At 48.0% G+C, this 285,940-nt stretch overlaps 6 protein-coding genes and 2 pseudogenes across 11 annotated transcripts; 2 read left to right on the top strand and 6 right to left on the bottom strand.

Annotated features, from left to right (window-relative positions):
* The first annotated feature begins 7,873 nt into the window (after positions 1–7,873).
* Positions 7,874–8,013, top strand: LOC136327440 (small nucleolar RNA SNORA57; annotated as a pseudogene).
* A 26,735-nt stretch (positions 8,014–34,748) lies between these two features.
* Positions 34,749–64,968, bottom strand: UBE2G2 (ubiquitin conjugating enzyme E2 G2). Its single transcript, XM_066259211.1, has 6 exons — positions 64,833–64,968; positions 54,663–54,698; positions 54,525–54,570; positions 44,972–45,090; positions 39,114–39,254; positions 34,749–36,383 (listed from the first exon to the last, which is right to left on the bottom strand). Exons 1-6 carry the CDS (start codon positions 64,873–64,875, stop codon positions 36,271–36,273), a joined length of 498 nt encoding a protein of 165 aa, XP_066115308.1. The 5' UTR covers positions 64,876–64,968; the 3' UTR covers positions 34,749–36,270.
* A 2,203-nt stretch (positions 64,969–67,171) lies between these two features.
* On the bottom strand, positions 67,172–80,688 carry SUMO3 (small ubiquitin like modifier 3). Of its 2 annotated transcripts, XM_066259209.1 has the most exons (4): positions 80,479–80,661; positions 74,604–74,732; positions 70,534–70,605; positions 67,172–68,556 (listed from the first exon to the last, which is right to left on the bottom strand). In XM_066259209.1, exons 1-4 carry the CDS (start codon positions 80,497–80,499, stop codon positions 68,464–68,466), a joined length of 315 nt encoding a protein of 104 aa, XP_066115306.1. In that variant the 5' UTR covers positions 80,500–80,661; the 3' UTR covers positions 67,172–68,463. The 2 variants fall into 2 exon arrangements, with proteins under 2 accessions (XP_066115306.1, XP_066115307.1); XM_066259210.1 differs by lacking the exon at positions 70,534–70,605 and having other exon boundaries at positions 80,479–80,688.
* Positions 80,689–91,458: 10,770 nt separating this feature from the next.
* On the bottom strand, positions 91,459–117,283 carry PTTG1IP (PTTG1 interacting protein). Its single transcript, XM_066259208.1, has 6 exons — positions 116,726–117,283; positions 107,049–107,101; positions 103,341–103,449; positions 98,452–98,629; positions 97,069–97,115; positions 91,459–93,460 (listed from the first exon to the last, which is right to left on the bottom strand). Exons 1-6 carry the CDS (start codon positions 116,889–116,891, stop codon positions 93,414–93,416), a joined length of 600 nt encoding a protein of 199 aa, XP_066115305.1. The 5' UTR covers positions 116,892–117,283; the 3' UTR covers positions 91,459–93,413.
* Positions 117,284–130,916: 13,633 nt separating this feature from the next.
* ITGB2 (integrin subunit beta 2) lies at positions 130,917–160,797 on the bottom strand. The gene is made up of 16 exons (XM_066259207.1): positions 160,646–160,797; positions 148,910–148,970; positions 148,556–148,644; positions 144,958–145,135; positions 144,550–144,720; positions 143,380–143,621; positions 141,777–141,932; positions 140,061–140,156; positions 137,314–137,403; positions 136,275–136,415; positions 134,795–134,982; positions 134,462–134,700; positions 134,084–134,303; positions 133,452–133,672; positions 131,622–131,788; positions 130,917–131,399 (listed from the first exon to the last, which is right to left on the bottom strand). The coding sequence occupies exons 2-16, from the start codon at positions 148,965–148,967 to the stop codon at positions 131,337–131,339; spliced, it is 2,319 nt and encodes a 772-aa protein (XP_066115304.1). The 5' UTR covers positions 148,968–148,970; positions 160,646–160,797; the 3' UTR covers positions 130,917–131,336.
* A 13,979-nt stretch (positions 160,798–174,776) lies between these two features.
* LOC136325209 (integrin beta-2-like) lies at positions 174,777–194,845 on the bottom strand. 2 transcript variants are annotated; one of them, XM_066259204.1, is made up of 16 exons: positions 194,709–194,845; positions 192,749–192,809; positions 192,395–192,483; positions 188,794–188,974; positions 188,377–188,547; positions 187,427–187,668; positions 186,238–186,393; positions 184,193–184,288; positions 181,447–181,536; positions 180,392–180,532; positions 178,912–179,099; positions 178,579–178,817; positions 178,201–178,420; positions 177,569–177,789; positions 175,496–175,669; positions 174,777–175,260 (listed from the first exon to the last, which is right to left on the bottom strand). In XM_066259204.1, exons 2-15 carry the CDS (start codon positions 192,804–192,806, stop codon positions 175,509–175,511), a joined length of 2,253 nt encoding a protein of 750 aa, XP_066115301.1. In that variant the 5' UTR covers positions 192,807–192,809; positions 194,709–194,845; the 3' UTR covers positions 174,777–175,260; positions 175,496–175,508. The 2 variants fall into 2 exon arrangements, with proteins under 2 accessions (XP_066115301.1, XP_066115303.1); XM_066259206.1 differs by lacking the exon at positions 175,496–175,669 and having other exon boundaries at positions 174,778–175,260.
* A 10,396-nt stretch (positions 194,846–205,241) lies between these two features.
* Positions 205,242–255,305, top strand: SLX9 (SLX9 ribosome biogenesis factor). Of its 4 annotated transcripts, none has more exons than XM_066259201.1 (7): positions 205,242–205,443; positions 220,740–220,848; positions 236,994–237,062; positions 251,720–251,870; positions 252,869–252,934; positions 253,398–253,505; positions 254,289–255,305. In XM_066259201.1, the coding sequence occupies exons 1-7, from the start codon at positions 205,306–205,308 to the stop codon at positions 254,410–254,412; spliced, it is 765 nt and encodes a 254-aa protein (XP_066115298.1). In that variant the 5' UTR covers positions 205,242–205,305; the 3' UTR covers positions 254,413–255,305. The 4 variants fall into 4 exon arrangements, with proteins under 4 accessions (XP_066115298.1, XP_066115297.1, XP_066115300.1 ...); XM_066259200.1 differs by having other exon boundaries at positions 252,866–252,934; XM_066259203.1 differs by lacking the exon at positions 253,398–253,505.
* LOC136323128 (cytochrome c oxidase subunit 7A2, mitochondrial pseudogene) lies at positions 238,940–239,272 on the bottom strand (annotated as a pseudogene).
* Positions 255,306–285,940: the final 30,635 nt, after the last annotated feature.

Here is a 285,940-nt window from a genome sequence, read left to right as displayed (position 1 = left end):
GCAATGAATGTTCTGAGGCCCTGACAACAAAGAACCTGCTTCAATTTCTGCCCCCTTTCCTCCATGCTGAAATCACCTTCCCCATATCACACACGCTAAGGTCATGGAAATGTGTCCGAGGAACCCACTAGACCAGTGCAGGTAAAAGAGCAAAGCATGGCCCTGCCACAGCGTCACAGCCCAGAGCTGCTTCCATGACTATTCAGAGCCTGCCCAGACCTTCTATCCTCAGATGTCAGTCCCAGGAAGCAGGTTGGCTAGAGTTTCTGTTGTCAGCCTGACACAGCCCCAACCAGCCTCAGGAGCCAGGCCACAGATCAGTTTATCCTGGTTTGCCAACTGCCTTCAAATGAGAACATAGAAAATCTTCCAAGAATTTCCCCCCAACACATCCTGTTTGGCTCTGCTGCAGACCTTTGTCACTCACCTCTGCCCACTCACCAGTAGAGAGGAGGGCTACACTGACTCCGCTGAGACATGGTTATTTACTCAAGTGGGGTGAACATGCATCACAGGAAGTCGCCCAGGGGCTTACTTACCTTGCAACAATAACTCTGAGAGCATCACCATGTGGCTGAAGGTGGCCCTCCGTGTGTCCCCGTCTCTTCAGTGACTGTTCAACATATCCCAACCAGGGAATGAAGCTTTCTCTAAGAAAATGAGGTATAGTGACAAGTAAAAGTGGAATTTGAAATGATAACTCCATGTTACAAAAACAATACTGGAATACTGAAAGACTAGGGGCGGGGGGAAAGACAGCACTTGACATGTGACCATGGGTCTAGAGCAGCAGTTCTCAACCTGTGAGAACTGCTGGTCTAGAGAGACAAGAATTGTTGGCAGGCTTGGACCATGAGCAATGGCCACCTCCCTGGTCTCACTGCTCCTGAGCCCGCGCCCAAGCAGGCTCCGCCTGGCACCCAGCCATCAGTCACTGGCACCTGGGAGGAGTGCCTGTGAGGCCCAGTGTCTCTAGGAGAGGTAGGTTAGAATTCCACTTAGAAAGTGATTCAATAAGAGAGGTCTCCTAAGATTATCAAATAAGGGAGTGAGAGTTTGTTTTTCTTATCACCAGAGTTATTTGGATCTGCAGGCAATTAACCCTTTGTCCCCTGAAAAATTACTGTAAATATTCCCTCCCTATGGTCTCTCTCTCTCCCTTCCTTCCTTCCTTCCTTCCTTCCTTCCTTCCTTCCTTCCTTCCTCTCTCTCTCTCTCTCTCTCTCTTTCTCTCTTTCTTTCTATGCTTTGGTTTAATTGCTTTTTTTAAAAAAAAAAGAATATTTTTTGATTCTTTTGTCTTTTGCCAGGTATTTTAAGCTTTTATTTAGTCAGTAACATTTTCCTTAAGACTTATGGGCCTTAAAATACAATTTTTAAATTTCTCTGCTGTTGTGTTTTATGTTTATGTTTAGCTCTATTCCATTTGGAGTGTGAGCATGAATATTGGCAATGCAATGAGTGGAACTCTGATTCCAGAAGCTGTTATGCACCATTTATTAAATACCTCTCCTTCCCCACACCTTGAAATGTCACATTTATGATGGATTAGGTTCTTATATACACTTGGATCCAGTCCATTAACCTCTGTTTTAAAATCCTTTGGTCTCTTTCCTTTGCCAGCATATTATCTAGATAACTGTTCATGCCTACAGATAATGTATATACACATTACCTTTCCCTTTTCACAAACATATTAGCAATTCTTACATATATTCTCTCCAGTTTTCATCTTTACTTCCCAAATGGAAATCAAACAAACAATCAAAAAACACTATAGGAATACCTACTGGAATGTCATGAGATTGTAGATTAACTTCAGAACAATGAGCATTTTTATGATATGACATCTTCTCGCTCAGGAACATGTGTATCCCTCTGTTTATTACAATCTTGGGTTCTCCACTTTTTCTGTAACGTCATTCCTATAAATATCCTATAAATATTATATATTATATTCTTATATAGTATGTGAGTGTGTGTGTTTCTGAGCTCTCTGTTTTGTTCCATTTCTCCCTATAATTCTGTCCATTGTTGCACCATAAATTTGGATGCCATGTTGTTACGTGCATATATGTTTGTGATCATTATATGCTCCTTAATTATTTTTTTTCCTGGTTGGTATAGGACATTCCTCTTTATCCAAAAGTTCCTATATTTCTAGAAGTTTGTTGAATGTGTTTTGTTACTTTGGTTATGATCTTTTTCTTATGTATCCTTACAAAAACAATGCATCTTTGTCTACTGTCCAGTGTTGATACTTTTAAAATCTGGGCGAAGCCTGACCAGGCGGTGGCGCAGTGGATAGAGCATCGGACTGGGATGCAGAGGACCCGGGTTCGAGACTCCAAGGTCACCAGCTTGAGCACGGGCTCATCTGGTTTGAGGAAAAGCCCACCAGCTTGAACCCAAGGTCGCTGGCTCCAGCAAGGGGTTACTCGTTCTGCTGAAGGCCCGCAGTCAAGGCACGAATGAGAGAGCAATCAATGAACAACTAAGGTGTTGCAATGCGCAATGAAAAACTAATGATTGATGCTTCTCGTCTCTCTCCATTCCTGTCTGTCTGTCCCTGTCTATCCCTCTCTCTAACTCTCTCTCTGTCTCTGTAAAATAAATAAATAAATAAATAACATTATAAAATCTGGGCGAAGCACTCAAAGTTGTAGAAATTGACTTGCTCTCTGTAGAAAACATGGCAATAAGAGATAAAGATGGACAGAAACTGAGCTTTACACAAACCACAAGAAAAGAGGAAAATGAGTCAACAGTGTTAGGGGAGAGCTAACATTGCCAAGAGTCCATGGTTGACAAGAAATCCTATTGCAGCATCAGGAGTGGCAAAACAAAGAAAATGTTGTTGGGTTTGTAAAATTATGACAATGACCTGAAACCTCTTTGTATCCTTCAGCTGCAGAAGAGGGACTTTACAGAGAACAAACATGTAGGAACAGAGAGCTGATCCCAATGCTGACCTACAACTAAAATGGTTACAAAGTGGAGTCAGTCCCAGGGTCTCTTCTTCTTTGCCTTTAATATGAGTGCACTTCATCCAATCAGTTGAAAGCCCTTAGAAAAAGACAAGTTCAAGGAGAGAGGGAATCTGCATTTAGACTTGAGCTGCAATACCAGCTCTTCCCTGGGTCTCCAGCCTACCAGCCTGCCCTACAGATTTGGGGCTTTATGGAGTTGCTAGCCTCCACAATCATAGGAGCCAATCCCTTCAAATATTTCTCCCAATACATAGGTAGATGATAGAATTAGATGATAGATAGATAGATAGATAGATACAAAGATAGATAGATGAAATAGCTGTATCTATATATGTCAATTTCTCCTATTGGTTCTATTTCCGGTAGAACCCTGACTACTATAACAAAGGCAGCTTGTCTTAAATTATCTTCCAAGACACAGCCCAGGGTGGGGATGGGAGAGTTGGGGAGGGGAAGGGGAGGTGAAGAAAGTTGAGCTGGGAAAGTAAAATTCCTGAATGCTGGCTCCTATGTATACAGAGCAGTTTGCTTTCATTTTTCCTATAAATTGGAGTCCCGTTTAATGCTACTTTAGGGGGGAAAGATTCTCCTAGATTAAAATTTAAGTCTGGAAACCACTGTTCTGGAAATTTCAATGTGACAAATCTGCGTGGGATCCAACAGTGGGATCTCTTTTCAATAAGCCCCTTTCCCTGAGTAGGTGATGGTGTGCCTGAGGATTTGTTTACTGCTTTCTACACCATTCTGTCCTATAATAGATCCCATATATGTCTCAGAGATCTTAAGTAAGGATGCCACCTAGGCGAGTCCTGTCCCAGGCCTCAGTAAATTATGTCATATATTTAAAAATATTTTGTTTATTCATTTTAGAGAGGGGAGAGAGGGAGAGAGAAAGAGAGAGAGACAGAGACAGAGAGAAGAGGGGGAAGAGCAGGAAGCATCAACTCCTATATGTGCCTTGACCAGGCAAGCTCAGGGTTTCAAACCTGCAACCTCAGTGTTTCAGGTCAACACTTTATTCACTGTGCCACCACAGGTCATATTTGAGATTCAAAAAGGGGCCTTGGTGGTTTTTCTCTGAAAGCTCTGGACTCAGCTGGGTTTGCTCACAGCAGGTATCTAGTTCATGTTTGGGTAGCGAATGTGGGATGGGCTGAAGGAAACTCTGTTTCTCAAAGAAGGACGCAATTTACGGCCAGGAGCATGCCCAGAGGAAAGCACACTGAATTTCTCTTTACTACTCTTCTGAACACCAAAACCTTCTGTCTCAAAACCCAACTAATTATGTCTGGAAGCACATTTACTGCTGAAGTAGTCATCTCTAAGGACCTACCCATGATGTTTTCTAGTAGAGAAACCAATGGGGGTGGGGGTAGAAGGACATATTTCCCTCATTCTCTCCCATAACTGGTTTTTAGCTTATTTCAAATACCAAAAAACTGCATTAGTTTAATCACTGCAGTTGGTTTTATTAGGCGGGTATAAAAAGGGAGCACCCACAAAGGTGGCCAAGTACAGGGGGCTTTCTGCTCAGTGCTGTTCATGGGACTCCCTTGCTCTGAAGGGAGGACATGGGGGCCAGGCGCATTGCTCTGCGGGGACAAATGGCACTGGCTTAGCCTTGCACTAAGGCCACCAGGTTGCTTCCTGTCCCTGGCTCACCAAGCCTGTCATTTTCAGCTTGTGTGGGGCACCAGTCCCACCTCCAGGCAAAACCTATCCTTACCACACAAAGCATGTTCTTAAAATTCTTTACAGCTTAACCTACATTAATCTAACCCCGATGAAAGCATAGGTTTTACCTTCTGCTCCAAGCTGCATTGTAATTTCCCCCAACAACCTGCTGAAAAGACCCAGGGAACCTTAGCAACCGGCAGCCGGCCTGGAGGGAAGCTGCAATTACCTGGGTGCGAGGCCGGCGGGCAGCGGCACCCACTTCAAAGGCGCGGGGGGGGCGGGCGCGGGCAGAGCTGTAATTAGCAGGGCCCCCGGGCACCACAGGGCCGGCTGCCGAGGAGCAACAAAGCCCTACGTGCGCACTCACAGCCGGCGGGAACAAAGGCGCCCGGCGTTTGATGTGAATCACCCAGAGTCCAGGAAGAGGGCCGCGCACCTCTGCCCTGCAACCGGGACCCCTGCAGGCCAGCCGCCCATCCTGCTCCTGGTCCCTGTACCTTGGGGATGCCATGAGGAGGCTAGGCTTTGGGGAGATGGACCAGACACGGCTGCTCCTTACCCTAGAGCGTGTCGGAGACGCTTTGGTCTGCCCTTACAGAGGGTGGGATGGGGTGAGTCTGCGGGGGACCCTGGGTGGTCCACACTCCAGCCAGCAAGTCAGGCAGAACGCACATCTTCACTGGTGAGGGCGCATCTTGGATGCCTGCATAGGAAGGGGCCTCAAGAGCAGGGGCCACATCGTTCCTGCCACAGGGAACTTGGGAGTTGGAGAGGGTACTTGGGCTTGGCATGCCTACTGAAGGACCCACATGGAGAGAAGAAGTGTGGGATTCCCGGTGGCTGGTCCCAGACTAGCCCCAAATCAGAGTTTTTGGCCTCTGTGTTGGTGTCCTATCCTTGTTATCTGAAGACATTTTTAAAATCACATCTTCCAAGGACAGAGGATGTTCGAATGCTATCACCAAGGCATCTCTGTGTTCAACCTAAAATATTATGTGACCATCTGTTGCTGTTCAATTAGGTAATGGACAATCTCTCAGCTTCAGTAGAAATACAGTTTGGGGGCATTTGTGGACTTTCTTAATCCTGCATTAAGAGTTCCTGTGGCACCATCTTCTTGCCTGTAGGGGGTTGGCTGACTTACTTTGCCTGAGCAGTGAGATAATAGATCATAATGGAGCCTGCCTCAGGGGTGGTGGGGCTCAGGGTGAATGCACAGTCTTGCTGTTGTTACCTCAACTCCATCCCACCGTCGGCCCTTTTCCTGGACTCGTCTGCAGACCTCCCAATCCTGCCTGCTACATGCCCACACGCTGACTGTGGGACACCATGATCAGAGGCTCCTGTACCCTCCCGGGTGGCTTTCTGCTCTCTCTTCTCCCAAAGGCTGAATGACCTCACTTTCAATAGGAAGTGGGAATCCACGGATTGCAGTGCCTGCTAATCCCTGCCGGGTCCACACACCTGCCCACTTCCTTGCCGCCCCTTGCACTGTGGATGAGGTCATGTCCCTTTTCCAGTCCACTGCCATCTCAGCCATTTGGATTTGTCCATCCCCTCCTACTCTCCAAGGTTCTCCATCCTAGGGAGCCCCGTCCCTCATCAGTCCTGCCACTTTTCCCCACTAAGACCCATTTATACTATCTGCTAAAGGACTGCTCTGGAGAGTGGTTCTCAAAGTTTGGTGCACAGGAACCCCTGAGGGTTCTAGCTGGAGACCAGGACCGCCCTGACCGCATGCAGAGAAATACTGCCGCTCCTCCTTCTACCGGACGTGCAGGTCCCCCCTGGGCTCTCCCTCTATGCTGGGGAGATATACCCTTGTGCTGTTCCCATCAGTGGATGTGCTTCAATCTCCCCCTCAACTCCCCACACCTTCACCGCCAGCTTCACCAGCCATGCTGGTGCAGGCAGCGAGCTTCTTGTCCCTTAAGCCTTGGTTCCTCAGCCCCTCATGTCCATGAGGAACTCAGTAAACAGGTGATGTGCATGCTTGGATGCTACATGCAATACTTAGGTCAAAGGACTTGAAAGATAACCAAGGCCTTCCTATCGCAAGGCCCCATGGGTTTCCCCAAAGAAACAGAGGCCTCAATGAGAGTTCAAGTTGCTGCACTGTGGTGCCTTCCAGTGGAGCTGCTGCTGACTTCCGAAATCCCGTGTCATTCATGAACTCAATAAACATGAATAGGGCGCTTTCCAGCTACGAGTTAGACCCTGGACTGCTCTCTGGCGATGGTGGGAGCTGAGACAGGGGCACCCAAGTGCGGCGCTGTGACAGGCAAGCCCGGCAGGGAGTGAGATCAGATGTGGAGAGGATGGCAGGAGAGAGTCAGCCCTCCGCTCGTCAGGGAGCCTCTCTGATGATGGGGGTCAGAGCTGCCATGGGCTTCTCAGGCAGTGGGAGCAGAGTGGAAAGCCTTGAGACAGGAAGAGCTGGAGGGTTCTAGAAAGAAATGAGCCCCTTGTGGAGAGGAAAGTGAGAGAAGCAGAAGACAGCCAGAGGAACACAGAGAGATCCAGAGGCCATGAGGCCACTGGGGAGGCCGCATGCCACCAGATGCCAAGGTGGCAAGTAGGGCTCAGATCACAGGTAAAACAGTGCCTTTGGCAAATGGCCATCTTCTCTGGACCCTATGTGGTGTCCCTCCATGTGTCTGTATCCTAATATCTTCTTTTTATAAGGATGTCAGTCATGGTGAATTAGGGCCCACCCTAAAGACTCCATTTGACCTTAATCATCTCTCTGAAGATCCTATCTCCAAATACAGTCACACTCTGAGGTACTGGGGGTTAGGACTTCAACATACAAAGTTTGGGGACATAATTCAGCCCATAAGAGCCATCATCGTAGAAGAGAGGGTTTAAGTCATTATTTATTTAAGACAAAAGTAAATACATAAAAGCAGGTCATGGTATGAGTCCTTTTCTTGGTGTCAGGAGTAAAATTGGCCACACTATGACTCTTGGTCTTCACTGGGTGATATTCCCGGTGAAGGATGTGGGAGAGTGAGCACAGCAGACCCCATGGGAAGCTCATTTCTTACACGTTGCGTACATTAAGTTGAATATAAGCAATATGTTGTGGTGGAAATAATTGCATTTTTCTTAGAGTTCTGGAAGCACCGTGAGTTTGGAGCCCAGGTCTTATCCATGCCAGTGACACACACACTTCCATGTGGTTCCATAGGAATGTGTTCACCCATCCTCTGGCAGGGGTTAGGTGTGCGGTCCTGGTCCCTGTAATGTGCAGAGGCAAAGGGAAAGGGCTCCAGCCTTTGGCATCATGGCTTTGGGGCTGATGGTTTCCAGCCTGCTGGTTCTATCCTCAAAGGATGAGACATGGGGGGAAATAAAATAAGAATGTGCTCATGTCTTATTTGTGTAATTTGTTAAAAATAATGACAGAAAAGCCATTGAGCATTGACAGCTTTATTCCCTGCTGACAGATTTGTGGGGTGCTATCAGCTGGGAAGCCTTTGCAGTAGTCTAGGATGGTCCTAGTCTGTTACAGCCTGCAAATAAATTACCTCATTTAGACATTCATGTGCTTTTAAGAATAATTTTATTTTTCTTATTACGCAAATAAAAAATAGGGCCACTGTAGAAACCTCATCACAGACTGATGACAAAGAGAAGGAAATGAAAATGATCTGTAGCCCTGCTGTCAGAGGCAGGCCCTTAGCATCTCGAAGTATGGCAGCAAGAGTCATGTGCACACAATATGCTATACACATATCATCAGTATAGAGACACTCTCTCCTCTCCGCCATCTCCACTTAGCTGACTATGTAGCTGACGATGAGTCAACATAAGCATGGAGGCCACGCTTGCAAACAGCTCAAGCTCCCGGGCAGGACATGCTGCCATATCCCCTTTCTACCGGCATCTGGGAGAGGAGAGGCCCACCTGGGTGTGGAAGGCCCAGCTCCTTCCCTGTGCGGCGGAGGAGAGCTGGCCCAGGAGTTCTGAACCAGACCAGGACCCCCATGTGTCCCTCTCCCTGCAGCCCAGGCTCCCCACCTCCGCCTCCCCTGCAGGGCACAGGACATCTATCTCTTCAAAGGGATAGCACCCATTTGTTTAGAGCTGGCCTCCTTGCATGTCACTGTGGCTTTTTGCCTGAGGCCAAGCCTCTGGACTGGGGACACCACCCACGGGTGAGAGGGAGGGCAAGTCCCTTCAGTTTGCTGAGCTTCCCTTTCCTGGTCTTACAATGGGAACACCAGTGGTGACTGCAACCCTGCCTCCCTGAGTTAGTAGTACCAAGCAGGTGACCTGGACTCACTGTGGGAGGGTCTTTGCCCAGCCCTGGCCAGGGTCCTGGAGAGTGTAAAAAGGAACAGGCTGAGCCTGACCTGTGGTGGCACAGTGGATAAAGTGTCGACCTGGAATGCTGAGGTTGCCGGTTCAAAACCCTGGGCCTGCCCGGTCAAAGCATATATGGAAGTTGATGCTTCCTGCTCCTCCCCCCTTTCTTTCTCTCTCTCTCTCTTCTCTAAAATGAATAAATAAAAATAAAAAAATAAAAAAAAAAGGAACGGGCTGATTCCATCCATACGAAGTGTAGTGGCTACATTGAAATGTCACTGCAACTCCTGGACACTCATACTTTTCCTCCTGAAGTTCCCAAAGCAGAATGTGGTCCACCCTTTGTCCCTCCCCTAAGCAGAGCGCAGCTTTTTTCCCTTTGCCTGCTACATGGAGCCTCTCTCCATGTGGATTTGTTGTCTCACGTGACGTCAGGTGTAAGCATGGTCTAGGCCTTTGGGACACACATTTAATCTTGTACTTCCCCAGACTCGGTGAAGTGGGGAGGAATCTAGTCAGAGCATGGACAGTGGCCACACAGCTCTGCAGACTCCTGGGACTCAGGCCACTGGGCCTGCCCTCTCCCACCCATCCCTCCAATTTCTCTCCATCTCCCCACCTCCCCCCAGGTCCTATCCCCTAAGCCTCCTCTCTATGCATAGCTGGGACACTCCCTGCTGACCAGGCCTCCCTTGCCCACTCCTGGCTCAGCTGGGCAGCATTGGGAGATGGTCCTGGGGTCTCGAGACCCCAACCCCAGAAACAGACATCCGGGAGCTGCTCCAGGAGATGACTAGGACACCATCGGGACAGAGCGGCAGCTCTTGAAGAGAAGGGCTCCAGGGGACCGACCACCTTGGAGCAGTGGGGATGACAGGGACAGGGAAGGGACAAGGGAGGAACAAGCAGGGGCTTCACTCTCTCTGCTGTCCTGCGCACAGCCCAGTGTGGGATCCCTGGTCCTGGAGGGGACACAGCTGGGGTTTCTCCTCTGACCCCAGTGAGGAAGAGTTAATGTCCCAGGATGGCAGATGAACACTTGTGAAATGGAGGCCCAGGAACTCTGTGTGGGACTCAGTGAAAGACGGAATGTTAGGGCACAGTCTGAAGGGGTGCTCTAGGTCAGAGAAAGAGTAGGCAACAGTCTCCAAGTCCAGGCCCTGGCCTGCTGCACAGGGAAGAGTGGGAGAGGGGCTCCAGCACCTCCTGACCAGCCAGCCCAGCTGAGCAAATGCCCCCTTTCCAGGACCTCGACTGCTCCCAGCACATTTACCAAACAGAAGCCCTGCCCTCCGATCACAACTGAACACAGGAGGCAGGAAAACTCTGCTGTGTGTTTTGGCTCTGAGCCAAGGCCAACAGCTGGGCAGAACCTGTAGAAAATTTTTCCACTGGAGACACCTCCACTCAGCTGTTAGCTGGTTCAAAGATGCAGAGTTGAAGTCAGGATCACTGGCCGTGACAAGAGGCATGACTGATGGTTGTCTCTCAATCAGATATATATGTGTCGGCATGTGCTCTCAGAAAGCTCAGCATCTTCGTTCCCGCACAGGGTGCTGGGGTGCTACCTATAGGGTGGGAGAGAGGTGCTGGCCAGGTAGGCAGGGACAAGACCTGAGATGACAGGTGTAGTTGCTTCCTGGGGCAGCCAGAATAAGTGAACACAAACTGAAGGGCTTAAAAGAACAGAAGTTCAGGAAGCCAGAAGTTAGAGATGCCGTGTTCCCTGCCCCTCGGGCTCTGGAGAGGATCCTTCCTGCCTCTTCCAGCTCCTAGAGCTGCCAGCATCCTTGGTGTTCTCTGGCTTGTGTCAGCATCACCCCAACCTCTGCCTCTGTCACCTCTGGGCTCCTCCCTGTGTCTGTGTCTTCACCTGCTCCAGCCTGACCACATCTACAACAATCCCGCTGAGGCCTGATTGTTAAGCTGGAGATTCCTGGGAAGGACAGCCTACCTGCTTTGGATGCGAGGCTCCCTGAGCCCCACGAGGCCTCACCACAACCCTGCTGTGCCCTGGCAGCCCCCAGGCTCTAGAGCTCAGTCTGGAGCAGGAACCCCCACTTGCACTGGCTATGAGCGGCAGAGGGGCTGGGACTTGGGCTTCCAGACTTCACAATCCAGAGGCCTCACAAGGAGGCCATGTGGCTCAGAGTGTCCAACCACCTGACATGGTTCTAGCCCACTATGTTTCCACTCATGATCTGACCGTGAACCAGCCGTGACTCTGAGCCGTGCTTCCTTTGTGCTCTGTGCTCGGTCTGTGCAACGATGACCTTCTGCCCAGACACTACTGCTTCGGAGGCAGCACACGCCGAGTTGGCTGGCTGGCTTCTTGTTCCCGTGCTAGGGCGGTTTATAGAGCAGTCTAATTCCTTGCCCCACCATGGTTGGGTGGAGTGGTGTAAAAGGTAAATTAAATGCCAGGTGTGCGTTCATCAGACAGTCAAGCGAGTTCATGAAGCGCATCGGGGCATGGGCACTGAGTTCAGGAGTGCAAGAAGCAAACAGAGGTGACTGAACACTTGGGCTAAAATGCTCTGGTTGGGGTCATTCTTCCTGTAGATCCCAGGCCCTGGGGACAGGGATGGATGCACAGTGCAGAGTACACTTCTGGGCCACTTACAGGTGAGCATAAAAAATAGGAAGTGTCCCGTTTAAGTTCCATCATTTCTTGGAGTGATGTCACACATTCTGTGCATTCACTCACCTGGATCTGCTTCTCTAACCTGACATGGTCCTTGGAACTCAGGACACATGTGTCATGCACGTCCTGGGGTAGACATTTCAGAGGCACCAGCACTGGGCTCCTTGGGTAGCAAAGAACAAAATCAGCCCCCGTTGCCCGAAGTGGGTGGGAGGCTCCGGTTACAGAACTTCCTGGACATCCATTTCTAGAGGGCAGCGTGCTCTGGGTGCGTCTGTCCCCAGCACTCAGATCCTAGGAGGTACAGACCTGGTGGCTGAGGCCTGGTTTACATGCTCCCACATCCTACCCAACTGCACACTGTGGAGAGGCAATTCTTAAAAGGGAGTTCAAGGGGGATGGCCCAAATGAGGGAGGGGTCATGGGACCCAAACCAGCAAGTATGTCCTTGCAGCATCACACATATCACACTGCCCCAGCCTGTCCCCTGTCCCCTGTCCCCACAACTCTCCCGATCACCCTTCTGCCTGCCTGGTGGCTCCAGTCAGCCAGACACTTTCCTCTGTCCTCTGACACATTAACAAATCTTGTCCATCCTACTCTAAGACTGATCTTAATTGCATTCATCATCTCCACATTCTCAGGGTCCCCCAGCCACCTGCCTCAGCCTTCAGATGATCCCGGCCCTCCACACTTTCCTCCCACTCTGTCCGCCACCAGCGGGAGGGGTTGTTCAAAGATGCCACTCCAAACATGAGGCTCCTTCACTCACTGATGGCCTGTTACTTGTGGAGTGACAGCCATGCTTGACACATTGCCCCCTGCAGCCGATGGCTGAGCTGCTCCCTGTCCATTCTCACCTGGGGAAATCCCCATTCACAGCCCTCCCTATGCACATGTGTACCTGTATGTGTTGCATGTACATGTGTGTGCGCATGCATGTGTGTGCATATACATGTAGGTGTGTGTGTGTGTGTGTGTGTGTGCGTGTGGCCATTTAACCAGTAAGGACAGCAGCCCTACAAAATCCAAGGCTGTGAGTCACCTCCTGCCGCAGGGACAGAGCGCTGGGGGAAGGCCTGTGGCTTTGAATGGGAAGATAGGATCTCACAGACAGTGAGTGATTGCATCTCCAGGTGGCTGAAGGGGAGGAAGCTGGATGCATTCCGAATGTGACTCCCAGTTTGGATGGTGAAGCACCGGGATCTCAGTCGTCAGAGCCATCGCTAATGAGCCGGCTCATGACTCGTCTCAACACGTGTCTGCGCCCATAAAAAAAGACAGAAGAGCTCCCCATAGAACTCACACATTTCGTTGTAGGTGCTGCTCAGAGGCCCAGGTCCCTGTTCCAGTGTCTCTGGACAGAAGGCCAGTCACTGTGTAGTCATCCAGGGGAGAACAGTGATTGAAAGACACCTTAATAGAAAGTGTCTTTTATCGTCGGCCCACCTGAGCCCCCGAGGACTCCTGGGCAGCCATGGTTGGCAGCAATGGTAATAACAACTATAACTTCAACAATAATGATAATAATGGGTTACGTTGATAGCATCGCCCCTATGCACCAGGCTCTATCTAGCTCTTTCAAGGCAGATCCAGGACCAAACCCAAGTCTATCTGGTTCCCAAGCCAAGTTCTTAGGTGGCTCCTAGGCCACTCTGCAAGGCCCTTTATGGGGATGCCATGGTCTGACCTCAGAACGATTGGGCTTGGGGCCGTGATGGCAACCTATGACACACGTGTCAGCATCGACACACCTAGCCATTTTCAATGACACGCGGCCACATGTGGCTGCATACCAGAGAAGTATGGGGCTGCATGCCGAGGATAAAACATTTGCTGCAGTGTGGACACTCTGTGCCGGAGGTCTGTAGGCCAAAACAACAGAACTCTGGCACAGAGCGTCTAGTTCTGGGACTTCCGGTTAGGCCGTTAAGGGATCTTTGACCTCACTTCCGGCCAGTGGAACAGGAAGCAGCGGAATGCTGGGGGGATGCATCTCTGGGGGCCCTGTGATCTCCATTACCAGCAACCACATAACTACAGCAACCACATAACCACAGCAACCATCATCCAATCTACTGTTCTGGGGTGTCGTGGATTTCTAATTGACCATCATTACTGAGATAAGTGAGGGGGAGGCTGGGAGAGGCGAGGGCCTGTGCTATGGGTGCCATTTCCCGCCATTAGAGATAGCGGCAGCCATCTTAATTTACATAAGATGCAACTTGCAGAATTTCAAGACAGCGTCTGGGCTCAGGTGTTTGTCGACCTGAGGTCAAAGCTTGAGAATCTGGAAAGGTGCCACTTGGAGAATCAAGAGGAGTGCCACTACAAACAGAAAATTTGGAGTGCCTATAACCGATTACCAGACACTTTTAGCACCCTGAAAAATATAGCAATGGCTTTACTCACAATTTTTCCCTCTACGTACTTTTGTGAGACCTATTCTCAGTGTTAAATAATATCAAAACCAACAAAAGAAACAGATTGACTGATGAAGTTAGTAATGCTTGCTTGGGCTTGAAGTGTACAAAATACCAAACTTCAATTGAAGATTTAGCCAATGAAATTCAGCAACAAAAAAGTCACTAATAGGCAAGTTAGTTAAAGAATTCCCCCTCCCCCTCACTTATCTTAGATCACGGCACCCCACACAAGTTAAATAATATCAAGACCAACAAAAGAAACCGACTGACAGATGAACAAAGAAGTCACTAAGCAGGTAAGTTAAATAATTACTTTTTGGTTTATTAAATACAGTTATATATTACAATTATACATTTTTGTTATTTCAACTATAAATATTGGTTTTTTTCTTGAAGTGACACACCACCCGAGTTATGCTTGGTTTTTTGGCGAATTTTGACACACCAAGCTCAAAAGATTGACCATCACTGGCTTAGGGTGTGTTTTTATCACTGCAGCTTCTCAGATGCCAGCTCCCAACCAGCAGGGTGGCTGCTTGGGGAACCCTCGTGCAGGAGTAAGTAGGTAAGAACAGTGTGCATCTGGCTCTGAGAGGAAGAAGCAAGCCTGGACTTGGAGTGGCCCAGGAGAAACTAAGGTGAAGAGACCTGCCCTTAGCCTCTGCGCAGTGAAGACCAGGTCCTCATGCTGAAGACCACTGACAGGCTCAGAAAATGTTCTTTAAATCTCATATGACAACAAAGAGGAAACAAGCCATTGGGCGCAAGGCCCAGAGTCAAGAAAGGGCTCAGCACTTGGAGCCACTCTGCTCCGGGGACATTGACCAGCCTGGGGGAGGCGACTGGGAATCCAAGCTCTGGAGACAGGAGGCCTGGGCTGACCCCAGAAGGGTCACCCTTACGAGCAGGGCCAGCAAGAGCAGGTGGCCCACACAGCCTGTAGCCAGCCTTCTGTTGTCCGCCACAGCTCAGAAATTACAACCCCTGTTCGCATCCTATTTTGAAGAAGATAGCATCATCCTGGGCCTCAAGTCATTTTTAAAAATACATTATTATAGAAAATATCGAGAGTGACGTCACAGAAATGGCGCCGTGAGCAGCGCGTCCGACAGCTCTCCCCTAAATCACAACAAATTTATCAACTAGAAACAGAAAAATTTATCCTCGGAGCATTCCGGAGTTCCACACAAACTGATAGCGAAAGGACTGTTATCACTTGAATCTGAGAGACGAGGGTGTGGAGGAATCTACCACAGGGACGTTCTTTCAAACCGCAAGGAAGTGCGCCTGTGGTGAGTCAGCCCATATACTTGGGAACCTCGAGCCTCCGCGAGCCGCCGCGAGCCCCCGTGAGCCACCACCGCGAGCGGCCGCCGCGAGCCGCCATGAGCAGCGGCGCACGCGCCCGGTCCGGTTGAGCACCGCTGACATTCCCAGCGGCCCGCACACTGCGAGTGGGGGTCGCCGGCCACCGGTGCCCGGAGCGCCCCATTCGCGCGCGTGCCTTGGGCATTCCACGCGCCCAGGGCGCCCTGCTGGCCCGCACACCCAGGGGGCTCCATTATCCTGTGCCTGGTGCGGTCCAGCCGCCAGCGGCGGGGCGAACGGGAGAGGCTTGGGAGATTCTCTCCGTGGGCGGGGCACCTCACCCAGCCATTCAAGCTAACAATCAAGCGTTGGGGGAGGGGCGCGCGCAGGCAGCCTAAAATACCTTCGGAAGCACAGCTGCGACCCAATCACTGAAATTAGCTTAACCCATAAAATCTGCGCACCCTCGGTTCTAATTGATAAGATCTCTCTCAGTTCAGCGATCCAAGACAAGAGGCGTGATATTTTTTAGTGCCTCTCGCTAAAGGGGCGGGGGCAACTTCTGATTGATAGAGCCTCCATATTCAGGGATAAACGCTAACAAGAAGGACTTGGCAGATAATAAGGTCTATACTACACTAGTCGTAAGCAGAGACTAGTGCCTCTTCTTCCCTGCAAAAACAGGCTACAAAGTGTGGAAAGCCTGGGTTGAGAGGTCCAACTAAATGATAGGCGCTGAACAGTCACCTTGACAACAATTGACTCCCACCCCCGCCTGATTACACTGGAGGCCCTGACTCTCAGAGCCTTTCCCAAAGCCTTGCACTGAGTGGGGATAGAGTGGGGATTTCCCAGCTCTTTGAGCCTCTTACTCCCCAGGCAGAAGCAGTTGCAGCCTTATAGCTGGATCACCAGGCTGCTAATTCAGAAAGGGGGGACTAGGAGAGAGAATCCAGGAAAGCAAACTCTCTCATCGTTGGACCCTGCAAACGCCAACAAGCCTTTACTTCCAGCAAGACTAAAGCCAATTATATGACATTGCCATAGAATCCCATCAACTGCAAATCTCTACCTAAGAGTGACACAGGGGCAGAGCCTGGGGTACAGAGTCACCGACCAGGAAGAGGGAGAGAAAAGAAAAAGGAAGAAGTTAACCTCTCAAAATCAAGAAAAACCCACAGACTTTACAACTTGATCCACTAATTTTTTTGTTGTTGTTGTTGTTGTTTGTTTCTTCTATCTTTTTGCCTTTATTTCCTCCACCTCGGTCCTTCTATTCTCTGCCCATCTTATGCTTCCCCTTTCTTGAACTACACTACCCATGAGTGTTGCATTTTATTTTTCTTCTTCATCCTCACCCTCCTTTAAGGTTATACTCCAAAACACTTAACTCTCACTCTCTCCTCTTTTGTTTGTTTTTTTTTTGTCTTGCTTTATTTTGTTTTTTTCTCCTCCTATTTTATTTCTTCCTTCGTTTTTCTCTTTTTCTTATTTTTTCCTTTCTATTCGTTTTTTCTTTTCTCATTTTACTTTCCTCCCATATAATCCTCAATCACGAACAAATTAGTTAATTTGGGACTCAAGGCTTTTTTTTGGCTTTATTTCTCTTTTTTGCTTTTGTTTTTTTTTTTCTCTTGTTTGTTTATTTTTGTGGCATTTTGGGTCCTCCCAACCCAAGGTCTCCATTGTATTTAGTCTTCGCTCCACTTAATACAACAGATTTTTACTTATTATTTTTATTTTTTCTTCTATATTATTCTTTTTTGGTCCTTTTTTCTGATTCCCTCTTATCCCTCTCATTATATCTCTTAGTTGACCATCACTTACAAGCAAATCATCTTATGCTTGTCTAAGATTTTCTTCCTTTTTTTTTTTTTTTTTTTGCATTTAGTAGGTCCCTACTCCCTTTTTTTTGCCCCTTGAACTCTTCACCCCAAATCAGGCCCTCCATTATAGGCACGATATTTCCCTGAGGAGGGGAGAGGAGGGAAAGAGAAGAGAGAAAAAAAGGGGGAAATAATAAATTATTACTGTTTTTTTTTTCTTTTTACTCTTTATTAATTCTAATTAGTGCTATCAATAAGACCACCCTCAGATGCCGATAAGAAAGAGGAAATCGAATATTATGGATACAAAAGAAAGAGAAGTAACACAAATAGATGTGGAAAAATCTATGGAGAAAAGACTTAACATATTGGAAGCCTTGGAGCTAAATGACAGAGAATTTAAAATAGAAATCTTAAAAATACTCAGAGATATACAAGAAAACACAGAAAGGCAATATAGGGAGATCAGAAAACAACTCAATGAACACAAAGAATATATTACCAAGGAAATTGAAACTATAAAAACAAATCAAACAGAAATGAAAAACTCAATTCACGAGCTGAAAAACGAGGTAACAAGCTTAGCTAAAAAACGAGAAAGCCCTACAGGAATTGTCTGACTCCATCAGAAAGAATAACATAAGAATAATAGGTATATCAGAGGGAGAAGAGAAAGAAAATGGAATGGAGAATATACTCAAACAAATAATAGACGAGAACTTCCCAAGCCTGTGGAAGGAACTAAAGCCTCAAATTCAAGAAGCAAACAGAACACCAAGTTTTCTTAACCCCAACAAACCCACTCCAAGGCACATCATAATAAAGATGACACAAACCAATGACAAAGAAAAAATTCTCAAGGCAGCCAGGGAAAAGAAGAGTACAACATATAAAGGAAGGCCTATTAGATTATCATCAGATTTCTCAGCAGAAACTCTACAAGCTAGAAGAGAGTGGACCCCAATATTTAAAGCCCTGAAAGAGAGGAACTTTCAGCCAAGAATACTATACCCATCAAAGCTATCCTTCAAGTATGAAGGAGATATAAAAACATTCACAAATACAGAAAAGATGAGAGAATTTATCAACAGAAAGCCCCCACTCCAGGAAATACTAAAGGGGGTTTTCCAACCAGATTCAAAGAACAAAAGAAAACAACACCACAAGTAACAGCTCCACCAAGAACACAATAAAACCAAACTTAAACTGTGACAACAAAGGAAAAAAAGGGGGGAGAGGATGGAGATTAACAGTAGCAAAGGATGATGAAGTGCAGAAATACTTATAAGATAGGGTACTACAATGAATATGGTAGGTACCCTTTTCATTACTTAATGGTAACCACCCTTAAAAAAACCACCACAAAAACACTTGACTTAAAAAAGGTAGCAACAGAGGAAAGAGGTATGGAACACAAACAAACAAAAACAAATGATAGAAAAACAAAAAAGAAGAATCAAACTAGATACAAAACTAACAGAAAGCAATTTATAAAATGGCAGTAGGGAACCCACAAGTGTCAATAATTACACTAAATGTAAATGGATTAAACTTACCAATAAAAAGACACAGAGTAGCAGAATGGATTAAAAAAGAAAATCCAACTATATGCTGCCTACAAGAAACACATCTAAGCAACAAGGATAAAAACAAATTCAAAGTGAAAGGCTGGAAAACAATACTCCAAGCAAACAACACCCAAAAAAAAGCAGGCGTAGCAATACTCATATCTAATAATGCTGACTACAAGACAGAAAAAGTACTCAGAGACAAAAATGGTCATTTCATAATGATTAAGGGGAAGTTGAATCAAGAAGACATAACAATCCTTAATATATATTCACCAAACCACGGAGCACCAAAATATATAAGACAGCTACTTATTGACCTTAAAACAAAAACTAACAAAAATACAATCATACTTGGAGACCTCAATACACCGCTGTATTGAGGTCATCCAAACAGAGAATCAATAAAGATATAGTGGCCTTAAACGAAATACTAGAACACCTGGATATGATAGACATCTACAGGACACTTCATCCCAAAGCGACAGAGTATACATTTTTCTCTAGTGTACATGGAACATTCTCAAGAATTGACCATATGTTGGGCCACAAAGACAATATCAGCAAATTTAGAAAAATTGAAATTGTACCAAGCATATTTTCTGATCATAAAGCCTTGAAACTAGAATTCAACTGCAAAAAAGAGGGGGAAAAACCCACAAAAATGTGGAAACTAAACAACATACTTCTAAAAAATGAATGGGTCAAAGAAGAAATAAGCGCAGAAATCAAAAGATATATACAGACAAATGAAAATGAAAATACGACATATCAGAATCTCTGGGATGCAACAAAAGCAGTAATAAGAGGAAAGTTCATATCACTTCAGGCCTATATGAACAAACAAGAGAGAGCTGAAGTAAACCACTTAACTTCACACCTTAAGGAACTAGAAAAAGAAGAACAAAGACAACCCAAAACCAGCCGAAGAAAGGAGATAATAAAAATCAGAGCAGAAATAAATGAAATAGAGAACAGAAAAACTATAGAAAAAATCAATAAAACAAGGAGCTGGTTCTTTGAAAAGATCAACAAAATTGACAAACCCTTGGCAAGACTCACCAAGGAAAAAAGACACAGGACTCAAATAAATAAAATCCAAAATGAAAGAGGAGAGATCACCACAGACATCATAGATATACAAAGAATTATTGTAGAATACTATGAAAAATTATATGCCACCAAATACAACAATCTAGAAGAAATGGATAAATTCCTAGAACAATACAACCTTCCTAGACTGAGTCATGAAGAAGCAGAAAGCCTAAACAGACCAATCAGCAGGGAGGAAATAGAAAAAACTATTAAAAATCTCCCCAAAAATAAAAGTCCAGGCCCAGACGGTTATACTAGTGAATTCTATCAAACATTCAAAGAAGACTTGGTTCCTATTCTACTCAAAGTCTTCCAAAAAATTGAAGAAGAAGCAATACTTCCAAACACATTTTATGAGGCCAACATAACCCTCATACCAAAACCTGGCAAGGATGGCACAAAGAAAGAAAACTACAGACCAATATCTCTAATGAATACAGATGCTAAAATACTAAACAAAATACTGGCAAACCGAATACAACAACATATTAAAAAAATAATACATCATGATCAAGTGGGATTCATCCCAGAATCTCAAGGATGGTTCAACATACGCAAAACGGTTAACGTAATACACCATATCAACAAAACAAAGAACAAAAACCACATGATCTTATCAATAGATGCAGAAAAGGCTTTTGATAAAATACAACACAATTTTATGTTTAAGACTCTCAACAAAATGGGTATAGAAGGAAAATATCTCAACATGATAAAGGCCATATATGATAAACCATCAGCCAACATCCTATTAAACGGCATAAAACTGAGGACTTTCTACCTTAAATCAGGAACAAGACAGGGTTGTCCACTCTCTCCACTCTTATTCAACGTGGTGCTAGAAGTTCTGGCCAGAGCAATCAGACAAGACAAAGAAATAAAAGGCATCCATATCGGAAAAGAAGAAGTAAAGCTATCACTTTTTGCTGATGATATGATCCTATACATCGAAAACCCGAAGGACTCCACAAAAAGATTATTAGAAACAATAAACCAATACAGTAAGGTCGCAGGATACAAAATTAACATACAAAAGTCCATAGCCTTTCTATATGCCAACAATGAAATATTAGAAAACGAACTCAAAAAAATAATCCCCTTCACGATTGCAACAAAAAAAATAAAATACCTAGGAATAAACATAACAAAGAACGTAAAGGACCTATATAATGAAAATTACAAAGCATTGTTAAGGGAAATCAAAAAAGATACAATGAGATGGAAAAATATTCCTTGTTCTTGGATAGGAAGAATAAATATAATCAAAATGGCCATATTACCCAAAGCAATATACAAATTTAATGCAATTCCCATCAAAATCCCTATGAGATTTTTTAAAGAAATGGAACAAAAAATCATCAGATTTATATGGAACTATAAAAAACCCCGAATAGCCAAAACAATCCTAAGGAAAAAGAATGAAGCTGGGGGCATTACAATACCTGACTTTAAACTATATTATAGGGCCACGATAATCAAAACAGCATGGTATTGGCAAAAAAATAGACACTCAGACCAATGGAACAGAATAGAAAGCCCAGAAATAAAACCACATATATATGGTCAAATAATCTTTGATAAAGGGGCCAACAACACACAATGGAGAAAAGAAAGCCTCTTCAACAAATGGTGTTGGGAAAACTGGAAAGCCACATGCAAAAGAATGAAACTCGACTACAGCCTGTCCCCGTGTACTAAAATTAATTCAAAATGGATCAAAGACCTAAATATAAGACCTGAAACAATAAAGTACATAGAAGAAGACATAGGTACTAAAATCATGGACCTGGGTTTTAAAGAACATTTTATGAACTTGACTCCAATGGCAAGAGAAGTGAAGGCAAAGATAAATGAATGGGACTACATCAGAATTAAAAGTTTTTGCTCAGCAAGAGAAACTGATATCAAAATAAACAGACAGCCAACTATATGGGAACTGATATTTTCAAACGACAGCTCAGATAAGGGCCTAATATCCAAAATTTACAAAGAACTCATAAAACTCAACAACAAACAAACAAGCAATCCAATAAAAAAATGGGAAGAGGACATGAACAGACACTTCTCCCAGGAAGAGATACAAATGGCCAACAGATATATGAAAAGATGCTCAGCTTCATTAGTTATTAGAGAAATGCAAATCAAAACTACAATGAGATACCACCTCACTCCTGTTAGATTAGCTATTATCAACAAGACGGGTAATAGCAAATGTTGGAGAGGCTGTGGAGAAAAAGGAACCCTCATTCACTGTTGGTGGGACTGTAAAGTAGTACAACCATTATGGAGGAAAGTATGGTGGTTCCTCAAAAAACTGCAAATAGAACTACCTTATGACCCAGCAATCCCTCTACTGGGTATATACCCCAAAACCTCAGAAACATTGATACGTGAAGACACATGTAGCCCCATGTTCATTGCAGCACTGTTCACAGTGGCCAAGACATGGAAACAACCAAAAAGCCCTTCAATAGAAGACTGGATAAAGAAGATGTGGCACATATACACTATGGAATACTACTCAGCCATAAGAAATGATGACATCAGATCATTTACAGCAAAATGGTGGTATCTTGATAACATTATAAGGAGTGAAATAAGCAAATCAGAAAAAAACAAGAACTACATGATTCCATACATTGGTGGAACATAAAAATGAGACTAAGAGACATGGACAAGAGTGTGGTGGTTACCAAGGGTGGGGTGGGAGGGAGGACATGGGAGGGAGGGAGGGAGAGAGTTAGGGGGAGGGGGAGGGGCACAGAGAACTAGATAGAGGGTGACGGAGGACAATCTGACTTTGGGCGAGGGGTTTGCAACATAATTTGATGACAAAATAACCTAGACATGTTTTCTTTGAATATATGTACCCTGATTTATTAATGTCATCCCATTACCATTAATAAAAATTTATTAAAAAAAAATAATAAAATAAAAAAATTAAAAAAAAAAAAAAAAAGAAAATATCGAGCACATGAAGACAACAGGCAGAAGCGCATAGTTAAGAGGAAGCTGGAGGAGGGGCAGCCAGTGAGGAGACAGTGAAATGTCAGTTGGAGACTCAAAGGAGAGGGATCCTGAGGGACCTGTCATAGACGCCCGGCTGACTGGGTACTGGGGTGGCACCTGGGAGTCCCTGCACACTGAAATGGGAATAATGATGGGTGAAATACAGAAAAACACCTTCCCAGTGCAGCCAAGGCCCATGGGACAGTGGGAGCCCACAGGCCCAGATGGAAGAGGAGGCAAGAACCCCAAGGGTGAACCCTGTTTGTCCTTGAAGGTGCTGCCTGCACCTGTGCACTTGGGCTTGAGTTTCCCACCCTGAGTCAGCTCATGGCTTCAGAGATGGGGTGTCTCACAGATCTTATTCCCCTAAAGCTGGGACCCCTAAAGGGTAGTCCCTCTGGTGACCACAACCCCAATTGCAGGGTGTCCAGGAAAGTAGCAATGGCACTGAGCAGAACTGGGGACCCATCCTGGAGGAGAGGTGAGCCAGGCAGGTGTGCAGCTTCATCCCATCATTGGGTGATCAGCACAAAACCAACCCAACCCAAACCAGGCAGTGCAGGTAGTTTGAAGAAGTCTGTGATGGGTGGTGTCCCTGCACTTGGCAGAAGCAATGGCAAGTGCCCCCTGGAAGAATGTACCTCAAGCTAATGATGGGCTCAAGGTCAAAGTGAACCATACCTGGGGGGGGGGATAAGAACAGGAGCCTGCAGAAACAACAGACAGCAGGAGCAGACCAGCAGAGACTTCAGACACGTGCTATAAACACCTGTGCTTGCTGTGTTTGAAAACACAGTGGGAAATCATTTTTTATTTCCTGAAAGCCCCAGACACAGAAGGAGCTGCTCCCGAGGTCCAGCAGGGTCCCCTCAGGCACAGGGTCCCACTAGGGATGGCACCAAGGAAGCAGGATGCTCCAGTCCCAGCAGGGCCCCCAGCTGCACCCTCAGGGGCAGGCATGCTCTTCCATAGGCCCTTCTACCTGACACCCACGCCCAACTACTGGGCATGAGAAGATAGGGTTGGTTAGAACAGTCATGTTTATTATGTGCATTTGCAAAATTTAAAAGGAAACTATACATTTAAAAATGTAAAATATAACTGAGTAAAATCTTGGCTGGTAGGTTCCTACCCAAAGGACATCACAATTCTCAGGTGAGCCCCTAGTTCTCAAAAGTAGGAAGATGGGCCAGGCGAGGGGGGTTGAGAGGTAGACTCTGGTCTAAGATGCATGCTAGAAAGTCGTGTGGACACCACTGTTTCCCAATCCTTCCAGGCCTGGGGAGACCACCCTTCCTTGTCCCAGGCCCTTTGTGTGGCTGCTTGTGGCTAGTGGTCTGTGAGCAAAGTGACTCATACCCTGCAAGTGCCAGCTTGAGAGCTGTGTGCAGCCCTTCCAGGCCAGGCTGCCCGCCCCAGGCCACACTTCAGATGCCCGCAGGTCACAAACACTAAACAACGCACTTTCTGAAGGATGAGGGTGAGGGCTCTCAGCACCAACACGGCCCAGCTGGGAGCTCAGCTGTGTCCTGCAATGGGGTGGCTGCAGAGCTGCACGTGGGCCTGATTTGATGGGAGGAAGAGTGTAACTGAGGGAAGACACCAGAGAACTAACTTGTCAGTTTCTGGTAGCAAAGTAGTGCATGACCAATGCTGTCCTGCTTTTCTTTTCTTTTTAATTTTTTATTTATTCATTTTTAGAGAGGAGAGAGGGAGAGAGAGAAACAGAGAGAGAGGAGGAGGAGGAGCTGGAAGCATCAACTCCCATATGTGCCTTGACCAGGCAAGCCCAGGGTTTCGAACCGACGACCTCAGCATTTCCAGGTCGATTCTTTATCCACTGCGCCACCACAGGTCAGGCCAAGTCCTGCTTTTCTTCATGTCCTAATTGGTGGCCTCAGGTCCTCAGGTGCTAGTGCAGGATTTGCAAGTTGCCACTGTCACCCAGGAACATTTCACATTATGAATCACCCCTATAGAAGGCGGTCTAGGCAGGCATGCCCAACACATGACTTCACACGAACATGTAGATCAGATTGTTTCTTTAAAGCCTCTTCAGTAAGATTTAATTGCACTTTCAAAAGCATTGGTTTTAAAAAAATCCTAATTTTAATAACTTGGATTTATTCATTATAATTTGTATTTTGCTAATTATTATCAGTTATACTTTGTATTTTAATTTTAATATATACCTTTGAATACCTTAGAAGCAAATAACTTTTTGAAAACACTACAAAATACTTTTTTTTAATTTAACTTTCATTTATATACTTTATGAAAACGCATTTAAATTTTGTACACTTTTTTTTTCTTTTTCTGAAGCTGGAAACGGGGAGAGACAGTCAGACAGACTCCCGCATGCGCCTGACCGGGATCCACCCGGCACGCCCACCAGGGGGTGACGCTCTGCCCACCAGGGAGCGATGCTCTGCCCCTCTGGGGCGTCGCTCTGTTGCGACCAGAGCCACTCTAGCGCCTGGGGCAGAGGCCAAGGAGCCATCCCCAGCGCTCGGGCCATCTTTTGCTCCAATGGAGCCTCGCTGCGGGAGGGTAAGAGAGAGACAGAGAGGAAGGAGAGGGGGAGGGGTGGAGAAGCAAATGGGCGCTTCTCCTGTTTGCCCTGGCCGGGAATCGAACCCGGGACTTCTGCACGCTAGGCCGACGCTCTACCACTGAGCCAACTGGCCAGGGCCTGTACACTTTAAATATAATTACAGCCTGACCTGGGGTGGTGCAGTGGATAAAGCGTCGACCTGGAAATGCTGAGGTCGCCGGTTTGAAACCCTGGGCTTGCCTGGTCAAGGCACATATGGGAGTTGATGCTTCCAGCTCCTCCCCCCCCCCTCTGTCTCTCCTCTCTCTCTCTGTCTCTCCCTCTCCTCTCAAAAGGAATAAATAAAGAATTAAAATAAATAAATACAATTACAGTTTTTAAAAATATTTTAGCTCAACACTGTTAATAAATATTAATTTAATGAAAATTCTGAATATCATGAGTAATTTTGTTAAAATGAAGGTAAAGAATGTGCCTGACTGGTGGTAGCACAGTGGATAGAGCATTGACCTGGGACGCTGAAGTCCCAGGCTTGAAACCCCAAGATCGCTGGTTTGAGTGCAGACTCACCTGGCTTGAGCACAGGCTCACCAGCTTGAGCACAGGGTTGCTGGCTTGAGAGTAGGATCACAGACATGATCCCATGGTCGTTGGCTTTAGCCCAAGGTCACTGGCTCAGCTGGAGCCCCCCCCCCCCCATCAAGGCATGTATGAGAAGCAATCAATGAACAATTAAAATGCCATGACTACAAGTTGATACTTCTCATCTCTCTCCCTTCATGCCTCTCTCTCTCAAAAAAAAAAAAAAAAAAAAGAAAAAAAAAGAAAGTAAAAAATGTAAATTTAATGAGATGTGTATGCAACGTGAATGAATGACTGGTGTCCATATCTTATTACATGTCCAGTGTCGCAGCCCATGCACAGAATGCCTGGCCTGTTCAATAGCAAATGAACTTTGTGTTTATATATACTTGGCTATTGATAGGAACACCAATGTATTATATATCCCTGTGCAGACAGGGACAGAACCTGTTTTATTTCACAGCTTGTTAGCTTGGGTCTTGCTGTATCCATGTGCAGACCTGGCAGTGGCCTCTCTTGCACACTCACTCTGAGCCACTGTGTCAGAGAGGCGGGGAGCAGGTGGACGGAGGAGCACCTCAGTGCACTGCACAGATGTGGACCACCTGGACAATAGAAAAGCGGGGAGTTGGCCTCCCTCAGCCCTGGGGGCATCTCTGCAGCATAAGCCAGACCCGTCCTGACCAAGAAAAACACATCCCAACCTGGATCCCCACGGAGCCACGTACATGTCCGAGACATCTGATTGGCCACCCAGGCCAGATCCTGAGACCCATAGGACCTGTGCCAGAGGATGCTTTCCTAGCATGTACACACCCCTCAGTTAGCAGCTGGACAGAGGGCCAGCCCAGGCAAACCCACAGGGCTCTGCTCTCTGCTGGCACACAGGAGCTCTGGGCCAGAGCCACAGTCTGGGCCCCAAGACCGCAGCTGGAGACCTGCTTTGCTACTAAGGGTTTGAAACACATCAGCAGGTATGTGAAAGGGCCCACAGCCCCCAACTGAAGCTGTAGGCCTGAGCTCCTGACGGTGGGCAGCTGTCTGCCCCAGGGTGGAGCTCACCGGGAAGCAAGCATGTGCGGGCTGGCACGCACAGATGACTCACGTGGCTAATTTCTTTATGACAATCAGGCTAAATTTAGGTTAATTACTTTTTAACCATTCTCCTGAGGGTACATGAAGATACTTGAAGCCAGTCCATAAGCTCTGATGCTGTTATCTGATGGACCAGATGCCAGCCAGTACGGGCTCTGCCTTGTTCATGAGGGGACTGGGGCAGCCAGCTGGAGGGAACCTGATGTGTCACTGTCCCGCGCGCAAACTGGCAGCCCCTGTGGGGTTTTCAGACACTTCAATGTGAATGTGTGCACAAGGCAGTTTGTCTGCTAGCCCAGTCCCACAGCCCTGTCCACTCCCCAGGCCATGTGTCTTTGCAGCCCCACACCTGATAACCCCCATGCTGAAACCTGTGGACCTGGGGAGCCCTCCTCACATCTCACCATTGGCCCCTAAGCACTGTCACCACAGCTGGGTTCCCAACACAGACCCTTCTCCCTGGACTCATGACATTGTCCCTTAACTCAACAGCACAGTGGCACCTTCCAGAAAGTCACTCTGGAAACCCGGGAATGTAAAGCCTGCCCACCTGGGCTGCCAGCCCTCCCACCACATCTCCCAACCCCCAACTACGAAGCCCCTGCCTTTCCCTGAGCTCCACCCTCATTCTGTGGCTTCCCCATCCACTCCAGCACCTTCACCTGGCTCTGTCTGCTGAGACTTCAGCCTCCCTAACCCCTGCCTCATAGCTGCCGGCAGAGTTGTGTAGCTCCCCAGCTGACCATGGAAATGAGGGATCTGCCCCCTCACAGAGGAGCTCCGATGGGCACATGGCCAGCACAGGCACAGTCAGCAAGCTGGTGCTCCCTCCAAGCTCTTCCCATGCATCAACTCAGAATGCTCTAAAAGGCAAGGGGACCCCTGATGCCAAGTGGCAGCCCCTGTGAGCTCCATTCTTTCCCTCAAACACTGTGCCAGAGGCATGGCAGGAAACCATGCTTTGCTCCCAGGGACTGTGCCTCCCAGCCAGGCATGCCCCATAGACAGCGGACACCCTTTTGCCCAAATTCCAAAGACCACAACCCTGGTCCACAAGGCCAGGCACTCCTGCACACAGCTTCGTGTTCACGCTGCTTTGGCTGGAATCAACAAGGTCTGTGAGGCCCAGAGTGTGGTTCATCAGAGACTGGTCTAAAGCCCAAAGGTAATGTGAGATCATCGTAAAGGTTGTATGTGGAGGATGAGGCACTGGCATCAAACAAAACTGTGCTTGTCCATGTCCCCTCCCCAACAGGACTCGTCCCTGTAGCAATCTGGAAGGTGAACGGAGCTCCTTAGCTTCACCTCACTCCCTCCCCGGAGGGACAGGCAGTGAACAGCCTAAAATATGGTCAGAGACACACCTGCACAGGGTGGGTACCAGCTTTACCAAAGTTTTAACCTTTTATGTTTTTCAAATTACAAAAGCAGCACATGTTAGCTGTAATAAGGGGACCAATTGAAAGCAAAGGTGGTGGTCACCGCAGTCCCACTGCAGCTTTGATGGCGGCTGGTCCTGTCAAGCACTTTTGCCTTAAACCAATAACAGAGTGGACAGAATATACAGGCCCATCGTCTCTAGACAGCAAATAAAGACTGGTAAGAGACTAAGACCCCAGGGAAGGAAGTAGGAGGCTGCGGGAGCCAGGAGCCCTCCCTGTGGCACAGAGCTGGGCTCCAGGCCAAGCGTGGCAGGTAAAGCTCGGAGGGGAACGGGCAGGATGGGCACTGGAGAGAAGCCACATGGAGACAGGGCCCCCAGATCCTCAGCCCCATAGTCCTTGGCTGAGGACAGTGTGCACCTACCAGCATGAGCATGTGGGAATTACCTGAGAAGCTGCCCTGGAGACAGAAACTGAGAAGTCATGTGGTGCGAATTCCAGTGGTGTGAAGAGAGCATCTCAGCCCTCAGCCGCCAGACATCCGGGTGAGACACCAGGAAGGCCATACCTTATAGTGGGGGACATCCTTAAGTAAGGTCCATGCTAAACACCCACCCCTGCAAAGCCCAAGGTAAGGCCCTGACAGGAACCACAGGGACAGGGTTTGCCTGTGGAGTCCTGATGAGTTGTAGGAGCTGGGGAAACCCCAAAGACACAGCTCGGAGCCAGCCCAACAAAGCATCAAACCAAACTCACACACAAATTCAGGGCCAATTAGGTAGAAAATCAACACTCCTCAGAGGAAGATAAGAATCCAGAGTTTCTGACCTAAGCAGCCAAGTTCAGTAGAGATGAGGAGAAAAGGACCCCTGGGGATCAGGAGATCAGATAGCAGCCCTGAGACCGCACAACGGGGGGCTCGGCAAAGACGACAGAGCAGGTGTGGTGAACAGACCCCAAGAACGAAGGGGAGGAAGACGACTGACGTGAGGAGTCATCTCAGCACATACACAGACACGGTAAGGAATGCAAGTCATAGTCTTGGTTCTGGAATATCCAAAATGAATAATGCACTGGCTTCACTAGAAAAACAAAACAAAAAAGTATTAATAGAAACTAACCAACCTGAGGAAGAGAGAAAAAGAAGCTTAAACAGAAAAAGACACAATCGCAAATGTCCTAACACATAAATTTTTTTTAAAAAAATTATTCAACATACATTTTAAAAATAGATGAACAATCCCAAGGGAAAAGACAATTAACAGACGGCAACTGCAAGATGACGCAGACGTTGGGGTTACCAGACCTTATGGTGGTTTTCACCAGCACCCTCCACAAAGTGAGGGGAACACTCCTGAACTGAGTGAGAAAAGGAATTCTCAGAAGAGAAACAAGCATTAGAAAGACCTCTGTTTGGAACTAAAAAATACAGCATGCAAAATAAAATATTACCGCACGTAGGATGTGGAACTTAGGGCTGTGTATTGTAATCCCTTGAGTGGTCAATACAAAGTAATATAAGGAAATATACTTAAAAAGCTAATAAAGTAAATGGAATACTAAACAATATTCAAATAATCCAAAAGAAGGCAGGAAAATGGGAACAAAGTAAATAAAAACCAGAGGGACAGCAGAAAACGGTAAAGCTGATGCCCCAAACCCAGTGATCTCAGTAAAGAAATTCACTCGAAAGAGAATACTGTAGATGAGTAAAATGTTAAAAAAGAGAAGTTTTCTCCCAAAGAGAGCAGCAGGCTCAGGTGATTCAATAGGTAAATTCTATCAGATCTTCAAGGAACAGGTAATCCTATAAAGAGGAAAAAATAAATAAAAAGGAGACTCTCCAAGTCCTTCCCTGAGGCCCTGATAGCTGATGCCCAAACCAAGCAGACAGTATGAGAGTGGGTAAGCCAGGCCCCCACTCACTCCTGAATACAGTTGCCAAACCCTCAACAGATACCAGCAAGTCAAACCAAGCAGAGTAACTTCAAGAACACACCACAATCAAATTGGATGACCCAGAAACACAAGAAGGGTTTAAATATAGAAAATCCAGAAATGTAACTCACTTTGCCAGATGAACAGAGAAAGAGCGTTAAGGATGCCGGCAGGTGGAGCAGGCAGGGCAAGAGCTCAGAGAGAGCCATGTCTCAGCATCGCCCTGGAAAACGCCCTGGGAAGACCCTCTGGGCAGCGTGGAGGCCTAGCCAAGCAGGGAGGCTTACACTTTAAAAGAGGCCGAGCCATTAATCCCAGCCCCACCCCACCCCCTCTGCAAGGCCCTGCTGAGGGCACTGTGTTGTGACTCGCCCCCCTACTGGTTTCAGTGGTCAAGTTCTTACCACACTGACATTCATTCACACTCACATCCTGGCAGCCTGCTGCAGGAGGAGAGGGAAACTTGTTCAAACAGCGGGCAGGCAGGCTGTACTGCTCTGGGATCCCCGGTGAGTGAGCCCCTGGTTGAGAGCCTGTTCCAGCCCAGTCTCTACCATCCACTTACTGCAACCCGGGAACTCACGTGGACCAGGCCCAGGGAACCATTTGCTCATCCATGCCAACCACCTCCACAGCAGTCAGGGCTGACAGGACAGGACATCCTTACAAGCAGCCAAGCTAGATGAGGGGTTAAGGGCAAGATAGAGGGCGAGTCTACAGAAAGAGAGACAGAGAGCTGCACTTTCCTGAGGTTGTTCAAAGACACGCCTTGGGCCCTGGGGCATGTACATGGACTATTCCCCTCAGATTGCCCGTGGCCCCCAGCCCTGGAAGGCACCCTGAAGCCGTACTGCAGACCCTGCATGCTAGCCTCAGAGCCCTGGAGCCCAACCAACCCCTCCACCTGCTTCAGGCCCTGCATTCCTGGGGTCCAGCATGTTTCTGTGGGCAGGATGAGAGCAGACACAGAATTCACCCTCATTCTCCCCAACTGCTGGGCTCTAGTTGGCAGGGGCTTGTACCTCCCCTGCAATTATCACCCGTCAGCCCTATCAGAGGCCTCTCTCCTAAGCTCCAGCTGAGCAGGTCTGAGACACCCTTCCATCCTTGTTCCTACAGCCCAGGCCATGTAACCTTACCCTGGTCACCAAAAACCTTCTCACACCTCTGTCCATAAACCCCCCAAGTATCCTGTTGAGCATTCACCTGTCCCTGCCAGCACCCATTAGCACAACGGGTTCCCAGGCAGTGCCCAGAGATTTGCAGTGGTGAGCTGTGAAAACCGAGCCCCATCCCGCCCCACAAAGCCAGACCTCAGGTGACTGCAGTGCAGTCTCCTGGGACTGCAGTGCTGGGCAAACGGAGGCAGAGGTACCTGGCCCGGCCCCAAAGCCATAGGGGCTTCCTGCCCTGAGGAGCACACGTTTGTACGCATGTATGAGCTGTGCACACGTGTGAGTGTGAGTGCACAGGTCTTCGTGAAGGAGGGGCCATGCTGGGTGAGGTGGTGCCGGAAGTCTAGTGGGTGGGACCTTGCTGCTGCTCATCCCCCCACCTTTAGCTGCTCCCCGTGGGCAGGAACTGGTCCAAGGAGAAACCCAGGAGAACCCCCAAGCCTGGTCTGCCCTGAAGCTGCAACTGTTTCATGTGGTTCCAACTCATTTAGTGTATTATCCAGGATTTCAAAGAGCCATTAGGAAGACAATCCCTCAGTCCTGGTTTCCACCTGAATCTTGGCCAACGTCAGGTCCTCTGCCAGACAGGTAAACCCACATGCGCATGTACATACACACGCGCGTGCACACACACACACACACACACAAACTTGAAAGGAGCTTGTCACCACCATTTCCCTGGAGCAAACAGAGTCAGAAAGACTGAAGCGGACATGTAAGGTCAGTGCCATCAAGTCACATACACAGCTGGCCATGTGCCATGGGGGCCCAAGGGGCAGGCACCAGCACCTACCACCTGCACTCTGTGGGATTCGCACTCTAGTTTCTCTTCCGTGAAGCCCACCCCTGCTCCTGTGCCAGGCTCTGCCAGCAGTGGGTGGGGCTGAGGAGATCACAGGTGGCTGCTGAACGGAAGAGGGTGTCACCCAGGGCCAGCAGCAGAAGCTGAGGAGGTGTAGGGGTCAGAAGCTGCTTCCAGGTCCCTGGGTTGAGATGAACCTGAGCCCGGCAGCACAGGAGGGAATACAGGCAGCCACACAGAGACCTACCTCCTGTGGAGGGCAGAGGGGCTTTGTCCCAGAGGCGGCGGGCACAGCATGTCCTCACCTGACAATGAGTTAGCTCATAGATGAGCACTGGGGCACAGAAGTCCATGTCCCTCAGCCCCACGACCAGAACCTTGGCCTTGCCTACAAGGCTACTGGGGGATTTCTGGCTCCAGAGCACAGCCCTTGACCAGATATCCGAGCCACCCCTCCAACAGTAAGTTCTTTGGCTGGGCGGGTCCAGGCACTCTGTACAGCTGAATGGCCTCCAGCCCGTGATGCTGCAGGCGTATCTGCACAGCCATGCCCAGCTTTCCTGAGCAGAACACCTATGAGCACTTGCAGGGGTCTGTGGACCCCAGAGCAGCCTGGAAACTCTGATCACCTATGGGACACCATGGCGTCCCCCACAGGGCAGGTGCCAGGTGGAAAGGAAGCCTTGACAAATGCCCAAGCCACCCTTAAAACCGAAGTTCTTGGGGCTCAGAGTGACAGGTGTAGGTGGCCAAAGCAGATGGCCTTGAGGGGAGGGTGGCACACCTCACAACTGGAGGATGGAGGAGCAGTCTCCGTGTGACTGGGCTGGGACCAGCATCTGCCAGAGTTAGGTTTCAGTTGAGTGAGGAGGTGGTGGGCACAAGGCGGCTCAGAAGCTTGATGCCCTGGGGGGCCTGGGTCACAGGGGTTCTGGTTTGGTGGTGGGACCTGCCTCTGAGGGTGGGAACAGTTGATTTGTTCCCTATACAAATCCCAGTCCTAGGGGTGAAGAACAAGACCTGAACAGACTTGGGGGCTGTAATACTGGACTCTTAACCACACAGTTCAAACCAGGAACGCCATTCCCGGATGAAAGGGGATGTGTGGTGTAGGGCTCGTGTGGGTGCGTCTCCTGAAATCAGACCTCCTGGGACTTGCCCAAGGGGCCAGACTGCAGGCCTGAATATTCAGCACAATCAGCAATGTTGCCTCTCCTGTCCACCGGACTGGCCCTTGGTTGGTACCTGGGAATGTGGATTTTGGGAAGGTTCCCACCACATGTGATGAGACTGCCTCACTGGCCTAACTCCTTTGTGCAGACATGATGGCTGTGCTGACAACTGCTCTCCCTCTGGGAGTCTGAAATTTTGGGACGTGTCGGGCAAAGGAGCCACGAGAGCAGCCCAACAAAAACCCTGGGTGCTAATCTCTGACTAGCTCCCTGGTACACGCCTCTCATGCGCTGTCAATCTCCTTGCTGAGCATTTAAAGCATGTCCTGCATGATCCACTGGGACAGGCTCTGAACATTGTGCCTGGTGTCCCCTTACTCCTCCCCACGTGGCTTTTCTCTTTGCTGACTGTGCACTGTATTCACTGCCCTGTATCATAGCTGTGAGGACAGCAAATCACCGAACCTGGGGTGGTGACCTTGGGTACTTCAACTCAAAACCACATCAGATATCTCAGATATTAAATGTCTGAGTGAAAGCCCCTCCCTCAACATAAGGCCAAGTGAACACTGCTGTGGGCGGGGAATCTGAGATCCCCGGGGGATGCAGTGGCTGGTAAGGAGGACCAGCTGTGGTTCTAGGGAAGTTCAGAAACAACAAAGGAAAGCCAACTGTAACAGCCAACAGTACTGCAGGTCAGCCAGCCAGCACGTGTGCCTGATTACACACTAAGGAAGGAGCTGCAGAGGCAGTCCAACAGCCACTGCGACTTTCCATCATAGGAAGGTCTCAGTGTGATCCTCGCTCCCTGCTGCTTCCCCTCACACGACTGCCCTGGGCTGCCTGCATCCAGTCAGACGTGGTCAACACAGACATCTCCTCTGCCCAAATTCACAATCCTGAATACTATCATAGACCCCAGCTAGGAAACCTGAGAATTCAGAAGAAAAGACACTAAGAATGGAGGAAGAGAACTAAGAATAAAACTCCAACACTCACAAGTCTTCAGAATAAAGTGACTATGGAACGGTCCTGACACAGAGTCCCGGTGCCTGTGAGCAATGTCTGTGGAAGGGCAGTTCCACGGAGGGGCTCCTGGCGTATTCTACAGCAGGCAACTCGGCCTTGGGTCTCCATATGATTTTATAAAAACGTGACAAAGAAAAACACGACAAAGAAAAACACAGTGCAGGATGGGGAAAATATATAACTTTATTTTTAACCAGGGCATTCTCTTTTCCATTTAATAAATACAAATTAACAAAAATACTTTGTTTCGCAAAAAGCCTGCCTTTCCTTTCTCCAGATTTCATGGATGCCCTGTGGCCAGCTGCTGCTGTGGCTGCAATGCCCACGGTCCGGCCATGCCCACGGACCACATCCCCACACACTCCTCCTCTCTGTGGAGAGGGCTCCGCCTCTGGCAAAGGCCTGCAAATACTATGTAGGTGCAACACCTCTCCTTTCCCTCCCTCCCAAATACGAGTCCTCGTCTAACCTCCAAATCTGAAATGATGCCCTGTGAGGAGAAAATCAGGGTTTTGCAGAAGCCTGACATCGTGAAAGGGAAGGAAAGGATAAAATCTATTCTATGTCTTGGAAGCTGTCCCTTATTTCAAAAATAGAAATTCCTATTTAAATTTTACCTGTTTGAAACAAGCTGAATGTGTGATTCTGCATGCAACAGATCTATTATTGCTCAAATGGACCCAGCATTATGCTGCTGAGCCACCTGCACTGGAGGAGACTGACTGCATCAGAACCACAAACCACAGTAAGTGATCTGTGCCCAGCGAGGCCAGGACCCTGCGTGCCACACCTCCACGTGCACTGGTCCAGGTCAGAGATAAGGCACGCCTCTGCTGTGTACTAACGATAGACCCCTTCCAACTCCCAGCTGCGGACAATAGCTGTGTCCAAGTAGTCACAGTTCCTGCTGAGACTACAAGCCTAGAACCCCCTGGTTTTGAGATCAGAAAAGACAAACTTCTGTAGATCCAAAAGAAACTGTGAGAACTTTGTGTCATATTTTCCTGTAACTTAGACATGACTGCAATCTTTGATAAAGGTGACTAGGAAAGACTGTTGGTCTGTGTGGTAGCAGTGAGCTTCTCCATGTGCCCCATTGTTCACTAATTCATGTTTTTAAAAAGCATTTATTTCCTGAAAGTATTTCTAAGTGTGACAGTTTGTAATACACAATAAATGAAAAAGACGTAACTAGACTGTAAGAAAAACACCTGCTTGTCAAATATAACGCACTTAAGACAGCTGCGCACTGTTCACGGGGCAGAGGGAGCAGAGGGAGCCACAGACACTGGCCCTGCCCTCTGCCTTGGCTCCAGGCCCCATTACTTCGGAAGGAGCTTACTGGTTCCAGTCCTTGGAGGCCAGCACATACCCCTCAGCACTCAGAAGGGAGGGGAAGCCACTAACTGCTGGGTTGGTAGGTGCTTCAGCGGGGAGAGGTAGTGGTAACAGCTTTGACAATTTACCTGGACCACCTTGCCGAGAACACTCTAAAGCTGCATCCAACTGTCGTTAGCCTACAGAAACTGTAATTTCAGAAGAGAGGCCTGTCTGGGGTGGGAGAGGCAGAAAGAGGACCAGAAAGCTTGCCTTTTTGGTACCAGCACAGTGTCACTGTCACTAAGAGTCCTGGAGGAGAAACACTGGAAACTGCTCAGTGCTGTACGTGCACATACACAGGCAAGCCTTAGAGTCCCAGAGACTTCTGCACGATCTGCTTAGCGATCTTATAGAACTGCTCTCGGTCATCCCGCCACATTTTGGAAGCGTCCACGTTGGCTCCACTTTCGTCATTGGGCTCTGAAACAAAAGGCAGACATTGTCCACTTGAAAGGGGCTTTTAAAGTAAGGTCTGAATTGGTAAGATCTTCATTTCAAACACACTGGTGGATCTTTCCAGAGGTGTCGCCAAATAAATAAGAGATGCTGACAACTGACACACTGGAAAAGGAAATCTATACTTTAAGAAACAAACAAGAGCCCCTCACTTGAGCACCGGTGGGAGGTCAGTGTAAAGATGCATATCGGGGCAAGATTTCATAACTCTTGCCTCCTGAGTATCTACACGTGCACACTAGGACAATCTGCACATGACCTGTGACACACCACAGATAACAAGCCACACACAATCCGCCCACCTGCTCACCCTCCAGAGGTGCTCTGAGCACATCACTGCTCTCTAGGAGCCCGTCACAGTCAGCTCTCTCCTCGCTCCTACCAGAGTACACGGCCGGGCAGATGTGGCCACACATGGATGTTTGGCCCGTGTGGCCATCTGACCCCAGACTAGCTAGTTTGTGGCCAGACAGGGCAAGCAGTGGCTCCAGGACGGACTAAGGAGGCACACAGACAAGCAGCTGGAGCCTGCAGGAAGGGGACAGGAGACCTGGCAGATACAGAGGTGCAGGCAGTGACCACTGTGCAGGCAGGCAGGCAGGCAGGCAGCATGCCAAGAAGCGAGTAGATCCGAGCAGAGGCTACCTAGAGGTCAAAAGGGCTGCAAGCAGAGTCGTGAGCCCAGTTGGTCCCAGGCCACTCCCTCTCACTCCAGCCCTTCTTCCCTAAGCTGCCACAGCATCTCTGTCCCTCCAACCAATAGAACTGTTTCCTTCCCTCCTTCCCCTTATTCAACAAACCCTTCCTCACCAGGTCCTACATGCAAGGCCTTGGGCTGGGTACTGGCTATGCAGTGGACCTGGTGATTTGGGCCCTGAAATAGACCATTAACAACCCACAAATGCCTCATTTCAAACAAACTGCTACAAAGGCAGAATGACTGGAGGTGCACAGGTCTCTCAGAGAATGTGGCACTTAGGGGACCTCTGACTGGGCAAGACTGTGGGGAACAGCCAAACCTGGACAGAGCCAGCCCCCAATCCCTGCCCAGAGCCTTTGACCCCAGTACCCCAGTGGCTTGCAGACATTCAAGGGCCACAACCTGCCAGAGCAGGAATGGAGGCACATCTGAGCAGGGGCAGTAGCTCAGCCAGGCTGAGCATGATGACAGTGCTGGAAAGCAGCTCAGCTCAGAGCAGGGGTTGGTATCCCAAGAAGAGTGTGTCAAAGCTACATTAAAGCCTTAAAAAAAAAAAAAAAAAAAAAAAGAACATATAGCAAAAATGTTTGTAATAGAATTTATAGCTGACATCTGAAGACAGCCAGATCAGTGCCTCTCTCCTGACTTCAGACACCTGTCACCTATTTCGTCTGCTCAGTGTGCCAATGGAGAGTCTCTAAAGTACACACTCACTGAAATCCTTGACTTTTCCTTCCTTCTGGACTTCGCTGCATTCCAAGCAGTCAGCGTAGGACCTCCATAGCTCAAACCTGGCCACTCTGGTTGGCCTCAGCTAGGGCCTCTGCCCAGGACCTCCTGAAGCACTGTCAACTATCCTCCTTCAGACATGTCTTCATTTCCTCATTTTTCTAGACCACTCCCCACACTCCTCTGAGACCCCCTCTCCTTCCATGTGCCCTTTCTCCACTACCTACTTCGTCCTACCCATCACTTACTGTCTTATCCACAGATGGCACCATACTCTCACTTCCATGACCTGCCTTTGGCTGAGCGGCTCCCAGACAAGCCCCAGAGGGTAGACACTTATACCCAAAATTCTTCTCTTCCCTCTGGATTCCTATCTTCAAAGACAGTGCCCCTTAGCTCAGGTCCTCAGGCCAGAAGCACAGGAGGGAGTCACCCACACTCCAGTGAATCTGAGCTCTATAGCCTATATCTCTCATATCCTTTCCCTGGTCCCCAGGGCATCCTGCCCTGTTGAAACCACTGCCACACCTGACCAACAAGTCCTTGTCTCTCCTCCAAGTTAACCCCAGTGACACAAGAAAGATCTTTCTAAAGCTCAGTTTGCATGATCTGACATCCCATGGGGCGGGGAGGGGGGGCTCCAAGGGAGTGCACTTTTGCAGGGCTCCCTGCCTCAGCTGGGCTCCAGCCATTAACAGGTTCTGGCAGTGCCCCACCCAGAGTCAGCCTCCTTTCCATCTCCCTTACCTCGTAACTCCTAAATGTCCTAAACTCCTCACAGACAGTCTCAGCTTGAAAGCTGGCCCAAGAGCCCATGAGTATTGTGACTGTAGGCTTTATCAGAGTGGCCTGTAATGGCTAGTGGATTTGTAACATTTCCTTAGAAAGTGGGGCCTTAAAGCTGGGGTCTTCATCATACTAGGTTTACACCCTGGTATACAGTGTCTGTGATACAACAGTTCCCTGATAAATGCCTATGAAATGAAGGAGATGCCCACGGTTCAAAGCATGGCTACTTCTGGTATACAAAATGATTATATACAACATAAGACTACCTTTAAAATTAAAAATTATGAAAAATATGGTTATGCTTGGAACAGTGTATACAGATAACAGAAAATAAAAAAGCAGAAAAGCATTTATATAAATTAATCACAAACAAAAGTGAGTTGTGACAAGGATGAAAAGAGGGACAAGGGGAAGCCACCAAGCTGTCCAGCTTCCTCCACTCGCAGCGAGCCCACAGCAACCAAGACCTCACTCACCTGCCAGCATGCTCACCACCGACAGCAGGATCTTCTCCACGCTCTGCACAGGACTCCACCTCTCGGCGCTGCTCTCATAGCCCATGGGGTCATCGCCCGGAGCATGGAGAATGGAAATGCAGACTCTGCCATCAGGATAGACTGCAGGGGTCAGAACACACGAGGTGAATGAGAACTGGGCCAGTGACACGGCTCATGGTCAGGCCTCACAGAGGAAGAGAGCAAGCAGGCTGTCTGCACAGCTAGGGTTCAACCTGAGGCCCCAGGTGTCAAGCTCACAACCACACACTCTCACCCACATGGTTTTGGTGGGCCTATGGGGGCCCTTAGGGCACTGGCTCTCTTCCTGATAGGGCTCTAGCCTGGCCTGTCCAGTTCTAGTCATCACGGGACAATTCCACCTTCATATGGGTTTTTAAAAAATATTATATGCAAAAGAAGTAAATAAAAGGTTATCTAGCAGTCAAATATTTCAACAAAAAATCATATAATTAGGATTATGCACAGTACTTTTCAGAGTGACTTTCTTAGCTATTAATACCTGAAAAACATGTTCACATGGCTAAGACAAAACCAACTGGAATCATTTAAACATTGAGATTTCTCTTGGTAACTTGTTCTAATATAAAAAAGATCACCCTGGCCGGTTGGCTCAGCAGTAGAGCGTTGGCCTGGCGTGCGGGGGACCCGGGTTCGATTCCCGGCCAGGGCACATAGGAGAAGCGCCCATTTGCTTCTCCACCCCCCCCCCTCCTTCCTCTCTGTCTCTCTGTTCCCCTCCCGCAGCCAAGGCTCCATTGGAGCAAAGATGGCCCGGGCGCTGGGGTTGGCTCCTTGGCCTCTGCCCCAGGCGCTAGAGTGGCTCTGGTCGCGGCTGAGCGATGCCCTGGAGGGGCAGAGCATCGCCCCCTGGTGGGCGTGCCGGGTGGATCCCGGTCAGGCGCATGCGGGAGTCTGTCTGACTGTCTCTCCCCGTTTCCAGCTTCAGAAAAATACAAAAAAAAAAAAAAAAAAAAAAAGATCATCTATACTCTCTGAAAATCAAGTGTGTCTAATAATCCATCTCCTATCAAACAGCATCATTAACAAGACACTAAAGGTCTGATTAGAGAATAATGAATTTTCAAATCACAATATGTAGTCAGTCCTATTAAGAAAGTTAAAAGCATCTGTTTTTCTTCCCTTATATATACTTTAGGTCAATTCTCAGAGGGTTTGGCACATAATCAGATATTCAGAAATCCATTTGAATAGACTCAATTGTAAAATTATAAGGTTATTAAGTTAAAATAATACAAAGAAGAGATAACTTAAAATAAATTCATTTATTCACCTTCATTCATGAGAATTTAGAAATATAAGTAGTTCTAAGTAGCCTTTCTTTTACACCTGGTCCCTCATTTTTGCACTCCTCATATTCTAGTGCTTCCTCCTCTTTGGCTATTGGAAAACCGTACCACAAACTCCCGCTGCAGATCAAGGCTCAGGTTAACTGCATCCTGGGCACAGGCATCAGGATGTCCCTCAATAAAGCCCCATCCATGGGATCTGGGCACCCAGAATGCTTTGAACTGTTCTTTCCACCATAAAAGTAGAGTAGGTGTCAAGAAGTTTTCAATTTAAGCACCTCTTTGTCCAGGTGATGGTACAATGCAGTGACACTGCTCACCCCAGAAAAAGCTCTGTTCCTGCCATCCCTTCCTTCTCATGTAACCCCATCAATTTCGCCTCCTAAACCTCCCCTGAACCTCCACACCCATATCCCTCTCCCCTGGCCCACCACAAGTGCATCCCAGCCAGGCCCCCCCATCTGTCCTTGACACCATGCCACAGTGACCCCTCAGAGACCACAGTAGCCCTCACACTCCTGCAGAATCCCTCAGCAGCCCATCATGCTTCTCAAACACCCAAATCTGTATCATTGTGCAAAGGCCTCATGGTTTGGCCCCTACCCTGCTATCCCCTCACTCTACTAGGTCCCCATCCACCTGCCAGAGGCTTAGGAACTCCCATTGTTCTTCCCTCTGAGATGGAGCATGGTCACCACCTCCACAGGGCACATCCCAGCCTCATTGATGGTCCAGCCCCCCACCCTTATGTGGTCACCACTGTATCCCAGAAACTCGGTAAATGCATTCAATTATTTTTAAAGTATTTACAGACTGACCAATTGGTAGACTTATCAAATAGCTCTTCTTAAAAAATAATTTTTATAAAATAAAAATAGCACACATCTATTTACAGTTAAGGCCAAATTTTTTTTAAATTGTTTATATTAATTATCTGAACATTAAAATAATATTATCGTATTATTCCTACTATACCTTCACATAATCAGTTTATCTGCCATATTTGTTTCTAACATGTCACAAGCATTATTTTAAAGACTGTATTTATCTTCAATAAAATCTTGTTTTTAATAAACCCACACATATATGGACAAATGATATTTGACAAAGGAGGTTAAGAGCATTACAATGGAGTAAAGACAGCCTCTTTAACAAATGGTGTTGGGAAAATTGGACAGGTACTTACAAAAAAATGAAACTGGATCACCAACTTACACCATTCACAAAAGTAAATTCAAAATGGATAAAAGACTTAAATGTAAGTCATGAAACCATAAACATCTTGGAAGAAAACATAGGCAGTAAACTCTCCGATATCTCTCGTAGCAATTTTTTGCTGATTTATCTCCACAGGCAAGTGAAATAAAGAACAGGATGAACAAATGGGACTATATGAAACTAAAAAGCTTTTGCACAGCAAAAGATACCATTAACAAAATAAAGACAACCAACACAATGGGAGAATATATTTGCCAATACGTCTGATAAGGGGTTAATAACCAAAATTTATAAAGAACTTGTAAAACTCCACACCAGGAAGATAAACAATCCAATCAAAAATAGGAAAAAGAAATGAATAGACACTTCTCCAAAGAGGACATACAGGCCCTGGCTAGTTGGCTCAGTGGTAGAGCGTCGGCCTGGCGTGCAGGAGTCCCGGGTTCGATTCCTGGCCAGGGCACACAGGAGAAGCGCCCATCTGCTTCTCCACCCCTCCCCCTCTCCTTCCTCTCTGTCTCTCTCTTCCCCTCCCGCAGCCGAGGCTCCATTGGAGCAAGGATGGCCCGGGCGCTGAGGATGGCTCTGTGGCCTCTGCCTCAGGCGCTAGAATGGCTCTGGATGCAAAAGAGCGATGCCCCAGAGGGGCAGAGCATCGCCCCCTGATGGGCATGCCGGGTGGATCCCGGTCGGGCGCATGCGGGGGTCTGACTGCCTCCCCGTTTCCAGCTTTGGAAAAATGCAAAAAAAAAAGAGGACCTACAGATGGCCAACAGGCATATGAAAAAATGTTCAACATCACTAATCTTTAGAGAAATGCAAATTAAAACCACAATGAGATACCACCTCACACCAGTTAGAATGGCGCTTATTAACAAAACAACACACAATAAGTGCTGGCGAGGATGTGGAGAAAAGGGAACCCTCCTGCACTGCTGGTGGGAATGCAGACTGGTGCAGCCACTGTGGAAAACAGTATGGAGATTGCTCAAAAAATTAAAAATGTAACTGCCCTTTGACCCAGCTATCCCACTTTTAGGAATATATCCTATGAATACCAAATCACTGTTTCAAAAGGAGAAATGCACCCTTATGTTTATTGCAGCATTGTTCACAATAGCCAAGATCTGGAAACAGCCCAAGTGTCCGTCAGTGGACGAGTGGATTAAAAAGCAGTGGTACATACACACAATGGAATACTATGCGGCCGCGAGGAAGAAGGAAATCTTACCTTTCATGACAACATGGATGGACCTGGAAACTATTATGCTAAGTGAAATAAACCAGGCAGAGAAAGAAAAATACCATGTGACCTCACTCATTTGAGGAATCCAATGAACAATGTGAACTGAGCAACGGAGCAGAGGCAGAGGCGGGATCAAAGGGACCAGAGGAAAAGCAGTCATAGGGAAAGTAGAAGAGAAGATGGGATCAGAGAAGGGAAAGAGAGTAATGAAATTATATATACATAACACAGCATTATAGAGAACAGGACAGCAAATCCTGGAGGGAAAGGGAGGAAGGCATTGGAAGGAGGGGGCATGGGGGGGTGAGGGGAATAAGGGGGTGGGGGGAGATATATTCTGTGGGACACTTGAATCTATGTAAACACAAGTTAAAATCATTAAAAAAAATCTTTTTTTATTACCCACAATCCTCTTTATAGTTGCATTTTACTTGCAACTTAATCAACTTGAAATTGTTAATCTCTTCAATCAACTCTGTATCAACCATAATATATTTTTACACTTTTGTGTTAGTTATCTCTGAGCCTCCTGAAGATCTTCCATCTGTGTCTCCTCCCTTCTTTTCAGTTGTATCCTTGAAAACTGCCGGTTAGATCTTTAAGCAAAATGTGACTCACCATTAGTACAAAAATGTATTTGAAAACTAAAAAAAAAAAATCACACCACTTTTTATTACTCCAAACACACAACCTGCTAGGTGGCAGTACAGTGAACGCCCTGTGCACACCTCATCCAACCTCCACCACTACCAGCCCATGGCCAATCTCCAAAGACTGAATGCTCTGAGCACCTACCATGCACAGAACTGAACTATTGCTATGCTAAGTAAAGGTAAAGGTATAGAGTCTCTCTGAGGAGAGAGAAATCTAATTACCTATATGTCACCACATCAGCAATAAACAACAAATTCCTAAAGAGGGTTGAGCAGCGAATCCTACAGAAGAGAGCATCTCCTGCCAGGTGGACAATCCTGGACCTGTTGTGGGATAGAGAAGTCTAGGCAGGGCTCTTGAGTGTGGGAGTGCAGAGATGCTGTCAACTGGGGGACAGTGTGCCAAGTGGGTTCATTTGTAAACCAAGCAAGAAGTCAAAGGCTACAAATATTCTATAAATTCTCTCATGAATTAAATTGGCCTTTAGCTATATGATATGTAGAAAAAAGGGAAAGAGAGTGGTTTCAAATAAGTAAATATTTCATTGCTACTACATAATATATCTTACTTCTCCACAACTATTAAGATCATGATTAGTGGCAACAGTATCACTTATAAAAGGGAACATTATTCTAAACAGGGCCACTGAACACATAACATATTTCCTTATTCTCTTATCTGTAATCCCCACCTGTACAAGGAAGAAATAAAAACTACAGTCATTCAAGAATTCTGATCCTTGCTGCTAGATACTTTTCCAACTAAAGTAAAATAATTTATGTAAACAATCTGATTTTTCCTTTTTAAAAGTGATGCATGTTTGTTTCAGAAAAAAATTAACAAAAAAGAAAAGCTCATCCTACAGTTGAAAATCACTTTTTCATTTTTGTGCTACATTTCCAGTTAAACTGTAACAAACTTGCTGATTATAACCTGCCTTTCTCATTCAATATGCCCGTAGCACAAATACCATCCCATATCATCAAATATTTTCTAGATCCCTTAAAATATCTATGTAGTACTACTCTAACATGGATTAGTACAACTTACTTAATTAATTCTGTTGTAGAAAACCTAGGTTGCTTTCAATTTTTTCCAATGTTAAAAACAACACTATGATAAGTGCCACACACCCACACTGGCTTTCTTTCCACAATCCCACTACCAATAGTTTGGCCAGCTAAAATGGCATCCAGTTTTAGGTCCACATTTTCTTTTATCTACATTAAACTGTCCTTCTAAACTGAAATCAAGATATCAATACCACCATGACCAATTTGCTAAAGTTCAAACATAAAAAATATTTTCAGTGACTTACACTACCTTTCTGTAGTTATTACAATCTTTGAACCCCTCCTGGAACCATCAAAAAGACTTCTAAAAGCACTTACTGTTGGGATGAAACATCTCACAGGTAAATCTCATCTTTGGAGGACTTAATGGGTAATCAAGCGGGAAACTCAGGATGGCAGGAAAAACACCAAACTCAAAGCAAGTGTCTTCTGGGCCCCTGGAAGACATAAAACGCATACACCGTGAATTTCAGTGTCTACCACACTTTAGAAATTAGTTTAGGCAATTTTACTGCTTTATTACACATGAAAAGATGATCTAAATACTAATGATAAATTGGTACTTTTTTCTGAATGGAAAATCATCTCACTGTCCCGTTCCAATCTGGTTTAAACCTTAGGTACAAGCACAAAGATGGAATTACAGGCAGTTTCTACACTATCAGAGGTAACAGTGGGGCAACAGAACCTCTCTCATCACAGGATCAGAGAAAAGAACTAAGGCTAGCCCTGCCAGATCTTGAGGACTTGGCTTTTCTGTATTTGGTACAACTACATTTTAGGAGAAAGATATTAATTATGGCACGTTATAGGAAGATTCTCTGTAGCAAATAAATGAGGGGTTGAGAGTTGTTTTCCAAAGGTGTTTTAAAGATTTTATTTATTGATTTTACAGAGAGAGAGGAGAGAGAGAAGTGGGGGGACAAGAAGTATCAACTCATACTTGCTTCACTTTAGTTGTTCACTGATTGCTTGTCCATAAGTACCTTGACTGGGTAACTCCAGTGTTTCAAACTGGTGACCTTAGTGTTCCAGGTTGATGCTCTATCCACTGTGCCACCACAGGATATTTTTAATTTTTAAATATGCATCAGAAGTAATTTTTGTAACCTTCCAGAAACAGGTTAAGGGTATGCATGTGGGCCTGGCTTGGTTCCCTGCAGAAGGCCAGGCGTGAGGCGTGTGCACATGCAGCAGTGCCACAGGAAAGCCCTGACCCGCAGGTCTAAAGCTCGAGGTCACACCCTGCACCCACACTGTCACCCAAGCTCTGTCACTATGCACGTGATGCTTGTCTGCCTGGGTTTCCCAACTCCTCGTGGAAAGTGACAGAAATGAACTGAACCACTTCAAAAGTCCTGTCACATTTTAAAACTCTATTTACAATAAATGAACACTCTCTTGATCAACATACAACAAATACTCTGGCCAGCAGGAGAGCAGTGAGAGCCACCAGTTCATACCCTAACATAGATGAACTCCTCTGCCCCAAACAAATGCCAGTTACAAAATCTGCATTAGAAGAGTTTGAACAGACCCTTTTTCCTATGTGAACTTTTATAGGAAACAGAATTCCTGAATGACAGCTACAGACACTGAAACAGCAGCAACCACTTTGGGTATGACCTGTCAATAAGGAAAGAAACCCCACTCCTGTGAGCTGAGAGGAAGTCCTTTCAGAACCGTGTCACTAAGGAAGAAATAAAAATATAAATTATTGCCTGTGTCACTAAGCAATGGCCCTAACATAGTTATTCTACAGCCCAGGGAGGGCCATCACTAGGACTGAAAGCTTTGCCACCGCAGAAGCAGTTCAATACAGGAGACCTGTCACCTCTTAAAGTAAATACAAGATATAGCACAGAAAAAAAAATTAAAATACATTTATTCTGAAACAATTTATATACATTTTTTCAAAACTGCTTTTTAAAAATAATTTTTTTTAAAAATCTTGATATTACTTTGAGTCAGTGAAATTTAAAAAACATACACGGGGTCCTCGGCTTATGAAAGTCTTGATGTACATACATTTCAAGTTTACAACGCTCACTCCCAATAAACTTAAAATTGAGATGTGAGTGTTTCGGCTAACACCATTAGTGTTGTACATACGGACTATGTGGGCAAACTGTATAGTTTGGCTATAGTGGTAGAAAAATATGCAGTAATACAACATATGAGTGAGGCAGTTGGAGTCCCCAGTACGCTTAACTACCCCATTTTGGACTGTTAAAAGTGCAAGTATTCTGTTTGTGTTATGCTAGGGTGTGTTTTGACTTCCACCAAAATTCAGGTTATGTGACTGTCGTAGGAACAAAACTGTTATAACCTGAGGATCCCTGTACCCAGATTTGAAAATATAAGGAACACTATTTATCTCCATAAATAAAGGAAAAAGATAAAGAATTCAAAAAGAAACTACACAGAGCTTTATTTTCATTTGGTGCTGAGACTCCGGGCTTTCGATGACACTACCACAGGGAAGGCCAGGATTGAGTCACCAGCTTTGGAGGCTGGCTGTGGAAAAATGGTCAAAATAGGAACAAAGTGAGAAGTGTTCAGTGGAGCTAAATGTTTTCCATTTAAGAGGCAAATCTTGATTTTAAAGCTGTGTCCTTGCTACTTTGGGGGAAGCCACAGTGAATAGTAACTTTGTTTTGGAGAGTGTCACTGCATAGACAGCACTCAGAGCCTTGGCCTGAAACCAGGACAGGAAAGCCACATGAAGAGGCGGGTGCTGGGCGGGCTTCTGGAAGAGAGGTGGCCCAGCTGCACTACAGGGGAGGGTGCCCAGCCTGGGACAGGGATGCAGGTCACCCCACCAGACAGCGCCGGCTCTGCTATGCTTTTCCTGAATGATGCCATGGAAGCCTCTCTTTCTGCACATAGGTCAGCACACACCACACACACGAGATTTCCCATCAGCCATGCCTATCTTCCAGCAGAAGAGCTCACAGCAGATAGTAAGTGTCACTCCATCCTTATTCCACATGTCCTTCTGATGAAAGGTGTCAGGAAGTCCTGCTTTCACATAAGCCAAGCTGGGATGTCCAAGGATGAAATGACTTGATCAAAGTCTTAAATCAGTTCAGTCCAGGAGTTAAAAGTAGAACACAGTTCAAACTGCTAACTCAGATGCTGCGCAAATAGATACTATCTTTAAAAGCAACAGTGTTACTATGTCAGGAATTCCTGCCAGTGCTTCAATCTTTCTGGCACCTCTGATTTAGTAGGAAAAAAAAAAAGGGTGATGTTTTTGGAATGAGGCAAATAGTCCTTGCTCAATACTTAGATAACAGTTCTTTGTTTCTTATAATAGTGCTTTCTTTAAAATTAAAAAAATTTTTCACTGGGTCGTCCGCAGCCTCAGAAACATGATCCAACATTTCCTAAAATGCTCTCACATCTTAAATATCAAAGTGATTTTCAAATGCTCTGGTTCGCTACTGGTTTAAAACCAGGGTTCCTTTCTCTTCCAGAGGCCCCAGTGCCTGGGACAAGCCTGAAGGTGGGCCCACGTGGGCAGTGGCATGCCAGCTGACTGATGGAAAACACTAGCAAGTAAATTCCTGAACAAAGAGACATAATTAGTATTATTTTTGGACAAGTTTTTGCGCCATACTCCAGGCGCTAAAAAAGTGACAACCTCACTTCCCCTTCACTAAATGCCTCACCTCAAAATCTTCAGGGAAAAATAAAAACAGTACAAGAAAAACAAAAGAAACAAAACACTTATTTGAGGCAAATATACATAAGCCAAAAAATTATTTTCCATCTTGTTGATTAAAATAATGGCCTAAATTATTTCAGAGTTCTAAGAGAAGTATTAAAGTGCCTGACCAGGTGGTGGAGCAGTGGATAGAGCGTTGGACTGGGATGCAGGGGACCCAGGTTCAAGACCCCGAGGTCGCCAGCTTGAGCAAGGGGTTACTTGGTCTGCTGTAGCCCCATGGTCAAGGCACATATGTGAAAGCAATCAATGAACAACTTAAGTGTCGCAACAAAAAACTAATGATTGATGCTTCTCATCTCTCTCCATTCCTGTCTGTCTGTCCCTGTCTATCCTTCTCTCTGACTCTCTCTCTGTCTCTGTTAAAAAAAAAGAAAAGAAAGAAAGAAAATATTAAAGCAAAATACCCATGCTCCACTTTGAAAAAGAAATTGTCCCAAATCATTCACTCTGATGACTGGCTCAGGTGAGTCAGATGCTGAGGAGGAGTAAAGACTGAGAGCAGCACCGAAGTCTAACCCTGACCACTGTTCACAGTGCCTGCTTTACACAAGGGACAGCTGCTTGCTGCCCCCACCCAGAGCCCCCGCACCCTGTTTCTACACCATCTATGACAACCGATCACCTGTGGAGCTAGGCGCACCTGGTGTGAGCCACCTGCCCTTGGGCATGTCCCAGCACCACAGCCCACAGGACTCTCCAGCTGCGGCAGGTGGTGAATGAGATGCTTTTGCTGTTCCCTTTTCCAGGTTTGTCACAGTGTATAAACAAAACGTCTTGTACATACGACAAGGGTTTAAAAATAGAGATAGTAAACCCAATTCATTAGTACTTAAACTTGAACTCGATTACCAAGGAACGGTCATGCTCCAAAGATATAACACCTGAAGCATAAAAAAAGAAAAGCACACTGCTTCCTAAACACCCTCCACTTCCAGAAAGGTCTCCAACAGAGCCCAACAGGCCATGAGGGTGCACGGTTAACACATTTAGACCTCAAGGAAAAGCAGATCAAATCCACAATGAAGTCCCATTTCACACCCAGTAGGATGGCTGGAACCAGACAACACCAAGTGGGGAAGTAAGTGAAGAAATGAAAACCCTCACATGCTGCTGGTGGGAATGTAAACTGGTGAGTGAGCTACTATGCGAAACAGTGTGACTGTTTCTTAAAACATTAAACACAGATTTACTCTACCCTCCAGCAACTCCACTCCTGCGTATCAGCCAAGAGAAATGGAAATGCATGCCCACACAGACGGCTTACAGCTGCACTACAGCCCAAACGTGGCAACACCCAAGTGTCCGTCAGTTTGTGAGTGGACATGCCAGTGGCCCATCACACAGCAGAACACAACTCAGCAACAAAAAAGGAGGAACCACTGACCCTACGACACAGAAGAATCGAATCTATGCACTATACTGAGTACCAGAAACCAGACACAAAAGACAAGGTATTTTATTATTCCATTTGCAGGAACTGTTCAGAAAAGACAAATTAAGTTAGAAAGTAGAGCAGAGCTACCTGTGGCTGAGGTGGGGATGGAGGACTGACTGCAAATGGGCACAAAGACTTTCTTGGAAATGTTCTAAAACTGGATTGTGGTGATGACTACAAAATGCTATTCACTTACTAAAATACTTGACTTTTACACTTAATTCGAGACAACTCATGGTATGTAAATTACAACTCAATAAAGCTGTGAGAAATTTTACACTAGGGAGAACATCTCATGCCATACCGGGCTATCTTGACCTCAGTAGTGCTGCGCCTTGGGCCAGCCAGTCTTGTGAAATCTGTAGGGGCCATCCTGTGCACTATGGAGCGCTTAGCAGTATTCCACTAGATGCCAGAGGTGGAGCTCCCTCTTACTCCCCAGTTTTGACAACCAAATATATTTCCAGACATGTCAAATGTCCCATGGGAGAAAAATCAGCCCTAGTTGACAACACTGGTCTAGACCTGTTGCTCCATAATTTGCTTCTTCCGCTCCACAGCCACTGTGGACACTTCTCTAGGCCAGTATGTGGACTCTGCCTGAACTTCTTCAGAGCCACGTGGCATTCCACTGCATGGATGCCCTGTAAATCACATTGCATAATGATGAGTCCATAAATACTGTAGCAATGCTCCAGTAAAACGTCATACTGAGGTCTTGACAGCACCTCTATTGAAGAAAATTCCTGGGGTTGGGACTCTTGGGTCAGGGAACATACACTACAAATCATAAACAACTATTTTAATATCTCAGGATTATTTTAGTGGGCACAATAACCACGAGAGATGCTCTGTGATAGCCTTCTGTAAACAAGAAGCCTGGTGTAAGGTGGCTGTTATGACCATGATGCCCACACCTAGTGTAAGCCAAGCACAGTCCCAGGAGAAGCAACAGTCTAGGAATCTTCACACCCATGGTGGTAACCCAGTTTGGGCTCAAATGGGCCACAGTAAGATGGGGGAAGAGTCAGCCAGTGATCCCCAACTATTCAGGAAGGGGGGCTCCTCATTTTTCCACAGTTGACAGATCCACCTGATCTGGAGAGGGGACAGCAGATAGGCCATGGGCCAGGTAGGAAGGTCACCATTGCCAGCTGTTTTACGAATGCTGGGGCAGGACAGAAATGAGGCAGCAAAATTCCAAGGGACTTCATGCCTTTTCCAGCCCCTGAGGATAAACAGCTGTCTTGTACCACAGGATTCTCGGTCCTATTGAAGGGCTCCAACCAAAGAAAACGTCAACCCTCCGCAGTAAAGGACCTCAGATAGCTCCCTACACCATAGCCAGGGCCAATAAGGTCACACAGCCAGAGACTCTGTAACATGAAGTCACCTGTCTAAAAAGAATGCTGAACCTCTTTGTTTTGATCCAGGTAAGTGAAGGTCAGAGAGGCAGAGTGACAGGTCCAAGACCATAAAGCCATGGTGGCCATACAGCCATGCTGGCCACCTCCCTCAATCTGACAGAAAGCCCCTGCCCTTCTTACTGGGTTGCAGTTGTTAAGAGTTATTTTCCATTATTAATCAGAGAACAGGCTGTGGCAATTATATTACAGGGGGTCCTCAGGTTATGACACAGTTCAGCTCCTACGACAATCACGTAACCTGAATTTTGGTATAAATCAAAATATAACCTAGCCTAAGTCACTTATCTATCCTAACACTGGTGTAAAATCATAATCTAGAACATAAAAACATAACTAAGCCACAGAAAAAGGAGAAGGACATAAATTTACTGTACTGTAGTAACAGAAAAAAACAAGTGTAAAAAATAGTGCGACACTAACACATAAGCCAAAACACTCATGTCTGTTTTATAGTTTTTATGGGAGTGAGCACCGTAAACTCGAAACGTCGTATGTCAAGACTGTTGAACCTGAGGACCCCTGTATTTAGTTCATCCCTGTTCATTAATTTGTTGGGCTCTCACCTCAATCCCTCAATCTTTTTCTTTCAAGGTGGACATTTGGGGTCCTGCCTGATGTGCCTGTATCTGTGGACAAAGGCCCTAATGGCAGGTGCTCAGTATCTGCACCTCGTACACGTGAAAAGATTTTTTTTTTTTACCCAGCACACTGGGATAGAGGCCCCAAAACTAGGCTGCAACTCTGGAAAACGAGACAAGCATGGCTTTTATAAACACTAGGGTATGGAAGAAGCTCTGGAAATAGTCAAAGAATTAAAAGAAAGAAAAGAAAGCCTATCACTAAGTAGGGAAACTCAGCCAGCTGTCTGCCAAGACAGGAGGGTAAGCTGAATCCATGGGAGGACAGCTAATTCCTTAATAGATGCTTTAAGCACACTGGTGAACGGCCTCTTATTTGTGAAAGGATCTGGAACAGGACCAAAACCCACAGTCACCAGATCCTGAAGCAGGGGAATTCCACACTAAAGCAAAAGCCTTATTCAAACATAAAAGTGCTCTACCTAAAAAACAGTTCTAATTACTTTTTAAGACAGGTTTTCAAAATATTGATTTAATTTTATGCTGTTTATCTAAAATTAGTAAGTTACCCTAACAGATTTTTTAAATAAACACTATAAAAAAACATAGTAAAAGGCTCATGCGTCCCTTTAAGGGCTTCTAAATAGTCTTCTGGGTTGCCCACAACCATGACTTCCCAGACACAAAGGCCTACCAAGTGCCCATGGACCTCTGCACTCAGAAGAGTCTCCCAAAAATCTGCCCTACGACCAGGCCTGCTGCCTGGTGGTATGCGTGTGTGTCTGTGTTAACACAGAGGAATACAAGTGGTACCATAAATGAGAAAAGCAGGTTACAGATCAAGTTCCTATGACATGATCTCTTATATCTTTAAAAATACAAAGAGCTATACTAACAGGACTGCAAAGTGTCATGTTCCACTGGACACAGGACATCACTGACCCAAAGCCATGATCCAACTTCTCACTGCTGCAGGGGTAAAAGACACAATACTGTATAGATACAAATACAGACAGCAAAGACATCCTCATGCCAGAAACATAGGAAAACTATGGGTATCATGGACCCAAGCAAAGAGGGTATTACAAATGATCAGGAAATATTAGCATGCTGTACTGCCTCTGAATAATGTTTATTGATTTTTAAAATATTTTGCTTATTAAAAAAACTTATCCTCACATCAATTTTCACATATAAATCTAACCTCACAGACAATAGTTAGCAGCAACTTGTTTCTCAGACAAACATGTAAATACTAGGAACTAATGTCATACAAGCACTGGGCAAATTCAGAAAGTCTGGTAACTTTTAAAATGACACCCTGAAACCAGAGTTCACACTTGCTGTGGTAAGTTCATGCTTCTCCAAGTCCCTCCCCACTAAGGCACTGTATCCAACAGGAAAACTACCTAGTTAACTGAAGACCTCATCTCACTAAAGAGAAAACTGAGAGACTGATTATAAATCTCAATGCCCTAAATGTTACCTGACTACATTTTCTTGAAATATACTAAGTCTAATAATGGCCAAAAATTGTACATCTAAGGTAGAAAGAAGGCAAAGAGCATGGGTCATAGAGCAACAAAAGACTCTAGAATCAGAAGTTCAGCCTGACTAGACAGTGGCACAGTGGATAGAGCATCAGCCTAGGACGCTGAGGACCCAGGCTTGAAACCTCAAGGTCACCGGCTTGAGTGTGGGATCATAGACATAACCCCATGGTTGCTGGCTTAAAACCCAAGGTTGCAGGCTTGAGCAAGGGGTCACTGGCTCAGCTGAAGGCCCCTGATCAAGGCACATATAAAAAAGCAATAATGAACAACTAAGGTGCTGCAACTATGAGTTGATGCTTCGCATCTCTCTTCCTTCATGTCTGTCTGTCCCTCTCTTTAAAAAAGAAAGTCCATTTGTTGCTCTTTAAGCAACATCACTGGTCCTAGCTGGGTAGCTCCGTTGGTTAGATTGTGGTCCCAATATGCAGAGACTACGGGTTGGATCCCAGGTCAGGGTTCACATAAAAATCAACCAATGAATACATAAATAAATGGAACAACAAATCAATCTCTCTCTCTCTCCTCCTGTCCCTCCTCTTCTCTCTAAAATCAATTAAACACACACACACACACACACACACACACACAAACCCACACTACACATGGAACATCATAAAATCCGGTCACAATCTTTCTGGAATGAGGTAGGAACTGCACTGGTCATCTCGGAATAGCTGAGCATATCTCCCAGTCAAGGACAATGGAAGGCCAGAGAAAAACACAGGAGGAGAAGCAGAGGGAAGGAGACTAGTCCTGGTGCCCAGGCTGGGCAGTCAGCCCTAAACAAAGAAGCCTTTCCCACCTCAAAGCCCAGCTCTCACAACTTCTTGAAGCCAAAGCCACCATGCTGTTTGATGCTAATGCAGCACAGCACAGAACATACGTTTATTATTTAAAAATCTACAAATATATAATACTCACTAAACCTTTTACTAGTGCTAAGAAAACACTTTCATTTCTTCTGGATAAATGTGCATGTTGTTTTTTCGCCTTCACATTAACAAACTAGAAAAGAGCTAAATTTCAGAGATATACTTAACCTTTTTTCTAATCAATACTTCTAAGCACAGCTGCATTGTCAAACATGATGCACAGGTCTAATTCCAGTAGAGTCTTAAAACTAACAACATATATGATTAACTTACATGATCAATGCCTCCCATTCAAAAAAATTCTCTTCATTCATGGGGCCTGCAGGAAAAGAAAAATATCCACATTGTCACTTTGAAGGCAACTTTGGCTATTAGAAGTAAATTAGAAAAAGGTAAACTTTAGTACCTCACCTGCCACAATTCCTTCTGGAGGATTCAGTGTTAATTCTATAAAATTAAAAAGTAAAACCATAATGAAACAGAATAAATATTATGTTGGCATTTTAACAAAAAACTGTATAAAGTATACAAACTATAAATGACATAATATATATATTTGCAGATCTATATTCTGCGTACAGTGAATGCCTGCTGCGGTTACCTTTCTGATAAGGACTATGTGAACAGTTCTTTGCACCAGCAAAAAGCGGAATTTTAGAGCTAGAAACCCTTTCATTCAAACAAAGGAAGAAACAAACAAAAAAAGTTAACTATCTTTCCAAAATATTCCTGGCTGGTTATTTTGATTAAAGCCCATAAAACATAATATATTATTTTCAAACTCAAAGGTATCTGCTATCACATTGAGACAAACTAGATATATGACCAGCGCTGAGGCTTCAAAACCTTGACTCTGAATCTAGTCCATCAAGCACTGTACAGGCTGGCGGCCAACCTCTGACATCACTGCAAAATCTGAGCCCACAAACGTGATATTCCACGGAGTATCAGATTTCCGCAGTAACAGCAGAAACAGCAGCATTGCTCAGCAATTTATGAGAGTAGTTGGCAAAAAACTTGAGGCCCAGTTCTGCCATTTATAAACTACCACTAAAGAAATGTACATTTCAATTCCTAATCTTCCAGTCTTTTATGAGAGGCTCCCAAATTAAACTCTCCCAGAGAACTAAAAAAGATGAGGAATGGAATATAAAAAATCACAGGGAAGAAGGGTAAAAACACAGGAGTAAGGAATCAGGCCAAAATGCATGCCCCATTTGGGCAGAGTGCTGGGGAAAATCATTAAAATAGTAAGAAACATGCGAACAGAAGATCAACAAACCCAAAAGTTGGACCTTTGAAAAGACACAAAATTAACAAATCCCTGCTAAATAAACAGGCCTAAGGACTGGAAAAGAAAAAATAAGTTGTCATTATTCACAAATGCTGCATCAATATGCATAGCAAGTCCAAAAGAGCCTAAAGATAAATTATTAGAACAAGTAAGTTTGCCAATGCTGCTAAATAGGTCAATATATATAACTGAATTTTATTTCTATATATTAGCAATTTATGAAAGGAAAATCTAAAAAAAACAATTATGAAAGCATGTAAAAATAAGTTTTAAAAGATATGCAAGGTTTGTAACAGCTGAACTTATTAAAGGAAACTATCATACTCATGGGTAAAATACTCAATATTATATAGCTATCAATCCTTTACAAAATGAATCTGTGGGCTCAATGCAACCTCAACCAAAAGTCCCAACAGGTTTTCTTGTTTGAATTTGAAAAGACTATTCTAAAGATATATCAAAATGCAAATGACCAAGAACAGCCAAGACACTTCTTAAAAACAAACTGAGAACTCTCTCAACACTTACTCTAAAGCTATAGCATGTAGCAGGGGTCCCCAAACTTTTTACAGAGGGCCAGTTCACTGTCCCACAGACCGTTGGAGGGCCACCACATACAGTGCTCCTCTCACTGACCACCAATGAAAGAGGTGCCCCTTCCAGAAGTGGGGGTGGGGGGGCGGATAAATGGCCTCAGGGGGCCGCATGCAGCCCACGGGCCGGGTTGTAGTTTGGGGACGCCTGATAGGGTATGTGATGCTGGCAGAGTTGATAAAATAATGGAACAGTATAGACAGAGCACAACTGGAAACAAATCCATGCACACAGAGACCCTCGATTCACTCTGAACAGAACAGAGGGAACGCAGTTTTTCCCAAAAATGTTGCTAATCTTTAGACCCTCCCCCAAAAACAAAAACTTTCCCCCTATTTCATACTACCAACAACAACAACAAAAAAACACCTAAGAAAAAGGGAGAAGAAACAAGTGAGATAATATATTGCTCACAAAAATTAGGGGTATTCCAAAATGAATATGAAGCGATAAAGTATCCCTTAATTTTTCTGAGCAAAATTAAGGGATATTTCAAAATAAATATGAAGTGATAAAGTTCCCCTAGTTTTTATGAGAATTAAGGAATATTTCAAAATGAATATGAAGCAATAAAATATCCCCTAATTTTGGTGAACAGTGTAAATACACACACACACACACACACACACACACACACACACACACCAGTCTCAGTCTCCAGCTCCTGTCACAGCGCTCCTGATACTGTAACATTTTGGCTCCCTGAAGACAGGGTAGAAGAACAAGGATACCAGCTTAAGCAAATGAGTATTCCATGACCCTAAATCTTATCATCAAAGGACAATTTAAATATTTCACTACTGCCCTGAAAATATTGTTCTGAATGGTGGTTTAAAAGTTGGCCATGTGTCTTTATTTTGCTATATAATTTTATGAATTGAAAAGTGCAGTTACAATTCTGATCCCAAAAGCATTCAATTCCAAGTGATATTTTTCCTCTTTACATTTGCTTCTTGGTCACATCTGAAGCTTCAGTGCCCCTACTTGGCTAATACGACTAGAACTGGCCAACCACTAATCAAGTATCAATCAACAAATTATCAATTACACTTTCTCTGCCAAACACTACTGTAGGCAGTGGTGATCTAGCGGTGGATGAGACAGAAAACGTCCCCACCTTCAACGAGTTTCAGTTCTAGTGAAGAAAGACAGGTGGTGAATAAGGAAACATAAATAAAATGAATTTCAGATACTGTATAGTGAAGAACAGAACAGAGTGATAGACATACCAAGGTGGTTAAGACAGGCCTTGTTGAGGAAGTGATATAGGAGTTCTTTTTTTTTTTTTAATTGCAATACAAAAGACATAACAGAAAATTACCTTCAGGTATACAACAGACTGAGTCAGTATTTGTATATATTACGAAATGATGACTAAAAATAACTCCAGTTAACCTCTTTATAAATGAAGTTTGTACCTTTTGACCACCTTTACCCATTTTGTCTACCCTCCATCCCCTACCTATAGCAACCACCAATCTGTTCTCTGTAACTATAAATTCAGTTTTGGGTATAAGATTCCACATGTAAATGAGATCATAGGTATTTTTGTCTTTCTCCAACTGACTTATCTCACTTAGCAGAATGCTCTTCAAGTTATATTCATGTTGGAGCAAATGGAAAAATTTCCCTCTTGTTATGGCTGAATAATATTCTATTGTATATATACTGTATATTTACAGCAGTATTATTCATAATGGCCAAAAAATGGAAACAACTTAAGTATCTTATCAATAGTAAAAGAGATCAATAAATGGTGGAACATTCATACAATGGAAAAATGAAAGAAAAATGACGCACAGCCACACACATTATGTTGGTCAAAGGAACTCAGACCTAAACACTATACAACACACTGTATTACACACATACATATACAATACAGACTACACACACAACAGAGAATACGAAACTACATTTAGATAGATGACATATGTCAACAGGCAGACAAAGCTGAACTACAGAGATTAAGAACGCATTCTTTGGTGGAAAAGCAAAAGCTAAGCAAGGAGGAGGTTCTCTTGTGAGGCAGAGCTGCCTGGAGAGGGGGGCCCACAAGTGGGGTTCTAGAGGACTAGTAGCCTTCTCACTTCTCCTGGCTGGTAATGCTCTGAGAACTCCGAGCTGAATATGTCCTTCCTTGTACTTTTGTCAGTTACAGCTCAAGCTAGTAAACAGTTTTAAAAGTTGTTACTGCAAGAGTCCCAACAGGGAAAATGATGCCGTCAGCCAGAGCGGCATCTGTGAAACAGGTAAGGAATGGAGAGTGTTGGTCTCAAACACCAAGAGCATTTAATACTTCAAGTCAGATGAGGTCAACTAACAGTGAGACTGAGACCCTTGAATTTGTCAAGACAGACCCTGACTATCTCAGCCTCTCTCTGTATCTCTTCATGATAGTAGACTGGGAGCAGTAACCCCAAGGCCCAACTCACCAGGCTTTATATGACTTAGTCAGATGGAATCTCATCTGGTTTTTGTGTCTAAAGTCAAACTGTCTTTTTGTAGTAATAATAATAATAACAACAACAACAGATTAAGGCAGATGGGTTATAAACTGCTAAGGGGAGGAGGTAGCACAATGTTGATCAAAATGGGAGTAGGGTGCCTAAGAGCAACACAGAGAAATAATTACACCAATTATTTTCATGGAATTTCAAAATTCCATGAGCTTACACCAAAAAGAGCTGGCTTTCTTCTTCAGTTTTGGAGTTCCCCCCTGGAACTTCCCTCTGTGCCACCCTTTTTTTATGAAGAGGCAAAGGGTTGTCTGTGCAGCTGCAGAAGCAGCTCACAGTCAGCAGCCTTCCCACCAGCATTCTTATTCAACAGCGGCATCTACTGGTCAGTACAGAACTACAGTAACTCAGTTTGCCAGATGGAGGAAATGGTCTGTACTACACACACACACACACACACACACACACACACACACACACACAGTTTCATATTTACAGATAAAAACAACTTCAAAAAGAGAAACAAAACCTTAACCATGTTAGAGACATTTGCAAATACCACTGATTCCTTGACAATGTCAAAATGTTAAAAGCATTTTTTAAAAGTGGCTTAAAAAATAGCTGTCACACAAAATGAAATACAAATTTAGCCAGCAATCCCATGTTTCTGAATCTATCCCACATATATACTGGTAAAAATAAAAAAAACATACTTAAAGCTATCCATTTCAGGACTATTTATAATAGCAAAAAACTGGAAACAACCCAAATACTATCCACTAGGGACCAAATTATGGTACATCTACCAAGAGAACACCTGCAGCTGTGAAAAGGAACGATGAACACCTCTATGCACGAGCACAGAATAAATTTTTCAGGACATATTAAATAGAAGTGGAAGAAAGTGTCTCTAAACACTTTAGGGTCTCTAAAGAAGTGATTCTGGTTAAATTAATCCTTTGAGTAGTGAGTTTTTTTCATGCTCGCTGACCTCCAGGAGCGAGGGTTTTTTTCAAAAAATGAAATTAGTTCCAGTTACAGTTTTATTAACTTAAAATCATGTTTGATAATCAATTTATGGAAACAAGAACATACATTTGCCATTTTTTAATGTTGCCTTACACATTTTTAAAATAAATCAATCATACTCTGGATGGTCAGGAGGCATGAGGACGTACATGAACGTTCGTACTACTCAAAAGGTTAAAATGAGGTCACAGGAGTGGGCCCTAATGCAATCTGACTGGCAATCTGTTTAGGACACGGACACCAAGGGACAATCATATAAGGGCACAGGGAGAAGACAGCTGTCAACAAGCCCAAAAGTGAGAGGCCTCAGGAGAGGCTACATTATATAAAGAATTCTTAAAACTTAAAAAAACCTACCTGACCTGTGGAGGCACAGTGGATAAAGCATGGACCTGGAATGCTGAGGTTCCCAATTAAAACCCGATGGCCAGTTGGCTCAGTGGTAGAGAGTCAGCCTGGTGTGTAAGTCCAGTTCGATTCCCGGCCAGGGCACACAGGAGAAGCGCCCATCTGCTTCTCCACCCCTCCCCCTCTCCTTCCTCTCTGTCCCTCTCTTCCCCCTCCCACAGCTGAGGCTCCATTGGAGCAAAGTTGGTCCCTGGGTCCGGCGCTTGCCGGAGACTGTCTGACTGCCTCCGTTTCTAACTTCGGAAAAATACAAAAACAAAAACAAAAAAACCCCGGCTTTCCTGGTCAAGGCTCATATGAGAAGCAACTACTGAGAGCTGATGCTTCCTACTCCTTCCCCCCTTTCTCTCTCTCTCCTCTTTCTAAGATAAATAAATAAATACTTAAAAACAACAACAAAAAACTAAAGGCTGGTTGAGTGACAACTACACATTGGGAAAATGGGGGAAAAAACCACCCTGCTCCAGAGCACAATATCTCCTGAAGGTGCCCTGATATCTGCAGTTGCCGTGTAAGGGATGCCTCTTGGTCACCCAGCTCCAGAGGCCAAGGGAGTATGTGTTCACAGTAATACAGGACTGTAATTGATGTCATCCAGAAAAGACTTCATACTGCAGTCTGGCACCCCAATTTTTGCAGATGTTGTCAGGCAACAACTCTACATCGCCTGACTCTGGTGGCCAGAGGGGCTTACACTGGTAGGGGGGTCCCTCTGGACTATAACCAACAGCAAATTTACTTAAATAACTACCACCCCCAGAGCACAGCAAGAGGCAATAGACCAAGGGGCCTGGTGTTTCTGTGAAGGAGGCCTATTAGCAAATCATCATGACTGTACCTGAGGACCAGGCTTTTATCTAACCTGCAATCCTTTCCAGAACCTCCGAAGACAGGTGCTAGCATCATCACGCTTACTCTCTGCTGAGCTCCAGAGTGCCAGTGTCTCCTGGAGGAGAGTTTTATACACACTTGCTGCCCTGGTTTTTGTGAACGCAAAGGGCTGCCCCTTGATCACATTGCTGTGGTGGTGGGAGTGCGTGTGTGTGTGTGTGGGGGGGGGACGGGACTCGCATTCTTGGGCCCCACAAGACTGTGGCAATCAAAGAGATGACTCTTGGCAGGCTACCACTCCCAGTTTTTCTGTGAAGGAAGTTTCTTTGCTTGTCCTGGAGCTTCAACCTGAGGGGCAGGCTTCAGGTTGGCATACATTTAATGACCTGCAGAGGTGCCCTCAAGGAACACAGGCTGTGGACACCATCTTGGCACTCTCCGTCTGCCTTGTTCCAGCTCACTAGTATCATCCAGAAGAGCTTATATACTTTTCTAGAGCCCCGATCCTTGTCTAGAGCCATGATCTCTATGACTGCTAGCCAAGGGACACCTCCAGATTGCCGGGCTCTGGTGGCCAGCAAGGCTTATACTTGCAGTACCCTAGGACTGGATATATTTGCATACTTTTAAAGCTGCTGCCTGAGGGGCCAACTTACAATCAGCTGGAATTCAGGAGGTGAGATCCTCCCTTTGGGACACTGACAGATCTTGGCACACCCTCAACTACAGCTTGGACAAGCACAAAAATCTGAGAGACAACTAAGAGCTGAGGCAGGGTTGAATGACAAGATTTATTCCCTACATGAGGCCATTCCCCTTCAAAATGGGAGAGGTGGTTGTTTCATCTGCTGTACAGAAACAAACAGGCAAGCAAAATGAAGAAACAGAGAAATATACTGCAAATAAAAACTCAAGAAAAAGCTTAGTGAAAGAGAGATAATTAATTAATAATGGGTTCAAAGTGATGATAATAAAGATGTTCACCAAACCGGGAAGAAAAATGGATGAACAAAGTAAGAACTAAAAGAAATGAGAAACAGAAAGTACCAAATAAAAGTTATAGAGCCTGGCCTGTGGTGGAGCAGTATATAAATCATCAACCTGAAACACTGAGATTGCTGGTACAAAACCCCAGACTTGCAGCCCTGGCCGGTTGGCTCAGTAGTAGAGCGTCGGCCTGGCATCCGGGTTCGATTCCCGGCCAGTGCACACAAGAGAAGCGCCCATCTGCTTCTACACCTCTTCCCCTCTCCTTCCTCTCTGTCTCTCTCTTCCCCTCCTGCAGCCAAGGCTCCACTGGAGCAAAGTTGGCCTGGGCACTGAGGATGGCTTCATGGCCTCTGCCTCAGGCGCTAGAATGGCTCTGGTTGTGGCAGAGCGACGCCCCAGATAGGCAGAGCATTGCCCCCTGGTGGGCGTGCGGGTGGATCCCGGTCGGGAGCATGCAGGAGTCTGTCTGACTGCCTCCCCGTTTCCAACTTCAGAAAAATACAAAAAAATAAAAAATAAACAAAACCCCAGACTTGCCCAGTCAAGGCACATATGAGAAGCATTAACTATAAGTTAATGTAGTTAATGCTTCCTGCTCCTCCCCTTTCTTTCTCTCTCCTCTAAAATCAATAAAATCTAAAAAAAAAAAAAAAAAAAAATCACAGAGCTAAAAACCACAATAACTGAACTCAAAAATACACTAGAGGGGTTCAATAGCAGACTAGATTAAGCAAAAGAAAAATCAACTTGATCACAAGGTAGTGGAACTCACCCAATCAGAGCAGAAAAAAAAGAATGAAAAAAAGTAAAGAAAGTTTAAGGGAATTAAGGAAGAAGTAAAACTGTCATTATTTGCTGATGACAAGATACTGTACATAGAAAACCCTAAAATCTCGGCCAAAACACTACTAGACCTGGTAAATGAATTTGGCAAAAATAGCATGATATGAAAAAAATATTCAGAAACTAGTGGCATTGTTATACACCAATAATGTTACCTATGATGGTGCAGTGCATAAAGTGTTGACCTGGAATGCTGAGGTTGCCAGTTCCAAACCCCATATTTGCCCAAACAAGGCACATAGTATATGAGTTGATGCTTCCCATGCTTTCCCCTTTTCTCTCTCCCCTCTCTCTAAAAATCAATAAATAAAATCTCAAAAAAAAAAAAAAATTCTTGCTTAAGGATCATTCCTGTATTCATCCTGTTTCCAAGATCCATGCATGGTACTCTCTACTGTTCCATTATCTGTATGCCTGTTCTCATGCCAGTACCAGGCTGTTTTGTTTACAATGGCCTTGTAAACAAATGGCCTTATAGTACAGCTTGACCCCAGGAACTGTGATATATCACACTTTGTTCTTCCTTTTCAAGATTGCTAAGGCTATTTGGGTTTTTTGATTCCACGTAAATTTTTGGAATATTTATTCTAGATCTGTGAAGTATGCCATTGGTATTTTAATAGTAATTGCACTGAATCAATAGGTTGAGTTGAGTAGTATGGACATTTTAATGATGTTAATTCTTCCTATCCATGAACAAAATATATGCTACTTGTTTGTATTTTCCTCAATTTCTTTTTCAAGGTCTTTTTTTAAGTGAGAGAAGGGGAGGTAGACTCCCGCATGTAAACAGACAGGGTTCCACTCCGCAACCCCCATCTGGAGCAGATGCTCCAAGAGCTTTCCTCAGCGCCCGGGGCTGACACTCAAACCAACAGAGCTACTGGCTTAAAGAGAGGAAGAGAGAGAGAAAGGGGAGAAGGAGGGGAAGAGAAGCAGGTGGTGGCTTCTCATGTGTGCCTTGACTGGGGATTGAACCTGGACGTCCACACGCCAGACTGATGCTCTATATCCACTGAACCAACTGGCCAGGGCCTTCCTTTTTCAATGTCTTTTAACTTTCCAAATACACGTCTTTTACCATTACAGGGCCACTGATATGGTTCAGGAAATTGAGCTGCATGCATATTGACCAATCATTTTTATGATTTCATTGTTAGGGGTTTTTTTTTTCAACTTTCTTCTTAAAGTAGCCTCAATGTAATTAAAACAGTAAAAGCTAACATTATGGAGAGCTACCTACCAGGTATCCAGCAAAGCACTAGTCTTTCCAGGTGAGGAAAGTGCAGGGGTTAAGGGCCAACACCAAGATCAGAGTGCTTATAATAAGCAGAAGCAGTGCCTGAACCCAGGTCTGTGGCTCCAGAGGCCCTGCCCATTCCCAGGAGGGAGCTGCCACCTTGTCTCCACCAGCTATTGTACAATACAGCACCCCAGCACTTGTCCCAAGGGAGCATTCCACTGTGAAAACGCAGAATACGGAATGTTCCTACGTTCTCATTCTCCATTTGCTTTCCCCAAATATTAAACATTTCTACTGGCTAAGAAAGTAGTGAAGTTTTCTGAACACTGCCTAGGATGAATGACAGGGTGGCACTGTTCAAAACCTCTGCTCCTTTATTAAAGAGAAAACCAAAAGTTGATGTGCTTATTCTCTCAAATCACTTTTTTTTGTTAAACTTCTCTGTAGGCAACTTGGGCTTTCCTACCCTCTCTCACTGCATGTGGGCGAGGCTGGAATTAGAAGGTTCTCCAAATTACTAAAAGGGTCAAAGACAAAACAAACAACGAACAATGACTGACTGTAACCGTAAGTGTTCACTTTTGCCCTTTAACGTATCCTCGATACAAGTTTAGGGACAGATTCTGGAGGAGGGGGCGCAGCACAGCGGAGCAGGGCGACCGGAGACCACTGCGGCTCATTCGCTGCTAACCGTGAACAAACCATCAAGCCCGTGGGGTAAGTAAGGAGTCAGCGGTCCGCCCGCAGCTACATTGGGCCCCACAGTCAGGCCAGGCCTCACGGAGCAACCGACAAACTGGGGCCCAGGACGGGGGCTGGGGGCCACCCATGAGGGACGAAGGGGCGCCACTCCGATTTGAGGTTCGGCGACGGGCGGGCCCCAGACTCACGTTTGTACTCGGCCATCAGCCTCTTGAGCGCCGTCCCCGCCATTGTCCGGGTAACAGCCGTGCCGTCAAACCCAGCCGCCAAGCGCTCGTATCCTCCCGCCCGATACCGGGGCTGCTTCCGGGTCGCTACCGAGGTGCAGAAGCCCTTCCGGGCGCGGGAGACGCCTGCGCGGCGGTGGGCGGGCACCGAAAAGAGAGGGGCGTGCAGAGGAGCGGAGCGTGCACTAAGACGAGGATGGGGCGGAGACGAGAGTGTTGCGTGGATGGGGTTGGGGCTGCTCTGGCTCCTGTCTGGTCCCGGGGTTGCTAGGCCTTTGGCCGCTTTGTGGGGCTAAAGCCGCTTCCAGCCGCCCCAGTTCCTGTAAGGTCCAGTCTTCCCTAAGATTCCGGGCAGTTGGCTCCGGGACTGGGTGCTTAGTAACCGCCTGTTCCGTCACAGTGGCTACAGCAACGTCTGATGGAGAACGGAGGACGGGGCGGTGGCAGGGTGACCCGGGGGCGAACGCGAGATGGGCAGACGTCTTAAAGACACCCGGGAGGAGTAGTGGAGAAGGAGGACGCTGCAATCAGTGGTGTCCACTGCACGTGGCTGCGACATAACCCCTTGCCGCTAGCCGGGCCCAACTGCAGCCAAAGGAGTCGCTCTAAGATATTGACTCCCCAACTACTTTCCGACAAGGGTTAGGTTTGAAGAGCGGGTGGCTATGGTGGTGGGATTATTCTGCCAGAGCGGCCGGAACTCGGTGTGTCCAGGCCCAGCTCATGTAGGGCAGGGGTCCCCTGAGGCCATTTATCCGCCCCCGCCGCACTTCCAGAAGAGGCACCTCTTTCATTGGTGGTCAGTGAGAGGAGCATAGTTCCCATTGAAATACTGGTCAGTTTGTTGATTTAAATTTACTTATTCTTTATTTTCAATATTTGTTCCCATTTTGTTTTTTTACTTTAAAATAAGGTATGTGCAGTGTGCATAGGGATTTGTTCAGTTTTTTTTATAGTCCGGCCCTCCAACGGTCTGAGGAACAGTGAACTGGCCCCCTGTGTAAAAAGTTTGGGGACCCCTGATGTAGGTAGGAACTGAAGGAAGCCCAAGCTGCCGCCAGCCCCGCTGTCCAGCATGACCCAGGTTCTGAGTAGCAGGCGCGATATGGGAAGGCCTCCTAAGCAATTACACTCGGGAAGCAAGTTCAGAATGAAATTAATCTTTTGTATCTTTGACAACTAAAGTTCTGAAATAGAAAATGTATCTCACAGCTGAATCCAGTTTAAGGTAGAACTTCAATATTAACATCTTGCTTCCCCATCTGTGAGCTTGCGCAACAGCATGGTGACACCTGCCGGGTTTTCCTGGTAGGGAGGGTTCCTGAGACCTGGGACTTTTCAGTGCTGAAACAGGAAAATACCAGCTGGAACCCAGGTACTAACAGGATAAATAGGGCATATCTCCTCCTGAAGCATCAGTTAACGCGAAGGTCCAGGGAGTTAATTTGTGTAAATATTTTTAAACATTAATACCAAGAGATATTATTCCAAATGCACAATTTGCATAAATTTTAAAAGGCAGCCTTGAGGACATGCCTTGTTCTTTCTTCTACTGACAGTTCTGTGGTTGGAAATTTAAGCAGCACTGCTCTGACATCCCGCTTAGCCTCACTCTCCTAACTTAAGGGAGGAGTGCAGGGGCTCCTCTGCGGATGTAACCCCACCACCACCACCACTTCCACTCTCCAGGGCACCGAGCAAATGACTCAGTTCTTGTAACTGCTTGAACCCACCTACTTTGGCTGGTTTAACTAATCAGGTGTAAAAATGGACATGCTGTGCCCCCGCCACCCTTGACCTTTCAGCTTGTGCTCACCTCACTGGATGGATTAAGGTCGTTTTTCAACCTGGTTTTGTCACAGCAGAGTCCACTGGGAAGTTCTGTCAAATTAGCAGCAGTTCACTCAGCTTCAAAGGGTGAGGAGGTTGTCAAATGCACAGAGGAAACAGTCTGACAGGCACCAAACAAGTTGAGACGCTAGACTGATGTCCATATCCGCTGCTGCCTCCAAAACCCACCCTCTCTTTACATGTGACACCCAGGAGAGGAAATGTCATGATACCAGTTCAGCTTACCCCATGGGACAGCTCTGGGAGGTGTGAGAGGGTGGATCCCTTTGTGGAACATGCCAACCCAGCACAGACATCTGCCAGGGGCGCAGGGAGGGGTGTAGGCAGCAGGTGAATACTTTTCAGCAATTAGCATTTAGATCAAAGTCTGAGTGGCTCTGATGGTCATTACAGTGCTGAATTTTGACAGCTGCAATCTCCAAATACAGTATTTAATACAAGAGACAGAATACCAAACTATATTTACTGTTTACAGTAGTAAAGGACAACAAAGAATATACAAATTGTGAACAAACACAGCTGAGCGCCAGCAGAGACCACATCCACACCCGAACAGCAAAACAAAGGAAAGGCAAGATTCCAGGCAAGCAAGAGATGATGGTCGAGGTCACTGTCCAGGTGCCAGAACGAGGAAAAGCAGGGCCATCAGGCAGCAGGGGTTCCATACAGAAGGGCAATAGGAGAACTGAAAGTTTAATAGGTACAGGTTTCAAAATGTTTCACAGAAATGAAATCACAGCTAATGTTTAAAAAAGCAGCAGAGCACAGTCCGTGAGAACACAAAGTCGTCCTAGCACGGGGCCCATTTGTAACCACACTTAAGTAGCTCTTTTACACAAAAACATCGCTGCAAAATCAGCAATACTTAATCCTATTTTTATATAGATACCATTATTGTTCATCAGAAACAAAAACTGGAAAAAATCTGAGGCCACAGTACAGCTACCAAGTGAGAAACATGGAACTTTCTATTAACAGAAGGGAATGCCTGCAACTAATACAAAATAATATTGAATGGAAACTGTAATTGAAAAAAAAATTTTTTTTTAAAAAGGAGAAAAGCCCATTTTGGCTGCACCCAGCTTTGCTTCTGTACCATCAGGAGCCCTGCCCAAGGGGACACGAGAAGAACAAAGTGGTCAGGGCTGTGCCGCTGAGGGACTTGGTTATTTTTTTCACCTTTTAAAAAGCATTCCAGTATTCTCCCTTCCACTTTACCATATTCTCACAAAACTTAAACTTGCAATATTTAACATTTTAAGAAACCTGTGCCTACAAGAAATAATAAGTGGCAGTTTGTCACTCACCTCCAAATGCCCCCAAAACTTGCCCCACAGAAGCACCCCCACTTTGATGACATGACCGCTCTACATGACAGAATAAGCAGGGGGACTTACTGAATACCTGGGATAAGATCTTCATCTAGACTAAAAAGTAACATTCACACCACGCGCTTTGGGGAAATGTCATAGGAGGGGAAAAGACAAAAATGAAAGCAAAAACAAAGCCCCAAAACCTCGCAACTCTTTTTCCTAAACTAACATGACACTGTGGCTGGCCCGGTTTCAGGTAAATATTTCGTCCCTGCAAACAGTTTTGAGTTGCACCCACAGTATGCCAGAGAGGAAAGAAAGTTTGGTGGATGTCCTTAGTTCCTGCAGACTCCTTTGTAATTGGCATGGTCACATGTTCACTCTTCAACAGCAAATGCAAGGACGGTGACAAAGTGGGGCCAGTCCCTCTAGAGGCCACATCCCAAGAGGCAGCCAGAGGCCCGCGAGCCTCCTGTCTGCTGCTGGAACACGTCGATGGTGTCTTCATCCTCCATCTCCAGCTGGTACGGTCACCATGACAGGCACAGGGAATAAGGGGAAAGTTGTTAGTTTTCCCGCCATCACAGAAACAGAAACTGTTCAACTGAATACACAATGTCCACCGCACTATCTCCCTCACACTGGCACACACCGCCCCATCACATCTATGCTCTGTGGCCCTCCCTCCTAGGTCATATGCAGGGAGAATAGACTTCAGTTGGATTTCCAGTAAGCTACTTATTCACCAACTTTCCCCTTACAAAACTCATAAAAGAATATTCAAAACTAACTGATAGAAAAACTAAGTCTCATTTAAAAAATAAATAAGGATCTAAAATTGTTACTGAAAATTACACAAAATCAGATTCCAATTAGGAACAACCAGTGAGTGGCTCCAAATCCTGGGGATCAGCAGATGCTATGCACTTCGTAGCAAGTGCAGTGCATGGTGCCTGTGGCTTCCAAAACCAAGTTAGAAAAGAAAACCCATTCAGTAAGAGACCCACTGCTGGCTGCACCCCTGCTTCCCATCCCTCTCCTTCAAGACCAGGCCAGACATGGACAAATGCTCCCTGCCTGCCCCTCTTTCTGATACCACTTGCCCGGATATCAGCCCTGATCTTTGCCCATTCTTGGAACAAAAGAAAGCTTCTGCCAAATCAGAGACTAAGCAGGGCTGGAGGCAGTCATGTTTCCCAGAAACGTTCTCAGAAATGGAAAGAAGTATGTATGGGCTGGCGGGCCCTGTCCTACTACAGACACTACCTGGCCAGGAGCGAGAGTGAAGACAGGAGGAGAACCTTCCAGCCCCCACCCCAGTATAAGCCTCCCAGAAATTCTCACAACCAACCACCATCTCAGCAGCAGAACACTTCCTCAATTGGGCAGAAATATGTAGCCCTTCTACAGGAGCCAACCCAAATGATTCTCACTCTGTAAAGGATGAGACTGAGACTCCAACAGAGTTAGTGACCCTGGATCACAAGGTTGTCCAGCTGATGAATGACAAGAATCACAGACTGAACCTCAGCCTCTACCTCTGTCCAAAGTTTTTCACTGTGGAGCCATGTACCACAACATGCTGGGCCGAGGCTGAGATTGCTGCTGGGGATGGTGGAGGAGGGATGGAGGAGGTGTGGAGGGAGGATGGGGCACAAGCTTAACAAAAACTATTTCCTGACTGATAATGAAGGGGTACACACTCCTTTCCACCCATACTCCCATGTGCAAATGTTTACAGGACCCTAGGAGTGAGCCAGTAAGTTAGCTATAAATTGACTAATATTGAAAATTCAATGTCCAGACCACCAGTGGGTTTGAGTGCATCTGCCCATCTCGCCTGGGCCCACTCTGCTGCACCTCCAGCCTGCCCACTGCTCTGCCAGCCTGGAAGAGGATGTCCGACAGACAGAATCCTTCTCATTTGAAACACTGAACATCTCGGGCCCTGGCTGGTTGGCTCAGTGGTAGAGCGTTGGCCTGGCGTGCAGGAGTCCTGGGTTCGATTCCCGGCCAGGGCACACAGGAGAAGCACCCATCTGCTTCTCCATCCCTCCCCCTCTTCTTCCTCTCTGTCTCTCTTCCCCTCCCGCAGCCAAGGCTCCATTGGAGCAAAGTTTGCCCGGGGGCTGGGAATGGCTCTGTGACCTCTGCCTCAGGCGCTGGAATGGCTCTGGTTGCAACAGAGCGACGCCCCAGATGGGCAGAGCATTGCCCCCTGGTGGGCGTGCCAGGCGGAACCCGGTCGGGCGCATGCGGGAGTCTGTCTGACCGCCTGTTTCCAACTTCAGAAAAATACAAAAAAAATACAAAAAAAAAACCCCCAAAAACTGAACATCTCAATTAAAAAGTTAAATAAGCTAATAAGAATATTAAAAAAAATAAAAGTATCTCATATTAGCAATAATCAGTAGCTCCTCAACAAAAATATTTCAAACAGCAGTTAGTCAAATGCAAGTCGGAAGCAGCCTCAGTTTGTCAAAGCTACTTTCATATACCTGGGCCGGGGTGTCTGCTTCATTAATTGGCTGTCCATCAAACCTGAATCTAATCTGTCTCATTGATAAGCCCTAAAAAGGAAAGGTAAATATCATTAAATATTTCCAGGTAATGCATTAATTCAAAACCATCAAATATTTACACCAAAATACCAGGATTCTGAATATGCAGACTGATAGTCCAGTAGATTATAAACCTACTGGTGGGCCTACAATGCATTTCATGTTATGCCAACCCCAGCACCTTCAGAAACCACTGTTCTAGCAATTCATAGTTCCAGGCACCCATCCTCACTCACTTCTCTCACGTCCCTCCTGAACCAAGCAGGAATTCTACTCTGCTGGTCCCACCATTTTCCCCCTTTAAAAAATTCTCAGGAACAGGTCAGGTGATAGGAGACATGTCACAAGACTGCATGAAATTGAGAAGCAGGCTCAATGGCTATGGCCTTGAGAAAGGCAGGAGGGCATTTTCCATCCAAAAGGAGTATGCGCAGCCTTTCTGCATCATGAGGTACACCAGGTACAAAGACATTGCCTTTTAAAAAGCAGCTCTGATGTTACTTGAACAGGTGAGATGGGATTAAAATATGTATCTCTGCTCCTTCTGAAACCCTACTAACAAGACAAATAAAAGAAACACAAAAAATAGGAGAAGGGATGAGGCAGCAGAAAAAGGGTGTCAGCGATGGCCTGGAAGCTCCAAAGCGCTGGATACTGGAACACAGGATCTAGGTGAGGGTGGGGGCAAGATGACGCAGCCTTCAGAGGCAAGGAGCAGGCACAGCCGGTCTGGGAGACAGAGATGCATCAGGCAGCTGATTGTGGATGATGCCTGAAAGCTCCTGTCAGACCCCTAAATCAGAGCTCCCAAAATCAAGAGGCCAGAAGCTGTGCCTTCCACAGGCAGAGGATGCCCCGGGCTCCACAGGCAGTGAGGAGCAGCAGGCACACCCAAGGCCACCTCCAAGACCCCTCCTCCCATGTGCTACGCTCCCAGAGCACAGGCAAGAGTGGGAGGTGCAGAAGTCAACTTCTGGGAAACTTAGTGACTCCCAGGCTGCCTTATCTGGAAAGCCCTCACAAAACCACCAGTCCCAGCATGTTACCCACCCAGCCAAGTGTGGACTTTGTCCACACACCCATGCATGCGGTTTTCCATCAGCTTTTAGTGCTTCAGTCTTAAATATGAGTAGTTAACCAAGAATTAGAGGACATTTAAGGAAAGACTCAAATACATTAGAGGTCAAACCAAAGATGGAGAAACATGGAGGGCAAGGTGGGGGAGGGAAGAATCCAAGGACACTTCACACACAAGCACACACACATGAACACTGACCTGCATGCACGCACACACACAGGAATTCTTAGGGAGATAGAAAACAACAGTATGTTGCTACTGGGGAAGAAGGAGTCTCAAAGAAAAAGAACTTTTGGAAACTGGAAATCATGAGAGAAATAAGACTGTCCATGTAAAGTTGAGAAAAGCTTCCAAAAAAGAAACCAAAGGTGATGACAAAACTCAATGCAAAACAGGGAAAGTGGTCACAGTAACCATTCTAGAACAGGACCTGCATGATGGACAGGAATTCCAAAAAAAGGCAGCAGAAACCAAAGGGCACAACTATCAAAGAATTAATAGGAGGTACATTTCCTAAACTGAAAATAAGTTTCTAAACTGAAAGGGCCCAGAGATATGAATGAAAAATTACACACTTCAAAGCATGTGACAGTGAAACTCCGGAACTTGAGAATGAGGTCCCAAAAACGCTCTGAGAAAAACCAAGTTATATACAAAGGACAGAGAATCAGAATGTCACTGAACTTTTCAAACTAACATCAGAAGCAAGAAGAAAATGATGCAATAACTCCAAAATAAGGAAAATGAATTTCAACCTAGTAATTTATGTACAAATATTCAAGCATGAAGCAAGTCATAAAGAGCAAGTCACTTTCAGATTGTGGTGCCTCAGATGCTGCATATCATGTGCCCTTTCTTTTTTCTTTTTTTTTTACAGGGACAGAGAGAGAGTCAGAGAGAGGGACAGATAGAGACAGAAAGGAACAGAGAGAGATGAGAAGCATCAATCATCAGTTTTTCGTTGCGACACCTTAGTTGTTCATTGATTGCTTTCTCATATGTGCCTTGACCGCGGGCCTTCAGCAGACCGAGTAACCCCTTGCTCAAGCCAGCAACCTTGGGTCCAAGCTGGTGAGCTGTGCTCAAACCAGATTAGCCCGCACTCAAACTGGCGACCTCGGGATCTCGAACCTGGGTCTTTTGCATCCCAGTCCAATGCTCTATCCACTATGCCACCACCCGGTCAGGCTCATGTACCCTTTCTGAACAAGAAACTGGAAGACATGCTCCATCAAAACAGAAAATTAATCCAGAAAATACACAAGAGGGAATAAAAGCAGTTTACAGAATGACCCTGAGGAGGCTCTATGATGACAACCATGCAACCACTCTCAAAAGCAACCTGTCCAGGGCCTGACCTGTGGTGGCGCAGTGGATCAAGCATCGACCTGGAATGCTGAGGTCGCCAGTTCAAAACCCTGGGCTTGCCTGGTCAAGGCACATATGGGAGTTGATGCTTCCTGCTCCTCCCCCCTTCTCTCTCTCTGTCTCCCTTCTCTAAAATGAATAAATAAATATAAATAAAAATCTTCAAAAAAAAAAAGCAGCAACCTGTTCAGGAGGCACAGGTTGAGAAGGGCTCCAGGAGGGAGGATGGGGAAAAGCAAGGACACAAAGAGGTAGCGGTGACCCCCAGTGCCTGCCTACATGGGGGACTGGGCAGCACAGGGGAGAATGTAGGGGTGGGATGCATTAATGATGGACACACAGCCACCAGCATACCAGAAAAATGAGACTTGGACGAGAGGCCAGTGTGCAAGAAGAGTCCACAGTGTGGCCCCATTAGCCGCATTCCCAGAGTCACAACAGAATCCAGTAGATCACAGGGTAACTGAACTACAAGGACAAGGGAAGGGGTGTGTAGTGGCAGTGTCAGAGCTGAACCCCCACTTTTCATAGGTGAAAAGAATCTCTAAAATCAAGAAACAGGAATAAGTAGAAGTATATTTACACAAAATGAAAGTGGAAGGGGTCGATGACAGCGGCTGGAGAGAAGGCTTTGAGGGCAGGAAGGAGGAGGGCGGCATAGCTTTTCTATGGTGCTTTTTACAACAAAAATCCCAAGGCAAGAATGACCAAGCCAGGAACAGAAACAGACTAAGCCTTGTATTTTCAAAGCATCCAGAAGGCCCCCTGCCATTGAAAGGAACAGGACTCCTTGGGGGAGAGGCCAGCGCACCCATCACACCCCACAGAAAAGTGCAGGCAAAGCCACTGAGTGACAGGACTTGAGTGGACAGGACCTGCCCCAGGACCAAAGGTGAGTCCAATGGAGTATGAGGAGAGCAAAACAGACGCAGAGATGAAGCACAAATGGGTTTGACCCACAAGTTCATGACACTAACAAAATCACAACCAAAAATGCTCAATTTAACTGGTCACTATGGGAGGATATGAGCTCGTTATTTTGGAAACTGGTATGTAAAGGGAAAAAATCCAGTATTTTGTGGAAACCGAACTGTGGTGAGGGCTGTGTCCGCATAGCATGTTCCAGCTCCACAGGAAGAAGCGATGGCACTGCACATTAGTTCCCAGTCTGGAACCTCAGAGGCCGCATGCACACTGATCCTGACAGCAGATGCGCTGTCACACTCCGCCCCCAGAGGCAGAGGCAGAGGCAGCATTCTTCCCAGCCTGCTGGGACAGCAGGAGCTGATGGGTGCAAAATGGAGATGAAGAGGGTTGAAGAGAGATGGCCACCTCAGAACGTGCACACTTGTGCACAGACACACATACAATATATGCACACACACAAATATGTATGAACATGAGCAGGCACACACCAAAGCAAGTGCACACATGTACACAGCAATGCACATATGTGTAGACATACACACACATGGGTACACACACATACACACGCATGCACACTTGAACCCTGAAAAGCTGGACAGGCAGTGCTGGCAGTCACACCCAGCCACTGGCACACCTGCCGCTCACAGTAGGCCTTCATCAGCTTGCTCAGCGGGGTGTGTCTCTTGATCTTGAACTGGACCACAGAGCCGTCCTGCCCAGCCACTTTCAGGTTGATGTGGTCGTTCTCTGTCTTTACTCCCTCCTGCAAAAGACAAGAAGACACTGGGCCTCAATACCATGTCCCAAAATAGCCACTTTTAAAGGGCAAGTTTTAGTTAATTACTGAAGTTTTTTTTAAGTCATTAAAAGCAACCTAATTCTTAAAATTCTCTTGCAATCCAAAGTCACTCATGTGATGGTTTTATTTTTACAAAGAATCTTATTTTAACGTCTACTCATGAAGCATCCATGTGTAAGAAAACATAATGCAAATCTACAGCATTCACAGATTGGTAAATCAAGGAAAAAAACCCGTTTAATGCAGAAAAGACTGACAGTCCATGTCTGCCACAGATTACTCTGAAGCCAGAGGAAAATCACAGGACGCTCATCCTCTGGTGGCACCATTTGTGCAGCAGCTTCCACCTTCTTGCTGCGACATCCACAGAGGGGAACCAGCTGTCCCTCATGTAGTTCCATCAGCCCTATCTGATCGGGGACACTCACAGTACCTTTTCTTTACAGAATTCCCGACTCACAGCTCCTGAGCAATCACATATGGAAAGGGTGCCAAAAATCTGTGTCCTGGAGCAGCTCAGGCTGAGAAGAATGTCCTAAGAACCAGAGTGACACGCCTACAAGGGTGATGCACCCATGAGGTTCTGCAGACACAGTGCCACCTCATTTATCTGGCACTGCTGGCGAATGAAGGCATTAACTTTGAACAAAATGATAAAACTGACTCAATTTTAAAATAAAGATCTTATGGAACACAAAGTTATTCACTATTTTCTCTGACACACACGCATGCTTTTCTCACTGATGTGTCTCTTGTCAGTGCATTTGCAGGAGAGGTGACCATATCTGCTCTCCTTCCCTCCCTGCTGGAAGAGCTGGGGCCCTTGTTCCCCTCGCCACTGCCACTGTGTCTCCAGCTCTACTAACAGAAGGGACTGGAGGACAGGCAGCAAATCCTGCACTCTGGCTCGAGACTTTGAATGGGGGTGCAGCTCAGTCCAGGGAGCTTGGAGTGGCCCGAGAAATGGTCCAGGAGATAAGACTTCAGCAAGGCACTCAAAGGAAGTCATGCTGGGTAGTGCCTACTGCACTGCAGCCTTGGGCGGCAGCTAGGCCAGGCACCGCTCACAACCCTCTCTCTTCATGTGGACGCCAGTGTGGCCAAACCAAGTGACCCAAGAGGGGGTGTGCTCAGGAACCCAAGGCCAGGATGGACTGGGGATCCCCTCCAGGAGCACCTCCTTCATTCTCCAGAGATTAAGGATGTATTTGCTTTTTTTTTCCAAATAAAGGTTTTATTTTGAAATAATTTTACATTTATAGAAAAGTTGCAAAACAGAGATGGAGGTCCTTACACTTCTGTCTTCTCAGTGTTAGTATCTCACATCCACAGTATGTATCACACCTAAGAAACCAATGTGGGCACATCACTAGCAGTGAAACTCCAAGCTCTGTTGCTATTTCACCAGTTTTTCCATTAATGTCCTTTTTCAGTTTCAGGATCCAATCCAGGGTACACATTGTGCTTATATTTTTTCAATTTTTTATTGTGTTAAGAAACACATCACACAGCCTGACCAGGCAGTGGCGCAGTGGATAGAGCATCAGACTGGGAAGCAGAGGACCCAGGTTCAAAACCCCAAGGTCACCAGCTTGAGTGTGGGCTCATCTGGTTTGAGCAAGGCTCACCAGCTTGAGCACAAGTTCACTGGCTTGAGAAAGGGGTCACTCAGTCTGCTGCAGCGTCCCCCGCCCCCAGCCAAGGCACATATGAGAAAGCAATCAATGAACAACTAAGGTGCTGCAATGAAAACTTGATACTTCTCATCTCTCTTCCTTCCTGTCTGCCTGTCCCTATCTGTTCCTTTCTCTGATGCTCGGTCACACACACACACACAAAAAACACGTAACACAAAATTTACCATTTTAACCACTTTCAGTAGTATTAAATACATTCATGATGTGTACAACCATCACCACCATCCATCTTTTCATCTTGTAAAATGAAACTCTGTCCCCATTAAACACTAACTCCTCTCCCCAAACCTCTGGAATCTACCCTTTTACTTCTGTCTCTGAATTTGACGACTCTAAGTCCCTCATATAAGTAGAATCATACAGTACTGTATTTGTCTTTTTGTGACTAGCTTATTTAATTTAGCATAATATCTTCAAGGCTCATCCACGTCAGTGTGTCAGAATTTCTTTCATTTTTAAGGCTGAGTAATATTCCATTGTACGGAGAGACCACATTTTGTCTACTCATACATCGATGGACACAGAATTGCTTCCACATTTTAGCTATCATGAATAATGCTGCAATGAACATGAGTGTACAAGTATCTCTTGAGACCTGCTTTTAATTATTTTGAGTAGCTACCCAGAAGTGGGATTGCTGGGTCATATGATAGTTCTATATTAATTTTTTTGTGGAACCGCCACACTTTTCCCAGCTGCTGCACCATTTTACATTCCAACCAATAGTAACAAGGGTTCCAACTGTTCCACATCCTCATCACTTGTTATTTTCTGCTTTTTTGGTAACTGTCCTAATGGATGTGAAGTCTTGATTTGCATTTCCCCAGTGGTTGATGACATTAAGCATCTTTTCATGTCCTTACTGACCATTTGTATATCTTCTTTTGAGAAATGTCTACTCAAGTCCTTCTCCCCTTTTTTTGAATGGAGTTGTTTTGCAGTTGTTGAGTTTCAGTTCTCTATATATTCTAAATATTAACCCTTTATTATATATATGGATTTGCCTATATCTTCTCTCCTTCTGTAGGTTGTCTTTTTACTGTCCATATTATCCTTTGATGCACAATTTTTTTAAAATTTTCACCAAGTCCAGTTTGTCTGTTTCTACTCTTGTTGCCTATGCCTGTGAAATCGTATTCAAGAAATCACTGTCATACTCAATGCTGTAAAGCTTTTGTCTTATTTCCTCCAAAGAATTTTATTGGTTTAGGTCTTACATTTAGGTCCTCAATTGATTTTGAGTTAATTTTTGTATGTGGTGTAAAGGGTCCAACTTAGTAATTCTTCTGCATGTGGACAGAGGATACATTTGTTTTTATAATGAAAAAAATATGGATGTGTTAAAAAAACAGTTGCAGGGACCAAAACACAACATAAACAGAAACACAGACACAGGGTAGCAGCTGCAGACCAGGCACAGGAAGGCAACGGGACTGGGCAGAAGGCCTCACCACGATGACAGGGGCACCAGTTCCCCTGGTGGGCTAATGTAACCAGGAAAGGACCTAGATACCTCTCTCTCCACAGGGGGAATGCTAAGAACAATGGCCTGTACCAGACCCCTGAGGAATTCCTAATAAACAAGCAGTAAAAGTAAAAAACACTAAAAAACAACTACCACAATTCACTGCAGTCAGTTTCCTCCCTCAGTGATGCAGGGGAGCAAGAAGCTGTCTTCCCAGTCAACTCACAAAGTTTTCCTTCCACCATCATGACAGCCTGAGAGTGCACCTCCTGCCCTCCTGGCCAGGCCCAGAGCAAAGAGGGCTCCTCGAGGCACCAAGGGCATTGCACACCATTTGGTCATTTTGGACATGGTTCAAACACATTTATTCAACTGAAAGGACCATGGAAGTTGAACAGTGAGAGAGTTAAGTTTAAACTCCCTGGAAAAATGAATATTGTGTGTATTTCACTGTATTTAAATTTCAGTAAGAGGAAGCCACCCAGAAAACAAACAAAGGCATTTATGTTTGGCCAAATGACAAGCTGGGAGGAATGATATAAAAGGCTGAGGTGGAATCAAAATGTACAAAACAAAGCAGCTCCAACCAAATCTGGAGAGAAGAGGTGTGTCTGGAGTGGACCTTTACTCAAAGCAGGGTAGGGAAGGGCTGGCTTCCACACCAGACCATGTAGAGGGCTGCAATCTCCAGTACCAGGCTGGTAGCAAAGGAAGCCTGTGTGCAAAGCATTCACCTCAACAGTAGATCTCCCTCTTGGTCAAAGAGACAAACTCCAGGCCCTGATCTATTAGCTCAGTTGGTTAGAATGTCATCCCGAAACACCAAGCTTGTGGGTTCAATACCCGATCAGGGCACACATGGGAAGCAACCAATTAATGTTCCACAACAAAGTGGAACACCAAATGAATGCTCTCGCTATCTCTCTAAAATCAATCAAAAAAACAAAACAAAACAAAAACCAGTGCAGGCCCAAAGCTTTGGAAACCTGTTTTTTCTTTAAATTTTTTCCATTGATTGAGAGAGAGAGAAAGAGAGAGAGAGAGAGAGAAGCATCAACTCATGGTTCCACTTAATTGCCTCATCTAGTTGTGTACTCATTGACTGCTTTTCCTATGTACCCTGTTCAGGGATCAAACCTGGACGTGCCGGGATGACATTTTATCCACTGAGAACCCAGCCAGGGCCTTTGGAAACCTGTTTTTAGTAAGAGTAGTTAAAACAACAGCTATGGACCCTCCCAAGGACTGATAACCAACTCCCTAGAGTAGCAATTTTCAACTTGTGTGTGGCAAGAATTTTTAAAACATGCAATATCTGGCTAGTCAGGAACTTTCCCCTTACTGACAACAACCAACACAATAGCTGTCAGTGTGAATGAATCAAAATTATACTTTTTCTGTCAGATCAGCAATAAATATATTTTTTGGTGTGCCCCATAATTTTAGTAATTAGTTTACATGTACCATGAGATGAAAAAGGTTGAAAGTCGCTGTTCAGGACCACAGACCAGAGCGCGCCATGGGGACCAGTGGGGACAGAAATGGCGAAGATGGGCGCACACCACAGGACGTGGTGGCAGAACAGTGGGCGCATGCTGGAGGGTGGACAGGACAGGCTGTACAGTAAAGGTCTCCAGCGCGTGCAGACAGGCCAGGAAGCACACAGCGCCAGACCGATCATAGATGTGATTCCAGGAGTGAGAAGCTCCCTGGGAAAGGGCCTCCACGACAAAGAAGATTCTAGAGGTGGGTGGTTCTAGAGAGGGGCCATAGGGGGGGCGTTTCTCCATACTATATGGGGTGACAGTATCAGTGACCTCGCAACCAGGGTCCGAGAGGAAAGGGGGTTTCTCGGTTGGATAGAAGGGATGTAGGTGGATGAGACCCCGGCGGAAGATTCCCTGGAGGGAGAGTCTGGATGCGGGCAGAGGGATCCTGGAGATAGTGCCTCCAGACGGGTAATGGGTGGCAGTGGCGGGTGATGAGGACGAGGCGGGACCCAACTAGGGGTCACCCTGCACTACCTCTGAGTTCCGCGTAGGCCCCGCCCCCCACCTAGGTCAGCCCGAGGTGGGGCTTCACGTTAGGCAGTTCGCTGCCTGATGGGGGACAGGGTCCGGGCTGCCCTGCAGCCTGCGGAGGACGCGCCGTGGGGACCAAAAGGGCGTAGCTGTAAGGCGGCGTGCGAAGAGTTGGGGCGGAGCCTGGACGAGAGATGAAGAGGAGTAACCTGTGCCGTAGGGGCGGAGCCTGAGCGGAGAGCGGTCAGGGCCTCGGTGGGGCGGAGTCTAAGCGAAGGGCGGGCCGTGGGGGCGGAGCCTGGGCATAGGGCGGGGCGGGAAGCGGCAGGGGGGAGGGGAGCCAAACGGCGCTACTGCGGGGGGAGGGGCGGGAAGCCAGGGCGCAGGAGGCCCAGCCGACACCGCTGTTCCTTGGCCGTGGAGGCCGCGCTGAGCCGTGCAGGTCGCTCAAAGTGCGGCGGGGACAGACGGGAGCGGCGTGGGCGAGGGTCGACCGCGGGGACTGGCCCGTGCCCCCCCGCCCTTACCTTGGGCTTCTCTTCGGACATGGCTGCGAGCGGTGGCGGGGTGGAAGGGCCGCGGCGGAAAATTAGGCAGCGCGGGAGCGGGCGAATCACGCTCTCTGCCCGCCGCTCTCCCGCCGCAACTGCTCGCGGGGCCGCGCTTTGCCCCCCAAATCCCGACGCGCCAGTTGGCCAGCGCGAGGTCACGTGGTGTGTGCGCGTGCACGGCGCGCGCGCCCGGGCGTCGAGCGCGCGCCCAGTTGGGCCGAGGTTCCCGGCGGTTGGGAATGCGTCACGGCGCGGGGTGGGTCCCCTAGCCATCTCGGCGCCCGAACACCCGGGGGCGCTCAGGACATCGCGGGGCGAGGGTAGGACGCGCTGAGACCGCGGGGACGCTCAGGGCATCCAGGCCGGGTCGTTCCGGACATCGGGGCGGGGCGTAGGGACGGGAGTGGTTCACAAAGAGCTGGGCCGTGAGGCTGGGCCAGGTGCAGCGCCAGGAATCAGTACTAGTGCATTACCTAGGGTCTGCCTCAGTGCCCTAGTCCACAGACTTGGTCCTTCACCTACTTGAGCTCAGACAGCCAAGCTTAGGCGCCCTACTCATTTCCTGCGTGAGAGTGCGTTTCTCCAAGGAAAAAGGAAAATAAGGCCAGTCCGCTGAACCACCTCCAGTGGTCACAGAGGACCTGGGTGAGCCAGGTGCCTACTGGAAAAGGTGCCTTCACCCAGGTGCCAAATGTCAGATCATGAAGAACTGCGGGTGAACCAAGAAGACAGTCCAGGGCTAACCCCTCCATTGGTTCCATCCACCAACACATTGCATTTGTTCATTTTGAAGCCCACACGCAGAGCTGCAGGTGAACAGAGGCATAAACAAGGATCAGAGATGTAGAATGTCTTTCTCTGTCCAATTCTTACTCTGAACGTAGCCAGGCTTCCCTCTGACCCTGCCTCTTGTTTTGTCTAGTCCCCATCTGAGGCTTCTGAAGCTGGCAAGTGGAAGCTGAGCACCTGGGGGATGTGGTTCAATCCGTGCAGGATATACTCTTTTGACCATTTTGCTAATGTTTCTGGAGTGCCAGATGCTAGTACTCTGCACCTGATCTTTACAGCAACCCAGTTCACAGGTGAGGCTAGTGAGTGCTAGGAAATTTAATTCCATACCTAAGGTCCCAGAGTTTGTAAGGGCACTGGGATTTGAAAGCTGGCAGTCAGTCGGTGAGATTAGCCAGTGTGCCCTACTGCCTCTCTAGACCCCACCAAGGTGGATGGGCCAAACGGTGCTCAGTTGAACACTGGAAACATGCAAGAGAATGGGGGTCACAGTCAGTGCATCCTTTCAGTACTTTGAGACACATTCTTAGAAAACCCTGGCTCTTCCTGTCCTCCCTGTTTGTAATGCTATTGCCCTCAGATGAAATGAACTAATATGGCAAACATTTATTGTCACTCAGAGTGTGCCAAGCATGGTACCAAGTTCACTCATCCCACTCAAGCCCCACAAAACTGAAGCAGGGCACTCTTGTGATCCCTATTTTGCCAATTAGGAAACTAAAGCTTAAGGGGGAGGGTGGACTGCACAGTAACAGGCAGCTAGGAAATACCAGGTTCTGGATTTGAACCCAAGCAATGGAATTATTTCCACCCTGTCAGTAAAACCCAGACAACTGGATTCCACTCATTTCCCATTAATATCCCAAAGCCATAGGGACAAAGTTTTCATGGACTCTAATTTCACAAACTATCTTTAACTCTTAAAAATTTACTTTCTTGGCCAGAGATACATTAAGGAGGGGGAAGGGGGCTCCCCAAAATGGAGCTGTCAGGTCATAGGTTGATGACATCTCTGTTACAGGTATAGTAGAAGCCAACCTCCCATCTGAGCCACGTCCAAGGATTTGACCCCTTTTATCCTGGAATCTGGACTGTAGCCCTCCTATACTGGATGGCCCCTAGGTAGAATGACCAGATCAAGTTGTGCTTCCAGGAAAGGGGAGCCTTTAGAAACCAGCCCCGCCTGACCTGTGGTGGCGCAGTTGGATAAAGCGTCGACCTGGAACACTGAGGTCGCCAGTTCGAAACCTTGGGCTTGCCTGGTCAAGGCACATATGGGAGTTGATGCTTCCTGCTCCTCCCCCTTCTCTCTCTCTCTGTCTCTCTCTCTCACTCCTCTCTCTCTAAAAAATCAATAAAAAAAAAAGAAAGAAAGAAACCAGCCCCTTCCAAGACAGGGGTGGACAATAAGAATCAAATCCTAGATTGTTGGCTGTGGTGTTACTTTGGGTAGCAGCATCCAGATCGATCAACAACTCTAAAACAGCATCAGTTATAAAACATATGTGCTGCCTGACCTGTGGTGGTTTAATGGATAAAGTGTTAACCTTGGAATGCTGAGGTCGCCTGTTCAAAACCCCAGGCTTACCCAGTCAAGGCACATACAAGAAGCAACTACTATGAGTTGATGCTTCCCACTCTTCCTCTCGCCCCTTCTCTCTCTCCTCTCTCTAAAATAAATACTAAATAAATAAGCATATGTGCCACATTCACATTAAACTATGACAGGTTATGAATGGAAGACACATCCTGGTGTCAGACTTAGAGTGTGAAATATATATATATTATAACTTAGAATTGATGAAACACGGTATCTAAATGCATTACAGTAAGAAAGGTTATGCCACTGTTAAATGTGTTTTTTAAAAGTGTAGCTGATAGGCCCTGGCCAGTTGGCTCAATGGTAGAGCATCAGCCTGGTGTGTGGGAGTCCCAGGTTCAATTCCCAGCCAGGGCACACAGGAGAAGTGCCCATCTGCTTCTCCACCACCCCCCTCTCCTTCCTCTCTGTCTCTCTCTTTCCCTCCCACAGCCAAGGCTCCATTGGAGCAAAGTTGGCCTGGGCACTGAGGATGGCTCCATGGCCTCTGCCTCAGGTGCTAGAATGGCCCTGGTTGCAACAGAGCAACACCCCAGATGGGCAGAGCATCGCCCCCTGGTGGGCATGCCAGGTGGATCCTGGTCGGGCGCATGTGGGAGTCTGTCTGACTGTCTCCCGTTTCCAACTTCAGAAAAAAAAAAGTGTAGTTGATAAAAGGAAAAGATGTTCATATTATGCTGATAAGTTTTTTTATGTTTATTTTTTTATTTTAGAGAGATAAGAATGGGGGGGGGGGAGACAGGAACATCAGATCTCTTTCTATGTGTGCCCTGACCAGGAATCAAACCAACAACCTCTGCTCTTCCAGACAATGCTCTAACCAATAGAGTTATCCAGCCACAGCTTTTTCTTTTTTAAGAGACAGAGGGTAAAAGAGAGAGGGGGGCGGAGGAAGGAAGCATTCATTTGTTGTTCCACTTAGTTGTGAACTCATTGGTTGCTTCCCATGTGTGCCTGACAGGATCAAACCTGCAACCTTGTAGTCATCTTGGGATGACTCTCTTAACTGACTGAGCTAACTGGCCAGGGACACTAATAAGATTTTTAAAGCAAATAATGAAACTACTGTGGTTTTGAACAACCAAAAAATCTTTAGGAAATATTTTGAAAATCTGAAGACATCAGATAGCTATTAAAACAAAGAGAACCTTCTCTGAAGGGTGAAGATCCCAGCAAGAAGGGAAGTGATTTTCCCCTTTGAAACATTTGGTAATTAGAATGATGTATTAGTCAGCTCAGGCTGTAATGACAAAATACCAAAGACTGAGTGGCTTAAACAACAGACACTTATTTCACAAATCTGGAGACTTGAAGTCTGAGATCAAGGTTACCAGCAGAGTTGATTTTAGGTGACGCCCCTTTCCTTGGCTTGTAGATGACCACTGCCCAACCTCCCTGTGTCCTTACATGGCCTTTCCTCTGTGTGTACATAAAGAGAGGAAGAGCAATAGTAAAAGAGAAAGAAAAGAGAGAGGAAAGGGGAAGAAGAGAGGAAGAGACACATATAATCCAGTCCATAATATATGCAATGGACAAGAACTTAAGACACTAAGTACAACTTTTGAGTCTCATAGACTAGAGGAGACAATAACTGGGCATGGCAAACACCCATATAAACTGGCAGAGGTTGTGGCTCTGATAAATAACCTGGATCTTGAGCTAAAGCACTGAGGCATACAACAAAGGCATAAGGCTGAAGGGTAAATAGATCAGCCCTCACAAAGACTGAAACCCCAGCATACAGACATCTCACTCCCAAATTGGACTAAACTGATTTGCTCTCCTTCCTATTACCAACCTGAAGCAAACTGAAATCCCTGGAGGAAAATAGCAACATCCAGGGCCTCAAGTTAATTAACATAGTGTCATATACAATATCCAGAATTAAAGAAAAGCTTATAAAGAAAACTGAAGAGAAATGATGCCAAACCGAGAAATACACACACACACACACACACACACACACACACACACACACATAATAAACCTATAGGAGAACAGACATTATCAGACACAGACTTTAAAGTCACTTTAAATAATATTCAAGAAAATAGAGCATGAGATACAATATTCAGCGGAGAAGTGGAATCTATAAAAGACAATCAAATATAAATTTTAATTTTTTTAATTTATTCATTTTAGAGAGGACAGAGAGAGAGAGAGAGGAGAGACAGAGAGAGAGAAGGGGGGGAGGAGCTGGAAGCATCAACTCCCATATGTGCCTTGACCAGGCAAGCCCAGGGTTTCGAACCGGCGACCTTAGGATTTCCAGGTCGACGCTTCATCCACTGCGCCACCACAGGTCAGGCAAATATAAATTTTAAAACAAAAAATACAATCACTGAAATTATGAATTCAGTAGATAGGTTTAACAACAGATTAGACACAGTGGAAGAGATGATTATGAACTGGAAGATATGTCAGAGGAAAATAGTTAGACAAGAAGCAGAGAGAGAAAAAATAATGGAAAAAATAGTAAAAAGCCTAAGAGACATATACAACATGATTTGACCTATAAAAGGTCAAAGATATTTGCAAAATGGAATCCCAGAAGGAGAGAAAAGAACAAGCCAGAAGCAATATTTGAAGAGATAATAAAAAGATTTTTCAAAATTCATCAAAGATAACACACCACAGATTACAGAGAAACTACTAACCCAAATCAGAATAAATACAAGGATAACCACACCTAGTTATATGACAGTAAGCCTGCTCAAAACCAAAGACAAAGAAAATATCAGCCAGATATATAAAGGAGAAATGAAGACTTACATATGATTTTGCAATGGGGACATGGAAGTCAGACAACAATGGAATAATATGTATAAAATGCTGAAAGAAATAACTACCTTAGACTTCAATAACAAAATTTGGTATAAAAATAAGGTGAAATAGAGTAAATCATCAAGAATTCATTGCCAGAAAGCATACAGTAAGGGAAATACTAAATTTATATTTGATTGTCTTTTATAGATTCCACTTCTCTGCTGAATATTGCAAATAATACTAAATATATTCCGGCAGAGGAAAACTGATCCCAGATGGAAGCATAGAAATACAAGAGGGAATGAAAAGAGAATGAAGCATGAAAATACAATTAAGAGCATACTTATGTGGGTAAGTCTAAATAAATACTGACTCTGTAAAACAACAACGTTTTCTGAACATCCATTTACCTACCCATTTGCTATTCATCCAACTATTCATCCAACTACCCATCCACCCATTCACCATCCACCCATTCACCTATCCACCTATCCACCTATCCATCCATCCACGTACCATCCATCCATCCATGCAGACATTCACCCATCCATGCATCCATCCATCCACCAACCTATTCACTCAACCATCCATCCATTTACCCAACCATCCATCATCCACCCATGCACCCATCCACCCATTTATTAATCTATTTCACAAATGCTTGCTGAGCTCATAGCAGGTGCTGGTGCTTCTGTCCTGGGCTCAGCTCTTCCTTGAGAGGTCCTTCCTTGAGACGTCCTATTGCTCATGATCCTCCCTTCCTGTCTGCCTACCCTGTGGACTTCAAGTCCCAGCATCAGATGGGAAGGAGGCCTTACAAGGACTGCATTGGACTTACAATCCCGTGATTGTGGAGGCAATTCCCTGTAATAGATCCATAGAAAATAGGTGTATGGATTGGTGAATGAATAAATGGATGGATGGATGAATGGATGGATGGACGGACAGACAGACATCCTACTGGTTCTGCTTCTGTGGTTAAACCCTGCTACATTTGGTGGCCAGAAGAACAGAATATTAAATCTGAGTTAGGGAACAGACTATATAGCAAAGGAGGGCTCTTCAGGTAGGTGGCCAGGGAAATTTCACACACCTGAAATAGAGGGTGGGAGTGGAGTCACGAGCTACCAGAATGCCTGGAAAGATACTCCAGGTACTCCAGGGAACAAGTACAGCAGGGTCAGGTAAGAGGGCCTTTAGCGTGTTCCAGGCACAAAGGAGCTAGAATGCTGAAGGAAGAGATGGAGACGCAGCTGGAGGCAAGCAAGGAGCCTAGGCCATTGTAGAGCTCGGGCCTTGGTCTAAGTGCATTGGGAGCTGTGGTGGTGGTGGTGGTAGGGATTGAGTGGGTCCCCACAATCATATTTGCAGTTTAAAGAGGCTCCTCAGGCCAGGGAGAAGAGGCTTCAGGGAAAACAGAGGGGCCAGCCATGCTCCAGGGGAGCAAAGAGATGGCAGTGTGGACCTGGGCAGGGCAGTGTGGGGATGATGCAGCACTCTGCAGACTATAGGGCTTGGGTGACAGGGTCTGGCTTGGTCTGGTAATGGTGAGAGTCCGATGAGACACTATGGGGTACAGGAGAGGCCAGTGGAAGAGTGTGGAATCAGGGTCACTGAGGAGCCTTGGAGCCCGGGCCAGGGAGAAGAGGGTGAAGGTGTCATTCGCATCCCTGGCCTGCAGGCTCTGATCCTAGAAGCCAGCACCATATGCTTTCAGAGCGCAGCACCGAGCTCCCTGGGTCCTCTGAAACAGTCTCCCCTGACTCTGGTGTCTAGACCCCTAGAATATAGTCACCTGTTCCAGCCCTACCTCTCCCTGGCCTCTCCTCCTTCCTTGGTCAGTGTCCACTTGGGGACACATCCTGACAAACTTCTTGGGAAATGGACCCAGGTCTCCTGAACAAGCCATCCAAATGCATGTTCCTACCCTGTGGTTTCCATTCCAAAGAACTCATCCTGATTGGGTAAGGCTTCCAGGCAAACTCAGGACAGTGGTGCTTCCTGCTAGGGGCCTGGGTATGAATCATCCAACCTCCTCCCAGGTGCCAGCTGGTGCCTCTGCATGCCCACTGTCCACCAGTCACCCAGTTGGCCACCCTCTGTGGCAAGCAGGTTAATTATCTTTATGCCTGGTTAACTATTCCTTATGCCCGGTTAACTATTATTCTTTATGCCTGGTTAAATATTCTTTATACCAGGTTAACCATTCATTACGCCTAGTTAACAATTCTTTATACTGGGTTAACCACTCTTTCTGCCGAGTTAACTACTCTTCAGATTAGGTTCCAGAGAAACTGGTGTTGTACCCTCCCACCATTGCTCTCTGAACACGAGTCCCTGAGAAGTAACTGGAGGTGGCCCTCATAAATTTTGTAAAAATGCTGAAAAATCAAAAATGGCAATGCTGTTAATTGGCATACAAAGTCAGAAATCATAAGGAAATGCCACACTTCACTGTCAGTCTGAGATACTCATCAGCTTAATGGTGCCAAATGTGATCACTTGTAAAATAGACAAGAGGAACATACACACAAGATGCAGGATATGAGATTAAATCCCGAGGGGCAATGCCAGAGACAAGCATTAGTGATGAAAGAATTAGTGTCAAGAAAGACCAACTAGCTGGTGGGGAGCCTTGGAGAGGGACAGGGCTCACTGTGATCCAGCTGGACAGCAGGGAGCAAAGGACAGAGACAAGGCTCACCACCAATACGTCATCAAGAGCCAGCTGGTAAAGTGTCCTCTTGGAAAAGTCAGTAAAAGTGCTGCCCTCTGGCCAGGCCAGCACCCAGCCTTACTCCAAGTCACTGCAAAAGCCCCATGGCAACTGCCATTACCAAGACAATTTATTTTGTGGACTCAGTGCCCCTGCCCCTAAGCTTAGAGAACTAGAATGTGTGGAATTACTTAAGAAAGTTATGTTGACTGTATTTGGTGACTTATCTGTAGTTAGGAATTGTTCTTAGTATTCAGGCTTTAGAACAATTAGACACCTGTTCCACAACTGCAGATAATTGACGTTCTTTAGCTCAGGGGAGAAAACCCCATCAAGTCAAGTAAGTCCCTGCTGAACTGGCAACATCTGTCTCTGTGCAGGGAGGGGCCCACATTGGGGGCCGCCTTAACCAGATTTACTGAGGAATGGAATGACCTCAGGTCGATGTAGTTCCCTGACAGCCCTGGTGAGGCAGGCGGCTGCCTGGCCAGGAGTGCACTCCTACCAATGGAATAGAGTGGAGGTAATAGTGTCATTTTGCCACTGGGGCAGCTCTGCTTTCCTCCCCACCTGCCGGCTGGAGGCACAGGACTCAAAGAACCCAGGGGACACCCAGCTACAAAACTATGGGGAGCAAAGATACCACCTACTGGGAAACAGGTCCAGGCTGAGCCACCAGAATGCTAGAGTCTGTCCCATTCAGCAGCCAAGGGTGAAAAGTCCAAGTGGTTCACAAGCCACTTTTACCCTTCAACATGTGTGGATCTTTTCACTCACAAAGGCTGTTTTGGGGACTGTGTCCCCAGCAGAATGCATGGTACTGAGGACAAGTGGTGGCAGCAGGACTACCTGCTCACCACTTCCCAGTGCCCCACCCAGGGAATTGGTGGCTCCTGTCCCATCAGGCTTAGCAGGACACATAGACTAGGGGACACAGTAAGGTCTCTGTTCCCCAAAAAGATGACTGCTGTGTCCCTCAGCTCTTCAAAGTGGACATGTGGCCAGAGAAAGCTCAGTAGCGGAAACACTGGCTGTGAAGTACACAGGTTTCTATGTATCAGGCCACAGCAAAACTATCTGGGTACTCATGGGCCATTGGCTGTGCCTCCTGGTAGAGTGAACATGGGGAATGGCCACTGAATCAGCCACTGCCTGACCAGGGCATGGTCCCCAGGGACTGTGACCTACATAACAGCACTGTGGGGAGCAGCCGGACCAGCAGGACCGTCTTCCCAGAGAACCGACTTCCAGATGAGGTTTTGGTTTGGGGCCACGTACCTCCATCCACCTTACAAAGCATCATAAACCCTTTCAAATGAAGGAGGTCATGTTGCAGATTCTACCAACATTTTTAAATAAGCACCATGGATACTTTGATCCAGAATTCTACTTCTAGGAACTGACCCTGCAGTTCACTCACATTTCATGCCAAAGCAGCATGAAAACTTGGTTTGGGAACTATATGCCTCCCAAAGGGAGCAGGCACCATGAGGCCCCTCAGGATGTGGCGGCCACTTGCATGGATGCACGCACATGGTGGAGCTCTGTGACATGCACCAGCTCTGGAAGGATACCAACCCAGTTGATGGGGACATGGCCACTATATGACCATCTGATTTTTCACCTTTTTAACCCAGCAGTGATTTTTTCCTGAAGAACAGACACTGTAATGAAACACTTCACTAACCATCCTACCTTTTCAAGCAGAGGTTTAATCACCCAACTTCTTAATGAGTCCAAGGCTGATGTAAGTTTCAAATGTAGACTGGAGACTAAAGACTTGCCAGGCTGAAGGCAACCCCATGACCTCACCTGGGGCTAGGGACACAACCTCTGGCCTCCTGCATTCTAGTAGGCCTGGACCCTCGACATTCCAGAATGAAGAAACCAGAGTTGACCTGTCAGAATACTTTGACCTTGAAGTAGGTAGAGTGTGGCTGGGTCCAGTGGGGCAGGCTCACACTTCCCACAGGCATTGAGAGTTATCTGCAGACACTAACTCAGCATAGACTGAAGTCCCAGAGCCTCAGTGACTGACGTAATGGTAAAAAACGGCTCAGCTGCAACTCAGAGAGGGATGGGCTGCTCCCCATGAACCAGATATTGAAGACCCCTTCCCCAGAGAGGGATGGAAGGTAGGTGTCTGTTGATAGTTCCATGTTTTAAAGAGGGGAGTCAAGGATGCAAAGCTCAAAGGTAGAACTGCTTCCTCCTGCGGTTCTTTGTACCTGATTCCGGCTAAGTACAAGGGAAATCTGGGTCAGGTGGGGCCACACAGACTGGAGAGCTAACAGCTGGCCAGACTTGGGTTGGGGACAGACATATGGGCATTTCAGGGCATAGCATGGCCCTTCCCTGTCGGCTGAAAGAGTGCTCAATATCTTTACCTAGAAAGTCTAGTTCACTCTCCAAGTAAAAATTTACGATGGTTCTTTGACTTGACTTTTCGCAGATGCAAGAACAATACAAATTCAGGAGAAACTGTAGTTTGGATTTTTTTTCTTTTGAAGATTTTACTTACTGATTTTAAAGAAGAGGGAGGGAGGGAGGGAGGGAGGGAGGGAGGGAGGGAGGGAGGGAGGGAGGGAGGGAGGGAGGGAGGGAGGAGCATGAAGTATCAACTTGTAATTTACTTTTCCTGTGTCTTGACCAGGCAAGTTGGGGGTTTCAAACCAGAGACAGCATTCCAGGTCGACCACTGTATCCACTGTGCCTCCACAGGTCAGGTTGTACTTCAGCTTTGGCTTGTTCCTTCCCTGGGCTGGTACATGTGGTGTGATCCTCACATGATGCTGGCACCGGGTGAGCCACAGCCCTCCCGTCAGCCACAGGATCACATGGTCAAGCAACACTCGACAGTGTCTTCGCTGTCAGAGGGTTCTGCCCAACTGCAAGCTCATGTGTGTGCTAAGCACGGTTAAGGTGGGCTTGGCTGAGCTCAATGCTTGGCAGGTTAGGTGTAGTATGTGCATTTTCAGCATATCTGCAACTTAGAGTAGGTTTATCAGGATGTAACCTCATTGTGTCGAGGAGCATCTGTAATCACACTAATACCACTAAGAAATGAAACACACGGAACATGCAGTCTCTTCAGCAAAAGCATATATTAAACCACTTACTGGAAACTTGTTAAAAATTAAGGCACTCCAAAGTTTATAGTTTCTTGAAGTTATAAAATTTGGCTGCTTTTAGCACTATATCAGAGAAAAGTATGTGGACTGGGATGACCTTTCGCGTGCCCGCTGCCTTGTGGAAGGATGAAATACACTGTAGTCACTGTATTTAACTATCCCTAGCTCTACTTTCAGCTCAGCAGCCTACACTGGGTGATGTTACATACATACTAGCTACTGTATTAATACAAAGTTCATTAAAGTTGATTATAAAGTTTTTTCTATGAATAAACAGCAGAAAGTCAAAAGTTTCAGGCTGCTTTAAAATACCAAGGAATGTTTCATAATACTTTAATTTGCTATCAAATGCCCAAGAAATCAGAGAAATAAGACTAAATAAAGACTTTGTTAAAAGTTAGTTTCTCAGTTTTGTGGAAATGTTAATTCCAAGCACAGGTCTCCCCGGTCAAAGACTTATCATGCTGTTTTAATCATCCTGATCTGAATGTCAACTTTATTTGATGGTAAGAGAGCAGCAGGGGTGTGAATGTTGAACGCATGGCTTCTTCTGTGTGCCTGTTGGCCTACTTTTCCAGAGCTAAATGGTTTTCTAATTCAAAGCAATCTGGCACCAGGGAAAACAATCAGATTTAAGAAAGGCTGTTCCCATTGTTACTTCATTGTCTGCTACTGTCCATGCTATGTGCTCAGTTTTGTTAAAGCCACATTTCTTTATCTAAAAGAAATGGAACCACAATATATGGTGCCATAGGACACCTGGGAGCTACCAATAACCTTATGAGAAGCCACCTCTAAAGGAAAGTCTCATGACACATCCAAGCCAAAGGAGTGTGGCTCAGAGCCAGGGTCACTGTATAAGCAGGACAGTCAGTAGTGTCTGTGTGGTATGTGGAGATTCCCTCACCTGGCCCAGGGAACCCCACTTCCCAGTGCACAGAGCCCTGCAGAGGTGCTGCGCAAGGCATGGTGCCTTCCTACTCGGGGCTGGCACACTGCCTGACAGCAGGGAGAGTCTCAGAGACCCAGGAGAGTGCCTCACAGGACATGTGATGGCACACAAGACTGACAACTGTGTTTACTGGGGCTAAGAGCACACACAGGGAAGTTAACAGCACTCTCAAGCTCAATGCTGGTGCACAGTGGTCCCGTCTACTGCCTTAGGGAGGCTGTTTCAAAACTACATTTATAATTCAGTTTTTCATTGGATAACAATCTTCATGTTCTAGTAAAGATATAAATTTTAAAAAAAAACCCTCATACAATAAGCGGTCTGAACATTGACAGTGACATTTTTTGGTGAAATCTTTTAGACAGGGAAGTAAAATCCAGGAATTATTTAAAAAAAAAAAGACTTTAAGTGAGTACTCCTCAATGCTCTTCCTCACAACTTCAGTCAGGAAGCAGGGCCACTGACACTGTGTCCTGGACAAAGAATGCCACCAGAATTGACATGTGGGAGACTGCACAACACAGACGAGACCCGCCCCTTGGCTGTAGGGAGAAATGGCATCCTCCCATCACAAGTAGAGGTGATTTTCCCTGGTTGCTGTGTGAAGCTTGTTAGTGGGTGAGTGAGAAGGCCACTGTGGTGTTAAGTGCAGCAGGCTGTCATTTTGCAATCAGCTTACAAACTGAAAAGCGGAATGCACATGATTCCTCCTCAAACTAACAACAGAAACAAAAGCAACCTCCTCTCCACCCACCACAGGCTTAGTATCTCAAGTGACTAAATACAGAAACAGGAAAGGGCCCAGCAGCTCAGAGGACAAGAAGAGAACTGCCCTCCAGGCAGCTACAGCACTTGCTTCATCAAAGTCAGGAGGCAGGATGGGGGCAGCCAGGTCTGCAGACTGCTGTCCCCAGGAGTGGCTTTGAGACTGTCTGACATCATGGTAGAAAGAGTGTTTTAGTTGTTCTCAAATCTAGCATATGGGTTTTCTTCTTTAAACAAGCCTGAAAACAAAATGGACTCGGTTACAAATGCATCAAGCAAACAGCACACAAAATTCAAGACAGCAATGCAATTAAGTTTTATACGAAGATTTAGTGCGGCCAATAAGAAAATGGGAGTTCTAAGCAGGTTTAAATACACTAAACCTTTTCTGAAAATCAAAGCACAGTGATTTCAGCACTGAAATAAAATGTACCAAAAATAATGATTTTAAGAAAAACAGATCCTAAGAAATAAAGACTTATTTGTTGATTCTCTCAAAGAGAAGTTAAGACATTTAAAGCCCAGGGAAAAAAAGAAATTGAATAAATAGAAAAAGAAAGGAAGAGAGAAAGGGAGGAAGGGAGGGAGGGAGGAATTTAAAGCCAGTATTTCTTCCCACAGTGATTGGCTAATGTTATACAGAAAAAAAATTAAAAAAACAAAAACAAAAAAACACTTACTTTGAATGCCCTTATAAATGTTGATTGACTTTTAAAGTTAAGGCTACAAAAAGAACTATTAAGGTCACTATCAAGTAAACTGTCAAACATTATGACAAAACTATTAGTAAAATGTATATTTCACCATAAAAATTATATCTATAGTGCTAAATTCCCAGACTAGGAGTTTTTTCTTTGTAAGTGGAAACTCTCTCCCATTAAGAACCTGCCTTATACACCAAAATTATGTGGAGTCATTGCAACACATTTGTTTACTGCAGGGTTTTCTAAAGGTGGGGGTGGGGGGGAGAAGCAGGGGATGCAACAGGCTGCTTATGTCAGAGGAGGATGGGAAGCCTCAGAATGCTGTAGTAATATAATGTTATAGTAATTAAATATATAGAAATATAAAAAATATGGAAGATATATAAAAGTAATTAATATTAAAATTAATTAAAGAAATTAAATAAAGTATGCTGTCTGGATAGGAATTACTAGTGTGCAGATGTGATAAACAGACACTGACCTTTGAGCAGGGCCCAGTTAGTGTGTGTGCGAAGTTATACATAGATAAGAACTGGCTTGATGTCATAACTCTGTAAATTAACATAAACAAGAAGCTTCCCTAGGAACAACATAAAAGTGGCTTGATGTAACAGTTCAGTAGATTAACATAAAAAGGGTTCCCTTCGGCCCTGGCCGGTTGGCTCAGTGGTAGAGCATCGGCCTGGCGTGCAGGGGTCCCGGGTTCCTGGCCAGGGCACACAGGAGAAGCGCCCATCTGCTTCTCCACCCCTCCCCCTCTCCTTCCTCTCTGTCTCTCTCTTCCCCTCCTGCAGCCAAGGCTCCATTGGAGCAAAGTTGGCCCGGGCACTGGGGCACTGAGGATGGCTCTGTGGCCTCTGCCTCAGGTGCTAGAATGGCTCTGGTTGCAACAGAGCGACGCCCCAGATGGGCAGAGCATCACCCCCTGGTGGGCATGCTGGGTGGATCCCGGTCGGGCGCATGCAGGAGTCTGTCTGACTGCCTCCCCGTTTCCAACTTCAGAAAAATACAAAAAAAAAAAAGGCCTCCCTTTGAGGAACTCCCATAAAGACGGTTTGAGGTGATAATTCTGTAAATTGACACTTGTTAGAAGGTGGGTTGAGATGATAATCTTATAGATTGACACCTGTTAGAAGGCATTGGCCAGAAAAGGTACTAAAGTTAAGGGCCCCCCTTCTGAGGTAGTCGCCCAGACTCCAACGTGAACATGGACTGTCTCCATGCTGCTCTGAGCTTTGACCAAAGACAGCTGAGAGGAGCACGCCGACGGGGCCCCTTAAGCTGTACCCAGCCACTCCAAAAGGATTTGAGTAATAAATTGCCTGTGTGATTCTTGCAACTAACTTGTGTGTCAGTCTCGTGTCTTTCCTCTGGTGGCAGCTAGTGTCAGCACTGATCAGTAGCATCCTCATAGCCGCCTCAAGAGTAGTCTTGAAGAGGCTGCCAGCCTGCTGATAAGCAGGATTGTCCCACTCCACGGGGAAGTCGAATCAGGGACGCCTGATCAACATAGAGCTTGGGCTCTACTGGGACCCAGGCCTTGGGGGGAAAGGGCCAAGTGAGTAAAGAACTATTATGTCAAATGCCAAGTACAAGCAGTCTAGTTAAGGATGTGTTGAAAAAAGAAAACAGCTCCCAGCTCTATTTCTGGTTCAGATGGAAAACAGAGGAAAACTGTTCTGTGATACAGAAATCAAATGCCTTCTAATAACCAAGGCCAGGGTCCATCAGCGCTGAACACTGTGCACTGACTGAACCAGTGCACTCAGTGGACACCTCCCTCACCGCAGGGAGCTCTGGGACATATTCCAGGGAGGAAGCTTTCCAAAGTCCAAAGCATTCAATGGGCTTCACACAAACTGCTAGACTTTCAGATTTATTGCTTTAGTGAGTGGGATCCTAAAATACCACTAAAACATGGTATTTTCTTACACACATACTGAGGACTTCAAAATAAGTGCTTTAATCGGAAAAGATTTTGAAACGTTCTTGATCGAATTTAGGATTTAGCACAGCTGCCTGGTCCACTTAACAGGATCCCCAGGTCACAGAGTCAAGGGAGGCACAGCAGCTCAGGGCTAGACACCCCATGGCTGTTGTCAGTGAGGGCCTCGCCTCAGAACAGGCCAAGCAAGTCCACTCCTATCACTTCCAACAATGCTAAGCAGTCACTAAGTAGGAGCATGAACGTGCACATTGTTTATGGATATGAACCAAATGAACACAGAAGCAGACCTAATGTTCTCAACCACTAAAGTCTCATACTGCCCCACCCCCCATCTCTCAAACAAAAAACAAAACCAGAAACAGGGAAAGAATCACCTGGCCTCAATTTGGGCTGACTCCTTACAGAAAAAATGCAGCTCAACATGCTGAAGTCTGGATGAACCCAGGGTGGAGTAAATACATGGGGAGACAAAGCTTGCTCCCCGCAGGTCTGCAGGTGCACCCCACCTTAAGGCAAACAAGATGACAGAACAGGGAAGGGGTTACAGCAGACCGATGTAACGGCCCGCAACTCGTAAGCCAACAAGTATTCCTGGAGAAGTTGAGATAAAAACATTACAAGGCTTCATCTTTTAAGACACTGAGCAAGATTAGTTCCTACCAGCACTACTTGGGAAAACCTTCTCCCAGAAGAGATGTCTTTCTGTTCCCATAATGAACCCACAGCCCAAATCCTACAGTTGGACCTCATGGGATGTCAACAATGACCTAGATGGCTTGGCATCAATTTCTTTCTTTCTTTTTTTTTTTTTAATTTATTTCAGAGACAGAGCGAGAGTCAGAGAGAGGGATAGATAGGGACAGACACACAGGAACGGAAAGAGATGAGAAGCACCAATCATCAGCTTTTCGTTGCAACACCTTAGTTGTTCATTGATTGCTTTCTCATATGTGCCTTGACCACGGGCCTTCAGCAGACCCAGTAACCCCTTGCTCGAGTCAGTGGCCTTTGGTCCAAGCTAGGGAGCTGTTTGCTCACACCAGATGAGCCCGCACTCAAGCTGGCGACCTCGGGGTCTTGAACCTGGGTCCTTCCGCATCCCAGTCTAACGCTCTATCCACTGCGCCACCGCCTGGTCAGGCGGCATCAATTTCTTACCAACTGAAATAGAGACTCAGTTGATATTTTTTCTTACCATATTTTTTTCTGATTTCATCATGCCTTGATTTCATCTCTGCTCTCCTAAAAAAACAAAGAAATCTCATTTAGCACCAAAATACAATGCAATTTTAAAAGAAGCGCCTTTCATTTCCCTCATTAGAGAAGCTGTGGTTTGTTCTCATTTTCCAGGCTGAGAGCATCAGGCCATCATCCCTGCTGGGAAAGGCAAGGTGACACTGAACACAGCCTTCTGAGAATGCTCCAATATCATGTCATTCAATTCTTAATTTCAATAAATGCAATCCAAATGTCTAATACTGATTTTTTAGAAATTCTTTTCTTATATAAAGAAAATGTAGTGATTGGTAAAAATGTTATGCTGGGCTCTAAAAATGGTTAGGAACATGCAAATACTAGTTTGTATTTGGGGCAGATGACTTTAAGGTGATGACATGGAAATCTGTTCAGCCTTAAGCCTCGTCAGCTGCCGTCCTGATAAATCAGTAGCTCCTTGAGCCATAACTCTGCCCCTTATCAGGTAAGGAGAGAGACCAAGGGCTGTTCAATGGCTGCATCACACACACTCACCAAAATGCTCTGTAATGGGAAAGTGCTGTTGTTTATTAGCACCACTGGCACAAAGACCTAACTCGGCCACAGGCAGACATGTGACCCAATCATATGCTTTCTCCCTCTCTGAGCTTCAGTTTGCTCATAAATGAAGGCTGGACAAGCTGCCTTCAAAGGCTCCTACCAGTGAAGCATTGAGAACTGTGGGGAAAACAGCTGTGTTAGATTGCTCACCGGTTTACCGGTTGCAAGCACTTTGCCCGATCAGTACATGAGCACATGGCAGCACCCCAGGTGTACAGTCTATGGAGGGCTACAGGTCCAATTCTCCCAGATCGCTCTCCTGCCACCGTGAGGTGCAGTTTTCCAGATCCCTTTGCCCTTCACTGCAAAAAGCAGGTTTTCCTTTGCTTATTCACTCGCCTGTCTTTGCAAGCCTCCAATAAACGGGTATGGCCCAACGCTTTCCAGCTCCCCAGTTCCTCTACTGTCTGCCTGAATTCAATGTGAACCTGCCAGACCTGAACCACCAGCATTACAAGAACCCACCACCATGACACCGTTAACAGGAACATTGTGCCACCCAGCTACGCCAGCTGTAAACCTGATGTCACTGACTAGAGGAAACAGAAGAAAAAGTGGCAGGCCTATGACAAGAAGGGTCATGGCCTCTGGCTATGTCCCTGCATATATAGCTTCTCACTCTTTATACCACAATCCATAAAAACTTAGTCACATATTCATAGTTTTTAAAAATGGAGAAGACTCATGACTTATCAATGTCACTTTCCCAATCTGAGTCCCCTTGAAGAGAACTTGTCCCCATTGTGAAGGAGTCTGGCCTCACCTTTCTTCCTGCCGTATTCTCCTCTCTTCTTGCTCCCTCATGGCCTTCTCCTCGCTTTTGTCTGGCTTCCGGCTCCTCTTCTTCCTGCAGCAGCAGCAGTAGCAGCAGCACATGGTGACTGCCAGGAGGATGAGGCCCCCAATCACAGACATGGTGATAATCAAAGCCTCAAAGTTCACTGGAAGTGCAAAGGGGCTGAGTCAGAGCTGCTCGGAGCAGGGAACCCGCCAAGGAGGCAGCATCCCCTCCCATGTGGAGCCATGTAAGTGAGGCCCGTGCCTGCAGAGCAGACATTTCTTAGCACACAGCTGTGCCATCTAACAATTTCTCCATTAACCACAGTGGACCCAAATTTTGGTGTAGCTTTTCCCATCACCAGACACTGTAAAGATGTTTCAAGCCTGAGGAAAATTAATGCAATCAGGAAGAGAATACTTGGCTGTGCATCTGGACTCCCCTAAAACATTTAAGTCTTAACTTCGTGGAATTCATGAAAAAAATTTAAGTCTGATGCAGCTTATTTGATTCTTTACGTTAAAGTCAAGAGCACTGCCCTGGCCAGGTGGTTCAGTGGATAAAGCGTCATCCTGGAGCTGAGGTCACAGGTTTAATCCTGGTCAGGACACGCAAAGTACGGGAAGCAATCAATGAGTACACAGTTAAATGGAACTAAGTGGAACAATGAATTAATACTTTTCTCTCTCTCACTTGCCCAATCAATGGGAAAAATTAAAAAAAAAATTTTTTTTTTTAAGACTTTAACATTACATTTATTCCCCACAGGAGCTAACTTCTAACAACAGCAAGCAGAGAGGACAGGCGATCTTCCCCAGGGGTTTGACAACAGCTGTCTAATCAGCAAAAAATGAGTTCATGACTTCCTGTCCAAACCAAACTACTGAGACACAGATAAACTTAAGACAAGTCTTACATTCTTTTCAAGTTCTCTTAAGGATTTGTAAATTAAAACCAGTCACTATTTTTCTATTCACTCCAAACTCTAATACTTATTTTGTGAATGTGTTTTTCAATCATCTGATTAAACCAGCCATTGAAGAGGCCTGAAGAGCCACCTGGCCAACAGTGGGTTCCATGCTATGTGTTCCCCAGAACTCCATTTGTTTCCTGAAAATGAGGTTAAAATATCCACCACATGGAGCTGAAAATCTCTAAGCTCACTGGTCTCTTGGTTGTGGTTGGGGTGGGGCTCAGAAAGTGAGTGTTCTGCCCCCTCCAACACCCTGGTCTGTGCTGTGTGGGCCCGTGACACATTTGGATTGGCTGCCAGCGAACAGCATTCATAGTTTACTCAGTCATTTTATAATCAGGAATAGGTGGGACATCTGATCAAACCCTTCTAAGCTATAATCATGGGTTTTTTTTCCTTCTCTGACGTGTTCTAGAAGCACTAGAGTTGCAAGAAATACTAGTAATAGGTAATAATTAAAAAGGAGACCTTCACTGGCAGATGGTGTTGTTTTTGACTCGAGAACTCTATAATCAGCTTTAAAAACGAATGAAATACGATAGCTGGCTCTCAAATATATCTACCCTTCCCAAAATACCTTTCCTGATTAGCAGCTTACACCAGTTATAAAATAAAAACAAAAACCCCATCATAATACGAAGCAAAACTATGGGCTCCTTTCCCTGTTAACCCTGCACAGCAAATCTAACACTCTACTATAGGATGTAGGGCTACTTGGATGAGGGAGTACACCTTGCTTCTGGAAAAAGGTTCAAAATGGTAAAGACCTCATTTTTCTCCAAGTATTCATATATATTTTGTGTGTGTCTGTGTGTGTGTGTGTGTGTGAGAGAGAGAGAGTGAGGGACAGATAGGGACAGACAGACCAGAAGGGAGAGAGATGAGAAGCATCAATTCTTCATTAGGCTACCTTAGTTGTTCATTGATTGCTTTCTCATATGTGCCTTGGCCAGGGGGCTACAGGAGACCGAATGATCCCTTGCTCAAGCCAACGACCTTGGGCTCAAGTTGGTGACCTTGGGGTTTCAAACCTAGGTCCTCCACGTCCCAGTCTGACTCTCTATCTACTGCGCCACCGCCCAGTCAAGCGCATTCATACATTTTTAAGGTCATTATAATTAAAACCCAAAAACCAATTTTGCCTAACCTGGATAAAAGGATTCTAAATTGTAAGAATAAAAAAGCACCTGTAGTGTAAGGTCTGACATTAGTGGTAAGTGTGCCCTGACATCTGGTGAAACCAGGAGGCCAAAAAACCAAGAGGTGGGAACCAGGCACAGTTCCAGCTTATTCCTGAGTGGTCAGTGTCACTTCTCTGTCAGCCTACAGAATTACTCAAGTAGTCAATCACATAGCCTTCTGGATGAGGCACCATGCCCTCGCGTTACTGCAAAGCCTTCTCCCACAGCCCCTAGCTCAGTCTCATGTCCCCACTCCCAGGGCTGTGACTACCTGTGATGAATAAACTCTGTGGCTCTCATCTGTCCAGTGTCGGGTGTCATGTCTGATCATCCCTGTGACCCTAAGGAGGGGCGTTCATTTCACAGGTATCAAAACTGCCCACCAAAACAAACAACCAAATTGCCAATCACCTGGGAAGGAGCTCAACATCATTAGCCCTAAGAGAAATGCACATTAAAACCACGGTGAGATGCTGCACCTACGAGATGGACTACAGTGAAGATGACTGAGTGCCCAAGTGCTGGCAGGATGTGAACAACTGCAAGGCCCACACTGCATGGAGGAACGTGAGCTGGTACACCACTCTGGAAAAATATTTGCAGACCTACTAATGCTGAACATTGTGCACGCAGTGAAGCAGCAATTCCAGGCCTACGTGGATGCCCTGTGGAGGGAGTGGGGCACCTATCCAACACAAGCCCCTCCCTGGCAGCACTGGAAACAGCCCAAATGACCTTCAGCAGAATGGAGAAACACCTGTGAACACTGCCCAAAGTCAGAGACAAATCGGCACATGCAGCCCACAAGGTGGGGCCTTGTCTGAAGACTGTGCTGAATGAAGTCAGATAAAGCAGTGCAGGATTTCCTCTATGTCAAGGGCAGGACTAACCTAAGCTGATGGCAAGTCAGTCCAGCAGTCACCCACAGGATTCTGACAGCAAGATCTGTGAGTGTCAGACTATGCGTTCTGCTGGGGGGGGGGGGGGGGAGCATCTGTGTACTTATGTAGAAACTCACTGACTAGATGTATGTGTAAATACATGTGTTCATATTGTGGACTGTGGTCTACAGGGGGAGAGAGGGAGACTTAACATATGCATACCCCATTAGAAGTTAAGCTCATCTTAAACAGATCATGCTTAACAAGCCAGGGTCCTCTGGTCCAGGAGTGATCTTTGTGGAACTGTGGGCAAGGACAGGTTCCATGGAGAAGACGGCCGACAAGACAAATAGAGGCCAGTGAGGCCCAGCAAAGCCTCCCTGGTATGAGGACAGCAGAGAGAATGGCCAGCTGGGGTGATATAATGAGGACATGTGTACATACACATAGTAGGTACCCTACAACCCCCCCTAATACACACAGAATCCTGGATTCCCTGGGTCCTCAACACCAGAAGTATTTCTGACAGAGGCTCATGGATTCTAAGATGGGAGTCAGTTATAAAAGAGACAGACAAGAAATAAACTGCAGACACACAAAGTGAAGCATCGAAGTGCCCTAAGAAACAACAGCTCCTTTATACAGCTTAAGAAGGCAGCCTCTGTATGATCCCAAACCTGAATCCATAAAAGAAAGGATTAATAAACTCAACTACATAAAACGACTTCTACCCTGTTTGGGCAGCTCAGTTGGTTAGAGCACCATCCCAATAGGCCATGGTTCGATCCCCAATCAGAAAACATACAGAAACAACCAGTGAATGTGTGAGAAAGAACAACAAATCAATGTCTGTCTCTCCCTTCCTCTCTAAATAAGTGAGATTTTAAAAAATAAAAATAAATAAAAAAACAAGTTTAGGCCCTGGCCGGTTGGCTCAGTGGTAGAGCGTCGGCCTGGCGTGCAGAGGTCCCGGGTTCGATTCCCGGCCAGGGCACACAGGAGAGGTGCCCATCTGCCTCTCCACCCCTCCCCCTCTCCTTCCTCTCTGTCTCTCTCTTCCCCTCCTGCAGCGAGGCTCCATTGGAGCAAAGATGGCCTGGGCGCTGGGGATGGCTCCTTGACCTCTGCCTCAGGCGCTAGAGTGGCTCTGGTCGCGGCAGAGCGACACCCTGGATGGGCAGAGCATCGTCCCCTGGAGGGCAGAGCGTCGCCCCCTGGTGGGCGTGCCAGGTGGATCCCGGTTGGGCACATGCGGGAGTCTGTCTGACTGTCTCTCCCCGTTTCCAGCTTCAGAAAAATACAAAAAACACACACACACACACAAAAAAAACATACACCACAAATTAATTTCAATGGCAAACTAGAAAACAACCTGAATCTCACAAAGGGCTAACCTCCCCATCCCCACAAAGAATACCAGTCACAACCACAGGCAAAGGGACACATGAGAAAAGGTAGGGACATGCCCATGCTGAGCAGGAATTCCTTGCTTGCGAAGTTAGAGCCCCTACAGGAACCAGAGAAGCCAAGGTGGGCACGAACACCACACTGACATAAAGTGCTGAGCCATCCAAAAAGCAGCCCTCCCCAAGGGTGTGGAGACTCCATGCAGAGCCAAGGCTTTGACCTGAAGGTGGGCCTCCAGATCCCAAGGATCCCCCAGCTGCTTTCTGAGACACCACAAGCTGACATTGGCTTCCCAGCTTCCCGACTTCCCACTGGGAGCATCAAAGAACTGCTCTAGGAGTGTGTTTTCTAGCAACTTATGTTAAATGAGCACGAAGGAATTTTCAAATCTTCCACTGGTTTTGCAAGAAGCCAATGGAAATGACCACTTACCCCAGCACACACCCCAGCGTGCAGAGCTCAGCTTACAAAGAGAAGGAGGCGGCAAGATTTTTGTTACTGGGTAGTCCAAGCACGTCTTATCAGTGTTGCACCACAGACACTGGGAGAGAGAAACGTTAGACGTTAGAAACTCAATGTAAATGCCAAAGAACCAGACTGTCCAAGACCTGATTCACATTAACCATTCATTCTGCTCACCTTAGGGGAATGATAATGGCTTTGGTTCATACTCCAACACAGTGGCTCAACCACCCAAGAACCATTTTACTCAAACCTCTTCCATTTGGTACCGTAAACAGTCATGTACCTTTTTGTTGGTCTTGAAAGATGCCAGGCAGCTCCCTGCCCAGGGCCTTTGCATGTCCTGCTCCTTCTGCCCAAAACATTCATCCCCAGACACATGCGGCTTCCTAACCTCCTTCATGAGGCCTAACCTGAGCAACCTATTTAAAACTGCCCCCCTTATCTCCCTCCCTGCTGTGGCATTGCCTCCTGAACACTCAGGCTGCCTATCTCGACCCATGTGCAGGAGGGCAGGCATACGTGTGTATCACTGAAGGATCCCTAGCAAGTGGACCAAATGTGGCTCATGGCAGGACCATTTGTCAGTGGTCTTCTATGACTGTGGTCAACACCATGTGAAGATACCTCTGAATCTACAAGTACAGCAAGTGACTGTTACTTCCAACCGTCTTAAAGACAGTGCAACCGAGGCTCAAAGGCACCTGCCAGAACCTCAGAGCTGGCACCCCATGGATGCTCCCAAGTCCCAAACAGTGTCAGGGGAGAGGCAGTCTGGGCCACGGACAGGGCCTGCACCCCAGTGTGCAGGGGAGCCCGGAGCCAGCACTGCAGCCACAGGCAACACAGGAAGTGCGGCTTAGGCTGCCCGTACAGGTCAGGACTTCGCTTGTTATTTTAGATCTCGAAGGTAACAAACAGTCTTATGGAGTTTTTTTCCTTTGAATTTTTAATAGGAAAGAAAGTCATGGTATTTTGGGGGCGTATTTTTCAGGATAGGGTAAACGTCCATTACAAAAATATTAAAACAAAATCTGGGTTTCCCCAGACCTCTTTACATGATGTCACATTAGCATGTTGTGTTTAAAATGGTTGTGCATACTTTTTTGTTTTTAATTTTTTTTATTGATTTTTAGAGAGGGAGGAAGGGGGAGAGAGAAAAAAAAAACCACATTGATTTGTTGTTCCACGTATTCATGCCATCATTGGTTAAGTCTTTTATGTGCCCTGACCAGGGATCAAACCCACAACCTCAGCATGCAGCAAGGACACTCTCACCACTGAACTACCTGGCCAAGGCCTGTTGAGCATATTTAATAAATAGTAAGAAAATCCTATTATTTTAGGTGTTTTAGAATATTTTGCATTTTAGTGGTTTTATTCTGGCTTAACAATTTAGGTAAATCTTCCATTTTCAAATAGCTTAAGTTTTAAAATTTAATTGAATTTATTTTTAAAGATTTTATTGAAATTATAGAGAAGGGGTGGGGGGCGAGAAGTAGATGCTTCATTCTAGCATTTACTTGGTTGCTGGTGATATGTGCCTTGACTTTCAAACCCGCAACCTCAGCATTCCACGTTGCTGCTCCATTCACTGCACCACCAAGGCCAGGTTAAAAGCTTAAGTTTTAAATGTGTACTTCTCCATATGATGGTTTTACCAACAGTTATAAAGTTCACTAGAAGGATAAGTTCTCTTTTGTGTAGGTGTTGTGGTTGTTTCTTTAGATCTATGAAGGAATATGCACATGGTGAACAAAGTGAAGTGACACCAACAGGAGACGCAGTGTGCCCTCAGACCTCCCTTCTGCCCTGCTCAGGCTCCTGCCAGGCCGCCCAGGCACTGCACATCCTTTCAGAAACTTCTGTGCATTCCTGGACTCATGAACACGGGTCTACCCTGCTTCCATCCACTCGCATGTGTGCAGCAGCACTGACTTGGTCTGCCTGGATTCAGAGTGGGGGTCCCAACTTGAGAGGAAGTGCCCACCCTACACCTCATCTGCACTTCCCCACCCTCCTTCCCAGGGGGTGAGGGTTCATCAGGACAATACTGCAAAGGTATTCGGGGAACTGCAAAATAGACCCTGAGTCATTTTTATGGCTGAAATGACTTTCAATAGGAAAACTCAGACACTGAAAAGCAGCAGCATCACAAAAATGCCAGCTGAGGACCAGAGCCACCAGATCCAGCTCAGCATCGTCAATGCTAAGACCTGAAACACAGTAGGAGCTCTTTACCAGTTGAAGTGGCAGAGGCAAGTCCTACCACCTACAAGATGTGTTTGGGAACCCTAACACTGTCATGTGGGCGCCAGTGCTTTGTGAAAACATGGCCCACTTCTTGGAGTGAAAATAGTCTCACATCTTTTCTGACCTGTCCCATGTCATTAAACCCCCCTGCCAGAAAAAAAGAAACAGACTGTGTAGTTCTGACACATGCAGAAACCCCAGAGTGGGGAGGCAGCCTCCCTCAGAGCCCCAGGACAAGGCCCACAGAAGGTGTTTTCTCTCCCAGCCATCTCCACCCTGGGTCAGCTTCTTCCAGGTCCCCAGTGCAGTACAAAGTGCTGCAGGGTAACAAGGCCACACTCTCGTAGCCAAGGGGCTGCTGCGTCCAGTACTGCCTGAGAAGTCAGTGCCCGAGGAGCAGCACTGTTCCCACAAGTCCTGTGACAAGCCCAATATGGTGGGGAGTTTTCCCAGCGTCATGTTATCACTCTCTACTTCTCTCTGATAGCTAGATGCACACACCTATGTGTTAGATCCCATGCTGGGCCCTCTGGAGGTGACCCCCATGGGTGGGCCAGTGCTCCAGAGCAGCTGGGCCTTAAAAGAACTAGGGACATTGGTGCATCCTGGCTCAAGGCTCACCTCATAACCAGTGAGCTACGGACAGTCTGACCCCACTGAACCAAACGCCCTCTAAGTCCTTCATCCATCTGACGCCTGTGTCTCTCCTGGCTCTCGCCTCTCTCCTCCACTCCTGTGTGAAGAGCTGAGAGAGAAGCATCTCCCCTGATCCTGATTGAGACAGGAGACACAGAGCACTCAAGATTTTGGCTAGAGGTTTACAGATGGCCCATGTTCCTCTGGCAGGCTGGCAAGGAGAGCTGACTCCTCAGCACTGAGTACAGCGGTTGTGGCAATGGCTCTGGGCTCTCCCGCCCCATTTCCAGGGCCCTCCTGCATGACCAAGTCAGAACCCCATCCCCAACAGGTCTCTAAGGTCTAATGACACCAACATGAGGCCTAGTCACAGGTTAACTCATTGATTATAGGTAAGCATGACCTCTCAGCCCAGCACTCGGACTTATCTGTTCCTCTATCTATACATCAACCCTTCAGAACAGCACCGCTCACCAATGTCCAACTGCCACCTCAGGGAGGTGGCTTCCCTGGCAGCCCACACATGCTGCCAAGCGCAAGCCTGGGTGCACACCCTTTACAACACCCACACTTGTTTCAGGAGATAAATATGCATATTGATGCTCTGGTGCTATCTGCAACCTTCATGGGACAGCTTGAGATGCCTGAGGAAGGCTAAAATAATATTTAATATCTATCATGAAAACACCCCACATCCCCAACAGCAGAACCTGTACCACACACCAGGGACCCTCCCATTAGAGAAATCAGGCCTGCTTCCAGTCATGTGTTGGCCCACGTGTTACTTACAGAGACATTTTTCAGACACTCTTCACAGGTCCTGTTTGTGTTCTGGGAACAAACTGTGGGGAACAGAAAAAACAAGTCACTGAGAACCATGCATGAGTATCAAACAGGAGGATGGAGAGGGCAGCACTGAGTGACGCACGGGGTCCTCTCTGGGACCAAGCCTCCCAGGGACACAGTAGTCACTGAGCCCTGCTGCAGCAGGGCTGCAAGAAGCACAGGGTAACAGCACCACGGGGGTCTTCCAGGAAGGTGACTCGGCATCTTCTCAGGAGGTGAGCCACACGGGTCAGCTACTACAGATCACTAGCCAGCTGAGGCCACCAGCTTAGCAGCACTCTTTGGAAGCAAAGGCCACAGCAATGCCAGGCCCATGTGACTAAAACCAGGGTTCCAGCCCCCTGGCCAGTCCTCCCAGCCCCTAGACCAGCGGTTCTCAACCTGTGGGTCGCAACCCCAGCGGGGGTCGAACGACCAAAACACAGGGGTCGCCTAAAGCCATCGGAAAATACATATTTATTATACAATACATTTTTAAAAAAAATATGTATTTCTGATGGCTTTAGGCGACCCCTGTGTTTTGGTCGTTCGACCCCGCTGAGGTCGCGACCCACAGGTTGAGAACCGCTGCCCTAGACAGAGATATGCTCCAAGAACACCAGGAGAAGTTGGGGGCAATCCCACAGAGCACCCTGGACTCTCCTAGCTCCAGGGAAGGAAGGGTCAAACCCATACTGGGAACGTACACATTTCCATTACGTTATCAGGCAACTATTTATCCCACCCCACCCCTTAAAACAAACACACACTTTGAAGTGCTCTGCAGCCCTGGCCCTACAGCTCTGTTGGTTAGAATATCGTCCTGATACTCAACAGTTACCAGTTTGACCTCCAGTCAGGGCATATAAAGGAACATTTCTGTCTTTCTCTCTCTCAAATCAATTAAAAAAAAAAGAGCTCTGTCTCTTTGGGTGATGGGTATGCAACATAACTAAATGACAAGATAACCTGGAAATGTTTTCTTTGAATGTATGTACCCTGATTTATTGATGTCACCCTATTAAAATAAAAATTTATTTATATTAAAAAAAAAAAAAAGGACAATAGGAAAAAAAAAAAAAAGCTCTGTACAAACTCATTAATCACCGGGAACTACAATTTAAAATCATGATGATAATACCACTTTATACCCACCAGAATGGCTATGGCTAAAATTAAAAAGACTGACAATACTAAATGTTGCCAAGGCTGCAGAACAAATGGAGGCTCTCATACAGTTTTGGTGGGAGGGCAAAATGGTTCCGCCACTTGAAAAAGAGATCTGGCACTTCCTCATAAAACAAATGTATAAGACTACCCTATGACTCAGTATTCTACTCTTAGGTATTTCACCCAGGAAAAATTAGAATATACATTCACAGGAAGACTAGAATAGGAGTGTTCATAGCAACTTTATTTATAATAATGCCAAAAGTTGAAAACAGCCCAGATGTCCATGTATAGAAAGATGGACAAACTAGTAGTGATACAATGGAACACTATTCAGCCATTAATAAGTAATACACTATATACATAAAACATAGATGGGTCTGTAAACAATACAAATGGAGCCACTTGAAAATGGAGCTGGAGCTGCTATGCCAGAGGAACCGTCTCGCATGTCTTCCTCCCTAAATCTCTGGAATGTTAGAACAGGGCAAAATAACCTTTGACTAGGTCTGAACTGACAAGAAAGCAGATACTACGACTACTGGACTGAAAATTAAAAACAGTGTTTAGAATTGATGTCACTATATTATGTTATCTGCACAAACAGCAATGTCTTCCTTCCACTGATGTAACTATCACCCCCCCCCCCTTCTCATACCCATCGCTTCTGTCTCCTAATAGGAATACAAATAGCTATTCTTATTGATCTCAGATAAATACTTGCTGCCTCTTACTTGGAAAGGCCTTTTATTTTTAGGTTAGCAGATCTAATAACATCGAATGGCATACTTACATTTCTAGCATTTTACTTTATGTACAATTTATTTCTTAATAATGTGCAGTGAAGGGGGGGCAGGGGAGAGAGTGCCTGATGTCTGTACCTCATTTCAAAACGCCTTCATGGAAAAAAGCCCATCAATAGATGACTGGATAAAGAAGATGTGGCACATATACACTATGGAATACTACTCAGCCATAAGAAATGATGACATCGGAACATTTACAGCAAAATGGTGGGATCTTGATAACATGATACGAAGCGAAATAAGTAAATCAGAAAAAACCAGGAACTGTATTATTCCATACGTAGGTGGGACATAATACTGAAACTAAGAGACATTGACAAGAGTGTGGTGGTTACGGGGGGGAGGGGGGAATGGGAGAGGGATAGGGGGTGGGGAGGGGCACAAAGAAAACAAGATAGAAGGTGACAGAGGACAATCTGACTTTGGGTGGTGGGTATGCAACATAATTGAACGACAAGATAACCTGGACTTGTTATCTTTGAATATATGTATCCTGATTTATTGATGTCACCCCATTAAAAAAAATAAAATTATATATATAAAAAAAAAAAAAAAAAAAAAAGCGCCTTCATGGAAGGATACAAGGAGGACACTCGGACAGAGATGTCACACCAAAATGTGAAGGACGAAAGCTGAGTTTTGTATATGTGAGCGTTCACTAGACTATTTTTTTTCAACTTTGCTATGTATAGCTTTTCATAATAAAATGTAGGGAAAATAGCTTTAACTTCAAGTTATACTTGTTATTCACTGTATTTGCTAAGTGAGACTTACTCTAAAAGAGCTGATTCTTCTTTTTTTGTTGTTCTTCTATTCAATAGTGTGGTTTTTCTACCTTCCATTTCTCTAAATAAAATCCTATTTTATTTTAAATGAAATAAAAACCCATTCTTTCACGTATTATTCTGCAATTATTAAATCGTGCTCTTTCAGTATCTCTAGTGGCATGCTACTGCGTTCATGTTGGAGCTTATTTTGAAACTACTTTAAGTACTCAGAACAACAGATTTTATTTAGCCCCAGGAATGTAAAGAAAATTAATAACCTCTGAAAGCCTCAATATCTCAAAGCACTGTTAAGAGAGACAGGGTGACAGTGGCACTTTGATAAGAACAGCACTATCACAAAAAAACCCACAAAAACAAACAAAAAAACTGTACCATTGCCATTTTTAGAGGTCCCGATGCCTTGGCATGGGGAAGTGGGGGTGTTGTTATGGTGATGCACTCTGAACAACTCGATTCCTACCTCTGTCCACTGTAGGGCCTAGAAAGGACAACAGCCAGTAGCAGGGGCAAGTGTGGTGCCCAGGTCTTGGTTTCTAGATGCTGTTCCTCACTAAAAAAACCCAGAACTCCTTGGAAATACTGGCTGATTCCAGAACTGGGGAAGAGGAAGGACAACATCAGCCTGGGGCAGCTTGCTGTGCCAGAAAGTGGCACAAACTAATGTGTAAATGGTAAAGGGATCCAAAGCCAGTTTGGTGGGGGCCCTCCTTGTCAAACTGGGACAAATTAAACATCCAAGTGAATGAAAGCAATGGGCTCTGAGCCCTTGAACAGTCCATAGTTTCACACTGACATGAATACAGAGAAAGCAACAAGAAAAGGTGGAAGTTTGGTCCTGGCCAGTTGGCTCAGTGGTAGAGCATCAGCCTGGCTTGTGGATGTCCCAGGTTTGATTCCCAGTCAGGACACACAGGAGAAGCGACCATCTGCTTCTCCATTCCCCCCCTTCTCTCCCAATCTCATTCTCTCTCTCTCTCTTTCCTCTACCAGCCATGGTTTGATTGATTCGAGTGCACCGGCCCTGGGCATTAAAGGATGGCTCCACTGAGCCTCTGCCGCAGATGCTAAAAATAGCTTAATTGAGAGCATGGCCCCAGATGGGGGTTGTCAGGTGGATCCCAGTTCAGATGCATCTCCCCTCCTCTCACTTTAAAAAGAAAAAAAAATTTCTTTAAAAGGTAGAAGTGCCTGACCTGTGGTGGCGCAGTGGATAAAGCGTTGACCTGAAATGCTGAGGTTGCCGATTCAAAACCCTGGGCTTGCCTGGTCAAGGCACATATGGGAGTTGAAGCTTCCTGCTCCTCCCCCCCTTCTGTCTGTCTGTCTCTCTCTCAACCTCTCTCTCTCTCCTCTAAAATGAATAAACAAAAAAATAATAATTTTAAAAGGTGGAAGTGTTTCCACTTTGCAGCCATAATGGTAAACAGGGACACCAAGACCACTGTGACCTTTGGTGGCACATCCCAGTTTAATCATCATTTAATTGTGAGAAAACAGTACCTGAAAAGTGATCCAAGTATCACCAAGACAAACTGTGGCAACATGACAATGGGACAGTGACAGCAGGTACCTCCCAGAGGATGAGGAAGGACAGTCACCAAGTAGTTGAATCCTGTCAAAATGAACTGGAATCGAATCAAAGGAAATCCAGACAAGACCAAACTGAGGGTCTGTCCACAAAGTGGCTCTCTGAAAACACAAGGCTGAAGCTACTCCAGAGAAACAGAGATTAAGAGACACAACTAAACGTACCATGTAAGCCTGGATGGGGACAGAGGACAGGACATGGGACAGAGGACATTACTGGGATACTGAAAAACTGTGTAACAGGATGCATATGTTAAATCAAGTATTCACATATCATATCACTGATTATCCAGATTTTGGTCATTATATTCCCATCATATCAAAGAATGTCCTTGTTTTTAAGAGACACATCCTGAAAATGTTAGGGGTAAAGGACCACATCCCAATTTACTCTCAAACGGTTGGGTTAAAACAAACAAGAAGACAGGGAGAGGGAGTGGCAAAGCAGACGTGGCAAATGCTGTGGGGACAGAAAGGTACTCAGCTCATTGTTCTAGTTTCTTCAACTTCCCTGTAGCGTGGACATTTTTCTAAATAGAGAGTTAGGCAGGGGAGGCACAGTATACTGGGTAACACACCCACTCTCTAGCTCTTTTTGAAAACTTTTTTTTTTTTTACAGAGACAGAGAGAGTCAGAGAGAGGGATAGATAGGGACAGACAGACAGGAAGGGAGATGAGAAGCATCCATCATCAGTTTTTCGTTGGGACACCTTAGTTGTTCAATGATTGCTTTCTCATACATGCCTTGGCCGTGGGCCTTCAGCAGACCAAGTGACTTTGTTCGAGCCAGTCACCTTGGGTTCAAGCTGGTGAGCTTTGCTCAAACCAGTTGAGCCTGCGCTCAAGCTGGCGACCCTGGGGTCTCGAACCTGGGTCCTCCGCATCCCAGTCTGACGCTCTATCCACTGCACCACCACCTAGTCAGGCAAAAACTTTTAAAAGAAAGGATGCACTTCGTTCTCATCAATATTAATGGAGTGGCAACAGGCAGCAGGAGTGATGAGTACAGGAATTTTTTTTTTTGGTATTTTTCTGAAGTTGGAAACAGAGGCAGTCAGACAGATTCCCACATGCGCCCGACCAGGATCCATCTGGCATGCCCACCAGAGGGCGATGCTCTGCCCATCTGGGGCGTCGCTCTGTTGCAACCAGAGCCACTCTAGCGCCTGAGGCAAAGGCCATAGAGCCATCCCCAGCGCCCAGGCCAACTTGCTTCAATGGAGCCTTGGCTGCAGGAGGGGAAGAGAGAGACAGAGAGGAAGGATACGGGGAGGGGTGGAGAAGCAGATGGGCACTTCTCCTATGTGCCCCGGCCGGGAATTGAACCCGGGACTCCTGCACGCCAGGCCAACGCTCTACCACTGAGCCAAACAGCCAGGGCTGAGTACAGGAATTTTTTCATGGGGATTTTCATTCTTAAAGTCTTTCTGATAACTGGTCCTGTGTGAACTAAAAAAACTGCTCCAAAGAACACACTATAAACTCCATCCACCCTTAGGACTTCTGATTATGGGCCAGTATGAGTCAACAAAGAAGCATGGGAAGCGAAGGCCAAGGAAACCGCCCAGCCCTTCTCCTGAACCCAGCACGGCCAGGAATTGGGCAGGTTTTCAACACAGGCAGAAATGTCCATGTTAAACAAATTCAGAGCCAGGAAAGGTCATGCTGTTCTCCCTTGAAAATACCTCTATCCTCTTGTGTAGTAAGAAAGGACAATACATTAACCATTTGTCACTGTTTCAAAGATGGGAATTTTCCTTCTGCAAGAGGTCACTGGCTGCATCTCATCACGGGATACAGAAAATCATGTGTTCAAAGCCAGAGAAAGAAAAAGAAAAAAAAAGTTCTGTTTTTTAAGTCTACTGCTGAATGTGAATGTCCTGACTTCTGTAATCTGATGGCTGAAAATCTTCAACTTAGATTCTATTCATTAACGATTAGAGAACTTTAAGTCTCACTCACTTTGGAAATTAAAAGACCAAAAAAAAAAAAAAAAAAAAAAAGAAAGAAAGAGGTTCTTCCGTAAGATACACTAACCCATGACCCACTTTTGAGTTCTTTCCTTAGGTTTCAGGTGAGTCAACTGATCAAGTACAAAAGGACTTACACTCTAGCATGTGCAAAGAGATACGTATTTTTAGAATAAGGAAACAAATAAGTACACATTTTACAGTCCATGTGTCACACAATATGCCAAAGAGGTGCAACTGCCAAATCCCTAAGTGGTTAAACAAGCCCCTTAATTTGGGCATTGTGCCCACACTACACATGACAGAGCCTACACCAGTGGTCCCCAACCTTTTTTGGGCCACGGACCGGTTTAATGTCAGAAAATATTTTCACGGACCAGCCTTTAGAGTGGGACGGATAAATGTATCACGTGACCGAGACAAGCGTCAAGAGTGAGTCTTAGACGGATGTAACAGAGGGAATCTGGTCATTTTTTAAAAATAAAACATCATTCAGACTTAAATATAAATAAAACAGAAATAATGTAAGTTATTTATTCTTTCTCTGTGGACCGGTACCAAATGGCCCATGGACCGGTACCGGTCTGCAGCCTAGGGGTTGGGGACCACTGGCCTACACTGTCCATTTCATGTGAGAAGTGAGGGTGGAAAATTCACTTAGACAAAAAAGCCCTGGTCTTTTTCATATTCCTGTAAAAAAGAGTACAGACTACAGTACATAAGACCATGGATCATGTGTACACATACCGAAACACTTCCACCTCCTGCTAAGAAAGCTCCAGTTCTTAGGAGGGCTGCAGACCCCTGCAAATCCAGCTCCCACAATGAGGAGCTGTCTGGCAGCCCACGAAGCTCCTTTAGATCCCTCCCTCCATTTAGGACACTAGCCTGAGGTCCTCTGAGGAGTTGTCTGTCCCCAAAATGTGCAGGTGAAACTCTGGGATGGAGTCTGTCCCCATGTACAATACAAGTGGGGTCCAAAAGCATAAGACTGCTTCAATACAATGAAATTGCTCTCAAGATCTTCAATGGCTGGTGGGTTCCACCACATCTCCCCTCCAGCAAAGCACAGAAGAAAACAGTAGAAATTGTTGGTTTTGGATGGGTATGATGTATACTTAGAATTCACATACCAGGGACAGTTAATTTTATGTCACTTTGACTGCTGGGCTAAAGGACACTCACAGGCTGGTAAATCTTACTTCAGGGTGTTGTCTATGAGGATGATCAGATTAGTGTCTGAATCAGTAGAGTGAGGATAGCAGATCACCCTTCCCAACAGGGTCTGTTGAGGGGCCCAAAAGAACTAACAAGAGAGGAGTATGAATTTACTCTCTTCTAACTCCAGCTGGGACTTCTATCTTCTCCTGCCTTGGGACATCAGTGCTCCTAGTTCTTGGGCCTTCAGACTGGGCTGCAACTTATTGTATGACAAACAGTAAAAATCTCACACTCAGTACACACATACCTTGTGGGAAGGGGGGACCTCAGTGCTGTAATAGTGTTCCCCCACCCCCGTCAATTAAAGGTGAATGCAGACCCCAAGGGCACCTGGACTGTGAACACCATAACACACCACCATTCTTCCTATTTCAAGGTGTTGCTGACAAGAGAAACAATTCATCCACCACCCACCCAGGACCTGGGGCATATCTAGGAGACAAAAGTGGGATTACTAGGAGCTAAAGCAAATGAGAACAGCTTCCAAGTAAATTGACAGCAATTACTTCTCATGTCATGTGGCTAGAGAAGGAGCTGTTTTGTTTTTTAATCCAAAATATAATGACTTCCAGTTTAATTTCCAAATACTTCAGGGCATTTCCTGACATGCACCCTCAGCCACTGAGAGATTCTTGTGCCATCAGATTCTTTTGGCAGATATCCATTCTGTTTGCTAAAAAGTACTCATTTCACCCTGTCTGCTGACAACTCAATTTAGACCAAAAGTTCCCTCTACAGTGCAACTGTAGTGCTTTGTCAACAAATGTCACAAATACATACACAAAATTACATCTAAAAGCAGATCAAAAGAAACTCAAAGAGTCATGCTCTGTAATAAAATCATAAGGTCACAAAGAGGAAAAGTGTTTTCTGTGCTAAACAGACATTGACAAAGGCTGGGCTAACACAAATTGAGAAAAGTACTGGCCCCTGAGCTGGGCCCAAGTAAATTCTACTTGTAAAGGTCTTGGAACAGAGATTAAGAGGCCTGTCCCTGGCTCTGCTTCCCACAACTAGTGATCACATACAGCAGCCAGTTTAAAACACTTCTGAAACAACTCCCACACTACAGTCTTGGCTCAAACCCTTCCCCATTTTCCACCAAGCCCTGGGGCTGTGGCACCCCATTACTAACCCCCCCCCCCGTGAGGCCCCCATCTAACAACACAGTACCCTCTTTCTGCAATTCTTTGGCCCTCAGGTCATGCAATTTCCTGTACTAACACTGCCCTCCACCCCTAGCACTCTAATAAGTTGTTTCTTGGTCAGTCTCCCCAGAAACTCAGCTTCTCAACGACAGATAAGAAGTCTGGGTCACTATCGTCACCACAGCACCCGGCACAGTGGTTAATCACAGGTGGGCTAAATCAGTGAAAAAGGCCCACAGCAGTTCTGGAGTGTAAGAGAATTAGTTTGCTTCAAAGTGGTAGACGCTATGGCACTGTGCATTCTTGCCTCAATCTAAGGCCCGAGTATAGTACTGGCCCTGACACCATCCCCGCCTTTGCAACCCTCAAGGGTTTGGCACGGAGACAACGGCCACGATCACCTGTGGGGCTCGAGCAGGTTCTTCAGATCTAATACTGCAATCCCGACTCCGACTCTGAACCCAGGAGCTGTTTCTGGGGCTCGTGGCACCCATCACTGGTGAGGGGTCGTGGTGAGGCTAAGCGAGAAGACACTGCTGAGCCAGGCCTGGAAGCTCCGCAGGAACCCTGCAAGCTCCGCAGGAACGCGCTACAGCGCTGGCCGGGACCCTGGACCACCTCGCACCGACGCGAGGGGTGATGGCCGCGTCTGAATCAAGACAAAGGGACAGCCTGCTCCCTCCCAGTGCCTCAGCTGCGCCGAGGACCACGGGACCGGGCACTTGGGTGGCCCTAGTCTGCTGCCCCCGCAGATTTCGGCCAGAAGCGGGGGAGAGGGGTAGAACCGGGAAAGATGGGAACCCGCGACGCAGCCCTGGGTCCACGCCCCTTGCCGGGCCTCAGGTCCCCGCACACTCTCCGCCTCCCAGCCCCTCGCCTGACACCAAGACCCTGCACCCCTCCGGCGCCCCGCCCCATCTCAGAACCAGAACCTTCTCCGCCGTCCTCACCGTCTCCGGGCGAATTCAGCACCGCGGCCGCGGGGAGAAGTAGCAGGAGCAGCGTGGTGCCGCCGAGGGTCAGTCCCCAGCGTACCGTTGGCCCGCAAGCCCTACCGGACCCCATGGTGGCTGTGGCCCAGCTGATCAGTCGACCACTCGCCTGCCAGAAAGCCATCGCTGGGAATAGACTGGCGCCGGAAGTGGGCGGGACGGACGGCGCTGGCGAGTGCGCAGCCGCGATCTCCAGCTCGCTCCGCCCCTCGTCCTCGGGCCCTCCCCTTGCGAGTTTGTTTCCCGCATTCCTGTGCGGATGGGACTTAGTGCGGCTGCTCAGATGGAAGGCCAAGACTACGAGGCACCTCCCCTCACCGTGAGTCTTTGCGCCTGCGCGGCTGAAAGACACGTTCTGTGCCGGGGTGGCTTCGTTTTTAATTCGCCAGCGAATCTGTGTAGTGTTTGGGAGAATAGGGTTGCGCCGTGGCCTTGACAGTAAAATGGTGAAGAATTCAGTCCTGGAAAGTGGCCTCAGAGACTCCCTGTGCTGCAGCTTCTCCTCCTACCTTGGTCCCGCGGGCACGCAGAGCAGATACTTGCCGGACCCCGCCTGGAAGACACCCTTCTCCGTTTTCCCCTCCCTCCCTCTAGCCCGCCCAGGTTCCTTGACGTCCTTGCCGGCCGTTCCCTCCGACACCCCGCCCCTCCAGTCCTTCAGAGCCCTGCCGTAGGCACCCTGATCTCTGGCAGTTCATCCACACACCACTACCACCCTCTCCCCAGACACCGCCTCCACCCCACCCCTATAAAGTGAAAAGGGGCATTGCATTAAGTCAGTGCAGGGAAGTAACCTTACAGGATGAACTGATCATAAATCTCTAGCTCAGGGGTCCCCAAACTTTTTACACAGGGGGCCAGTTCACTGTCCCTCAGACCGTTGGAGGGCCAGACTATAAAAAAACTATGAACAAATCCCTATGCATACTGCACATATCTTATTTTAAAGTAAAAAACCCAAAATGGAACAAAGATAATATTTAAAATAAAGAACAAGTAAATTTAAATCAACAAACTGACCAGTATTTCAGTGGGAACTATGCTCCTCTCACTGACCACCAATGAAAGAGGTGCCCCTTCCGGAAGTGCGGCGGGGACTGGATAAATGGCCTCACGGGCCGTAGTTTGGGGACCCCTGCTCTAGCTCATGGTCAAGATGTGGAGTCACAGGCATATAACTTCTTAAATAAAAGGTTATCTTTGCCTTAAACAAGCCCTGTTCATTGTCCCTGTGCATCTAGGTTAACTACTGAAATGCGAGAGTAATCTCTTTCAGAGCCCTCAGATGTTAAGCACCCCCCAAGGGAGCACATGACCTTATTAACTATCCTGTACTCTAATCATATGAATTTCCCTCCTTGCTTTCTCTCACCTTCAAGTAAACTTCGTTATATTCCCTCCTTGGTTCCAAATGTACAAAAAGAATGGCAAAACTGTCAGAGCATTTGAGATCTTGCTTCCTGCTCTGTTGTCAATTTGGCTCAAATAAACTCATAAAAATTCTTTATACGTTTGGACATTCTTACATGGATATCCAAAAGACCCTCACCCCACTGAGGAGAACCAAAGGAAGGAGAGGGACTTTTCTGAACACACCTGCGTGACATACAGTGTGTACCTTTAGCATACAGACCACGTATGACAGTGTGTTCACTTGCAAAGGGGTGATAAAGGGAAAGGTCAAGACAGCCACTAACATTTACACGGGGGAGGTGAAGATACCCTGCAGCCCATTTTGTCATATGTAATTGATGTAAAGCCAGTATCCAAGGCCACCATCACAGCCGCCTGGCCCATGCAGGTTCGCATTGGATTCGGACAGTCGGTAAAGAAACAATGGAGCCAAAAACAGGTGGGCCATCATCTTTAATCCTAGCTTGCACCCGGCGGGCAAGTAAAAACACACACTGGGCTCCAAAACCCACTCACATTCAGTGCTCACAAAGCTACTGACTTATCCGAGTTTCCTAGAATCAAAGGTTTCTAGCTCACCAGACTTACTCACCTCTGTTCCCCATCTCCTTCTTCCTGCACAAACTCTGCACAAACTGGCTTCTCACTCAACACTCCGCCATCTTGGCTGCTTTCCCTGGCCTCCTCCACGTGGCCTTTCTCTGCTCTCCTCTAATGATAATCTCAGGAACCAAGAGAGCAAGCTCCTGTTCTGCCCCCATTTTATAGTGTAGAAATCAAAACCTTTAATCCAATATACAAAATAGGAAAATCTCTAATACAAAGTCACTTATCTGGGGCATGATGGGATTGCACCACCCCACATCAAAAAGGGTGGGAAAGGCTTAGTCCTAAAACCAAGCCCCAGGCTACAAGGATCCTGCCTGCCTACAGCCTGTCCCCAACACACATTGATATCACCTGGGCAACAGGCTTCCATGTGGGCAGTGCCATCTTTAACAAAGTGAGCATAATATATTTTATCTTCCCAACAGTTGGGTTTGACAATTTGGGGTAGATAAAATAAAGACTGATTTTTTCTTCCTAGGCATGGAAAGATGTTGCACCTCTAAGGTGAAGGATTAGTCTTTGGCTAGTCTGTTTCAAATATACTGGTTTACAAAGAGGACCAGTCACCAGAGTGGGAAATGAATGATGCGAGGTGACTGCTGGGATGGTGGGGACCAAGGCAGGTGTGTAGGCACAGCCTTTGTCACACTGCAGCCTGATGGCGGGCGAGGCATGAAGCCCTGGAGTTGGGTGGAATGAAGAAAGGCACTGAGGCCTCTGAGACATACCAGGCAGAAAAATGTTAACGTCAGAGGAGTTCTGAGCTGGGCAGGTAGGAATCTATACATCCCGGTGACCCTCTCCACAGAATGGGGAGAGCTCCGGGACAAGCAGCTGTGAACATTATTAGCAGTTGAAATTCAGTGGGTGAGGGACTCAGTTTTATTTCTCTCAATCTTTTTTTTATATTATTTTATTTTTCAATTACTGTTTACATTTAATATTATTTTGTATCAGTTTCAGGTGTACAATATAATGGTTAAACAATGATATACTTTATAAAGTGTTCCGCCTGATATTTTTTGTACCCACCTGGCACCATACACTATTGACTATATTGCCTATGATGTACTTTGCATCATTGAGACTATTTTTTAACTACCAATTTGTACCTCTTAATCCTTTCACCATTTTCACCCATTCTCTCAGATCCTTTCTCTCTGGCAACCATCAGTCTGTTCTCTGTATCTAGGAGTTGCTTTCTGCTTTCTTTGTTCATTTATATCCTTTAGATTCCATGTATATATAATGGAATCATATATAATTCACTTAGCATAATACCATCTAGGTCCATCCATGCTGTTGCAAATGGTAATGTTTCATTCATTTTTTTATGGCCAAGTAATATTCTGTGTATATATGTACCACAGGTTTTTTATCTACCTGTCCATTAATAGGCACTTGGGTTGCTTCATATCTTGGCTATTGTAAATAATGCTGCAGTGAACATTGGGATGCATATATTATTTCTTTGGATATATACATAGAAATAGAATTATTGGGTCATAATGCAGTTCTATTTTTAATTTTTTGAGGACCCTCCATACTGTTTTCCATAGTCACTGCACCAATCTGCATTCCCTTTTCTCCACATTCTCATCAACACTTTATGTTTGTTAATTTATTGATGGTAGCCATTCTAACAAGTATGAGATGTTATTTCATTGTAGTTTTAATTTGCATTTCTCTGATGATTAGTGACATTGAGCATCTGTTCATATGTCTATTGGCCATCTGTATGTCCTCTAAAGAAATGTCTGTTCAGGTCCTCCGCCTATTTTGTAATTGAATTGTTTGTTTTTTTTTAGTGTTGAGTTGTATGAGTTCTTTATGCATTTGGATATTAATCCCCTATCAGATGTATCTTTGGTGAATGTGCTCTCTCATTCAGTAGGTTTTTTGTTTTATTGATGGTTTGCTTTGCTGTGCAAAAACTTTTTGGTTTGATGTAGTCCCATTTGTTCATCTTCTTCTTTTGTTTCCTTTGCCTGAGGAGATAAAACAGAAAAAAAGAACTCCTAAGAGAAAATGTCAGTTTACTGCCTATATGTTTTCTAAGAGTTTTATAGTTTCAAATCTTACATTAAGTCTTGAGTCCATTTTGAGTTCATTTTTGTATATGGTGTAAGTAGGTGGTCTAGTTTTTTGTTTTTTTTTTTAGATTTTATTTATTCATTATAGAGAGGAGAGAGAGAGAGAGAGAGAGAGAGAGAGAGAAGGGGGAGGAGCAGGAAGCATCAACTCCCATATGCGCCTTGACCAGGCAAGCCCAGGGTTTCGAACCGGCAACCTCAGTGTTTCCAGGTTGACGCTTTATCCACTGCGCCACCACAGGTCAGGCGATGGTGGTCTAGTTTTTTGTGGGTTTTTGTTTGTTTTAAGTGAGAGAGAGATAGAGAAAGAGAGGAAGGGAGAGAGATGAGAAGCATCAACTCATAGTTGGAACACTTTAGTTGTTCATTGATTGCTTCTCATACATGCCTTGACCAGGAGGCTCCAGCTGAGCCAGTGACCCCTTGCTCAAACCAGCGGCCTTGGTCTCAAGCCAGCGACTTTTGAGTTCAAGCCAGTGACCATGGGATCATTTTGACAATCCCATGCTCAAGCCAGCAACAACGTGCTCAAGTTGGTGAACCTGTGCTCTAGCTGGCAACCTTGGGGTTTCAAACTTGGGACTTCAGCATCTCAGGTCAATGCGCTATCCACAGTGCTACCACTGGTCAGGACAGGTAGTCTAGTTTTACTTTTTGCAAGTATCTGTCCAATTTTCAAAACATTGTTTATTGAATATACTGTCTTTACCCCATTGTATGTTCTTGCTTCTTTTGTCAAATACTAATTAGCTACATAAGGGTGTGGTTATTTCTGTGCTCTCTATTCTGTTCCATTGATCTGTATGTCCGTTTTTATGCCAGTAGCATGATGCTTTGATTACTAAAGACTTGATTCAGGTAGTGTGATACCTCCCACTTAGTTCTTTTTTCTCAAGATTGCTGTGGCTATTCAAGGTCTTTGTAGTTCCACATAAATTTTTGGGTTATTTGTTCTAGTTCTTTAAATTCTTCTATTGTTATTTTGATAAGAATTGCATTAAATCTATAGATTTTTTTGGGTAGTATGGGCATTTTAATTATGTTAATTTTCCCTATCCATGAGCTTTATATATGCTTCCATTCATTTGTATCTTTTTCTTCTTTCTTCAGTGTTTTGTTTGTTTGTTTTGTTTTGTTTTTTGTATTTTTCTGAAGTTGGAAACGGGGAGGCAGTCAGAGAGACTCCCGCATGCGCCCGATGAGGATCCACCCGGCACACCCACCAGGGGGCGATGCTCTGCCCAATCTGGGGCATCACTCTGTTGCAACCAGAGCCATTCTAGCGCCTGAGGCAGAGGCCACAGAGCCATCCTCAGCACCCGGGTCAACTTTGCTCCAATGGAGCCTTGGCTGCGGGAAGGGAAGAGAGAGACAGAGAGGAAGGAGAGGGGGAGGGGTAGAGAAGCAGATGGGCACTTCTCCTGTGTGCCCTGGCCGGGAATTGATCCCGGGACTCCTGCACGCCAGGCCAACACTCTACCACTGAGCCAATAGGCCAGGGCCATCTTTCTTCAGTGTTTTATACATTTTTATGTACAGATCTTTTACTTCCTTGGTTAAATTTATTCTTGGATATTTTTTATGTAATTATAAATGGAATTGTTGCCTGACCAGGCGGTGGCACAGTGGGTAGAGCATCGGACTGGGATGCGGAAGGACCCAGGTTCGAGACCCTGAGGTTTCCAGCTTGAGCGTGGGCTCGTCTGGTTTGAGCAAAGCTCACCAGCTTGGACCCAAGGTCGCTGGCTCAAGCAATGGGTTGCTCGGTCTGCTGAAGGCCCATGGTCAAGGCACATATGAGAAAGCAATCAATGAACAACTAAGGTGTCGCAATGAAAAAACTAATAATTGATGCTTCTCATCTCTCCGTTTCTGTCTGTCTGTCCCTATCTATCCCTCTCTCTGACTCTCTCTCTGTCTCTGTAAATAAATAAATAAATAAATAAACAAAAAGTGTATAAATGGAATTGTTTTCTTAGTTTCCCTTTTCAATAGTTCATTTCTGGTATATACAAGTACAACTAATTTCTGAATGTTTGTTTTGTATCCTGCTATTGTACTCAATTTACTTATCAGTTCTAGTAGTTTTTTGGTGGAATCTTTAGGGTTCTCTATATACAGTAACATGTCATCTACAAATAGAGACAGTTTTACTTCTCCCTTTTCAATCTGGATGCCTTATATTTCTTCCTCTTTTCTGGTTGCAGTGGCTAGGACTTCCAGTACTATATTGAATAAGAGTGGTGAAAGTGAACATCCCTTTCTTGTTGCTGATCTTAAGGGAAATACTTGTAATTTTTCCTTGTTTAGTATGATGTTAGCTGTGGGTTTGTCATATATGGGCTTTATTCTGTTGAGGTATGTTTTCTCTATTCCCCCTTTGCTGAGAGTTTTTATCATAAATGGGTGCTGGATTTCGTCAAATGCTTTTTCTGCATCTATGGATATGATCATATGATTTTTTTCCTTAGTTTTGTTTATGTGGTATATCACATTAATTGATCTGCAGATATTGTACCAACCTTGCATCCCAGGAATAAATACCACTTGATAATGATGTATTATCTTTTAATGTATTGATGAATTCTATTTGCTAATATTTTGTTGAGGATTTTTGCATCTATGTTCATCAGGGATATTGATTTACAATTTTATTTCTTTGTAGTTTTTTTGTTTGGTTTTGGAGTAAGAATAATGCTAGCCTCATAAAATGAGTTTGGGAGTCTTCCCTCCCATTGAATTTTTTTAGTAGTTTGAGAAGGATAGGTGTTAGTTCTTTGAATGTTTGGTAAAATTCACCTGTGTCCAGGACTTTTGTTTGTTGAGAGTTTTTTGATTACTTCTTCAATTTCATTAGTTGTAATCAGTCTGTTCAGTTTTTCTGTTTCTTCTTGATTCAGTTTTGGAAGAATGTATTTTTCTAGAAATTTATCCATTTCTTTCAGATTGCCCAATTTGTGGCATATAGTTGTTTGTAATATTTTCTTATAATCTTCTATATATCTGCGCTATCAGTTGTTACTTCTCTTTCATTTATGATTTTATTTATTTGGGTCCTCTCTCTTTTTTTTCTTGAACTTTATTAAAGGTTTATCAATATTGTTATATTTTTAAAGAACCAGCTCTTGGTTTTATTGATCTTTTGTACTGTTCTTTTTTTTTTTTTTTTTTTTTTTTTTGTATTTTTCTGAAGTTGGAAACGGGGAGGCAGTCAGACAGACACCCGCATGCGCCTGACCGGGATCCACCCAGCATGCCCACCAGGGAGCGATGCTCTGCCCATCTGGGGTGTCACTCTGCCGTAACCAGAGTCATTCTAGCGCCTGAGGCAGAGGCCACAGAGCCATCCTCAGCACCCGGGCCAACTTTGCTCCAATGGAGCCTTGGCTGCAGGAGGGGAAGAGAGAGACAGAGAGGAAGGAGAGGGGGAGGGGTGGAGAAGCAGATGGGCGCTTCTCCTGTGTGCCCTGGCCGGGAATCGAACCCGGGACTCCTGCACGCCGGGCCGACGCTCTACCACTGAGCCAACCGGCCAGGGCCCACTCTGATCTTTAATATCTTCTTTTTTCTGTTCACTTTGGGCTTTGTTTGTTGTTGTTTTTCTACTTCATTTAATTGTAAGGCTTGATTTTTTTTTTTTTTTTTTTTTCTGAAGCTGGAAATGGGGAGAGACAGTCAGACAGACTCCCGCATGCGCCCGACCGGGATCCACCCGGCACGCCCACCAGAGGGGGCGCACTGCCCACCATGGGGCGATGCTCTGCCCCTCCGGGGCGTCGCTCTGCCGCACCCAGAGCCACTCTAGCGCCTGGGGCAGAGGCCAAGGAGCCATCCCCAGCGCCCGGGCCATCTTTGCTCCAATGGAGCCTCGGCTGCGGGAGGGGAAGAGAGAGATAGAGAGGAAGGAGGGGGGGGGTGGAGAAGCAGATGGGCGCCTCTCCTATGTGCCCTGGCCGGGAATCGAACCCGGGTCCCCCGCACACCAGGCCGACGCTCTACCGCTGAGCCAACCGGCCAGGGCCTTGATTGTTTGAGAGTTTCTTATTTCTTGATAATGCTGTGAATTTCCCTCTAAAGACTGCTTTCGCTTTGTCCCATAGTTTTGCATTGTTGTGTTTTCATTTTCATTTGTCTCAAGGTATCTTTTATATTTCTTCCTTGATTTATTGTTAACACTTTATTGTTTAGAAACATGTTTTTTAGCCTCAGTTTTGTCTTCTAATTGATTTCTAGTTTCATATCACTGTAGTCAGAAAAGATGCTTGATATGATTTCAATTTTCCTAAATTTATTGAGACTTGTTTTATGTCCTAACATGTAGTGTATCCTAGAAAATGTTCCATGTGCACTTGTAATGCTCAGAAAATATCAATTAAATTTTTCTGGTCTAGTGTGTCACTTAAGGCCACTAATTGATTTTCTGTCTGGAAACTCTCTCCATTGATGTCAATGGTGTGTTAAAAACCCCTACTGTGACTGAATTACTGTCAATCTCTCCCCTGTCCATCAAGACTTGTTTTACATATTTAGGGATTCTATTTTGGGTGCATAAATATTTACATGGGTTACATCTGCTTGTTGAATTGTTCCCTTTATCATTATTTAATGTCCTTCTTTGTCTCTTATTATAGTCTTTGTTTTAAAGTCTATTTTGTCAGATGAGTATTACTACTCCAGATTTTTTTTCATTTCTATTTGTATGAAATATCATTTTCCATCCCTTTACTCTCAATCTGTATGTGTTTTTCATGCTGAGGTAGGTCTCTTGTAGACAACACATATATAGGTCTTGTTTTCTTATCTATTCAGCTACCCTGTGTTTTTTGATTGGAGTATTTAATCCATTTACATTTAGAGTGATTATTGATAGGTACGTATTACCATTTTATTCTTTATGTTTCTCTTTTTTCTTTTGTTTTATTACTTTTTATTTTAAATTATTTTTATGTATTTATCCTTTTTTTTTAGAGGAGAGAGAGAGAGAGAGAGAGAGAGAGAAAGAGAAGGGGAGAGGAGCAGGAAGCATCAACTCTCATATGTGCCTTGACCAGGCAAGCCCAGGGTTTTGAACCGGTGACCTCAGTGTTCCAGGTCGATGCTTGATCCACCACGCCACCATCGTTTTATTACTTTTTAAAATTTTGAGAGTGTATTTATTAAAGCTGGGGACAGTGGAACAAGGAAGGGTCTAGGATAGAAGAAGCAATAGGAAAGAGCCCAGGCAGGGTGGCTTTGGCTCTCCAGAAATGTTATGGGAAAGAAGAACTGAGCCAAGGCCTGGCTGCTGGCAGCTCACTGGAGAGTCAAAGAAAAAGGGGCATTGGAAACAGGTTCAAGGTCTTAGTCCAGGATGAACTGCTGCTTCTTATCCCTCCCCTGGTTGCAAGTCTCATGGGATCCCTTAGAGTTTAGGAGATGCATGCTTATGGGGGAAGAAGAGGGAGAAGGGAAAAGGGTGGGCGTGCTCCCAGGAGGGAGAGTGGGCTCTTTCTTTTTCCTAAAGAAGTCCCCCCCACATTTCTTCTAATACTGGTTTGGTGGCAGTGAACACCTTTAGTTTTGTTTGTTTGTTTGTCTTTTGGTCTGGAAAGCTCCTTATTTCTCTTTCAATTTTAAGTGATAGCCTTGTTGGATAGAGGAGTGTTAGCTGTAGTTCCTTGCTTTTCATCACTTTGAATATTTTTTACCAATCCCTTCTGGTCTGAAATGTTTCTGTTGAGAAATGAGCTGACAATCTTATGGAAGCACTTGAAGATATCTAACTGCCTTTTTATTGTTGCTTTTAAGATTCTGTTTTTGCCTATAACCTTTGCCATTTTGATTATGATGTGTCTTAGTATGGGCCTCTTTGAGTTCATTTTGCTTGGGACTCTGTGTACTTCCTGGACGTGTGTGTTTTTTTCCCCTCACCAGGTTACATAAGTTTTCAGTCATTATTTCTTGAAATAGGTTCTGAATTCCTTGTACTCTTTCTTCTCCTTCTGGTACCCTTATGATATGAATATTGTTACACTTCATGTTGTCCCAAAGGTCCTTTTAAAAGCTACTCTCATTTTTTAAAAATTATTTTTATTCAATTTAGAGAAGAGAGAGAGAGAGAGGAGGAGGAGCAGGAAGCATCAACTCCCATATGTGCCTTGGCCAGGCAAACCCAAGGTTTTGAACTGGCAACCTCAGTGTTCCAGGTTGACGCTTTATCCACTGCGCCACCACAGGTCAGGCAACTACTCTCATTTTTAAAAATTCTTTTTCTCCTGACCTGTGGTGCTTCCTTGTCTTCTAAATCTCTGATTCAATCTTCTGCTTTATCTAGCCTGCTATTAATTAATTTCTTCTAGTATAGTCTTTATTTCTGATACTGTATTCTACATTTCTGACTGGTTCTTTTTTATGGTTTCTATGTCTTTTTTAATGCTTTCTATCTTTTTGTTGAAGTCCTCACTAAGTTCCTTGAGCATCCTTATAAACATTGTTTTGAACTCTGTATCTGGTAGATTACTTGCTTCATTTTATTTAGTTCTTTCTCTAGGGATTTCTCCTGTTCTTTTATCTGGGTACATTTCTTTGTCTCCCCATTTCAGCTGCCTCTCTGTATTTATTTCTGTGTATTATGTAGATCTGCTATATCTCCCAGTCTTGGTATGGTGACCTTATGTAGCAGGTGTCTTGTGAGACTTTGAGGCACAGTCTCCCTGATCACCTGAGTTAAGTGCTCCAAGACTGTTCCTTGTGTTAGTTATGTGAGCCCTCCCATTGTGGTTGAGTCTTGATTTCTGTAGGTTCACCCATGGATGGGGTTTACCAGCCGACTCACAGACTATAAAGATTGACCCTGACCATAGTGTATGACCTGCTCTGTGTGGGCTGACCCCATGAGGCAGAATTCACCCCAGAGTATGGAACCTACCAAGATCTCCTTTTGGGTGTGCCACTTGTGGAGCTAATTGAGTCATGTTCTGATGTGATCTAAAACCCAATAGCAGGTGTGTTGGTTCTGCGGCTTTTGGGGGGACTCCAGTGCAGGTTAATGTCAAATACTACCTGTGAGTGGTCCTGGGATACCTGATTATAGCTACAAAGGGACCCATAGTTTGTGGCTGCCTCTGCTGGGTCTGGGTGTGCATGGAAAAGGCCAAGCTACACACCAAAGCTGGCTTCCACCAGCACCAAGCCTGGGAGGAAGGGCAGCAAAGGGCCCAAAGTACCCTGTGATCTGCTTCTACCTGCCAGCTGCTTGTTAGGCTCAGTCACTGAGAGTCTCTGGAGGCAGGTTCTCTGTGAGCCACCAGGTAGGGGCGAGTGGTGTTCACCAGACTAATACAGATTCAAACTCTGCACCAATGCTGGTTCTGAGACCACTCACAAAAGTCTCAGGGTACACCAAGGCCAGCCACTACTCACTGGGTCCCTGTGGACCTTGTGGTGGGGTAGAGTCTCAGGGAGTAGTCAGGCCAAGGCCAATAGAGTTCATTTGGCTCAAACAGACCAAGATTTGGCCATGTGAAGGGAGGGCTCTGCACAGGAATGGGGGTGTCAGTTGGGTGTGCGACGGAAATATGGCCTCCGCCCTAGATTCACAAAACTCAATCTCTCCCTGATTTTGCCTGGACTTCCTCAAGAGACTTCTAAGAAAGTCTGTACTACGAGTCCAGGTTGACCACAGCCAGCTGACAGTTCTTTAGGGTGCAAGCTCAGCAGGGGATGGCCACTGGGAGTCAAGAGGGTGGGGCTAATAGCTCTTCCTTTGGGGAAGGCATAGATCAGGCATGTGGAGAGGAAATGGCCTTTGAACCAGAGCCACACAGCTCAGTCTCTGATGCCTCCAGTCTATCAGGACCTCAAGAGCATTACAAGAAAGTCTACACCAGGGCTCAGGGAGCTGAGTTCTCCATGGGGCATGAGCTAGGTGGGGTAGGTGACAGGGAGTTGGGGAGCTAAGGGGTTAGTGCATTCTCTTAGGCTGATACTGTGTGGAGAGGGGTGCTTGACTCAGGGAAGGTAACATCTTGGCTGGTGTGGGAGAGGAACATAAGGGGACCCTGGTGGTTGTCCCTTCAGTTCTCTTCTTGGAACCACACAACCCAGTCTCTCTTCACATGGCTGCAGTCAACTCTGAACTGTTCTTCTCCTCTGGAGCCCAGGGTGAGTGGCCACAGATGAGATTCTGTGTGCCGACCTTTTAGGAAGGTGCCTGTGTCTCTAGCAGATGCCTATCTCTCGCTGACAGACAGAATCCCCACTGATATTCACAGCCAGATGTTATGTGAGCTCCTCTCCCCAGATTTGGTGTTCTGGGCTGGGGAGCCTGGTGTGGGGCTAAGACTTCAATCTCCTCCATGCAGGGACCTTTGCAGCTGACATGTCCCTCCAGATTCTCAGCTGCTGCACATGGTTTCAGGGCCAGCCCTTTCACGTCTCTGCCTTTCCTACCAGTCTTGATGTGACTTCTCCTATAAATCCTTGGTTAAAAGACTTTGTTTCAGCTAGTCTCCAGTTGGTTATTCAGGTTAATTGTTCTATAATTTAGTTGTAATTCCAGTTTGGTTCTGGGAAGAGGAGAGTGTAACTCCATTTATTCTGCAATTATCTTGGATCATCTATTTCTCTTATTCTTGCTCTAAGTCTGTGTCATGTGCTTTCCTTCCAGCACATGTCATTTATAACTTTGTACTGGCCATGTGGCTACATGTGCTTCCGCGTTTGCCCACATTTTCTTTCTTTAAAATTATTTTTATTTATTTATTCATTTTAGAAAGAAGAAAGGAGAGAGAGAGAGAGAGAGAGAGAGAGAGAGAGAGAGAAAGGGGGAGGAGCAGGAAGCATCAACTCCCGTATGTGCCTTGACCAGGCAAGCCCAGGATTTCGAACCGGCGACTTCGGCGTTCCAGGTCGACGCTTTATCCACTGTGCCACCACAGATCAGGCTGCCTACATTTTCTTCATGGTGACAGACACTTAGCCAAGCTCCATTAGTACTTTTTGAACAAATGAATTTGTTTTTGTTTTTGTTTTGAGAATGAGGAAAAGGAGAGAGAAAGAGAGAAGCATCAACTCATTGTTCCACTTAGTTGTGCATCCATTGGTTGCTTCTCATACATGTCCTGATCGGGGCTTAAACCTGCACTGTCGGGATCATGCCAGTGACCCTGGGATTGAGCAGGGACCCTGGGATCTAACCAGCAATCTCAGCACTCAGGATGATGCTCTATCCATTGCGCTACCATCCAGGCCCAAACTGAAGTTTTTAAATCAAGAGGTATGCTGGAATTGTAATAAAGAACTATATTTCCAGATTAAAAAAAAAGGACCAGCATCATCTGAAAGCCTGTTTATGTACAAGCATTTGGATTCACAATACACAACCTTGTGTTCATATCCATCACCTCTCCTGTCTATGCAATACAGGGATGAGCAACAGTAGAAAGCACTGCTGAGGGTGCAGAGGCTGTTGAAGTCCTGGACTGCAGCCCTTTTCTGAGATCCCTGGATTCCCCACCCTGATGGGCTCTCACTGGCTACACCCAGACCCTGCTGACACAGTGCCAACTGGCAGGTGCTCACATGTCTTGTTCTCCCTCTGGGATAAGGCCATGATGGTAATTATACAGACTTGGCTGGGTCACTTGACCAAATGGCACTGGATCAGCTATGAATTCCAGGTCATCCCATGAGATGGATAGGGAAAACCCACTCACTTTAAACTCACTTGCCTCCCGCACCCCAGCTCCCAAGAGCAGGTGTAGACACTAAAGAGGAGGTGATAGAAGCTTATTTCTGGGCATGCCCCACCCTCTTTAGGCTCTGCAAGAACCTTCTTTGATGGGGCTGCCTCATGTCTTCTAAAACCTGCCTACATGTGGTAGAGACTGAGACCAAGAGAGGCCCTATATGCATGGCTAACAGGTGAGGAAGAGACAAGAAAGTTGAGCCCTGGGCCAGGGATCGAAGTCAACATGGACCCTCCAAGTATGTCAAGAATGGGGAGAGGAGGGAGGACACAGCTTGCAGAGCAAGCTCCCATGGAGACACTCTAGGAAAGTTTGTTTTTTATACACATGATTGAAGAACAATGTTATCAATGGATGTGAATTTATACCTGAGAAGTGCAAACAAATAAGTTTTTACCAACTTTCATTAGACTGCCATCCTCAGTTTTACACAGGAAAACACGTATCTAATCTCAGAAGACTTTAGCAATTCCTTTTGCAAGTCTCAGTCAAAAGGTTATACATGTCAGAAAGGGGGACTGTGTCTCCTAAGGAGTCCACATAATCACTGGGCTATATCTGTCATTTTCAGGGTAAGAAACACTGGATTATCACTTAATGAATGGACTTGTCAGGCGTTGTAAGTTATGTCTATGGAGCAGGATCGTGGCCGACTTGATGGAGGAAATGTGGTTTGGGGGTGATTCCATCCGGTTGGTTCAGATGATCTCATCTTCACCAAGTGCCCTAACTCTCAGCAAACTTGGGGTTCATGACTGTTGTGGTGGCACTCTTGAAAAGGGGGTTATCCTGGTGAGAAAAGCAAATGGGACTTATGAGTGCAAAAATGGGAGGAGCTTAGAGGAGGTGCCCTTGCTGCTGGTCTAGTTCTGTTGGCAGGGCTTTGGCTCAGCAGTTCTAAGGATGGGTGGAGGGTAGGTGGCAGCTACGTGTGGGAGTTACAGAAGGGCTGGAGGGTAAGGACCTCTATGTGGGACCAGCGGCCTTATGCCCCCTGGGATGGCCACTCACATTGTTCCACTGAGACTTTAGTTTCTCCTTCTCAAAGCGCTTGTATTCCCTGAGGTCACTCAGATGGGTTAAAGCTTTCCAGATGACCAGCAGAAGGACGCCGATCAGCACGACTCCTGCCACAGTGCCTCCCACGATGGCAGCTACGTTGGGGCCTTTTGGACACTCTAAGGTAAGGAGAAAGCACATGCACACTGAGTGTTGCCCTCTCCAGCTACCAGGCCTGGGGGGGGGGGGTGCATCCCAGCTCATTGCACAGTGCTCAGATGACAGAGCTTTCCTACTATTTGGGTTATAGCCACAAGAGTTGAGTGAATACCCTGACCCAGCCACTAGTCCAGGTAAGGGCAGGGCTAGAGACAAGGCCAAGCCATGCAGTTACAAATTAAACTGCAAGGACTCTTGTTTACAAAGAAAGAGGGGCCCAGGTTACCAGCTAGCCAGGACAGAGCATGGACAGGACACTGCTATGCTCTCTAAGCCACACGAGGGCTCCCATCTGGGGAGGGAAGCTGGGAACAGGTCTCAATCCTATAAGGGCCCCAACACACTGTTGGCCCATGTGCTGTCACGCGAGTGGCTGGGCCTCCCAGCCCTGTGTTCTTTCAGCCTCTCTGACTGGGAAATGGGGAGGGGATGTTGAGAGTTTGTGGGATCTCCATGCTGGTTGTCTAAAGCCCTTAAGCCATTCCATTGGAGTGTGTTTACCTTAAGTCCCAATGTCCCACACATGGTTTGTTATTGTCATCCTATGTACCTCCTCTAAACTGACCTAACTCTCCCACCTGTCATGGCCTATGGATCCTGCATCTATCCACCGTTCCTCCAGATAGTGTTCCATGTTTCATCCATGGGCAGTTCTGTCCTCTGTCCTCACCACCCTCACAATCCATGCCAGCCCACCCCATCCATCACCAAACTTCAATGCCTGGACTCGAGCAGCTCTCCAGGTCTGCATCCACCAGACCTCTTGAAGTCATGTGTTCTCCAGCCCCATATGGGTCAGCATCTACTCAGGCTACCTCATTTCAGGACAATGTGACTCTTTGTCCTGAAATTCTGCTAAGGGCTCCTTACTATGTTTGGAAAGAGTACCAAATGCCTTGTAGGACTCCCAGAGCCTTGAATGACGGGCATTCAGTGCCTCTGCCTGTGTACTCTCTGTTCCCCATGCCAGACACTCTCATGCTCTGGTCTGAACTGCAATGAGTCATCCTCAGAGATCCCTTCTAAACTCTGAACTCGGGAAGCATCCCCTGACATGCTCTTTGTACCCTAAGTCCCACCTTGAAACTAGTTTTCTGAGGAGCTGGGTTAGGGGCTGCCACCCACTAGTCACAGAAACCCCAGGATGACATGGTTGGTGTCTCTGTGTCCTTTACCACTACTAGGCCAGATACAGTATGAAGCACATGGGAAACAGGGTGTCTGGTCTCCTGGAGCCACTGCACCCACCTCCAGGATTGAGGTCAGAGCACTCGGATTTTCCATAGCTCACATAGCCATGCTTGGACCAGACTGGGACACAGCGCTCCAGTCCTCAGTCAGCATCTGTGGGTAATCACTAGCTCAGGGCATGTAGTCCCTTCAACATGGTCCCATCCCCTTTGAGGAAGGAGACAAGCTGTCTACTGCCCATCGTTCACCTGGAGGTGAGGCCAGAGACTGGAGGAAAGGGTCTGGGGCAGGTGGACCACAGTCCAGGATGCTCACCTGACCTAGCCAGGCCTGCACTCTGATTAGAAGGTGGCCCTGCGCAGAAGCCTCGACATCACCAGAGTCCTAATGATCCAAGATCTGACACCCATGTTCTGCCTGGTGGGGTCTCACCTCGAATTTCGTCCACATGGATGACATATGTGTCCCTCCCATCCACCTGCCCCAGGGTGTAGGTCAGCCAGCAGCCCTCTGAGTCACGCTCCTTGCACTTCCGCTGGTTCTTAGACTGATTCAGCTCATCAGGGTTGTTCTTCAGTGTCAGGCTCTGACACTCCACACTGCAGTTCTTCACGAAGGGGCCCTTGTCGAATTTCCGGCACTCGGCACAGGAGCTACGAATGAGCTGCTGCGTGAGCATGTGTGCAACAGGGAGTACACTGGTGTGAGAGCATGTGCGAGGGTGTGCAATATCATAGAGAGCTCCGGTGTCCGGGCACCAGGGGCGCTCAGGTGGGGTGGGTCCTGGGTGCCTGGGGCTGATGCCGGAGCCGGTGTGGTCTATGTGGTGGGGGTAGGAGGGGTTGCTCCTGGGGAGTGAGGTGGGCAGAGCCATTGGGAACTGGACGCCTGACAGGTGGGGTCCAGGATGGATTATGACCCCAGAGCTGCAGGACAGCAGTAGTTGTGCAAAAGTCTGGAAGAGGGAGCCTGCAAGAACCCTCATCCCCTCCTGGGCCTCAGCCAGTCCAGGGTTTCTGCTGGAGGCTCACAAGTGCACCAGTGTCAGGGAGGCGAGCACTTACATGTACCGGCCGCAGGGCGACGGGCAACTTGGGCATTCCTCACAAGAAGGCTCCTGGTAGCCTGCGTCGCACTGGCACCGGTTGCAGAGGCACTGGCCACGGCCACTGCACAGTGACCCCTGCCGATTCCAGCAGCCATCTGTGGACTGCTGGCACTGGCAGGCCGAGCCCTCATAGCCTGGATTGCAGTTGCACTTGCCACAGCGGCACTCACCACGACCTGGAAGACAGCAGGGCCACTGTGAGTCACCCCACACAGCCCCAGACACACGGACTGACCTTCCACTCAACAGGGCCCAGACACAGGACCTGCATATGTGGGTCCGCCTGCTTCTCTGTCCCCACCGCCCACACTGTCCCCCACCCCCAGGAACTCACCACCGCAGATTTGGCCCTTATAGCGCTCGCAGTTCACGTTGTCACACTCGCAGAACTGTCCGAAGATCTTCTTGTTGGGCACGTCGCTCATGTGGCACACACACTGCCCGCAGATACAGTCCCCCAGCCCCGAGCAAATGATGGAACTGTTGTCTTTCCGGCAGCTGCCTTCTAGCTCCTGGCTGCTCCGGCCTTGTGTCTGGCACTCACAGCTCTTCCCGATGTAGCCGGCATCACACCTGGAGCAGGAGGGACACATAGCAGGGCTCCCGGTTCAGGACCCTTTGCTGCTTAGTGTGGCTCTTGCACGGGGGGTGGGCTGGGGAGACTCACCTGCAGATGCCACATTCGACAGAGCCCTTGTCACTGCAGTGACTGCGGTCCGGGCTTCTGTCCCTGCACTGGCACTCGCACTGGGGAAGTATCCTCACAGTCACTGTGTCTGTGAAGCCCAGTGCCCGGATGACAAATGACTGCTCCTGGACGCACTCTGTGGCAGTGACTTTCACCTGGAAGGTGACCTGTATGGGGAATGGCAGGGCTCAAGCTAGACCTAGACACCAGATTCAGGACCCTGCTTCCTGGCCTCTCAGGTGCCTAGAAGGAGTGGGTGGAGATGGGGAGGGGGAAGAACACGGGACACTGGGGTTCTCTGGGACTCGGGTCTTGAGATGAGGAAAGGACGAAAGGCCGGAACACAGCAGTCGCAGGCCACTCTCTGCACTCGACATCCTGGCCTGGTCATAGACTGGGAGACAGTTTTTAGAATACTTTCTGTGACACAGCATTCAAAAGGGTTTTAAAGTGACTTTGTAAAGGACATACACTTTGTCTCTGAGTCCAGAATGCTGAAGTGCCCGAATCCCACAGGAAGTCCTAAGTTCTGAATGCAGAATTGTGTTCTGACCCTGAATAAAGGGTCAAGATCATGCCTGAGAGGACAGAGTGGGCAGAGCAGAGTCCCCGTCAGCCACACGCACACTTGACGTGGACACCAGCACTAGCCTCTGAGAGCACCAGCTTGTCTACCGCAAGGCATCCCCAAATCAATTTTAGTGAATTTCCAAATGGCCCATTAACATAGAGCAGAAATATCAGGAAAAATGTGTGTGTAAGAAGCAATCAGCCAACAACAAGATTGAATAAATTCCCATGTGAATCACCCAGTGCAAGAAGGAGACAATTCAGTAAAAATTCACATGCAAGATTTAGTAAGTAACATGTCTGAGTGAATTTTAATGTCATATTTAAAAATGCAATAAAAGCAAGTATTTTGCTGAATATTAGTTCACAACCAGTGAAAGGAAAAATGAAATTGCTATGGTCATCGTAAGTTTAAAATATTAAAGAAACAAGTCAGTATTTATTTCTAATCATCCGTTGTGCCCGTGATTTAATGTGTTTTCAAAAACAAAACAAAATCATAAATCAGGAAAACCAACCCAAATGTGAAGTGTGTGGAAGGACTGCCCTTATTTGTGGGGACGGGCTATTCCAGTGTCTGCTCCCAGGGGCGCTGACGACCTCACAGTCATTAGGACTACACTAGGGGAGTCTTCACTGTTGGTAACCTGGATGCCTTTTGCCAAGGACAGTGCTAAGGGCACCACCTGCTCCTCCTTAAACAGTTACGACATAAATGTACACAAGTACCATTCCACCTCAGAGAGGATTTTAGAGGAAGGGAACTGGACCTCCGGTGGACCTTGGCTTCTGCCCCTGACTTGTTCCTGAGCTTTCTCTTTGGCCTGGATGCACTTCCTTCCAGCTATCACTGGAGAGTATCTTACAGAATTTGGGGATGGAACCTCACCGGGACGTTGATCTGGACACCGTCACAGTCCCCTCTGGGCTGGTTCATTAGCGATCCTCCGTTACTGCAGAAGGAGTCGTAGGTGACTTTCAGGGTGTCAGGGAGGGTGTTGTGGTCCAGAAAGACTCTGGAGGAGAGTTTCTGTGGGCAAAGAGCAGCTGCCGATTAAGGAGGATTGTTCTGTTATTCCTGGGACTTTCTAGGTGATGGCTTTTGCACTCCACCCAATTCTCATGCCCCACCGCTCGCCCACAGGGCTGGCTAAGAGCTGGGGAGTGGTTGGTCCTGTATGGGGTGCAGTGGGTGTGGGAGTCACCAATGTCTGGCCCTGCCCTCAAGACAAGTCAATGTGGGGATTGATAGATCACAACCCCATGAGAATGGGCTTGACCATCCCCCCACCATTGACTCAGTGCCCGACACAGATGGCACCTGGAAAACTGTTTAAGTGCATGAAAGACAGAGACAGAGAGAGAAGGACAGGGAGAAAGTCAGAGAGATAAAGATACTGAGAGAGAGAGAGAGAGAGAAAGAGAAAGAAAGAGAGACACACACAAAGAGATAGGCAGAGAGATGGTGAATGTGCCAATAAGGGAGGCACCATCCGGAAAAGATGGGACCATCCCCAGGCAGCAGCTGGGTTTCATGTGGGCCAGATTCGGGGTCTAGGGCCCAGAACCGTACAAGAAGCCATCACGATGTCCTCAGTGGGGGCTCTAACTAAATTCAATGGCTTTAGCATTTATCAGGAGCTCCCAGCAAGCTTGGCTCAAGGAAGCCAACAGGACTTTTGGCCAAGAAGAAGGCCTGGGCCTTGTGTTACAGAGAAGGCCCTGGTGAGGGTCCAACATGGCAGAGAAAACGCCACCAACAAGAGAGGACACAGCTGCCCTTGGGAAGCCCAGTGTCAGTGTGTCCACAATGCCAGTGGTGGCCCATACACACACAGGCTCTCCTCTGCAGAACACCCTTTTGTTGACCTGCAGGGTGGCAGCATCTGTGCTGAGGTCTGGTCCCCACAGAGCACCCAGGGACTCACATTGTAGGCGTTCTTAATGAGCTGGACCACATTGCTGGAGTCTTCTGACAGCTCCCCAACCGCCGATTTGGGGATAATCTCGGTGAGCTTCTGTCAGGTAAGAAGACCAGTTGGGTCACGGGTGATACCCTGGGATCATAGAAACCTCAGCATTCACAGGTTTGTTACACCTTTGAGTGTCCCTTCTCACCTGTACAAAGACTGGGACAATCCCCTGTTGTGGACAGTTAATGGCAAAAAGCCATTATAGATTCGAGGCTTAGCAAAAGGCTAAGTTCTCCCCCCTCCATCTCCATATTTGGCTTTGATGCTGAATATTTGCACCCACTCCACTTGCTTCCTTGGGTTGCTGGAAGCAATATACATGCCCTTCCTCTGACTCTGTTTATTTCAGATGTTTGTAAATTTCACTAATGTATCTTGTTTTTGCCTTGGGAGAGTTCCTGTCTTAGCCTTTGATGTGCAACTTTGTATCAGGCTCCTTGATTTGCATAGATCTATATAATAAAGCGAATTGAGGCTATAAGACACTCAGATACTGCCAGGCAGTTTGAGGAGTCCTCCCGGTCCCATCGGTTTTGTGGCAATCCCCCACCTGATTTCTTACAGTATTTAGTTAAGATAGTGCATGGTCAGTGGTATGCTGGTTAACTTAACATCAGGCTCTCGGGGGAAAAACCCTGATTATAGTATTTGCTAATTTCCTTGGTAGAAATAGTCCCTCCTGGGTTGATTTTGCATTACTGATATCACTGAATATCGAACTGGGGAGAGAGATGCCTTGCCATGGTTAGGTAGGGTTCCCACCATGCAGATATGATCAGTAAAAATCCAGGCCATAGGTGATCAAAAATATGCCAAAGCATCAGAAAGGGGTGAGTTTAGAGCATTTCAATGAGTTGATATAATTGAATTTTAGTAATGATCATGTTAGAAACAATATGATAGCTGGTTCTGGCAGGCCACAGTCAGCTGGTTCAGCTATGTCCATGGGGTAGCAGGTCAAAGCACCTATGATGCAGACAGGCCTGGGGACAACCTCCAGGGACCCTTTGGTCCCCTTCTCCCACACACTCTCCTTAACCTGGTTTAAGGCTCATGATATCATTCACTTTATCTTACAGATAGTTGCATCAATTTCTTGCTTTAAAGCTCTGCTGTGACCCCCAGAATGGAGTCCTGTCAACTCCATCGAGCCCATGAGGACCAATACGTCCTTGTCACAAACCCTCTCTGGTTTCCACCACCCACCTCTCTCCACCCCCACTGTGGGACTCTACTGTGGCTTCAGAACCTGGGCTCTTCCAATTCTTGTCCTCTCTGCTGCATGGGGACTTAGTGCAGAAACAGCAAGGAGGGTCCAGTGTATGCTATCCTTACAAAGTATTGGTTACCTTGACACTCTGTTCTCAGGATTGCAATGAATAGCAGTAAAGGAACAGGCTCAGAAAGGCCTATGACCTGCCCAGAGCCTTGTCAGGACAAATGGGAGGGTACGGTTTGGGATTCAAGTCTCTCTTCTCAGCTTCCACCTGTCACTACTCTGTCTTCAGGAATACAATTCCTGCTGCCAATATTAAATTACTGGGAATTACTACAATTTGGTGAGGAGGGGACCACCCTGTCCCATAATATAGTTGACATAGTGGTGCAAGGTCCTGACCTGCTAGTGCTCATGCAGTTAATATAGGCGGCCTCTGAAACTGTTGCAACCAGCCATCAGCCCTCAAGGGAGTTGAGCCCTGGGCCAGCTCCTACTGCCTGTCCCCGCCCACTTCTCTCAGTGCTATGCATGGCTCTGTCCTTAAAGAGTCTGGCAAGCCCTGGCCGGTTGGCTCAGCGGTAGAGCGTCGGCCTAGCGTGCGGAGGACCCGGGTTCGATTCCCGGCCAGGGCACACAGGAGAAGCGCCCATTTGCTTCTCCACCCCTCTCCCTCTCCTTCCTCTCTGTCTCTCTCTTCCCCTCCCGCAGCCGAGGCTCCGTTGGAACAAAGATGGCCCGGGCGCTGGGGATGGCTCCTTGGCCTCTGCCCCAGGCGCTGGAGTGGCTCTGGTCGCAACAGAGCGAGGCCCCGGAGGGGCAGATCATCACCCCCTGGTGGGCAGAGCGTCGCCCCCTGGTGAGTGTGCCGGGCGGATCCCAGTCAGGCGCATGCGGGAGTCTGTCTGACTGTCTCTCTCCCCGTTTCCAGCTTCAGAAAAATACAAAAAAAAAAAAAAAAGAAGAATCTGGCAAAAGTGGTAGCAGGAACTACTGGTCTCACTATTGACCCCTACCAAGTGCCCCATGACTCATGAGCGGAGGCCATGACAAGCTCACCCATGGCAGCAGAATGTTGAACAGGGCTTAGGTTCCTGAACTTTCCTGATATACCTTTTACCACATGAAAATGCTTAAATTCCTGTGCATGTGGATACAAAGGAAGGAAGTCTCCCTAAAGTGAAGAACTGGACCTGCTCATTTAAAACACTTGCTATTTTGTAACAAAAATGAAAACCTCAGAACCAATATCATGAAATATGCTGCAAATAAAATAAATTTTAAGGGAAACAATCCTCTTTCAACCAAATGAAAATGTCACGTGGCAGAAAGAGGCCTTGAACTGCCCAACAGCAATGTACGCACCCCCAAACCCATGACCCCATGTGTCTGCCTGTCCCACACTCCCTGCATGCAGAAGCAGAACTCAGCATGTGATTACATTGAATTGTCCCACCCTATTGCTCAAGACCCCAAGTCCACTTACTTCATAGGTTCCCACCATTCTCTTGGTCACAGCAAAGATGGGCTGGATGTTGCTTTCAGCCAGTTTGTGTGCTAGCTGGCCCACCGATGGGTAGTCCTGGAGAGGAGATGCCCAGTCAGATAGCCCCAAGGCCGGGACAAGCTGTCCAGGCCAACCATCCATACCACCCAGTAGAAGCAACTGCCTTGAGCCCAGAGGCGAGGCCCTCCCTGTGCTGACCATGGGACCCTTCTGAGTGATGTTGAAAATGACATAGAATAATAAGTTTATGAGGGAAACCAGTTATATTAAACACAGTTAAGATTGTTGGCCCTGAGGAAAAAGATAACTAGCAAGAAGGGCTCTTGGTGTAACTGGGTTCAAATTTAAAAACAGAACCTAGAAGCCATTTCCGAGCAGGGGCCTCTCATGCAAGACCCGCCTCAGAGAGAAGCCGGCACTGAACTGCCTGCCTGCACTGTGTTCCTTCCATCTGAAGCAGCTCTTAGAATGGAGTTCCTGGAATTGCATTTCAATTAATAGGACTGAGACTTTCCAGGTACAATTGATGTTGCAAAGTTAGATCCTCATCATTATCTTCCCTGACCAATCAGAGTGGCTCCATTCTGACCAATCAGGATAGTGCTTTTTGGACCAATCAAACTGTGAGGGTTTAGAATCCTCACTAGTATGAGAACAAACCAATCAATGACCAGGGGTAAGACTTCTCTCTATAAAAGTCAGCTTCGCTCTGGCTTGGCAGGGAGGGCAGCATTTTCCCTTCCTACCAAGAACTTTGTATCCTTGTCTAGAGCTCTTAACACCAGAACAGAGCTATCTCAGCAGACTGGATCTCTGCAGACAGAAGCAGAGCAGAGCTGTCTATCCAGAGAGGCCAAGCTGTGACAACTAGGGCTGAGGCGTCTCATTCCAGGTAAACCTCACAGTCATGCTTTACCATAATTGAGCTGTTAGCACTGAATAAAAATTCCCCCTTCACTGTATCCCAACTTGATGAATCCTGTTGGCATCGAATTACACCAACAACCATTGATTGACAGGAAAATGTTCAAGTTCTGACATGCTTTTGATGAATGCACTAAGTGGAAAGCTAATGGTGACTCACCACTCTCCACTGTTCAAAATTGAGATGAGACTGAACATAATTTTGGGGTATCTATGCTTGCGAGGTGCTAGGGAGTTCCTGTGACTTTTATCAGGGGTGGACCCTCACACATAGCCCCCATCCTGGGGCACGTGATTTTCATAATTGATGGACATTGTCATCTTCAGGCAGAGGTTCAGCAGGACCTCAGGTGGAACAGTTTTCCTGTCCAAGTCGTGGACCCCCAAAATGTATCCAGCAGTCTATACGGTCAGGGAAGAGATCACCTGGGTCATACCCTCTCGGAAGTGCTTGGAGGAGCCCAGAGTTTACAGTTTCAGGTTGCAGACCATCATTTCACAGCAGGCGGGTGAAGGTGGTTCAGGCCTGCCACAGCAACCGCAAAGCGGAGAATGTCTGACCTTTCTATGACATTAAAGCTTCTTCACCTGGACTGAGGGCCAAGAAGGTCCCCTAGGTGTGCTCTCTTGGCAACCTGGACGGACTCTGGCCTCTGGTCCCCCTGAACAGAACTATAGACACCCCAGACTTCCCTCTGTGGTCCAGTGTTTTTTCCCCAGTCCCTTGTGCTGTGCCCCTTCCCAGCAAGGCCTCTGGGGAGGGGCACTCACAAACTCATTGCTTCTTTTGTACATGTTGTCTTCCAGGTGGCAGTGGCCATCGTTGGGGGTCAGGATGGCACCCAGCTTCCCATCACCTGCAATGTGGAAGCCGTCATCGGTGGCGAACACCAGCAGCCTTGTGACATTGCGCCAGCCAATTTCCTCCTGAGAAGGAGAAGGTGAGATTACTTGCCTCAGTTTCCTTTGTGAGACCCTCACAGAGGAGAGGTGACAGGTGCTATACCACCCCTCCCATTACAAGGTTTTCTGGAGAAGGACGACCCAGAGACAGAATCCAGGCCAACACCAGCTTCTTGACTTGGGTTCCCATGTTTGATCTAGGTTCCGGCGCCTTGGGCTGGCAGTATGTCTTTAAGATGACAAATTCTGAAATGCCCAATAAATGTGTGGAGCACTGAGGGAAACCGAAATGCGTGTTTATATGAAAAAACAATGTCGGCCCTGGCCGGTTGGCTCAGCAGTAGAGCGTCGGCCTGGCGTGCGGGGGACCCGGGTTCGATTCCCGGCCAGGGCACATAGGAGAAGTGCCCATTTGCTTCTCCACCCCTGCCCCCTCCTTCCTCTCTGTCTCTCTCTTCCCCTCCCGCAGCCAAGGCTCCATTGGAGCAATGATGGCCCGGGCGCTGGGGGTTGGCTCCTTCGCCTCTGCCCCAGGCGCTAGAGTGGCTCTGGTCGCAGCAGAGCGATGCCCCGGAGGGGCAGAGCATTGCCCCCTGGTGGGCAGAGCTTCGCCCCTGGTGGGCGTGCCGGGTGGATCCCAGTGGGCGCATGTGGGAGTCTGTCTGACTGTCTCTCCCCATTTCCAGCTTCAGAAAAATACAAAAAAAAAAAAAAAAAAAAGACAATGTCCTTTTTGAGCCCCAATCAGTGCAGACCTGGGACTAAATCCTAAGGAACTATTCCCAAAGAAGAGTAGAAAGTACTCATAGAAATGTTTATCACAATGCAAGAACCCCACATACACAGAGGATAGGACCTAAGGAGCCCTGAAACAGGAAATGAGAGAGTCAGGCAGGTTAGCAACACGTGTGTCATCCTGTGACATCACACAAAAACGAAATGTGTGTCTGTGATGCAAGGTCAACAGTGTGGAGGGATCCGCAGAGAAGCAGAGGATTGGAAGCCAGTTTGCAAAGCGTCAGTACCACATGGTTAAAGACACGGAGTTGATGGTATTGTACCAATTAATCATAAACCCGTAGGTGGACTGACGAGGCAGGACCCCGTGGATGAGAGGACAGCAAGCAGCAGGGGATGGCCATTGGGCAAAAGGCAGGCCATACATGTCTGCCTAAGTCACACAACATGGAAGAGCCTCTGAGAATACCCCTATTTCCCAAGAGGCAAGAGGTCAGGGACAATTTTGAGCCAGGGACCACCAGTATCCAGAGACACAGTGATCTTGCTTTACAAGATTGTTTGCTCGCATTTAGGCTTCAGAAGATGTGCCCTGCATCACAAACGGATAGTGACATCTCTGGGGGTCTGGAGGGGCCCCTAAGAAAGTTCAAGGTGAAAGTGGCACCGTGGTTGTGGGATTGAAGTCCCCGGTTTGGGGAGATCAAGAGACAGAGCAGGGACTGCGCCTTACCGGGCATGCTGCAACCTGCATCATGGCATCCAGACCGCCCTCGGGGGCATCCAGGTTCCCAGAAATCAGCTGCTTCCCAACCTCTGTCTGGAACCTGCTGGAGTCATCAGTGAGCTTCAGCACGTGCCTGAAGGCAAACGGGGGCTGGCACTCCTTCTCCTTGTTGGGGCATGGGTTCCTTAGCTTCTCAGGGTGCGTGTTGACGAAAGGGAGCACCGTCTTGTCCACAAAAGATCCGAAGCCTGAGGGGCAGTGTGGGAGGTGAGCGGGGGAGGTGGACGTAGCACCAGGCGGTGGGAGGGCAGTGCTACAAGCCTGGGGACACGAGGGTGGGCCCTTGATTTCCCTACTTGGTACAGGGTAGGGGAGAAAGCAAGGTCCTCCATGGGACATGGGAGTACACAGGTGTGTGTTCTGGTATGTGCACATGTGTAATTATGTATGTGTGTGAGTGTGTGTGTGTCTTCCCACACATAGACAACAGCTCAGAGAAAGGCAGAGATGAGAGTGAGATGTTCCATTTTCCTTAGACCAGTGGTTCTCAACCTTTCTAATGCCGTGACCCCACAATACAGTTTCTCATGTTGCGGTGACCCAAACCAAAAAATAATTTTGGTGGCTACTTCAAAACTGTAATTTTGCACAGTTATGATTCAGAATATAAATACCTGGTATGCATTATGTATTTTCCGATGGCTTTAGGCGACCCCGCCTGGGTCGCTACCCACAGGTTGAGAACCACTGCCTTAGACGCATGTGTGTCCACGACTTGTACTTTGTAAATGAGTTACTGCCTGTCAAATGTAGAGAACTCTCAGGCTAGAGGTTATGGCTGTGTGTGTTTCCCATGATTATTTTATTAATGGTGTGATTACTCAGCTATATACATTTGTTTTCTTTAATTTTTAAATAACTAGCATTGTAGGACTATTGTTTTCCAGACATCAGAGAATAAACAAAAGCAGACAGAAGGAAAGGAGAGGGAGTGGAGGGGCTGGGCAGTGTCAGCAGTTTCAGGAGAGCCAGCCCCCACTAGGATCTTAGCGAGGATGCAAATAGGGATATTGTGTGATGCCCCCAGCGCCCTACCCCTCACAACATGGATGAAAGGAGGTATGTGGACAGCAGAGTCAGTGGAGATTCAGGGCAGGACCAAGTGGTTGGCCTCACCAATGCGGCCCGACTCAGTGATTTCGTTGAGAGCCCGGAGTAGATCGCCCCCCAGCTTCTTGACATTGATGAGGTCATCAAGCATGGAGTAGGACAGGTCCATCAGGTAGTACAAGTCGATGGGGTAGCCCTTGGCACGCTGGAAGGTCACATTGAACATAGCGGCCTGACCTGCCACAGAGACCGGAGGGTAAGGGGCATGTCAGTTTGGGCAAAGCTGATTTAAATGGTTGTTCAGGTTGCTGGCTGCAGGACTTATCAGAGTCTATACTCTGCCAGCACTACCTGGCCTTCTGGGAAAGGAATAGAATAGTGTTTTCCAGATACTATTCTTTAACAAAGAATATAGAACACAGGGCTAACAGACAGTTCCTGCAGCTACGGAACTCCATTCAGGGCCAAGCCTACCTGGTCTTAGATAAAGTGTCACTTTCTGTGGGGATAGCTGCTTCTGGCCCTTCCTGTCCTTTGTTGGGTCAGCAAAGCTTCTAGGGTCCATGATGTCATCGGCTGCACAGCCCTTAGCTTCAAGCTCTGCCCTTGTGTCACAGCGAATGGAGTCGGGTTCCCCTGGCTTGGGGAAGTTCTGTGGGAGGAGAAATACAATAGTCCCACTCTGAGAATTGTGCAAGGTTGACCTTCAGAGCATCTTGAAGACGCTGACCCTCCTCATTTGCTTTGGCACTCAAGACAAGAGTCCCTGTGATATGGTGATGGGGGGAGGCTGGGCAGTCGCCAGGGAGACACCCGACTCAGAAGGCTCCTCCCTGAGGCTTCCAGACCACGTCACATGCATCGCTGAAGAATGTCTCTCGCCCAGGCTGAACACTGGGGGAACCCTCCACAGCCCAGAGCCACGCGCAGCCTCATTGAGCATCTGGCTTGGGGTTTCTGTCCTATATCAGCAGAACCTTTGTTGGAGGGGAGCCAGTCTCTCCCAAGGACATGTGGATGTCCCTCTCAGCCTGCCTGGCAGTCCCAAGGCACCCCAAGTCATCCCCAAACCCCAAACAGAAGCCGGAATTCTGGGTCAGGTCCCTGGCAATCCAGAATAAACAGGACTGGAGGGGAGCAGGGGTCCAAGGTGCTTTTCTTGTGCCCACTTTGTCCCCATAAAGACCTCTGGAGTCTGACATGGCAGGAAAGGGAAGAGGCCACTCTACCACTCTGTCTGGGTCCTGATGCTGAGCCAAGCCAGCTGCACCCACGGGAGGGCATGATAACACAGGACTTGCTAAAAGCATATTCACAACTCTGCTTTCTTTCACAATAGAGGCTCAGGGAGAATATTCAGATAGGCAGGAGTCTGGTTAGGTGCAGGGGATTGGTGACAGGGGTGGGGACAGGATAGGGGACAGAGGAGGGCCATGCTTTCTGAACTGCCTCTGTACTGTCCACTTTTGGAGCTCTGTGGGACCTTTAAGTACCCAGCAAAAAAAGTAACTCCACAAGAACAGAGAAGAAACAACCCCAAGATGCGACATTGGGCCTACTCCTATTTCAAATGATGATGACAGGCTCCTGACAGGGAGGGAGCTCTTCTGTCTGTGAGGGAAGTTTCTACCAACACATGCCATCCCTATCAGAAGGAGGAATGCATAACACACCAACATCTCCTGCCGGTGGTGTGGGCTGGTGACTGAGACCATTTCCTGTGTGTGACAGGATTGAAAAAAGGAAGTGTTTAGTGTGGGAGACTGTATAGTGACCGAGTCCTTGCAGTTTAGATCTGTGGGGGACAGAGGTGTGGGGGACTGGCAGTAAGCTGACAGAGTTCTTGCTGCCCGCCCACCCCCACCTCACTTGCTTAAGTTGCTAAAGGCTAAGCTCTTACCTGCAACCTCAGATGTTTAAGTTGGTAAAGGGAATTTACATGCCCTTCTTCACAGCTCCCTGTTAGCTGTGATGCTGATGGTTTCTGCTCTTCCCATCCCCCATGTGCTTCGAAGAGACTGGAGGCAGTTTTCTCTTTATCCTTTGTTTTGTGAAGTTAAGATGATATGCATGGTGGAGGGTTTTTTGAGCTCTGGGGAGAATTCTTGGTTTGCCTCAGAAATGTGGCTTTGTATCAGAGCTCTCTTTAATTTGCTAATGGCTTTGCTCTTTGCCCTATAAATAAAGCGTTTTGGAGGTGGAGACTCATTAGCTTGGCAATAGGTCCTCCTGATCCCATTGATTTTCTGTGTTTATTTTCTAATCCTCCACTGTTCCTACCCAAAACCTGCAAAATTACGAGTCGCACTGGTTCGTGACAGTTTAGGAGTGTCAGGATCCAGGGCCCTCATGGGAGGGAACCAGGAAGCCTCAGAGATGGGTTTGATTCCATGACTGTGGGCACAAGTTCAAGCAGACCTGGAGCATCTTGTTATTCCAGAGAGTCAGAAAGGGCTCGGAAATGAGGCTGGGGCTGCCGAAGTCACAGAGCCAGCCTGGAGAGGTGCATGGCCAACTTGGAACAATTTGAGCATGAAAATAACAAAATGACAGTGATCGATTATAAGCCACCAAATAGAGTAAAAATCAATGGGTCCGTGCCCATGAGAGAGAGAGAGAGATGGGGGGGTGGGGATCTCTCCTGACATCAGAAGCCATTGGGAGTCAACCAGCCATCCCAATGACGACAGTTTTGGGCACAAATCAGGGATGGCGGTTAAGGTTCATGGGGGAAGCTTGATAGAACAGGATGTTTCCCAGGCTCAAGCACCTCTCCACTGATTATTTATTAGGGCAAAGGGAAATAGTGGCTTCACAGTGTACAAGCCTGGCAGTTGCCACCTAAGCTGAGTGGTCCTAGCTAGTGTCACCAGTATTGAGACAGTGACAGCATGAGCCCCCATGTGGGGTTCCCGCCAAACATCCACCTGGACAGAACAAGAAGGAACAGCAGACAAATGCACAGTGGGGGGCTGTCCACAACACTGCTGTACTGAAGCTTCACGTGCGTCAAGGGTGTGAGGAATGTTCCAGACCCAAGAGACTAAAGAGATGTGACATTTGAATACAACAAGTGGTACTGGGTTATAATATCCACCAGGGAACAATTGTTCTCAGAACATTGCTACAGTTGGCTCACTCTGTGTGTAGATGTGATCAGAGTGAAGTACCATGATGCATGTCCAGTCTGATGAATGCACCGTGGTTTGTAAGTTGCTAAGAGAGACCTTTGGAATACTAAGGAATAAAGAGGCTTCATGGCTGCAACATTTTCTCAGATGGTTCAGAACAATTAATAATGTGAGTGAGCCTATATGTTTTCAAATAGATCTGCAATGTCACAGCCTCAGGGAAGGGACCCCCAATGGAGGAGGATGTGGTCAGGATCTGAGGGTCCCCAGGGGTGAAGGGTGTGGTCAGAATCTAGTGGGGGAGGGCATGATCAAGGTCTGGAAGGCCCTCATGGAAGGGGTGCATGGTTAGGACCTGAAAGGGGACAGACAGTAGGGGAGGATGGTGTGGTCAGGATCTGGGGGTTCTCAGAGAAGAGTGTTTCTCCAGGCTGGGACAGGGGCTGGGACTCAGGAACAAGGAGTTACCCTGCTCCTTGGATGTTCTAATCTAGGCCTTTGCCTTTCTTCCTGGGGCCTCACCTATAAAACAACTGATGACAAGAGGGAGCTAGGATCCCAGTAGGGAACTTCTCCACTTCTTGTCCACATTCTGAGAGCTGGACCACATCTTACCTCCCCGTGTGCTCTGGACTGTAGGGGACACAAGCACGCAACTGACTCCTCCTGCAGGTGTCTCGCCCTGCCTCCTGCCCGGGGGGCCCAGGGCGCAGGATCTGTCCTGACCTAGTACAGCCTCATTCTCTGGTCGGCCGCCAGGCTGCCCTGGGACAGGGTTAGGTCTATCTATCTGTCAGACAACACTGTGTCCTCTTTTGCTCCTGTCCACTAGTAAATGACTGGTGATAGTCTCGGTGCTCCGCTGGTTCAGAGGCAAAGAAAAGGCATCCAGCCTGGGAGGTGGGGAGGTGGGAAGGACCAGCCAGGAATGAAGCTCTTACCGGCATCTGGCACCAGGCACAGCCAGGCCCCGACTCAATGCAGTCCCGGCAGGTGCTGACCTTGAATTTGGTGCATTCCTGGGAGAGGACTGGGGACGAGATAAGACAGGCTCGTGAACAGGGCTGCCGACGTGATGTGGAGAGCCGGCAGGCACAAGGGAATGCAATGATGTCCGGGGTGGGCGGATGACCAAGCCCATAGAGGGTAGAAGGACAGGGATGGTCAGCAGGAGGACCAGGAAGGATAGGATCAACCTGGGGGCCTGTGTCTGCCAGGCTCCAGGGAGAGGGTCTCCAGGAGGGTGCGAGGGCAGGCCCCATCCTTCCCGACCAGGAATGTCCCACAGAACTCACCCGACCCAAGGGAGAGCAGGCCCGCCAGGGTGAACAGCAGGGAGTGCTGATGCAGCATGTCCTGTGAAGTGACAGGTTCTTGGTGACAGGTCTGGGCTGACTGCCTGTGAAGCCCTTCCACACTAACCTGGAGATGTAGCACCAGGAGTCCCTGTCCCTGCTGCAAAGGGTGTTTAGCATCTGGGTGAGGCCAGCACAGGTCAGTCTTCCTGACTGCCCTTCAAGGTGGCTGTCACAATCTTACCCTGCCAGTCCTCCAGGATGAGCAGACAGGGGGCTTATGACCATTGCACACATGGGCACACATGCACCCGCACCTATATATCCACTCCAGATACACGTTACATAAGTGCACACACATGTTCACACAGCGCATACATGTATGCATAAACCCACATGCCCAAAACACGCATATGCACACACTGCATGCATGTGTCCATGTGAACCATATACCACAAACATGCATGCATGTTTGCATATACCACACACATCATAAACAGATGTATACTTACCACACACACTCAGTGTGGCACACACTCGGGGTCAAGGTCGGGGTGGCCTTCATGTTCCCTGAATCTTCAGTGAACTGAGGGTTGAACATGGAGCAGAGACTCGGGTGGCCCAGACCTCTTGCACATGGCAGAAGCAGGACCAGAAAGGGAAGTCACCCCTGAACAGTAGGACACCCCAGCACCGAGGAGCGAAGCAGGGTTATGCAGAGCTGCTCCTGGCCTGTCCAAGGCACTAGCTGGAGCTGACCCTTATTTTGTTTCGCTTGAGGCACACCTGCTGTCTTTACAATCCCAGTGCCAGGGTAAGGCGTGAACAGGGCATCAAGAGCAGTGGCTCCCTCAGTGGTCACTGATTGCTGATGCTCCCCAAGGCATAATCATGGGTACGGGCTCAGAGGCCTGGTATCTAATTCTGTTCTTGTTCTCAGAGACAGAAGCAGGAAATTCTAACCCACCACCACTGGGCAGGGGCCATAAAGGGGATGCCATGGAGGCTGCAGACCCAGGCTGGGCACAAGCAGCAATAACTTTCTAGAACTGCCAAGAAGGGAAGGAAGGGCTTCCTGTGTGGGTGGGTCCCCAGCTCTGAGAACTCTATAGCTGACTATGACCTTTTATCTGAAACTAAGGAAGTGGAGAAGGTGCTGAGACACTAGCAAGCAGGAGGTGGCTGGCAGGAAGGGGTTGTGATTAGGCTCCTGGGACGCCCTGTACCCCAACACACTGCCTAATAGTGGTGTGTCAAAAGGGTGGCCTCATAGCCCCATGTCAGGGTGGGTCTATCCAGGCTGGTAGAGACCAATCCAGAGCCTGCCTGCCTGCCTGTTCTGGGGACCGTGTGGTCCCTCCCATGGGCTTCCTAGTGCTCTCCATGGGTGGATCCGGTGATGGGATTCGGCCTGTCTGTACCAGTTCGGCATAACCGATACCTAATTTTTTGTTGAGTTCAGTGAACTGGTTGTTAAAATGGCACTTGTAATCAGGGTTCTCTCTAAGGTGGGCACCTGGGCAGCTGCCCAGCGTGGAAATCACGAATTTACATTCCTCACTCTTTTTTAACGTTCATCTATGCAACAGTGTATTCTAAGCGCCCATAATAATGTTCATTCCGTCCACAAGTAAAAAAACTTTGACGGAACTATGCTTGTAATATTTCTTTATTCATTTCATAAAACTCATTATACCTTTGATGAAATACTACATTTTAATTTCCTCACGTTTGTTATATCAGTAAACAAACATATAACAGAAAAAGTGCTAAACAACCAGAGTGTGACAAGCTGGCATTGGAAATATCTTAAATAACAGTTTTATTGTTTTTTTGTCAGGTATTATTTAATATTTTTTCATTAATATTTTAAAACTCTTTTTTATAACATAATCTAGTTTTGTGTACCTCTTTTGTTGTTCTTATTTAAGTATAAGTACATGAAATAATAAACTACCTTTTAGTATATTGTGTTTTTTTATACTTAAAACAGTCATTGGGGCAGAGAATCATTTGTTAAGATTTTATTTATTTATTATAGAGAAGGGGGGGGAGGAACAGGAAGCATCAACTCCCATATGTGTCTTGACCAGGCAAGCCCAGGGTTTTGAACCGGCAACCTCAGTATTTCCAGGTTGACGCTTTATCCATTGCGCCACCACAGGTCAGGCGAGAATCATTTGTTAAATTATTTGAATCCCACCAGTGGGTGGATCCTGTCCTCCCTTTCCTCTCTCACCCAGACCCAAGTTCCTGTCATTCTGGAGGTGACCCTGCTTCCTGCTCTGCGCCAAGATTATACTCAAGACCCAGAAATGTCAAAAGAGAATCCTCAATTCTTCCCAATCGGGTTGAAAGCAGAACTGCTGGCTCTGGCTTCCTGGGCCCCAGCAGCGGGCAGCTGGGGAGGTGGTTTCACCTCGCTCCAAGCCCTGTTTGTGGTCTCCCAATCACAGAGCATGCGACTGAGGCCAGCACTGGCCTCAGCTCTCCATCTGGGCCTGCCATAATCTGTGCTGCTGAACCCTCAGTTTACCTGCGCTGCCCCAGGGCGCAAGGTTCCCAGGCTAGCACCCTCACTTCTGAGGCTGAAGTGGCTCCTAACCATGCTTGTGGTCTGACATGGTGAGCGGAACACCCCCCCCCCCAAGTTCAGGGTCATGACCTGCAATTCAGCTTTGCCCTCCCTCCTGTGGTCACAAACCTGATGCCTCAAACATTCATCCCAACCAGCTTGCAAACTCCTCGGGTCCTCACATAGGAAAACAGGCCAGAGCAGCAGCGGAATGTGGACCCGGACACAATTACACTCGGTGCACTTCTTCCCTCGGAGAGGGGAGTGCACCTTGGTTAGGGCCAGACCCACAGCCCACAAGGTGCTGAACCTGACCACAGGAAGCCAGGCAGGGGTGGGTAGGGGCCACCCTCTCCTGCGGTGTTACTTCTCACCGACTGCAACACTGGGGCGGCCACGGCGATGGCCCCACCCCATCCTCATGTACCCGCAGTCGAGTGGGGCCAGGACAGGCATTCACATGGCGGCTCCAGAAGCTCAGAGGGCAGACAGAGGGAAGAAGGCAGATTGTGGAGCTTGAGTCGCCCTCCTCCCCACTGCGGGAAACAGGGCCGGAGCAGCGCACTCCTTTCTGGGCCCCACGGCACAGGGCCACGGCGGCTGTGCCTGGCAGCCAGGGATGGCTCGCAGAGGCCCAGGGCCTTGCTTGAATGCAGCCTGGGGGCACTCACAGGCCAAGCTCTCCTCTGGGCATTGTCCTGGAGGCAGCCCCCGGGTCAGCAGTGTGGCAGGCCCGCCTGAGTGGTTCACTCTGCTTCCGTTTCCTCTGTGTGACTGGAGGGGGTCTGTGGGCCTGTCCCTAGCTCTGGGGAAGACAGGCTTGGATAGTGACCATGTGTAGAGTGACCTCAGCTCCCAGTACCTGAGGGCCCTGGAGTCAGCAAAGACAGCCGGTGGGAGAGTGAGCAGCCAGTGGGAGGCCCAGGGCTAAGCCAGGCAGAGAGGTCAAGACAAGGAGGGAGGAAGGGTGTGGGTTCCCGCAGAGCTCATGCCAGAGATGGTCCTCTTATGGGCACCCCTTTGCCACCCTTCTGCTGGAGGCCTGAGTGACTCCTTCCAGCTGGACCTCAATCTCCCCAGATCTAGGAAGCACCCTTTACCAAGACTCAAGGTGCAAAACTCTGTTAGGGGAGATGAGAAACTCCTGGCCCCATCGACATGTGAGGACTTGACCCTGCCTACTAGGGCACAGATGGCACACCAAGCAAAACTGTAAGAAGTGGCATCCCCAAGTCCCCTGTACCCAGGCCTAGTGCCCTTCACTTTGCACCTAGTGAACGTACCAACAGAGGGTCCTACTTTGCCACAAGAAAGTGCTTAACAGTCTGGTTTTGAGATGTAGAAGGAACATTAGAAGAAAAATAGAGTATGCCTTCAAAATCACACACATTCACATAAAATATATCCATATTTGGTAAGAGACAGAAGAATAAGGAAATTTTAGATAAGAAGCACAACTTTGAGCAAGAAGAAGGGAGGCAGAGTGCCTGAGTCAGGATAAGAAGCTGATGTGGGCTTGGGCTTCTCACCAAAGACAAAGGTTTTGCCAAAGTACAAATCCTCAGGTGAGGCCACTCTAGCTGCCACAGCCCCACTGACCATCAGCACTTGATGTGGGAGCCTGCCCTTGACCATCAGGGTCAGAATAACCCCACATCAGCACTGGCGTACAAGAGGCCCCAAATCAAGTGACAGGGAACCATGAGCATAGATGACATCATTCTGGAGAGAGAAGTGAGGAGGAAGAGAAAGCAGACGTCCCTCTTTACCAGGGGTTGTTTCATGGGGGGGGGGGGGGGGAGCAAACATCCACAATGGATTTAAAAAAGGCCTCAGCCTTTTAAAATCAAAGATAAGAGTGTCAGGATGTGATGTTTCATCAGCTTTACATAAACATAAAAGAGAAGTGGACAGAGTGACTCCAGTGGGGGCAGGAATACACCACCCCAGATCTCGGAGGTCCAGACTGATCCAGGGGACAAAAGGGACACGAGGACTCAGGAGGATGCAGCCTACAGTTCTCCGAAACTCCAGCCTCACTTTGTCCAAGTGCCTGTGGACATGGCACGGCTATTAATTTCACCACTGGTGACATACGAGAGCAGAAATAGGAAGGAATACAGTTTACAACTTAACGAAATAAAATGAGACCTCCTCCCCCAACCACCCCCTACATACAGGAAATTTTAAAATGTTGCTGATGATCTCTAAAGTTAGTGTTTCTCAACCTTTTTCTTCTCATGCCACACATAAACAAATTCCTAAAATTCTGCTGCACACCAAAAAATACATTTTTTTGCCGATCTGACCAAAAATAAAAGGGGGTATGATTTTGATTTATTCACACCGTTGGCTGTTGTTGTGTTGGCTGTTATCATTTGTTTAATTTGACAATCTAAAGGAAAAGAGGCCCATGCCCCTAACTAAATAGTCAGGCACTGAGGGTTTTTAGAACTCCTGCAGCACACCAGTGAGGGTGCTGCGGCAGAACAGTCGAATATCGTCTGAAGTCAAAGAGGAAACCAAACATATTTACAAACACTGTAGAAAACGAGGTGATGCAAACAAAACATCCTCTGTGACGAGTGATGGCACCTTGGTCTCCTTGGGGACATGAAGCTGGTGCTCTAGGTGCCCTGATTGTGGACTAAAGGAAAGACAGCTTGCTTTAGGGCCAGAGGATCCAGAAGCAAGAGAAAGAGCAACAAAGCTTAGGAATGGAGCAGGAAACGCACAGATAAGGGTGGAATTTGGTGAATCAGAAAACAAACTCAGAAGCAGAAATTGATAATTACCTGGAAACCCATTTTCTGGTAAGAAGCAATAAAATGGGTCATCTGGAAGGGGGGAAATGTACGACAGTCACCAAGGAGCTTTGAAAGGAAGAGTCAGACCAGAGGATACTGTTTTTTACTGGGTTGTAAACGCACTAAGAAACTTTGGGAATGGAGTCCAGGTGACTCTGGCTTGTGGTCCATAGCCCTTCATGGGAAAAGCAAATAGGTGTGACACCAGCCTCCACAGGCGCTGAGCAGGAAGGCACCACCTTGCAAAGCCGGTCTGCTCACTACGCACCACACACCGCACACCACACACCCAGCATTGGCAGACAGGCAGGGACACACCCGCTCAGGGCCCTCACACCACAGGCATGTTTTGTTTTGTTTTTATGACAGAGACAGAGAGAGACAGAGAAAGGGACAGATAAGGACAGACAGGAAGGGAGAGAGATGAGAAGCATCAATTCTTCCTTAGTCTCCTTCATTGTTCATTGATTGTTTTCTCATATGTGCCTTGACTGGGGGAGCTGCAGCAGAGTGAATGACCCCTTTCTCAAGCCAGTGACCTTGGGCTCAAGCCAGCAACCCTGAACTCAAGCCAGATGAGCCTGTGCTCAAGCCGGCGACCTCAGGGCTTTGAACCTGAGTCCTCTGCATCCCAGTCTGATGCTCTATCACTGCGTCACCGCCTGGCCAAGCCCACAGGCATGTTAATTCAGTTTCAGGAAATAAAATGATAAAAGAAATAAATGAATGTGTATCTTGCAGTAAGGAAACCTAAGTATAAAACCAAAGGGGAAAAAATGGTCAAGGAGATAGAGGACTCTGAAACAACATATTGGTACAGACAAAATGAAAATATGTAACTACTATATCGAATGCAAAAGGTAAATGGTAATCTTCCTCTCCAAGGAGAGCTTAGAAATTGATAACAAAAAAGGCAAATATCCCATAGGAAAGGCTGTGGGCTGGACAGATATTTCACAAAGTAGGAAATATAACTGGTCAGTAAACTTTTGAAAGTCACCCTGGCTAGTGGTCAGGTCTAGCTATCACAATAATGAGACTTCTTGTCCAGGTATCAAATGGCATGTGTGTTTAACATGTCTAATGCCCACTCAGCAGGACCTGCACAGCATTGAGAATGCGGGACTGACTGCGTGGGAAGCCAGTCAAAGTACCTCTACCAGAACTGTCCAGGTTTCTCTCTGGATGGTGCCAGTATAGGTATTTTCAAGTTCCTTCATTATTTCTATTTGTATTTTCAAAAATAAACACATATAATGGTTTTAAAAAATATTCATTTTTTAAATATTCATTTTTTAAAAATATTCATTTTTAAATATAATGGTTTGTCATTCATCTCAGAAAACCTGAACTCCATGGTGACCGAGGAATTGTCCTGAAGTTTCTGTCCTCACTGCAGACATTTCTGAGGACAGTTACTCTGTGGTGGTGGGAAGAACTGAGACAGCTGATGTCAGGGCCCTTCCCTGCTGGGGCACATGCTGGCAGGGGGTTCGTTCATTCACCCTCTCACTCATTCATTTGCTGAACAAACACCTACTGATCTCTGCTCCAGGCACTGCCCCCCAGATTCTGGAATTATGACCTCTGCCAAGACCTCATGGCACCCCACCCTCATACTCTCAGGGAATTTCCAGCGTACTCGAAAACTTCTGTGTTCCAAAAGCCGAGACGCAACCACATTCACCCACACTATCTTAAAATGAACAAGGGGAAACGCTACTCCCATGGGGGCTCTGAGAGTTCCTATAGAACCCGGGAGCACTGAGAGAGCCCAGGCCCCACGCTCGGGGTGCTCCCAGGTGGCCCCATGCTTGCTCAGGTACCAGGGCGGCCTGCTGTTCCCATAGTCCTTCCCAAGCGGCAGCCCTGATTTGGTGAGGTCTCACTGTTCATGAGGCCAGCTTCAGGCCCTGTCTTAGCTCCTAAGCCACCAGAAAATCCCTCAGACTACTTCTAGCTGTAGCCCAGGGTGGAACACTCCCAGGTGACCCTCTCCCTGGAAGCTTCCAGTGCAGTGGAATCACACCACATGAAGGTCTCTGCATCTCTGACTGGCTGGGTCTAAGCATCCAAGAGGCCCAAACCCCATCATAACCCCACATCTGCCAAAGGGAAAGAAGCTGTGACTCACTCTGTGACACTTCCTGGTGGAGGGCGGAGGCTATGGGAGGCCTGGCATGCAGGGATGGGGATCACAGCAGACACGGTCAGTCTTCAGGGGGCGCTTCTGCTAGTGAGCAGAGGTCCTTGCCTAGACAGCTACTCAGGATGGTGGATCCCAAAAGAATAAGACTGGGCATTGCCCATAACATCCACCCTGCTGGCTACCCTCTGCTCTCATGACCTCAGTCTACCCCCATCGACCAGGGGATGAACTGCTCCCTATTCCATGTGAAGGCTTCAAAAGAGTCTGTCCCTTCCCCAAGCTACATAACCACATTAACCTGACCCCAGGGTTGACACTTTCAAACCTACACTCAGCAGCGAAGTGACTGTGGACAGGCCATTTCAACTCTCTGAGCCTCAGTTTCCTCTCTTGTTAAAGAGAATCAAGGATGCTATGATGGCAAATTTCATGTACTAGCTCAGCTGGGCCACAGTACCCAGATATTTGCTCCAACTGGTCTAGATGTAGCTAAGAAGGTATTTCTTACATGCGATTAGTGTTAAATTAGTTGGACTGCCCTCCATAGTGTAGGTGAGCCTCACACACTTAGTTGAGGCCTTAAGAAGACTGAGGTCCCTGGAGGAAGAGGGAATTTTGCCTCCAGATGGCTTGACAATCTGAATTGCAACATTAGCTATTTCCTGGGTCCCTGACTTGCCCTGCAGTGTCAACTTTCTGGGTCTCACAATCTCCTGAGCCAGTTCCTCAAAATAAATCTCTCTCTACACACACACGCACACACACACACACCACTCACAAACACACATGCACACATATACACTATTGGTGCTGTTTCTCTGAAGAACCCTGACTGCTACAGATTCCAAGATATATGCTCAGGTTTTGGGAAACTTGCTAAAAGTGTTATTAACAAGCTCAGAGCTGAGATGGGCCAGCTGCACTGTGGTTTCCTGCCTTGTAGCTCAGAGGCCACAAGGGCACTTCTGAGCTTGTTCCTCTTACCCCCGAATCAGAGCCAGGGGCTGTGGCATCTCAGCTCCCCCAAAGCCAAGATGACCTCACATGACACCCTTCTCAGACCTGCACTGTGTGGATTCTGCGCTGAGCCGGGACACATGCAAGTGGCTCACACAGAAACTGGTGTCTGCCTGCTCCCTAACTCCTCTGCAACTTGTGCTTGGCTGCTGGGAAGGTGAGTAGCCTAGACACCATCAGCTTTCAGAGGAGGGAGTCCTGGGTCAAATAGAAAAACTTGCCTAGGTCACAGACAGGGCAGCTCCAGGACTTGGCTATGCCAGCCAAGCCTCACTTTGTCTGCACCACGTCACCAAAACACCCACTCACCAGTGGTCAAAGCAGCTGGAGTCAAAGACTCCCACGCCACACACAGCTCACCCTACCCTGAGAAAAGGGGGTGAGGGCTTCTTCTTGCCCCTCTGAGCACAGAGCAGCGCCCCCTCACCTTCCGGCCCAGCTGCCATAGCTGAGTGCAGAATCTTGCAAGCCCAACTTTGTGGTAAGCCCACATGTGGAGAGGAGGCCCAGCCCCAGCCCCAGTAGCTCGTGCAGGTGACAGGCAAGTGCGGGTGACAGCTCCACAGTGACAAGCAGGGTCTGGGGTAAGATGACAACAAATTCAACATTCTCATTTTAGGTCCAGTTTGCACAAAGGAAAACAGACAGGAAGCACCCCATCTGGGCCTGCCTGCTCGATGTCACCCAGACATCACCACAAGATTGCCCAGCGCTGGGTAGAGAGGTAAGCGGCTGAAATAAGGGTTCTTAGATGGCCAGGGCCTTTACCTGGTGAACACAAGTGTTACTAACCCCTTGCTGACAGTGTCCTCATCAGCAAAATGGAGCCTGTCATGCCCCCTGTGACATTGCCTCAGGCAGGGCTGTGGGACACTCACAAAGTGATAGGTGAACAGAAAGGTGAGCCCTCCAGACATGTTCCACAGACCTGGCACAGACCTGAGTCACATGGCATCATCACAGGCTTGATGTTGCCCCATCTGTAGGCAAGCACTAGTCCGCTGCCCTGTTCCCTGTGAAGCTCAGCTTGGGCCTGAGCTGAACCTGCAGGACCCCTCCCCACCTCACCCCTGGCGAAGCAAGGTTTGAATTCTACATTCTATTATAGATTCAGCTGGAATTTAAACTACAGGCTGACTCAACCCAGCCCTTTCATTTTACAGATGGGAGGCCAAGCAGCTTGTTCATGTCACACTCTTCTTGGGTGAGACAGGGTGCAAACTGGTCCCTCCCACCTCCTGGATAGCAGGTGCCTCTTCTATAGAACTTTGGCAAGGCACTGGGCTATCTCTTCTTCCCTCACGAAATCTGCACATAATAACTGTCTTTAGTTTCAGGCCTACTATGCATGGGGCAAGCTGACAATTGTAAGGCAGGGAAGCCCACCCAGATGTCAGTGGGGAGACCTGAGGTCAGTGGGGAGGTGTCCGGCTGTGGCCCTTTGGGAAGTGCCTCAATTTCCTCCCTCGGGCAAAGCACTGGGGTGGCCCCGAGTGCCCCCTGCTCACACAGGCACCTCTGCCAGTTGCTCATTGATCCTCTCACAGGCTAGAAAAAGAAACGGCCTGTGCTTGAGCTGCAGTGACATGCCACCGACACACTCCAGACTTGGAACTTAACCTCACAGAAAGCCCACATGGCATGGGCCAGCCCAGCTGTGGTCACTCATCCCACGTCAACTGGAGGTAGGGCATCCACAGAGTAAGGCCCTGAAGCTCTGCTCAGGATGCAGTACTGAGGTGTGGACTCAGCCTCTGCTTTGCCGGAGCCAGGTGGTAAAAGGACTCCCTCAGTGTTATGGGGCACCAGTCCTGGATTCTGCAGTAGCTGAGTGCAGATGCTGGTAGGGTGGGGCCCCTCTAATGCAGAGCGTCTAGGGCGCTGATGGACCTCCCGAAGCTTCTCAGCAGCCCTTCTCTGCTAGTTCCCCAGCATTTGGCCTCTTTCCTGTGTCCTCGGCCAGGGGAGAACTCGCTTTCCCTTCCTATCAGAGCTGTCCCTCTTCCTCCACCCTGTGGTCCTAGGTACCTTCAAAAGAAGAGAGCTCAAGTGTAGGAAAATCAGCCAGAGGCAGTAAGTAGTAGGGATCTCAGCACAGATATCAATACAAAACACACACGCGCACGCGCGCACACACACACTCGATATTGGGGGCGGGGGACTAAGGAAGAGGTGGCAGCGTACCAATAGGTCTCAGTGGACCCCAGGCTCCAAGCCCCTCACTCCTAAGACACCTTGGGACAGGCCTCTAGGAGACTGGTTTGGGTCATACACCTAATGTCTGTCTCCCTAAAACTCACTGTCACCCAGCGCTTTTACAGTTTTAGGTTTGAGCCATTGACAGTCCGGGAGAGGTGACAAACATCACCAAGAAAGTGTGTCATGTCCACATATATTTATACACACTCACACAACACACACTCATCCCCCACATATCACATTTAGACACACATACCCACTCACACATCCACATACATACCACACACATATGAACATACACCTTCACAGGTACCTACACTTACACACACCACAAATTCATATATCCCTCACATGCACAAACATCAAACATACACACACTCAGACACATGCACAGACTCAGCTCGGACAGCCCAGCTCAGGCAGCTCTGCAGTCGTGATGAGAGGAGAGGGACTCACTCAAGTGGGAAGCAGAAGGTGAGGCCTCAGTTGGTGAGGCCCCACTACCCTCTACACAGTCTGGCCTTGCCCAGCGCCACACCCAGTGACTGGGGGGTCTTGCCTGCCCCTCAGCCTCCTTCTGGCTCACCAGCTTCGCAGCCCTATTTGGGAGGCTCGGCAAGTATCTGTGGCTGTTGGGACACTAGAACCAAAAGCCAAGGACTGTGGCGTGTGCCGATCCTCCCACCAGGCAGGGTCTCACCCTCCTCAGTTACAGACACTCCCCTCCCTCCCCCCTGCAGTCCACGTAGCTCTGCCTGTGGTGAGAGCGGCACTCCCCCTCATTGGATCTCAGTAAAAGGGGGCCTGGAGTGGGTAATCCCAGGACAGGCAACAGGGACCAAGCCACTAGGGCCCCTTCCAAGGCTGGGTCACCTAGAGCTCCCTCCTTCTCGTAGAAAAGGCTACAGACCTCTCCAGGGAAGAGCCACAGGGCTAAACTTTTCCCCATTAGAAAGACCAGCCTGGACACATGAGACCTGTCCACTCACCCCGCTTGATATCCTGGAGACTGTGGCAGCAGCGTCCAGCTGGGCTGGCAGAGGCTTCTGCCCGCTCTTTACCAGGCTGCCTCTGCAGCACGTCTGGGAGGACACTGGCCAGCAAAGTCCTTGATGGCGAAGGCACAGTGCTTCCTGTTCTAAGGCAGTAATAAGGAGGAAGTAGTTACATGTGGGTGATTGCACCACATGTGGCCCATGAAACCCCAGCCCCCGTGCTCTACACGGGCTCCTGAGGGGGAATGTCAGAGGAACACACTTACAAGCCAGATGATGGGACAGGCCATTCATTGTGCAGGTCAGGGTGAGAAGCAGAGCAATGGGAAGGAGGCACAACTACTGGGAAGAGGGGCATGTGGTGGCATCGAGGGACTCACCCACATGAAGAGGAGGTGGCTGTGCCCTTCTGTCTACTTTTCTATATGTGTGAAACTATCTGTAGTAAATTTTTACTAGAGATTGGTTGCACAACAATGTGAATATTATTACTGAACTGGGCACTTAAAAATGGTAAAGATGGTTAAATGGTTACATTTACTTTATGTGTATTTTATCCAGTGGTGGGATTTAGCAAGTTTGCACCCATTCAGTAGAACCGATACCTAATATTTTGTTGGGTTTGGTGAACTGTTTGTTAAACAGTCCCTTATAATCAGGGTTCTCTCTAAGGTGGACACATGGGCAGCCACCCAATGTGGAAATCAGAATTTACATTCCTTACTATTTTTTAACATTCATCTGCACAACAGCGTATTCTAAACGCCCATAACAATGTTCATTACATCCATAGATGAAAAAAATTGCAAGTGAGGATATCAATCAAGAAGCAATACGGACATATCTTAAATAACAGTTTTATTGTTTTTTTGTCCAATATTATTTAATATTTTTTCATTAATATTTTAAAACTCTTATAACAATCTAGTTTTGTGTACCTCTTTTATTGTTCTCATTTAATTATTAAATACATGAAATAATAAACTACCCCTCAGTATACTGCTTTTTTACTTAAAATGGCCATTAGAGTTAAGGGAACTGGTTGCTAAATTATTTGAATCCCACTACTGATTTTATTACAATGAAAAAATAAAGGAACTGTAAATATGCTGTCTATCAGGTAATCTGATCAAAGAGATGCTGCAGGCAGTGGAGAGATTGCAGGGACAAGGCTTGCATTTCAGAGCTGAAGCCAGGAACAGTGAGATTTGGGGCAGGATTCTGGAATAATCATTTTCCCCAAGTCAGCCAAGAGATTCCCTTTGCTGTCACTTTCACTTAGGCCTTCCAGAACATGGGCTGTATTTCACCAGGTGTCAGTACTGAAGATCCCTTATCTTGGTCCACTGAGCCGTTGCCCAGAGGCCGCACAGCCCAAGCCCTCCAGAACATCATAGCCTAGTCAGGAGATAAGCGTGTCCCAGCCAGCCCTGAAGTAAAGCAGAATGGGAGGGCTCTCCAGAAGTGTAATCCAGGTGAGGGGGGTGCAGAAAGCAGCCAGGTGAGTGTAGAACTGAGGATGAGCTCAGAGAGGGGAGAGTTGTTTCCATCTCCCTGCTGGACACAGACCTGGGTGCCCCAGTCCTGCTCCCCACTCAGCCATGTCTTGAGGACACACAGCTTGAGAGCTCAGCTCGGGAAGGGGGCTCCTTTGTGATGGTTTAAAAATTAGAAGTGTTTTCATAATGGAGAATGTGAAGCAAGGCACCCAGGCTCATTTTGCAGAGATTACCTGGCAGGCAGGGCGTGGGGGTGGCTGGGTGGGGGAGCTGTGGCACTAGCCAATGCTGGGAGGAAGGTTGGGGCATCAGGCACTGCAGCCCATAATGCTGTGTAGGAGGAGCTGAGTAGGCCAGAAGAACCGGAGGTTCACCATCAGTATAGGGGTCCAAGGTTTGGCTCCATCCCCGCACCCCCACCCCCCAAAGCAATCTCACCAGGGGTGACTTGAGGGCATTCTGGTGAAGGGGAGGCTCTGCAGGCCACCCCTCCCTAGTTCTCAGCTTCCTCCTCTCACACCTTCTCTCTCAGGGGTCTGGGCCAACTTCCCTCCTGGCTGGCCTTCAAATTCTCCCAGTTGCCTGACCTGTGGTGGCGCAGTGGGATAAAGCGTCGACCTGGAACACTGGGGTCGCTGGTTCGAAACCCTGGCCTTGCCTGGTCAAGGCTCATATGGGAGTTGATGCTTCCTGCTCCTCCCCCTTCTCTCCCTCTCCCTCTCTCTCTCTCTCTCTCTCTCTAAAAATCAATAAATAAAATATTTTTAAAAAAAGATTAAAAAAAAATTCTCTTAGCTACCTGATGCTAGTCTTTTTCTGAAACTTCCCCATCTTTGTTTTTTGTTTTCTTTTTAACTTCTTCCTATCAGTAACATCCTCCTGCAACGTTAATTCAGCTGTTGCACCCTTTGCTCCTTTGAAGAAGAAGAGGGTGGGAGGAGCTGGCAGAGTCAGCTGTGGGGGGAGAGGAAAAGGCAGGCACACTTTGGGGGGTGTGGGGTACAGAGCAGGAAACAGTGTGGCCTGTAGTAAGTGGTCCAAATAATTCTTTCTCACTCTATCCCCAACATCCACAGAAACAGGTAGGAAGTCACCCAGCCAGGACAATGGAGATCTCTAAGTATAATCAGGGCCACGTGGACTCAGGGGGCAGCCAAGTGACATAGAAAGGGAAGGAGAGATGCCAGAGGCCAGGAATTTCCAGCCACCTACTGTCCTGAACACTGGCCTAAATGCCCGAGCCCCACCTCCAACCCAGTCACCACCCACACTAAGCAGACATCTCCTTAGCCTTCCTCTTTTTGGCTTCCTCCTTCCATGAGAGGGAGCTGAACAGAAGGCATTCTTGCTTCCCTGACTCACCCCCCTAAGGAAGGTGTCAGAGCTCCTAGGGAGTGTGGAGTGGGTGGGGGGAGCTGGTTTTTGGCCTGAGCAGGGGGTACCCAACCTTCATAAGAATGCAGAGATTAACTGACAGGCATGACTATATGGAAAGTCACACTGAGAGTTTTATTACAAATCTGTTGGGGCAGAAGACTTGACTTTAAATTCAAAGAGATCAGGGAACAAAAAAGTTAAGCAATTATCAACTCTGGAGGGAAACCAGAGAGTTGTAGAAGGAAGAAAATGTATGTCCACTTTGCCCAGTGATGCACACACAACATTCACATGGCTAGAGTTAAGGAGAGCACTGAGCACAGACTGAAAACCAAACCATCATACAGTCTCAGGAGAGGGAAGAGGTGGCTGGGGGCTGAGGAGCTAGCCCTCCTCTACCAGAACAGGAAGAGCATAATGCTTCCCCATCCTTGAATTGAATTCTTCCATTCAACAGAAGGCCAGGCAGACCTACGGGGTTCTGGTACTTCAGAGGGACTCTGAACTCTAACCCAGGCTCAGGTCACGCCTTTCCGGCCAGCAATTTATCAGATTGCCATTTCCCACTCAATGTGTGGTCTGCACCGATGCTGAACAGAGCCAGGAGGACATCTCTGGGGGCAAGTGCCCGCTTGTAGGGCCAGTAGCTGCAGCCACCATCACAGCCACCTGGCCAACACAGGTTCAGGTTTGATTCGGACTGACGTTAATGAAACAACAGAGCCAAGAACTGATGGGCCTTTAATCCTAGCTTGTACCTGGCCAGCGAGAACTACACACAGTGGGAAAACACTTCCTTTTTCATCAGGGCTCCCAAAGCCACTGACTCATCTGAGTTTCCCAAAGGCTTCTACCTCACCAGCCTTATTCATCTCTATTCCCCATCTCCTTCTCTCTGCACAAAGTTTACACTAACTGGCTTCTCCTTCAGCACTCCACCATCTTGGCTGCCTCTCCTCTGCAAATCTGATGACAGGATCTGAAAGAGAGAAAACCCCTGGTCTTCCTTATTTTATAGTGTAGAAATTAAAGCCTTTGGCCCTGGCCGGTTGGCTCAGTGGTAGAGCGTCGGCCTGGCGTGCGGAAGTCCCGGGTTCGATTCCCGGCCAGGGCACACAGGAGAAGCACCCATCTGCTTCTCCACCCCTCCCCCTCTCCTTCCCTTCCCGCAGCCGAGGCTCCATTGGAGCAAAAGATGGCCCGGGCGCTGAGGATGGCTCCTTGGCCTCTGCCCCAGGTGCTAGAGTGGCTCTGGATGCGACAGAGCGACGCCCCGGATGGGCAGAGCATCGTCCCCTGGTGGGCGTGCCGGGTGGATCCTGGTCGGGTGCATGCGGGAGTCTGTCTGACTGCCTCCCCGTTTCCAGCTTCAGAAAAATACAAAAAAAAAAAAAAAAAAAGAAATTAAAGCCTTTAATCCAATATACAAATAAGGAAGTCTCTGATACAAAGCCACTTATCTGAGGTGTAAATTGGATTCCTCATAAGATGCACCACCCCATGTCCTGCAACAGTGTGTGTGTGGGGGAGCTTAGTGGCTTAGTGTTGAGAAGATCTAAGTATTAAAAGGGTGGGAAAGGCTTAGCCTTAAAACTAAGCTTACAGCCTGTCCCCCACACCCAATGCAAACTATAAGCGAGCAAACATATACATCGTTTTTGCAAACTTATTTGACCCATGCAGCTGAAAGTCTGGGCTGCCTTTGTCAAACAGGTTTGCCCCTTCTGACCCTGGAATAAGGGACTCGTTTCCACAGTTGCTTTTTTTTTTTTTGGTATTTTTCTGAAGTTGGAAACGGGGAGGCAGTCAGACAGACTCCCGCATGCGCCCGACCGGGATCCACCCGGCACGCCCACCAGGGGACGATGCTCTGCCCATCCGGGGCGTCCCTCTGTCGCGACCAGAGCCACTCTAGCGCCTGGGGCAGAGGCCAAGGAGCCATCCTCAGCGCCCGGGCCATCTTTTGCTCCAATGGAGCCTCGGCTGCAGGAGGGGAAGAGAGAGACAGAGAGGAAGGAGAGGGGGAGGGGTAGAGAAGCAGATGGGGGCCTCTCCTGTGTGCCCTGGCCGGGAATCGAACCCGGGACTCCTGCATGCCAGGCCAACGCTTTACCACTGAGCCAACCGGCCAGGGCGCTCCACAGTTGTTTTTTAAGATTCTCTTGCCCCAAGGGCCTGCCTGGAGGACATAAAGGCTGAGGTTACAGACAGAGTTCACACTCCGGGTCCAAGAAGGAGGGTTTGGGGCAGCTTGATCTTTTGGAGGAATGTCTGAGAAATTCTTTCTCACACCATCTCCTCCTCAATCCCTGGGAAGGTCTGCAGGGAAAATCCACTTTTAACCTCCCTTCCATGGAGGGACCCTTTGCTTGAGCAAATCTAATCACCTGCCCTATCCCCGTGAACAGCTGTGTTGTCTCACCCAACAGTGGGCTCTGAAGCCATCCCTGCGCCCCCATTTCCCTTCCTGAGAGGTCTAGCTCAAATGCTGTCTCCCTGGGACCTTGCTTATGCCTGCTGCAACCTTAACTTGTGAGGATTGTCCCTTCTTCCAGACCCTGAGTGACTTTACATATGCACACGGCCTGTCAGTTGTGCAGAGGTAAAGGGCAGAGGACTGCCTGTGGGCGTGGTGACTCCCAGCCCCATTGGAATTCAGTCCCTCACGCACCACCTATGGGGACATGATCACGGCACTTCTGTCCCTGTGTGTGAGGTTATGAGCAGAGAAGGACACAGAACACCACCTGGCACAGAGATAGTGCTCAACAAACGTTGGCCGTGATGACTCTGCATGGCAGGCTGAGAAGACTTTATCTGGAAACAGCAGACAGTACATGTTTTCAGCTTTTGTGGCCACATGACTCCTGCCACAGTTACTGCTACAGACCCCCTGTGAACGAATGAGCATAGCTATGTTCCCATAAACTTCATTTACAAATAATAAGGTGGCCGGCCAGCCTATGGGTGGTGGATCATTGAACCCTTCCCAGAGGCGGATTAAGGTCAGTTGAGGCCCTGGGCATAGAAGAAAATATTGGGCCCCCTACATTAGAAAAAAGTGTAAAGTTGGGGTTTTGCGGGGCCCTTCAGCAGTCAGGGCCCAAGGTGTGTGCCCAGTGTGCCTATCATTAGATCGCCTCTGACCTTTCCCTAGACCAGGAATTCTCTGGGGAGTGAGCACAGTGTGAGGGGACAAGGAGCTACACATGTCAAACTGGAAACCCAAGGCCTGAGCTCTCGTCAGAAATGCAGAGCTGACCCACAGGTTCATGCCCCACCCACTGGATCCAGACCTCAGGTTGGCCCTGCTGTCTCTTTAACACACATTGAGGTGGTCTGATCATCAGTTCAGAAATGAAGTCCCAATCAGACCTAGAATCTCAGGCCCCATGGGGCCTGCACCTGGAAGGCACTCGAGGCTGGAGAGGAAGAAGAGGAAGTCATCAGAGGTAGGGAACAGAACAGACTTCCAGACACTGAAGGGAACCGCAAGGGTCTCTGCCTTCTCTTCTAAACCTTCTCTCCTGGCCTCTTCTGCCAGTTTCAGGGCACCTCTTTCTCCCCAAAGGGGACTGAAACACCTCATCCACTGTTCCCACAGAATCCTCAAGGGCGGGCGTTCCAGCGCCTGCCAACATCAGGGCTGGACCAGGGCCTCTTTCCCTTCTGCAAGTGAAGTGCTCCCCTCTGGCTACCTGTCTCCTCCTCTCCCCCTCCCCTAAGGGTATGGGTCTCAGTTCAGAGGCAGCATCTCAATCCAGAAAGACATTTCCAGAGAGATCTTCCCTCCTGCTTCTGGGAAGCCTCTGTAGGTTGGGGAGAAGCGAAGGGTTGTCTTCTAGTTTTCTATCTTCTTTCTCCCTCATGTTTTCTTTCTTTTCCTCTTTCTTTCTTTCTTTCTTTCTTTCTTTCTTTCTTTCTTTCTTTCTTTCTTTCTTTCTTTCTTCCTTCCTTCCTTCCTTCCTTCCTTCCTTCCTTCCTCTCTCTCTCTCTCTCTCTCTCTCTCTCTTTCTTTCTTTCTTTTGTGAGAGGAAGGGAGATAGTGAGACAGACTCCTGCATGTGCCCCAACTGGGATCCACCCAGCAACTCCTGTCTGGGGAAAATGCTCAAATCAACTGATCTATTTTTAGCACTTGAGCCTGATGCACTCAGACCAATTGAGCCATCCTCGGTGCCCAGGGTTGACACTTGAACCAATAAAGCCACTGGTTGCAGGAGGGGAAGAGGGTGTGAAGGGGGCAGCAAATGGTCATTTCTCTTGTGTGCCCTGACCAGGGATTAAATCCGGGATGTCCATACACCAGGCCGCTTCTTTAACCACTGAGCAACTGTCTAGGGCCTCATGTTTTCTTTTTTAAGGAAAAATAGCCCATCTCTCAGTGTGGGGCCATGGGTCCCTCTTGCTTCTGGCAGACAAAAGAGCTGGGCATGTGAGCAGTGGTGGCCCATGTGGCTAGGCATTGGGAAGCCTGAAGTTCTGAACACCTGTTGGGCACCCACTGGGCAAGTGGCTGCATGGCCACAAGCCAGCTACTGAGAGGTCCCTTTTCCTATCTGTAAAATGGAGGTGAGGGGTCTGCCTCTCAGGGCACTGAGTTAAAGTAGGAGAGACTCTCAGCAGAGCAGGGGAACAGGGAGTGGAGTGAGAGTCGGGATCAAGTGCCCAGGGCCAACCCAGTAAGGCTGTTGAATCAAACAGGGTAGAGAGGAAGAAGAGAGGGGATTTCACCCTGATGTTGGCCAAGCAGGGGTGAGGTAGAGGCTAAGCAAGGGAAGGAACATTTGTCCTCATCTGTGTATGGCCTAGTCCATGCAGGAAATGACCCACTGAGGTCATCCATGAGTGTTAGGCTGGGCTGGGCAGACAGAGTTGAGACTGAGCTGTGTGCTGAGTGGTCACCAAGAAGACATAACCCTTTTCATACTTCAGCAACAATGAAGATTCCAAGTTAAGCAACTCCCTAACTCAGGGAGAAAAAAGGCAGATACAGGCAGAGGCTGGTCCCAATGTGTTGCCCAGTCCATGTGCCCTGATGCCAACTCTGAGCAACGGGATGCAAGGGGTTTTAGCAGTTAAAATACTTTTCTAAATATTTCGAATTGCCTATGATAGCCACCTATTCATTATATATATAATCAGAAAAGGATATTACTATATATCAAGTTAATTTGATACAGAAAAAAAGCAAAGAGATCCAAGCCCAATGTGCCTGCTCTGTAAGGAACCGTGGCTGAAGGATGGGCAGTGGGCTCTGGCACCACCCCTGGAGGCAACAAGGACAGGCCAAGAGAGCCGCGCCCCTGCCTCACCTTCCTGGGGCTGAACGCACTTGTTGAAATCAATGCTTGGGCAACCTCCTCCGCAGGCCTCTTCCTCCTACCCTGCCCACTTCCCCCAAATTGCTCCCTGCCATCCCACGGTGTGTCTGACACAGTGTTTTGCCCCAAGAGGATCCAAATGCTGGAATCCCACAGCCTTGAATCATTTGTATCTGACTTCCTGTTGCTTTACTGGGTGTGGACAAGGGGGACTGGCCACCCGTAGTCATGATCGCTGCCCGTGGAGACCCACAACTTGAGCACTTGCCTCACTGCTCCAGAGGCCAACAGGGTAGTGATTTCCTGAAATTTGTCCAGTTATAGAGATGCTTGAATGACAAACTATCAAATAGAGACCCAAACTGACCATTTAAAACCCCAGACCGCCTGACCAGGCAGTGGCGCAGTGGATAGAGCATGGGACTGGGATGCGAAAGGACCCAGGTTCGAGACCTTGAGGTCGCCAGCTTGATCGCGGGCTCATCTGGTTTGAGCAAGGCTCACCAGCTTGGACCCAAGGTCTCTGGCTCAAGCAAGAAATTACTTGGTCTGCTGAAGGCCCGCGGTCAAGGCACATATGAGAAAGCAATCAGTGAACAACTAAGGTGTCGCAACGAAAAACTGATGATTGATGCTTCTCATCTCTTCGTTCCTGTCTGTTGTCCCTATCTCTCTCTCTCTCTCTCTCTCTCTCTGACTCTCTCTCTGTCTCTGTAAAAACAAAACAAAACAAAAACCCCAGATAGCCTGACTAGGCAGTGGTGCAGTGGATAGAGCATCGGACTGGGACACGGAGGACTCAGGTTCAAGACCCCAAGGTCGCCAGCTTGAGCATGGGTTCATCTGGTTTGAGCAACGGGTTACTCGGTCTGCTGTAGCCCCCCTGGTCAAGGCACATATGAGAAAGCAATCAATGAACAACTAAGGTGCCACAACGAAGAATTGATGCTTCTCATCTTTCTCCCTTTCTGTCTGTCTGTCCCTATCTATCCCTCTCTCTGAATCTCTGTGTCTGTAAAAAGACAAAACAAAACAAAACAAAAAAACCCACCCAGATGTCTGCAAGTCCAGAAGGCGTAGGTAAACAGCAGCCCAGTGCACCAGGTCACTGAGGCCAGTGTGCCTCCTTTGGGCAGTGGGACCGAGAGGTGCATAAGTCTAGGTGCCCACGTGTCCATGAGACGCAGGCAATGCACACCTACACCCCTGCCCCCGGTGCGTCAGCTGCTCACCTGTTCCCCCACTGTGTCTGGGAGAAGATGCTGGAGTGGGGGGATGCCTGGGCACCCCTCCCGGAACCAGGCCAGGTGCAGCACAGTGAGACTTAGCTTCTGCCTCCACCTTCCAACACATGGCACACATGGCTGGTAGATAGATTGAGCTTACTGTGCACTGAGGCTCGGGCAGGTCTTAGTGGCACCGCTGGAACAAGGTGCCTCCTACGCAGAGCTGATTTCTTGAGGAAGCAAGAGAAGGTCCTTAAGAAAGTGGGCTGGGCTGTAGGGAAGGAGGGCAAGAAGTCACCTTCCATCCCAATCGCCCTGGGGTCAGGGAGCAGGCAGAAAGGGCTGAGGCAGACTCAGGTCTTCCCCCTTGAACAAGCACCCAAAAGCCAGGGCACTGAGCCTTAGCCTTCCATGGGCATCTGCCTGTCTGTCATATTGGCTCTACGATACCCAAACCTTACCTGAACTATCTTACCTGAACTATTCCTTAACTACTCCAGAGTCACTGGAATCTACTGAGCACGTGCTACCTGCAGGTATTCCTGGTTCTTCATTTATTGATCCTCAAAGACCCCTATGGCATCCCCATTATAGAAATGAGACTGGGGCTCAGAAGCTCCTACCTTGGCCAAATCACCTCCAAGGCTGGCCACCTTGAGGGCTGTGAATGTGGCTTGCCCTCCCTAAGTGAGGTGGTTCTCAGGCCTGGCAAGAGCTGTGGGGAGAGGAGACGATAGGGAGAAGAGCTGATAGGATGTGTCCCGAGATTGAGCAAGGCTCATTTGGAGCAAGGTTAAGCTGGCTGGGAGTTGTACCTAGGGGGCTGGTGGCCAACCCTGATGACCAGCCCAGGAAGGAGGCCTGACTCTTAGCACACAGACACCTGTGGTTATGGTAAAGGACCAGGACCAGGCAGGGCTAGGATGCAGCAGGCCCTGGAGCTCCAGGTCCCAGGACTGTCACTGGTCATACTGGGAGAAGCAGCTGCATTGTTCGCAGGTAATTGTGCACTCTAACACATATCCAGAGTTTGGGAACCCTGACTGCAGAGCCTGGTGTTTCTCTAAGAGGTCCTGGCAGAGGGCCCTAGGACCAGGCAGGTGGAAATGCGGCAGGGGTGTTTGCATCTCCTGGAAACCATCCACAACAGTGCGAGACCCCAGACCTCAGGTGCAGTGACCATATGCCTACAGCTCTTCTGTGGTCTGAGCCTTGCAGAGGCTGGAGGGGCTTGCAGTCTGGGAGAAGAAGAGAAATCCTCCTGCACCCCTGAGTATGTGCCCGCTGTGTCCCCAGCTCTGTGTAGTAAAGGGTGCATACAACTTGGTCTGTGAGCACCCTCAGGTGACAAAGGATTGAGTCAGAGAAAAAAACAATTACCTTCACAGCCCCAGCCAGGCACTGGGGATAGGAGACCACCATGGTCCTGAGGTCCAGCGTAGAGGTAGCGTGGGGGACAGACAGTTGACAAGGATAAGCACTGGAAAAAACAGGGTGGCTGAGGGAGGGAAGTGGAGGATATGCACCGGGGAGGTCAAGGCCAGGGATGTCACAGCCTTGTGCCCCTCTGGGTAGACAGAGGTGTTATAAGAAAAGGGGGTATCTATTCTGGTTCAAAAGATGCCATGGCAGGAGCTGGATGGGGCAGGATTTGGGGACTCACTCTCCACCCACTCACCATGACTTCCTTGTTTTAAAGGAAGTGATGAGAGCCACCATGCCTGTCCCCCCAGCACTGAAGGCAGGGGTTGGTCTGAATCTGTGTGGTGAGGGGGGTCTGGTGGTTTTCAGAGGTGTTCCTGCGGAATGGAAAGCAGGGTCTGTTTAGTGTGGTGAACATTTGTTGAGTGCCACCCCTGCCAAGCCCAGTCAGCCTGATGTGCCCCTTACTGCAGGCTGGAGTGTCCCTGGCAGGTCCAGGGCTTGTCTTGGGTACTCGTCTCTCAGAGCCTAGGCCCAGGCCCTGTGCACCCAATGTTGCCATCTCCCGTCTGTGTGGCACCCTAACAACCTGTCGAGAGAATGAGGTGTTGTCTTTTCAGTCCCCCTCCCATTTCCCCCTCCTGCTGACAGATGAAACACTGTGCCCTGGTTTTGCAAAGTGGCAGCCTGGCACACCCAATTGTCCCCTTCATTCTATCGAGGGTGACATAGGCAGATACTGATATACTGAGTCTAGCTTGAGCCAAGTCAGACCCCCTGATGGGAGGGAGAAGGGTCCCTTTGCTCCAAGGGGCAGTGGCACTGCCCAGTGACAGCTGTGACTGGTGGGGCCTGCACCCTGTTGTGACCCACACTGACTTATGGAGCCCTCACACACTGGATACAGACACACAGAGGCCCTGGCACAGAGAGGCCCAGACGCACAGAAGCCCATCCACAGCCTCTGTGTCAGCTGCTGGCCTTTGAGTCTGTGGTGTGGGGCTTTCAGGTGCTCCTGTTAGCCAGGGCCCCAGTTGTAGGTCTGAGTTCCTCTTTAGACCCTGGGGGTGCTTGTGTGTGGCACAGGTAAAGGGAGGCATTCATACTTGCCTTTGTCCTAGGATGACTTTTGGTGTCCATGTCTGCCTCCCATGGCTGTGGACCCCATAAATGATGGTTGTACAACATTCTGCTGAGCATCCCCCCAGCCCTCTTCATGGGGGCCTCGGGAGGTGGAGCTTTTCTGCTCAGGAAGCCAGAAAACTGCTGTTTCTTTTTTTTCTTTTTCTTTTTTTCTTTTTCCAAAGTTAGAAGCAGGGAGGCAGTCAGATAGACTCTCACATGTGCCCAACCAGAATCCACTGGCATGCCCACCAGGGGGCGATGCTCTGCCCATCCGTGGTGTTGCTCTGTTGCAACTGGAGCCATTCTAGGGCCTGAGGCAGAGGCCATGGAGCCATCCTCAGTGCCCGGGCCAACTTTGCTCCAGTGGAGTCTTGGCTGCGAAAGGGGAAGAGAGAGACAGAGAGGAAGGAGAGGGGGAGGGGTAGAGAAGCAGATGGGCGCTTCTCCTGTGTGCCCTGGCCGGGAATTGAACCTGGGACTTCCACATGCTGGGCTGATGCTCTATTGCTGAGCCAACCAGCCAGGGCCAAGCTGCTGTTTCTTGTGCGTGGCATCCTTGAGGTGACAAATTGCGACCATGGACCAGGTGTGGGTAAACCATGGCCCTTGGGCCAGTGTTACTCATAGACGCTTCTATGTGACCTCCTAGTAGCATTTTTGGGTTTCCTCTCATGCCGCATACCATCTGTCATGTGGTGTGTTTATCCCGGGAAAATGTGCTTCATTTACTCTTTCTCCTATCTTAGCGGGTGGTCAGGAGCCAGCCCGCTAGGTGGGGTCACATCCCACCCACCGTGTCTTCACTGGCAGCCTGAGGCATGCTGTGACCACCTTCTTCATCTGAAAGAATGGATGTCAAGGGGCCCTGAGAGTCTGTCCTTGCAGAACTTTAAGTGCAGAGTGGGACCCAAGCAGGTGGAGGGAGGCTCAGAATGACCTCCACCTCTTTCCCTGTCTTGGAATGTGTGGCGGTTATATGCTCATGGGCAGCATGGCCAGCCAAGTGTCCCTTGGATCAAAGTCACTTGTCAGATTTAAGGGCTTTTACAGTGGCTTAAACACACAATGGCAGAAAAACATGTTACCTGGGGTTCAGAAACGCTTGATGTCCCTCCAGTGACCTTCCTTGTGCTTTGTGTGTTCTGGCGAGACATAGTCTTGTTCAGTTGGCTGCTGAAGACATGGCGTCTGGTGCCATCGTGGGCAAAGAAGTCCAACCTGGTTGCAGTGAGGCCCTAGCTCCCCTAGGGGCAGTGTCTGGCTGCAGGTACATCTCCATACTTGGGTAGGGAAGTGCATAGGGGCAGTGGGACAGTATTGGCTTCTGGATTCTAGCATGCTCAGCAGGAAAAAGCAGATAGAGAGCTGTTCTGGAATCTTCTCATGGGAGAAGTAGGAGGGGCGGGGCTGTGAACAGAGCCTCTTGGCCTTGTCCTGTTGCAGCTCCTGGCTCCATTGAAGCTGCTGGACACTGAGCAGCCACGTGACACCTCGCAACCCTACCTCAAGGCCCTGCTTCAAGCAGAGACTTGAAAGGTAGGGACCAGTCTCCCTCTAAAGTACAAACTATAAAGATGAAGGTTATGGGAGACCCATGGAGAGTCAATGCTGGACGTGGCCCTTCCCCATCCCTAACCACATGGTGCCGTGGTCACAGATCCCGACTGCAGGCCATGAGTTAGAGGGTAGTAAAACTATAACTAGGGTTTTATTAAGAACTAGGGAACTGATTACCAGATATGTATCAAGGAAGGACGGTTCAGAATGGCACATATCCTTCCCCCTACTCTCTGCTTATTTGCCTGTTTGCATGTAGACAAAAACTTTCACTTGAGTAATCAACAAGGGCTTAGCTATTTAAACCACAATCCCCCTCAGCGGAGCGCGGAACTTTCACCAACCAGCTGCCATCAGTGCTGCTCTTGTATGTAAGTAATAAAGGCTATGTCTGCTCCATCTGGTCCTCCTTGTGGGATAAGGACTGAGAACAGGAGAGGCCTTGTATGCATGGCCAACAGGTGAGGGAAAAGACAACAAAACTGATCCTGGAGCCAGGAACAGAAGTCAACATGGACCTTCCATGTGTACTGAGAGCAGAATGGGGGAGAGAGGACGCAGCCTGCAGAGCAAGCTCTCATGGAGACACTCTAGGAAAGTTTATTGTTTTCTATACACACAATTAAGGAACAGTGTAATCAATGAATGTAAAGTTATACCTGAGAAGTGCAAACATAAATATGTTTTTACCACCTTTCATCAGACTGCCATCCTTTTATACAGGAAAATGCCTATCTAACTTTATAAGACTGCAGCAATCCCTTCTGCAGGTCTCAATCAGAAGGTCATTCTTGTCAGAAGGGAGAATTGCGTCTCCTGAGGAGTCCACATAATCACTGGGCTGTCTGTCATTTTCAGGGCAGAAAGTAACAGTGGATGTTTGGTTAATGGATGAAATCATCAGGTATTGTAAGCCGTGTCCATAAAGGAGGGTTGTGGTCACCTTGATGGAGGAGATGTGGTTTGGGGGTGATTCCATCCGGTTGGTTCAGATGATCTCATCTTCACCAAGTGCCCTAACTCTCAGCAAACTTGGGGTTCATGACTGTCATGGTGGCACTCTTGAAAAGGGGGTTATTCTAGTGAGAGAAGCAAATGGGACTTGTGAGTGCAAAGGTGGGAGGAGCTTGGAGGGAGTGTCCTTGCTGCTGGTCTAGTCCTGTTGGCAGGGCTAGCACAGAGCAGGGTATATTCTGAGGATGGTGCGGCGGGGGGGGGGGGAGTTGGCTGCCACATATGGGGTTACACGGGGTGGAAGGGTGAGACCCTCCACAAGGGACCAGCTGCTTTGACCTCCAAGGGTCAGCCACTCACTCATGTTGTTCCCCTAGGGACTCGAGTTTCTCTTTCTTGACACACTGTTCTCCTTGAGGAGGCCCAGGTGGGTCAGTGTTTTCCAGATGACCAGAAGGAAGATGCCAATCAATTGGGATGCTACCACAGTGCCTCCCACGATGGCAGCAGCTATGCTGGTTCTCTTAGGACACTCTAAGGTAAGGAGAAAGCACATGCACACTGAGTGTTGCCCTCTCCAGCTACCAGGCTCTGTGGGTGCCCCATACGAGCTCACTGCACAGTGCTCAGGTGGACAGAGCTTTCCCACTATCTGGCTTACAGCCACCAGTAGGTGAGCAAATTACCTGGCCCCAGACCCCAGCCCGAGGGTGGCAGGACTGGGGACAAGGCCAGGCTATGCAGTTACAAATGAAACTGTGAGGATTCTTGTTTACAGAGCAAGAGGGGTCCAGGTTACCAACCAACCAGGACAGAGCATGGGCAGGACACCGGCTGTGATCAGGCTGTGCTCTCTAAGCCATACGAGGGCTCCCATGCAGAAAAGGGAGCTGGGAGCAAGTCTCAGTCCTGCAAGAGCCCTAACACACTGCTGGCCCATGCCCAGTGTGGTCACCTGATGACTGGGCCTCCCTGTTCTGCATCCCTTCAGCCTCTCTGAGCAGGAATGGAGTGGAGTTGCTGAGAGTTTGTAGGCTTCCCAGGCTGGCTGTCTAAAACTGGTAAGCCATTCCATGGGGCTGTGTTACCATAAGTGGCAGTGTGTCACACATGCTTTCTTCTTGTCACACGATGTACCTCCTCGAACCTAACCTAACCTCACATGCCATGGGGTGTGGGTCATGCACCTGTCCCCCATTTTTTCTGATCCTGTCTCATGTTTCATCCATGGGCAGTTCCCTTCTCTGTCCTCTCTGCCCTCACAACCCAGCCCAACCAGCCCCATTCAGTTCTGAACACGAGCAACCCCTCCTAGGTTGGGTCCACCTGGTCTCCTGTATTTCAGTGTGCACCTGGCCACTCTTAGGTCAGCATCCACCTGGCCCTCCATGGGTCAGTGTTCAGTTTTGGAAAATACAGTTCAGAAGTGTCCCTCACTATCCTGAAATTCTGCTAAGGACTTCCTACTATGTTTGGAAAGAGACCTGAATGGTTCCTAGGACTCACAGGGCCTTTGAATGAGAGGCCCCAAGTGCTTCTGACTGAACACACTTTGTCCCCCATGTCTGCATGCTCTCATCCTGTGGTCTGACTGCAACATGCTCTTTCTTCCCAGAGACCAACCCTCTGACTTTGGGAAACATCCCTTGACATGGTCTTTGAACCTCATGTCTTGGGCTATAGCCCTCCCCCCAGTCTTGATCTAGTGTTTTTTAAATTTATTCATTTTTAGAGAGAGGAGAGAAAGGGGGCAGGAGCAGGAAGCATCAACTCCCACACATGCCTTGACCAGGCAAGCCCGGGGTTTCGAACCAGCGACCTCAGCGTTTCAGGCTGATACTTAACCCACTGTGCCACCACAGGCCAGGCTTGATCTAGTGTTTTGAGGTGCTGACCAAGGGCCTCCTAACTCCTTGGCACATGAACCCTGATGATAGGGTTGGTGTCTCTGTGTCCTTCATCCCTACTGGGACAGGTACAGACCTGAAGCCAAGCAAATGGACAGCATGTAACGCATGAAAAACTGGATGCCTGGTCTCCCAGGGCCCCAGGATCCTCCTCTGGGGTTGAGGTCAGAGCACTCGGATTTTCCATAGCTCACATAGCCATGCTTGGACCAGACTGGGACACAGCGCTCCAGTCCTCAGTCAGCATCTGTGGGTAATCACTAGCTCAGGGCATGTAGTCCCTTCAACATGGTCCCATCCCCTTTGAGGAAGGAGACAAGCTGTCTACTGCCCATCGTTCACCTGGAGGTGAGGCCAGAGACTGGAGGAAAGGGTCTGGGGCAGGTGGACCACAGTCCAGGATGCTCACCTGACCTAGCCAGGCCTGCACTCTGATTAGAAGGTGGCCCTGCGCAGAAGCCTCGACATCACCAGAGTCCTAATGATCCAAGATCTGACACCCATGTTCTGCCTGGTGGGGTCTCACCTCGAATTTCGTCCACATGGATGACATATGTGTCCCTCCCATCCACCTGCCCCAGGGTGTAGGTCAGCCAGCAGCCCTCTGAGTCACGCTCCTTGCACTTCCGCTGGTTCTTAGACTGATTCAGCTCATCAGGGTTGTTCTTCAGTGTCAGGCTCTGACACTCCACACTGCAGTTCTTCACGAAGGGGCCCTTGTCGAATTTCCGGCACTCGGCACAGGAGCTACGAATGAGCTGCTGCGTGAGCATGTGTGCAACAGGGAGTACACTGGTGTGAGAGCATGTGCGAGGGTGTGCAATATCATAGAGAGCTCCGGTGTCCGGGCACCAGGGGCGCTCAGGTGGGGTGGGTCCTGGGTGCCTGGGGCTGATGCTGGAGCCGGTGTGGTCTATGTGGTGGGGGTAGGAGGGGTTGCTCCTGGGGAGTGAGGTGGGCAGAGCCATTGGGAACTGGACGCCTGACAGGTGGGGTCCAGGATGGATTATGACCCCAGAGCTGCAGGACAGCAGTAGTTGTGCAAAAGTCTGGAAGAGGGAGCCTGCAAGAACCCTCATCCCCTCCTGGGCCTCAGCCAGTCCAGGGTTTCTGCTGGAGGCTCACAAGTGCACCAGTGTCAGGGAGGCGAGCACTTACATGTACCGGCCGCAGGGCGACGGGCAACTTGGGCATTCCTCACAAGAAGGCTCCTGGTAGCCTGCGTCGCACTGGCACCGGTTGCAGAGGCACTGGCCACGGCCACTGCACAGTGACCCCTGCCGATTCCAGCAGCCATCTGTGGACTGCTGGCACTGGCAGGCCGAGCCCTCATAGCCTGGATTGCAGTTGCACTTGCCACAGCGGCACTCACCACGACCTGGAAGACAGCAGGGCCACTGTGAGTCACCCCACACAGCCCCAGACACACAGACTGACCTTCCACTCAACAGGGCCCAGACACAGGACCTGCATATGTGGGTCCGCCTGCTTCTCTGTCCCCACCGCCCACACTGTCCCCCACCCCCAGGAACTCACCACCGCAGATTTGGCCCTTATAGCGCTCGCAGTTCACGTTGTCACACTCGCAGAACTGTCCGAAGATCTTCTTGTTGGGCACGTCGCTCATGTGGCACACACACTGCCCGCAGATACAGTCCCCCAGCCCCGAGCAAATGATGGAACTGTTGTCTTTCCGGCAGCTGCCTTCTAGCTCCTGGCTGCTCCGGCCTTGTGTCTGGCACTCACAGCTCTTCCCGATGTAGCCGGCATCACACCTGGAGCAGGAGGGACACATAGCAGGGCTCCCGGTTCAGGACCCTTTGCTGCTTAGTGTGGCTCTTGCACGGGGGGTGGGCTGGGGAGACTCACCTGCAGATGCCACATTCGACAGAGCCCTTGTCACTGCAGTGACTGCGGTCCGGGCTTCTGTCCCTGCACTGGCACTCGCACTGGGGAAGTATCCTCACAGTCACTGTGTCTGTGAAGCCCAGTGCCCGGATGACAAATGACTGCTCCTGGACGCACTCTGTGGCAGTGACTTTCACCTGGAAGGTGACCTGTATGGGGAATGGCAGGGCTCAAGCTAGACCTAGACACCAGATTCAGGACCCTGCTTCCTGGCCTCTCAGGTGCCTAGAAGGAGTGGGTGGAGATGGGGAGGGGGAAGAACACGGGACACTGGGGTTCTCTGGGACTCGGGTCTTGAGATGAGGAAAGGACGAAAGGCCGGAACACAGCAGTCGCAGGCCACTCTCTGCACTCGACATCCTGGCCTGGTCATAGACTGGGAGACAGTTTTTAGAATACTTTCTGTGACACAGCATTCAAAAGGGTTTTAAAGTGACTTTGTAAAGGACATACACTTTGTCTCTGAGTCCAGAATGCTGAAGTGCCCGAATCCCACAGGAAGTCCTAAGTTCTGAATGCAGAATTGTGTTCTGACCCTGAATAAAGGGTCAAGATCATGCCTGAGAGGACAGAGTGGGCAGAGCAGAGTCCCCGTCAGCCACACGCACACTTGACGTGGACACCAGCACTAGCCTCTGAGAGCACCAGCTTGTCTACCGCAAGGCATCCCCAAATCAATTTTAGTGAATTTCCAAATGGCCCATTAACATAGAGCAGAAATATCAGGAAAAATGTGTGTGTAAGAAGCAATCAGCCAACAACAAGATTGAATAAATTCCCATGTGAATCACCCAGTGCAAGAAGGAGACAATTCAGTAAAAATTCACATGCAAGATTTAGTAAGTAACATGTCTGAGTGAATTTTAATGTCATATTTAAAAATGCAATAAAAGCAAGTATTTTGCTGAATATTAGTTCACAACCAGTGAAAGGAAAAATGAAATTGCTATGGTCATCGTAAGTTTAAAATATTAAAGAAACAAGTCAGTATTTATTTCTAATCATCCGTTGTGCCCGTGATTTAATGTGTTTTCAAAAACAAAACAAAATCATAAATCAGGAAAACCAACCCAAATGTGAAGTGTGTGGAAGGACTGCCCTTATTTGTGGGGACGGGCTATTCCAGTGTCTGCTCCCAGGGGCGCTGACGACCTCACAGTCATTAGGACTACACTAGGGGAGTCTTCACTGTTGGTAACCTGGATGCCTTTTGCCAAGGACAGTGCTAAGGGCACCACCTGCTCCTCCTTAAACAGTTACGACATAAATGTACACAAGTACCATTCCACCTCAGAGAGGATTTTAGAGGAAGGGAACTGGACCTCCGGTGGACCTTGGCTTCTGCCCCTGACTTGTTCCTGAGCTTTCTCTTTGGCCTGGATGCACTTCCTTCCAGCTATCACTGGAGAGTATCTTACAGAATTTGGGGATGGAACCTCACCGGGACGTTGATCTGGACACCGTCACAGTCCCCTCTGGGCTGGTTCATTAGCGATCCTCCGTTACTGCAGAAGGAGTCGTAGGTGACTTTCAGGGTGTCAGGGAGGGTGTTGTGGTCCAGAAAGACTCTGGAGGAGAGTTTCTGTGGGCAAAGAGCAGCTGCCGATTAAGGAGGATTGTTCTGTTATTCCTGGGACTTTCTAGGTGATGGCTTTTGCACTCCACCCAATTCTCATGCCCCACCGCTCGCCCACAGGGCTGGCTAAGAGCTGGGGAGTGGTTGGTCCTGTATGGGGTGCAGTGGGTGTGGGAGTCACCAATGTCTGGCCCTGCCCTCAAGACAAGTCAATGTGGGGATTGATAGATCACAACCCCATGAGAATGGGCTTGACCATCCCCCCACCATTGACTCAGTGCCCGACACAGATGGCACCTGGAAAACTGTTTAAGTGCATGAAAGACAGAGACAGAGAGAGAAGGACAGGGAGAAAGTCAGAGAGATAAAGATACTGAGAGAGAGAGAGAGAGAGAGAGAGAGAGAGAGAGAAAGAGAAAGAAAGAGAGACACACACAAAGAGATAGGCAGAGAGATGGTGAATGTGCCAATAAGGGAGGCACCATCCGGAAAAGATGGGACCATCCCCAGGCAGCAGCTGGGTTTCATGTGGGCCAGATTCGGGGTCTAGGGCCCAGAACCGTACAAGAAGCCATCACGATGTCCTCAGTGGGGGCTCTAACTAAATTCAATGGCTTTAGCATTTATCAGGAGCTCCCAGCAAGCTTGGCTCAAGGAAGCCAACAGGACTTTTGGCCAAGAAGAAGGCCTGGGCCTTGTGTTACAGAGAAGGCCCTGGTGAGGGTCCAACATGGCAGAGAAAACGCCACCAACAAGAGAGGACACAGCTGCCCTTGGGAAGCCCAGTGTCAGTGTGTCCACAATGCCAGTGGTGGCCCATACACACACAGGCTCTCCTCTGCAGAACACCCTTTTGTTGACCTGCAGGGTGGCAGCATCTGTGCTGAGGTCTGGTCCCCACAGAGCACCCAGGGACTCACATTGTAGGCGTTCTTAATGAGCTGGACCACATTGCTGGAGTCTTCTGACAGCTCCCCAACCGCCGATTTGGGGATAATCTCGGTGAGCTTCTGTCAGGTAAGAAGACCAGTTGGGTCACGGGTGATACCCTGGGATCATAGAAACCTCAGCATTCACAGGTTTGTTACACCTTTGAGTGTCCCTTCTCACCTGTACAAAGACTGGGACAATCCCCTGTTGTGGACAGTTAATGGCAAAAAGCCATTATAGATTCGAGGCTTAGCAAAAGGCTAAGTTCTCCCCCCTCCATCTCCATATTTGGCTTTGATGCTGAATATTTGCACCCACTCCACTTGCTTCCTTGGGTTGCTGGAAGCAATATACATGCCCTTCCTCTGACTCTGTTTATTTCAGATGTTTGTAAATTTCACTAATGTATCTTGTTTTTGCCTTGGGAGAGTTCCTGTCTTAGCCTTTGATGTGCAACTTTGTATCAGGCTCCTTGATTTGCATAGATCTATATAATAAAGCGAATTGAGGCTATAAGACACTCAGATACTGCCAGGCAGTTTGAGGAGTCCTCCCGGTCCCATCGGTTTTGTGGCAATCCCCCACCTGATTTCTTACAGTATTTAGTTAAGATAGTGCATGGTCAGTGGTATGCTGGTTAACTTAACATCAGGCTCTCGGGGGAAAAACCCTGATTATAGTATTTGCTAATTTCCTTGGTAGAAATAGTCCCTCCTGGGTTGATTTTGCATTACTGATATCACTGAATATCGAACTGGGGAGAGAGATGCCTTGCCATGGTTAGGTAGGGTTCCCACCATGCAGATATGATCAGTAAAAATCCAGGCCATAGGTGATCAAAAATATGCCAAAGCATCAGAAAGGGGTGAGTTTAGAGCATTTCAATGAGTTGATATAATTGAATTTTAGTAATGATCATGTTAGAAACAATATGATAGCTGGTTCTGGCAGGCCACAGTCAGCTGGTTCAGCTATGTCCATGGGGTAGCAGGTCAAAGCACCTATGATGCAGACAGGCCTGGGGACAACCTCCAGGGACCCTTTGGTCCCCTTCTCCCACACACTCTCCTTAACCTGGTTTAAGGCTCATGATATCATTCACTTTATCTTACAGATAGTTGCATCAATTTCTTGCTTTAAAGCTCTGCTGTGACCCCCAGAATGGAGTCCTGTCAACTCCATCGAGCCCATGAGGACCAATACGTCCTTGTCACAAACCCTCTCTGGTTTCCACCACCCACCTCTCTCCACCCCCACTGTGGGACTCTACTGTGGCTTCAGAACCTGGGCTCTTCCAATTCTTGTCCTCTCTGCTGCATGGGGACTTAGTGCAGAAACAGCAAGGAGGGTCCAGTGTATGCTATCCTTACAAAGTATTGGTTACCTTGACACTCTGTTCTCAGGATTGCAATGAATAGCAGTAAAGGAACAGGCTCAGAAAGGCCTATGACCTGCCCAGAGCCTTGTCAGGACAAATGGGAGGGTACGGTTTGGGATTCAAGTCTCTCTTCTCAGCTTCCACCTGTCACTACTCTGTCTTCAGGAATACAATTCCTGCTGCCAATATTAAATTACTGGGAATTACTACAATTTGGTGAGGAGGGGACCACCCTGTCCCATAATATAGTTGACATAGTGGTGCAAGGTCCTGACCTGCTAGTGCTCATGCAGTTAATATAGGCGGCCTCTGAAACTGTTGCAACCAGCCATCAGCCCTCAAGGGAGTTGAGCCCTGGGCCAGCTCCTACTGCCTGTCCCCGCCCACTTCTCTCAGTGCTATGCATGGCTCTGTCCTTAAAGAGTCTGGCAAGCCCTGGCCGGTTGGCTCAGCGGTAGAGCGTCGGCCTAGCGTGCGGAGGACCCGGGTTCGATTCCCGGCCAGGGCACACAGGAGAAGCGCCCATTTGCTTCTCCACCCCTCTCCCTCTCCTTCCTCTCTGTCTCTCTCTTCCCCTCCCGCAGCCGAGGCTCCGTTGGAACAAAGATGGCCCGGGCGCTGGGGATGGCTCCTTGGCCTCTGCCCCAGGCGCTGGAGTGGCTCTGGTCGCAACAGAGCGAGGCCCCGGAGGGGCAGATCATCACCCCCTGGTGGGCAGAGCGTCGCCCCCTGGTGAGTGTGCCGGGCGGATCCCAGTCAGGCGCATGCAGGAGTCTGTCTGACTGTCTCTCTCCCCGTTTCCAGCTTCAGAAAAATACAAAAAAAAAAAAAAAGAAGAATCTGGCAAAAGTGGTAGCAGGAACTACTGGTCTCACTATTGACCCCTACCAAGTGCCCCATGACTCATGAGCGGAGGCCATGACAAGCTCACCCATGGCAGCAGAATGTTGAACAGGGCTTAGGTTCCTGAACTTTCCTGATATACCTTTTACCACATGAAAATGCTTAAATTCCTGTGCATGTGGATACAAAGGAAGGAAGTCTCCCTAAAGTGAAGAACTGGACCTGCTCATTTAAAACACTTGCTATTTTGTAACAAAAATGAAAACCTCAGAACCAATATCATGAAATATGCTGCAAATAAAATAAATTTTAAGGGAAACAATCCTCTTTCAACCAAATGAAAATGTCACGTGGCAGAAAGAGGCCTTGAACTGCCCAACAGCAATGTACGCACCCCCAAACCCATGACCCCATGTGTCTGCCTGTCCCACACTCCCTGCATGCAGAAGCAGAACTCAGCATGTGATTACATTGAAATGTCCCACCCTATTGCTCAAGACCCCAAGTCCACTTACTTCATAGGTTCCCACCATTCTCTTGGTCACAGCAAAGATGGGCTGGATGTTGCTTTCAGCCAGTTTGTGTGCTAGCTGGCCCACCGATGGGTAGTCCTGGAGAGGAGATGCCCAGTCAGATAGCCCCAAGGCCGGGACAAGCTGTCCAGGCCAACCATCCATACCACCCAGTAAAAGCAACTGCCTTGAGCCCAGAGGCGAGGCCCTCCCTGTGCTGACCATGGGACCCTTCTGAGTGATGTTGAAAATGACATAGAATAATAAGTTTATGAGGGAAACCAGTTATATTAAACACAGTTAAGATTGTTGGCCCTGAGGAAAAAGATAACTAGCAAGAAGGGCTCTTGGTGTAACTGGGTTCAAATTTAAAAACAGAACCTAGAAGCCATTTCCGAGCAGGGGCCTCTCATGCAAGACCCGCCTCAGAGAGAAGCCGGCACTGAACTGCCTGCCTGCACTGTGTTCCTTCCATCTGAAGCAGCTCTTAGAATGGAGTTCCTGGAATTGCATTTCAATTAATAGGACTGAGACTTTCCAGGTACAATTGATGTTGCAAAGTTAGATCCTCATCATTATCTTCCCTGACCAATCAGAGTGGCTCCATTCTGACCAATCAGGATAGTGCTTTTTGGACCAATCAAACTGTGAGGGTTTAGAATCCTCACTGGTATGAGAACAAACCAATCAATGACCAGGGGTAAGACTTCTCTCTATAAAAGTCAGCTTCGCTCTGGCTTGGCAGGGAGGGCAGCATTTTCCCTTCCTACCAAGAACTTTGTATCCTTGTCTAGAGCTCTTAACACCAGAACAGAGCTATCTCAGCAGACTGGATCTCTGCAGACAGAAGCAGAGCAGAGCTGTCTATCCAGAGAGGCCAAGCTGTGACAACTAGGGCTGAGGCGTCTCATTCCAGGTAAACCTCACAGTCATGCTTTACCATAATTGAGCTGTTAGCACTGAATAAAAATTCCCCCTTCACTGTATCCCAACTTGATGAATCCCGTTGGCATCGAAGTACACCAACAACCATTGATTGACAGGAAAATGTTCAAGTTCTGACATGCTTTTGATGAATGCACTAAGTGGAAAGCTAATGGTGACTCACCACTCTCCACTGTTCAAAATTGAGATGAGACTGAACATAATTTTGGGGTATCTATGCTTGTGGGTTGCTAGGGCAGGGGTCAGGAACCTATGGCTTGAGAGCCAGATGTGGCTCTTTTGATGGCTGCATCTGGCTCGCAGACCAATCTTTAATAAAAAAAATAATAACGTTAAAAATATAAAACATTCTCATGTATTACAATCCTTTCATTTCCTACCACTCATGTTCATGGTTTCGGGCAGCTGGAGCCAATCACAGCTGTCCTCCAGGACAACACCAAATTTTTATTGGATAATGCGTAATGTACACGAGTCATTGTATGGCTCTCACAGAATTACATTTTCAAATATGTAGCGTTCATGTGTGTCTCAGCCAAAAATGTTCCAGACCCCTGTGCTAGGGAGTTCCTGTGACTTTTATCAGGGGTGGACCCTCACACATAGCCCCCATCCTGGGGCACGTGATTTTCATAATTGATGGACATTGTCATCTTCAGGCAGAGGTTCAGCAGGACCTCAGGTGGAACAGTTTTCCTGTCCAAGTCGTGGACCCCCAAAATGTATCCAGCAGTCTATACGGTCAGGGAAGAGATCACCTGGGTCATACCCTCTCGGAAGTGCTTGGAGGAGCCCAGAGTTTACAGTTTCAGGTTGCAGACCATCATTTCACAGCAGGCGGGTGAAGGTGGTTCAGGCCTGCCACAGCAACCGCAAAGCGGAGAATGTCTGACCTTTCTATGACATTAAAGCTTCTTCACCTGGACTGAGGGCCAAGAAGGTCCCCTAGGTGTGCTCTCTTGGCAACCTGGACGGACTCTGGCCTCTGGTCCCCCTGAACAGAACTATAGACACCCCAGACTTCCCTCTGTGGTCCAGTGTTTTTTCCCCAGTCCCTTGTGCTGTGCCCCTTCCCAGCAAGGCCTCTGGGGAGGGGCACTCACAAACTCATTGCTTCTTTTGTACATGTTGTCTTCCAGGTGGCAGTGGCCATCGTTGGGGGTCAGGATGGCACCCAGCTTCCCATCACCTGCAATGTGGAAGCCGTCATCGGTGGCGAACACCAGCAGCCTTGTGACATTGCGCCAGCCAATTTCCTCCTGAGAAGGAGAAGGTGAGATTACTTGCCTCAGTTTCCTTTGTGAGACCCTCACAGAGGAGAGGTGACAGGTGCTATACCACCCCTCCCATTACAAGGTTTTCTGGAGAAGGACGACCCAGAGACAGAATCCAGGCCAACACCAGCTTCTTGACTTGGGTTCCCATGTTTGATCTAGGTTCCGGCGCCTTGGGCTGGCAGTATGTCTTTAAGATGACAAATTCTGAAATGCCCAATAAATGTGTGGAGCACTGAGGGAAACCGAAATGCATGTTTATGTGAATAAACAACATCCTTTGAGCCCCAATCAGTGCAGACCTGGGACTAAATCCTAAGGAACTATTCCCAAAGAAGAGTAGAAAGTACTCATAGAAATGTTTATCACAATGCAAGAACTCCGCATACACAGAGGATAGGACCTAAGGAGCCCTGAAACAGGAAATGAGAGAGTCAGGCAGGTTAGCAACACGTGTGTCATCCTGTGACATCACACAAAAATGAAATGTTTGTCTGTGATGCAAGGACAACAGTGTGGAGGGATCCGCAGAGAAGCAGAGGATTGGAAGCCAGTTTGCAAAGCGTCAGTACCACATGGTTAAAGACACGGAGTTGATGGTATTGTACCAATTAATCATAAACCCGTAGGTGGACTGACGAGGCAGGACCCCGTGGATGAGAGGACAGCAAGCAGCAGGGGATGGCCATTGGGCAAAAGGCAGGCCATACATATCTGCCTAAGTCACACAACATGGAAGAGCCTCTGAGAATACCCCTATTTCCCAAGAGGCAAGAGGTCAGGGACAATTTTGAGCCAGGGACCACCAGTATCCGGAGACACAGTGATCTTGCTTTACAAGATTGTTTGCTCGCATTTAGGCTTCAGAAGATGTGCCCTGCATCACAAACGGATAGTGACATCTCTGGGGGTCTGGAGGGGCCCCTAAGAAAGTTCACGGTGAAAGTGGCACCGTGGTTGTGGGATTGAAGTCCCCGGTTTGGGGAGATCAAGAGACAGAGCAGGGACTGCGCCTTACCGGGCATGCTGCAACCTGCATCATGGCATCCAGACCGCCCTCGGAGGCGTCCGATTTCCCAGAAATCAGCTGCTTCCCAACCTCTGTCTGGAACCTGCTGGAGTCATCAGTGAGCTTCAGCACGTGCCTGAAGGCAAACGGGGGCTGGCACTCCTTCTCCTTGTTGGGGCATGGGTTCCTTAGCTTCTCAGGGTGCGTGTTGATGAAAGGGAGCACCGTCTTGTCCACAAAATATCCGAAGCCTGAGGGGCAGTGTGGGAGGTGATCAGGGGAGGCGGACGTAGCACCAGGCGGTGGGAGGGCAGTGCTACAAGCCTGGGGACACGAGGGTGGGCCCTTGATTTCCCTACTTGGTACAGGGCAGGGGAGAAAGCAAGGTCCTCCATGGGACATGGGAGTACACAGGTGTGTGTTCTGGTATGTGCACATGTGTAATTATGTATGTGTGTGAGTGTGTGTGTGTCTTCCCACACATAGACAACAGCTCAGAGAAAGGCAGAGATGAGAGTGAGATGTTCCATTTCCCTTAGACACTTGTGTGTCCACGACTTGTACTTTGTAAATGAGTTACTGCCTGTCAAATGTAGAGAACTCTCAGGGTAGAGGTCATGGCTGTGTGTGTTTCCCATGATTATTTTATTAATGGTGTGATTACTCAGCTATATACATTTGTTTTCTTTAATTTTTAAATAACTAGCATTATAGGACTATTGTTTTACAGACATCAGAGAATAAACAAAAGCAGACAGAAGGAAAGGAGAGGGAGTGGAGGGGCTGGGCAGTGTCAGCAGTTTCAGGAGAGCCAGCCCCCACTAGGACCTTAGCGAGGATGCAAATAGGGATATTGTGTGATGCCCCCAGCGCCCTACCCCTCACAACATGGATGAGAGGAGGTATGTGGACAGCAGAGTCAGTGGAGATTCAGGGCAGGACCAAGTGGTTGGCCTCACCAATGTGGCCCGACTCAGTGATTTCGTTGAGGGCCCGGAGTAGATCGTCCCCCAGCTTCTTGACATTGATGAGGTCATCAAGCATGGAGTAGGACAGGTCCATCAGGTAGTACAAGTCGATGGGGTAGCCCTTGGCACGCTGGAAGGTCACATTGAACATAGCGGCCTGACCTGCCACAGAGACCGGAGGGTAAGGGGCACGTTAGTTTGGGCAAAGCTGATTTAAATGGTTGTTCAGGTTGCTGGCTGCAGGACTTATCAGGGTCTATACTCTGCCAGCACTACCTGGCCTTTGCGAGGGGAATAGAATAGTGTTTTCCAGATGGTTTTTTTTCTCCCTTTAACAAAGAATACAGAACACAAGGCTAAAAGACAGCTGGTCTGCGGCTATGAAATCCCAGCCAGAGCCAAGCCCACCTGGTCTTAGATAGAGCGTCACAGTCTGTGGGGATAGTTGCTTCTGACCGCCTTTATTGTCCTTCACTGGGTCAGCAAAGCTTTTGGGGTCCATGATGTCCCCGGCTGCACAGCCCTTAGCTTCAAGCTCTGCCCTTGTGTCACAGCGAATGGAGTCGGGTTCCCCTGGCTTGGGGAAGTTCTGTGGGAGGAGAAATACAATAGTCCCACTCTGGGAATTGTGCAAGGTTGACCTTCAGAGCATCTTGAAGACGCTGACCCTCCTCATTTGCTTTGGCACTCAAGACAAGAGTCCCTGTGATATGGTGATGGGGGGAGGCTGGGCAGTTGCCAGGGAGACACCCGACTCAGAAGGCTCCTCCCTGAGGCTTCCAGACCACGTCACATGCATCGCTGAAGAATGTCTCTCGCCCAGGCTGAACACTGGGGGAACCCTCCACAGCCCAGAGCCACGCGCAGCCTCATTGAGCATCTGGCTTGGGGTTTCTGTCCTATATCAGCAGAACCTTTGTTGGAGGGGAGCCAGTCTCTCCCAAGGACATGTGGATGTCCCTCTCAGCCTGCCTGGCAGTCCCAAGGCACCCCAAGTCATCCCCAAACCCCAAACAGAAGCCGGAATTCTGGGTCAGGTCCCTGGCAATCCAGAATAAACAGGACTGGAGGGGAGCAGGGGTCCAAGGTGCTTTTCTTGTGCCCACTTTGTCCCCATAAAGACCTCTGGAGTCTGACATGGCAGGAAAGGGAAGAGGCCACTCTACCACTCTGTCTGGGTCCTGATGCTGAGCCAAGCCAGCTGCACCCACGGGAGGGCATGATAACACAGGACTTGCTAAAAGCATATTCACAACTCTGCTTTCTTTCACAATAGAGGCTCAGGGAGAATATTCAGATAGGCAGGAGTCTGGTTAGGTGCAGGGGATTGGTGACAGGGGTGGGGACAGGATAGGGGACAGAGGAGGGCCATGCTTTCTGAACTGCCTCTGTACTGTCCACTTTTGGAGCTCTGTGGGACCTTTAAGTACCCAGCAAAAAAAGTAACTCCACAAGAACAGAGAAGAAACAACCCCAAGATGCGACATTGGGCCTACTCCTATTTCAAATGATGATGACAGGCTCCTGACAGGGAGGGAGCTCTTCTGTCTGTGAGGGAAGTTTCTACCAACACATGCCATCCCTATCAGAAGGAGGAATGCATAACACACCAACATCTCCTGCCGGTGGTGTGGGCTGGTGACTGAGACCATTTCCTGTGTGTGACAGGATTGAAAAAAGGAAGTGTTTAGTGTGGGAGACTGTATAGTGACCGAGTCCTTGCAGTTTAGATCTGTGGGGGACAGAGGTGTGGGGGACTGGCAGTAAGCTGACAGAGTTCTTGCTGCCCGCCCACCCCTACCTCACTTGCTTAAGTTGCTAAAGGCTAAGCTCTTACCTGCAACCTCAGATGTTTAAGTTGGTAAAGGGAATTTACATGCCCTTCTTCACAGCTCCCTGTTAGCTGTGATGCTGATGGTTTCTGCTCTTCCCATCCCCCATGTGCTTCGAAGAGACTGGAGGCAGTTTTCTCTTTATCCTTTGTTTTGTGAAGTTAAGATGATATGCATGGTGGAGGGTTTTTTGAGCTCTGGGGAGAATTCTTGGTTTGCCTCAGAAATGTGGCTTTGTATCAGAGCTCTCTTTAATTTGCTAATGGCTTTGCTCTTTGCCCTATAAATAAAGCGTTTTGGAGGTGGAGACTCATTAGCTTGGCAATAGGTCCTCCTGATCCCATTGATTTTCTGTGTTTATTTTCTAATCCTCCACTGTTCCTACCCAAAACCTGCAAAATTACGAGTCGCACTGGTTCGTGACAGTTTAGGAGTGTCAGGATCCAGGGCCCTCATGGGAGGGAACCAGGAAGCCTCAGAGATGGGTTTGATTCCATGACTGTGGGCACAAGTTCAAGCAGACCTGGAGCATCTTGTTATTCCAGAGAGTCAGAAAGGGCTCGGAAATGAGGCTGGGGCTGCCGAAGTCACAGAGCCAGCCTGGAGAGGTGCATGGCCAACTTGGAACAATTTGAGCATGAAAATAACAAAATGACAGTGATCGATTATAAGCCACCAAATAGAGTAAAAATCAATGGGTCCGTGCCCATGAGAGAGAGAGAGAGATGGGGGGGTGGGGATCTCTCCTGACATCAGAAGCCATTGGGAGTCAACCAGCCATCCCAATGACGACAGTTTTGGGCACAAATCAGGGATGGCGGTTAAGGTTCATGGGGGAAGCTTGATAGAACAGGATGTTTCCCAGGCTCAAGCACCTCTCCACTGATTATTTATTAGGGCAAAGGGAAATAGTGGCTTCACAGTGTACAAGCCTGGCAGTTGCCACCTAAGCTGAGTGGTCCTAGCTAGTGTCACCAGTATTGAGACAGTGACAGCATGAGCCCCCATGTGGGGTTCCCGCCAAACATCCACCTGGACAGAACAAGAAGGAACAGCAGACAAATGCACAGTGGGGGGCTGTCCACAACACTGCTGTACTGAAGCTTCACGTGCGTCAAGGGTGTGAGGAATGTTCCAGACCCAAGAGACTAAAGAGATGTGACATTTGAATACAACAAGTGGTACTGGGTTATAATATCCACCAGGGAACAATTGTTCTCAGAACATTGCTACAGTTGGCTCACTCTGTGTGTAGATGTGATCAGAGTGAAGTACCACGATGCATGTCCAGTCTGATGAATGCACCGTGGTTTGTAAGTTGCTAAGAGAGACCTTTGGAATACTAAGGAATAAAGAGGCTTCATGGCTGCAACATTTTCTCAGATGGTTCAGAACAATTAATAATGTGAGTGAGCCTATATGTTTTCAAATAGATCTGCAATGTCACAGCCTCAGGGAAGGGACCCCCAATGGAGGAGGATGTGGTCAGGATCTGAGGGTCCCCAGGGGTGAAGGGTGTGGTCAGAATCTAGTGGGGGAGGGCATGATCAAGGTCTGGAAGGCCCTCATGGAAGGGGTGCATGGTTAGGACCTGAAAGGGGACAGACAGTAGGGGAGGATGGTGTGGTCAGGATCTGGGGGTTCTCAGAGAAGAGTGTTTCTCCAGGCTGGGACAGGGGCTGGGACTCAGGAACAAGGAGTTACCCTGCTCCTTGGATGTTCTAATCTAGGCCTTTGCCTTTCTTCCTGGGGCCTCACCTATAAAACAACTGATGACAAGAGGGAGCTAGGATCCCAGTAGGGAACTTCTCCACTTCTTGTCCACATTCTGAGAGCTGGACCACATCTTACCTCCCCGTGTGCTCTGGACTGTAGGGGACACAAGCACGCAACTGACTCCTCCTGCAGGTGTCTCGCCCTGCCTCCTGCCCGGGGGGCCCAGGGCGCAGGATCTGTCCTGACCTAGTACAGCCTCATTCTCTGGTCGGCCGCCAGGCTGCCCTGGGACAGGGTTAGGTCTATCTATATGTCAGACAACACTGTGTCCTCTTTTGCTCCTGTCCACTAGTAAATGACTGGTGATAGTCTCGGTGCTCCGCTGGTTCAGAGGCAAAGAAAAGGCATCCAGCCTGGGAGGTGGGGAGGTGGGAAGGACCAGCCAGGAATGAAGCTCTTACCGGCATCTGGCACCAGGCACAGCCAGGCCCCGACTCAATGCAGTCCCGGCAGGTGCTGACCTTGAATTTGGTGCATTCCTGGGAGAGGACTGGGGACGAGATAAGACAGGCTCGTGAACAGGGCTGCCGACGTGATGTGGAGAGCCGGCAGGCACAAGGGAATGCAATGATGTCCGGGGTGGGTGGATGACCAAGCCCATAGAGGGTAGAAGGACAGGGATGGTCAGCAGGAGGACCAGGAAGGATAGGATCAACCTGGGGGCCTGTGTCTGCCAGGCTCCAGGGAGAGGGTCTCCAGGAGGGTGCGAGGGCAGGCCCCATCCTTCCCGACCAGGAATGTCCCACAGAACTCACCCGACCCAAGGGAGAGCAGGCCCGCCAGGGTGAACAGCAGGGAGTGCTGATGCAGCATGTCCTGTGAAGTGACAGGGTCTTGTTGACAGGACCTCAGACCCCAGACTCTGGAATTGACTGCTAAGGAACCCCTCCACACCAGTCTGGCGATGCAGAGCCAGGAGCCCCTGTCCCTGTTGCTGGGAGCATTTTGCATCAGGGTAGAGGTTAGCACGGATCAGTCTCCCTGCCAACCCTGAAAGGGGGCCATGTGCCAGCAGGAATGGGGGCCTGTGCGGGGTAGCTGGGGTTTCACAGCCTTATGTCTCCCAGGTCTCCTCCAATGACATATGCACATACACACACATGCAACACGCACATATGCTGCCACCCTCACGAGTTCTCTAAGAATGATTAGAGGGGGCCCTCCTGCCAGTAACATCAATGGACACACATGCACATACTCACATCATACACATCACATACTGCTTATACCACACACATGAATATACCATACACATCACACACAAGTACATGCACATACTCACATACCCCTCACAGTCAGAGTCAAGGCTGTGTATGTCCTTTTTGCACCCAGAGTCTTCAGTGAACTGATCACTGAGCTCAGAGCAGAGACTTGGATTCCCATACCTCTGGTGGGTGGAAGAAGCAGGACCAGGAACAGAAGCCATTCTGAGCAGCTAGGGCACCTGACTGCACTCTGGCTGCTGTTGCCCCTGCACACAGGGGCAATGAAGGCCATGCAGAGCCCCTATCAGCCTGCTCAAGTCATTATCTGTAGCTGACCATTATTTTGTTTTTCTTGATTAGAACAAGAACCACAGCCCCAAGGTCTTGACGAAAGGAAGCCAGGTTGGGACATGTGTTGCTTTCCTCTCTGAGTGTTACTTCTCACTCACTATAGCGCTGGGACAGCCAAAGTGGATTACACCAAGTGTTCTCCATGTGCCTCACAGTTGAGTGGCAGCAGGACACCTGGACACATGGTGGCTCTAGAAGCTCAAAGGGTGGATGAAGAGACAAAGGCATATTGCAGAGCCTAGGAGTCAGTCCTCCTCTTGGCTGCGGGCAAACATGGATGGGACAGGACATTCCTTGCTGGGCCTTGGGGTGGAGGCCCACAGTAGAGTTGCCTGGTAGCCAAGACTGGCCCTCAAAGGCCCAGGGTGGCCCCCAGGACAGTATTGTACAGAGTCCGAACCCCACAAGCACAGGCCTGCCTCATCAGTTCACTCTGCCTCTGAGGGGTATGTAGGCCTGCCGCCCACTCTGGGAAAGACAGGTCTGATAGTAGTCATGTGTAGAGGGATCTTAGCACTTGGCATCTGAGCACCCTGAACTCAGCAAGGATATCTGGTGAGAGAGTGAGCAGGCAAATGGGAGGTCCCAGGCTTGAGATAAAGAGTGCAGACAGGGGCCCTGGCTGGTTGGCTCAGTGGTAGAGCATCGGCCTGGTGTGCAGGAGTCCTGGGTTTGACTCCCGGCCAGGGCACACAGGAGAAGCACCCATCTGCTTCTCCAGCCCTCCCGCTCTCCTTCCTCTCTGTCTCTTTCTTCCCCTCCCGCAGCCAAGGCTCCATTGGACAAAGTTGGCCTGGGCGCTAAGGATGGCTCTGTGGTCTCTGCCTCAAGCACTAGAATGGCTCTGATTGCAACAGAGCAACGCCCCAGATGGGCAGAGCATCGCCCCCTGGTGGGCATGCTGGGTGGATCCCGGTAGGGCGCATGCAGGAGTCTGTCTGACTGCCTCCCCATTTCCAACTTCAGAAAAATACAAAAAAAAAAAAAAAGAGTGCAGACAGAGCAAGGAGTGAAGGTTCCAGCTAGGCCATGTGAGCCCAAGACTACAGAGCCTCATGTCAGAGATGGTCCCCCAATGAGCCCTCCATGCCACCTGAGGGACTGAATTGTTCTATTTCAGCAAAACAAAACAGGACACAGAGGAGCCCTGTCCACTCACCCCGCTTGATATCCTGGAGACTGTGGCAGCAGCGTCCAGCTGGGCTGGCAGAGGTTTCTGCCCGCTCTTTACCAGGCTGCCTCTGCGGCACGTCTGGGAGAACACTGGCCAGCAAAGTCCTTGATGGCGAAGGCACAGTGCTTCCTGTTCTAAGGTAGCAATAAGGAGGAAGTAGTTACATGTGGGTGATTGCACCACATGTGGCCCATGAAACCCCAGCCCCCGTGCTCTACACGGGCTCCTGAGGGGGAATGTCAGAGGAACACACTTACAAGCCAGATGATGGGACAGGCCATTCATTGTGCAGGTCAGGGTGAGAAGCAGAGCAATGGGAAGGAGGCACAACTACTGGGAAGAGGGGCATGTGGTGGCATCGAGGGACTCACCCACATGAAGAGAAGGTGGCTGTGCCCTGTAAGGAAGAGGGAACAGAGAACCCCAGAGGGAGTTCCCAGGAGAGGGGGCCTGGCCTTCAGACTGAGCATCTAGAGAGGACAGTGAACTTGTCAGAGAAGAAGCAAACAGGGGTATTGGAGACAAACACTTGTCCATGGAAATAAAAAAGTTCACATGAACCAAAGAGCAGAAGAACCAAGGCTAGAGAGAGAATCAGAGAGCCAAGTGAAGAATCAGCTCAGTGGCACAAGGAGATGGGAAGAGGAATCACATCCCTCTGTCCCATGGATGCCCAACATCCCTGTGACCACAGGAGTGCAGGGGAAAGAAGAGTGAATAGAGAGGAGAAGGTGCTCAGACAACAGAAGATAAGAGCTAGATCTAAGAGAGGACCCAAATTAAGAGTCTCTGTGTGGTTTAAGGAGGAAGAAAGAAGTTCCTGTGACTAGGTTCATTCTGATGCTGTCACAGAACATCAAAAGCAAGGAAATTAAACAGAGTGCAGGGGGAGAAGAGAGGTAGAGAAAGACATAGAGAGAGAAATTATGAGAAAAAGATTGAGGGAGAGTAGGATTAAGAGGAGGATTAAGAAAGAGAAGAAGGGGATGGAGAGGAATGTGATTTATTATATCCACAATTTAGCAAAAATCAGACATCTTCAGATGTACTAGGACTCAGATATATAACTACCCTAAACTCTTTTTGAAAGATACACTCCAAAAGTAGACAGACAGATAAATAAATCCAAGAGGAATATACAAAGGTAAGTGATGGAAAGGTAAGCACAAAATTAAGTAAAAGTTATTAAGCCTAAGTGTTGAATTTCAAAAGTGTTAAATATATTAACCTAAAACAAAAATTCTAGAGCAGTGGTTCTCAATATGTATTTTCTGATGGCTTTAGGCGACCCCTGTGTTTTGGTCGTTCGACCCCGCCAGGGTCGCAACCCACAGGTTGAGAACCGCTGTTCTAGAGGATAAGAACAGGGAGCTCACTGCTGTTTTTGATACTCATCAATGAACATTTTGATTAGAAATGTTTAATTTTTCACATGACAATTTAAAATATCCCGAAGAATATAAATATGATATACAAATCAGAAAAAGATACAAAAAATATGACATATATTTTTTTAAAGGTTTTATTAATTGCTTTTAGAGAGAGAGAGAGAGGCAGGGGTGGGGAGCAGGAAACATCAACTCGTAGTTGCCTCTCGTACGTGCCTTGACCACAAGCCTGGGGCCTTGAACCAGCGACCTCAACATTCTAGGCTGACACCTTATTCACTGTGACACCATAGGTCAGGCATGATAAATGTTAAAAAAGAAAAATCGGAAGACAAGATGGCGCTGGAGTAGGCGGATGTACCAACATCCACCTCCCAGAACCAAAGTGGATTACAAACTAATTTTTGAGGACTCTTCAACCAAGGAACACTGAAGAAGCCACACCAAGACTGCTTAGTGTATTCCAAGGTTCTCTTTACCAAGCCACAGTCCCAGAGCTCCAGGGAAAAGCACCCTGGTCTCATCTCTCCAGGCAGAGGAGAACAGAAGCTCCATCTCCACACATGCTGCAGATGGCTTTTCCAGTCTACCTGAATCATTACCAGCTAGAAGCAGCGGTCATTGGGACTTGGACATGAGCTGCAAAGTATAGAATTGTGACAACAATTCCAGTGCCATGCGGACGTTTCCTGGATGTGGACTTTTCCTGGACTCCTGCTCCCTGTGACAGCTCCTAACAGACTGAACTGGGTTGGGTTGCATTTTTCAGGGATTTGGCATGATGATGGGGCCAACTTGGGCTTGGTGAACATGTTAAGGACACTACTCTTTTAGGGATTCTTGCTGTATTGGCCAAGAGTTTGCTTAAAGGCTTTTAATCACTGTAAAAAAAAATAGAGGACTGGATGAAGAAGATGGGGCACATATACACCATGGTATACTATTCAGCTAGGAGAAATGATGACATCGGATCACTTGCAGCGGAATGGTGGAGTCTTGGTAGCATTGTGTGGGGTGAAATGGGTGAATCAGAAAAAAACAGGAACTGCAGGATTCCATACATTGGTGGGACATAGAAGGGAGACTAAGAGGCATGGACGGGAGTGTGGTGGTTATGGGGGATGGGGGGAGGGAAGAAGGGAGAGGGGGAGGGGGAGGGGTACAGAGAGAACTGGATGGAGGGTGGCGGAGGATGATCTCTCTTCAGGTGATGGGTATGCAACAGAACTAAATGACAAGATAACCTGGAAATGTTTTCTTTGAATGTATGTACCCTGATTTATTGATGTCACCCCATTAAAATAAAAATTTATTTAAAAAAAAATAGAAGACTGGATAAAGAAGATGTGGCACATATACACCAGGGTATACTATTCAGCCATAAGAAATGATGACATCAGATCACTTACAACAAAATGGTGGCATCTTGATAACATTATACAGAGTGAAATAAATAAATCAGAAAAAAACAAGAACTGTAGGATTCCATACATTGGTGGGACATAAAAACGAGACTAAGAGACATGGACAAGAGTGTGGTGGTTACGAGGGGTGCAGAGGGAGGGAAGGAGGGAGAAGGGGAGGGGGAGGGGCACAAAAAAAACTAGATAGAAGGTGACGCAGGACAATCTGACTTTGGGTGATGGGTATGCAACAGAATTGAATGACATTATAAAAAAAAATCAAGTGACATAGAACAAACAAGAAAGGATTGTAAATGAATAAAATAAAACTCACAATAATATATCAGGAATGATTCAAATGTTCCCGAGTTTTCAGGAATCACAGCAACTGTGAATGGGTTGCATTCTCCCTCTTCAAATAAGCAAATTTTTAATTGAATTTTAAATATAAAGAGACAGAACAAGAACATAGTTGGTTAGAGTTCCAATTAACTGTTGTCTATTAAGAGAAGCTCCTCTTTATAAAACTATTTAATTTAATTTATTTTTTTAAGTGAGAGAAGGGAAAATGGAGAGACAGACTCCCGCATGAGCCCCTACCGGGATCCACCCGGCACCCCCACCCCCCCCCACCCCCCCCCACCCCCCCACCCCCATCTGGGGCCATGCTTGCTATCTTCAGCACCCTGCCCGGGGCTGTCACTCAAACCAATCGAGCCACTGGAGAGAGAGAACAGGAAGAGGAAGGGGAAGAGAAGCAGGTGGTCGCTTCTCATGTGTGTCCTGACCAGGGATCGAAGCTGAGATGCCTGCACACCGGGACAATGCTCTATCCACTTAGCAAACCAGCCAAGGCCAATTTACTTAATGATAAAATGGTCAATTCAAGAAGAAAAAATAGCAATTGTGAATGGGTGTACTTCTAACAACAAAACTTCAAAATACATGGGGCAAAACCTGAAAGAACTGAAAGGAGAGATAGATGAACACAGTTGTTAGGCAGATAAAATATATTATGCTCACTTTGTTAAAGATGGCGCTGCCCACGTGGAGGCCCATCGCCCAGGTGATATTAATGTGTGTTGGGGGCAGGCTGTGGGCAGGCAGGATCCTTGTAGCCTGGGGCTTGGTTTTAAGACTAAGTCTTTCCCACCCTTTTTGATGTGGATGGTACAATTCCATCATGCCCCAGATAAGTGACTTTGTATTAGAGACTTCCCTATTTTGTATATTGGATTAAAGATTTTGATTTCTGCACTGTAAAGTGGGGCAGACTGGTAGTTTGCTCTCTCTTGGTTCCTGGGATTAGCACTAACGAAGAGAGCAGAGAAAGGCCACGTGGAGGAGGCCAGGAAAAGCAGCCAAGATGGCAGAGTGCTGAAGGAAATGCCAGTTTGTGCAGAGTTTGTGCAGGGAGAAGGAAGGAGATGGGGAATAGAGGTGAATAAGGCTGGTGAGCTAGAAACCTTTTTTTTTTTTTTTTTACTTACTGCATTTGGAAACTCCTGGGGTAACATGCTGTGTGAGACTTACAGGAGGATCTTGCGGGCGATTTGGGGGAGTTGGGCGCGGCAGGAGGAAGAGGCCAGTGAGGAGGTTGCCCAAGCCTCGATTTCACCAAGCTAGCTGTGCCCATCCCGGGTAGGACAGGGGGCGGCTCTCCTGGCCTGTCCTGGAAGGTGGCCTGGTCTCCTCTCCCTCCCTCCAGGCAGCCCCTCAGCTCCCTCGCACATCCTTCAGCTGCTTGTGTTTCCTTTCCTTCCTTATAGGGATCCTGTTTGGTTTGGATCCCTTTGGTTATATTTTGTATCGGATTCACTTGATTTATAGTAACATCCTTTTCTCATTTTAAAACTAATATGTGGGTATCATAAATGATTTGGAAAATATAGAAAAGGGTTTTGGGGGGTTTTTTGTTTTTGTTTTTTTTCTGAAACTGGAAACGGGGAGGCAGTCAGACAGACTCCCGCATGCGCCTGACTGGGATCCACCTGGCATGCCCATCAGGGGGCGATGCTCTGCCCATCCATGGCGTTGCTCTGTTGCAACCAGAGCCATTCTAACGCCTGAGGCAGAGGCCATGGAGCCATCCCCAGCGCCCGGGCCATCTTTGCTCCAATGGAGCTTTGACTGCAGGAGGGGAAGAGAGAGACAGAGAGGCAGGAGAGGGGGAGGGGTGGAGAAGTAGATGGGCGCTTCTCCTGTGTGCCCTGGCCAGGAGTCGAACCCGGGACTCCTGCACGCCAGGCCAATGCTCTAACACTGAGCCAACCGGCCAGGGCCTAGAAACCTTTGATTCTAGGAAAACTCAGATAAGTCAGTAGCTTTGTGAGCACTGAATGAGTGGGTTTTGGAGCCCAGTGTGTGTTTTTACTTGCCTGCCGGGTGCAAGCTAGGATTAAAGATGATGGCCCACCAGTTCTTGGCTCCGTTGTTTCTTTACCGAATGCAAACCTGCATGGGCCAGGCTGCTGTGATAGTGGCCGTGGCTATTGGCCTTACAACAGTTATGTTGGAGCCTTCAGTACTCCTCCCTCAGTAATCAGTTTAAAAAGTAGACACAAAATAAACAACTACCTAGAAGACCTAAAAAACAACATCAACCAACAGGACCTGAAAGAGATTTCACTCTCCGGCAGCAGCAGAATGTGCTTCCAACACATTCACCAAGGTAAACTGTATCTTGGGCCATGAAATAAATGCGAACATTTTTGCCTGACTGGTGGTGGTGCAGTGGATAGAGCATCAACCTGGAACACTGAAGACCCAGGTTTGAGGCCCCAAGGTCATCAGCTTGGGTGCAGGATTATAGATATAATCCCATAGGTGCTGGCTTGAGCGCAAAGGTCGCTGGCTTGAGCAAGGGGTCACTATCTTGGCTAAAGCCCCTCTCCCTCAGAGCACATATGAGAACAATCAAAGAACAACTAGTGCCACAACAATGAGTTGATGCTTCTCATCTCTCCCTTCCTGTCTCTCTCTCAATTTCGTTAAAAACAAACAAACAAACATGAACACTTTTTAGAGACTTGAAATGCACAATATGTTCTCAAGCCATAATAAAAAAACAGAGAATAAGCAACAGAAGACCTAATCCTTTTTACATTTTAGCAACAACAAAAATTCAAAGTTAAGTAGGCTGTGTGACCCAGAGCAAGAAAACATAGATTCTGGGAGGGGCAGGACCCCTGTACACTGCCCAGGCAATAGGCACTGCAGGTATTTCTAGGCAACTGGATCAAAGGGGATTTCACTTTTAAAAACACTTTTCTAGTTCTGGCCGGTTGGCTCAGTGTTAGAGCGTTGGCCCGGCGTGCAGGAGTCCCGGGTTCGACTCCCGGCCAGGGCACACAGGAGAAGCGCCCATCTGCTTCTCCACCCCTCCCCCTCTCCTGCCTCTCTGTCTCTCTCTTCCCCTCCTGCAGTCAAAGCTCCATTGGAGCAAAGATGGCCCGGGCGCTGGGGATGGCTCCATGGCCTCTGCCTCAGGCACTAGAATGGCTCTGGTTGCAACAGAGCAACGCCATGGATGGGCAGAGCATCGCCCCCTGATGGGCGTGCCGGGTGGATCCCGGTCGGGCACATGCGGGAGTCTGTCTGACTGCCTCCCCGTTTCCAGCTTCAGAAAAAAAACAAAAACAAAAACAAAAACACCCCAAAAAACCTTTTCTATATTTTCCAAATCATTTATGATACCCACATATTAGTTTTAAAATGAGAAAAGGATGTTACTATAAATCAAGTGAATCCGATACAAAATATAACCAAAGGGATCCAAACCAAACAGGATCCCTATAAGGAAGGAAAGGAAACACAAGCAGCTGAAGGATGTGCGAGGGAGCTGAGGGGCTGCCTGGAGGGAGGGAGAGGAGACCAGGCCACCTTCCAGGACAGGCCAGGAGAGCCGCCCCCTGTCCTACCCGGGATGGGCACAGCTAGCTTGGTGAAATCGAGGCTTGGGCAACCTCCTCACTGGCCTCTTCCTCCTGCCGCGCCCAACTCCCCCAAATCGCCCGCAAGATCCTCCTGTAAGTCTCACACAGCATGTTACCCCAGGAGTTTCCAAATGCAGTGTTCCGAGTTGTTCGCATATGACTTCTTGTGTTCCTGGACGTAGACAAGGGGGACGGACCACCCCTCGATCGCTGTGCGCAGAGGTGAACAAGTTGGGCACCAGCTGTGGTGTCCTAGATGCCAAGGGGGCAACGTCTGTGCCTGATTTCAAGAAATTCGCCTACAGAGAAGCTCAGAGGACAAACTATCCCGCAGAGACCCAATCTGATCTTTTTTTTTTTTTTTTTTTTTTTTTTTTTTGTATTTTTCTGAAGTTGGAAACAGGGAGGCAGTCAGACAGACTCCTGCATGCGCCCCGACCGGGATCCACCCGGCATGCCCACCAGGGGGCGATGCTCTGCCCATCTGGGGCGTTGCTCTGTTGCAACCAGAGCCATTCTAACGCCTGAGGCAGAGGCCATGAAGCCATCCTCAGCGCCCGGGCCATCTTTGCTCCAATGGAGCCTTGGCTGCAGGAGGGGAAGAGAGAGACAGAGAGGAAGGAGAGGGAGAGGGGTGGAAAAACAGATGGGCGCTTCTCCTGTGTGCCCTGGCCGGGAGTCGAACCCGGGACTCCTGCACGCCAGGCTGATGCTCTACCACTGAGCCAACCAGCCAGGGCTATCTGATCATTTTAAACACTAGACGTCTCTGAACCAAAACCAAAGTCTGCAAGTCATGGGGCAGAGGCGATCACCAGCCCGGTGTGCCTGGTCCTTGGCACCGGAAACTGCAGTCGCCAGAATCGAGGCACTTTTAGCAGGCTGAGGGACTGAAAAGCATATGTGCCCAGGTGCCCACGTGCTGATGAGGCAGGGTGAACACCATCCCCCGCAAGCTGCTGCTTACCTACGCCCTCACTGGGCCTCAGAGAAGCTGTCCTTGTGTGGCTTACTGCCCCCCACCCCACCCACCACCACCACCAGGCCTGACTCAGGCCGCGGTACTTGGCGCCTGCCTCCATCTTCCAAACCTTACCCAGTGGATGGAGCCCATTGCACGCTGTGAATGGATTGGGTCTCAGTGGCATGCCCTGGAGCAAGGTGCCTCCTTTCCAGAGCCAATTCCTTGGAAAGAGTCTCCAAGAAGGGAGGAAAGCCACCTCTCCTTTTTATTGCCCCAGGGCTGGAGCCAGCAGAAAGGGCTATGGCAGGCTCAGGTCTTCACCCCTGGCCGGCTCAGGCACCCCAAGGCCAGTGCACCAGATCTCTGCTCTTCACAGGTGCCCTGCCTGGTACCCACGCTGATGTCGTGACACTCCGATACCCCAACTCTGATATCTGGACTCTCCGCATTTGGTCCTTAACTACTTGACCATCGCTTGAATCTACTGAGCACCATGCTACATGTAGGTGCTCCTGGTTCTTCTCTTGTTGATCCTCAAAGACCCCTACAGTATCCCCATTGTAGAGATGGGGAGACTGAGGCTCATTAGCTCCTACCTTGCCCAAGTCACCTCCAAGCCTGGCTGTCTCTCTGGGGGCCATAAACGGGGCCTCCCTAAGTGAGATTAGACTCTGAGCAGGCAGGGGTGGGTGGGGGTGGGGGAGACAGTGGAGAAAGGGCTGATAGGATGAATCCCCTGTCTGAGCAAGACTCATTTAGAGCGGGGTTAACCTGGCTTAGGGTTGCACCCAGGAGGCTGGCAGTCAACCCCCATAACCAGTCCAGGATGGAAGGCCTATGACTCTAAGCACACAGACACCTGTGGTTACAGTAATGGTCTAGGGCCAGGCAGGGCTGGGATGCAGTGGGCCCTGGAGCTCCAGGTCCCAGGACTGTCACTGGTTGTGCTGGGAGAAGCAGCTCCACTGTTCACAGGTAACTGTCTTCTGTAACACTCATCCCCTAGGGTTTGGGAACCCTGACAGCACAGCCAGGCACTTCACTAGGAATCTTGGCAGAGGACAGCAATGCCCAGCATGGTATGTTTGCATGTCCTAGAAACCATCCTTCAATGACTGTTAAGGACCCAGAACCCAGGGCAGAGAGGTTTTCCTACAGCTCCTGTGTGGTCCATGTCCTGTGGATACTGGAGGAATTCTGTGTCAGACAAAGCAGCCCTGAGCTGGGATCCTTTGGACACCCCTGCCGGTGTTCTCAGCTCTGCAGAGTAAAGAAGTGTGTGCCCTCCTTGGTCTGTGAGCACCCTTGGGTGACAAAAGAGTGCCCTCGGGAGAAAAAACAGAGAATTACCACCCATCAAACCAGCCAGGCCTTGGAACAAGGGACCATGAAGGCCCGGAGTTCTGCATGGAGGCAGAGAGCACAGGGGACAGAGCAAGAGGGAACTGAGTGCCTAGTAGGGTAGAGTGGCTGAAGGAGAGTGGCTCTTGTGGAGGTCAAAGTGGAACCCAGCTCTGTGTGGGGCTGACTAGTCCTCTCCAAAGCCCATTTTCTGTGGCTGAGTTTCCACTGGTCTCCTAGACTGGGCTGAGTTCCTACTGCTGGCACACCAGGGCCTCTGTTGTGTAAGGGATGGGGAGGTGTATCCTCTGTCCTGGCTGAGCCTGAACTCCTGTGTCTACAACAGAAAAAAGGCCTCCATGAGGATGAAAGTCATACCCATCCCAAACTTGCTTTCCTGAATGAGCCTTCCCAGGGGGCTGGATGCACGGAAGCCTGAAAGCAAAGTGCAGAGATCACAAGAGTAAGGCTCACTCAGGTCCTGATCCTGGAGCTGTCAGCAAATTACTACACTGTGTTGTTTCCCATTTAAGTGGACAAGTTACACTCAATTTCAAGAAATTGTTTTGAGGAGTAAGTGAAATTATATACGTATATATAAAGGTATACATACATATATACATATATAAAGATATGCAGATATATATACAGATGGACACACAGTAAAGGTTCAATCACAATGAGAACAAATGGACTTGCTCAGGCATGAGTTGTTGGGGTTCCTATTAGATTCAATCACATTCAGTCTGAGATCTCCCATTATAGACAGGTCATCACTTCTCTTAGTATGCAGGCCCTGCCCAAGACTATATGAAAGGCACAAGTGTCGGTGTGGTGGACACAGTCATGTGTTTTCTTTCTTTTTAAAAGATTTTATTTATTTATTTTTTAGAGTCCGAGAGAGGGACAGACGACAGGAACGGAGAGAGATGAGAAGCATCAATCATCAGTTTTTCATTGGGACACCTTAGTTGTTCATTGATTGCGACACCTTAGTTGTTCATTGATTACTTTCTCATATGTGCCTTGACCGCGGGCCTTCAGCAGACCGAGTAACCCATTGCTCAAGCCAGAGACCTTGGGTCCAAGCTGGTGAGCTTTGCTCAAACCAGATGATCCCGCGCTCAAGCTGGCGACCTCAGGGTCTCGAACCTGGGTCCTCTGCATCCCAGTTCGATGTTCTATCCACTGCATAACTGCCTGGTCAGGCCAGTCGTGTGTTTTCAACAAACTTGTTCCATCCATCGCCATAGTCATCATCCTCAAATCACAAAGATTCCAGCAATTAGACTACATCTGCCTTGGAGGCCGGGTGTTCTCAGTGGCTGGGGCGGTGCGGTACCAGACACATTGACCATCACCTCCGCGACCACTCCCTTGGGCGGCCCCAACCTTCTTGAGCGACTGCGCCGCCGCTGCAGGGAGGACCTCGGAATCCAGTCTCCTGGGCTCCAGTTTCCACGGGGCCGCGAGAGTGCAGGACCAGCTTCCGGCAGACTTCAACTCGTGCGCCCTGCGGCTTCCGGCCCACTGCGTGTCTCAACTTAAGACATGGGAAAAGTGAGGGGTCTCCGTGCACGGGTGCACCAGGCTGCGGTGAGACTCAGGAGGGAGTCCACGCCGGGCCTCGCGCCTCAGGCCCAGGAGGCGACCCCTCCGCAGGCTTCGGCTGGCAGAGTCGGGTGGAAGGTAAAGCATCCCTGGGGGGCTGGGGTGTGTGTGGCACTGCGGCGCCGCACTGTGCCGCCTTGGGGGTCCCGGGCTGGCTTTGGCCCTGTGGTTAGGGATGGGTCTCCTGCGACCCCTGCCGGCCGTCGGCCATGTTTGCTGTACGACCTGCGTGCCTCCTCGGTTGTTTTCTAACTTTTGGCTATCAGTAACACTACTGTGAACATTCCTGTACAGAATTTCCAGTGGATGTATGGAGTGGAATTGCAGGTGGTACGGAACGCTATTTTTAACTGTTAGGTGAATTGCTTGACTATTTCCTACTGTGGTTGCTCCATTTTACGTCCCTACCAGCTGTATATGAGCCTTTCAATTCCTCCACATCTTTACCAACTCTTGTTGTTGTCTTTTTTATGATAGCCATTTTAATGGATATGAGGTGGTATTTCATTGCTTTGATTTGCATTTCCCTAAGGACTAATGATATTGAGCATCTTTTCATGAACTTTTGGCTATTTGTATATCTTTGGGAACTGTCTGTGCACGTCCTTTGCCCATATTTAAATTATGTTGTCTTTTTGTTGAGTTTAAAGTTTGTATATTCTGGATGGGAAACCCTTATCAGGTATGTGTGGTTTGTAAATATTTTATTGAATTCTGTGAGTTGGCTTTTTACTTTCTTGATAATGTCCTTGGAAGTACAAAGGTTTTAATTTTGATGAGGTCCAATTTATCTTGTATTCTTTTGTTGCTTGTGCATTTTTGTGTTGTGAAAAGCCAAGGAAATCACAGGGTAGCTTGAGCAGGGTTTGGTCATGGACGATCTTTGTCAATGGATGTCCTGAAGGGGTTAATGTAGGACTCATGATGTATATCAGTATTTAAGTCTTAATTCCAATGAAAGATGGAATTAAGGTCCATTCCCTGTCATCCTCCAGTCCAGCTATATTGTTATGCAAATTGTATCTATACAGGGAGGGGGCAAAAGTGGGTTATAGTTGTGAGTACAGGAAACAGTTTATTCTTCTATTATTTATTTGTTAATTATTGTATTATTTATTTGTATTATTTGTATTATTGTTATTTAGTATCCTTATTTATGATTTATCTTTTAGGTAATGATTTCCAGTAATTTAACTTACTTTTGCCCAATCTTGTGTAATGTTATAGCCTGGCCTGAAGTTGTTAGAATTATTCTTTTACAATTAGCTACATGTTTCCCTTTTCTAGGCTCCCTGGCTTTTGTTTGTTTGTTTGTGGATTTGAATTAACTGTTATCATTTGCTTTCAGTCTAAAAAACTGCCGTAGAATTTCTTAGAAGGCAATCTGTTAATAGCACACATTCTCTCAGCTTTGATTTATCTTAGACTGATTTTGTTTTACCTCATTCTTAAAAGATAGTTTGAACACTTTGGATATGCCACCCCACTGCCTCCTGGCCTGTATTGTTCCTGATGAGGAGTCAGCTGTTAATCTTTTTAGGGTACCCTCCATTGAGATGAATTTTTTTCTTTTATCCTGCTTTCAAGGTTATCTTTTTGTCTCAGAGCATTTTGACCCTGATATGCCTTGATGTAGATCTCTTTGTGTTTATTCTGTCAGGAGTTTGTCCAGTTAGAGAGCATTGAGCTTCTTGGACATGTAGGTTTGTGTTTTCCATCAAATCTGACAAGTTTTCCATCATTATTTCTATGGATATTTTTTCTGCCTCTCTCTTCTTCTGGTTCTTCCATTATTTATGTCGCTGTGCTTAATGGTGCTGTAAGATGCTATTCATTTTTCCACATTGACTCTAAGAATAAAAGTTATTTTACTGGCAAAAATGGGTTTATTCAGGAACAGCAAAGAATTGTAGTTTGGGACAGGCAAGCTATAGCAAAAGCCACAGGAAAGTCCAACAAAATGAAGGAGTTATTTTATGGAGAAAAGTTGGAGAGTTTGTTTTGAATGAAAGGCCATGAGAGAAAAGGGGGGTTCAGGGAGGTGACGGTTTCTCCTTGGCTGAGATGCTGGGGAGTTGGTATCTTGTAGAAGACACCATGTACAGCTTTTCTTGTTGGGCCTGTAACTGATGATCCTTCCTGTGGAGCAGTGGTCCCCAACCCCCGGGCCGCGGACCGGTACCGGTCCGTGGGCCATTTGGTACCGTTCCGCAGAGAAAGAATAAATAACTTCCATTATTTCTGTTTTATTTATGTTTAAGTCTGAATGATGTTTTATTTTTAAAAAATGACCAGATTCCCTGTTACATGCGTCTAAGACTCACTCTTGACGCTTGTCTCGGTCACGTGATACATTTATCCGTCCCACCCTAAAGGCCGGTCCGTGAAAATATTTTCTGACATTAAACTGGTCCGTGGCCCAAAAAAGGTTGGGGACCACTGCTGTGGAGGATTCTTCGGTTGGAGTCTGTAATTGACTTTTTCCCTGTAACTGATGTCAGGTAGGTACTGGGTGGAGCTTCCCTCCTGGCCTGGCTGTTCCATCTCAATGAGGTTTCCCTTTATTTTCATATTTGCAAGGCTATGTTGTATGTAAACTTAATTCTATTGATTTTCTGTCATGCTTTGTTCTTTTTCTCTTTTCTTCAGATGACATTATCTCCATCAGTCTTTCTGTAAATTTGCTGATTCTTTCTTCTGCCAGTTCAAACCTAGTTTTGAGTCTCAAGTGAAATGATTCATTTGGATCACTGTACTTTTTGACTTTAGGATTTTATTTTCTGTTTTAGTAGTTTTTATCTCTCCCTGATTCTCTCTGTTTGATGAGACATCACTGTACCCTCCTTTAGTTTTGTAGATACAGTCTCTTTTAGTTCTGTGGCCTTGTTTGTAGTGGCTGCTTTCAAGTGTTAGTCCAACATGCGGGCCCCTTTATGCAGCTGCTGCTACCTAGATTATGCTCTCCTGTTTCTCTGCATGTGTCATACTTTGTTGTTGGTGGAAAACTGGACACTTGGGAAGTACATTATAGCACCCAAGGATGTTGATGTTGTTTGCCTAATCAGTTTACTTGTGTATTAACCACATGAAGTCTGTTCTACTCTCTCTCCTGTGTTCAGCCTCCGATCTCCTTGCTCATATATCATATATACTGCTCACAAAAATTAGTGGCTATTTCAAAATGAATATGAAACGATAAACCATTCCCTAATTATTGTGAGCAGAGTTAGGGGCTATTTCAAAATGAATATGAAGCGATAAAATATCCCCTAATTTTTGTGAGCAGTGTGTTATGGACCGAACATGAGTAATTATTGATCGGATTCCAAATTGATTATAAATTTAAGAAGCCTTTATTAGCCAGCCGGGGACTGCTAGCTGAGAATCCACACAGGGAAAACAGCTAACAGCCCCGAACCTAGGGAGAGAGCAATATTTAACGGGATAAACCACAAAGTCATAGCTATTACAACAGGTATGCACAACATTCTTGACATTTCAGTAGAAAGCATTCTTTGTTCTAACGCTGATTACAGTTCTTCCTATAATTGCTACAAGGCTAAAAGCATAAAACTACATCTTGCTTCTGTAGGCAAGATTTAAGTCAAGATATCTAACTAGTTGGGCTTGTAAAAATTTTCTACTCTAAGCTATTGTCACAGGCAAGCTCCGTTCAATGTTAACTTCCTTGTACAGACTATTGGGGACTTTCTACTCTAAGCTACCAAAAGCAAGTATAAAATTCTTTTTTATGTCCAACTCTCTATACACAATACTGAGGTCCCATACACAACACTAGGCCCCTATCACATAGTGTATATATATATATATTTGTTTTAATCTTTTGCCTGGCTACCTGGATCAGTATAAGCCACTTATTGGTCATATTGTGTCTGAGCCTTCTTGTCCAGTTAGGTTTTGGCCCGTCACTGCTAGATGCATGTGAGGCCAACAGCTGCTCTCACCCTCAGGAATTTACAGTTTTGACCTACCTCCAGCTAGGGACAAGCGGTTTTGAGTTTCTTTCAGATTGTTCCTGAGCCAGTGTGGCCTAGAGCCTCTAGGCCCCCAGGCTGCCATGGATGCCCTCCTGGAGGTGCTCCTGGGCTAGAGCAGGTGATCATTCAGTCAGTGCTAGCTCAGAGCTTGTGCCAAACTCCTGTGCCTGGGGTTTTACCACATTGTGTTTGCTTGGGGCATGCACCAGTGTGCCCATCCAGCAGTGGCTACTCCTCAGTGGGTGCAGCCTAGGACCCAGGGGTTGACTGTGATCCCAGGCAGGTTTTTAGGCTGTTTTTGCGGTGTTCTCTCTGTTACACTGCTTGCTCTGCTGTGTAGCTGGTTGCTGCTAGTATAGTGGTGCTGTGAGCTGCAAAGTTTGCACAGGTCCCCAGTGTCCCACAGCACACTTAGGCATGGATTTCTCCTGATAGATTCAGCCCCCTCCTCAGAGGTTGTCCCTGTCCTGGGTAAGACTGGGGGTTGTCCCCTAATCTCTGTGTCCTGTGAGTAGTTCCTTCCTGCAGAGCTGGGTATGTCAGAACCCAGTATTCTAGACTTTCCCTGCCTAGGGTGGATGTAAAGCCAGTAGCCACGGCCACCATCACCGCCGCCTGATCCTTGCAGGCTCACATTTTATTTGGACAGATGGTAAAGAAACAAAGGAGCCAAAAACTGGTGGGCCATTAGCTTTAATCTTAGCTTGCACTCGGCGGGCAAGAAATACACAACACTGGGAAAACACTTCTCTTTCCATTCAGGGCTCCCAAAGCCACTGACTTATCCGAGTTTCCCAGAATCAAAGGTGTAAGGTATTTTTCCCCGCCGAGAAGGAAGGAATGGGGCTCGGAGCCGCAAAGTGTGGAATAATATACGGCTTTATTGAGTACAGAGCGCGCATCCCACCCAGCAAGTTTCCCTGGCCCCGAGGAAAGAAAGATGGAGGCTAGGGAAGTTGCATGGATTAAACCGCGTGGGAGATATTTAAAGGGTCCCTCTAGGGAAGTGGAGCTACTATGACGTGGTAAAATTTCACTGGCTGGCAGAGGATCGCTTCTTTCCAAATGGTTCCTGGGAAGCTTCCTTTGACCGGCTTGATTGTGGGCGGTCCTAGCCAAAGTGGGTGGGTCTGAGTCCCTACGTCACTATCCCTCTATCCACCGACCTTACATTCTGACCTTTTGTGTTAAATAGAAAAAGGGGCGCCGTTTATTCATCTGGCTACTTCCTGCTGAATAGGGGCGTCGTGGGGAGGGGGAGATCAGAAGGTGGTGGCTTTGGGGGGTGTCAGGAGAAACATCTGTGTGGCCGTGACTGGAGAAACTTCGCAGATGAGGTCCTGTAAGGATTTTAAAGAAAGAGAGGAGTAATAGGGGATTTTGCAGGGCCCAGCCTTTTGGTGAGCTGGAGATGGATGGAGTCCAGTGATTCCGACTGCCAGAGGTCCTATAAGGAGGCAAGCTTGAGGCAAAACTGCATGTCAGGAGTGGCGTAAAAAGGGGAAAGGAAGAGGGTCCCATCCATTCCCATAACCGAAACCTGTGAGGGAACTAGGGGTCCAGAGTATAAAGGCAAAAATAGAGAAGGCAGCCCCCATGTCCACAAGAAATGAGATGGACTGACTTACCCACTTGTTGCAGAACCCTGGGTTCTCCGAGTCCAGGCCGGTCCTAGGAGTCCGAGTGATGCACCCACCTGGCTGGATTGGCCTTCCATTTGGGTGACTTGTCCTCCATGTAGAGGTGCTGAGGAAAAAACCTGTTGCCCAAAGGGGCAATCACTCCGCCAGTGACTGGGCTGCTTGCAGTCAGGGCAGGGCTCAGTGGGCAGCCACCGGCAGGGGCCCTGCTGGGACCAGTGGTCCTGCTTGCCACACTTAAAGCAAGCTGCTGGTGGCTCTGCTGGTCTCAGGGTTGCCACAAGACCTGGGGGTTTGGAGCGTTACCTTCTGCTGCATGGGGGCCTGGCGAACAGGCCTGTTTTTACTAGTTGGGACCGTTAAAAACTTTAAATGCCGTGTTCAAAGGTTCCGGATAGGGGTTTGGGGGATTGGGAATAAGAGGAAGGGGGCTCGTGTGGAGCCTGGCACCCAGATCCCGCAGGAAAAACGCTGGAGCCAAAGGCAGGACAGGGCAGGAACTTCCTGCAAGAAAATTGGGGTTGGACTTCCTGAAAACTGGTGTAAGAGCCAATGCCAGCTGAGAAAGGCCTGACGGAGGAGGGACTAGAGAACACAGTGAAGGGAGGGGCCCCTGGCCAGCAGGGGAGGAGAAAGAGATGGTAGTAGATGGCGAATAAGAAACAGGTTTTTGCGAAGGGGGGGAGAGATGGTTTGGAGTCCCCCAAGAAGGAAAGATTAGGAATAGAGGTTTTAGGTGAGGTTTCTCTGGCCAGAAAAAGGCCTGCGCAGTGGAACAGGCAGCACAGAGTTTAAGGACAGGTGCGCGAATAATTAGGAGCCGTGTACGTAAGAGATCTCCAATCAGTTCCCAGCTTTTTTGGCAATAGTTAAATTGGTGAGGGTGTTAAAACCAAAAGTCCCTTCAGGAGGCTAATTGAGTGGGTTCTGTGGCCTGGCCACAGCGGAGAACAGTTTCTTCTTCCTTAGGGAGGGAAATTCCTGTGCCCTCACAGCCGCGCTCAGTTCTCGGAGTGGTCAGACCTGAGCATTAGCGTCCTAAAAACTCAATGTCCAGCCACGGATGAAAGTGGATGTGCTTGGGGAGGTCTCCACAAGCACACGCTCACTCGGACGGACGGAAAAGAGTTCCCTGACATAGCTACGGTTTCGGACAGGGAGTCTCGGAGGAAAGAACTGAGAGGAAAGCTGGAGGCAGGGGACTTACCGCACCGTGTGCCGAAGTGGGTTGGAGATCGGAGATCCTGGTTCTTTCTCCTGGTTCTTTCTCAGAGGGGAGGAGAAAGGAGTGGTCCTTGCGGACTTCTAACTCCTTCCAGGTTTTCGGCACCAAAATGTAAGGTATTTTTCCCCGCCGAGAAGGAAGGAATGGGCCAGAGCCGCGAAGTGTGGAATAATAAATGGCTTTATTGAGTACAGAGTGCACACCCCGCCCGGCAAGGTTCCCTGGCCCCGAGGAAAGAAAGAGAAATGGAGGTAAAAAATGGAGGCTAGGGAAGTTGCACGGATTAAACCGCGTGGGAGATATTTAAAGGGGTCCCTCTAGGGAAGTGGAGCTACTATGACGTGGTGAAATTTTACTGGCTGGCAGACGATCGCTTCTTTCCAAATGGTTCCTGGGAAGCTTCCTTTGGTGGGCTTGATTGTGGGCGGTCCTAGCCAAAGTGGGCGGGTCTGAGTTCCTACGTCACCATCCCTCTATTCACCGACCTTACAAAAGGTTTCTAGCTCACTAGTCTTATTCACCTCTGTTCCCCATTTCCTTCCTTCTCCCTGCACAAACTGGCTTTTCCTTCAGCACTCCACCTTCTTGGCTGCTTCTTCAGGCCTCCTCCACGTGGCCTTTCTCTGCTCTCCTCTCTACTCTCTCCTCTAATGATAATCTCAGGAACCAAGAGAGCAAGCTCCTGTTCTGCCCCCCATTTTATAGTGTAGAAATCAAAACCTTTAATCCAATATACAAAATAGGAAAGTCTCTAATACAAAGTCACTTATCTGGGGCATGATGGGATTGCACCACCCCACATCAAAAAGGGTGGGAAAGGCTTAATCCCAAAACCAAGCCCCAGGCTACAAGGATCCTGCCTGCCCACAGCCCGCCCCCAACACACATTAATATCACCTGGGCGACAGGCTTCCACGTGGGCAGCACCATCTTTAACAAAGTGAGCATAATATATTTTATCTGCCGAACAAATAGATAAATGGAATTCTAATTTCTAGTCACTTAATAACAGTGTAATCTATGAAAAACAGTCAATGTGAGATCAACACCTTTATACTAAACTCTAAAATGTGAAGTAATGAGATATAAATCACCACTGTGGAAAGCATCTGAGTGACATAGTAGAGAGAAGTTGAACATCATTGTGTTCAGACTTACATATGCCACTGGGGGCTCCCCTTTGCTGGAAGGTGTCATCTGAAGTTGTTGTAAAGTATCCGTACCTCACTTCCGCGGGTTTACGTAGAGACACCAACTCCAGATGAATTTTGAAGGATTTTATTAAAGGAGGAGATTTATTAAATATGCCAGCTGCATATGGCTGACATGAGGGCATTTGCAGACCCAAATTGTGTGAGCCAAATACATTTCTGAGGCTGATTTATATACTCTTGATCACACACAGGTTGGGGGAAAGCATGACACAATTGTTAACAAACCCACAGCATTTGTTTAGGGGATATACAAGAACATTAAAACTTTCAAGGTAACACAATAAAAAACATTCACAGATCTTTCAGTGTCCATCTCCCCTCCTTTGCCTAAAGATATGTTACTCTCAGGATTCCAGGAAGGGAGGAGGAGCCACAATCAATGTAGGATGGTATGTAAATTCTGTCTCCTATTGAAAGAGAAAATAAGTTCCTCAGTTGAACTTTATTCTATATTTAAAACTAAATGACCCATTGTTCTTGCAAGCCAGAAACTTCTACATTCTTCTCCCTCCCCTCCCCAAAGGAGGGACAGGACAAAAAGCCTGACCTTTCCTCCTAAAATATCAATATTAATTTTGCAACTTTTTGGTACCTTACCACACTCCCCACTGGTTTTATATCCTAAGTCAAATCGTTGACTTAATTTATCGAAGAGCATGAGGCTGTTGAATAGGAATATTAACTTACAACATATAACAGATATTTAACAGACAGAATTAAAAGCAATATGGTTCATTAAAGAAACAAATTTTTAATAAACTGTACAAACCTTTTGCAACTTAACATAAAATTAACTAGCTTTTATAACAATTTACTTTTTTCTTTCTTTCTTAAAGTCTAATTAAAAGGAGGTCCTCAGTGAGTTTCTTCATGCATTAGTCATACATAGACCAACCAGCTTTCAGTTTGTGGTTGGAGTAGGGCATGCCGTCGCTCTCAGGGTTAACTTACAAGGGTTGGGGTCAGTCTCCGCTGTCCATGAGTGTCTCTGCTGGAACTGCAGGTTTCTTTTCTTTTTTTTCTTTTTTTCTTTATTCATTTTTAGAGAGGAGAGAGAGAGGGAGAGAGAGAGAGACAGAGAGAGAGAAGGGGGGAGGAGCTGGAAGCATCAACTCCCATATGTGCCTTGACCAGGCAAGCCCAGGGTTTCGAACCGGCGACCTCAGCATTTTCAGGTCGACGCATTATCCACTGCGCCACCACAGGTCAGGCGGAACTGCAGGTTTCAACCGGCTATGGTGGACCCAGGCAGGCATGCTTTCTACCGTGGCAGCAGTGGGAGTGGTCAGGATCATGGTGTGTGGACCCGTCCACATGGGAGTCAGTCCTTGGGTGATGTACTTCTTTACCTAGACTGAGTCCCCAGGCTGAAAGGGATGTACTGGATCTTCTGGCAGTGCTGGAAGTGCCTCGTGGACAGTCTTTTGAACAGTCTGCTGAGTAACTTGCAAACCCTGCAACTACTTAAGGAAGGAGTGGTTACATTTCCTTTATGATTTGATTCATGTGTTCTACTTGTCCTGAACTTTTGGGGCCTGTGGGCACAATGTAACTTCAAATTAGTTTCTAATTAATATTGGGTTCCTTTCCTACTAGCTGTGAGATTTTGGACACTGATGCAGGCCTAACATTAGAATAGGCAAGCTAAACCTGGAAAGAATTCTATATATATAGCAACTTCCTAACAACTGTCACTGTGGCCCCACTTCTAGAAGGAAAAGCTTCTACTTACCTGTCAATCATTTTATTAAAGTCTATTTCTAAATGTTTACCTGGGAAAGCTCCTTTCTCTCTGTTTCTTTCTACAATTTCCTTACTTTGCTTAGTATTCACTTGGATACAAACTTAATACTCGGATATTATGTCTTCTGCAATAAATTCTAAGTCTGGCTTTTCTAATTATTCTTTCCTGCTAGCAAAATCTTTTTCCAATTGGTTGCAAATAAACATTTGGCAATAAAGGTCCTAAAAACCCCACTGGTTTTAGGTAGCATCTTCAGCTGTTTGGTTTTTCTTGAGTCTCCAAGGAGTCTCCCTTCTTTTGGTGTTCTGGTCAGTGGATGACCTGTATTGTAGGGATGAGGGTCTGAGCCTCACCTTTACTAGTTCTTAAGCCTTCCCCTCATGGCCCCCCTTTGACTGTGCCTGTCTTAGGTTGTCCCTCTCTTTCAGGGATCTTACCCGTCCTTGGCTAACCAGTCATCTTTAGGGGCCAGGCAGAGCTATGCGATTGAGGGAGGAGCAAGCTCCCTTCCGAAATGCTTAGTTTTATTCACTTACTTACTTTTAGCAGCTGATAATGCAACCCTTTTTGAAATTTACAATACATTTGTTTTCATTTCCAGAGCTGATTGCTATGTAAAGACTAAGTTGACTGTCTCAGTATCTTTCCTTATCCTGGCTAACAGAAACTGAGGGAAAATGTCTAAATCTTTTTCACTTGCTTGGTTGCTAAAATCTTATTTAAGCTAGGCAACTAGAAACATTTTTTTGAGGTGGTCTCAATTGTTTTACAAATTCTAACAGTCCTGCTATGGCTTGTGGCTTCCCCTATAAAGGGAATTCTGAGTTTTCTAATTCTATAGATCACCTGGGAAAAAGAATTTAAACTATTTCCTATTTTATTTATGTCTCAAATTCTAAAGATTTAGTTACAATTACCAACTGAAATGACCAATATTTCATAACTAATGAATAGTAATATCTTTACTCTAGGATTGGTGACCTAACATTGAACAATACTACTTCAAAAATAATAAACTAAACATTACATAAAAAGACATTATTAACAATTATTATATTCCTCAAATATTTAAACTAAGATTTCAATATCACAGGGCTATAAAACAGCATATAAAAAGGAGAATTAACAAAAGGCTTTTGAAATAACATACATTTTTTAACATAGAAAATAATTTTTCATACATTAGTGGGGGACAATAAGTCACCACTCTTAACTCAGTGGTCAGAAAACTTATTAGTCAATAGAGCCAATTATTAACAGTACAATTGAAATTTCCTTTTGAGAGCCAAATTTTAAATTTAAACTATATAGGTAGGCACATTCCCTACCGATGCAGTGCCCACACATGGCACTCTGGTGGAGAGCTACACCCAAGGGGGCAAAAGGCCCCATGTGGTCTGCGAGCTGTTTGTGAGCACAGTTTGCCCACCAGGGTTCCTACGGAAGGGGGAAGAGGCAGAGGAATCCAGCGGGCCTGTCCCTTTTTGTACAACCCAGCATTTCCAAGAACTAAGCCGACTTTCACCCCCAGCCTTGGCAGCTGTCTAGCTTTATTTCTTACAACTAAAGCAGCAAATTAAAAATCATAAATTTTATAAATTTACTTTCCCAACAGTGGGCTGCTTTAGCCCACATGAGGTTTTTAATTTCCCCGCAATTTTCTGAGATTTTTTTTTTTTTAATTTTTTACTATTATGGCTAAAGCATTGGGTTTCCCTGTGAATCCTATGCCTCCCATGACAGACAACAACCATGCCACACGAAGGAATTGGGGAAGGGAGGGGAAACTTGGAGGGGACTTAACACCTGCCTTGGCCTCATGGGAGAGAGTCAGAACCCTTTTCCCTGTGCTAGTCTTGTTCACTTTACACTTATTTTCCCTTCTATATATTTTTTACAATAGTGGATGCAGGGCACCAAGCTATCACTCCAATTCATGGAGGGCCCGCGTGACCCCAATGTCCTAGGGAGGGGAAGGGGAGAGGCAGCTGGAGGGCCTGTCTCTGATAATTTCTATTTATTATAATCCTGTTACTCATGGTTCTATCACTCATTCTGGAGTTGTAATTTATTTCAAGGAACTGATAATTAGCAAGGTCCACACCCATGGTTTGTTCATTTCTAAACCTTTTACCTGGCCCTGTCTCCTTTTCTTTTATAACCCCGGGCAGGCTGAAACTTAGCCGAGCTGAGCACCGAGCGCCGGGATGTGGTGGCTGGGCTCCTCTCTTGGTGCTTGGCCTGCTGCTCTTTGTCCCCCTCCCTCTCAGGTGCCCTGCGCCCCCGCTGAGGCAGGAGCACGGCGGGGTGGGGAAGGAGCAGGCCTGCGCTCATTTCTCCACGGCTGCCCCCATACTCCTTTGTTCCATACCTCGTGCATCCCTGCTTGGCTTTTTATTTTTTCCTTATTTAAATTGCTCACTTGCTGCCCCTTTCTCCTAGAGGCTGGCAAAACACTTTCCCAGGTGTATTCCCTATTGCAATATGCGCACTGATTTTTTTCTAGTGGATTCTTAATTCTCTTTCTCGAATTCCCTTTCTTTCCTAGATGTAAATCTGGCCAGACTAGGAAGACATAGCACCCTTTCTGTATTGAGCAAGCTTTTAGCCATTGTGGCGGATTCATTGTTAAATTTAGCCATTGATCAATGTAGGGAAACTAAGCAGGGTGCCCAGATACTCAGTTATGATGTTCCAAACTGCCCTTACTAGCCAGAGATTAAAAGTCCTGGCCGATGGCCATCCAACCCCAAAGGTGGGTTATTCTGATTCACAGAGAGTGCAAAGCCTTTTCTTGGACCATTTAATTCTGTATCCACGGTTGTCTCCAAGCTTCTGAAAATGCTTTAGGAGACAACCAAAAGGGGTCTTCTGTATATGGGCCTTCCTCCCATATTTAATAGCTACGGCCACTGATTTACAAAATTGAAACTATCTGTGAGAATGCAGGAATTAGCACATTAATAAAAGCAAAAAGGTAAGATAGATAATAACTAGCACCTGGAATAAAGGATGTTTGACAATAGAGATGTCAATTATTATACAAGACAAGGGGAAGGAGCCAACAGACGAGAATAATTTCTTCAGGGGAGAAATCAGACAGAGCGCCCTGAAGACAAAGGTCTTGGATCCAAGAACAAAGAGAATCTACAGTACAGACAATTCACGATTTAAGATTGCCTTCTAGTTTTAAGCCAGAAATTCCCAATTTTTGATATAAGAACTTAAACCCGGCCTTTAAATCAGACACATTTAAACATTAAACAAAGATTTCACACACACAAATTACAAATCAAGAAATTTAATTGAGTATGCTTTACTTATTCCAATTAAAATTTTGCCAGAGATTTTTCCTGACAAACACACAGCTCAATAGACAATGGAAGAGTTTCCCTAGTGGCCTCTCAGGTGCTTGCAGGCCGCGTACCTGGGAGGGCTTTAGACTCAAACACCAGAAATTTCCACTAACACATCAATTACTCAGGCGTTTCTAGACAGAAACATTAAAAACAAAGACTGAGATCTCGACAAAGACAAAGGTGTCCCTGGAAGTCCTGAGACAGAACTGATCATCTCAGTATCAACTCAGTCCCTACTCAGGCCTCTTCCCGAGAGCACCCCCAAGTGTCTCCACTCAGGTCTTTCTCTGAGAGTACAATTAGATGTTTCTGGAAGTTCAGGGTTAACTTGGTCCCCACTAATGGTCTTCTTAGAGCACGAACAAATATGCAAACACAAATAGACGCCTCTGGAAGCCCAAGACAGAACTGATCAACCTGGTTGACTCAGTTCCCACTGATTGTCTTCCTAGAGCATGAATAAATGTGCAAACACAAATGGATGTCTCTTCCAGGGTACAACCAGATGTGTCCCAGATCAGCCTAAGGCAGGACCCAAAACTCTCCACCGACGTCTCGGTCTTGGAGAACCCATCTCATGAGTGTGACTGCATCCGGTCCTCATACGGCAGATCCAAACAGACAGACTAGTTCCAAACAGCAAAGCAGAAAGATTGGACCTACCTACACCTCCAGAGTTCCAAATCAGTAAAGTAGAAGATCTGCCTTACCTATCAATACATATCTCTGGAGTTATAAATCAGCAAAGCCAAAGATCTGCCCTGCCTACATCCTAGTTCCAAACAGATTGACCAGTACTAGTCCCAAACAGAATTCAGTAAAGCAAGAGTTGCTTTACCTACCTCTTTGATTTCTGCTGAATTGTCCAAATCGTTGAATTTGGGAATGGGGGCATCTGCTGAAGAACTGTCCGAACCCACAGGAAAAAGGGGAGTCCTGAAAATGTCTCAGGTGGTGCCTCTCCTCGAGATTCCAGCAGGGTCAGGCAGCTCCCCAGAGAGACCAGCCGATTCGGGATGTCTCTACCCGGTGACGTGAAACACTGCAGCCCTGCGTTGGGCGCCAGATGTTGTAAAGTACCTTGTTGGGCAGATAAAATGTATTATGCTCACTTTGTTAAAATGGTGCTGCCCACGTGAGGCCGTCACCCAGGTGATATTAATGTGTGTTGAGAATCCTTGTAGCCTGGGGCTTGGTTTTGGGATTAAGCCTTTCCCACCCTTTTTGATGTGGGGTGGTACAATCCAATCATGCCTCAGAGAAGTGACTTTGTATTAGAGACTTCCCTGTTTTGTATATTGGATTAGAGGTTGTGAAGCTACAATATAAAATGGGGGCAGAACGAGAGTTTGCTCTCTTGGTTCCTGGGATGATTAGCATGAGAGAGCAGAGGGAGCAGAGCAGAGAGCAGAAAGAGGCCATGTGGCCAGGAGAAGCAGCCAAGATGGCGGAGTGCTGAGTGAGATGCCAGTTTGTGTAGAGTTTGTGTAGAGAGAAGGTAGGAGATGGGGAGCTGAGGAGAATAAAGCTGGTGAGCTAGAAACCTTTGATTCTAGGAAACTCGGATAAGTCAGTGGCTTTGTGAGCACTGAATGTGAGTGGGTTTTGGAGCCCAGTGTATATTTTTACTTGCCCACCGGGTGCAAGCTAGAATTAAAGAAAATGGCCTATCAGTTTTTGGCTCCATTGTTTCTTTACTGACTGTCCGAATCCAATGTGAACCTGCATGGCCCTGGCCCTGGCTTCTGGCTTTACAGATGGGCAGAGTGATTTGGAGGCTTTGAAAACTTGATACAGGGATAAATGTCGGTTAAAAGCAGAGCTGGAAGAGACAGTGCTGAAGTGAGAGAAGGCTGTGTTAGTGGGAGAGTGCTGTGGGTAAGAGGTGCGAGCCTCGGAAGGAGTTCCTGAATCTGGTCTAAGGTGGCTCTGAAACCATAGCATGGCCTGTGTGGTGATTTGAGACAGGTGGGAAGGTGCCACGGTAGGGTTCTGGGGTCTGAGCTCCGAGGGTCCTGGGGCTTCTGTACTGGGGATTGAGGGTAGTTTCCCCAGATCCTCCTCCGTGGACATGCAGCCCTGTCCTGGTGCATCTTGAGGCCCTCGCCCAGCAGTCTGCCTGCCGCATGATAGGCCTTGATTTCACCAGGAAGGCATGGAGCAAGTCTCAGTGTGGTCTTTCTTCCCTTTTCAGGAGTGGGTGTTTGTAAGCACTGATGTCTTTGCCAAGACCAGGATAGACTCCAGCACCCTGGTTCAGAAGCTGGACGTGGAGACACAGAGCGTGACTTCCATCAGGAGAGGTAAGAGGGAGTGAGCAGACCTTGGGACTTGCGTGTTTACAGTGCCTGGTTGGCTTTGAGTTATTTACAGTGTGTCCGTAAAGTCATAGTGCACTTTTGACCGGTCACAGGAAAGCAACAAAAGACGATAAAAATGTGAAATCTGCACAAAATAAAAGGAAAACTCTCCCAGTTTCATACCTATTCAGTGCAGTTCGATGTGGGCTCACACACAGATTTTTTAGGGCTCTTTAGGTAGCTATCCTGTATAGCCTCTACAGACTCGTCACTGACTGATGGCCTACCAGAACGGGGTTTCTCCATCAAACTGCCGGTTTCCTTCAACTGCTTACCCCACCGAGTAATGTTATTCCTATGTGGTGGCGCTTCGTTATAAACGTGCCGATATTCACGTTGCACTTTGGTCACAGATTCGAATTTAGCGAGCCACAGAACACACTGAACTTTCCTCTGTACCGTCCACATCTCGACTGGCATGGCCGTGGGCTGCTCCGCTGTATACACGGTGTTACGTCATCATCTGCGCATGCGTACATGCTGCCACATCATCCTACAGAAACTGGGAGGGTCTTCCTTCTATTTGGTTTAGATTTCACATTTCTATCGTTTTTTGTTGCTTTCCTATGACCGGTCAAAAGTGCACCATGACTTTACGGACACACTGTATATGTGTGGGCCAGAACAAATTGCAGTTAACTGTATATATATATATATTTTTTTTTAAACATTCTTTTTTTTTTTTTAAAGATCATGGTTTTTATTTTTTTATTTTTTTATTTTTTTTTTTAACAGAGACAGAGAGAGAGTCAGAGAGAGGGACAGACAGGGACAGACAGGAGTAGAGAGATGAGAAGCATCAATCATTAGTTTTTCGTTGTGCTTTGCCACACCTTAGTTGTTCATTGATTGCTTTCTCATATGTGCCTTGACCGTGGGCCTTCAGCAGACCTAGTAACCCCTTGCTCGAGCCAGTGACCTTAGGTCCAATCCAGTGAGCTTTTGCTCAAACCAGATGAGCCTGCGCTCAAGCTGGCAACCTCGGGGTCTCGAACTTGGGTCCTTCGGCATCCCAGTCCGAGGCTCTATCCACTGCGCCACCGCCTGGTCAGGCTAACTGTATATTTTTTAAAAGGTTTTTATTAAGGGGAACAATGAAGATTTACTGAAATAGAACAGTATCAAGAAATCCTACAGCTTCAACACACACATACTGCATTGTATTTCCCTCATGAATTCTTTAGTATCTATTTCCAAGGGCTCTTGAAAAAAAAAGGCATACCTGTAATGCTGTTACCACATTCAAATTAATTTGGAAACCAGGAGGCAGTCAGACAGACTCCCGCATGCGCCTGACCGGGATCCACCGGGCATGCCCACCAAGGGGTGATGTTCTGCCCATCTAGGGCGTTGCTCTGTTGCAACCAGAGCCATTCTAGTGCCTGAGGCAGAGGCCATGGAGCTGTCCTCAGCGCCCGGGCCATCTTTGCTCCAAAGGAGCCTCGGCTGCGGGAGGGGAAGAGAGAGACAGAGAGGAAGGAGAGGGGGAGGGGTGGAGAAGCAGATGGGCGCTTCTCCTATGTGCCCTGGCCGGGAATCGAACCCGGGACTCCTGCACGCCAGGTCGATGCTCTACCACTAAGCCAACCGGCCAGGGCATAGCAATAATTTCTTATTATTAAATAAACATGCAGGGCTCACGTCTTCATGATTGCCTCATAAAGTTTTTCATATTTTTATGATGTGAAGAGGGCATTCTTTCTGACTGCATGTCCCCCATTTTGGATTTTGCTGGTCGCCTTCTCCTGGAATCTTGAACATGTTTCTCTCACCCAGCTGAGTTCTTGGCCAGAGCTTTTGGCCGTGCTTCCCTGGAGGTGAGGAGCGGCTCTGCTCCCGTTTGTGCTGCCCTGGAGCGAGGCTGAGCTCCCGAGCCTGGGCTGGAGCACCACTGCTGTGTTTGGAGAGAAACCTGGATGCTGCCTAAGTGTGGGCTGTGCATGTGCAATTGAGCATTTAAAATAGTAGCGGTGTGTAACCTTGGGAAGAGCACTCAGGCCTTTGAGGCAGGTTTGTTTGCCCTAGTCTCTTTATAATCCTGCTGTACTTTACCTGCACATCTGTTTCCTTTGGCTTCATCCTACTGTATGTTTTCATCTTTAAAATTGTAAATAGTTGTTCTTTTTGTCAAACTACTTTTTTTTTTTTTTTTTTTTTTTTTAACAGAGACAGAGAGAGAGTCAGAGAGAGGGACAGACAGGAAGGGAGAGAGATGAGAAGCATCAATTCTTCAGTGCGGCTCCTTAGTTCATTGATTGCTTTCTCATATGTGCCTTGACCGGGGGCTACAGCAGAGCAAGTGACCCCTTGCTCAAGCCAGCAACCTTTGGGCTCAAGCTAGCGTCATCCCTGAGGTTACGCCTATGATCCTATGCTCAAGCCGGTGGGCCCACACTCAAGCCGGCAACCCTGCGGTTTTGAACCTGAGTCCTTTGCATCCCAGTCTGACACTATCCATATGTGCCTTGACCGGGGGCTACAGCAGAGCAAGTGACCCCTTGCTCAAGCCAGCAACCTTTGGGTTCAAGCTAGCGTCATCCCTGAGGTTACACCTATGATCCTGTGCTCAAGCCGGTGGGCCCACACTCAAGCCGGCAACCCTGCGGTTTTGAACCTGAGTCCTTTGCATCCCAGTCTGACACTATCCACTGCGCCACCACCTGGTCAGGCTTGTCAAGCTACTTTAACAGTCTTTGTGTTCCTATGGTTCTCTAGGGGATTGATGTACAGATTGTTCATAATTATTTTCTTGTTGGATGAGTTAGCAGTATCCAGGTTTTTAGTATCATTTTCTGGGTTTCCACGAACAGTTTGTAGACAGTTTAGAGTTGTAAGACATGACTCTTTCACAGGTACGACTTCTGTCAAGTATCCTCTGTGGGGTTATGTTGTTTACATCTACATCATTGCTCTGGATTTTTTTTTTTTTTAAACAGAGAGAGAGAGTCAGAGAGAGGGATAGATAGGGACAGACAGACAGGAATGGAGAGAGATGAGAAGCATCAATCATCAGTATTTCGTTGTGACACCTTAGTTGTTCATTGATTGCTTTCTCATATGTGCCTTGACTGGGGAGCTACAGCAGGCCGAGTAACCCCTTGCTCGAGCCAGTGACCTTGGGTCCAAGCTGGTGAGCCTTGTTCAAACCAGATGAGCTCACGCTCAAACTGGCGACCTCGGGATCTCTAACCTGGGTCATCCATCTGCATCCTAGTCTGAGCATCCTAGTCTGACGCTCTATCCACTGAGCCACTGCCTGGTCAGGCATTGCTCTGGATTTTTGTTGTGTTCCTAGGGAGACAAATCTGAATCTCCTTGCCATTCTTTGTGCATTCAAATGGCAGAGAGAAAACACTTTAACCCCTACCCTCCTAGGGATCTTGCAGATTAGATTCACAAAAGAGATATCAACAAGAACAAAGAGTTTATTCATGTGTGCCACGTATGTCATCCCCCCTCCCTTACCCCAGATAAATAGCAGTGATGAGGAACTCAGTGGGGAGGTGAGAACTTGGCTTCTGTAGCATCTTAGCCTAGAACAGTGTGTGTACAGGCTTGCAGAGTGCTTTCCATGCAAATCATGGGCAGGTAAATATGCAGGGGGACAAATGGAAGAAGGTGTTGTGAGGGTCTATCTTGGCTCTGATCTTCGTCACCTTCACAGTACGAAGCTTCCTCAGGGGAGGAGATATCTGGCAGTTCTAATTTTTCAGAAGTGTCTTTGATGATCAACGGTTTTCTGTGTGTTCACTGATTCTCTGACCGCTTGTCTATTTGGGGCAGTTCTGATCACCTTCCTTAACCTTCGAGTGCTGTATGTATATATTAGAGGTTAGCTCTTTGTTATTTCATATAGAAACTCTTCAAGATTTTTAAAATTTCTGAGAAAGTTATTCCCCCAGAGAGCTAACAAATGCTTTTGACAGTTTCCCATGGTGGCTCTTCACTCCCTTTCTGCCTGTTATCCCTGGAGCCTCTCTTTCCTCCCTCCCTCCCTCTCCTGGTGGTTGTGAGGCCGAGTTTGCCCTCTGCCAGTACCTTGTTGATCCAGGTTGGCATGCTGCCCTGCGGTTGGCAGTGCATATATCCAGAAAGAGAAGCTATCTGTGCTACAGCTGGTGTCTCTGAGCAGTTTGGAAGGAGTGGAGGGAACAGCATTAGTTTGCAGTCACAGGACCTGAGTTGGAGTTCTGGTGCTGTGCTTTGTTGGCTGGTGGATTTGGGGGCATCTCTGTGGCTCTCCCCGAACCATTAGTACATCATTCATCAGATGGGTATGGCACTTGCAGGGCAGGTGTGTGATGTGGGCCTGCCTGGGGGTTTTTCTGGGCTTCTCAAGCCATGTTGACCAGCAGTACTCCTGGGTCAGTGAGGGCCTGGTCTACTTTGTCCCCTTTCACAGGCAAGGATACAGTGCAAGAGGAGGCTAAGCCTCATGGTAGCTACTGGCCCCTTCCTTTGCTGAACTCAGAGCTGTGGGGCCCCATCTTAGAAGGCCATCAGGGCCTCCCTCTGGTACTGCTGGGTGGTTCTCTGTAGGACATCATCACAGCTCCACCTGCACAGAGAGAGGGCCTAGAACCTATGCGCCCACCTTTGAGGTAACCCTGGGTCAGCATCAGCACCATTGGGGCCCCATCCCAGACCCGCAGAGCCTTGTTTTCACACACCCTCCAGGAGTTTCTGATACTACCAAGTGCAGCATGCTGGCCCAGAGCCTAGTGGATCCGGCCTGGCAGCTGCAGGAACACAGAAGTCCTCTCAACTTTCACCTTGGCTCCATGTGAGGATCCTGGAGCCCAGACAGGCTCTCTGGCTTCTGAGCTGTGCTCATCCAGGTACTTCTGGTCTTCTGATTGGATCCTGCAGCTGCTGCCGCTCTCGAAGGAGCCCCCAAGGTGTCCAGGTGCCCCAGTTCCTGTGGTGGGAGTCTATGTCTCAGCCTCTCCCCTACTCAAGCCTCTTCAGCAGCTCTTTTGTTTTGGTGCTCCTCAGCCTTGCCTCCTCCTAATTGACTAGCTCCTGGAATTTGTAGGGGAACAATGGGCCTTGTGATCCCCACACCTGCGCTGGCGCTGGTGGCCTGGAGCAGGTGTAGGTCATGTGGAAAGTAGCATTTGATGACTCACCCCCTCACTGCTCAGTGACCTGCTAGGCTGTGAAGGCGAGGGCGCCTGTCTGCCTGGATTAGCACAGACACATCCTTCCTTCTTGTCCTCACCCTGGGCTGAGTCACAAATAGAACTGGTCCCCGTGTCTCTGCTGCTGTGACTCTACCTTGCAGCCAGTGTGGACTGTAAGAGGCTGAGCCAACTCAGCTGGGAGCCTGGCCTAGTTGTGGGTCTGTCACCCATGTGCTCATGTGTGTTCTCTCTTTGCAGCCCCAGGACACGGTGGGACGTGCTTTGCTGGTGGCATTGTCCTGGGTTTCTGCATGGAGCCTTTAGAGCCCTGCGGCTTTTGGAACACATTATGCCCCCAGTTTCCCTCCTGTGCTCCTCACAGGCAGGGGCTCCACGCTTCCTGTGGAGGAACCACTAATCTAGCCCACCCCAGCTTCCCCTTGTAGTGACCCCCAGCCACCACCAGTCAAGGTTAGCTTTGCCCTGAGGGTCAGGTTCCTGGGCTCATCGACCTGCATGTTAAGCAGCTTCCTTGATCCTCTGTGTCCTCTCTTGGGATGCGGTCCTGAGGGCGCATGGCGGTTGCTCCCCCCCCCCCCCCCCAGATTGCTGCCCGGCCCATTCTCCTGTATTTCTTTATGCTGAAAAGTTGCAGAAAACAAGCCCACTTTGTTCTCAGACAAGCACCTAGGGCAGTGGTTCTCAAACTTTTTGAAGTTGGGGCGCATTTAAAATCCTATAAATAATTTTAGGTGCACTATATACAAATTTCTGAGAAATATGTTATAATAATTAAGTCAAATATTAAAGAAAAAATATAAAGTCCAAGCAGGCTTTTATGGTAATTAAACAAAATAAATACTACAAAAATTTATTCTGACATTAAAAAACATTTTTGTTACATTTTTTGAGTTATGCCTTTTAGAATTCGTAAAAAAGAGGTGTTAAGCCTGACCTGTGGTGGTGCAGTGGATAAAGCGTCAACCTGGAAACACTGAGGTTGCCGGTTCAAAACCCTGGCTTGCCTGGTCAAGGCACATATGGGAGTTGATGCTTCCTGCTCCTCCCCCTTCTCTCTCTCTCTCTCTCCTCCCATCTCTAAAAAAAGAATAAATTAAAAAAAAATTAAAGAAAAGGTGTTAAAAAAACTAAAAAACCACAAAAAAGATATCTTTTTATATATATAGATACATTCTTAGTAAGATTTAGTAAATTCGGTAGGTCCCAGCACGAATGTGTTAAGGTTTTTCATTCTTGTGTTTATGAGAAACATGAGCCTGATGTGTCCTAGCGATTTCTTCAATGTTTGGGCATATATTTGAAAGGCAAACTCATTTCCTCGTCAATACATTGAAGAATTCCTCTCTTTTTACTCTTGTGTTGAGGGTATAAAATCCTAATTCACATAAATAGGATGTTAAAAATTGTAGTAAAATGTTCAAAGCTTTTTTAGATATTGCCACACAGTCTTCTTTTATAGAAATCCAAAAGGCTTCAAGAGACAATTCCTTATCTTTAATCATCAATCCACGATCAGTAGATATAGCTGCCAGTTCTTCTTCTTCTGTTAATGTTAAACCAAAATCACTTGAAGCTTCATGAATGAGTTTCTAATCCAATCGTATTGTTCAGTGTTAAGTGATGGAAAATGCTATAAATTAAATTCTGCCTGTCAGCCTTCAAGTCCTATTTTATTTACACTTAACTTTGCCCACTTCCAGAATTGGATTCTTCAATATCACACTTCTTTTTGAGAAATCTATCCATTTTATTTGGGTGTATTTATCTAAAAATAATATAATGATGGGTTAATAATAAATATAATAATGATATGTTAACAAAAATAGTGTTGCCTGACCTGTGGTGGCACAGTGGATAAAGCGTCGACCTGGAATGCTGAGATTGCCGGTTCAAAACCCTGGGCCTGCCCGGTCAAGGCATATATGGGAGTTGATGCTTCCTGCTCCTCACCCCCTTCTGCTTTCCCTCTCTGTCTCTCTCTTCCCCTCCCGCAGCCAAGGCTCCACTGGAGCAAAGATGGCCCGGGCGCTGGGGATGGCTCTGTGGCCTCTGCCTCAGGCGCTAGAGTGGCTCTGGTCGCAACATGGCGACGCCCAGGATGGGTAGAGCATCGCCCCCTGGTGGGCAGAGCGTCGCCCCTGGTGGGCGTGCCGGGTGGATCCCGGTCGGGCGCATGCGGGAGTCTGTCTGACTGTCTCTCCCTGTTTCTAGCTTCAGAAAAAAAAAAAAAAAAAAAATCTAAACTCCAAAAACCCTGTTGGTCTTTTGGCCCCCAACAGGCACATATTTCTCTGGAATACCAAAGGGCGCACCTGGAAATCTTCTAGGGTGCACCAGTGTGCCCTGGCGCACACTTTGAGAACCACCGACCTAGGGTGTTGGGCTAGTACTCTGCCTGTGGCCTGGGCTGGGCATCCCCAGCCCCAGACTTGCACCCAGAGGGGTGAGCAAGGTGGGGTGGGCCTGGAGGAAGGGGCCCGGTTAGGAAGACTGAAGCAGAAGAATGGGAGGGAAGAACCTCAGCATTGCCAGCACACTGGGCGGTCAGCATGCTGGACTGCGCAGATGCCACCAAGGGCAGGTGGTGGATGCATATCTGCTGGGCTCTGTGGCGGGAGAGGTTAGGGAAGTGGTGAGTGGACAAGGAGGCCACAGTGGAGAGACCTTGCTGCAAGGACACCTGGAGTGTGTATGTACACCTGGCTTCCTTGTCTCCAGGGCTGTGCTACTGAGACCTCTTATGCCCCCCCACATCCCCCAGGCAGAGCTCTGGGCCTCGTGGACATTTAGACTGCAGTGCTGTGACTGCACTTCCCTGTGCTTGAGCTTCCTCCATGCAGGTGAGCCATGGCAGAGGTTCCCTATGAAACGTGGGGCCAGAGCAGGTGCAGGCGTAGGGTTGCTCAGTAGAGGGAAGCCAAGCTGCATCTCTTCTCAGCCCGGCTCAGATTGGAGAGGACAGTCCTGCCTCTGGAGAGGAGCTGGGAACAGCCTAGCTCCAGCACATGGAGAACGTGAGGCCTTTCCAGCGGGTATTCGTGAGTCCTCCACAAAGTTGCCCTCAGACACTCTTTCCACCTTTCCTCCAGTCCTGTAATCAGGGAAAGACAGACTGCATTAGACCACTTCCCTTCCTCGCCTCCACCTCACCCCTAGCTGTAAAAGGCAAACCAATGAAAAGTGGTGGACATGGAGAGGGAATTACTGCCTCAGGAGACACAGTTTCTGGACTGGGTTGTTTGTAGCTGCATGTGGGTCCCCTGAGGACAGTGGACAGGTGTCCTGGAGTCTTGATTGGATGTCATTTACCAGGTTTAGGAGCCTCTTTCTTTGTCATGTGCTTGTTGTCGGCTGTCAGAGGTGGCCGCATCCTCTGTGGTTGCAGTCTGCTATCTGTGAGCTCCTGGCATGTCTCCTGGGCCCTGGTGTCCATTGTAGGGAGTAGGTCCTTGGTGGCATTGCCCCCACCAGGTCCTGGAGAGAGGCATCCACTGCCTCCAGGGCCATCCTGGCCAGCAGAGCTTGAAGCCCTGTGTGCTTGGCCTGGTACTCTGGGAATCTGGCGGCTGGGGGGTTGCTGAGTACACGTGCTGTGGCTTGGCCTTGCAGTGGTATGGGGGGGGGGTTAGGAGGGGCCTCGCTGCTGGGCTGTTCTTGCCGGTTTGCATGGAGCCCGTTCTTTTTAACAAACAGAAGCAGGGAAGGACAAAGTTAGGGAAGCAGCTTGGGAGGACTCTGCCTGGGCATTTTGAGAGGGAAAAGGTTGGGACAGGATAAACAGCTGTGGGCTTGCTAGGTCTGCAGGTCCCTGCCTCCTTCTAATGGTGGAGGGACCTGCATCCCAGTTTGTCAACATCAGTGTGGGTGCACCTTGTCCTGTGTGTGAATTCCCCTCTCTCCCCACTTTGGAACAAGCTGCAGCCACTCCATGTCCCAACGACTTCTTCCTGGCTTTGGACAGTGGTGTGCGGGAGGCCCTCACCCACGATCTGTGGGCACCTGTGAGGACATGTGCGCACACTGAACCACGAGAGGTGCTGTGTGGGTGGGCCCAAGGTGCCAAGGAGCTGGGAACTCCACAGCACACAAGAGTGACCCGAGCTCACTCTAGGTCCATTCCTTCTGTTGATAATCTTGAGAAGATGATGGAGATGAGCCGGGTTGGTAGAGACACTGGAGGTTGGGCCCTGCAGTGTCAGGAGGGTCCTTTCCCTCCTCTCCACCCTTGACTGCTGCTCATTCCCTCCTGTCAGTGGATGGAAACTTGGGTCACTCTGTCTTCCTGTGGCCACCTCTGAAGGAAGACAGCCCTGCACAGTCTGCCTGAAGGAAGACAGGTTACAACCACAGCCTTCCAAAAACCACAGCAGTGGCCAGAACATGACATCTCTATGTTTTAAGTTGGCCCTATGGTTCGTACTCTGTCCTTCTGACTTTACTCTCAGTGGTTTGGGGCATCTAAGCTCTCATTATGGAGAGGTATTTCAACAAAAAAGTGCGTTAGCAATAAAACTTGGTGGGTGTGTTTTGAAAAATGTGTTGCTGTGGGCTGTTGGGTTTGTAATCCTTCCAGTTTTCTTCCAGGATGTTGACTAATGAGCGCAGTTCATCCTCACTTTTTTTTTATATCTTTTTAAAATGGCCACCTGATTACAAAGGTACAGTGCAAATAATGAAGAAAACTTGAAAACAGAAAATTGAAGGGAACTCAGTCCATACACCTGTGCCCTCTGTAGGTGACCACCTGTTTCTGGCTGTGCCCAAAGTGGTTGTGTAGCTCTCCTGTGTGCCTGCCGCTTCTCTGGCTTCCTAGTGCTGGGCTATCCTCTTGCTCCTGGGGTGTCCCTGTGGCGCTCACCCATTGATGGCTCCTGAGCTGATGCCCACACCACTGCCTCCTTGTTAGTAAGTTGGGACGTGGCCAACATTAGGGTGAACACTTGGTGCAGGGCCGCGGTGTGGCCTTCACCAGCACAGGTGTCTCCATCTCTGCCCCTCTCCCTGCACGCAACACTGTGCCTCAGCCCTCACTTCCCCACACACAGGCTAGGGATGGTCAGCACAGGATGGCTTTGCTCCTCTTCCAGGTGTTGAATGACAAGACCATGCATCTCTGATGCATATAACAAGTGAATATATTTGCACATAAAACCTTAGGGTGGAATTGCTAAGACAAATGTGCAGACGTTGAACATGCCAGTAGGTGGTGCCAGTTTGCCTTCCGGAGGCGCTGCCCATGGAGCTTCTGCCTGGCGCGCACAGGTCTGCCGCTGGTCTGTGCCAGCTGGGTCCAGATGTGGTCTCTGACATATGAAGGGTGGACGTTGGGGTCAGGTTTATAAAATGTGCTCTTAGAACAAGCTTTTGTTGGCCCTGTTTCTCTGTAAGCGGCCCATTTGTACCCTTTTCCTAGTATTCATACAGGCTTTTTCTAAACTAGTTCGGAAGGGCTCTTTATGTAGGAAGGACTTGTTTTGTTAACTGCAGATGTTTGCCCTCATCACTAGCCCCTTTTGAATTTGTTCTTTTCCCCTTGTTGGCCAAATAAGTTTTTTTTTTTAATATATATTTTTTAAAATTAATTTTACTAGGGTGACATCAATAAATCTGGGTACGTATATTCAAAGAAAACATGTCTAGGTTATCTTGTCAATCACTTATGTTGCATATCCATCACCCAAAGTCAGATTGTCCTCCGTCACCCTCTATCTAGTTTTCTTTGTGCCCCTCCCCCTCCCCCTTTCCTCTCCCTCCCCGCCCCAACCACCACACTCTTATCAATGTCTCTTAGTCTTGTTTTTAGGTCCCACCTACGTATGGAATAATACAGTTCTTGGTTTTTTCTGATTTACTTATTTCACTTCGTGTAATGTTATCAGTATCCCACCATTTTGTTGTAAATGTTCCGATGTCATCATTTCTTATGGCTGAGTAGTATTCCATAGTGTATATGTGCCACATCTTCTTTATCCAGTCATCTATTGAAGGGCTTTTTGGTTGTTTCCATGTCTTGGCCACTGTGAACAATGCTGCAATGAACATGGAGCTGCATGTGTCTTAATGTATCAATGTTTCTGAGTTTTGGGAGTATGTACCCAGTAGAGGGATTGCTGGGTCATAAGGTAGTTCTATTTGCAGTTTTTTGAGGAACCACCATACTTTCTTCCATAATGGTTGTACTACTTTACATTCCCACCAACAGTGAATGAGGGTTCCTTTTTCTCCACAGCCTCTCCAACAGGTCAAATAAGTTTTTAAATATGATATATCTGTTTGCTCGCTTATAGTTTGTATTGGGTGTGGGGGACAGGCTGTAAGCAGGCCGGGTCGACTCTAAGGCTTAGCTTTAAGACTAAGCTTTCCCCCACACCCTTGACTGAATGCATGATGTGGGGTGGTGCACTCTCATGAAGAATCCCATTATGCCTCAGATACGTGACTTTGTAGCAGAGACTTCCTTATTTGTATATTGGATTAAAGGCTTTGATTTCTATACTATAAAATGGGGGTAGACCCGGAGCTTGCTCTCTCTCAGTTCCTGAGATTAACATTAGAGAGGAGAGTAGAGTAAGGCACGTGGAGGCCAGAAGAAGAAGCCAAGATGGCAGAGTGCTGAAAGAGAAGCCAGTTTGTGCAGAGAGGAGATGGGGAACAGAGGTGAATAAGTCTGGTAAGGTTAGTTTTGGAGCCCAGTGTGTGTTTTTACTTGCCCGCTGGGTGCAAGCTAGGATTAAAGATGATGGCCCACTAGTTTTTGGCTCTGTAGTTTGATTACTGTCTGTCTGAATCTAATGCGAACCTGCATGGGCCAGGCGGCTGTGATGGTGGCCGTGGCTACTGGCTTTACACCCCCTAAAGAGGTTTTAAATTTGTAGGTAGTCAAGTCTATGTTTTCTTTGTATTTTGTATTTCTTCTGTGTTTTTTTGTAGACTATTGTGGCTTTATTTTATTTACTTACATATTAATCTATTGGGACCTTACAGAGGGAAATCTCTGTGTTAGGCTTTGTTTACTACTGTGCTGAGCAGACCATCAGTATCACAGATGCCTTTATATTTTATGACTTAGGTAACATCAGCCATAACCTGTAGCTATCTCTCGTTGCCTGTGCCCAAGTCCATTCACAGTTTGTTGAAGTCACTTAGAGAGAGGCTGATTACATATTGATTTTCCTTACAGTTCCATTAGAACATACCTGTTAACCACATCCTCCCTAAACGCAAGGCTTGCAAAAACTGTTTTCTGTTCTCTGACTATCCCACACTGGTAGAAACCATGGAGATTTAATGAGGACTGGAAGCGGGGGTAGGCTGCCTGGGCACAGGGTTGGCACTGGGGCAGGCAGACAGGTGTCTCCCTGCTTGAACTTCATGTTCTGTTCCGTGAGACTCCTGTATGAGAACAGAGCAGAGAGTTACTGACCTCACCAACACTGCTATAGCTGCAGTTGTTTTCTGGATAAGACTGAGCCTCAGATGGGTCAGATAACTACATCTTTACAATCACAGTTGTGTCTCTATAGTCAAAGCTATGAAGCTTATTTTGCTACGCATGGCAGTGTCTTACCTTCAGCTTTTCTTGTAAAAGCCTTGCACCAGTCCTTTGCTCTGGGAGGCTGGGTGCCATTTTGGTCCACCCTAGGGGCCATGGAGGCCCCCCAGGGCAGGCCAGAGAGTGTAGGGGATGCAGGCACAGGGTAGGGCTCGGGCACTGGGAGAAGCCTGCTCTGCAGGGCGAAGGCCCAGGGTGGTCAGCCCCACCCTCCTTGCCTGTGTTCAGCTTGGTTGGTCGGTTGTTTTACATGTTGTTTTGATTTTAGGTTCTGGAGGATTTTGCTCATCTTTAAGATAAGAACAAGCTGCTTGTTGGATCACGTAGGCCTTCAGGGCTGCCCTGGACTTGATGTTCCTGGTACCTGCCCAGGTTCAGGTGCAGCACTCAGGCTGGAGTAGCCTGCTCCAGAGTGCAGTCACTCTCACTTGGTCATTCATCAGAAATGCTGCTGGACACCTCACTCCTCCCCTGTGGCCAGTGGGGCTGTAGCATTGACTTGGGTGAGTCCAGGGGTGTAGCATATAGCCCAGCACATAGTGCCTCAGTCGTGGAAAAGGGCTGTAATTCTTGTGAAGTCATCTGCTGCAGAGTTTGTACAAGTTTCTGACATGAACAGGTTTACCACCTGGCTCTTGACAGAACTTGTTCCTGCATCGTTTTTCCTCAGACATTATGGATCTGTCGTAACAGCCAAGAAAATCTATGTAAAGCAAAGATGAGTGAGGACTTACGTCTCGTGTAGAATGTCTTGGGCTTATGCCGCCTTCTCTCTGGGGACTGACTTAAGGCCAGCCTGGACTTCACTCCATTTTTAGAGCATGCTAGAAGCAGAGATGCTCCCAGCAGGTCTAGTGCCTCTGACTCAGCGCCCTCCAACCTGTGCGTGCCCACATGCCACAGCCCTGACGTTGGGCAGACAGCCGTCAGACTGCTCTGTCTTTGGGTTCCCGGAATGGCGCACCCAGCCTGGCAGCTTCCACTTCCCCAGCACCTTCCCCCTGCTGCCCTCTGTCTGGGCTCTCTATGGGCGGTCCAGTCTGTCCAAGTGGAGTCCAGTGTCACCTGACGAACTCACCTGATGTACCCGCTGGCACTGCCTGAGCCTTCTTGGGGCCACACAACAGCTTTAGACACACTGTCACTGTCTTTGTGCAGCTGGGAGTCAGGTCTGATCAGCATGGGGCAGGGCCCACACTCAGTGCAGCAGGTTACCATGCTGTCCTCCTGCCCCGAGTGTGTCTGTTGGGGGGCAGAAGGGTCCTGCATGTCACTGTCCACCCTCGGCCTGCTGCAGAGGAGATGGCAGCCTGGGATCAGTGAGGCAGATCCGAGACCTGCCATGTCCCGCAGTTGGGGCATGTGTGTTACCTAGGTGCTCTGAGGGGCTACACCTATGTCCACACTATGGTTCATAGCTTATTTGGGGAAACAAACCCCCCAATCCCACGTCCCCAGTATGCCTCCGGTGATATGGCCCCAGGGTGCTGATGAAGCTCCAGCGGGGCCCAGCCCAAGGACACTGCTGTGGAGGTCTCATGGCTATGGGCCCACATGTAATACTCCATTCCAGGCCTGGTTCATAGCAGTTCACTGGACCCAGCCACCTCTGAGCCTTGCTTTTCTTATCTGTAAAATGGAACTAGTCATGGGTCACTGACATAAATGTGCCCAGTGGTCCCAAAGGTCATCAGGTTTTTTCAGGTAGTAGCAAGTATCACAGGTCAGTGAGTGTAACAGTGCCTTGGTGCCTGGTAGCTTGTCTTGCTGCACTTCCTCATGGGGAGTAGGTAGTTGAGGGTCTCAGGTGGCCTGCTTACAGGGAGGGGAGTGGAGGGGAGGTGAAGCTTGGGCCCAGTTGAATGCAGGAAGCACAATGCCTCATGTTATTCAAGAGAAAGATACATGTCTTGGTCAGCTCAGGTGGCCATAACAAAGCAGCACAGACCAGGCTCACACAACGGGCATTTATTTCTCCCAGTCCTAGAGATCAGAAGTCTGAGATCAAGATCTCTCAGGGCTGGTTCCTCCTGAGTCTTCTCTCCTTGGCGTATAGGTGGCAGACTCCTCCCTGTGTCCTCACATGATCATCCCTGTGTGTGTGCCTGTATCCTAATCTCTTGTTATATGGGCACCAGTCTTATTGGATTAGACTTGCAGGGGTCTCAAACTCGGGCCCGCGCGCCGCATGCGGCCCGCCCACCAATTTTGTGCGGCCCGCAGACTAATCAAACTTTGTGGATTAGTCTGCGGGCCAGTCTGCGGGCTGCACAAAATTGGTGGGCAGGCCGCATGCGGCCCGCGGGCCCGAGTTTGAGACCCCTGGATTAGAGCCTACCCGTGTGACCTCATTTCAGCTTAATTACCTCATTAAAGACCCCCTCCCCCAATGCTTTGTATGAATTTGGGAGACAGAGTTTAGCCCATAACAGTAGAGATGAGCAAATAGGCCATGGGTGGTAAGGGCAGGGTCATGACAGGGGAGCCCACAGACCTGGGCGCTTGAGGTCACCATGAAGTAAGAGCAGACTGTGTAGGGGGGATGGGACAGAAGCTGAGGAGAAGTAGGGCGGGCAGTGAGGGGGCCAACTGGGTGGTCGGTGTTCTGATAACAGAACTGTTCCAGGGGACAAAGGAAAAGGTGTGTGTTGTACTTTACAGCTTGACGCTGGCAGGTGAGGCTGGGGACACATAGTCATGTGGGCAGGTGAGGGTGGACAGAGGGCTGTGGGAGAAGGCATATCTGAAGGAAGTAGGTTTTCTTATTATCCTTTTAGATTTGGTGACAAGATGTGGGGCCACCTCTTGCTTAGACTGTCCTCACCTGAGTCCTCTTGGCTTTCTGCAGTGTCTGTGCAGAGAAATTCCGAGCCTATCCTCCAATGTGCCCAGGTCCCAGGTTCAGGAGAAGGGGACCATTGGTGCTGTGAGGTGCCCACCAGTTCATGCTGCTCATGGATCCTTTTTGAACTGTTGTGGCTCTTTCTTGGCAGCATGCTTATGCAGCAGACCTCTGAAGGTCATCCAGGGTTGGAGTAGGGAGGTTGGTAGGGGAAGGCCTGCCTAGGCATCTTGGGGCAGCCCTGTGATAAGTGCCAGGCTGTTGCTTCAGAGGGACACCTGTGCTTAGGGCACCCTCCTGACATTGTGCTGACATGCAGCGCGGTGTCCCTAGCACTGCAGGCTCGCTGCCCCATCTTTCCCTGGGGGCTGTGAGTCTGGCCTCGCACCCAAGTGCAGCCCATTTTGCTGTGGCCCATCTGACGGCAGTGCTGCCTGGCACTGTCAGAACCTGCCCGGTTCTGTTCCCAGGCTTTGTGGGTGGGGAGCTTCAGATTTTGTTCTGTGGGAATGGGGACACTCCACTTACCGTGCATGTGCTCTGTCCTCAGATGGCGAGGTGAAGGCAGTTTTGCCTAAGAAGGAGAAACGGAAGCTGAGGCGTGAGCGATGGCTGCAGAGTAAGTGCGTCCCATATCTGCTGGTTGGTGACCTGGCTCACTCACAGCCAGGGTAGCACTGGCTTCCCCATCCTCTGTCCAACTCCTCGCACCTTGTTGAGGGCTGAGGGAGCCATGCTCAAGGGCTAGCTTGGGACCCGTGAGGACCCACGGTTGCTGGTGGGTGGGCTGCAGCCTGGCTGCATACCTGATACGGCCTGTGATGTGACATGCAGATGTCCCCGGAGGAGGTGGCCCTATATGAGCTTCTGCAAAGCCTTGACTTTTCCCTGAGAAATTGGCCTCAAGAAGGTGCTACACTCAATTTCTTGGGTGTAAAAATGATTATTTTTGGTCCTGTGATGAATTTTTAATTACTGAAGTGACACATGCTAGTCTTGAATCCTTTAGGACACAGAATTGTCTAAAGGGGTCAGTGAAATCATATCCCTTTGGTGTGTGTCCTTTCAGACCTCCAGACACACACCCACACGGGGCATCTTAGTGATAGTGGTTCTCTGTGTGATCCCAGGACTCCTGGGTCCCACCCAGTGTTTCCGGGGGGGGGGGGCGGTCAATGGGGCCTTTCTCTCCAAGTACCTGTAACGGTGGGTTTCCTTCATGCATTTCCTGCTAAACGTCTCATGACAGGTCGTATGCCACTCTTCCCACTAGTTTTGTTTTAGAAGATATGGTTATATTCATCTTCAATATTTTAGAAGATGAATATTTGCTAATGTTTTTCTAAAGATTTTCTTGTGAAGATTGTTTTATTTTATTTATTTTTATTTTGGTGGAGGGACAGACAGGAAGGGTGAGAGATGAGAAGCATCAACTCATAGTTGCGGGACCTTAGTTGTTCATTGATTGCTTTCTTATATGTGCCTTGACGGGTGCAGGGACTTCTGCCGAGCCAATGTCCCCTTACTCAAGCCAGTGACCATAGGATCGTTCATGTCTATAATCCCATGCTCAAGCCGGCGACCCCACGTTCAAGCTGGTGAGCCCACGCTGAAGCTGGCCACCTTGGGGTTTCGAGCCAGGGTCCACAACGTCCCAGGCCGACACTCTATCCAGTGCACCACCACCTGTACAGGCTAGATTGTTTTGTAATTTTTCCTTACTGTTATGTTTTTACTGTGATTCTGCTGACTTTAAAATTAACTTGGGGCCTTGGCCAGTTGGCTCAGTGGTAGAGCATTAGCCCAGTGTGTGGAAGGCCCGGATTCGATTCACAGACAGGGCACACAGGAGAAACGCCCATCTGCTTCTCTACCCTTCTCCCTCTCCTTTCTCTCTCTTTTCCCCTCCCGCAGTGAAGACTCCGTTGGAGCAAAGTTGGCCCGGGCTCTGAGGATGGCTCCATGGCCTCCACCTCAGGCACTAGAGTGGCTCCAGTTGCAACAGAGCAATGCCCCAGATGGGCAGAGCATTGCCCCCTAGTGGGCATGCCTGATGGATCCAGTTGGGCGCATATGGGAGTCTGTCTCTCTGCCTCCCTCCTTCTTACTTTAGAAAAATACAAAAAACAAACAAAAAATTAAGTTGGAATATAGTTGGTCTTTTATATCCAGGTTCCACATCTGTGGATTCAACCTCGATTGAAAAGCCACATGCCACTTGATGGGAACATGTTCTGAGAAAGGCATGATTAGGGAGAACATCACAGAGATAATACACACATCGGAATGGTACAGTGTGCTACACACCTAGGCTGTATGGTACGACCTCTTCCTCCTGGGCTACCAGTCTGTACAGCAGGTTACTGTACCAAACTAGGTTAAATCAAGCACAAGAGAAATAACACAACCTGGAGCTGAGGTAAACACCAGACGCATGAGGCTGCTGCTATGTAACATGGCTACTGTTTTACCGAAAACATTTTTTTTTTTTTTAATCAACTGATTACTGGGAGAATAAACTGAAGTCAGTCCTGCTTCTTGGGAAATGAAGCCATGGCCAGCTAATATATGGCATATGCTGTTCCACCCACTGTAAGAATCATGGTAGCTCTATACAGGAGGGCATCAGCTACTCCACCCTTTAGATGCACTGGAATTCCATTATCCTCCTGAAATAGCTTTTGCTTCTCTGGAACTTTATTTTCAATCTGCCTGCGTGAAGCAGTACTTATGGTCCTCTGGGCAATCTGACGAAGAGCCAGCATGTTCCGCAGCGTGTTGGCTCAGTTAATGCCCACCAACCAACTAGGACAACAGGGGGAAGCAATATCCCGAAAACATTTTTAAGTAAAGAGAGTACACTCTAAGACAGTGATGGGCAATCTTTTGAGCTTGGTGTGTCAAAATGCACCAAAAAACTGAGCATAACTCAGATGGTGTGTCACTTCGAGAAAAAAATCATAATTTTGCGATATTTATAGTTTAACAAAAATGTATAATTGTAATATATAACTGTATTTAATAAACCAAAAACTAAGTATTTAACTTACCTGCTTAGTGACTTCTTTGTTCATCTGTCAGTCTGCTTCTTTTGTTGGTCTTGATATTATTTAACTTGTGTCGGGTGCCGTGAACTAAGATAAGTGAGGGGGAGGGGGAATTCTTTAACTAACTTGCCTATTAGTGACTTTTTTGTTGCTGAATTTCATTGGCTAAATCTTCAATTTGGTTAGTATTTTGTATACTTTAAGCCCAAGCAAGCATTACTAACTTCATCTGTCAATCTGTTTCTTTTGTTGGTTTTGATATTATTTAATGCTGAGAATAAGGTCTCATAAAAGTACGTAGAGGGAAAAATTGTGAGTAAAGCCATTGCAGTATTTTTCAGGGTGCTAAAAGTGTCTGGTAATTGGTTACAGGCACTCCAAATTTCCTGTTCGTAGTGGCACTCCTCTTGATTCTCCAAGCGGCACCTTTCCAGATTCTCAAGCTTTGACCTCAGGTCGACAAACACCTGAACCCAGACGCTGTCTTGAAATTCTGCAAGTTGCATCTTATGTAAATTAAGATGGCTGCCACTATTTCTAATGGCGGGAAACGGCACCCATAGCACAGGCCCTTGCCTCTCCCAGCCTCCCCCTCACTTATCTCAGTAATGATGGTCAGTTAGAAATCCACCACACCCCAGAACAGTAGATTGGATGATGGTTGCTGTGGTGATGTGGTTGCTGTAGTTATGTGGTTGCTGGTAATGGAGATCACAGGGCCCCCAGAGATGCGTCCCTGCGGCATTCCGCTGCTTCCTGTTCCGCTGGCCGGAAGTGAGGTCAAAGATCCCTTAACGGCCTAACCGGAAGTCCCAGAACTAGACGCTCTGTGCCGGAGTTCTGTTGTTTTGGCCTACAGACCTCCGGCACAGAGTGTCTACACTACAGCAAATGTTTTATAGGAGCTGAGGATGAAACATCCTTCTTGGCATGCGGCCCCATACTTCTCTGGTATGCCGTCGCGTCATCAAAAATGGTTACACGTGTGTCATAGGTTCACCATCACGGCTCTAAGATAATGTAGTAAATGCATAAACTAAAAACATACTTTATTATCATGATAGAGTGTTATGTACTGTATATAATTGTGTATTACAGTTTTTAAAATTCTGTCACAAATCTATTCCTGTCTGCCTATCCCAACTATCCATGTCTGCGCATTCCAAAGTAAGTGCAGACATCAGTATACTTTCTCCCAAATAATTTTGCTAGCGTTCAGTATTTGTTTATGACTTTTTATTTATACTTTTAAATAAAATTTGCATACAATGAAATGGAAATCTTAAGGGATTTAAGACAGTTGCACACAACTGTGTAGCCATAATTCCCTTTACTACAGAACCTCTGCATCCCCAGAAATCTAATGACTGCTGAGGGGTAGCCACTGACTGTTCCTACTGGGCCACAGTTTAGGGCTCTGGATGTCATGTGAGTGAGTCATGTAGGATGTGCTCTGTGTTTTTAAAATTCATTCTTGCTGCATGTGGCTGTGGTCCATGCCATTCTGTTGCTGAGAAGTGTTTCTTTATATGGACATAGTATTTGGTGTCCACTTTCCTATTGATGGACACCTGGTCTTTTTTCTCTTTTAGCTGCGATGACTAAGGCTGCTATGAACATTCTTTACAAGTCTTTTTGTGGACATATGTTTTCATTTCTTTTGGGTAAATACTTGGGAATGGAACGCTGGGTCATAGGGTAGTTGTATGTTTAGTTTTATAAGCAACTACCAGACGTTTCTCTAAAGCAGTTGTACATTCACATTCTCACCAGTGACGCTGGGTGCTCTGGCCTCAGCCAGTGCGTAATGATGGCTGTCTGCTGAGCACAAAGTGGTAGCTCGTTGTGGGATTGTTCATTGCCACAGCCCGGCCTCTTTGTGTCTTAACTGTCCTCTTGTGCTTCCTCTTCACTTGTGTGTTTCCTGAGGCTCTTTACCTTTTTGTTATTGGTCAGATGTGTATTTTGCAAATAATTTTCTCTCAGACTGTAACTTCCTATTTTTGTAAAAACTATCATTTTAGCTTTTATATTTAGGTTTCGGGTCCATCTTGAATTAATGTTAGCCTGTGGTATGAGTTATTTCCCTATGTGTATATTCAGTTCAGCACTATTTATTATAAAGACTTGTTTCCTCATTCAGTTGCTTCAGTGTTTTTGTGACAAATTACAAAACTGTTTGTTGTACCTCAGCAAGTACCAGATAGTCTGGACAGACTGTAGCTTCAGAGTAAGTCTTGGGCTTGGATGATGAAGGTCCTGCATGTTAGTCACTGTGTTTTAAGATTTCTGTGAATACTCCAGGTCGTTGGCATTTCCATATCAATCTTACCATTGGCTTTTCAATTCTTAAAAACCATCATCACCAACAAAAATCTAGTGGGGATTATGATTGAAATTGCTTTAAATCTGTAGGTCAACTTTGGGAGAATTTCCATTTAACAATATTGACTCTTCATGTCCATGGACATAGTTAGTATATCTCCCCAGTTGTTTAGATCTTCTTTAGTTTCTGTCATCAGTATTATTGTTAAGGTAGACATCTCACGTTTTTTTGTTTGTTTGTTTTTATAAGCTTGTTGCTGACTTTTTTAGTTTTTAAAGCTGTTATAAATGGAATCCTCAGAGCTACATTTTCCAGTTTTCCGCTAGTACATCAAAGTGTTTCTTAAATACAAATCTTGTATCCTTTGACTTGCTAAAATCATATCAGTTCTGGTAGTTATTTTGTAGCTTCCTTAGAGTTATCTATGTCAATACTCATGTCACTTAAAATAGAGACAGTTTTATACCTTCCTTCAAAACTTCATTTTCATGTCCTCTTCTCATCTTACTGCAGTGACTGAAACCTTTGGTTCAATGATAAAAGCCGTGAGAATCGTTCCGGTCTTGGGGGCCAGTCGTTGGGGCCATGCTGGTGTCCTGCCTGCCTGCTTCGTTCAGGAAAGGGAAGCCCAGGCCACAGGATGCATAAAGCCTCCTGATGGCATGCATTTTTGTTTCAAGCCCTATTTATAAAGCACTTCCCTTCATTTTTTTTTTATAGAAGATTAGCAAACATAGGCTGAGAAGTAAGGAGGAATGACAGGGATGTTCTCTTGTCACCTGTCTTCTGGATTCTGTTATGGGAAATGAGGGGGCTTTCAGGGAGCTGGCGCCAGCCCTCCTGGGCACCGTGTAGAAATGCAGATTTCAGCCTATAAAAATTTCCCATGTTCAACATAGCCAGTGTGATTGATTTTAGATACCTGATTTGCATATGTTATTCTTTTTTAATATCTATTTTTTATTTTTTAATTACTGTAGATACTCAATGTTATATTAGTCTCAGGTGTACAACCCAATGATTACACATTTATATAACTTATGAAGTGATCACCCTGATAAATCTATTAACCATGCATAGTTGTTACAATATTTTTTACTATATTATCTGTGCTGTACTTCGCATCCCTGTGACTATTCTGTTACAACTAATTTATACTTAATTCCTTCACGTTTTTTACCCAGCCCCCAATCCTTCACCCATCTGGAAGCCACCAAAATGTTCTCTGTATCTCTCAGTCTGTTTCTGTTCTGCTTGTTTATTTGTTTTTTAGATTCCACATATAAGTGAAGTCATATGGCATCTGTCTTCCTCTGTCTGACTTGTTTCATTCATGGACCTCTAGGTCCATCCATATTGTTGCCAATGGCAAGATTTCATTCTTTTTTATGGCTTAGTCATATTTCATTGTATATATGCACCACTTCTTTATCCATTCATCTGTTGATGAACACTTAGGTTGCTTCTATATCTTGGCTTTTGTAAATAGTGCTGCAATGGACATATGGCTGTATATGTCTTTTCAATTTAGTGTTTTGGGTTTCTTCAGATATTCAAGTGGAATTGCTGGGTCCTTCTTTGTCTCTGGTTAAAACTTTTGTTTTAAAGTTTGTTTTGTCTGGTGTGAGTATTGTCCTTCTTTGTCTCTGGTTAAAACTTTTGTTTTAAAGTCTGTTTTGTCTGGTGTGAGTATTGCTACGCAAGTTTGTTGTTCCATTTTCATGAAATATCTTTCTCCATCCATTTACTTTTCAGTCTTTGTATGTCTTTCAATCTGAAGCGAGTCTCTTTAGACAGTATATGTAAGAGTCTTGTTTTGTTATCCACTTATCTGCCATTTATCTTTTGACTAGAGCATTAATCCATTTGCATTTAAAATAAATGTTGATATGTATTTATTGCCATTTTATTTATATTTTAAATCTTTTTTTTCTTAAAGAAGACCCTATAGCATTTCTTGTAATACTGGTTTCGTGGTAATGAACTCCTCTAGCTTTTTCTTGTCTGGGAAGCTCTTTATTTGTCCTTCAATTCTAAATGATAACTTTGCTGGTTAGAGTAATTTTGGTTGTAGGTCCATGCTTTTCTTCTCTTTGAATATTTCTTGCCAGTTCCTTCTGGCCTGCAAAGTTTCCGTTGAGAAATTAGCTGACAGTCTTATGGGAGCTCTCTTGTTAGGTACCTAACTGCTTTTCTCTTGCTGCTTTTAAGATTTTCTCTGTCTTTAACCTTTGACATTTTGATATGATGTGTCTTAGTAGGGGCCTCTTTGGGTTCATCTTGTTTGGGACTCTCTGTGCTTCCTGGACTTGTTTGTCTATTTCCTTTACCAATTTAGGGAAGTTTTTTATCATTGTATTTTAAAATAGGTTTTTAATTCCTTGCTCTCTTTTCCTTTGGCGCTCCCATCATATGAATGTTGGTACGCTTGAAGTTGTCCCAAACGTTCCTTAAACTATCCTCACTTTTTAAAATTCTCTTTTCCTTTGCTATTCTCATTGGGTGTTTTCTGCTTCCTTGTCTCCCACATTGTTGATTTAATCCTCAGTTTCATCTATTCTATTGTTGATTCTGTGTAATGTATTCTTCATTCAGTTACTGTCTTCTTCATTTCTGACTGGTTTTTTCCTTGTTTTCTATCTCTTACGTTTGTTTCCTGTCTCTTAGTTGAAGTTCTCACCAAGTTCCTCTGTTTTCCCCCTAAGTTCATTGAGGGTCCTTATACCCAGTGTTTGAACTCTGCATCTGGTAGATTGCTTGTATCCATTTTGTTATTTTTCTGGAGTTTTGTTCTTTTCTTTCATTTGGGACAAGTTGCTTTGTCTCCGTATTTCAGCTGCCTCCCTGTGTTTGTTTCTGTGTATTAGGTAGAGCTGCTACATTTCCTGGTCTTGGTAGAATGGCCTTTTGTAATAGGTGTCCTGTAGGGCCCAGTGACACAACCTCCCCAGTCATCCCAGCTGGGTGTTACAGGGGTGCCCTCCCATGTGGGCTATTTGCACCTTCCTGTTGTAGTTGAGCCTTGATTGCTGTTGGTGTATCAGTGAGAGGGATTTACACCCAGGCCGTTTGGTTTCAGGGACTGGCTGTGGCCACAGTGGAGAATGTGCTGTGCAGGAGCCAATCCCATGGAGCTGGACTTGCTTCAGCAGGGCCCTCATGCTCAGTGCATCTGCCCCTTGAGTGTGCCGCTCATGGAGGTGGTTGGGTGATGCTTTGGGATGGTCTGAAGCTGTCTACCACATGCACTGGTTCTGGGGCCTTCAGGGAGGTGCAGACCAAGGTCACCCACTCCCTGTGCCCTGCCTAGGGCCACCCAGTGTGAGCTACAGAGTGATCTGCAGATGGCTGCTACTTGTGCTAGGCTTGGAGGTTTCCAGGAGAGGCCAAGCTGCAAACTAGGCCAGCTGCCACTAGTGCCGGGCCTGGGGCTGCTTAGCAAGAGGTACAGGGCATGCCAAGGCCAAATGCTGCTTGTTTGGGGTTTGTGAACCTTTGGGAAGTTTTAGAAAACTTTGAAGCATGGGCCAAGACAGGCTGTATGGAAGAGCCACTGGGAACTTTTGGGCTTGGGTGGGCCTGCGAGTTGTGCAGGGCGGTGTCTCAGGGAATCACCGAGGTGGGGTGAACAGCGTTAGCCAGGATGATGGAGACTCAGATATGTTGTCTGCCTGCTAGTTTGGGGGGCGGGGGGTGGGTCAGCAAAAGAACAATGGCCTCTGCCAGCACTTATATCTGGGAGAAAGTTGCTTTTGTCTGGCCCTTGGTGGCCACTTCGTTCCTCTCTGGATATCCCCGTTGCCTTTTGAGCTGCCACTCCAGCGCTGGAGCTCAGAGTGAATGAGTCTGAGTAAGTCTGTGCACAGGCCCTTGAAGAGGAACGCCTGAGACTCAAGTAGCCTCCATCTCAATCACCCACAATGCTCACTGGTTTTCACAGCCAGAAGTTATGGGGGCCTCTCTTCCCAGCACTGAAACTCTGGGCTGGGAACCTGGTGTGAGGCTGGGATCCCTTGCTCCTTAGAGGGAACCACCACAGCCGAGATATTGCTCCTGATTTTTATTTCCCACATGTGGGTAGAGACCAGCTTGTTCTATGTCTCTGACCCTCCTACCAGTCTCAGTGTGGCTTCTTTAATTCCCTAGTTGTAGGACTCCCCATTCAGTCAGATTTCAGGTGGTTCTGAAGGATGGATGTTCTGTAGTCTCGTTGTAATTTTATGTGGTTGCGGGAGGAGGCGAGCACCGCATTTACCTGGACCACCATCTTGAGTGGAAGTCCTGTTGCTTTCTGGTTGCAACTTCAGCTTGTTTTCAGTTCAGCCTCTTAGGATGAAGCCTTGTCAGTCTGTGGGAACCTTCTTGTACTGAGTTTTTGGGGGAGTGTGTGGGAGCAGGACAACGCCTCCCTGCTCCTAGCCACACCCCTGGGGGTGCTCCTCTACTGTCATCACTGCAGAACTTGCTGCTTTCTACTGCAGAGTTGATAGAAGGGACTTTTTCTTGTCGCCCTTTGCTCTCGAGTGGGCTGGCTGTAAAATCCCTGCTCCTGGTGTGACAAACAGCTTGTGGGTCAGTCTAGTCCAGCACCCTCAATAGAGTTTCATGGAGAGAAGTTAACGAAGGGGCTATGCACAGATTAGGTGCAGAGGTGTGGAGGGAGCCAGTGAGGACAGTGAGGCCCCAGGGCTCTGGGAAAGCAGTGCCACCCCCGCCTATCGGGGCAAAGGGAGGAGTCCAGCTCCCCAGAAGAGGGCTTGGCCTGGCGGAGGACGCAGCCAGGAGGGCAGGAGTGGTGGGATGACAGAGGATAGTAAGTGCCCAAGCTCTCCCTCCTCCTGCCTTCACTACTACCTCTGGCCAGAAAGGGAGGGGAGGGCTCTGTGGGGCACAGGGCAGAGGAGGGAGAGGAGCCCATTGGCATGGAGCTGACAGCCCCCAACCCCCTTCCAGGCTGGGCAGAAGGACATCCACTCCTGAGGACAGAGTAAAGTTTAAATTGCAAATAAATAATGTTATGAAACTGTTCAGGAAAACAGACAAAGCTACCAAACTCACATCTGGTTTTCTGCTCAGGAGTGAGCACTGGTTGGTTGTGTAAAATTAAACTGGCAGACCTTTCTCTTCACTTGTGCATGCATGCTGGTGTGAGGGGCTTAAGAAATGCATGGTGAGTGTGAGTGTGTGGATTTCTGTCACTTTGCCTTTTCGCTCAGTGTGTGGTGAAGCCATGCCCATGGGTGTGCCTTCTTGTATTTTGCCACAAGCAGCACCTGCCCAGGGCCCGTGTCCCAGCTAGTCCTCCCACTGGAGTGCCCGTCCCCTCTCTGCTTCCACTTACTTCCCCAGCATGCAGAGTAGCGAGGCAGGATTTCTCAGACAGCCCAGCCCTTGGGGCGCTCAGGGTGCCCTGTGGGTCCAGGAGGGCTGGATGACATGTGCACCGCTCCACCTGACTGCCCTCACCCAGTTGCTGCCACTGTTCAGGCTCCCTACCCTCTGTCCCCAGAATCCACACACTTGGTATTATTAGACTGTAAAATCTGCCACTCTGACAGGTTACAAGTGGCATTCACCGTTGTCATTTTCCTTGGTTTTAAGTAGAGTTGAGCAGCTCTTCCTGTGTCTTTTGGCCTTTGATTTCTGTTTGATTTGTCATGATTAATTCTTGTACAATTAATTTTTAGGAACAGCAGGAGGGAGGGGTGAGGAATTCACTTTTCCCCCAGAAGGAGGGCCGGTCAGTGGTCAGTTTGAAGCACCACTTCGAGTCCCTGCCTCTCTGCAGGGCCCTCTTGCACATGGATTTGTTTGAATTTCTGTTCTTTCATAATTTGCTTTAATATCTGATAGGTTAACTCTCTTGTTGCTTTTTCCCCAAACTGTTTTGGCATTTCTCATGCATTTAGTTTTTTAAAAAAATAAGATTTAGAAATAGCCTCACAGGTTTGGTTAGGACTCCTGTTGAGGTTTGACTGAGATCATGTCAGACTTGTGGGTTGGTGGGGAAGCTGAGCTGGCCCCCGCGGGCTGCCCAGCAGCTGGTGTGTCATCAGGCAGAGACTTGCCTGTCCACCAGCCCTCCCTGGACATGCCGGGACTGCGTGGGATCACAGTCATCCTTTCTTATTCTGCTTCATAACTGAGTGTGGCTAGTGTTTCACCAAACATGGGATGTTTACCACAGGCCTCTGGTAGGTTTTCTGTCTCAGATTAAGGCAGTTCCTTCTGTTTGTCGCTTTTTTTTTTTTTTTGTACTTTTTCTGAAGCTGGAAACGGGGAGAGACAGTCAGACAGACTCCCACATGCACCCGACCGGGATCCACCTGGCACGCCCACCAGGGGCCACGCTCTGCCCACCAGGGGGCGATGCTCTGCCCCTCCGGGGGGTCACTCTGCCGCGACCAGAGCCACTCTAGCGCCTGGGGCAGAGGCCAAGGAGCCATCCCCAGCGCCCGGGTCATCTTTGCTCCAATGGAGCCTTGGCTGTGGGAGGGGAAGAGAGAGAGAGAGGAAGGAGGGGGCGGGGGTGGAGAAGCAAATGGGCGCTTCTCCTGTGTGCCCTGGCCGGGAATCGAACCCGGGTCCCCCGCACCCAGGCCGACGCTCTACCGCTGAGCCAACCGGCCAGGGCCTGTTTGTCGCTTATTTTATTTTATTTTATTTTATTTTATTATTTTATTTTATTTGTTGAGATGACATTGATTCACAAAACCATGCAGGTTTCAAGTGTACTGCTCAACAGAACATCATCTGCAGACTGCATTGTGCCTCCATCGCCCTAAGCAGTCTCTCCATCCCCATTCCCCCTGCCCATCTTGCCCATCTCCACTGGCCCTCCAGCCCCCTTTACCTCTTGCTATCACCACACTGTTGTCTGTGTTATATATGTATGTTTATATTTTTTGCTTAATCTCTTATTTTTATTGTGAATGGATGGCGAGTTTCATCAGGTTCTTTTTGGCATTTCTGGTGACTAGGCCTTCCCCTCTGAAGCTGCCACTGGCTGCAGTGGACTGGCTGGCAGACATCCACACATGAGCCGCCCTTGCATGCATCAGACACTTCCTAGTTGGATACCACATGTTAATCTAAAATGTTTTGGTTTTGATTGGTTTAGCATTTGCACCCCTCTTCCTGGGAGCCACCGGCTCAGCTTTGCTGTTTGGTCCTGGCGTGGCGTTGGTGCCGGGCCTGCCAGCCCAGCTGGTGAAGGAGTGGCAGCGAGAGAGTGCCACCCCTCCCAGTTCCTTCTGCCCGAGACTCCCACCCCTGTCCCAGGACTCCCAGTGAGCTTGAGCTCTCTTAGATGATGCACCTGGTGTGATAAGATGCCAAGCAACCAATTTACCTCATCCTGGAAGTTTGGGAAGGACTGAATTGTCACTGAATGAACCCATTATTAGGGCTCCAGTAGAACCCAGGGCTCTGAGGGATGGTGGGGGCTCAGTGCATGAGGCCTGGGAGGGTGGGTGGTCTCTACCCCGGACTCAGCTATCTGGGGCTGGGAGAACAACCCTTGCTACACAGGCCCCTTCTAGACGGTCTTAGACAGGGACTGTGGTTGGGGCCAGGCATGTGTCCCTACCTTGGGCTTGGTCAGGGTGGGTCGCCCACAGCTTGCTCTGGGCAGCTGGGGTCTTCAGGACAGGCAGCGCTGCCGTGGCTGCAAGCTGTGAGAGCGGCTGGCTGTTGGGAATCCTGCCACATGCTTCGTCATGGCAGATGAATAGTGTTAGTTTCTGAAATTCCCATCTTGAAAATGCCTATTAGGGTCCCCACTCACCAAACACCTTACACACACTTTCTGGGGCCCTGTGCCATGCACTTTCTCTGCATTGATCAGTGGGCTGTCCTGAGCCTGTCCTCATGCATGGGGCTCCCATACAGGTCCCTAGTTTCTCCTGGCCTACTCTGTGCCTGTTGTGCCCATCATTGCATCCTACGTCTGCCCTGCAGGGCTGACTCTAGCCACAGTGCTCTGAAGGGCCTGGCCATAGAGTCACAAGAATGTAGAGGGAACAGTCTGCTACTGGTCGCCTGGCTGCCTTCCTTTTTTTTTTTTTTTTGCATTTTTCTGAAGCTGGAAACGGGGAGGCAGTCAGACAGACTCCCACATGTGCCCGACCGAGAACCACCCGGCACGCCCACCAGGGGGCGATGCTCTGCCCATCTGGGGCGTTGCTCTGTTGCAACCAGAGCCATTCTAGCGCCTGAGGCAGAGGCCATGGAGCCATCCTCAGCGCCCGGGCCATCTTTGGTCCAATGGAGCCTGGGCTGCGGGAGGGGAATAGAGAGACAGAGAGGAAGGAGAGGGGGAGGGGTGGAGAAGCAGATGGGCGCGTCTCCTGTGTACCCTGGCTGGGAATTGAACCTGGGACTCCTGCACGCCAGGCCGACGCTCTTACCACTGAGTCAACTGGCCAGGGCCCTGGCTGCCTTTCTCCGGCGACATCTTGTGCTCTGTGTGGAGCTGGCTGTGAATTGTCCTGGTTCTTAGTTTTCTGTTAAGATGTGATGCATAGTCTACAGTCCTTTATTTATAGCCGAGCAAACTGCGCAGGGTTCCAAGGTGAGATGGGTGTCAAGCTCAGGTCTCACAAGCCTATCACTACCCTCGTTTCCAAGTGTTTTTTGTAGCAGAGCCTCTTTTGTATATCTGGTGCAGAGCAAGTTAACAGATCAGTTAGTGCAGCAGCCTCCAGCTCTTCCCTGGGTCCATCTAGGTTGCCAGTGGTGGCCCCTCAGGCTGTGGTGTTTGAACCACTGCCCCTTTCCCCCATCTCCCTGGGGAAGGGAGGGCCTTTGTCCAAAATCTGCCGCTCACCGGCTAGCCAGCATTGTTCACAAGCCCCACTGTGGAAATCCTACAGGTTTTGTTTGTTTGTTTTGGGTGGTTTTTTTTTTTTTTGAGACAGAGAGTCAGAGAGAAGGACAGATAGGGACAGACAGACAGGAACGAAGAGAGATGAGAAGCATCAATTCCCTGTTGCAGCACCTTAGTTGTTCATTGATTTCTCATATGTGCCTTGACCAGGAGGGCTATAGCAGGCCGAGCAACCCCCTGCTCAAGCTAGCAATCCTGGGCTCAAACTGGTGAGCCTTGTTGAAACCAGATGAGCGTGCACTCAAGCTGACAACCTCGGGGTTTCGAACCTGTGTCCTCCACGTCCCAGTTCAATGCTCTATCCACTGCGCCACCACCTGGCCAGGCGAAATCCCATGTTTGAGTGTGTGTTTTATTAGCAATTTTGAAATAAATATGTATGTAAATGGAAATCAAATTGCAAGGCCATGACTTGTGCATGCCCTGCCCAAACCTCCAGGGCACAGGCCACTGCCCTGCCACTGCCTACAGCCTCACACCTTGACTTCTACACTCTGCTGTGCTCCCCACCCATCTCCTCTGCCCCAGGGGCTATGCAGAGGCCTTCTTTGAGACCTCTCACAGGCAGTCGTCCCCTCACCCATTTCAGTGTTGGAAATCTGGCTCCCTCCCTCCCCTAAGCTGTCACCTCTTCGCACGGGGATTCTCCCTGTGTGTGGTGCTTGGGGAGTGGAAAAAAATGTGATGCCCACCAACCTCTCTGATTGTGGGCTCTTCCCACCCCCTAAGAGCCTGGGCTGCTGTGCCTGGCCCCTTTCCTAGAGGAAATGTCCTCAGTGCCTGCATTCTAGTGTTATCATCAACCCTGTCATTTAAAAGCGCACCTCTGTGATTAGGAGAGAAAATAACTAAGAGCCAGCCTACCCCCTCAGGTTCTGATTGGCTTAGAGATGGCCGCAGGACAGAAATGAGTGGCCTGCCTGTGGCAGGAAGAGAGCAGGCCCGGGCTAGGGCTCAGAGGGTGGGTGCTTTTCTGCCTTCAGTTCCCCCAATAACCCCTTGTTCCCCTTCCGCAGAAATTGAAGCCATAAAGCTGGCTGAGCAGAAGCACAAGGCAGAGCGGAGGCGGCGGGCCACAGTGATAGTGGGGGACCTACAGCCCCTTCGGGACGCCCTGCCTGAGCTGCTGGAGCTGGAAGTTGGCGCCAGGAGGCCACACACCCGAGGGTGAGTGTCCATCTTCAGCTGCCTGGAGAGATCAGGGCTGCACTGGCCAGGCTACAAGTGAGTTGGCCCAGCCAGGGAGGGGTTCTCCACTGGAGAAACTTCTAAGCTGGCTGAAGCCCAGACTTTCCAGGACAATGGGGACAGGACTGGGGCTGGCACTGGGGTGAAAGCCCCTCCCCATGTCACTGGCTGGAGGGGATTTACCTGGCTTGGCTTTGCATGCAGTGTCCATAGCTTATGGGAAGCCTGTTGAGGAGGATGTCTTGCTTGCCTGAGAGCTGCCTACCAGGCCCTGCACAGGCCCTGAGGCTGGCTGAGGGTCCTGCCTCCTCTGGCCTCCCACCCTTCAAGGGCTCAAGCTACTCTAAGCCCTCCAGGCACTGAAGAGGCTCCTGGATTTATCTATGCCGCCTTAGGACGTGAAGGGGCTGCATGAGGCCTCAGCCCACCTGTCATTCTACCTTTAATATGGGGGGGGGTAGAACTTCAAGGCCTGAGGCCTGTTTTCTGGACCTCTCAGAACGTGGTCATCTTTGGGGGCTCCAGCTGGAGGAAAGGAGCCCTGAGCCCCAGTTCCACAAGCACAGGCCCCAGAAGAGCTGTGAGTGGTCAGCAAGGGGCCCACATCCAGGTGAACACAAAGATGGGGTCAGTGGCAGGAGGAGCAGAGCAGCACCCTGGAGCAGACAGAGCTGGGACTGTCAGACTGAGCCTGGGTGACAGGAACATGGGGGTAAAGGCACTGTCCTGGATGAACCAGGGATGTTTTATGCTACTATTTTAAAAGAAATATCAAAGACGAGGCCCTCTGGCCTGGAGGCTGAGTTTAGGATTTGGCCAAATGGGGTCACACACGCTCCCAGAGTCTCACTCAGGGAGAGGAACGCTGGTCCCAGCCCCACCCAAAGCCTTGTGGATTGCACCCTCAGAGATGTGTTCCTGGCAGACATTCCAGGAGACTGTGTGTGGCACTGATGCGGCTTCTCTATCCACAGCAGAACAAGCAGCAAGCCCCAGCCCGCCGAGCTGAGCCGCATGAGTGCGGCGCAGAGGCTCCAGCTCCTGTGAGTACAGCCCGCCCCCCTCGAGTGAGGTTCTGTGCTCCCCCTTCCCTCCCTGCTTCACCTCCAAGGCTGTCAGGTCCCCCAGACTCAGTCCACTCCGAGGGCAGCGCGCCTGGGCCAGCTCTGGGGTACAGCCTGGCTTTCCATTGGGGCCAGGAAGTCCCTTCTCCTGGGACAGTGACACGAGCAGCTGCTGCTGGCCTTCAGGGGCTGCCCCCAGGCTCAGGTCCTTGGGGTTTGGGGTCACTGTCCCAAGTGTCATCACCTGGCACCAGCAGTCAGTTGTCTAGTGGGGTTCAAGTTCTCCTGTTAACAACCAGGAAAGCTGGGGCCTGGCGTGGTATGACCTTGCCCACTCTTCTAAGACCAGGCCGTGCCAGGCTTGGCTCCCTCCCCACCACAGCAGGCTCACTTGGACTTGTCCTGGAGCTGCCACCTGAGGTTTCTGATCGGGGCTCCCCAGTTTCAGGGGCAGAGGTGTTATCCTCCAGGAATGCCTATCCAAGACACCAGTGGCCATGGCTGGGCTTCAGGGCCTGCTGAACTCGAGCTGCCCGATTGCCTCCAGAAGGTAGCATGACCATCCCTGCACCCAACTGGTCTGACTGGGTTTAGAGACAGGTGTGCAGGGAACAGCAGCCTCCACTGTGGACTCGGGGGCTCAGACCTCCTGCAGGGGAAAGGGTCTACCTCCTGTCTCCATGGGGAGGGCTGCTGGTGCCGCCTCTGTCACCATGGTACCCATTTGTGAGAAGGGCTGGCCTGGGGCCTGTGGGGACGCAGAAATCCTGACCCTTTGTCCCTGCAGTAGCCGCATCTGTTTTGGCAGCAATGGGGCGCGGGGGGGGGGGGGGGGCGGGAGGAGCACTTATGTAAGGCTGTGTGTCTGCAGGGTGCATGCAGGCTATGTGCCAGCTGCTGCCTCTCTACACTTGGCAGCCTCTTGCCTTTAGTAGCAGATCTTTGTCAAGGTCAGAAAAGGGTGTCTAGGTTCCCCACCCCCCTGACAAAGGGGCAGCGATGCCAGTCCCCCAACCCCATGGTTGGGCATAGTGGCCCTAGGGTCATTGTGTGACCATGAGGAGGCCCCAGGACAGCCTCTTCCCTCCTGCTCAAAACCCTGCCCAGCCCTCAGGCCTCCTTGGCCTGACCCCTACTAGAGAAACTCAGGCTGCTTTCCTCACTCCCGTTGCCCCTGTCCCTCCTTGGCCTCTCCTGTCTACTCCAGGTTTCAGCCTGCCCTGTGGCACTGGGGGATGGGGTGGCTCAGCTGAGGTGGGTTCTGGGTGCTGAATGCCCTCCCTGTAGCCCCAGGGGCATGGGGTCTGCTGATCTCTGACTTCAATTCTTTCAGTGAGGAAGAAAGAACCCGCTTCCAGGACCTGCTGGCCAACCCGGCCTACAGAGCCAGCCCCCTGCTAGCCATCGGGCAGCAGCTGGCCCGGCAGATGCAGCTGGATGGTGGTGGCCTGCTCTGACCTGGCCCGGGGTGTGCCATGAGCTCTGAGGATGCACATGAAGTGCCAGAGAGGGCCAACTCCTTGCCATTGTCACCCTGAGCCCGGAGGGCAGCTCCCTTAGCTCTTTCTTGCTTGTGAGGACTGGTGGGGCCAACCCAGAGGCTGAATAAAAGCTGTACAAACTCAGGCAGTGGGACAGTGCTTCCTTCTATGCCCTGGCTGTCCTGTGAGCAAGGTAGTTGTTAGAAGTTCTGGGTTTGAAGGTTGGGCTATAGAAACACTGGCTTAAACCCTCAATCTGAGGGTGTGGAAGGGGAGGGTGCCTTTCTCAGACCTTCAGGAATGGTAGTAGGGTTTGTGCTGGCAGGGACTAGCTGCCCACGTCCTTCAGGGACAGCAGAGGACGTGTGCCTCAGAGGAGAGGATAGGCCCTGGGGTCTGCTGCGCGAGGTGCCTGGTCCTTGGTGCTTGGATCTCCTCGGAGGCTTGGCTTGTGTGTGGGACCACCCTTAGACAACTGCATGATTGATCTGGTGGCTGCATCTGTGTGGAGCTTGATTTAGATCAGCGGTTCTCAACCTGTAGGTCGTGACCCCGGCAGGGTCGCCTAAAGCCATTGGAAAATACATAATGCATATCAGGTATTTACATTCCGAATCATAACTGTAGCAAAATTACAGCTATGAAGTAGCCACCAAAATTATTTTTTGGTTTGGGGTCACCGCAACATGAGGAACTGTATTGCGGGGTCACGGCATTAGAAAGGTTGAGAACCACTGATTTAGATAGCCTGCTTGGGGTCACATGTGGCCACCTTCTTGGCACCACCCATCACCGATGCTGCCATGTGCCAACCCTCAGAGGGACTCGGACCCCATCTGTGCTACAAGTACTGGGTATCTTGAGGTTCGTCCTGGGCAAAAAGGGCGAGCAGTGGCGAGGCAGCATCAGCCAGGGGACGAGTCAGGTATCGCAGCTGCGCCCCTCAGGGTCCTGTGCTGCTGGAAGCCAGGTGCTATACAGGCCGCAGCTGTGCTGTCTGGAATGTTCCTTGTGCAGCGATAACACAGAGGCCAGCAGCCTGGGCTGAGGTCATGCTGGTGGAGTGTGGGGCCCAGCCCCGCCACATTTCCATGGGTTCTCGCCTGATGACTAGGGTTTTCCAGGGTGCCGGCTTCCAGGATACAGGAGAGCCAGCTGGCTGGCAGAGATAGCAGGCGCCAGCCTTCCAGGCCTTTCCTGATGTCATGTTCCCGGGGCTGGCCCCCCTCCTGGACCCGAGACAGCGGATGGCATGGAGAAAGACCCTTCTTAATGTCCAGTCAGAGAGACTCAGCTACATGGTGTTTTGTTTTTTTTTCTAAAAATGTTCAAATAATATAGGTTAAAATTACAATTGCATGCATATTTCTGATGTTGGCTTGTGTTTCTTAAGTTTTCCTTCAGATTGGAGAAATCTTAATTATAAAATTCTTGGTACAAAAACAGTGGTTACTTGTATTTCTGAGCCCAAATGTTTTCTGATGTTACAGAAGTGCTTGGGCCAGGGAGTCTCTGGGGCCTCCCAACTGACCCCCTGATGGGCCTGGAGCCTTATCTTTACTTGTCCCTCTGGTCCCTGCACCTAAGGGGAAGCCCTGGGAGCCAGGACAGCTGGGGCCCTGTCTGGGACCTTCTCTCCAGAGGGGAGAGTGACACCTAGAAACCATGACAGGCTGAGTGGCAACTGGGCACTGGGAGCTGTCAGTGCTTTTCCTGACGACATCCTCAGAGCTTCCTGATGCCCTCTTTACCCCCTTACGCACTTGACTTCTGCCCTCAGTTCAGATCTGCCCAGGGCTCAGGATGCCCTAGGAAGATGTTCCTCCATCCCTGAACAGGCCCCTCCCCACAGGCCTTCTGCCTGTGGCATCTGGGCTTCTAGCACAGCGGTGATAACTCCTACCTCAGCATCTCTCCTGGGCTGGGGAGCAGATTCTAATTACATAACAATGTTTAATTAGAGAATCCGGTATCAGCAGCCCTCGGGCTGCAGGGCTCCCTTGGGAATGAGCCACAGCCTTCCTTCTGCACCTGCAGATGCCCTGGGTCTGGTGGACCCAAGCCCCCATCCACAGGCTAACGTTCCCCTCATCTACTGGCCTGTCACTTGGCAGGACCCACCTTCAGCTTTGTTCCTTTATTCAGAGACCTGGGTTCTATCCAAGTGTATTTTGGGCCATACCTTAGGGCCAGGGGCACCAGGATCACACGCTGCTTCTGTTTCTGTCTTTTGCCAAATGAAGACACTTTATGGCACAAAGGTGTGACCTGCCCACCAGTCCCCCTTCCTCAAAAACCCCTGTTCAGTTTGGGGGAGATTTAGTGTGTGGGCTCAGCTCTGTGTCACCTCAAAAGCCTTTAGACTGAGCCCAGCATTCCCGCCGGGGCTGCCGCCACCCAGGGTGCCTAAGCTACAGGCTTCCCAGAGAGCCAGCCTATACCCATATGAACATCTTTTCCAAATATAGTCTTTTACTCCTCAAATTCAAAATACAGACTGCTGTGTATTTTTTTTGTACAAATGTTAGGCACACAGAAACCAGAGATGAATGTAAGGCAATCCTGCTTGTGTACAACCGGTAAGTCTAACACCAGCCCCCGACCAGGGAGACCCAGGCATCACATTTGCCACTTGGAGTGTTTCCACAGGCGTCTCAGAAGGCAGGGTTCCTAAGCAGTGTGACTACAGACCCAACGTCAGCAAACAAAACGAAGTCTTTTTTTGTTTGTTTGTTTCTTTTACAGAGACAGAGAGAATCAGAGAGAGGGATAGATAGGGACAGACAGACAGGAACGGAGAGAGATGAGAAGCATCAATCATTAGTTTTTCATTGCGACACCTTAGTTGTTCATTGATTGCTTTCTCATATGTGCCTTGACCAGGAGGGCTACAGCAGACCGAGTAACCCCTTTGCTCGAGCCAGTGACCTTGGGTCCAAGATGGTGAGCTTTGCTCAAACCAGATGCACCCGTGCTCAAGCTGGCGACCTCGGGGTCTCGAACCTGGGTCGTCCGCATCCTTATCCGATGCTCTATCCACTGTGCCACTGCCTGGTCTGGCAAAACGAACAGTGTCTTAATGTTGTTAAATGTCCACTCAGTCTTTCTGCCTCCATGTCTTGTGAGTGTCCTGTTCTCTTGGCAGTGGTTGGTGTCAATTTATCATGTCCAAGTAAGTCCCTTGGAGCACCTTTTGCCTCTGACTGCCATTGGTCTCACACAATTGGCTTCACTTGTCTCATTGGGTTTTTAGGGATTGCTTCTTAAACATTTAATTTCATTCTATAATTATGTACAATGTTACATGGTACGAAAGTGTCAAGCCTGCAAAAATAAAATGTAAGTCTGTCTTCTTAATGGTGCTGGACAGTTAGGAATGATGGTTTTGTCCTATTCTGGGGAAGTTCCCACTTCAAAACAGTGCCTTGTACTGTTTTGTACAACAGGGGATATCTGAGTTTGCCTCTGAAGCCTGAGGTTACCCTCTGCACTTGGTAAGGACAGTTGGGCCATGGGGGCCGGGGGGCAGAGAAACCGGACTCTACCCTATGCCCCGGCTGGGGGTCCTGGCCAGTCACCAGAGCACTGGGTCCTCAGTTTGTGGAGATGAGAAAAAATAACCCCACTGTTGGATGTGAGACCTAGGTGAGTATTGCTGGGCACCCTGCCCTGTCCAGCACCATCTCCCCATTCTGCTGCTGCCCGGGGCAACCTCATCCTTCCACCAGCCCAGCAGGGATCCCGGGCAACCCAAGTCCCAAGCAGGAATGATTGGAGAGAATGACACTGGGATTAAAAGGAAGAATATGGAGGAGTGCAGGGCACCCAGGAAGGCAGCTCTGTGGGGCTGGGCTCATGGCTGTGCTGAGCAGGCCGGGTCCCCCACAGTCCATGGTGGCCACACAGCCGACCCCCTCCGCTCCTGCACTCGAGACCCCTGGCTTAGATGAGGGGCTGTGTTCCGTGAAGCTAACCTACACTCCTGGGAACATCAGCCATGGTGTGGTTGGGTAAGCTTCTGTGTGTGCACGTGGTCTTTATGCACGCGTGTGTGAATGTATGTACTTTCAGGGACCAACCCAAATAGTTACCAGGGAGGCATTTGTGTCTAAGAGGTTACTCTGTCAGAATAGGGACGGAACCATCATTCCTAAATGTAGAGCACTTTTTATCAAGAAGAGACGTTGAATTTTACTGAATTCTTGGTTTCTGTTGAGAAAGTCTTGTGTTCTGTTATTATTTTTCCTGCCAGAGGAGGGAGAGGTGTGAATGGTGTGGTTAATTTTCCATGTGTCAAGTGGCTTAGTATTCCTGGGTTCGGGGCAGGCCTACACCCTCTGCTCTCCCTAGAGCCAGGCACAGCTGTGAACTCAGTCTGTTCCCAAAAGCATATGTACCATGATATGTAGCGCTTTGGGGAAGCTTCTGGAGTTGGCACATGATGCCTCGTGCTCACGTGACCGGCAGTGCTTCAGATGGTGGCCTCTCCTGGATCCTGGCATGAGGATCTCATGGAACAGGACCCCAGCCCACTCACAGCCAGCTGTGCATGCAAAGATGTCAACGTTGGCTCTTGAAGCCACTGACTCTGGGAGTGTTTGTTACAGCAACACAACCCAGCACGTGGTGACGGGTTTCCACGGAGACTGGAGGAATAGTCACTCTCTCCATTCTGAGGTCAGGAGAAGTGCCATCAGCAAGGCAGGCCAGAAGGATTGGGAAAGTAGAATTTTCTGGAAGAAACAGTTAAGTCAAGCCTCTAGGGAACAACAGCAGGAAAGGAGCCTCCACTGCAGTTTCCATCTGGATGCAGCACACTCTGTCCTCAGCTGTCCCACGTGAGGGCAGCTCACAGGACAGGCGCCTGCGTGTGGGAGCCATGTACGCGGGGCAGATACTGAACACTGCTGCGTGAATGACAGTTCCTGGTGGAGCCAGAAGGGATCCTCAGTCACTGAGGCCATCAGACAACTTGGGAGAGAAACATGCTTCCAAGTGACTAGTCCAGGAGGAGGCAACACCACACGACAGCCCCTTTAGGAAACACTAGTACAAAAAACACTACCCAGTGACTCTTCTAGGAGGCTGCCAAAAATGTACTCGGAGGAAACTTACATCTCAGATGTTGTCATTATGTACGAGAGAATAAATAGTACATGAGCTAAGCATTCACTTCCAGACTGCAGAGCAGAAAAATGAGATAAAGCCTGAAGTCCAAGGAAGCAGAGGAACATATGAAAAAACCATGAAAGAAGTGGCAGGTTTGGCAAACAGGAAAGGGATAGAATTTAGAATTCTTAAAGCCAAGGCCTAATGGCCTGCTGGGAGTTGCTTGTGAAGGGAAGTGGTGACCTGGTCTTTCTGACCTGGGCAACTGTCAGGAGAAGTCCTTGCTCTGCAGCCAGGTGACCGTGGGCTCCAGCCTGTCCTCTTACAGCAACCCCTCTGTGCCTCACTCAGCCCCCTGTACGTGGGGACAATGACAGGTTCTACAAATGTTATTCCTAGTCATATAGCATTGTGTTGTTGCTGCTGTGTGTTGACATGAGGAACGTCATCACTCTGCTTCTGGGACTGAGTCACCAGCCAGGAGCTCTCTGATCCATTTGGTGATGCTGGGAGAGGGCAGAGCAAAGATGTGGACTGAGCAATAGGAAGCTGGGCTCCCTGGGTGGTGCAGGGGTTCAGAGGCCTCGGCTGCTCAATGGGGTAATTTCTCATGGCCTAGTAGTTTCTCAGTGATTTGGGAAGAGGGCCAGGGGCTCTCAAGTCTGAGTATCTGAATGCCTAAGGAGCCACAGTGGGCTGTGGGTCAGGAAGATGCCTTTTGCACCCTCATCCAGAGCCAGCTGCGGTGGGGATCTGAGGCCAGGGGCCTCACCTTTCCTGTTCTGTCCAGACCAGGTGGCCAGAGATGTCTCAACAATCCGTAGGCTACCCTGCAGCTCCAAAAACATAGGGACCCCCAACACTGATGGAAGCGACGCACCTTCTCTCTTTCCTCCCAACCCCAAGAAGGGAACTTGGCTCAGCTACACACCCTCCTCAGGAGACAGCAGGGGTCTCTCTGGAGTGTTGCTGGGGCAGCACTGTGGCTGGTGGACCCCACACCTGTGCCTCTTCTAGCTGAACAAATCCTTTGCTTGTGTCCAGCTCAAGGTCCTCAAGCAGAAAGACAAGCAGCTGCTCAGAGCAAAGGGAAAGTGTTTAGATGAAATCAAAACAAGACTATCATTTATTAACGGTGGCTGTAAAGTAGAACTTAGCCTTGTAATAATATTTTGGTTCTGTTTCCACTATGCGCACCTAGAAAAATGTGAGGGCGATCTCAGTCCAGTGGAGCGTCACATTCCATGAGTCTCACCACATTTCTGCTGTCATTCAAGACACGACTCAGTGTGCCCCAAGCTCCAAAGGCCACTGCATGCACTGCTCACCATGGGGTTGAAAATGGATGAAATACAGTCCGGGATGTTAACCACAACCAGGGTGTTAATAAGAGGTGGTAAGTGGGTGTCGGGCTCTGGGCTGAGTGTTGCCCATGCATTATCTCATGGAACCCTCTCAACCCCACAGAGTAGATATCATTACTGCCATGTGTTACAGATGAGGGGACTAAGGCACGGGGAGGTAGGTCTCACCCACTGAGTGAGTGGAGCCTGACAGGAGACGGTCTCCTAGCTTCTCCGTTGCCCCCGCCTCCTGTTGCAGCCCCTCCCTGTTTCAATGATGCAGGTCCTGCGTGAGCCTTGCCTGGATCATGACTGGTTTACGGGTGACTTGGGTCCCTCCCAAGGGGTCCTACCTGCCCGAACTTGGTGGCTGTTGTCTTGACCTGTGTCCCCAAGGCTATGGGGTGTGGGTTGGGAGGGCTAGGGCACCTGAGGAGAGGAAAAAGGAATGTTTGGGGACAGCTCTCACGTATTGTGGGTCAGAAATGGGGGAGACACTCATGTAACCTGCATTCTTGCACGTTCTAAACATAGTTCCTACTTGATTTTCATTTATGAAGGTTTATTAACAACTTAAATTTCTCTCTAATTATTAATTTCTGTAAGTGTACTGCAGTGCTGAGACTGGGGCCCACTGGATGTGCCTTGCTGCGTACGTGTGTGTGTATGTCCAGATGTGTGCATATGGGTGTGTCCCCTTTGTATGTGTGTGCGTGTGTGCACATCCACATGTGTGCAAATGGGGCTTGATTGGTTTTGAACTTGAACTAGGCTCAAGACATCTATCCATTTGCTTAAGAGGGTGATAACCGGCAGAGGGTCTATAGCAGGTTGACGGCAGTTAGCCCGGTGGGTATTTTCTCTGAGAAACTCCCTAGTTCCTTCATCTCCCTGTTGACCACCCAGTCTCAGCCTGGAGGACAGCGTAGTGGCCTCTACCTCAGGCACTGGGCCCCAAGACGCCTGCAGCCTCTGACTGGCAGGCTGAGGCAGAGCCTGGGAATCAGGTGGTGCTTTAAGAATCCAAATAACAAACACTTTTCAGAAGCAGCAGGAACAGCATAGCATGTCTTTCAGGAGAGGAAGGAAAACAAGAAGCAGATGAGTTCCATACCTGGGACAGTTGGTGGCCACCTGGGTGACAGGGGGTCTGGGCTTGGTAGCTCTGCGTATGTAGAGGCCCTGCAAATGTCAGGGCTGCTGAGTGCCAGGGGCCTAACCCCATGGCCAGGCCCATGGGTGGGGATGAGGTCCGGCTCTGCTCTGGGCTCCAGCAGCCTGTCTCCTGGGGATAGAGGAAGGAAGAGCAAGAATCTGAGATGACATCTGGAAATAGCTGGCCTGAGGACTGGCCTGGACAGATCTGGGGCCACATGGAGCCCCAGAGGTGGTGATGGAGGTCCATCAGCCTATAGTACAGCCTCTGCCTCAGGCATCTCCCAAAATCAGCTTATTAGAGGGGGCTCTGCCTCCATGGTCCCTCCAAGCACAGGCCCTGATGAAGGGCGAGAGGGGGCCTTGCTCCTCAGAGATGGGGCCGTGGTCTCCTCCCTGGACCTTGTCTTGCAGGGAGGAAGTGCTGGTGGCCTCCCAGAAGAGGACAGTGTTCTATAGGCAGCAGGATAGTCCTGGCATGAGCCTTGTCAGGACTCACGTAGGACTATCATTCTTTAGAAAAACAGGTTTTTCTTCTAATTCTCGACCCAGAGAGACAGAAGGCTTGGCCCACACACTGCTTAACCAGTTCTTGCCATTTGACCTTTTCTGTTTTGCACATGAGCCACAGGTCTGACAAGCAGGCCCACTCTGCTTCGGCCCCAGGTCTGTCTGCCGAGGCTGCAGCCCTTAGCTAGAAGGCTGGGGAAATGGAGCCTGGCCCAGCCCTCCCAGGACCCTGTCCTGTGTGGGCCCAGGTGGAAGTGATGGGGAGTGATGAGCGGAGGGTCAGTGGGTTTTGAAAACCACTGTGCTCTGCACTGAGCCCGAGCTGAGAGGACTTCCATGGCTTGGGAGAGAGTGAACGAAGGCCTGGCCTGCCTGGTGCAGGGGTGCTGGGCATCAGCCTGTCCCTCTCCCGCTCCTGGCCCTCAAGTCCCACTCTCCTGCCTCCTACTTCCTGCAGCTGATCCCAGCCCTGAGGTTCTGATCACTTGGGGTTTGGGTGGGGACAGGAATCCAGCTTGAACCTCTCTTCCCAGTGAGTCTCATATGCAGTTGATTTTGAGACTTAGGCCAAGATAGGGGTGGGAAAGTCCCCCAAGTCATGCTCCTGGGGGAGGCAGAGTGTGGGCCCTGGAGAGAAGGAATACCAGAGCCACCGCCAAGGTCTGTGGCCCAACCCTCGGCCTCCAGCATCTCTGGACCCCGTCTCCGTGGTCACGAGGCTTACCGAAGCCCCTTTCAGTGCAGTGCTCTATGTAACCCAGTGGGAGCCAGCTGCAGTGGAGGTGGCATCACAAGCTTGGCGTGTCCAGGAGAAACACCTTTTATTTTTAGTCTGCATTTCCATCTCTGCTGGAGTGCAGAGGACTGAGGTGGTTGCAGGAGGGACCGAGTGAGTTGTCACCGCACACTGTCCCTCCTGTGCTGGAATATCCCCTCCCTGTCCTGCCTCTCAGCCCAAGAACCTCCCTGGGGATGTGGGGGCCAGCGGCTTCCTGAGGACATGCAGTTTCATGGCGGTGCGGTGGGCCATGAGCCATCCCTGGGCAAACCCATGGGGCAAGGGGCAGTTTGACAACAGCCAGACAAAAATCCCTTCCTGTCGAGGAGCCTGGCTTCCTTCGGGCTGTGCTGCCCTGTGGCCCCTGGCTCAGCAGCTTCCTCCAGGAGGCCAAGGGGAGACTCCTGCAGGACCCAGCAGCACCCATACAGGTTGGGGACCTCAGGGAGCTGCCACCTTTGCTTGCTGCAGTCATCTCCCTCCTGGCATGCACCATGCTGGTGCCCTGGATGCAGGGCCAGTGGGTCCGCAGGGAGGCACAGAAGCTGTGTCTTCCCCCATGCTGGCTCTAGACCTTGCATTAGGCTCCCTGGGTGCTGGGGGTGTGGTGCTGGCTACCTCCTCTTCACACTGGGTGAGGAGAGCTTGGGAACAGGGATGGAGTGAGCATCCCGAGTGCTGTTTTGTACCCAGTTGGGTGCTTCTTGGAAAAGCCTTTGGCTTATGGGCACATATGTTCTCTCCTGGGAGAAAACAGGAGCTACTCAGATGTGATGCAGGAGCTCTGAGTGTGCAGAGGGTGGTGTGGCCTGGAGCTGGGCGGGGCCTGGGTCCGTGGTTAAATGGTGCCAGAAATAGCATCTCAGGGTTCTTCCTGTTTATCAAGAAGAGAATGTGGCTCTTTGGCTCTCTTTGTCTTTTGCCAGTTAGAGTTCAAGCCTGTCTTAGTTGGCTCGGGTCACCATAACAAGTACCACAGAACAAGCACCCAGACGGGGGCTAAAACAGCAGACATTTCTGTCCTAGTTCTAGATCAAGGTGTCAGCAGGGCTTGTTCCTACCGAGGCCTCTCTCCTTGGTGTGTAAACCCTGTCTTCTCCCTGTGTCCTCACATGGTGGTCCCTCTATATATGCTTGTGTCGTAATCTACTTCTCATAAGGACACCAGTCAGATTGGATCAGGTCCCACCCTAATGACCTCATTTTACCTTAATCACCTTTGTAAAGACTAACTCCAAATATAGTCACATACTGAGGTGCTGAGGGCCAGGACTTCCACATACTATTTGGGAGACATAGCTTAGCCCATAAGAGCAGTGTTAGCAGCCTTAGGTTTGGGGGCTCTGGCCACTGGCATCTCAGGTATCCAGGTTTGTGCAGGGGTGATGACTGTGCAGAGGCCAAGGGTTTGATCTGAGGAGGGGCCAGGCTGTAGTGGAGTTGCAACTGTAGGGCCTATCCTGGGCTGGGTCCACATGGAGTCCCCAGGCGTTACACACAAGTGGCTGAGCCCTCCTCACCCGGGATTGAGCCCAGTGGAGGCTGCTTAGGGACCACCTGTCCCTGGTGCCTTCGCAGTTGCAGTGCCATCAGGGCTAGCTCAGCCTGGGTGGGGCCCCGGAGTCCCACCTCTGATGGTCTCTCCCATCTCCCCTTTTTGGGACTTGGCATTGACAGTTGCTACACCCTCCTCCTCTATTGGGAGAAAGGGGGTGCTGTCCAACTTGGAGTACCGCCTGTGGATGAGGGAGGGTTTCAAAGTCCTGCTCAAAAGGAAGCTCATGTCTGGAGGCCAGATCCTGTCCGACTCATTGTCCATGCTACTATGGTAATTTGCCCAAGGTCAGTTTTATGAGTTCTGGGTTGGTATCAGTTACTATGGGAAGATGGAGTTCTTTGGCCAAAATAGTTTGGGAGATGCAGGTTAGGAAAGGCTGAAAACTGGTCCTGCAGCAGGACTTGTCAGAACTTTTTGTGGGGTAGTGTGAACTCTGATCCTGCAGATGGGGCAAGTCCCTGTGGCATCTGGCTGCTTTCTCCACTGCAATCCAGGTGGGGTCCTGGGACCTCTGGGGTTGTCGACTACCTGTGACCTTGTTCCTTGCAGAGGCGGGCAGTCTCTTTGAGTCTAATTATGTGTGGTTTTTGGGATTCTGGTTTTGGGGTTCTTCTGCACCTGGCCAATGGGGTAACTGCAAGGGGCAGTGAACCAGAAGGGTCGGTGGGAAATTGGCCAGTGCTGGACCCAAGGTATGGCCATGCTGATGGGCTGATGGGATCCAGGCCCCTTCAGTCCTGACTGCACCCCAGGGAAGGAGTGCCCAGAGGCACTGCTGCCCTTGTTGGAGGTAGACAGGCTTGTCTCAGTTTGGTGGTGAAGCTAGAGACAGTAGGATGAAAAAAGAGACAAACTGGGAAAGCCTGTCACTCCAGGTCCATGATGACCTCACTTTCAAGACTCCCCACTGTGTGTGAGGTGGGAGAAGCCTGGGGTTTTCATGGGGAGGGGCAAAGCCCAGGATTGCACCCCTGGGTGGAGGTCCCTGAACAGATGTTGCTGCCCTCTCCTGCCCAGTGGTCCGGGCACTGGCTGCTTGGCACCTTCAGCCCTCATAGCACACACCGCCATGGGCTCCTGGAGATAACAATCCTGGGCCTTGCACAGTGCTGGCCAGAGAGGTGCTGTTAGGAGTTTGTTGAATGACTGAACAGAAATAACCAAGAGATAAGTAGCCATCTAACAAGTCCTGGTGTGTGTTTCAGCAAAGCTGCGTCTAAATTGCATTTTGAGAAACTAATCTCCCATTGATCTGATGGAATTTCAGAACACTTTATTTTTCATTCATGCTTACATTTTCCAACTCACAATGTGTTTGTTGCAAGCGGGATGGTACTTGGGTAGCTGCACATACTTATAGCGCATATGTCCCACATGTGACACCAAGAGGTTTTTGTAAGAGGGCTTTCATAAAGGAGGGAGTGTCAGATTGGGGGCCAGAGCTGTGGGAACTGTTTCAAGTTCTGAGCCACTGCTTGTGGGCTCCTGCTGGGTAAACCAGGCCCTTCTGACTTAGGGCTCAGTGGTCCAAAACAAACCTCACGTGGGAAGTGACCGCAGGTGTCAGGAGAGGAGGCACATGCTCCTTGAGATCCTACTTCTGTTCTCCAGGTACCAACGAGCCTCATACCTCGCCTCTCTCCAGGGTCCACTGTGGCTTCCTGTCCCCCTGGACAGTTCTTCCAATAGCCTCTGGCCCTCTTGACTTGAGCTGTTCAGATCTCAGGAGCCCCTGCCTCTGCCAATCTGGTGGGGGGAGTCCATGGCCACCTGTGCTGGCTTCTCCCCCAGGCAGCAGGCTGTCCTAGAGGTCTCAGTGTGGAGTGATTAGGACTGTTCAAGGATACCCAGTGCTCTCTTCTGCCAGGCACATAATAGGGCTGCTTTCCTGTCTGCTCCGGCCTGGCCATGGCCTGCTCTGCAGATGAAATGAGGGGAAGTATCACTTCTGGACAGGGACATTAAGGGCCCTATTTCCTTCTTTTTATTTTTTATTCTATTTACATATTTTTTTTACTTACTCATTTTAGGGAGGAGAGAGAGAAAAGGGGGGAAGAGTGGGAAGCATCAACTCACATATGTGCCTTGAACAGGCAAACTCAGGGTTTTGAACTGGCAACCTCAGAATTCTAGGTTGACACTTTATCCACTGCGCCACCATAGGTCAAGCCATTTCTTTTTATTTTTAGACAGAGACAGAGAGTCAGAGAGAGGGACAGACAGGAAGGGAGAGGGATGAGAAGCATCAATTCTTCATTGCGGTACCTTAGTTGTTCATTGTTTTCTCATATGTGCCTTGATAGGGGAGGTACAGCAGAGTGAGTGACCCCTTGCTCAAGCCATCGACCTTTGGGCTCAAGTCTATGATCCCATGTTCAAGCCAGCAACCCTGAGCTCAATCTGGTGAGCCCACAGTCAAGCTGGCGACCTCAGGATTTCAAACCTGGGTCCTCCACATCCCATTCCAATGCCCTATCCACTTCATCACTGCCTGGTCAGGCAAGGGCTCTGTTTTCTTCTAGTCTCTTTTGCTGCTTAAATGTGTCAGGTGGTCTTGTTCTGGCTACCTGGGCTTTGAGTGATTTCCTGGCCAGCCATGCAGGTTGAAGCACAACCCAACCCACCCTGACTGAGTCAGTGATTGAGGCAGCAGGGTGAGGAGGCCGGGGTCCATGGCTCTGGCCCAGCGCTGGGGCCCAGAGCTACCAGTGTTTTCAAAGCGAAGGAAATGAAACGATCTTACTCAGGGATGAGGGGAACTTTGGATGAATGTGGCCCCTGAACTGATGTTGCTGCCCTCTCTCCTGCCTGGTGGTCCTAGTTTTGGCTAGTGGATCAGTTATGTGAATTTTTTTCTAGGCCAGGATAATCTCTAATTATTCTATGATAATTGCAAACTCAGCAATAGCAGGCAGATCCTTGCTGTGATGTTTCCCAAGAAATGCATTCTCTCTAAGCAGCCCTAACTAATCACTGTCTTGCAATGCTGCAGCGAGCAGGGGACCCTCTGTCTGCCCTGCTTGCTGAGGAGCAATACTGAGGGCAGTGGAGTGGCCAGCCAGCACGGCGTGGACACAGCCCTAGTCCTGGGAACACATGCCATCCTGCTCAAGTCCTCTGTGGGAAAGGCAGAACCGTAAGACCCTCGCCACTGCCCACCTGCATGGTCAAGTCAAGGTGACCGGGTCCCTGCTTTCTTGCCCTCCACAGGTGTTCCTACGTGGGCTCCTTAACCAGTCCATCAGCTCCTCAGCCACCTGTTCCTCTCCCCCTGACATCCTCACCCCGGGGACCAACCCACTGGCTCTGTAGGCCCTGCCTCCCTGCTTACAAGTTTGTGGTTCTCTAATAGAAAACAATTTAGCCCCCTGCCCCCAGCACAAACATACACAGTCAGGCTAACAGTGATTTTACAGTTTTCTTCAGAAAACACAGTGGTATCAGTTTCACATTTCTGAAAATAAAGGGCTCATTCTGGTGATTGTCCCCCAATAAAGAGACTGCTGTTTTAATAATTTAGTTCTGCATAAAAAATCTTAGAGTTAGGTTTATGAGACACCCTTTTAGAAAAGGTGAGGCTCTGGCCAGTGGCTCAGTGGATAGAGCATCAGCCCAGCCTGTGGACATCCCAGGTTCTATTCCTGGTCAGGGCACACAAGAGAAGTAACCATCTGCTTTTCTTCCCTTCCCTCTCCCCTTCTCTCCCTCTTCCCCTCCTGCAGCCAGTGGCTCAATTGGTTCAAGCTTGGCCCCAGGTGCTGAGGATAGCTCCTTTGGAGCTTATGAGCCCCAGGCACTAAAAAATAGCTTGGTACTCGAGCATTGGCCCCAGATGGGGTTGCTGGATGTATTACAGTTGGGGTGCATGTGGGAGTCTGTCTCTTTATCTCTCCTCCTCTCACCTAAATTAAAAAAAAAAAAAAGAATAGTGTGAAAATCCACTGTGAGCTGTTGGACTGCATCATATCCAAATGGTAAAACTGACATGTTTCCCATCCATGACAAGCCAGGAGAGGGCTGGGAGCCTGCCCGACACCACTGCTGCTGTGGCAGGGTACAAGGGTTATCGGCACAAGGGCATCTGGGGTCTGGGCAAGGCCAGGCTGTTCCTTGAGAGTCACAGGAGGAGACCAGCTCTGTGGGCCCCTCTGTTCCCCTGGGAAAGCCACCATGTGCTGCCCATTGGCCTGGGTACACAGCTGGATTGCTCCCCTGATGTCAGGCACAGTGCCCGTCTCCTGGGACCACAGAGCACAGTGGACATGGCCTGCCATTGGTGCATCCCTTTAATTATAATTACCTACTTTTTTTTAAATGTCACCTCTTAACGGCATTTTTAAAATTGAAGTATAATTTACCTATCTTGAAATTCGCCTTAAAGTATATGGTTCATTTAGTACATTCACACACAGTTGTGCAAGTCATCACCACTGTGTCATTCCAGAGCTTTGTTATCACCCCAGACAGAAACCCTGTACCCATTTACAGTCCCTCCCCTTTCTCTTTTTCTTCTAAGCCCCTCCACCATGAACCTCCTCTCTGCCTCTGGATTTCTCTACTCTGTATATTTTGTATGAGTAGACTAATATGGTGTGTGATCTCGTGTGTGTAGCTTCTTTCACTTAGCATAAAATTTCTGAGGTTCATCCATGTCAGCACATTCCTTTTCATAGCTGAGTAGTATTCCACTGCATGGATAGACCACCTTTTTTTATTCATTCATTAGTTTATGAACACTTGGGTTGTTTTCACCTTTTTGCTCTTGTGAGTGATGCTGCAATATACATCTTTGTACAAGGTTTTGTGTGGACATTTTCATTCTCTTGGGTGTAAACCTCAGAGTTGGATTACTAGGTCATATGGTTACTGTTTAACTATTTGAGTTTACAAATGAAAAAAATACATTTATGCTGTTTTTTATATTTACTTCTGGAGTAGTCTGTACCAATGAAAATGTTCCAAATTTCTTCGTGTCGATTCCAGTTACTATGTAGTATTCTTTCATTTCAGATGAAAGGCCTCTTTTTAGTATTTTTTGCAGGGCAGGTTAGTTAGCAGTGAATTCTCTCCAATTTTGTTTATTTTTATTCATTTTGTTAAAATTTTTATATATTTCCATTTTGCACATTATAATGAAAATATAAATAAAATAGTTTTATTTTGTTATTTGTTTCCTCTTAATTCTTTTTTTCATCTCTGACAGTTTTAATGTATATCGAATTCTTGGTTGACAGTCTTTATTTTTCAGCACTTTCTTTATGTCATCCCACTGTCTCTGGCCTCCATGGGTTCTGATAAGAAATCAGCTTTTGATCTTATTTGCGATCCTTTGTATATAACAAGTCACTTCTCTCTTGATGTATTAAGATCTCTTGTCTTTGACTTTTCGTAGTTTGATTATGATATGGCCATGCATGAATTAATTTGAATTTATCCTTCTGGAAGTTTGTTGAACTTCTACAATGTGTAGATTGTTTTTCATCAAGTTTGGGGAATTTTGGGTGATTATATTTTCAAATATTCTCTCTTCTCTTTTTTTCTCCCTATTTTTGGGACCTCATTATATGTATATTGGTATGTTTATAGGTAGTCCACAGGTCTGAGACTCTCCTCATTGTTCTTTATTCTGTTCTGGTTCTGTTCCTCACACTGGATAGGCTAACCTGTCTTCAAGTTTGCTGATTCCTCTTCTGTTTGCTCTGATATGCTAGTGAATGCCCACTGAATTTTTCATATCAATTATTGTACTTTTCAATGCTAGAATTTCTTTCTTTTTGTGTGTGTGACAGAGACAGACAGAGATAGAAAGAGGGACATATAGAGACAGACAGACAGGAAGGGATAGAGATGAGAAGCATTAATTCTTCATCGCGGCACCTTAGTTGTTCATGGATTGCTTTCGCATATGTGCCCTGATTGGGGCTACAGCAGACCAAGTGACCCTTTGCTCAAGCCAGCGACTTTGGGCTCAAGCTGGTGAGCCTTGCTCCAACCAGATGAGCCCACGCTCAAGCTGGTGACCTCGGGGTTTTGAACCTGAGTCCTCAGTGGTCCAGTCTGATGCTCTATTCACTGTGCCTGGTCAGCTCAATGCCAGAAATTCTTTTTCATTCATTCTATAATTTCTATCACTTTGTTGCTGTTTTCTATTTGGTGATACATTGTACTCATACTTTCTTTTAGTTCTTTATACATATTTTTCTTCAGTTCTTTGAACATATTTAAAATAGATGATTAAAGTATTTATTTAGAAAGTTTCATATCTGGACTACCCCAGGGACAGTTTCTATTGATTGCTCTTTTTCCTCTGCATGGGACATACTTATTATTATTATTATTCATTTTATAGAGAGGAGAGAGAGAAAGAAAGAAAGAAAGAGAAGGAGGGAGCAGGAAGCATCAACTCCCATATGTGCCTTGATCAGGCAAGCCTAGGGTTTTGAACCAGCAACCTCAGTGTTCCAGGTTGACACTTTATTCACTGTGCCACCATAGGTCAGGCTTCTTATTTCTTTGTATATCTCTATTTTAAAAAAAGAAAAACACTATAATGTAACTCAGAGCCTCTCCCTTTCACAAGGTTTGTTTTTTCATTATTGCTTATTTAGTGATTTTCTGAACCAATTCTATAATTATCATGTATTCTTTGTCATGTGTGCCACTGAAGCCTTTCCTCAATTAGCTTAGTGGTAGGCTAATGACTGAACAGAGATTTCCTTAAATTTCTGTAACCAGTAAGTCTCTCGGTCCTTGCTGAGTGTCTCTGCATGTGAATTGGGGTGTACCTTCAGCACTCAGCCAGGCAGTTGGCAGCTCTGCCTTAGCTTTCACTTCCTGCCTAAATATTAGCCAGAGGTGAGAATTCCACAGCTCCTTAGGTCTTTGCTGAGCATGTGCAGTAAAAATTCAAAGGAAGATATAAGAGCTTCTAAATCTAATTGTAGATGTCTCATTCCCTAGCTTTTCCTGTAAAGCTTGTTAGCTTGTTAGACCCCCCCCCCCCAACTGTTATCCACTGCCTTGGGCAGCTGCAGTATTAAATAATAACTTCTAACTTTTTATTTTTAAACAAATGCCCTTGGGAGAATGGCTGTTCTGAGTGGGCATGTTAAAAACCACAAAGCTTGCTGTTCTTACCAAGATCCAGCTGTTTCTTGAATAAACATTTCTCATTTATTTGGTTAATTTCTAGAGCTCTGAAAAAGTTGATTCTGACCAATTTTGCCAGTGGTTCTCATTGCTTTTGTAATATGAGTCTCTTTAAATGTTCTTATTTGGACATTCTATTGTCATTATTCACAATTTTAAGAACACCTTTATAGATGTAAAATTGACATGCAGTAAACACACATTTGAAGTGCACAATTTGACAAGTTTTGACATATGTCTACACCTTTGAGACCATTATCACAATCAAAATAATGACATATCCATCTTCCCCTAAATCTCCTTGTACCCCTCTATGATCCCTTCCTTTGCCCTTTGTACTGCCCCTAGTCTCCAGGCAACCACTGATGTGTTTTCTGTCATTGTAGGTTCTCATTTTCTACAGTCTTACATAAGCAGTGTCATTCTCTCAGCATTATTATTTTCTGATCCATTTATGTTGCTATGTGACTCAATGTTTCATTCCTATTTATTACTGATTAGAATTCCATTGTGTGGCTGGTTATACTACAGTTTGTTTATGCATTGCTCAATTGGTGGACATTTGGGTTGCTTCTAGTTTTTGGCTTTTACAGATAAAATTGCTACCAACATTTATGAACAAATCTTTGTGTGTGTGCTTTCATTTATATTAGGGAATAAAATGGCTGCATCATATAGGAGGTATATGTTTAACTTTTTAGAAACTGTCATACTGTTTTCAAAAGATGTACACTCTCGCCTGACCAGGCGGTGGCGCAGTGGATTGAGCGTTGGACTGGGATGTGGAAGGACCCAGGTTCGAGACCCCGAGGTCACCAGCTTGAGCGCGGGCTCATCTGGCTTGAGCAAAAGCTCACCAGCTTGGACCCAGGGTCACTGGCTCCAGCAAGGGGTTACTCAGTCTGCTGAAGGCCCGCAGTCAAGGCACATATGAGAAAGCAATCAATGAACAACTAAGAAGTCGCAACGCGCAATGAAAAACTAATGATTGATGCTTCTTCTCATCTGTCTCCATTCCTGTCTGTCTGTCCCTGTCTATCCCTCTGACTCTCTCTCTTTTTTTTTCTGTGAAAAAAAAAAGATGTACATTCTCACCAGCAGTGTATAAATTGTTCCACAACCTCACCAGCCCTAAGACTGTCATTTTTAGCCCTTCTAATGGGTAGATAGTGGTATCTCATTGTGTTTTTTATGTGTTTTATTAGTCCTGATGACTAATGATATTGAGCATTTGTGTGTGTGTGTGTGTGTTTTAATTTACTATCTGCATATGTTCTTTGGTGAATTGTATGTTCAAATTCTTCGTTCATTTTTGAAAGGAGTTATTAATTTTCTCCTTATTATGAAGTTTTGAGAGTTCTTTATATATTCTGAATATGTCTTGTCAGACACCTGGTTTCCAAATATTTGCTTCCAGTTTGTGACATATCTTCCATTGTCAGTAGAACCTTTTTTTTTTTTTTTTTTTTAAATAATTTTATTTTTTTAATGGAGTGACATCAATAAATCAGGATACATATATTCAAAGATAACAAGTCCAGGGTATCTTGTCGTTCAATTATGATGCATACCCGTCACAGTAGAACCTTTTGAAAGCAGAAGTTTTCAATTCGAATGAAACCTGGTTTATCAATTCATTCTTTTAAGGATCATGCTTTTGGTATTGTATCTAAGAAATCTTTGCCTAACTGAAAAGTCACAAAGGTTTCTTCCTATGTTTTCTTCTAGAAGTTTTATAGCGTCAGGTTTTATGTTTAGGTTGGTGGTCCATTTTGAGTTGATTTTTGTATATGGTGCAGGGTATATAGATACATGTTTACTTTTCCCCATACAGCAAACCAGTTGTTCCTGTAGCATTTGTTAAAAAGACTACCCTTTCTCTGCTGGACTGATGTGGGGAGAGCGCAGAGCACATTCCTAGCAGCTGTGGCTGATGCAATGCTGTGAGAACACTCCAGCACCTGAAACCCTCCTAGGCACACCCAGGAGAGAGCCTGCCCGCTATAAGGAAGTGGCTCAGTGCCAAGCAGGCAGCTCCCTGACCTTTTCAGCCATTGGCTGTGAAGGACACGCTGTAACACCCTATAGCAGGGGTCCCCAAACATTTTACACAGGGGGCAGTTCACTGTCCCCCAGACTGTTGGAGGGCCAGACTATAAAAAAACTATGAACAAATCCCTATGCACACTGCACATCTTATTTTAAAGTAAAAAAACATAACGGGAACAAATATAATATTTAAAATAAAGAACAAGTAAATTTAAATCAACAAACTGACCAGTATTTCAATGGGAACTATGGGCCTGCTTTTGGCTAATGAGATGGTCAATGTCCGGTTCCATATTTGTCACTGCTAGCTGTAACAAGTGATATGATGCGTTTCCGGAGCCATGACGCATGCGTCCCGCCTCACTGGAAGTAGTACTGTACGTGAGCGACACCGCGCTTTGCGGCGCCACCACATACAGTACTCCAGATGCATCCTGTGCTCCTCTCACTGACCACCAATGAAAGAGGTGCCCCTTCCGGAAGTGCGGCAGGGGCTGGATAAATGGCCTCAGGGGGCCGCATGTGGCCCACAGGCCATAGTTTGGGGACCCCTGCCCTATAGGCTGAACCTAGTCTCCGGAGTCGGGTCTCTGCGTCTCCGTCGTCCTCACCCTGGGTGGGCCTTGTCTACAGACTGACTTTGCATTTTTGTCAAAGCTCAGATGTCCATTGTGTGTGGGTCTATTTCTGGACTTTATTTAATAATTCTCTCTTGGTTACTATTTTTATAAAGTCTTGAAGTCAGGTAGTCTAAGTCCTCTGGTCCTCTGACTTGGTTCTTCTTCTTTATAGTTGTTCTGTTACTGGTCATTTGCATTTTCTTATGGCTTTTAGAGTAAGTTTGTCAAATCCTACCAGAAAAACATATGTGGCTCCTGGAATTTCACCTGGCATTCTGTTGAATCTGTAGATTAATTTGGGGAGCGCTGATATCTTAAAGAATGTTGAGTGGTCCAACCTATAAAGACAGAAAATTTTTCTCTTTTTTTTTTATGTTCTTTTTGCAGCAGTGTTTTCCTGTTTTATGTGTTACAAGTCTTTTGTATCTTTTGTCTGACTTATCCTTCACTGTTTCACTTTTATTTCATTATAAAAGGCATTATTTTCATTTCAATTTCCAGTTCATTGCTAGTGAATAGAAGTACAGTGTTTTGTATATTGATCATAACCCTGTAACCTATTAAACTCACTCATTAACTCTAGTAGCTTTTTTGTCAATTCTAGTAAAGTTTTTGCATAGATGAACATGTCCTCTGCAAATAAAGATACTTTTACTTCTTCCTTTCCAATCACGTTGCTCTTTATTTTCTTTCTTTCTTTTTTTTGTTTGTTTTGTCCCTAATCACCCTGGCTAGAATACTAAATGGAGTGGAGTGAGCAGACATCCTTCCCTTGTTCCTGATCTTAGAAGGAAAAGTGTCTAGTCTCACTAGTAAATATGATATCAGCTGTATAATTTTTTTAAAACATCCTTTATCAAGTAGAGGCAGTTCCCTGCTATTTCTAGTTTGCTGAGAATTTTTATCAGAATGAATGTTGGGTTTTGTCGTGTGCTTTTTCTCGTCTACTGAGATTATTGTACTGTTTTTCTTTTAGTTTGTTAATATAGTGAATTATGTTGACTGAATTTTGAATGTTAAGTCAACCCTGAATTCTTGGACTAAACTCCACTTGGTTCCCATGTCTTATCTTATTTACATATTATTGGATTCCAGTTAATAAATGTTTGTTTAGAATTTTATCTGCGTTGTAAGAGACATTTGTCTGCATTTTTCTCTTGTAAAACTGCATCTGATTTTTGTGTCAGGAAAATGCAAATCTCGTGGAATGACTTAGGAATTTCTTCTTTCTCTACCATCCTGTGAAAGCTACTAGTTCTTCCTGGACTGTCTGATGGAATTCCTCAGGGCAAGTGTCTGGGACCGGGGTTTTCTTTGTGGGAAGGTTTTTATTATAACTAGAAATTGAACTTGCTGATCGGCCTTCAGCTGAGTACTCGGGGCAACCCTGCATTTCCCTGTGTGCAGTGCACGTCTCCCGGTTCTCCTCTCTGGTTTTCCACCCTGCAAACTACAGCTGCCTTGCCTCCTCATTTCTCAGGACCCCCACCAGGCGCCACCAGGCCCCCTCCCTGCACTGGGCCTGGAAGCGCTCCCCAGGCAGCCAGCAGGGGCACTCATCTGTTCCCATCTCTCAGGCTTCGCATCTTTGTCACCCAGGGTCCAGTGCTTTGAAAATCCTGGTTTCACTTGTTTTGTCGGGTTTTTGTGGGTTGTTTTTGTTTTGTTTTGTTTTGTTTTTGCTTTTGTTTCAGGCAAAAAAGTAAGTACAGTCCTTGTTACTCTATCTTGGCTGGAAGTGGAAGTCTCCCGGAGGACAGCGGTGACACATTCCTCTGAGAGCTCTGAGGGAAACGCACGTTCTGTTTATCTTTTGTGGGCAGGCTGCACTGACTCAGCCTGTCTCCCAGGGGCCAGTACGTCCCCAGCTGTGAGGCCAAGAGGCCACATGTTGGCAGACTGGGCCTCATTCACCTGCGGGCTCAGGCCAGTGGCTCCCCAGGTCGCTCTGGCCAGGAGTAATGTGAGCAGGCCGCCGATGCCAGCACATGTTCTCCATTGAATTAAGTATCTTCATCCATTTGCTTGATGTAAATCTTAAATGCAAGCAGTGGGTCTGCTTTAAAGTGAATTATTTATCAGGAAACGGACAAAGCCTCCCAGGAGATCAATACTTGGGTTCTGAGTTTTTATTTTCCTAAAAGTATGGCTAAGTGCTGGCAAGCAGGGCAGTGAGGAGCCACTGAGCTAATCCTAGGAGAGTCTTTGAGCAGCTGGCCGTGATAGCTAGGGTTTAAGGTGACTGTGCCCTTGGAACTGTGGGGCCCCGTGGGGCAGTGTGTGCAGTCAGGCACGTTTCTGGTGAGGCAACCAGACCTACACTTTGGCGGCTGTTGGGGTTGGGGATGGCCAGGCCCTGCTGACACATCTCAGTAGCTGATGGGTGACTGTGTAAGAGACAGTCATGGGGAATCTGTCCTCAGCTGCAGGTGGGACAAGTAGGCCAGCCAGGTGAATCGGAGCGGGAGACCCTACGGCCGAAGGAGGGCCTGGGCCCACCACTGGCAGAGATGGGCCTTTGTGAAACCCCTTGGGCTGGTCTGGAGATCCTGCTTTGCTCTCCTGCCTGGGAGGACAGCCGCTAGCAGAGTGCAGCTCCAGTGTGCACTGCGACCCACCCGTCGGGTTGAGAGCGGAGCACGACCTCCCCTGGAGGGTGCTCCATCCTGGTGGCTCCTGAGAAAACCAGGCAAGACTAGTACCCCCCCCCCCAGGTGTTGTCAGTAGCCTTGCTTCCTCTTTTTATTACAAAATGTGTGTGTATTACTTTTAGAAACTTGAGAAAGTACAAATTGGCCAAAGGAAGACAATAAAACTCTCTGGTATTCCAACCACTCAGACGGAATCCCTTGATGTTTATTCTATGGTGTGGCTTTTCAGAAATGTGTAGGACTACACTGTTGATGTCACCTGGCACAAGTTTTTCAGTTCGTGATATGAGCGTCTGTCTACTTACATCACCTGCTGTTTTACCAACGTTCCGTGTTTGGTCGAGTGTGTGCCCCCAAGTTCTGTAACCCAGCTCTGTGGCCACACCCTCGGTTACTCCCACATTTTACCCGTCAATCACATAGCCATGAGAACTATGGTGCCTGACCTTTAGCTGGGGCCCGCATTCTCAGACATGGATGTGTGAGGCAGGCTGGACCACTCTGCCTGGGCGGAGATTGGGTCAGGTACAGTCCTGTGGCCCAAGCCTGGCCGTTGGAACCCTCCCAGGAAAGAGGTGCCCTCTGTTCCTGGAACATGCCAGCTGTTGGGCACCTCTGGGCCGCCACAGAGGTAGACAGACCTTAGGCCCTGATCAGAGGGACCTCTGTGTCTCTGTAGCACCAGCCATAGGTACTTGTTTGCTTGTCTGAGCTGGTGGGAGACACACCCAGAGTGGTCCTGGTTTGGCATCAGAGCATGGGGACACAGGTAAGGTGGTACTATGAGTGGGGAGGCTGCATGCGGCAGCACCAGAAGGGGCCTGGCAAGCACAGGTGAGGTGAGGTGGCAGGACTCCTTGGCCCCAGGCAGGACAGCCCTGTCAGGCAGTGGCAGGCAGCGCCTCCTGACACATGACTGGACCTGGTACTCAACCAAGGGGCTTACCAAGGAATGTTGTCTTGGCCACTTCCTGGGGCCTTCCATTCCCATCAGCCCCAGCTCTGCACAGGCGCTGGCACAGGGAAGAACACACAGCCACATGGGAGAAACCCCTTCATAGGGTGGGGAGTCCCAGCTGATGTGGCTGTGGGCGTGGCAGCGAACACCTCAAGGTGGGAAAGCCGATGCTCGTCCCCAGTACAGGCCAGGACGGCAAGCCCGAGCCCAGAACAGGGCTGGACCCGGCCCTGGGACACTGCCACCCCAAGTCCCTTACTTATTTGCTGTCACTGGCCATCCTGTGGAGGCAGCCAGTGGGGTAAGAGTGAAGTAACCCTCCCTCCCAGCTGGTGGCCCCTCGTCTCTGGGCTGAGAGACATGGGCCGGCCTCAGGGTTTGCCTAAGAAATGGAAGCCCAGGCAGAGTCTGTCAGAGGTTAGATACCATTATCTCCTTTTGGTTAATGGGCCCATCCCCACCTCACAGCTGAGTCGATGTAACCAACCCACAGGAATCCCAAGTTCTACAAACAGGGCTGTGTGATGATCCAGCCCTGGGCAGCCATGCACCCTGTCCCCACTCTGAGAAGTGGACAGCTAATGTGCTGCTGTCCCCCATTCCACTGTGCCTACTTTGTACATGGCCACTGAAAGAACGAGGAAGAAATGTTGGGGCCCTTCCTTTGACCATCCTGCTGGGCTGTTGGTGGCTCCTGACCAGGCTGTGACTCCAGCCCCTTCTCAGCAGTGGCAGTTTCTCCACCGTTCCATGGCCTAGTCTTTCATGCTGGGCCTGAGTTGCTCCATCCTGACCACCCTTGGGGTCATAGGTCACCAGGGCCAGTGTCGGAGCCCCTGGCAGCCTCTGAACTGGTGGGGGAAGTGGGTACTGGGGGGCTCTGCCTTCCTCTGTGTGGCCCTCTGCAGTCACTGTACCTGTGACAGGTGTAACCTAGAGCCAGAAGGAAAGCAACGTGGGATTAGGGAGCACGGATTTGGGTGGGAGGGTGGCAGGGAGAGGGAGAGGGTAGGCAGCTGCAGGTGGCATGTGCTGCACAGGGACCGTGGGTTTTCTCCCTCTAGCGCCACTCAGGCTTTTACAGGACATGAAGGTGTGGCTTTGACAAACAAAATGCAGCAGAAGCAAAACCCACAGAAGGCCCAAGGCCAGGGGCTACACTCAGCTTGAGGCCTACACCAGATCCCCTCAGAGCAGTGGTCCCTCACTGGCTGCCTGGACCACAGCTTGTCAGCAAACCCTTTGTTGCCAGATAAGGGTCAGTGACTCATGTAATGTGGTGGGAACAGAGGGACGGGTTGTGAGTTATGGGCTTGGCACGGTCCATTCCCCACTAGACCGCCTCGTCCACCCTGTGAGTTGGACTTGGACATGGAAGGTTCAAGCTCCTTCCAGCCATGAGTCCCCACACGCCCCGGTGCTGAGTTCCTGTGTGTGGTGGTGCTGGCGGTGCCAAAGTCAGCGGTAGGACCTGGAAGGGAAGTGCGCCAGCCTTATCTGCCTCTGTTTTCCTGGAGGCTAGCTGCGCCCCAGGCTGGCTGGAATCTCTCGCCCCCAGTCGAGGTTAGAAATTCCCAGACAAGTTTTGGGTCCCTGGGCCCCTGGCATCCTGGTGGGCGGTGCTGGGAAGAGGGCCTAGCTCCAGCTCCCACAGGCCGAGCTCTGCACTACTGATGCCATCGGTCGCTGTTCTGTTTTTGTGGGCAGTATACCGAGGGGCTCCATTCCCACCCTGCACCCCGGCCAGACTGACCCAAGGGGCCCTGTGCATGGGCCGTTGCTGCTGTGGACAGACAGGGGACAGGCTCTGAGGAGGGAGCAGCTGGCTGAGGCGGCTCAGGTACCCAAGCAGGCACAGTGGAGCATGTGCAGTGGGCCTCAGGGCGATGGTTGGCCAGCACCAGTGCTTGGGCACAAGGCAAGTGGCTGACACTGTTCAGTGCTTTGCAGTTCCTTCTAACCCGTTGATGAAGAGACTGAGGCTGCTGGGGTTGGAGGAGTAGGCAGTGGCCTCATTTTCATTCAAAAGGAGTCTGAGGTCCTAGTGAGACCTAGGACAGCGTAAGGACGAACACAGCCATGTGACAGACCCTGGACAGAAAGACCTTGTGAAATAGAACTAAGTTCTCCCCAAATAGCAGTTTAGCTTGGGCTAGTCTGCCTCACTCTCCAGAATGAGCCCAAGGGAAGTCTGTGTCAGGCACTTCATGTCACCACAGCATCCAAAATACCCCCAGCCTGTAGCCTCATGCCTACATGGTAGCAGCAGCCACCTAGACCGGCCCAGTTCTTGAACACTCGTCCTGTGATGTTGACACCGGGCTGTGGGCTTGACCGAGGGACAGAGTGTTACAAGCATGCTGCCACCATCTGAGGTCTGGCTGTCTCCCTGTGGGGGTGTTGTGCGGTCACTGAAATGTTTTTAGCAGGTAGCTCGTTCCCAAAGTCTCTGGATCACTAGGGATAGGGATACCCAGGGCTCAAAATACCACTGTCCCTGCTCGCCCTGTCCTCTGAGCTGGTCATTTCCGTGACCCCATTTGTGGTTCACGGACAAAAAGCCTAGGGGTTCCAGACCAGGGGTTGGGGGCTGCCCTGCACTGTGGGCTCCAGGTTTGGGTTGGGCTTAGGGACGGGGTCCCAGGCAAAGAGTCCCCAAGCAGAGATCAGTTGGGGCACCTCCAGCTGGTCTGTTCCACCTGACTCTAGGACAAAAGAACACAGGTCAACTCCTCCAAGTTTCCTGCCACAGCCAGACAAGCTGAGGCTAGGTGTCCAGATGGTCCACGGGGTGACATGCAGGTCCAGCAGGGCAGGCTCCTCTCCAGCTTCTAGCATCCACAGTGTTTCTTGGCTTATGGCCCTCCTCCACGTCAAGGCCAGCCATGTGAGCCCAAGTCCTCACCTCATGCCACTGTCCTTCTCTCTCCTGCCTGCCTCTTCCCCACTCAGTGCCATTGCCAGAGCCTACCTTATAATCCAGGATGGTCTCCCATCCAAGGTTTGCTGATGGCAGCCTTCACTCCCCTTTGCCATGGATCACAGGTTCCAGGGATTAGGACATGGCTGTCTTGGGAATCATTCTGTCGACTACCTTCATCAGGGCCCTACAGGTGCCCTGGCACTACACTGGGATGCAGGAGTGCCAACCTTGGGATCTGGCAGAGGACACTAGCCATTGCGAGAGGCTGAGACCTCACCTATGGGTCCTAGCGTGCTGGGCAAGGGAAGGGGCCTTAACAAGAGCCCAGAGGGCTGCACCTGCACCTCTGGGGAGGAGCATCATCTCAAGCCTGTATCAGATCACCTGAGTGCTTGTTAACAACGCAGTGTTTGCTAGTGTCAGGTGTGGAACATGGCTGCTCAGTGATGATGTGCAGGTCTCCTGGGCTCCGTGCGGACCTGATGCAGTGGGTCAGGGTGGTGGGAGGCAGCATTTCTAACCAGCTCCCAGTGATGCTGGCGATGCTGCTGGAAACCTTGCTGTGAATAGGAAGTGGTGGATGTAGGGATATAGAGAGATGCATCCAGAAAGGCCAGTGATCAGAGCCAAGGACAGCCTCCATGTGGTGCCCAGAGCATGTCTGAGGGTTGGCGTCAGGCTCGGCCAGTGCAGACAGGCTAGAACCAGAGGGCAGCACTGTGGGGCTGACAACGCTTGGAGCCTGCACATCAGACGTCAGCAGTTCTGCTCTGGGCACCTCTCCCACAGCTGGGACAAGGACGCTTGCCCTGGCCATTGGCAGTAGCTGGACCTTGCAAACAACTGAACATCAGAGAAGTCAAACACTGGCTCCAGTTTCAAAAACCAACCCACTCCTACCACCCCTGTTCAAGGAATCCTCCCAACTGCCACCACACCCTCCAATCTCACACCCTCATCCCAGTCGCATTCCTGCCCGCCAGGCACCTGCATGCAACACCTGCTAATGTTCCTATAGCTGTCTGCTCATATGTGACCTCTTGGGTGCCCTTCCTGGCCCCCATCCCAGCCCACCAACACCACTGGTTATCTCAGCCAGCTCCCTATTTCTCCGAAAATTTTTCTCTAATGGCCTGTTCACTCTTGTCTGTCTCTGGCCACTGAAGTACTCCATGGGCAGGAACGTGGGCAACTTGTTTCACTGTGGCCGACATTCCACAGAGCATTATCCAGTAGCCAAAAGCACTGACTGGATCTGCATGTTCTAATGGAACAGATGACAAAATATGATGTTGATGGGACGTGATATCTGCTCTGACCATTAGGTGGGTGCCAACCATAGCACGGACAGAAGGCTGCACACCCATGGCTCATGGAGACGTGTGTACAAAAAAAAAAAGAGCAAGGGGCTGGCAGGGCACCTGGGGGCCACAGAACACTTGTTCCAGCAAGAGGGGACAGGAGGTTGGGTCAATGAGGCAGAGGCAGTAACTGAGGCTGGCCACCATGTGAGCAACTGGGTTTCTGCAGTTAAAGATGAGAAAGCAATGTAAGAGATGGAACAGGCAGCACTGGTCCACTGGGGACAGTGAGTGTCTGGACAGGGGAGAAGCGGGGACCACCATGATGGCCCGGGAGTCCCCGACAGATCAGGTCCATGTGCCAGGTCTGCTCCACCTCATGGTCTCTGAAGTATGTGGAGAGCCCAGACCTGCCCCCGCCACCCTGTCTTCACTGGAGGGCGGGACTCCCTCTCTGTCCTGGCGTCCTGCCCCACGTGGAGGCAGGAGGGTACTAGCAGGACTGCTGGGGCAGGGCTGGGAGAGTGCAAGCGTCCTTCCGTGGAGATACACCTTTTTCCCAGGCACACTTAGAAGGTGGCTCGTAGAGGGCTCATGCTTCCTGATTTCAAAACTTACTACAAAGCTGTTGTGATCAAATGTGGTGAGGATGGACATCTAGACCAATGGAATAGCCCAGAAAGCCCAGAAATAAACCCTCACAATTATGGTCGAGTGATTTTTGACAAGAACATCAAGACCATTCAGTGAGGAAAGGACAGTCTTTTCAACAATGGTGCAGGAAAAACGATACGCACGTTTAAAAACATGACATTGGATCCTGCACTAGTACCATATACAAAAATTAACTGAAAATGGACCAAAGACTTAACATGTAAGAAGAAATAAGACTCTTAGGAGAAAACACAGGGCAGAGCTTCATGACATTGGTCTTGGCAGAGGCAGCCAGAGGACGTCAAGACCAACTGAGACATGAAGTCTGGTGCCAGTACTTGTCCCAGTGTCTGTGTAGATCCCCAGACACGGGCCTCTGTGTGCAGCCCTGCTGTGGGGAAGTCCATTTTCACAGCACACAGCCAGGCCAGATGCTGCCTGGGCCCCTCTGGTCCACGTGCTAATCTCGGCTACTAGGATAAGCCGCAGTGGGGACTGTGGGCAGCTGAGCCCACCTCACTGAAACAAAACGGCAGAAACGCCACGACTTCTGCAACACCAGGCAGTACACACACTCGGGGAGTGTCACAGGGGAGTGCCGGCGATGGCCGGCAGCTTGTGATCTGAATTTTCCACATAGCAGCAGGGCCCTGTTCTGGAAGCAGTGCCTGGGGGCCAATGTGCAGGAGCCACACACCATCTGATGTCACCTTCCCTGGTGTTTGAACCCTTGAAACATCTGCAGTCCTTGCTCATCATGGCCTTCATGATGTCCACTGGAGGTCAGGCCTGTGGCTCCCAAGGCTCCGCTGGGAAACGTGCAGGGGAAAGAAGGGAGGCAGAGCCGTGGGCACAGGCCCTGGCGTCTCTCACACGTCCTGGAGTATGTTCTGCCTTTGGAGGTGAGCTCTGGGATTTCCCTGGAAAAGTACAGGTGAGAGGACACATGGGTGCCAACTCAGGAAGATTATCATGTAAAAATTATGTGTAATTCAGATTCTGTGTTCCTAAGTGTCACTGGCCCACAGCTGCTCTCATTCACGCGTGGAGCGTCTGTGGCTGCTTTTGTGCTGCAGCTGTGCAGTTGAGAAGCTTCAGGAGAGCGCCTGGGCCTAAAATACTGACTTTCTGCCCCTCAGAGTTTCCTCAGTGGGGTGAGCACACCCCACTGCTGTTTGGGGAGCAGTTCCAAGACCACGTGGGCATTGCCTTGTCTCATCTGCAAGGGCAGGAGCCCACGTGGGCAGCCTCAGTCTTGCCGTCATCTCTCATCCCCACGCAGGTGGGTGGCAGAGCTGGGTCTTCACCCATCCTGAGCCTGGAGGCCACCCTCCCAGGTCCATGCAGGTGGCCAAAGGAGGAAGGATGACCTGAGTAAGAAAGTGACTTTAAGTAGGAATACACTGCTCACAAAAATTAGGGGATATTTCAAAATGAATACAAAGCTATAAAATATCCCCTAATTTTTGCAAGCAGAATATTTGCTGTTATTATTTGCAAAAGGGATTTCTCATCTTATTTTATTGATCTAAGTCTAGATTCACCCCATTTTCTGATATGGATACAAAATAAAAATTGGACTATGGGGTCCAGACTGTCTCCTGCCTCACATCCTGCATGACTCTCTTCCTAACTTCTTCCCAAAACACCAGTGAAGACCCCAAAGGCCAGGTTCTAGGAGGATGAGGGATTTATTTTTAAAACAAAGTGCTTAAAATACAAGGAATAAATTAGCACAGTGTTATGTTCTCTCAGAGTGAAGAAGTCTTCTTTAAGCACAGCATAAAGGCAAAAACTATGAGAATTAAGATTTAGCTTGACCAGGCGGTGGTGCAGTGGATAGAGCATCAGACTGTGACACAGAGGACCCAGGTTCGAAACCCCGAGGTCACCAGCTGAACGCAGACTCATCTGGTTTGAGCAAGACTCATCAGCTTGAGCCCAAGGTCGCTGGCTTGAGCAAGGGGTCACTGGCTCTGCTGTAGCCCCCAGTCAAGGCACATATGAGAAAGCAATCAATGAACAACTAAGGTGCCGCAACAAAGGATTGATGCTTCTTGTCTCTCTCCCTTCCTGCCTGTCTGTCCCTGTCTGTTCCTCTCTCTGTCTCTGTCACACACACACCCAAAAAAAGAGTTGAGATGTAAATTAATAATTTTTAAAATTTTTTATTCATTTTTGAGAGGAGAGGGAGAGACAGAGAGAGAGAGGAGAGACAGAGAGAGAGAAGGGGGTGAGGAGCTGGAAGCATCAACTCCCATATGTGCCTTGACCAGGCAAGCCCAGGGTTTCGAACCGGCGACCTCAGCATTTCCAGGTCGACGCTTTATCCACTGCACCACCACAGGTCAGGCTAAATTAATAAATTTTGCACAACCAAAGTATCCCATGAACAAAATAGAGTGGCAAGTGACTTTGGAGGGGACAGGAATTTTAACCTTTATGACATAATATGATGATGCAATCAGTACTGAACTATAGAAGTATCAAATGACCATGAGAAAGACACAAATCCTGGGCTGACCCATCAGGTGCCCCCACCCAACTGACTTGCCACCAGACCCCCCCCCAGCCTCTTTTCTGGTGTCTCTGGACCCCCCAATCTCTTTTCTGGACCTGCTGTCCACTGACCTGAGTCTTGGGCCATATGTCCCCAACCTCCCTGAACCAGCAGCCTTAACAGTGCCTGACAGAGCTGGGGGTCAACCCCCCCAGCTTTATCACTCTTGGGAAAGATGTCCTATCC

The sequence above is a fragment of the Saccopteryx bilineata genome, chromosome 2 (assembly GCF_036850765.1).
Source record: "Saccopteryx bilineata isolate mSacBil1 chromosome 2, mSacBil1_pri_phased_curated, whole genome shotgun sequence".
NCBI lineage: Eukaryota > Metazoa > Chordata > Mammalia > Chiroptera > Emballonuridae > Saccopteryx > Saccopteryx bilineata.
The sequence above is the reverse complement of the archived record's forward strand: the minus strand, read 5'-3'. Positions and strand labels throughout refer to the sequence as shown.

Bases quoted from the DNA above. Each gene is read 5' to 3' on its own strand.
- UBE2G2 (XM_066259211.1), bottom strand. From the start codon at position 64,875: ATGGCGGGGACGGCGCTCAAGAGGCTGATGGCCGAGTACAAAC. The intron at 54,699-64,832 runs GTGAGTCTGGGG...TTAATTTTATAG, and splicing joins GCTGATGGCCGAGTACAAAC to AATTAACACTGAATCCTCCA. The intron at 36,384-39,113 runs GTGAGTGAGGTC...CTTTTGTTTCAG, and splicing joins GGTGGTGAGCATGCTGGCAG to AGCCCAATGACGAAAGTGGA.
- SUMO3 (XM_066259209.1), bottom strand. From the start codon at position 80,499: ATGTCCGAAGAGAAGCCCAAG. The intron at 74,733-80,478 runs GTAAGGGCGGGG...TGTCTTTTGCAG, and splicing joins TGTCCGAAGAGAAGCCCAAG to GAGGGAGTAAAGACAGAGAA. The intron at 68,557-70,533 runs GTATATGAAAGT...TGACCGTACCAG, and splicing joins AAGCAGACACCCCGGCCCAG to CTGGAGATGGAGGATGAAGA.
- PTTG1IP (XM_066259208.1), bottom strand. From the start codon at position 116,891: ATGGCTTTCTGGCAGGCGAGTGGTCGACTGATCAGCTGGGCCACAGCC. The intron at 103,450-107,048 runs GTAAGTAACACG...TCTCTCTCCCAG, and splicing joins AGTGTCTGAAAAATGTCTCT to TGTCTGTGGTGCAACACTGA. The intron at 97,116-98,451 runs GTGAGGCCAGAC...TTGTTTTTTTAG, and splicing joins AGAATACGGCAGGAAGAAAG to GAGAGCAGAGATGAAATCAA.
- ITGB2 (XM_066259207.1), bottom strand. From the start codon at position 148,967: ATGCTGCATCAGCACTCCCTGCTGTTCACCCTGGCGGGCCTGCTCTCC. The intron at 148,645-148,909 runs GTGAGTTCTGTG...TCTCGTCCCCAG, and splicing joins CCTGCTCTCCCTTGGGTCGG to TCCTCTCCCAGGAATGCACC. The intron at 131,400-131,621 runs GTGAGTGGCCAT...TTTTCTCACCAG, and splicing joins TAAAGTCTCAGTGGAACAAT to GATAACCCCCTTTTCAAGAG.
- LOC136325209 (XM_066259204.1), bottom strand. From the start codon at position 192,806: ATGCTGCATCAGCACTCCCTGCTGTTCACCCTGGCGGGCCTGCTCTCC. The intron at 188,975-192,394 runs GTAAGAGCTTCA...CTCCTCCCACAG, and splicing joins GTGCCTGGTGCCAGATGCCG to AACTTCCCCAAGCCAGGGGA. The intron at 179,100-180,391 runs GTGAGGTTCCAT...TTCCCCATACAG, and splicing joins GTGTCCAGATCAACGTCCCG to GTCACCTTCCAGGTGAAAGT.
- SLX9 (XM_066259200.1), top strand. From the start codon at position 205,306: ATGGGAAAAGTGAGGGGTCTCCGTGCACGGGTGCACCAGGCTGCGGTG. The intron at 251,871-252,865 runs GTGAGTGTCCAT...CTCTATCCACAG, and splicing joins AGGAGGCCACACACCCGAGG to CAGAACAAGCAGCAAGCCCC. The intron at 252,935-253,397 runs GTGAGTACAGCC...GGGGCTCCCCAG, and splicing joins GCGCAGAGGCTCCAGCTCCT to TTTCAGGGGCAGAGGTGTTA.